At 42.4% G+C, this 271,526-nt stretch overlaps 1 protein-coding gene and 1 non-coding gene across 14 annotated transcripts; both read right to left on the bottom strand.

The window, feature by feature from the left end:
* Positions 1-28,083: 28,083 nt before the first annotated feature.
* LOC147431143 (pentatricopeptide repeat-containing protein At1g08070, chloroplastic-like) lies at positions 28,084-162,356 on the bottom strand. Of its 13 annotated transcripts, none has more exons than XM_086493789.1 (5): positions 161,929-162,356; positions 161,613-161,806; positions 85,303-85,434; positions 31,313-31,391; positions 28,087-31,144 (listed from the first exon to the last, which is right to left on the bottom strand). In XM_086493789.1, the coding sequence occupies exons 3-5, from the start codon at positions 85,423-85,425 to the stop codon at positions 29,565-29,567; spliced, it is 1,782 nt and encodes a 593-aa protein (XP_086349915.1). In that variant the 5' UTR covers positions 85,426-85,434; positions 161,613-161,806; positions 161,929-162,356; the 3' UTR covers positions 28,087-29,564. The 13 variants fall into 13 exon arrangements, with proteins under 13 accessions (XP_086349912.1, XP_086349910.1, XP_086349913.1 ...); XM_086493792.1 differs by lacking the exons at positions 161,613-161,806; positions 161,929-162,356 and adding exons at positions 76,687-76,817; positions 84,871-85,054 and having other exon boundaries at positions 85,303-85,436; XM_086493791.1 differs by lacking the exon at positions 85,303-85,434 and adding an exon at positions 76,687-76,817 and having other exon boundaries at positions 161,613-162,356.
* Positions 162,001-162,162, bottom strand: LOC147431144 (U1 spliceosomal RNA). Its single transcript, XR_015185764.1, has one exon. It is a non-coding gene; the product is annotated as a U1 spliceosomal RNA (small nuclear RNA).
* Positions 162,357-271,526: the final 109,170 nt, after the last annotated feature.

Here is a 271,526-nt window from a genome sequence, read left to right as displayed (position 1 = left end):
AGATATCCATGTAAATTTGAAGCCTCATGCTAACATCTTGACATTGCCTAATGCAGTTGTATAAAGAGGTTGTTGCTTGCCTATGGCAAGCTATGTGGAAGGTATGAACTATACAAGGCCACAATCAAAGAAGTACCTGTCCCAAATCAAACCGATGGGAATTCTTGCGGCTGGAGATGTCTTCTCCATGCAGAATATGTCCTGCAAAGCTACTTTGCATTAAAACCTTTCATGACTAAGGTACCCATTTTGCAATGCATTCAGTTAGTTTTGGTTTAGTCTATAAAAGAATTCTCATCATGTGGTCTTTCAATTTTGCAGAGTGCTTTAAAAAACTACACATATGATTATTTGCAAAGATACCGGGTAAGTTTAATACAACACCTGCTTACTATGTCTAGCCCTAGAGAGCTTGAAGATAGCGGCCTGGATGAGCGCACTATTGATCTTACAAAACATGACGTGCCACCACGACAAACCCCTACATCCGATACAGTGGAATCGCATCGGGCCGAGGGTGTCATATCAGCAGAAGATCAAAGAGTCGAGGATGAGGAAAGGACAAATGAGCATATGGAAGCAGCTAAGGTTCAACCGGAGGAGACAATAAAAGAGGCAAGTCAGCCTGTGGAACAGCCAAAAGAGCCTATGGCTGAAACCGAAGATGAGGAAAGCAGGCCTATAGATGAGCAAAAGGATATGGATGAGGAAAGCAGGCCTCGGGACGAGCAAAATGATATGGATCAGGAAAGGATGTATGAGGCAAGCCGATCAACCTTGAATCAGGCAGAAAGGGCCATGGGGGAGACCCCTGATGAAGATTTGAATGATGACTATGAAGATAAAGCGGAGGAGAGCAACAATGACATGAACACTACAGAGACCCAGTATGGACCCTTGCTACCTGTAGATACGGTTGTTCCGGTAATGTCTATTCAAGTATGGCAAAATATGTTCAGCTTCTAACTACTTATATGTACTTGTCAACTTTTACAGAGGTTGATTATCTTGGACGTCAATGGATTGCTGCTGATGCGGGTGCCTCTCGGTGACAGAGGACCCTTTGATGATTTGCAAACGTTTCGGATGGGAACTTGTCGAGTCGTGGTTCGTCCAGGAACCAAGGAGTTTATTGAGTTTCTTCTTCCGCGCTTCAGAGTTGGCATATGGTCTTCAATGCAAAGGCAAAACTTATCGCCACTAGTTGCAATAGTTTGTAGTGTATGCCAAGCTCACACGTCAGATTTTGCCTTTTTGTATGATCAAAGAAAATGCGTTACTGTTGAGGGCCACTACCACCCTAAAAAACCAGGATTACCTCTTTTGTACAAACCGTTTAGCCAAATCGGTGTACCCTTTGATGCAACTAATACACTACTAATTGATGATACTCCCGAAAAGGGAGAACTAAATCCGCCGGGAACAACTATCTCACCACCTTCTTTCGAGGGGCATTCCTTCGATTTTTACCTTGAAGACATTCTGATTCCATACTTACAGAAATTGTATCTCAGTCCATTGTTCACGGACGAGTTTGTACTTTCTAATGAATTAAGATGATTCTTCTATCTGTCTTTGTCTTGTCTAACACACACACACACACACACACACACACACATATATATATATATATATATATATATATATATATATATATATATATATATATATATATATATATAATATAGACAGAGAGAGAGAGAGAGAGAGAGAGAGATTTGACGTGGTAAACAAATGTATTTCAAGCACACTTTTTCACAGGGCACAATTGAAAAATGAGATCAATAAACTTCATGTCTTGAAAGTCATTTGTATACACTTGGGTTTACAAGAATATCTGTTACATTGACACTACTTCAACCCGACCATCCAACTCTTTGCACAAAATATCTTTTTCTCTTCGCCGCATCACCTTACGGCCAGCTAAGAAAAAGGAAAAATCTGATAGTTCCTTGTCCATTGACTCTTCAATGATGTCATTTCGCAAATGCTGAAGACTGCATAGCTCCCTTATTGTAACCACCAATAGTAGGCCATTCTCTTTATCAATCACTTCCACATCCACAGTAGGATTATCTTCCAAACCTGCAGAAACTTGGTCCATAGGAATGTACTTACCGTTTAGCATTTGTGATTGCATATACCAAAATGAGAGTAATAGTGATTGGCTTGCAATCATGTACTTGACAACTAGAGTATCAAGCGCGACCTCGCACCGTAAACCAATCTCTTCCTTTGCATACCATCCTTTGTCAAGAAGTTTGTCACAGGATGACTGCTGAAATGACTTGCAAATGAACATAGTTTTTGTAACTCTGATGTTGTAGCTATGAAACAGCTCTATGAAGAGTGCAACAGGACAAAAGTTTGCAATTTGAACCAGTTTGGTAGGAACAGAGCTACGCAGAGACCTTTGTATATCCTTGTAGAGCTTACTTCGCATTGCCTCCACCATTGTTTCCTCGGGAACTGGCCAGTCCACAGTGTTCCAATCGGTCGGTAGAGGTAGTTTCATCAACATGCCATTCTTATTGCCTGAGCTGAGTTGGTAAAAGTGGTCATAAAAAAAGATTCCCTCATCAGCCAATCTTTTGCTGCTCCTCTCTGAATACTGTAGAGAACCAATATGGGCATGTACAACATGGAAGAGGCCTATTATGCACTCCACAGGCTCCCATTGCTCATAAGAAGAGGGATAAACATCTGCAATATATATAAGAAGAGTTAAACTAAGAGTATCAATAAGTACAAATGACAAATCTAATGTAATTGAGTTGTGAAGAGTAGAGACATTACTCATAACAAGCGGGAGAAACATTGCAAAATATATAAGAAAAGTTATAATGAGAGTATCAGTAAGTTCACATGTCAAGAGTACTTACAATTGCAACGTGGTTGATGTATATTTGATACATTTCCACCGTTTGCTATCACCTCTGGATGGGTAAACACATGCTGAACAAGAACTTCCTTTACAGATCTTTTGCCGATCTCAACTTTGAAATCCAACACCCTGGCCTTCCATGCTGAGCGGTAAACGTTGATACCACTAAACCTCTTGGGTCTTCTTGGTTGCATGAGGACCCATGAACCTTTGTTTATCCTTTGTCCAACCCATTGGTTTTCTGCACTTATTGAAGCTGGTATTGTAATTGAGGATATGCTACTACTTGGCCTTCTAGGCAAAGTGCCGTTGTTGTTTGTTGGTGTGAGAGACAGTAAACACCTTGAGGCTCTTGGGCGAGAAGAAGTGGATGCCATAACTCTCAGAGAAAAGCTTTAGTGGAGGGAGATTCACTTTGAAAGCATTCTAATGGAGGGAAAGTGTTTTAAAATTCCAATATCTTGTGCGGGCTTAATGGTCACCCTCCAGTACGTTAATGACCATGAGAGAATATCAGAAGTGGGACCACACGCAAGCACCTAAAAGCTCGGTAAAAGTAAGGAAATTACTATGCTACAATCCTAGTTTCGTGAAAGTTTTATGCTATTTTCCTATTTTTTGAGTTTTTCCAGGTACTTTTCTACGTAACGTAGCCTTCATGCTCATTGGACGCGCTCTATTTTTCTCTCTCTTCATATGGCCCTCCAAATGACCTCCAAAATTTCCTAATGAGTGTCCATGTGGATATCCTGCCAACTTCTTACCAAGAAGGCCCTATTGAGCTGCCTCCTTCAGAAGTTCCCTCTAGAGTACCGTTGGTGACAAGTAAAACCACGGGGAGCAACATTGCTTCTACCTCACAAGAAACCGTTAACACGTCGACTCTAGAAGGATTGTTCATTAATGATCATTGGACATACGACCTCGACACTGAGGTGTTGACGGATCTACACTCTGGCCACGCCTACCATGTAGGATGGATAGAGATTGTACAATCCACCTCTAGTGCCACGAGCATAGAAGATCAACAGAAAATGATCTGTAATGTTATCCATGGCATTATTCAATCAGAAAGGCAAAACCGAGGGGTAAATATACTCTCAACTGGCCCCGTGAGATTTCTGGATACGAGCAAGGCTCAACTGTCTACTCTATCACAAATGGAGACTCCTCTAATGAGTCCCATGGACCCATCTTACGTCATTTCACCTGGGGTCTCTATGCAATCTGAGCCTCCGAGCGACAAATTTAGCTTCCCTAACTTGGCTCAACCCTCTATTAAGGAAAACACAGTGCTCACTCCAGGGATAGGCCTGACAGAGAATGTACCGATGACATCTACGGTTAGCGCAGTGCCACTACCTAGTGTCGTAGTACCTAATATGGGGCCTCGACCGTATGTGCCTCTAGCCTCTTATGCACACATGGCCCCCACACCTCCAATTGTACCACTTGTTTATGCTCCTCGAGTGCCGCTCCCTAGCCCTTATCCGAGTGGACCTATGCCCGGTTATGTTCCATATCCTGCATCATCCACACATATGCCAAGACCGGTACCCGTCCCTCTCCCCCATATGATTCCAAGAGTACCTCCACCGGCCCTGCCTCCTCACATAGGTGACTTGGCAGCGTTTGCTCAAACCATAGGTCGATCTATCGCGGAAAATATGCGTCATGCATCTGATAGAGAGCCTAGAAGTAAGGCAATACAAATTGCCAAACTCACGCAAAAATTCAATGGGGACGAAGATGCTAGAAAACACATTGAAGTGTTTGAACAAGTATGGGATTCCTTAGGGGGACGCAACGAACTACATAAGTGCAATGCCTTAAGCTTGACATTAAGTGGGAAGGCTGGAGATTGGTATAGAACCCTAAGGGTGGACGAGAAAACAATCTACCCTACCCTTCGAAGGTTGTTTCTAAAGGAGTACATACAAGAAGGTGTGCTTTGGGGTGTAGCATCTCATCTACAGAAGGCCGAACGTAGGGAAGGAGAGTCGGTAAGGGACTTCATTAGTCGTCTAAAGCACTTAAACTCTCGCTGCCCTGTAAATGAGCGCTTCAACAATAACCAACTGCTTAATCGATTCATTCGAGGGTTGAGGAATGAAGGAATCTATAATGGACTAGTGATTAGAGGTATCACAACCTGGGAAGATGTCACTGCCAATGCAATCCAATTAGAGGACAACTTGATGATAGCAGGCATGAGGGTGTCTACTGACACGAGATCCACTAGCTCACAAGCCATTGAGTATGAACCCATGACTGCAAAGCCCATTGCCAATGAGTCAAAGGTATTTGAGACATTCTTGACAGACCTCACCAAGGCAATCCAAGAGTTTCTTAAGGATAATCGACCCCCTCAAAATAGTCACATGTATCCAAGAAGGGAGCAACAATGGTGTTCCATTTGCTTAGGTCCACATAGCACTAGTGAGTGCCCTACGTTTAGAGTAAAATTTAATGGAACTTGCAACGCACGTGGTAGGTATGGTCACCAAGATAAGGATTGTTTAATGATCAAACATATGATGGCAAATAGACCACCTGTAGCCTGGACGGATGCACCTCGAGCTCCTGTATTGATGCCTGCTCCACCTGTTGAGCAACTACCGCAACACATGGTCCCTAGATCTCAAAATGTTGTACAAGATACACCGCTACCACCTCCTCTGCTAGGACCGCAGCCCCCGCATCCAAGAGTCGCCCCTATGAACCAAGTGGGTTGCGAGCCATCTAATGCTTATGCAGATGGCTGTGAGGAGGAAATAGACACTAGTATTGCCTACGGACTTGATACATTGGAAGAGTGTCCTATATACTACATGGAAGATTGTTGGGGGCAAGTCAAGCCAGTTTATCAAGCTGTTGCTCTCGCATCCAGAGGTCAAAATATCAACACCCAGGCTAGGAGGCCACCTCTTCAATGCTACGAGTGTGGTGGACCACATCGAGCAGCGGAGTGCCCTATTAGGCTGCAAAAGAATGCTGCACAGATGTAAATGAATCAAGGGAGCACGTCTGCAATGCCAATACTCACATGCAATCGTTGTGGCATAGATCACTTGATTGCCCAATGTCCCTATAACCCAAATGCGCCTAAAATCACACCCCTAAATTTGGTCGAAATTGCTAGTGTGACATCGCCAATACCACCCGTCGCACCCACTTATGCGATTACACGGTCCATGCTTCAAGGGTCAGGCCATATCTTCGAAGAGAGAGATACCGCGTCAGTTATCCAAGCAAAGAAAAAGAAGACACGAAGGAAGAGGTCGCAGAATACGGTAAATTCAAAGCCAAGTTCCAAAACAAACATAGGAACAGGAGATGACCCCGTGTATATATTCGAATGACCTCGAGGATGATTCAGATTCAGTCAAGACAATGGAGACTAGAATCAATACCACAAAGGGAAAGACCGACAAAGAAAACCGTAACACGGAACCAAATGAAAACCGAATAAGAGAAAACCATAAAGAGCCTCTGAAAACACCACAAGTGTTTCCAAATCCAATCCAAGACCCCCAAGATAAACCGCAGGGGCAAAAAGGGAAGGATCGTAAAAAGAAGATTGGGACGTACCCAAACCCAGTAGACGAGATTGAGCAAGTGAAACATCTAAGAGGTTTAGTGGAGGAGACTCAAAGGAAACTAGAACCAGAACCCATGCATGTCAAAATTCATGACACAGTGTTTCCCACGCAAGTTCATCCACCCCACATGAACCATAGACCGTTAGCCATATCTAGTATCATCCAAGAAGGGAGTGAGGACGGGACATCAGAAAGTGAGCATACACCCTTCTTGTTGGAAAGGATGTTTAACGAAGGAATACGTGATCCCATTGAGGAATATGAGATTCCATCCTCACCAGTTCCTAGTCAAGGACCTACACCCTGCAAAATTTCAATGAATGTTGCCAAACTAGTGGACTTCATGTCTTCTGAGGTCCGAACCACGATCATAGCAAAGCTGTATGGAGATCCTGAGTTATTCCTTGCACTTCGAGCATTCCTTAACGGAGAGCTACGAACGGGATTACCGCAGTTTGCGCAACCAAATAGGCCTGGCTCGATTATGATTGATGAGGAAAATCATGTGCAATCACTTGACTTAGATGGACACGAGTCTGTGATCGAGGTACCCATTAACGAATTAGGGCAGTATTTTGAAGGCGACGAGTCTAATGCGACCCTACCCATCACTACCAAGGGATTAACTATAAAGGGAATTCTTGATGGTGGTGCAGGAGTTAGCATCGTTACAAAATATTTTTGGGAATCCATGGGAAAACCCCGCCTCAGTGTTACTAACATTGTGGTAAAGATGGCAAATGGTACCATAGCCAAACCTATGGGGATGCTCAAGGATCTTAGGATCAAAGTTCTAGGACACAAGGTACGACATACGTTCATTGTAATGGATTTCTCTAAACACCTTATGTCATATGAAATGATTTTAGGACGACCATTCATGAGGGAAGCACAAATGGTTCATGATTGGTCTAAAAATCATGTCTATTTGCAATTCCAAGACTCTGTCCTTAGAGTGGATTTGGTGACTGGTAAGGTACACCCCTTAGGGAGTAAAACCATTATTGATCATCGCTCTGACACCACAGTTCACTCGGCCCCACTAGAATATTGTTACACTTGTAAGAAGGATACAGACATTGGCCAAGATTCTCCTTACATGGATGTGTTACCGGGTATGACGGAATCAAACAACGTAGACTGGGTACACCTAGCTGCAACCATAGATACCTGGGGAAATAGAGGAACCACTTGGGTCACACCGGAGGGGGAAGAGGTACTACAAATTGCACCTCTGAACATGATAAGTGCCATACATGCATCTTCTAAGGGCAAGGCAATTGTAGACCAATCTGACAGTGACACCGATAGCTCAATAGAAGACTTTGACCAACACGACTCAGACACTGACTCCCAGAGTGAAACGGATTCTAAATCTCATGAATTAGAGAGTGGAGCAAGTTCAGAGTCAAAACATTCGGAAGGACCGAGCACATCAACCGATGATAGCTCCTCCGAGAGTGAAGAGGACACCAACGAGGACTCCTTTAGTGAGCCAGATCTAAATGAAAATCAAAAGCAGGATAAAAAAGAAGAGATCCTCAGCAGAATGGCTCAGTTATATAGGAGCATGTGATGCTCATCGAAAATTGGTAGACGATTGGGGTGAATATCTCCAAAATGTTATGTGGTGTAGACCACGACCCCATGACATAGCCCAATTAGAGATCATAGACAAGCCAAAGTTGAGCTGCACTGCAAGGAGGCGTCAAAACCAAGAGTTAGCTTGACAACACAAGAAAGCAGAAATGGAAGCACAAACCAAAGCACAACCAAAATCCACAGACTTTCATCCTGCACCAGAACATTTCAAATCTTACACCACAGGGGAAGCAAAGGTTGTGTACACAAAAGCCCAAAGAATACCTATCGATGGGAATAATGAAATCTATGATGGTCCGGCAATAGTTAAAGAAATAGAATTAGCCGACCCCGGTGAAGAATCAAAACCTGTTTTTATTGCCCAAGACCTCACAGAAGTTGAAGAGGCGGTCCTCAAAGAGCTTCTCAAGGAATTCAAGGACATATTCGCTTGGACATACCATGATATGAAAGGTGTTCCACCTTCTGTGGTCCAACATACAATCCCTATGATTAGCACTGCGAAGCCCGTACAACAAAGACCCTACCCGATGAATCCTAAGTACGCAAAGATCATTCAAGAAGAACTAGAAAAGTTTATCAAATGTGGGTTCATATATCCTATTGAACACTCTGAATGGGTGTCTCCAATAGTTATCGTGCCAAAAAAGAATGGGAAACTCAGGGTGTGCGTGGACCTCAAAAAAGTTAATGCAGCTACTAGAAGAGACCATTACCCCCTACCATATTCCGAACATGTACTCGAAAGAGTTGCAGGCAAGGAAGCTTATAGCTTTCTAGATGGGTACTCAGGCTACAACCAAATCACGATAGCGCTAGAGGACCAAGCTAAAACTGCCTTCATCACGGAATTTGGCGTGTTTGCATTTCGTGTGATGGCTTTTGGCTTAACAAATGCCCCTGCTACATTCCAACGATTAATAAACACTGCTTTTAAAGAATATTTGAGAGAGTTTTGTGAAGCTTTCTTAGACGACCTTTGTGTTTACTCTTCTTGGAAAGAACATCTATCATGTTTGCGGAAGGTGTTTGAAAAGTGTAGGTTATATCGTATCTCATTGAACCCGTTCAAATGTCAATTTTGGGTCAAGCATGGAGTTATTTTAGGGCATATAGTATCTAAGAATGGTATCTCAACCGATGAGAGCAAAATTAAAGTGATTCTAGAGTTACCACCACCAACCAATTACAAGGGAGTTCAAAGGTTCATGGGACACGTGGGTTATTATCGACGGTTTATTTTATTTTTCGCTGAGATAGCACGTCCTTTGTACAAGCTTCTCATTGAATTTAAATGGACTGAAGAGTGTGACCAGGCCTATGAACAATTGAAGAAAACACTAGCAAGTGCTCCGATTTTAAGGACACCTAACTGGGATGTCATTTTCCATGTGCATATTGATGCATCAAACTTTGCTATTGGGTGTGTTCTCACTCAACCAGGAGAACATAAATTGGACTATCCCATTAGCTTTGCAAGCCGTCAATTGAACGATGCTGAAAGGAACTACACCACTACAGAGCGAGAAGGTTTGGCAATGGTTTATGCAGTAAAGAAATTTCGCTACTACCTTCTGGCAAACAAGTTTGTATTTTATGTGGATCATCAAGCGTTGCTGTATCTGGTAAACAAGCCATGCTCCACAGGAAGAATCACACGATGGTTGTTAATTCTTCTGGAGTTTGATTTCACGATTGTAGTGAGACCCGGTAAAAGGCACGTCATGGCTGATCATTTGTCTCGCATACCCAATGGTGAAGCCCCTACAGGAGTTGATGATGAATTACCCGATACATCCCTATTCATAGTTGAGACTATGCCTGAATGGAGTGAGAACATTGTTAACTTTTTAGTTAATGGTTTTCCACCCAAGGAACTTCGTAAGGATATCGCTCGAAGGCTAGTAAAAGAATGTGAACCCTATTGTTTGATTGCCGAAACTCTGTATAGATTAGGCAAGGACGATATTCTTAGGCGTTGTGCCCGCGAGGATGAATATTTGTATATCTTGCAAGAAGCACATATGGGCATAGCAGGAGGACATTTTTCAGGAGACCTGACTGCTAGAAAGGTGCTGCAATCATGCTATTGGTGGCCAACTTTATTTAAGGATGCATCACTTTTTACAAAAGGGTGTGATGAGTGCCAACGTTACAAGACCACACAGCGCAAAGACAGAATGCCCTTACATCCTATTAAAGTAACCCAACCATTTGAAAAATGGGGCTTAGACTTTGTAGGTCCAATTAGTCCCGCAGCTCGCAACACTCAATCTCGATATATTCTAGTTGCTACGGACTATGTAACAAAGTGGGCTGAAGCTAAGGCTTCACAAAAAGCTAACGCGAGGACAACAGCTAAGTTTCTTTTTGAGAACATTATCACAAGATTTGGTTGCCCTTTTGAAATTGTTAGTGATAATGGTACCCATTTTATAAATGAGGTAGTAAGAGAGCTTACCACGACCTTTATGATATCCCACCATAAGTCTACACCTTATTACCCGCAAGCTAATGGACAAGCCGAGAGTACCAACAAGACTCTAATCTCTATTTTAACCAAGACGGTAGAAGCTCATCGCACTGATTGGGATTTGAAGTTGACATCTGCTCTATGGGCTTATCGTACTGCTTATAAAGTGGCTATTAATTGTACGCCATTCAAAATGGTATACAGCCAAGAAGCGGTTATGCCTTGGGAGTTTGTCATTCCTAGTCTTAGGGTAGCTTCGCAAGAAGGATGGAATGGTAACCCCTTAACCGAGCGTTTGTATATCTTAGAAAAACTAGACGAAGAGAGACAGTTGGCTGTGCAAAATGCTCTTGTGGAAAAGGATAGGAGAAAGAAGTGGTTTGATCGCCATGTGAAGGACAAGGACATCAAAGTTGGTGATAAAGTCCTTATGTATGGAGTACGTAAAGAGAAGAAAAAGTTGAAATATGCTGGTAAAGGACCATATAGAGTATGTGAAATTACTCCACAAGGTACCCTTCGTGTGGAAACTCTTGATGGAGTTGAAACCATTGGATTCCTCAATGGGAGTAAATTCAAAAGATATTATGATCCTTTAAGCCAAGAAGAACTACGGGCCATTCATCAAAAGAAGGTCGCCAAAGCACAAACCGAGTTAAACAAGATACAAGCTCAAGCTGAGGCTAAGGAGCGACAACAACGTATAAGACAAAAACGAGAGGCTAACCTTGGAGTCACAAATGCATTCCACGTGGAAATCGAAGAGGATGGGTTGGACTCTGACACACCTCTACGATACCCTATTGAGTTAAATAGTGCCTATGGAAAAGTGCTATATAACGCCTTATTGGACACGGGTGCTAAATATAATCTACTATCCTATGGGGTGTGGTGTCAGTTAGGGAAGCCACCTCTATCTGAGAGTATTATCCAAGTCAAGGGTGTCAACAAGAAAAAAACTACGGTTTTTGGAATCTGGCACACTTCTGTCAGTTATGACAATGGAATTGTAGCTCAAGACTTTTTGGTCATGCCTACTGGAACTATGGGGGGTAATATAAACCTAGGACGCACGTGGATGATAGCCACCAAATGCACTATTGATTGGGGGACTGGGGGTGTTACAACGCAAAAACCAACTCTTAGCCCTACCACTCAAGCCATAGTCCCTGAGATATTGCCTAAGGAAATAAAACCCAAGACATTGCATGTCCAGGAGGTTGAACCATACGTCCCCATAGCCCAACTCTCTAGAGCTTCAACTGATGTAGTTGAAAGAAAGCTTGAGACACACAAGAACCATCCTAATATAACAGAGAAAACATACAAGTGGGTCCCTAAAGCTTCTGTAGTGAGCATGGTTGATGCAAAAAAACGGAAACCTCGTAAGAACCGTCCCACTCACTCCAAGAAATGTAAAGAAACGTTGCGTTGGATTCCTAAATGACTATTGGAAGCCCAAGGATACTATGAAGGAAATGATCAAATCTGGGTGCCCAAACGTAAAGTGTACTCTTACCTGTCACCTGGCCCATGTAAACCCAATCCTGTGGCTCCAAAAAAAATTAAAATCGCGGAAAGGAAAAAATCATGGAATGTTACACACCCGCTCTAGAGCTAGTTTGGGTACCAAAGAAAGAACGATTTGTTCCACCTAGCTCAGGAACAGGGAAATCAAATGAAGCTTCTTGCTCTTCATGTAGTTCCTATACGCAAATAGAAGCTTCGACACAACCTCCACCTACCACTGTACATATCCATACAAGCACGAAAGAGTTTGCACCTCCCGGGGTAAGTTCACCACCTACAACAATGTTGCAAATAAAATCATGGGAGAGTACCTTACCACCCTTGCAACTCGATGAAACGCATAGGGCGGTCGAAAACTATTGGTTAAAACCTTCACCCATAACAACTTGGAACAATTGGTTTCAAAAGGTGACGACCTCATTCCAAAAGGTTAATTTTTCACACTGACATGCCTCCTAGAGGTATAGTGCCTGTTTTTGGATGTGTTAGGTAGGACTTATATGGATCTCCATCTACATGGCTGAGGACATCTGCTTCAACGAAATGAGCCACTCCATACCTCCAGGTGTACTACTTTCCATGATTCATGTTGGTGGATATGTGTAATTGCTAATAATGATTTTTCATGCTTTGTTTGAGTGCAATAGTTATGATTGTTATCTGCCATTATAGATGTATAAATTTGTCTTTGCTTAAGTTGATTGAACTCCAGTTTAATCTTATGGATGAACCTGGAGATTAGGAGACCGTGACTTTAGGTTAACTCATTTACTTGACCACTAGGCCTAGCTAATAAAATTATTTGAGTATTTGAGACCTTAGGAATGTTTTAGGCAGAGAAAGGCTTGCTCACTTAAACAACAAAAAACACTAGTGCGAATACCAAGGAAATGGAAGAAAAAAAAAAAAACATAAGTGCCACAAATGAAAAATCTTACGCTGGAAGAGAAATCCTGGCTTGAATTGGTACTTCACTCACATGTATTGTCTATGGTACTAGAGCCCTAGAGGTTCCCAGTGTGGGCGCTTTTCCTTGAGAAGCAAAAAACCTCGGACATACAAAATAAGCACACACGTCACATGATTGTGACCCAAAGTAAAAAAGTATTAAAAAAAATAATAATAAATAAAAATAAAGAAAAATTAAAAGACTTCCATTGAGCTTATAGTTAACATTTCAAGCTTTTGTTTGCAGTTGTGAGAGCGAGTTGGCTAATCAAAGCTGAAAGCATAATTAGGGAATCTTGCATTTAGATAATCTTCTTAGCTTAGCTAGTACTAGAGTAGTTGTTTTAACCTTAGTCATAGCTAACTAATTGATAGACTCACCCATAAGCTCAAAACTCTTGATTAATTAATTTACTCAAAGTGCAATTTATTTGTCCTTAATGGCAGTCTAACATTTCATAAATCTTGCATTTACTCATTTCCACATGTACTTTACATTCCCCTCATGATTTATGGCAATATAATTCCGCTTGCTAAAACAGTGACTTTGCCTTGCAGATTCAAATCTAGATGCTCTACAACATGGACATACCAAGCTTCAACTCAATAGCTTCCGAGGACGGAATATACATCAGGAAGGGGGGCAATGTTAACCCTCGTGGCTCACGGACACCCTATTGCCTACGACGGACACCGTAACAGTATTATTTATTTAAGTAGAGTCAGGCACCGGGCTTGTCGGTCCAATAGGGAAAGGTAGAGTGATCGCCGATGAGAGGCGCACTCTAACACGAACATGCTAGGGTTAGTTGTCTAAGCATGGGCGCCCAAGTGTGAATGGGGTGAGCTCACATAAAAGCCAATTAAACCTAAAATTGAGTCATTCTCTCATTGTGCAATAGAAGCTGCTCTTGCTCCATCTCCACCTTCTCCTTCACCATCTCCTTGTGTGTGTGCGTGTGAGAGAGAGAGAGAGAGAGTGTGTGAGAGTGTGTGTGCGATCGAGCGTTGCGGCGGCACGACGGCGGCGAGGCGGTTGAGCGCGTCTTTGCGGCGTCTCCCTCTTCTTCGCGGCACGGGAATCCTTCATTCGCAACTACGCAGGAAGGTGAGTGATACACCGTTCTTCCTTGTGAGCTTGTCTGTTGTATGACTGTGTGCTAGGAGCCTTGTGGATCGCACACGGCGCGTAGCAAGTCCCTAGCCTTGACAACATCTTTAGAGCTGCATCTATCTCTCTCTCTCTCTCTCTCTCTCTCTCTCTCTCTCTCTCTCTCTCTCTCTCTCTCTCTCTCTCTCTCTCTCTCACACACACACACACACACACACACACACACACACACACACACACATACAATAAAAGGTGAATGGAATTGTTGAAAGGAATGCCCCAGATTTTGATGAATGGTTTCGTTCAGTTTAGCACAGAGTCACTAGGGAACAGAGACAGTACAAAAAGAAGTAAGATTCATGCTGAATGAAATCATAAAAAGGGATAAAATCGTCATGAGCTGGTTGCTGACGTAGAACTACGGCATATGACCATTGCTATCAATGCCAATGTGCTTATCAAGGTCAAGGAGGGCCTCAATTGTGCCCCCTTTTAGGTTGTAGCAGAGGCCTCCAAAATGTGCAGATTGATGCAGCAAAAGCCAAACGCCTATCGTTTAGTTCAGAACTAAATACGATTCACGGATCATGAAATTCGACAGTTTCCATTATTCTGCAGTTGTTGAAACTATCACGTAATTGCAACTTGTCGTATTGCCTCGTGCTCCATGACGTTCATTTGTTCGATGGTTGGAACCATTGCAGTGATAACACCCTTTGGTGTGTTCTCCTCATCCCTGGCCATCGTTCGATTTCCTTTAGCCTGTGCCAATTCCTGCATCATCTTGAGAAATTATTGCCTTGGGCTTCCCCTTCGTTGTTGCGGGCTTCTGTCTCTACTTGCAATTGACTAGGTCTTCTCGAGGCTTCAGTAAGTAATCACTAATCAATATATGGCTTTGAGGGTTACATCTAACCAGAGCCCCCATCGGCAAATCTTTCGGTCCAAGAAGAAGCTACTGGCATAGCCCACTCAATCTCTCTCTAGCACCCTGCACCGGCGTGGGGTGCTAGAGAAAGATTTTTTTACACCCTTGTTCTTTGTTGGCATTCAAAATTTATTCCATACTTTTTCTCTATAGCACCCCGCGCCGGCGTGCATGGCTAGAGAGAGAGATATTTTTTTGCTTTTGCTCTTCTTTAGCCTACTCAAAAGTTCACCCACTCTTCTTCTCTTCAAAAATTTGCCCTCTCTTCTTCTCTCTAGCACCCCACGCCGACATGCATGGTTAGAGATAGATTCTTTTCCCTCTTTCTCTTCTCTAGTACTCAAAATTTCACCCATTCTTCCTTTCTCTAGCCGTGTATAGCTAGAGAGATATATTTTTTGCTTTTGCTCTTGCTTTTCTTTGGTACTCAAAATTTTACGGTCTCTTCAAAATTTTGTCCACTCTTTTTCTCTCTAGCACCCCACGCCGACATGGATGACTAAATTGAGATTTTTTTTCTCTTGCTCGTCACAGTAGAGGGTCAGAAGTAGCACATCTTGGCCATTTATCTGCTTGCCATTATTGGAAAAATATAAGCATGTAGGTGTTTGATGATTGACACATCATTTCGTAATTCCTTTTAGCCTCATCCAATCACCTATAGTCGCTCATAGCACATAATAAATGCCACATCAGCATGCGAAATGTAATTTTTTATTTGTTGACCTATGAACCTTTGATGCCTTCACTGTGTGGCTTCCCTCCACTTGACTGTGCGGCAGAAAATGGTCGTGCAATGGCCATTCCCTCAAAAACGTGCTCCTACCTTGGCTCCCAGCCTGTGCCGATCGCCATGTGGTTGCCCATTTTACAAGGAATGGCCACTGCATGACCATTCCCTACCCATTCTTTGATACTTAAAATTGCATCCACTCTTTCTCTCTCTAGCATGCCACATCGGCATGGATGGCTAGATAGAGACTTGTTTTTACCTTTTCTCTTTTTGGATGCTCAAATTTTCACGCACTCTTTCTCTCTCTAGCACACTATGCTAACGTGAATGGATAGACATAGATTTTTTGTGGTGCTTAAAGTTTTGCCTACTTATTCTCTTGCTCGTAGTCCACACCGACATAGATGGCTAGGAAGAAATTTGTTTTCACTTGTTAAAAATATTCCCCTACTCTTCCTTTACTATCTGTCAAGGATGATGTGGATGGTTAGAAAGAGGTTTGTTTTCATTCGTGCTCTTCTCATGTGTTCAAAACCTTATCCTCCTCTTTCTCTCTCTAGAAGACATTCACACCGATGAGAAAGGCAAGAGGGGATTCACTTTGCCTTAATTGAGTGATTCACACCTTGGAATAGAAGGATTTATAGGTGTTGGTTTCTAAAGTCAAAATTGTGTCGAAACTAATAGACATGGGCAACAACATTGTTCTCAATCTCCCCAATGAGGTCATAAAAGGGGAAGGACGTAGTAATAAGAGAGTGGTATGCATTCGGGCCACAATGCCACTATGCACACTAACATTAACATTAGTTCTCTAATTGGATGGTGAAGTGCCTTAAGACACCTTGTTTTCCTACCAAAGCTCTGGAGTTATTTTGTGAATTTTGAAATACAATTTGAAGGTTTGGCTTGTTTATGTTATTAACTAGTCATGGGATTAAGAATATTGGGAGGTATTTTCCATCTGATAAAAAAATCAATAAATTGCTAAGAAATCCATGAAAAGTTTTAAGTTGAAAATAAAATTTTGAGCACGTTTCTCAAAACAAACTATTAGCTTTCTTGAATTTGGGCCTCAAGAACTAATATATTTCAATTAAAGCATGCTTGGATGCATCAAAATTCTATATTGGGCCTATGCAATTTATCAAAAAATAGTTTAATCTTAAAGCAACTTATATTAAGTGAAACGTATAGAATTATGTATCATCAATATAATTGACTAATCTACATTTTTTTAATCTAGATCTCAATATTTTTTTCTAATCATAGGGTACCTACTCAAACAAAAAAAAATTATGTAGTTTTATGGGAGCGCTATTTATTACTCCAATTGTGTATCATTGTAAACTCAAAATATTAAAAAGAAATTTTTTACAAATACTATGACTATTATATGAAGAGAATATTTTACAAATACTATTATTATTATATGAAGGGTCCACAAGAGGATATTTTTAGATTATTTTTACATGCATGGCATGTGATCCAATTCCTAAAAAAAGGGACACCCAAGTGTCTTGTTTTGGTGCCAAACAAGTGTTTATGCTAATGTAGCAGTACCTAAGGTCAATGAGTTTCAATGTGACAAATCTATTATTCATGATCTATTGCACCATTATGTGTGTGATGTGCTCACAGTGGTTCCAACTATTATTGCAGTGGGGGGTGTTTTGTCAAGAGCAAGACCAAGGAGACTTGAGGAAGGGTGATCAGCTGATGGGCAGTAAAGAGATGAGATCTTGTTTTTCCTTGATTATCTTGGTTTTTATGATAGGGTACCTTGCCTTGTTATGCTCCGTTTAGGGGTCGCTCAAAAAATATTGCTCGAGGTTTGGGATTCCTCCGTTGTCCTATGATTGCTTTCTTAATACAAAAGGTTTGACTTCCTTAAACTGCCAAATAAAGAGGACCTCCTAGACCCCATTCTCTTCCTAATGAACAAATGCCACAAGATGCAAGTACTAAATAGTAATCTTTGCGAGGATATAGTTCTCAAAAGAGCACACACAACACTAACTAGTGCTTCCCATGCATACTCCCATTGGAGATCTGTAAATTGCAGCCTACCTACCTGATGTACTATGACCTACATGTGTGCATCTCTCAACCAATGTGGCTAGGCATAGCACACACAACACTAACTAGTGCTTCCCATGCATATACCATGCATACTCTTATTGGAGATCTGTTGCAAAAAACCTACCTGATGTACTATGACCTACATGTGTGCATCTCTTAGCCAACCTAGCTAAGAATATGCATAAATCAGAAATCAAATGTCTCAAGGGAACCCATAAATGTCATACAAAAGTGTTATACACCTATGGAAAACCAAATACCTCTCTAAATAGCATTAGAACTTGTATGGGCACGGGCTATGCCCTCTCTGTGAACCTCAAGAGGCATACATAGAGCAAAACCAATGCTCTCCCTACAAATATACTCCATTAGCAGTGTCAATGTAGAAGTTCATGCATTGACTAGAAATAAAAACATTGGCTAGTGGTGGTTGGTGATCCTATGAACCCCACCTATATTGGCAATGACTACACCTTTTAGCAATATGCTTGAGAAACCAAATTTTGAAGTGCCTATGGTCAATGCCAATCCATGTCCAAGAGAATAAACCTATGAACCTATAGTCAATGCCGACAAGAATCTATTCATTCCAGAATAGACCCAAGTGTGTATCTCTATCACACACACTCTATCTTGTACCTCCTATGTCCAGAGATGTTATGTGCATATCTGAGAGGCTGACACCCTCTCTACTACCATATGCACACACACAAGAGTTCACACTTTCTCCATCTCCTCGCTCAATAGCTTGAAACCAGTGTGTGTATGTGTGCGTGCATGCACTTTCAATAGCACAAAACCTCCCTTCTACACTCTCTATTGCCTCTTTTCCAATGCTACTACCTTGTTCTACACAATTGTTGAAAACAATGTGGAAGCTAGCCTATGGGTGTATCCTACAATTAGTACTCCAAAAGGAAAATCATAGCCTTTCTCACGGGCTACTCTGCCTTTCATTACAGGTTTTAAATTTTTGAATGCTACTTTTACTACCATACGTTAGTGCTACTTGTTTTTGAGTTAACGCTTTTGGGCCTTACGTACTTTTTTGAGGTCAGACTCTCTCTCTCTCTCTCTCTCTCTCTCTCTCTCTCTCTCTCTCTCTCTCTCTCTCTCTCTCTCTCTCTCTCTCTCTCTCTCTCTCTCTCTCTCTCAATAGATACTACCAATTCTTGTTTCTTGTTTGCAAGGCCTTGCAAAGGTTCAAAAGTTTTTGCATATGGGCTGATTTGGCTAGGCTGAACAACACTTTCCAAATGGGGATCAAATTGGTGCCCCTTGTGAGTTGAATCCATTGAAGATGTGCTGCTTTGAGTGCAATTTTCTACTCCTCTTGAGCTTAGTATTCCATAGCTCAAGCTTGAGATTTTCCACCTATGGGTTCTTTCTATCGCCACCAAGTGCAAGGCTACCATCGCTTCAAAGCTCCCGGCACTACCATGCATGTTATTTCCCCGGGCTCTGATATCAATTGGTGAGTATGCACGCATAGATGCATGCGCATGAGGAGGGAAGACGAGGGATAGAGACGAGACTTAGAGGGACAGAGAGGAGACTTTTTTGATGGAACCACACAGTATGAGGGCATAGATGCATGCGCATGAGGAGGGAAGAGGAAGAATAGAGAGGAGACTTAGAGAGACAGAGAGTAGAATTATTTGGTGGAGCCACACAGTATGTGTATGTGTTTTGTTGCTCCTTATTGAATGAGAAGGAGAAGAAGAATAAGTTAATGCTAGTGCAAGGGGTTAGTCACAAGGGGGAAACCACTATGGATCTTTACCCCAACACAAATTGAGAGAGTACCCTTGCATATTGGAAGAGGCAACTTACTTCCCTTACAATAAAAATCTCATCAAGCTAACCTACGCTACACTATATCCATTTTTTCTATCATATAGCAAGTTTTTCCCCATGCCAACCTAGAGACCATATATGAACATAGCTAACCAAAAACCTTGAATGATCTAGTGGTTCTTGATTCCAAAGACATATTTTGCTCAAAAAAGGCTCCCTCCAAGATCTTTTCTAAGCCAAAAGAACCTAATGAATATATGATTTATCAAATTTAGGAAGAGGTCAAAGATAAGTTTCATGGAGAGGAATAGGTAAACCCTCCTCCTATTTCAACCATAGCATCACTTGAGGAAGGGGAGAACAAGTTTGTAACAAGGGCTTCTACAAGAGATTTCTAGGGCAAAATCAACAGCAGGACTAGTAGCCAAATAGCACTATGAACCTTGCCAAGCTACATTGAGTAATTTGAGGTCAAATATGAAATTATGCCTCTCTCAACTTTTGCTAAACCACCTCCTCATCTGACCCAACCAATGACAAGGAGCCTAGAAATTTCCTACGCATGTGGTAGCACCGATCATTTGTGTTCCTCCCTTGAAAGATTTGGTCAAAATTTGAGCTGCCTTGTTGCAAGACATAATGCCAGCAATTCGAGTGAAACAATACTACATGAAACATGTCTTGGATCAAGAATTCATAAAGCCCACCCCTAGATTTCCACCAAGATCATGATGATGCCACACAGGGAAATGCAACCCTATCAATTGAGTACAAGAACCACAATATTTTGGTTATCTTGGATACAATGGTAGGAGCTCAACACAAGTGTAAGCATAGCAACAAGACCATGTGAAAAATTTTGGGGACATAATGCCAGCAAGTCCAATGAAAGTACTACATGAAACATGGCCACCCCTATATTTCCACCAAGATCATAATGATTTCACAAAGGGCAATGCAATCCTATCGGTTGAGTACAAGAACCGCAATATTTTGGCTATCTTGGATTCTATGGTAGGAGCTCAAAACAAGAGTAAGCATAGCAACAAGACCATGTGAAAAAAATTGGGGAGATTGGCTCTTAGAAAAAATCAAATAGTCCTCTAGTTAGCTAATGGAGAACTAGAAAATCCCATGGGATTGCTAGAAAATATTCAAATGACCAATTGCAGAGTGCAATACATACACACCTTTGCAATAGTGGATTCTAGAAGAGACCCAATTACCATGTTAAACTAGGGTGTCCTTTCATGCGATAGGTCATAGTGTTACATGACAGCCCTACTATGGGTACCTTTATCTACACAAGGGAGTGAAAACAAAGTTTAACCTTAGAACCCATGATCAAGGAACATAGCACACAGACAAGTGGCAGATTTTGAGTGGACTACTACATTGTTCAAAACTAAGGAGAGTGATGGCTATGAAGAAGAGGAAAATCTATTGTATTGATCACCTTATCCCAAGATGCGTATTCTATTTAGATATTGCAAGAGGTTATTGGAGGTTTCATGAGGATGGTGATCCAAAGATTGCTACCTTGGAAGTTTATGACATGCTAACAAACATGTTTGCTGAAGATTGATGTCTTGTAAGGCCATTTCAACCATACCCCAAGGCCTAGAAGTGGATGTCCTTGCTATGATAGACATGGTAGCCGATGGTGGGTGCTATCACATAGACAATATGCATATCATGAGGCCATGTATGAGGAAAGGCATTGATTGGTAGTAGTAGCCCGGAGGAGCAATGGTAGATCCATCAAAGGACTTGTATAATGACAACCAACCATTGAGAAATATGTGTCACAACAAATGGTTATGATAGTAATATTTAGAACTCCAATTACCTATGATGTGCTCTCTATGTGGGTAGGTGGTTGTTTGCCAGGTTTATGAGATCTAATAACATTGTGCTAGACTCACTTGCAGGGATTTGAACTATGTGGTAAGCATTTTTTCAACTACAATATTGCTACCATATATGTGGTAGTGATGTGTGTGAACACACTAGGGACCGTCGGAGCACTTTTTTCCTCACTAGGAGGTTCTTTTCCTATTCATTGTATATGCATTAGGAAAAATGTGGGTTCCTCTTTTGGGAATCCTTCTAGGGCTCCGGTCCCTATGACCACTCCCATCCTAGTCCTCCTCCTCATTTGGTCCCTATGGATCCCTAGATAGCCTCATTCTTCCACATGCAGAAAGAGTATGAGCGAGCTTTGCAAGGGATCTTCTCTTCATAAACGCCACATCAATTGTCCCAGTATGGGATTTCCCCCTCACCCTCGTACATGCCCTCGTTGGCCACCACTACCTTTCCTTCACTCTTTCCCTCAGCACCCCCCACTACATTTCCTTCATCCTATCCCTCGGTCCCCGCTACTACATTGCCTTCACCATTTCCCTCGGCACCCGCTTCTACGATTCCCTCGCAACAACCCTCCCCACTTTGACCATCAAGCCATCCTAGCCCTCATGGTCGTCGATCTTCTTTAGGGCAGAGTGAGCGACGTAGTTCACGCACGTGGCTTTGGGGGCCGATGAGAGTCCACTGATGACAGCCAGTGGAGACGAGGATCGGGGGGAGGCACTTGTTTCGATGCTTGCTTTGGAGGAGGTGGGGGAGGATCATCCATTGTCTTGCTAGATCCGAGGTACAGTTCTGATGTCAAGATTTCAGATGTCGATGATGATGGACTATACTATAGGTGTCATCGAGACGGCGCCCCCGAACTTAGCACAAACAATGGCAAGCACTTCCACAATCACTTGAAGATCTTGATCCACTCTACCTACACTAATTGCTTCATCGACTGGGAGCAACAAGATCCTCAGTACTTGCAATATATTATTGATACAATGGGGCTATGATTTCCTAATCCCTAGGGCCCTTTTACCACGCAGTGGATGGAAGGTTTTATCAAGACCTTCCTTTGTAATAAACGGTCCACCGTTCACAACAGACTGCTAAACGACAATGCCAACACCCCAATCTCCAAAAAAGAGTTCCAATATGCATGATGCAGAGTTGGAGTTTTCTCTCCAAGAGAGGGATAGTGGAGTCGACCATCCTCACAGTTGGGGTTCTGGTAGAAAGGACGTCTGGAAGGACAAAGTGGTAAGTAGCATCTATAGTTTTTATTTGAACCATAATCTTGATATAAACTAATATAAGTAATGCTTAATATGCAGACAAACATCATAGGACATCAAGTATCAAGGGAGGTGGTGAAGTATTGGAAACACAACGATAAATATAGTACCTACTTGTGGATGATCCAACAAGGCCACATCAATCAAGCACAGTTCGACGCTCTCATTGACACCTTGACCATTGTGCAAGTACGAAGTCAACCTAACTTATTATTTTGCCCTTTGTTGTTTACTTATTTTAATGTTTATTAATTATGTGGTTTGCTTTGTTATTTGTGTAGACTCAAAGAGGTGGCACTAACGAGGGCGAGGACGACGAGGGCGGTCAGAGTGGCAAGGACGACGAGGGCGGCCAGGGTGATGATGAGGGTTACTAACTTACTAACACAATCCCCTCACATTTTGAATGCCCGGCCAAGAGCCCTTGTACAACATAATCCCCTCACATTTTGAACGCCCGACCAAGAGCCCTTGTAAATATTTCACTTTTATTTTGGATGCCCAGCCAAAAGGCCTTGTAAACATTTTGTGAACTCTCAATATCAATAAAAAGAATTTTGTCAATAAATTGTTTTTAAGTTTCTTGTGTTTCAAAAATTGTATGATATTGTTAAATCTTAAATAATAAATAAATGTGATATTTATACTTTTAAAAAATCCAAGGATCTTTGGATGATGCAAAGTCTTCACATATGGGGACTTGAATCATTTGAGGCCCTTGGATACTTTTTTTTATAAATTTAGTGGAGGGTATAAGCGCGTCTATCACAATGAGTATACACGCGGCAATCAGTGCGGCAATTGTTGAAATCATACCCACGTTGATCCCTCAAGCATTTTCGTGAGCTGACAGCCATGCTACCAGTTGCAGTGATACCCATGTGCCCAATTTCTCTCTCCTAAAATTCTTTTTGATACGCGGCTATTCCAGAGGCATTCAACCCCCTTTCTTATAGTGTTAACTTTCATGTACATGTTGAAGCCTCAAGAATGGCGATGGGGGCTATACTGGCTCAGCCTGATGGGAAGACATACTACCCAGTCTACTTTGCCAGTTGCAGATTCAGTTTAGTAGGACAAGGATATTCAACAACAAAGAAGGAGGCACTGGGTGTTAGGAAATAAGACGTAGCTATATAGATAATTGAGTAGATTACTTAATGGAGAGAGACAAATTTACATACAAGAGATTATAGAGTAGAGAGAGAGAGAGAGAAAGAGAGAGATAGTACACACGATATACGTGGTTCACCCAATGTGGGCTACGTCCACGGGAAAGCAGCCACTCAATGGCTTTAGTACTTCAAAACAAGAAGTAGTTTACAAAGGGATTATACCCTTAATGGAGCTCCTGCCTTGCTTCACTCTCACCACCTCACACTCACCTTGTTGCATCAACTTCACACTATGAAATGTGTGTAGAAATGGCCTCCTTTTATAGGCCAAAAGGGCTTCCCTCTCTCATGAGAGGCAGCCATGTGTAGCCGCCCTTGTGTAGATAAGTCCAAATCGGACCCTTCAATCCGCCCATGTGTGGCCGTCCTTGAGAAGACAAGTCCGCCATTGAATTCGGCCACCGGCCAACCGACCGGTTGTTTTTCGACCACTATCTGGCCACCGTCCGGCCATAATATTCCGGCGAGGGGAAAAAAAGTCTCGGAGGCGGAAGCCCCCGAGGCCCCTAAAGTTGCCCTTGATGTTTGGCCGTGAAAATTTTGGTTTTCAGCAAGTGATTTTCCTTCACGCACGATGGCTTCTCCTCATAATGGGGGCCTTACAAATGTGCGCTTTTACCATAGAAGATTACAAGGTAAATCAGGCTCCATACTTAACAATCTCCCACTTGGAGACTGATCTCAAAACCAAACCTGTGGACTGCTTTCCATCCTGGCTTCTTATCCTTGAATGCCGATTGAGGATGAGAAAAAGCTCAACTTCTCCTTGTTGAACACCTTTGTAAACATGTTTGCATGATTTTCACTTATATGCACCTTTCCTAGCTTTAGTTGTCCCTCTTCCAAAAGAGTGCATATGAAGTGATATCTCACCTCAATGTGCTTTGTCCTTGAATGAAAGGCTGAGTTCTTCGCAAGATGGATAGCGCTTTGGCTATCACTGTACAAGACACAATTGTCTTATTTGAATCCAAGCTCTTCTAAGAATCTGTAAAGCCACAGAATTTCTTTGCTTGCCTCCGTCATTGCTACATACTCTGCTTTCGTGGTAGATAGTGAAACCACTTTCTGCAGCTTTGAAGCCCAACTTACTGTTGTGCCTCCAACTGTGAACGCATAGCCAGTAGTGCTCCTTCGAGTATCTTTGTCACCTGCCATATCTGCATCAACATACCCTTCTAGAAAAATATTAGTTTCTCCAAAATACAAAGCATTTGTTGTTGTCCCTTTTAGATACCTAAGTATCCACTTCATAGCTTGCCAATGCTCTTTACCTCGGTTGTCCATGAACCTACTCACAACTCCCACTACATGTGCAATGTCTGGCCTTGTCCAGACCATAGCATACATTAGAGAACCTACCATTGCAGCATATGGAACTTTAGACATATAGGCTATCTCCTCTTGTGTCTTTGGACACATATCCTTTGTTAGTTTAAAGTGACCAGCCAAAGGTGTAGAAACTGGATTTGCATTTTGCATTGCAAACCTTTCTAGTACCTTCTTGATATAATCTTCTTGAGATAGCTTTATTGTCTTCTTCGTCTTGTCCCTTGATATTTTCATACCAAGTATCCTCTTTGCAGCACCTAAATCTTTCATTGAAAAATATTTAGACAGCTCCTTTTTTAGGTCTTTGATGTCCTGCATGTTAGCACTTGCAATCAACATGTCATCAACATACAACATTAGGATGATAAATTTCCCATCTCCCAAATTCTTCGTGTAGATGCAGTGATCCGAGTTGCATCTTGTGAATACATTATCCAACATCCATCGATCAAACTTCAAGTACCATTGTCTTGATGCTTGTTTTAAACCATATAAGCTCTTCTTTAATCTGCAAACCATTTTCTCCTTACCTTTTACTTCATACCCCTTTGGTTGAAGCATGTAGATTTCCTCCTCTAAGTCACCATGAGGGAACGCCGTATTTACATCCATTTGCTCGAGATTTAGATCATGATTAGCCACAAGGCTTAAGACAAGCTTAATTGAGTTCATTTTTACAACAAGAGAAAATATTTCATTGAAGTCAATACCTTTCTTTTGAGAAAAACCTTTTTACCACAAGCCTAGACTTGTACCTTTTCTTCCCACCTTCTTCTTCCTTCACTTTGTACACCCATTTGTTTTCAAGTGCTCGCTTACCTTTAGGCAACTCAAACAATTCCCATGTTTGGTTGCGATGTAGTGAGTCCATCTCCACTTGCATGCTCTTCATCCATTCTTCTTTAGATTCATGTTGCATAGCTTCTTCGTATGATTCCCGCTCTCCAGAATCTGAGATCAAGAGATGGTTGAAGGAAGGAACAAACCTTTCTGGAGGTCTACTTGCTCTTGTAGATCTTCGGGGAATAGGTTGAGGCTCCTCATTTGGTTGACATTGTTGCACATTGTCACCATTTTCAGTCCTTGAGTCTTCACCGTCCTCAAGCTCCATGTACTCATCACCTGTTTTTTTTGTTTGATTTCTTTCCAAGTAATCTTTGTACATATTTTGTTCGTTAAAAATTACATCCCTACTCCTTAAGATTTTACCATCTTCAGGATTCCATAGGCGATACCCAAAGTCACCTTCTCCATAGCCAATGAAGAAAACTTTTTGGACTTTGCATCTAGCTTTGATCTTAGGCTTCTATCTATGTGCATGAAAGCATCACATCCAAACACTTTGAGAAATGCATAATTCACCGGTTTACGTGTCCATGCGTCTTCTGGAACTCCCCCATGAAATTCCGTTGAGGGTGACCAATTGATTAAGTACACAGACGTACTTACAGCTTCCGCCCAAATCTCAAGCGGTAGGCCTGCATGTAGCTGCATGCTTCGTGCTCGCTCCATGATTGTCATGTTCATCCTTTCCAAAATACCATTTTGTTGAGGTGTCCTTGGGGTTGTCCTTTGCCTCCGAATGCCATTGCTAGCACAAAAGCTTCCAAAAGCTTGGCTGCAATATTCACCTCCATTGTCGGATCTGAGGCATTTAACCTTGGTACCTGTTTCATTCTCCATAAAGGCTTTCCACCTTTGAAATATGGAAAATACATCGGATTTATTCTTCATGACATAAACCCATGTTTTTCTAGTCGCATCGTCTATGAATGTTACATAGTACAATGAGCCACCAAGTGATGGTGTACTTGCAGGACCCCAAACATCAGAATGAACCAACTCAAGTTTTTAATTTTTTCTTTCATTTCCTGATTTTTGAAATTTTACTCTCTTTTGTTTACCATAAACACAATCTTCACAGAACTCTAAGTCCACTTCTTTCAAACCTGGTAGAAGCTTCTTTGTTTGAAGGATTTTCATTCCTTTGGCACTCATATGCCCAAGCCGATAGTGCCACACCGCACTATCAACTTCTGTAGTTGCTACACAAGCTGAAGGTTGCGTGCTAACAGTACACAAGTAAAGTGTACCGACCTTTTCTCCCTTAGCAACCACCAAAGATCCTTTTGAGATCTTCCACCGTTTGTTTCCGAATGCAATGTTGTGACCTTCATCGTCCAATTGTCCTCTTTTGTTTACCATAAACACAATCTTCACAGAACTCTAAGTCCACTTCTTTCAAAACTAGTAGAAGCTTCTTTGTTTGAAGGATTTTCATTCCTTTGGCACTCATATGCCCAAGCCGATAGTGCCGCACCGCACTATCAACTTCTGTAGTTGTTGCACAAGCTGAAGGTTACGTGCTAACAATACACAAGTAAAGTGTACCGACCTTTTCTCCCTTGGCAACCACCAAAGATCCTTTTGAGATCTTCCACCGTTTGTTTCCGAATGCAATGTTGTGACCTTCATCGTCCAATTGTCCTGTAGAGATCAAATTTTTGCGAAGAGAAGGAACATGCCTAACATCTTTAAGCTTCCATTCATTTCCGTTAGCAGTTTTGACAGAAACTGTGCCTTTGCCGAAAATCTCACAAGCTTGACTCATAAGCATGGTCACACTCCGCGGTCCAGTGGAACTCAATAAGAAGCTTGTACAAAGGATGAGCTATCTCGGAAAAGTTTAAAATAAACTGCCGGTAATAACCAACATGGCTCATGAATCTTTAAACTCCTTTATAGTTTTTAGGTGGTGGCCATTCATCAATGGATTTAATTTTGCTCTCATTTGTGGAAATCCAATTTTTGGACACTATATGGCCATGTTTAACCCAGAATTGGAATTTGAAATGGTTTAAGGAGATGCAACACAATCTGCACTTCTCAAACAATTTTCGTAAACATGATAGATGTTCTTTCCAAGAGAAATAAACACAAAGGTCATCTAAGAAAGTTTCACAAAACTCCCTCAAATATTCTCTAAAAGCAGTGTTTATTAATCTTTGGAAGGTAACAGGAGCATTGGTTAAGCCAAAAGCCATAACACAAAATGTGAACACTCCAAATTCGGTTATAAAAGCCATTTTAGCTTGGTCTTCTAGTGCAATTGTGATTTGATTGTATCCAGAGTACCCATCTAAAAAGCTATAAGCTTCCTTTCCTACAACTCTTTTGAGCACATGTTCTGAATATGGCAAGGGGTAATGATCCCTCCTAGTGGCGTCATTGACCTTCTTGAGATCCATGCACACTTTGAGTTTCCCATTATTTTTCGGCACAGTCACTATTGGAGACACCCATTCTGAGTGCTCAATAGGATTGCTTTGAGAACTGACATGAGTAGCTCTTATCTGTTAAAAGGGTGTGGCCAACCCAGCATTGCAAATCTCTGTCAAACTAGCCAGTGTTTCAACACCGTGAATTTGTTCATGTGACAAGCAGGTGTTTCCGGGGGTGGAGACCAGACATCTCTCTCTTTCACAGTGACTTGCAAGAAGCGGTGTACATGCAGCATGCACATGGTGTACGTGCAGCCACATGGACATGAGAATTTGAGTCAGCCCAAATATGTATGTAAGCTGGAAATCTCCATCTAGAGGTCAGGACTACTTCGAAGGATGTCGAGCTAACAGAGGCCGAGTCCAGTTGAAAGGAAAACTGAACAGATTCTCTTTAATCAACCTCCCTCTTGCTTCAAAAAACATGGTCCACTTATGCATATGGTAGAAGTTCCTGACAGAGAACTTGTCCCAAGAAAAAATAGTTTGCTTAAATGAATCAATACGCCATCTAAGTTTTCTTCATCAGTCTCAAAGCATCCATGTTCCTTGATGAGCATCCTTCTAGGGGTGTAATGCTACTCCCAATGAGTCTGGCAGTAACACAGAAATGGAATGGTAAATTGCCAGTCTTGGAAGAGTCGCACATTCAATTAGTTGGTGGTAAAATCATTTTCTCTTCATTATAAAAGCATCTTGGACCCTGACAAGCAGCAACGTCACAAGAAACTCCATTTTGGGGCCTATCAGATTAGAAACTCCGTTGTGTTTCCTTCATGCCGTTTCTTAATGGCTTTATGAAGGCCACATATAAAATATAGCTGTAAGACGCCGTGTCTAATCCGTTCCATTGCAAAGAGCAAGCCGTTGTCTTAGATGACCTTGTGGATCTTGTCTCCAGTTCCCGTTCCATGTGATTATGATCTGCACACTACAAACTCAATGGATGGATAGACCCAAAGACTGCCTGTGGCAAATAGCCTTCCTCTCTCAGAAGTGCAGTCAAGCTTTTCAACTTCGCACTTACACCATCAATCTGCTCACTGGTCTTGTTGTCACCAACAACAAAGCTGTACTTTTCATCTTCAATCTCTAAACATGCCATGCCGGGCTTTTTCCACGCATTCGCATTGTGGCGGATGCCTTCTAACAGATCTGAATACTCCTTCACACCCTCAGAATCATATATGTCCAACATGTTCACAAAACTAAGAGCGCTTCTGCTGTCAAAGGATACAATTCCGTTAAAGTATGGCCCTGCTAATTCAGTGTTTTTGTAGGTCTTGCAGTGATTCAGTAGAGAAGCAAGTGCTATAAAATCTGGACACAGAGGCATGGTGTTCACAATATCTTCTGCCTCATCAAAAAAGCCAGCACGCCCAAGGAGATCGAGTGTGCACATGTAGTGCTCATACCTTGGCAAAATATAATATGTGTTTGTCATTGAGGTAAGGTGAAACAGGGCCTCATGGACTAAGCCCAAATGATTGCACAATGATAGAATGCTCACAAAGGTAACATCATTTGGAGGAACGCTCTGGCCATGCATCACTTTCAAGCAATTTAAAGCAGCTTCAAAGTCAGAATGCTTTGTACAACCAGCAATCAAAGCGTTCCATGTAACAACGTTTTTCTCTGTTGATCTTTCTAAAACTTTGCATGCATCCTGCAAAGCTCCACAGTTTGCGTACATGTCGACTAAAGAGTTGCTTAGAGGTAAGTCTGTTTCGAGCTCCATCTCCATGATTTGGGCGTGGATCAGCATGCCCTGATCTACAGCAGCTATGTTTGCACACAAGCTCAACAAGGCTATAAAAGTTACTTCATTCGGATCCACGCCATCATCTTGCATGCCATTGAAGAGATTAAGGGCTTCTGCATTTCTTTCGATCCCGACATGTCCTGCAATCATGGCACTCCATGTTACTACGTTACCCTTTGAAAATCTGTTAAAAACGTTGGATGCATCAGAAAAGCTATTGCATTTTGTATACATGTCTATTAATGTGCTTGCCACAAACACATTGAACAGCAGACCACTCTCAATAATCCGGGTGTGTATCAGCTTGCCCAAATCTAAAATGGCAAGATCTGAGCATGCTTTCAAAACACTAGCATACAGCACTTGATTTGGTTCAAAGCCCTCTAACTGCATTTTTTCAAAAGCATCAATGGCCTCTATACCCAGATCATTTTGCGCATAACATGCAATTAATGCACTCCATATTATCAAGTTTGGTTTGTCTGACTTGGCAAACACATCCCTACCATCTTCCACACTTCCCCACTTAGCATACATGTTGATAAGAGAACTTGAGACATACAAATTCATTTCAAGCCCGCTCTGAATGATAATGCCATGAAGAAGCATCCCTATTTCTGAATGAATGACGCTCGAACAGCATGCCTTCACCGCAGTCGAAAAGGTGATCTCATTTGGTTCCACACAAGTATGCTGCATATCCTGGAAAACCCCAAGAGCATTGGAAACATGTCCATGTTGCACAAAACCTGCAATCATAGCATTCCAAGTCACCACGTCACATGTTAAATGACTACAGAACATTCTGTAAGCATCATCCAGACGTGCACATTTAGCATACATATCGATAAGAGTGTTATGTACGGTGACATTGGAGTTGAGCCCACAAGCAAGAACCTGAGAATGAATTATTTTACCCTGGCTCAAAGCAGCAGCATCAGAACATGTTTTCACCACAGTGATGAAGGTCACATGAGTTGGGAATATGCCCTCGGTCTGCATTTGTAAGAAAAACTGGAGGGACTCATCTGTATGTTGATGGTGATTACAGCCTTTTATTACAGCATTCCAAGCAACCACAGTCCTTTCTTGCAGGCTATTAAAGATGTTTATGACCTCTTCTACATTCGCATACTTTGTATAGACATCCAGTAGGGTAACGGGGATGTAAATCCCACTGTATAGCCCGCACTCAATCAGCTGGGCATGAATCAATAAGAGATGTACTAGACTATGACAAGCCTTGAGCACTGCAACAAAAATGTGGGCATCTAGGCTAAACCCAAAATTGTTCAGCTGGTTGTAAAATGAAAGAGCCTGTTCATTATTCCCAAGCTTTGTATGCGCTGATATGATTGCATTCCAAGCAAAGACATCCGGCTCTTGCACTTTCTCAAAAACTTGATTTGCCTCCGCAAGATTTCCACACACAGAAAACAGACGGATCATGTGACTAGCCAAGAAGGGATTCGACTCATAACCACACTCCACAATGAGAGAATGCACCTTTCTACCTACGTAAAGGCTCTTGTCGTTGACACAGAGTTGAATAAGGTTGTATAACGAGGCCACTGACACATGCAAGTCTGGCTGTGCTACTTGCTTCACACTTTGAAACGCCTCATGTAGACTCGGTGTCTTAAACATTTGCCAGTGTGTTTCCGACAAAGTTGGGTCTTACACCAACACTGACTACTCACAATTGAAGTCAAATTTATGGAAATATGAATCGAGCGAAAACAGATCAAAATACATTAACAGCCCAAAATCAGAGCTACAGAACCAAGGAACGAATTTATGCTGCTCTGAAGCTGATATAACCTGCACATCATTTGAAGGGAAAAGTCACCTGTTAATCCAATGAACAAAGACCAGCCATAGGTGCACTGAACAAAAGCATAACTAAAAAATACACTAAAATCAGGGACAAAATTGAGAAGGTTTCTGCGTTCTTCATACTCTTAGAAGTAGAGACTCGTAATCAAGACTCGGTACACCATAGGTGACTCCTCGACAGGTAAAGATGCAGTTTTTTTAAAATGTGTGCAACCCCAAATGCCTGACAGACGGCATATTCTCTTCTTTTAGAGAGGCCACTACAAAAATACATCTCAAAAAGCCCACACAAATGTACTTTGAAGCAGCTTGCTTTACAGCAACAAGATATAAAAAGGCAGCACAAAAGAATCGAAGGCCTTGAATGGCAAATGGCAGCGAGAGAAGGAATTTCAAGGCATGAGTAACAGAATAGGGCATCCCGATGTTAAGGGTACAAATGTGAACAAGGTGGCCAATCAGAACGGCCTGCTGATGAGAAGTATGTGGAGAAAGCTATAGTAAGTTTAAAGTATGCCCGGCAGTTGAATGAGAAAACAAAGAAACATTGGATGTAGAAACGTGAATTAAATGATTCCCTGCCAAGAAAGTTACCCACATTCACTAACTTAAAAAAATACCCACCACCTACAGGCCTTGTGAAGACCCTCCAATTCCAAAAACAAAGACCAAAATTGGAAAAAGGGAAGAAAGGAGAATGAAAGAGAGGCAAAGCCTTGACAAGGCTGATAAGTCAAGCTCCAAAACAAGATGAACGGTGACAAGCATGGACGTTGAGAGGCCTCCTAAGTAGGCCTGGTGCACTAATAACTGCTCGTTTCCTCGTGTTCTTTGGTCTTACCCTTATCCTCAGATATCCTTCATAAGAATGAGGTCGAGACGAGGTCTCCTCAAAGACATTTTTTACTTTCTTTTTTTGAAGTGTCTATATGGCAAAATGTCCAGAGTGGAATGTAATCAATGGATGTATCTATTTGGTCCTATAGGTCAACAGGCCTCAGCGGACGTTAATCTCTCTCCTTTTTTCGTAATGTGTAGTCATATTGATTACCAAAACGAAATGTGCGTGGTCAAATGACCAATCAAACTACTATGTAGAAAGGCTAGCAGTCTAATAATGGACATAACTATGAAAAGCCCATAACCAAGATGGCAAAGCAGTCAGGCTAGATGTCACAAATTAGTGATGTGGTAGCACATTAAAGGGATTAGAGTTTAATAATCCTAACCCTACCAACTTGGAAAGTTGTGGCCGAGGGGCCTAAGCCCTTACAAAAAAGAAGCTGACGCAAATTGCTAACGTGGCAGTCCATATGGACTAAGCCGCAAAATGTGGAAACCCTATTGACATGGCACCTGTTCGAATAGGCCGGAAATTGCGGAGTTTAAAGTTTGCACCAGCTTTTGGGGGCAAGGGCTTTTCATAGCAGATTCTTTTAGGCCAAGGGCCCTTAAATATGTAATCGGGCTCTCTCTCTAGAGTCTACATTCCGGTTGTAGTGGAAGAAGAGCAGAGGCCCAGCCATTGTACCTTTGCAAAGTACTATAGAAAGAAGTACCGAAACGGGCGCCAGACTTTGGGCCACTACATCTAGGACCGGAACTCCGCCATTATGTCGACTCTCCTCTATTTCAAGTTTTGTTGTTGCAGTTTCTCACATGTGTTGATTTAGATCTCTCTTTTGGAGTCCAAGCCTGTTACAGTGGTATCAGAGCCCAGGCGATTCTTTTCTTATGGAGGATACGATCTTTTCCCTGCAGTACACATGGGTTCTATCAGTGAACTTGACAGACAAGAAAGTGTTCCACCAACTACACAACTATAGGGAGATGAAGAGCTGAAACCGGCCGGTGGGGTGGTAGGCGTTGGCTTTCACCCGAAATTCTTTACTTTAGACACACACGCAAAGCACTTTGCAAAAAGAACCTATGACGAGAATTAACACTTGAATACACACACGGCTCGAAAGCTAGAATGCCCCGAGCAGAAGCCGACAATCTGTAGGCCCCAAAATTGGTGCCCCTTTCGGTAATTCTTTATACTTTGAGAAGGTAAATTACAAAGTAGAGTCCTGGGAATCCTTTACTTGTATCCCGCTAGATACTACCTGATTTGGCCAAATTTCGGCAACATAACAGCCCCAAAACTTGCGTGAAACCAATTCCCCTGTTGGATCTCACTTGCACTGGCATAAACCCTCTGATTCCTGCCCAAAAACAGTAAATTCAGCTCGCTGTATTTACTGGTTTTTGCCCTGTTTTCAGTCCCAAACAGTCCCCTAGATGTCCTTTGCCAGTGGGGCAGGATTCCCAAGAGTTCTGGCGTCCGTATGGCTGAAAAGCAATCAATTTTCTACGCATACACAGCGCTGAATTTGCACCTGTACGGTGAGGTTATGACCCTCACCGGTGCCTGTTTTGGAGTAGCAGCTAGCTACCCCTGTTCCTGCTCAAGGAGACTCTTGCCTCAACACCAAAGCATGAACCCACACAGCTGTACATCAGTCAAATGAAGAGCCCTCTTGTGGGGCATCACATAACTGTACGTAAACCCTCTGATTCCTGCCCAAAAACTGTAAATTCAGCTTGCTGTATTTATTGGTTTTTGCCCTGTTTTCAGCCCCAAACAGTCCCCTAGATGTCCTTTGCCAATGGGGCACGATTCCCAAGAGTTCTGGCGTCCGTATGGCTGAAAAACAATCAATTTTCTGCGCATACAGAGCACTGAATTTGCACCTGTGCGGTGAGGTTATGACTCTCACTGGTGCCTGTTTTGGAGTAGCAGCTAGCTACCCTTGTTTCTGCTCAAGGAGGCTCTTGCCTCAACACCAAAGCATGAACCCACACAGCTGTACATCAGTCAAATGAAGAGCCCTCTTGTGGGGCATCACATAACTGCACGTAGGGGAGAGAGAGAGAGAGAGAGCAGTGTGTAGCGCGCATGGCATCACTCCTAGCACCACACTGTACATAAGAGGGAAAGAAAGCACTCCATAGCTCTTAACCTGTGACAGGTTCTCAATGAAGCATCCCCCCAGCATAAATCGAGCGCCCCCTCTTCTGCGCTTGACCTGTAATGCATCTGTGAACAAATAGATGCAAAAAGGGGAAGATTTCCATGGATGCCAAAACCTGCGTATCGCTGAAAACGCAGCAAAATAGCCCTGTAAACACGCATCTGATGCCTTCCAATGCTGAAAATGAGCTCCTTGGTCCTAGGTAAAGTCATGGGAAGCTCAAAAATGGAGAGAAATGGCTGAAAATCATAGTTATCAGCCTCCAAAACTACTCCAAAAAGTCAGTTACGAGTTTTGTTCTCCGAGACTTGGTAAATTGACCAAAAAGTGCCACTTGGCACTCATGCATGCAATTTCCCCGCATTGGACTTCTTGCTTAAAAATCTCTCAATTGGTGCATCAGTTAGCAAAGTAATAAAACTTGTTCCCCTTGTCATTCTGAAGCTAATGACGCGAATAGATTTCGTGGCCCAAAATAGCAGTTCCCTAATTTTTAGGAGATGCTTCTGTTGGGTTCCCACTGGTCTTCTGACCATCTATCCTCATTGGGACCGCATCCAAAAGTGCAATGTGGCCCAACTGTCGGATAATTTCTATTGGTGATTCCACCTTGACTTTATGCCTTTACTGAGTTCACTTCTTAGTATCCACCAATCTGCTAGGTGCGACGGGGGGGACCTACATGATCTTGCACTGAGCCTAGACATCCTCTTACTATACGAATTCAAGTGCCGACCAACTTCTCGTGTGCGGGTGAAACTACCGTTCACATTGATCATACAATGTCCGACCATTTGCAACTTCAAAAAGAGGGTCTCAAAAATTAAACAAAAATCATTGGAAAGAAACCAACAACTAAGGTTAGAAGTTGCCACGTCCTCGTGACAAGAGCACTCTAATCCCAGCAGGAGAACAGAGGGGAACAATAAAAATTCCAACGGCCAGTTTTTGACAAGAGATCTCGACAAGACGGAGTACCGACGTAAATTGCAGGTTTACACATGTGCCAGCCTGAATAATCAAGCATTCCAAGGACCCGAAATACATAAGTATATGAAGAATCACCCGCTTGGTGAGGTTCACTTACAATGGTGAGACGCCGTCCTCTCACCTCTCAAGTCGGCTATGAGGACAAAAGCAAAGGTGAGTGCAAAAAAGCAGAGATTGTACTTGCAAGAAGAGTTTGACTACGCCTATGAACAGAAAGTCACTAAGTTGATGAAGAGCACAAAGCACTCTCAAAAGAAGAGCAACTTAGAGGGATATCTCGGCTACCTAGGTGGAAATCAATAGGAGGCTAGTAAACGAGTTCGATTCAAGGATGACCCCACTTCTCCGTCTTCGCCCTCGTCTTCAGACAATTCAAAGAGTTCTTCTTTCTCAGATTCCAGTGAGGAGGAAAAGAGGCGGAGAAGCGGAGAAAGACAACGAATAGCAAGAAAAGAAAATCCAAGAAGAAATCTAGAAAGCACCGCAAGCATCTAGTAGCTCCAAGGAGGACACTTCATCCTCTTCTGACACGTCAGAAAGTGATGCCGCGCCTTCGGGACTATCTATGGAAAGAGGCAAAACCACCTTCTGCTGTAAACTCGGTATGATTACTTGGAGAAAAAGAAAAGGAAGACCAAGAGTTCACTTTTTCAAGTTTCAAGGATACCCATAGAGCCCTGGCATTCATACAACAGTTTGACATCGCTTTTTATGGGGGCATTTCTCGGAAGCCTCCAAGGTACGAAAGGCGGTGTCTTTTCTTAAAGGTAATGCACAAACATGGTGGTCGGCCCTACTTTTACACAAGGAAGCACCTAAGTCATGGCTAAAGTTCGAAAGACTCTTCACTTTGGCATGGTTAATAGAGGAGTATGAAGAGGACATCATCACAACTTGGGAATGACGAAGGAAGACACTTTGGTTCCTTATTGCCAAAGGTTTCAGGATGGAAGATTCCCTTTGTGGAGCAGATGGAGCAGTTTTGTTGTGGTCTTCCATAAGAGATCCGGCAGTACCGCTTGAAGCAAAAGTCTCATGGCATTTAGTAGCTTATGGCGGACACCAAGGATGGCTTTGCTATGCATTCCAGCTCTTTGACTTACCCCTCCGACAAACCAGAGACCACTTCCACAAGGAAAGAGTCTTCTGACGACAAAAAGAAGAAGGGCAAGAAGCAGAAGAAGAAACCCACCTACCCGAAATTGACAGTAGAGCAACGTGCAAAGAACTACAAAGAGGGCAAGTGTTACGGTTGTGGGGAACAAGGGCACATCCTTGCAAAGTGTCCAAAGAAAGAACCTAAGGAGCAAGCTGATGTCACAAACTGATGACGTGGCATGGCCTAACTTGCAGAACTTGGCCCAAGGGCCTAAACCCAAATGCAAAAACCACAAGAAGTTCCTACCAACTTGCAACACACATGGATTCAAGCGGTGAATGTCACAAGAAGGAAATTGTTCCACCGACTCGCATGAGTGAAGAAACCAACAAAGGTTCTACCAGGAGTCGGCCTCTTTCCGAGAAATTGTTGCTAAATGGACTGTTTTCTTATTTTTCTAAGTAATGTCTATTTATTCAAATTAGAATATTTGAATGTGCACACTTGAACTGTAAAAGTTAGGAATTGGAAATCTATTGGAATTGATAAAAGCCATCAAGAACGGACAACTCTGATGTGTCATATGATGGTAAGCATCGTGAAGGAGTTGTTCCGTAAGTTCGTTGAGAGAGATATCAGGAAATGGGTATTCCCGATGTGTCACATGATCAGTTTGACTTGCAAGACGAGTTAAACTATGCTTTTGAATAGAAAGTCACTAAGTTGAGCACTCCCGAAAGAAGAGCAACTCAGAGGGATATCTCGGCTACCTAGGCTAGAAATCAACAGGAGGCTAGTAAATCCAAGAAACGTGTTCAATTCAAGGATAACCCCAGTTCTTTGTCTTCAGACAATTCAAAGAGTTCTTCTTCCTCGGGTTCCAGTAAGGAGGAAAAGAGGTGGAGAAACGGAGAAAGATAACGAATAGCAAGAAAAGCAAATTCAAGAAGAAATCTAGAAAGCACCGCAAGCATTCTAGTAGCTCCGAGGAGGGCACTTCATCCTCTTCCAATAGTTTGGAAAGTGATCCCGCACCTTTGGGACTATCTATGGAAAGAAGCAGAACCACCTTTTGCTACCAACTCAATATGATTACCTAGAGAAAAAGAAAAAGAAGACCAAGGAGTTCAAGGATGGAGGTCAAACCATATGGTTTAACACTATTTCAAGTTCAAGGATACCCATCGAGCCCTAGCATTCATACAACAGTTTGAAGTCGCTTTTTATGGGGGGCATTTCTCGGAAGCCTCCAAGGTACGAAAGGCGGCATCTTTTCTTAAAGGTAATGCACAAACATGGTGGTCGACCCTACTTTTACACAAGAAAGCACCTAAGTCGTGGCTAAAGTTCGAAACTCTTCACTTTGGCCTGGTTAATAGAGGAGTATGAAGAGGACGTCATCACAGCTTGGGGATGACGAAGGAAGACAGTTTGGTTACTTATTGCAAGAGGTTTTAGGATACATTTTTCCAGTAGCTTCTTTTTGGAAGATTCCCTTTGTGAAACAGATAGAGCGGTCTTGTTGTGGTCTTCAACGGCGGTATTGCTTGAAGAAAAAGTCTCATGGAATTTAGAAGCTTATGGCGCACACCAAGGATGGCTTTGCGATGCATTCCGGTTCTTTGACTTATCCCTTGGACAAACTTGAGACCACTTCCACAAGGAAAGAGTCTTCCAACGACAAAAAGAAAAAGTGTTAGGTCCTATGACATCAGGATGGGCGCCAGATCCATGTATGCAAAGTACCATCTACAAGCATGCACAATGCTATGAGCATGGCACACAACTGAGTAGACTAAAGCACATGCCAAAGGACAATCTCCCTCTCGAGGTTTCTCTGCTAAAGAATCTTTAAAAAGATATAATCCCATTGATAAATTCCTTTCATCAGTGAGTGCTAACGGAGGGACTGCCATGTCCTTGGAGTGGCAGCTCCTATTACGTCCCCAGACATCAGAATGGGCACCTGACCCATGTATGCAAAGTACCTTCTACAACCATTCATAACACTATGAGCATGGCACACAACTGAGTAGACTAAAGCACGTGCCAAAGGACAATCCCCCTCTCGAGGTTTCTAGGGGTTAGTAGGTAGGGACGAGGGGAAGAGAGGGGGTGGGTAAGGACGAGTGAGGATAGGTAGGGTCTAGGGGGAGCTGGGTAGAGTCTAGGGAGAGTGGGTAGGGTCTAGGGGGAGGTAGGTAGGGTCTAGGGAGGGGTAGATAGGGTCTAGGGGGAGGGGTAGGTAGGGTCTAGGGGGAGGTGGGTAGGGTCTAGGGGGAGGGGTAGGTAGGGTCTAGCGGAAGGTGGATAGGGTCTAGGGGGAGTTGGATAGGGTCTAGGGAGGGGTAGGTAGGGTCTAGGGGGAGGTGGGTAGGGTCTAGGGGGAGGTGGATAGGGTCTAGGGAGGGTAGGTAGGGACGAGGGGAAGAGAGGGTGGTGAGGGTTTGTGAGGGAGAGGGAGAGAAAAAGAGAGAGAAATGAAATGAAATGATATATTAACGTCTTCAAAAGGCCAAAATGACCTATGAGACCATCAGATACAAAGTGGTGAATCTAATACAATGTCTGAAGTACAAGTACAAAAAGTACTGAAAGTAAAAATGAAAACTGAAATGAAGTGTGAAATGTGAAATGTGAAAATGTAGAATAGGCCCTCAATGACAATCTGGGTGTCGTGCTAGAATGCCTCTGATCCTCTGATGGAGTCTCCGTCGATGTAGTGTGCTCCTTTGTCTCGGTCGTGGTCGTCTCGATCTCCCGAGCTCAATCGCCCTGTCAATGAGGGTGCCTCTGGTATGAATGCGGGTACAACCCTGTGCTGGTGGTTGGTCTCTTGGCTCCCTCGATCCAAAGAAATCTGTAATCTGTCTCTGCGACTGTCGTACTCCATGTCTCCCCAACAGACTGTCTCTATGTCGGTGTAGCTCAAGTAGATATAAGCCAAGGCATCTCTGGTCCTGATACCTCATGACTCTATCTAGGGGTCCAAAACCCTCCCTGAATAAGCAATGGAAGCGCCCTCGTATCTCATAATACACAGAGAGAGGGGGTGGGTAGGGCCAAGGGGGGTAAATAGGAGAAAAAGTCCGGGTGAAGCTAAGTAGAAGATGCACAAAAGGATGGAGAGGATGTGGAGCAAGTTGAAGGGGACCTGTGTCCCGTAGTGAAGGTGACCGCTTGTAAAATCATCAGTGTTTGACTTTTCCCTTTCTTCAGAAGGGGTTAATTTGATCTTCGTTGACAACAAATTGGATTGTCTGCTCTGCATACGGTTCAGCAGAGCGGGGCGGGTATCAGAAACACTGCAGTTTGCTCTCTTTATTGGATCTCTAGCTAGTACCGCCAAAGATTGCATTGTAGGTGAAGAATTTGTTGCGTCGTCACGGAGTAGAGAGACATGCTGAGTTGGGTCATCTATGTCACAAAGGGATGGGACTGAAGTTGAGGTGTGTGTGAACTCCTGTAGATCCTCCACACGTGTTGTTGGCTCAGGTGGCTCAGTGGGCGTAGGTAGTGTAGGAACTGTGAAAGAGGGTGTATCCTCAGGGAAACATTGAATAGAGACCCCATAGCAGGTCATAGAAGCAGTAGCCTCCAACCACTACAAGAGGTCGTCGTTGGACTCGGGTGGTGTAGGCTGCTCCAGTTCGGGATTGAACTCTACTGACAGTGAACTATGATGAACTACTGGACCTATACCACCTTCAAGGCGAATGGGTTTCCTTGGGACACCTGGAGTATTTATCCACATAGCATCATTGCCCCAGTCATGAAGTGCTTTAGGGTGACGCAGCCATGGTCTACCGATGAAGGGAAATCCGCCCTCAACCTTGGGAAGACGAACCACAACAAAATCCAAGTTAAATGTGAAGTCTTGTACCTGCACAGGCACCTTGTCCACTATGCCCACTAGGTAGACTGCTGTCTTCTGGTCGGCCAATGTAACTGTGAAGGGAGCATGGCGGGTAGGCTGCAACCCAAAGTCAACATAGTGAACTCTGGAATCAGATTGATCCCAGAACCACCATCGACTATGACACCGGAGAATTGATGCCCAAGAATAGATACAGTGAGATGAGGAATTTTGTAATCGGTGAGAGGTGCTGCTGGATAGGAAATCATGTAAGACTCTAAGGGCTTTACGGGGAGGTGCCCGCCACTAGGCCCTGCACCCCGGTATAGAGACTGAATGACTGAGAGGGTTGCACTCCTGAGGGTTGTATCGAGCCAGAGCATATCATAAAGGGATACTTGCTGAAAGGTGTTCTTCAAGATTGCTTCCGCTGTGGGCTTAGCTTCTGCGATCTGGGCTTCCTCTGGAAATTTGACCTGTTGCAAGTCAGCCACTGCTTCCAAGAAGGCTCCATCAATGTCTGATAGCATAGAGACTGGCCTGATCTTAGCACCAATGAAGGGCTCTTCCGTTGGGTCAGGTTGTGGAAGTGGAGATGGACGAATGGACCTATTGGCAAGCTGAGACCAAGAGCTGCTCTTTGTGCCCGAGTGAGGACGCTAGCGGACTCCCCCACTTGTTGTGGCCTAACCGTATGAGTCGCAGGTGATGGCTGAGGGATGGTGTTCACTGCAATCAGATTGATCTTCGGAAATGTGAATTCTTGTTGATTCTGAGTCGGGACTGAAGATGAGGATGCCCTTTTCTTGGGGCAATCCTTACTGTAGTGCTCCTTAGACTCGGGACAATGTCGGCAAGGAGGAGACCCTTCAGATAAAGGACACTTGCTTTGGTAATGCCCATATTCTCCACATCTATAGCATAAGGTGGGCCGATTGGATGGACGAAACGGGGGACGAGGTGGTCTTTCCTCTTGTTGCATAGAGTTGGAGGCTGATGTGTAGAAGCTCAAGGGGCTGAGGCAGCATGGGTATAAAAATTTTGAGACTGAAAAGCACTTGACATACCTTGGACAGTAGGGGTATTGAGCAAAGGTGGCATGTAATTTGGATGGCCATAGGGGGAAACCATATTGGATGTTGGTGCTAGCCCTTGCTGAAGGGAAGGACCGAGACTTTGTTGTATTTGCCGCAATCCCTTGATATAGTAGCAATCCTTTTCTTCATGTCTAGACTTTTCGCGGAAGTGGCAATAAGCACGAAGAGGACAATCCTGTTGTCACGTGACACATCCCAACCCTATGTGTCCGTGGACAAGCTACACCACAGCAGGGTTCGATCAGTTCAGTCGGTTTAGATTAGCAGTGATCTAGCACTTTTGTGAGTCTATTCGTAGACCGTGCATGCCCAGTCACAAAGCATAGATGCATATCCTCCGATTGCACACAGCATGATCATCGAAATTCCCATTAGAATCCATCAGCATCATTTAGGGGAATTTTCCAGTGCATTTAGCCTATTTTCCTATTTATTGGTTATTTTCACTTATTATTTTTAAGTGACTTTCCAACAAAAGTAGGTAGGGCAATTTTGCTAAGTTAATATATAAGCAAACCCAAGTTAGCACTTTCTGGCAGAAGAGGCAGCAGGAGCTTCCCGCTCAACAGGCAACTTCTCAGCAGTACCCCCCCCCCCTCATGACCCCGACCCCCCTAGCGTTTTTGCATCAAGATCCCATCCTTGGCGATCCCTTCTACAGCAGGCCATCGCCATCCATCTTCAGTCCCTAGCGTTTGCAGATCCCCGCCATCGCCAGCAGATTCATCAAGTTTCCCTAGCGTTTTCCCAAGACAGCCCAACCAGCGTTTTTGGATTGCAGAGCCAAATCAGCCTAGCGTTTTTGGCTAGCAGCAGGACCCCTTCAGCGTTTTTGGTTTCAGCCCCTTACCGCAGCAGATACTCGCAGTTTCAGCCTTAGACACAGAAGCAGATCAGCCCCCAAGTTGGTTGCAGATGATCCCCCATTTTCAGCCATAAAAACGCAGCCAAAACAATCATTTTCAGCCACCAAAACAGTCCCGAATTCAGCGATTAGAAGATCACAGATTTCAGCCATCAAGCCGTGGTCGTCGTCGTCGTGTAGCAGGCTACAGTGTCACTTTCACAGGACACAGTTACAGTTAGTACAGTTGGTCGGGTCTGTTCACACTGGACGGACACTTTGGGCAGTGACACGTGGCAGGGATACGAATGGTGGCCTAGTGGACATGTGGCCAGGTCACACTTAGCTGGCTTACATTTATGAGCCGTTGGTGGCTCTTTATGATTGTATCTATGAGTAGTAGCCATTGGGTCATTATCATTATCTTATATAGATGGTCGGTTCATCGTCTAGGTAGTGAGTCTTACACAGAGCACTGCTTCACCATCCCTGCACATCTGAGCCTCGACACCCCACTTGTACCTGTGAGTCCTGGGTTGGAGCTGAGTGTGCTGCCATGCCAGAGTCTGTACATGGTTCTTTGAGCTAGTCGAGTCCACATGTTCTGGTCCACTGTTGTGTCTCTGTTGTTATCCATTGTTTCTGTGTTTCATTCTGTTTGAGAGAGTTTCCATTTGTTTGGGTGAGATTGTCACGCACATTGCACTGAGGGGCACCCACACTATAGAGAGCACGACACATTATCCGCGCTACAGGTGCTCTCATTTTAGCGATCACGGTGGGACCTCAACTGAAATCTCACTCTGTTGAATAGCTGGTTTCTTCGCTTCGCCTGTGCAGCCTGTTGGTCTGGTCAGTTTCACCCTTGACAACTTAATCTAGCTGGTCTAGTCTCTCGCCTTGTTGGTCTGGTCCTCTCTCGCCTTGGTCCACCCAGTCCTCGTCCTGGTCTAGTCCTTCTCGTCCCTGGTCTAGTCCCTCCTCATCCTAGTCCAGGCAAGGTGGTCTAGTCACTCGCCCTGGTCTAGTAGAGTCTAGACCAATGTTCAGCCAAGTGAAGGTTGTCTTGCCCAAGTGAAGGTCTTCTTGCCCAAAGCTTGGTGGGGTTGGCGGTTACTGCATGACACATACAAGGAGGTCTTTGGAGCGTCAAAGTGCACTACTGAGTCCTCTGAAGTACTACCACGGACGGCGTCAACCCTTGGTTCCCAGTAGAAGCATATTAACCCCATCACCTATACCTACTCATACGGCTACCTCCATTCCTTCGACGGGTTCTACATCCTCCAGGTCACCTTCTCCGGTAAGGCTCTCCCCCATTTTGTTACAGCAAGCTAGTGAGCAACAGACTCAGGAGCAAGAGGCCATGGAGAAGCTCACAAGTGTTCTGGCAAAGGTGAACATCAAGTTCCCTACCTTTAAAGGTCTCTCCGCCGAAGATGCAGACGACCATGCTAGGAGGTTTGTCTCTCTTTGCAGAGGTCGTGGCCTCAACAGAGAAGACGCATACCTGGTGCTCTTCCCGTCCACCTTGGATGGTCTTGGAGATAAATGGTACAGTCAGTTTGCTGAAAACCACTTTACTACTTGGACCATGTTAAGACAGCAGTTCTGTGAAGCTTTCCGACGAGGGGATTATCAAGAGAAGATCCTAGATGAGTTGGCCAACCTGTTGCTCCAGCCCAAGGAGACATTTGCAGAGCTCATGACCAGAACAAAGTCCCTGGTCGCCAAGCTGCCTCAGCAACCAGGGGAATTCATGGTGAAGAAGTGGGTAGAGAAGGCTCTGCCAAAGACTTCTCAACAAAAGCTCAGAGAAAGTCTCCGTCCTGAAGCCAGTCTGGAGGACTTTGTTGCTACTGCTACTAGAATAGAGGGAGCAAGAAGGCAGTTCACGGACTCTGCTCAGTTAGATACTGCCCCTGTACTCGTGGACAGTCCATCAGACCCCTTGACTTCTTTAAGAAGGGAACTGGAAGCCCTAAAGTTACAGCGGGCCCTTCACGAAGAGAGATCCTTCTCTCTCAGACAGGAGAAGCCTCCACATCAAGAGGCTTATGATCAACTTAAAAGAGAGTTAGAAGAGCTCAGGGCTCAGCAGGAGACTAAGGCTATGGTATGGTGTAGTTCATGCCGCTCTCCAGGACACCCTCCACAGGACTGTGTCCTCCACAGGACTGTCCCTTCGCTCTTATTACCACTTCTACGAAAAATCGGGTCATGAAGATAAGGATTGCTACTATATAAAGGGATTGCACAAAATACAGCAAAGTCTTGGTCCTACTCTCCAACAGGGGTTAGCACCAGCATCCAACATGGTTTCCCACTACAGCCATCCCAACTACATGCCACCTTTGCTCAATACCCCTGCTATCCAAGGTATGTCAAGTACTTTCCCGACTCAAAGTTTTTATAATGCTAATACCGCCTCAACCCCTCAGAGCTTCTACACTTCAGCCTCCAACTCTATGCAGCAACCACCTCGTCCCCCGTTTCGTCCTTCCAATCGGCCCATACTCTGCTACAGATGCGGAGAATATGGGCATTATCAGAGCAAGTGTCCTTTACCTGAAGGGTCCCCTCCTTGTCGTCATTGCCCTGATTCGAAGGATCACTACAATAAGGATTGTCCCACGCAAAGGGCATCCACGTCTTCAAGCTCGACTCAAAACCAACAAGAATTCACCTTCCCGAAGATAAACTTGATTACTGTGAACACCATGCCTCAACCATCACCTGCTACTCATGTGGTTAAGCCATTGCAAGTGGAGGAGCCTGCTGGTGTCCTTACTCGGGCACAAAGAGCAGCTCTTGGTCTTAGTCTGCCCACAGGTCCACCTCGCCAGTCCCCACTTCCTCAAGCAGGTCTATTTGACCCAAAGGACGAGTCCTTCAAAATTGCTCAGAGCAAACCAACTTCCTTGTTATCTGACATTGATGGAGCCTTCTTGGAAGCAGTGGATGACTTGGAACAGATTAAGGTCCCAAAGGGAACCCAGTTCGAAGGCGCCAAGCCCACAGCAGAAGCCATCTTGAAAAATACTTTTCAGCAGGTGTCACTATATGACATGCTAAAGCTCGACGCAACACTTAGAAGTGACACCCTGTCAGTCATTCAGTCTCTGTACCCGGGGGCTGGGCCTAGTGGCGGGCACCTCCCTGTACAGCCCTCAGAGTCTTATTTGATTTCCTATCCATCTGCTCTCCTCACCGATTATAAAAGTCCTCGTCTCACTGTATCTATTCTTGGGCACCAGCTATCCGGCGTCATCGTTGATGGTGGATCTAGAATCAATTTGATGCCCGAATTCACTATGATGGCCTTAGGTCTAAAGCCTACCCGACCTGCTCCTTTCACTGTTACATTGGCCGATCAGAGAACAGTCTACCCAGTGGGCATAGTCGACAAGGTGCCTCTGAAGGTACAAGATTTCACTTTCAACTTGGATTTTGTGGTGGTTAATCTTCCCCAGGTAGAGGGAGGTTATCCCTTGCTGATTGTTAGGCCATGGTTGCGACATACGAAAGCACTTCACGACTGGGGAAACGACGCCATGTGGATACATACTCCTGGCTCTCCAATGCAACAAATTCGTCTCGAAGGAGGTATGGATCCGGTCGTTCAGCATAGCTCTTTGTCAATAGAGTCCAACCCTGATTTGGAGTAGCCGGTCCCTCCTGATGGGTCCGATGAAGACTTACTGCAGTGGTTAGAAGCTACCTCTTCGATGCCATGCTATGTAGTCTCTCTTCAACCTTTGCCAATAGATTCACCCTCTCCCCCTGATCCTACACCTGAAGCTAAACCTGAAGCTAAAGCTGAAGCCAATAATTCCAGTCAGCCAAGTGAGCCAGAACTTGGAACCAAGTGGACCGGTCTCTGGTGCCCATCTTTCAGAGGGTCCCTTGATGGAAACCGTCGGCCTGGGTGAGCCTATAACCCACCATAGAAGGGGGAAAAAGTCTCCCTTGCAAGAGTTGGCCAACACCCCAGCTCCTTCTTTAGCCTCTACTCCATCTGACACTCCACCCATGTCGAAGCACTTTGAGGTATCTGAGGATTTACCATTTGCAGAGATTCCATCAGGATGGTTGCAGGAAGAGTATGCTGATTTCAACATTGATCAGACGCCAGCTCATAATGTCCAGAAGCTAACAGAGGCGGCACGGTCTTCTCTCCCTGACGCAGCCTCGCCAACTGCACCGCCTGACCCAATCAGAGAGGTCAACCTAGGCGGCCCTGACAACCATCAGCCCATCTTGTTAGCCACTTGGTTATAGGATCACCCTGCTCTACTCGACCTGGTAATCTCTTTCGTGCGCTCTTTCAAGGATGTGTTTGCCTGGTCTTACCACAATTTGGAAGGAATCCCAGCAGAGCTAGGAGTCCACACAATTCCGTTGGTTGAGGGGGCTAAGCCAATCAGAGGACGGGCTTACAAACTGAATCCCAAGTATGCAGAAGCAATCAAAATCGAGTTGGAAAAAATACAAGAAGCAGGTATTATTGTACCAGTAGAGCACTCAGAATGGTTGTCCCCTATGGTTATTGCCCCAAAGAAGCAGTCCAACAAAATTCGAGTTTGCGTCGACTACCGGGCTCTGAATAAGGTCGCAATCCTGGATGGATAGTCCTCGAAGATGTCGCTGGCCATGCACTATATAGTTTTATGGACGGGTTTAGCGGCTACAATCAGTTAGGAATACATCCTGACGACCAAATCAAAACAGCTTTTGTGACTCCCTGGGGTATTTTCATCTACACTAGAATGTCTTTTGGGCTTAAAAATGCACCGCCTTCTTTCAATCGCATAGTATATCTCATCTTTTGTCCTCTGCTTACTGATCACCTTCGTATATTCATGGACGACTTTTCCACCTTCTCGGGTGCTCAATGTTCGACCCCAGTAGAAAATCTAAAGGAGCATCTTGCTCAGCTCTCTGTAGTCTTCCTTCGGTGCAGAGAGGCATATTTGAAGCTCAATCCGAACAAGTGTCATTTTTTGGTCACAGAGGGCACACTGTTGGGCCATGTGGTGTCTGCTCAAGGTTTGGCACCTGACCCAGAGAAGATAGTGGCCATCTTGAAGTTACCTCCTCCCATAAATCCCAAAGGTGTTCAGAGCTTTGTGGGCCACACCGGCTATCATCGCAGGTTTATACATACGTATGTATGCACAGGTGGCTCAACCATTGATCCTGCTCACCAGTGCTACTGTTCCCTTCCAGTGGTCAACACCTGAGGCCGAAGCATTTGCATACCTCAAAAAACGCCTCACTGAAGCGCCTATTCTAGTTGCCCCGGATTGGGCCCTACCTTTTCATGTGCATACAGATGCCAGTCTGCTAGCTGTGGGTGCTGTGCTGACTCAGCCTAGCAAAGAGTTCAACTTGGATCGCCCTGTACATTATGCAAGTCACCTGCTCACCAAAGCAGAGCGCAACTATAGCACCACAGAGAGGGAAGGTTTGGCTATAGTGTATGCTCTACAAAAATTTCGTCACTATTTGCTAGGGGTCCACTTCACAATTATTACTGATCACCATGCCTTGCACTATCTGCTTAATAAGCCACAGGTCGCAGGTCGAGTATAGCGATGGCTCCTCCTATTCCAAGAGTTTGATTTTGAAGTGGTACTCCGTCCTGGTAAGCATCATGTAATGGTTGCCCATCCCTCTCGCATTCACACAGGTGAAGAAGCTACCGGGATTGCGGATGACTTTCCAGATAGCAGTCTTTTTAAAATCGATACAACACCGGAATGGTACGGCGAGGTCCTACATTTTCTATCTACTTGGTTGTATCCAGAGAAGGCATCTCCACTGCAGAAGAGGAGATTACTGTTGAAGTCCAGGCCTTTCACTCTGATTGGGGGCCAGCTCTACAAATCGGGACCAGATGGTGTTCTGAAGCGTTCTGTCTCGCCTCATGAGGTGGAGCATATTCTGGAGGATGCCCACAATGGTCCCACTAGTGGCCATTACCCTGGTCACATCACTGCCCAGAAGATTCTGCAGAGTGGTCTATGGTGGCCCTACATTTTTAAGGATGCAATAGCATATTCTAAGGTTTGCGATGTGTGCCAGCGCTGTGGGCCGAAGCCAAGTAAGCAATCCAACCGTCCTCTGCAGGTCTCGATGGCGTGGCTACCTTTTGAGAGATGGGGCTTGGACTTTGTGGGTCCAATATATCCCCCGGCTCAACCAGGTAATCGCAAATATCTGCTAGTGGCTACAGACTATGCAACAAAGTGGGCGGAGGTACTAGCGACAATAGATTGCACTGGCAATACAGTAGCCAAATTTTTATATGAAAATATTTTATGCAGATTTGGATGTCCCTTAGAGATCACCAGTGATAGGGGCAGTAATTTTGTCAATGACATGGTCTCAACTTTACTGGCCAATTATAAGATTTTTCATCGCAAGTCGTGCTCTTATTACCCTAGAGCCAATGGGCAGGCCAAGAGCACCAACAAGGTTCTGATCGCACTCCTGAGGAAAGCATGTCATCTCCATCCAGCATCGTGGGCTCAGGCTGTGCACGGCACTCTTTGGGCATACCGCACATCTTTCAAAGCAACAACGAATCACACGCCTTTTCAACTCGCTTTCGGTTTGGAAGCCATAGCTCCATTTGAGTTCAACTCTGGATCGATGATAGAATCCAGAATCCATAACAAAAAAGGACATCTAATGATCCAAAGTCCACAAAAAAACGACATCTAATAACCCATAATCCTCGGACGTCAATAGTCAACAAACCTAGGAGCACACTAGCAGCTACAAAGTACAAACTACTGTCTACATGAGAATGAACAATCAAGAAACTCAAACATCATCATCTGACTCTGAAGATGAGAAGGCCATGTCTCCCTCAGTCAAGACATTGCCCTCCTCTTCAAACTCTGACTCAAGAACAGTAGGACCTCCTGAAGCACCTGCCTCTTGCTTAAATGGGTTGTCCTCCTTCGAAGTTTGAATGAGACGCATTGCCTCATTCGCTCGACCACGACTACTACGCACAGGCAGCTTGCCTCGCAGAATGCTCTCCCGTCATGCTCTCTCTGGATCTACAACCTCATGGCAAAGGGGGATGTTGTAAGATCGTGCTCGTAATTGAGTGACCCGCCGATCCACGCTCTCCAACTCTCTATGAAGCTCTCACAGAATCTCCTCCTACTCATCTATGATCCGACATTCTATCTCCTATGTAGTAGGGTCAGGAACCATCTTCACTTGAGTCGGATCTACCTGTACAAGAGTTTAAGTAGCCAAGCATTAACTACAAACTTGAGTCTCCTAATCCTGTAGCTACTAGCAATGATCTTGATTCTTTTAAGACTTACCTGCATGGGTGCCCCCAAGGCATGAAAGTTACACACGAGCTTCATGTTCGCACGACAGTAAACCAACTTTTCCAATTGCGTAGTGCTCAAACGGTTTCGAATCTTCGTGTGTACAAGAGCGTAGGCGCTCCAATTACGCTCACAAGCAGCAGCTGAGGAATCATGTGGACATTTACACGATATATAGGAATCAATGAAAATCATACAAGCGTAGTACGTACTATGTACTATGTAGTGCAAGCAAGAGAATAGTAAATAGCTGTGAGAGAATGTGTAGTGCAAGGTTGCACAAATTTGGAAGTCCAGCTCTTCCATAGTTTTGCCACCAAGGGAGGGAAAGCTTGGTAGCTTCCTGCCTCAAGGACGCACTCCTCAAGAAAGACGGTCCCAGATTGTTCATGTAGGCGCTCATCTCATTGTCGATCTCCAGTTGCTCATCCTCAATAAACATGATGTGGAGGTACTCTGATCACAAGGTGAGCAAATTGCTCTCTGCAAAAAGCTCTGGAGAATTGTAGAGAAGATGGAGTATAGCAGTCATCCCATGAATGGGACGACACATAAACATCCATCAGCTCTCCACAATAGCCAGAATGTCCTCCCGCCTACAATTCACAAGACTCCGAAGTCAATACTTAAAAGTCAAAACAAAATAAAACATCTAAGGATCAAGGGCTCTGTTGACTTATCGTTGACTTATCGCTCTAATGTCAAAGAGGTACATGTTGCTATGTGACGCCTAATCTGCATGAATAGATGATATACAAGGCCAAGAGTGGACCCTTCCATGTCTATCACATGCAAGAGTCTTACCCGCTCTTTTACCAAGGACTATGCATGGCACGTGAAGGCAAAGTAGACTGTGCATAGGCACGAGTCCTCTGATCTGTATTTTCATCTACATCTTGAGAGTAACGAGTCCTTTTCCTACTAGTATCCTTTTCTTGTTGTGTATGCACATCTGTCAAATCTGCAAACAATGCATCTTGCAAGGCATCCTATGTTGCCTCATTAGCTTTCTTACCCTTGGACGAGGGAAGACCCCCTGATAGGAAGTGCTCTAGCTTCAAAGCATCCTTAATCTCCGGTGGAATAAGCTTGCATCCTCCGCAATGCCCAGTAGTACCAACGCCAGTAAGGTGCCTCAACACAAGCGTCACAGTACTTGTCTTCTGCTTTCCACAATACTTGCAAGTCCAAGTGCATGTTCCTAATCCTACTTGCCCTCCTGTATTCACCACCACAATGACATTCATATATGCGTTCCAGATTGGGTTGGGTTTGTGAGGCATGGTGCACCTACACATTGGCAAGCAATGATAGAAAAACGCTCATGTTTTCGCGAGAGAACACTTCTGTGAGAGAGAGAGAGAGAGAGAGAGAGAGAGAGTTGAGACGGGGTCACTTACCGCATGAGTAGTCCCTACGCAAGCCTCTCCAGATGAAAACTATGGTGACGTTCACTATTGCAGAGAATGCCTAAAAAAACTAGGCGCTGGAATATATTTAAGAAGAGCGAAGCCAATGTTGCCGACCCGCTGGGGTTATGTTCAACCAAAACAACTGCATGTACAGTACGTATCCGTATGGTACCATATTGTAAGGACGTAGTGTATCGTACGGATACTACCTTGCTAAGAAGCAAACTGATGACGTGGTGTTATGTCTCTCTCACAGGAGCGGGGATTGAGTCTATGACGCCGTCAAGATGCGTGTCCAGTGTCGGGGCCGACATACTGTGGCCGGTCACTTTATAAAAGGAGGCCAAGGCCTCACTTGTAGTTATCGACCCCCAATGGAAGAGTGTCAGTGGTTAGCCCGTGAGGCTAGGAGTGCGCGAGGTCACCTCGAGGAGGTGAGGCCAGGTTGGTATGGGATGTTCAGTCTTACGGGTGCATGCCTACGTCCTCGGACAGTGGCCCCAGCACGGGGGAGTTGCTGGATGGTGGCTATGGTCGGGTGGTATGTCCGCCGACGCGTGTCTATAGGCAATCCGTGTAGCCCGAAGATCGTCTCCACTTGTCTGTTTCATGGTATCAAAGCCAGCTTGGCTGCAAGAAGGACTATGTGCACACCTATGGATTGGTTTAAGTCAAATAACCTAAATTTTGGCAATTTTTAATGGCTAATTGCTGAATTACTGATTTTCTTTCTCATGATCAGCATGCAGGTGAAATTTGATGTTCCTTTTGCTGATTTTTGGTGAAAATCGGAAGCTTATTGATTAATTTTGCTGATTTCCGATAAAAAACAGAGAACTATTCTTTAATTTGCAAGCATGGATTTTTTAGTAGACAACGTGGGTTGCCCACGTAGGAAAAGGACTGCACGATACCTCTTGCACAATGTTTCTCTCCCTTTTCATGCGTCATTCTGCAAACGACTTGCCTTCGCAGTCTCTATGCTATCAATTTCCTTTCTTAGAGTTAATTTTTTAAGAAGGGTTGCCTTTCTTATACTATACTAGCTTGCGTGACCCGCCTCGCTCTTACTATGACACAAATTAAATTAATCTAATGATACTTGTTTACATGATGTCAAATGCCCATTTATTCCTCTCCATGTTGGGTAAGAGAGAGAGAGAGAGAGAGAGAGAGAGAGGGACATCTACCTCCATTCCATGGAAGGCAACACACAAAATTCTGCTTGAGCTGTAATGAAATACAGACAGTGTAGTGGGGGAAGAAAAATACAACGTCAGGGCTAGCTTTCTTGGGCATTCAAGATTTTAGGGGCTAGACGTGTAGAGATAGTTAGGCAAGCTGCAACTCGATGATTTGCTCATTTACCAACTATGTCCTTCGCAATGGGTCTTGTTTCGCCAAGTGGAAAGCTCGAATCCTTGTCCGCTTAATGTATAGTATAGATACTAAAGGACGTTGAACACCTTAAAAGTAGGGAGCTTTATATGTTTGACACATGGCAGGAGCTTTTCACTTCTAGAGCCTCACTAAACACAGTGCGTGCAACCAGAGAGAGAGAGAGAGTGAGAGAGAGTGTTTCTGTGTTGTCAAAAAGACGTCTTCTGAGGCCCTTTCCCATCAGGACGGGTGTTGCACTCGTTATTATAATACGACCAAGGACCTTTTTTTAAAATAAATGAAACCTGTGTATAACAAAGAGAGAAACTTACAGAGAAACTCATTTTTTAGTTACTTGCTTCTCTTCCAAGCCTCCTCTCTCCCGTCTGCTCGTGCTCACGTGCTTCCACTGTCACCTGGGTCCTGCCCACCTTCGAACGCTCACACCGACGTAGAGAGATTCCTAGAATTCTTCTTCTCAAGAAGGAAAAGTGAGAAAAAGGCCCGTTTTCCCTTGGAAATTCCAGTTTTTTACCGAGGTTCGTCATAGATTCCTCCATCAACATGAAGACATGCTAAGTAACACGCAGATTCTATTTATGCATGCTCTATAAAAAAGGATTACAAGTACTTTCCAGAGCCTCGATCAATGCATATCCGCTCCAATTGTTTATACGAACATTCCTTTGTGCTCTCTCGAAGGAGCCGTGCAAGGATTTAAATACACGTGATAATTGTCAATCAAATTTATCTGTGTTAGAAAGGTCAGCATTTTTGCGAGAGTTTAATGACTGTTTTTCTAATTCATTCCCGTCACAATTGCCACCGGAGAGGTCTGAGGACCATACGATAGATTTGGTTTCAAGGTATAGCCCACCAAACAGACCTCCTGACAGGGTTAGTGCGGCTCAGCAGAAAGAGATTATGGGCCAAGTTGAAGAGCTTTTAGAGAAAGGGTTGATTCAACCTAGTTCTTCACCTTTTCGCTCCCCAGTGCTGCTAGTGCAGAAGAAGGATGGCTCTTGGCGCATATATATTGACTACCGTGTGTTGAATAAGAATACCATCAAGAACAGGTTTCCTATTCCGTTTAGAGAGTGCTGCAATTTTCAGCAGGATAGACCTTAAGAGTGGATACCATCAGATTCGTATAAGGCCAGAGGATGTGCACAAGTCAAATTTGAACGACGTTTGGTCTTTATGAGTTCCTAGTGATGCCATTTGGTCTTACAAATGCTCCTGCTACATTCGATAGGATGATAGACAGGATTTTCCGCTCACACCAAAAGTTTGTTGGCACATTCTTTGATGACATGATAGTCTACTCGAAGAATAAAGAGGAGCATAGGCGTCACTTGACCATTATGTTCGAAGAGTTATGCAGTCACATGTTACTTGTCAATCCTAAGAAAAGTGAATTCTTCTTGGAAGAGATACACTTTCTTGGCCACATAGTGTCAAAGGATAGTGTGCGAATGGATCCCGCAAAGGTTGAAGCTATTAAGACATGGTCAGACTTAAAGAATGTGCACGATGTACGAAGCTTCTTGGGATTGTGCTCATACTATAGAAGGTTATTAGGAATTTTGCAAAGATAGCTTCACCTCTTCACGCTTTATAAAAGAAAGAGGTCACTTTCAGATGGACCCAAAGAGAGATTTCAGCTTTCAGTCTCTTAGAGGAAAAGTTGATTTCAGATCTCGTGATTGCTTTACCAGATCTTAGGAAGTCATTTGTGGTTCAGTGTGACGCGTGTGGCAATAGCATCGGAGTAGTGCTAATGCAAGATAGTCGGGTAGTAGCTTATGAGAGCAGAATCTTACAAGGGCCAGAAAAGACCATGCAAACCTACGAGAAAGAGCTTTTGGCCGTGACTCATGTGCTTCTAGTTGGAAGCACTACCTGTTAGGTGCTGATTTTGTTGTCCAGACAAATCATCAGACCTTGCGGTACTTCTTGACACAGTCAAAGCTATCTGAAAAGCATATGCGATGGGCAAACATTCTCTCTATGTTCCACTTCCAAATTATGCATGTGGAAGGCAAGAAGAATGTCGTGGTTGATGCGTTATCAAGGAAGCCACAAATTTCAGCTGTGTCAATTCCTTATCATTATGAGCTCGATGACACGAAGGAACAATATGCTACTGATGATAATTTGCAAGGATCTTTGAACAGTTGCAAGATGAGAAACGTCATGAGCACTACCTTCTTAGAGACGGTTTTATGATGATGCATGGAAGACTGTGTTACTAGGCCGTTGAGACATAAGGTCATGGTAGAAAGTCATGTCCCATCGTATGCAGGGCATCGTGGAATTGATGCGACAATGAAAGTGGTAGTGACGTTCTTTTATTTGCCTACTTTGAGGAGAGATGTGGATGCCTTTATGCGAGCATGCATGATTTTCCAAAAGGTCAAGTTTGACAGGCAAAAGGCACCAGGGTTATTACAGCCACTGGCAATTCTGGATAAGCCATGGGAAAGCATTGCTATGGATTTTATCTTTGATCTTCCAAGAACGCCGATAGGGAATGATGGTATATGGACCATTATTTGCAAGATCAACAAGCAAGCCCATTTTATTCCTGACAAGATGAAGATAAAATCTGACTAGATGGCACAGTTGTTCATGTACAATGTGTTTAAGTACCATGGTATGCCACAATCGATTGTGTTAAGGCGGTTACGCCGCTAGCGGAAGCTAAATAGCGAGAACTCAACCAACAACAGAATTTGTCAGACGAGGACGGAGCTTGACCCGCAGGCGCATGGAAACAACTAGGTGGGTGTCAAATCACCTACTCGACCTTCTAATGACAATCACTACTAAGGAAATCAAATCTAAGTTCTAAAATACGCAAGTGACTGAAATCCGTACTACGAACGAATGCTATACGAAACAGGATCTAGAATCATCGAATCGATCTCAAACTCAAGGGGAAGTCTATACACTAGGTAAGAACAACACCCTAAAGACTTGAACTGCAAAATCAACCTATAACCACTCCGTGCGGTAAACGCGTATGAAGACAGGCCGAAAAATACAGGTGACCGAAACTTGACCCCGATGGTACTAATGTGTAGCTCTACTCGTTGTGGTTCTATAGATATGCTGCACACTCTATTCCGACACACGAGTTGGAAGAAAACTCACACCGAAGCTCGTAGGAACTTACCACACATAGAAGCCGATAGCGCGCACTCTTGGTATCTGTGCGTAGCTCTCACCGTTGCTAACACAATGGTGGTGTCGCTTCTCCAATGGCGGCCCCGTAGCTCGCGCAGTAAGAAGATAAGACTCTCTCTCACTCTCCCTCTCTCAGACACAGTCATGGCGCTCAAAAACTCCCTTTGATTAATAATTCAATCTCCCTTAGGTTACAAAACTTTGGCTTATATACCTCAGCCTTGGAGGTGAGAACATCTCTAATTATTTACATCAGCAGGTGAAATTACGTCGGGATTACAAGCTGGAAACTCAATTGAGTCCCGTTACTTAATGAATGGCTCAAATCAAAATTAATGTCGGAAAGACATTTATTACAATCAATGGTTACAAAATGATGGGTGTGAGCAAAAATGCGGGTGTGATCCTCTGCTGGCTCAACACTCCCCCCCCTCCGCGTTCATGTCGTCCCTGACATGACTTTTAGGCTTGATCAATAGAGTCCTGTCGTCTTGAGCATCTGCAAATGTGATTCGTAGCGTAGGTTGCCGATGGTCAAGGTTGGGCCGAATATTTTGCTTTCGTGAGTGAAAAAGCCGGTGTAGAAAGCTTCTTCGAATGTTTGCATGTGGAAGCTAGGCAAAAACATAATTCTTTGGTATAAGAGATGTAACACCTTTGGTGATGGCTGCAAAGAAAGATCATACATCATATCTGTCACTGTGTCGGCCGTCGATAGTAGACTCGAGGTCGTGGCTTTATCTGGCGCGGACACTTCAATACATGCTAAGAGAGTCCTGCAGATTTTCTTTAGCATCTGACACGAAAGGTCAGGAGAGCCAGTAAAGAGTTTGATGGTGCCCGTTAGGGTTTTCACCATGTAGGCTTTACCTATTCTCTCTCCTTCCTTTGGTCCTGGCATCCTGGGATAATTAAGCCAATTTGGCTTCTTTTCTGCAATCCTTCCATGCTCTTTCCAGTTTCTGACTCTTGGCACCGGGCAGAAGGTTGCATCCTCCCGAATCTCCTTTGGAGCCTCTACCAAGTAGATGAGGTAGGCTGGGTATTTGTTCAGCCAACCTTTCCTCCATCTAGGTTGAGAATCTACAATCTTCTTTGATTGTTCATCCTTTGTGATGTCGCCTTCATAAAGAGCGACATACTGCTCCTCCTCTATTCTCTTTTTCGTCTTTATCACTTCAAATTTCATCAGAGGGAAAGGCAGGCTGGGTGTCTAAACCTTGAAGTCTAATGGAGATGAGGAGTCTCCTTTCCCATTCCATTTCCGCCTTGGCACTTTCCTCTGTTGACTTTTCTATTTGGTCCTGGAGCCTTTGTTCTTCTCCTTCAGAGATTCCTGAAGTCGAGGCCACTTCTTGAACTGGGGCTGGATCTTCGATTGTGGTTGCCTCTCCAGTTTCTGGTAGCTCTATGGCTGCTCCCCCTGCCTCTTCTTGTGGTGTCTCTGTTTCTCTTCTTTGTTGCTCTTGGAGGTCTTGGAGCTGTTTGCGGAGGGCCTCATTTTCTGTCCTTAGTGTTTGGTTTTCTGATGTGAGCCTCTCCTCTGCAGCCAATGATCCCTCCGCCATGTGCAATCTTTGTACTTGCTCTAACCTCAGCTCTCTTTGCAAACTTCTGACCTGCTCTTCCAGAGCTGGTACGAGGGCTCCCTCTTGTTCTGTTCCTGCTCTGCTAGCTCTAGGGGTGGTCCTGAGTCTCATGATTGTCCTTTCTTGAAGTTCGACTCTTTTCCTTAGCTCAATGAGCTCATCCTTGGCTGCCTCTAGCTCATCTTCTATTCGCTCCTTTGCTTCCTGTGAGCTTGTTACCTCTCTTGAAGCTTCGGCTAGTTGGAGTATCAAGCCGTCCCTCTCGTTTTCTGCGTCGTAGAGTGATGCTTTATGACTTTCAGATTCAGTCATAGCATTCTCTAACTTCTTCTGCAACTCTGCTTCCTTTTGTTTTGCTGTCTCAAGTGCTACTTCCTTTGCTCTGGATCTTTCTTTAATCTTGCTGAGCAGTTCATGCACCATGTGCATGTCTTTTTCATCTTCATCTGTCAACTTGACAGCTCTTTCTGCCACCACCTCCAATGGCTTCGGCTCGTCCATTTTTTCTTCACTCTCCATTGTACCCTTTGTCTTTTCTTTCGTCCCTTTCCGATCATCTTGTTTCCGTAGGGATATCCCATAAACTGCCTCCAGGGCCTCTTCTTCACTGTATCCGATCGCGACCAGATCCTCATAATCATCTTTCTTTTGCTGAACTGGATCTATCCTCTTTTCCTTGGTCCCGGCCTCCGGTTTTTCCATAATTTCTGTTTCCATTTCTATTGTGGTTTCCTCCACAATAATTTCCATCTTCTTCGGGCTTGGTACAACAGTAAAAGGGGGCTGATTGTCCTCAGTCATCTTGGCTTTCCCTTTGTTTGCTTGCCCGTCTTTCTCTTGAGGTTCAGTAGACTCATCTACTTTCTTCTTCCCCTTGTCGTCCTTTTGCAGCTCAGCTTTTAAAAGCTGTACTTCCTCTTCAGTATAAGGCTCGACAGGTTGCTGCTCCAGTATGGCCTCCGACTCCTCATAAGCTCTAATATATTGATCATATTGATCAACATGTGGCCTGGCTGAGCTGGTTCCGACTTTACTGGGGTCTGGCACCCACATTTCTTCGAAGTCCCCCTTTAGAGCTCTTTCCGCTCTAAACTGCTCCACCAGCCTTTCCATTCTTGCGGCTTTTTGACTTTTGTTTTGCTTGGGATCGGCCTTCTTCTTCACTTTCTTCTTGAGCGGCTCGTCCACGGCCTCTTCAGGTTCTGAAACTATTTCTAGTTTTCGGCGTGCTCTTGTGGACGCCCTCTTGGATACTTCTTGCTGTTCTTCCTCCTCATCGGCTTCTCTAAGCCACTCATTCTGGGAGGGAATCTGTGGCCCTTGATCTCTAGCTCCAATAGCTTCATAAGCTATTCTTGTTAGGATTTCTCCTCCTCCTATGTACTTTGGTTTCTGGTTGTGCATGGCGATTACTTGCTCGTGGATGTATTGAGCATAATTCACCTCTTTTGGCACGTTGCTCCTCAGTGCCCATGTGATGGTTGTCGCAATGGCATGGGGTGGTGTAGTATACTTCTGCGGTCTTTTACTACACACATGGAAAAACTGGTTGTATAATCGGCAAAGGGTTGCCGCTCGTTGATCTGCCATATCTGCGTAGGTTGTATTTTGTTTCTTTGATCCATAGACCTCTATGGCCTCCCTTCTTTCTCTGACAGAACTCCCTTTGTTGTGCAGCTTCAGTGCATCTGCAATGAGCTGTGGAGTGATCTGTACTTCAACTGTTTCTCCATCCATGGCTGTCAACGTGGCTTTCCCATCCTTCTGAATGGATGTTGCCAACTCATACACTCTTCTTGTGTCTACACCTGATGGTCTCGAGGTGAAGAACCTGTGTAAGTCAGCCTTTTCCAGGTGTCTGCTTATGTTCTCTGATCTGCTATAATCCACTAATTCTCGTGGGATCATAGGTACATCGACCGATTGCCCTTGAGGATCTCTGAAAGTCCCCTGGTAGATCTTTATTCCCTCCTTTTCTAGTACTGCTTCCTCCACCCAAGTCTTGGTTGGCTTTAGGGTTTCTGTTGGAATATCAAAAGGTTCTGCTTCTGCAAGAGCGTCCTTGATGGTTGGTCTTTTTCTCTTAGTTGCCGATGACTTAGCGGAATCCATGGATCCTGTAACTCCAATTTCAGAAGTTAGCGTCTTTTTAGTACTGAAAGCCGAAATGAAGCTTTTAACTATTCAAATGACTTGAAAATTGAAACATGAGCTATTCAGGGCCTAAGGATGCAATGTAGGTGAAAAAAATATGCAAACTGGGCTCAAAAACATGCTTGAGACATCATACGCGTATGATGTCTTTTGAGTCAGAATGACTTCATATTGGTTGTGCTTAAAGCTGATAGTGTATACATGAGTATCATATGCTTGGATTTGAGTTTGGATCCCATTTGGTCAAGTTTTGGCCAGTTCAGTCCAGTTCAGGCTCTTGGCAAAATTTTGAAAGGGAAATGGATTTTATGATCCAAATTGGATAAAACTTGGTGGATTACTTTCAAATGGCATGTAGAACACTTCTGTTTGGTGGGTGAAGCCCTGAGGTGCCAAAATCACATAGTAAGACATCATACGCGTATGATGTCTTTTAGTGCATTTTTGGACCAATTTTCTCTATAAGCCTGGTTTTGGCTTTAGATAGGCTTATTCAGTGGATTTATCAAGTTTGGATAGAATTGGGACTAAAAATGGCTCTGGAGACATCATACGCGTATGATGTCTTTTTCATCAATTTTTCATGGGATTGGTTCTGTGGACTCTCCATGTGCTAGTGAACTGTTTATACTCAAATCTTGGTTTGGACTTGAATATGTTGGATTTGGGACAAAAATAGGCTTTGTATGAAGGATTTTCTCTTAATTGGGCTAATGGGGTGATCCACTTGACCAAATGGTTCCAAACTTCATATGTAGCATGTATTAGATATATATAATGGATGTATGATGACAAATGAGCATTTTTGGCTCTGTAAGTGCAAATAGACATTATACGCGTATGATGTCTTTTGTGTCAAAATGGTGCTTTTTGATTCCAGATAGCTTGTAGATGTGTTAATCAACAATCCTACAAAGTTTCAATGAGTTTGGAGTTATTTTGACAAAATTAGGACCAAAAATCAATTTTATGGCCTACTTTGCGTCTTTTTGGTTTTCCTTGGGTTTTCTAACTCCAATTCTCATGATACTTGGTTCATAGGATGTGATTAACATGTGGAATGAGGCTATGCACTCAAATAATGAAATGGATGTGAAAATCATGCTGTGAGACATCATACGCGTACGATGTCTTTTCTTGAAATGTTGGTCTTTTTTGTGCAAAGAATGCTTTGTGCTAGTGCCCTAAGCCCTGCTAACTACTTTTCAACTTAAAAAGTCATCAGTTTAGCTAAAAAGCCCCCTTATAGGCATTTCAGTCTCCGAAGTCGTCTTTTTGCCTTGGAGTTGAATTTCTTCAACTTTTCTTCTTGAGAGTTGCATTTCCAGCTCATTGGATATGTTGTGAAGCCACCTATTCGGTTGAACTTGACTTTGGCTCCCCGTTCTCCATCTTTCTCCATTTGGTTGCCCGAAAGCGTCTTTTTCACCATCGGTAAGTGAATCAGCTTTCTTTTGGATTTTGCTTGCAAACATAAGTCATCCATGTATAGTTGAAACTGCTTGTGAAGTTTCCTGTCATTTGGTCGTCAATTTTAGCCGTTATGCCAAAATGACGCTTTGTGTGTCCGCAGCCGAATCGGTTGTTCCGACCTACTTTTGGTGATCGAAACCCGGAGATACTCCATGGTTGCATTGCCCTCGATGTTGTTAAGCTTCTTGAGAAGTTTTGTGTCGTTCCGACAACTTTTTTCTGTTTGCCTCTTGCAGGCCTTGTTGACCTAGGGTTTTTCCAGTCGTTCTTTCTCGAGCTTTGAGTGCTAGAAACTTATCTCCTATACTAGGATAACCCACCTCTAAGTTCTTGCAAGGTTTGGTTAGGCGGTTGTGCCCCTACCTAGCGTTCTTCTCCATTCCCCGTCTGCTCTTGTTTCTTGGTTTTGGTGAGTTTTCGCGACAAAAGTTAACGATAAGCATCAAAAGCTTATGGCAACGAGTCTACCTCTCATGTCTGGTGTCCTCTGAGCTCTCGTAGCAGTCGTAGAAGGCGGTAGAAGGTCGGATGCTCCTGTGTGCTCTCTCCAAGAAGGTAACAGTGGAAATGAGCTTGAAAGTGAAGAGAAAAATACTTAACTTCGGACTTCCCGGATCACTTGCTACCAAATTTGACATGTGCTCCTATCTCGTCGTGAAATGCACTTTAGGATTTGAAATTTCTCAATTTGGACTCCGTTTGACCTGTTTCTGAGAAATCTGTCCACTTTGCCAAAATTCTGTCATTTCGGGCTTTCCGCAACTTTTTCAGAATTGTACCCAATTTTTATCCTGGGTTGCCCTTGTCATGAGGATCATCACCGTCTATTCTTTTCTTTTTTCCGATCTCATTTCACCTGCTTTTTTTATTTTTCTTTTATTTTTATTAAGAAAATCATAAAAAATAAAGAAAAATAGCAAATTGAAGCCAAAAAATTCCCAACATACATGATAAATAGCTGGTAACCCTGTGTATATGAATATACACTTCTTTGTGATTTCTGGACTTGGATTACCACTTTTTTCCACTTTTTAGCTCCAAAAACACTCTTATTTAGTGATATTTACACATATAGAGACCCAAATTCATCATTTGATCTCTTCTTGTTGCAAAACAAGGTATATAAGGGCATAAATATTATCAATATCTGCAATCAAACATAAAAAATTGCAAAATCATGTAAGACACTGCCCTTGTAATATAATTTTTGTTTTTCTTTGTTTTTCCCGCTTGTAGCTGCTTTGTAGCTCCTGTATACCTCCCCCCCTCCTAGTCTGAGTCCCCCGGACGACTATGAAGTGTCTGTGGGTGAAGCATTGTAGTTGTTTTGGTCATAAGTTCCCAATGCAATTGTAGAGCGACGATACAACATTCTTTCCAATAAAGCTGCTCTTTGTTTGATTGAAGGATTGGTGGTCGGGTTTTGGGTTGGTTTTGGCACTTTGGTAGTAGAATCAGTAGATGGATTCTTCATTACCTTGTTGTCTTTTTTCACAATCCAAATCTGCTCCGCTTTGCTTGTGCTTGCCACAAACTCTTTGCGACCCAAACCTGCTTTGTTCTGTGTGTTGATTTCCTCGCCTTGAAATACCTAGGAGTTTCCGTTGATTGTATTGAAGGGAGTTCCTGTTTACAAATCTTTGGGATCCAAATTTGCTTGCTGTAGCTTTGTGCCGTCATGAACTTCTTTGGAATCCAGATCTGTTTCACTGTCCTTGATTGTCGGGGATCACTCTGTTGTCTGGTATTGAAGACTCTGTTTTCCACCTTTTTGTTTTCTGGCACAGCCTTTTTTGGTCTCCATACCAACTTTGACTCCGTTTTTTCCAAGGTTGAGCTGTTATATTATTGCTTGTCTTCCTTATCCACTGTTGAGAATTCCTCGTCGAAGAGTAATCCGGTTGTATAGAAACTTTTGGTTGCCATTGCTTCTTCTTTTTCTCTGTTTGTTGTTTGCCCTTGTCCGTGGCTTCTTCCTTTGGAGTTGGCTCTGCTCCTTTGGTGAACTTAACTGATTGACTTTCACCTTCATATTTGATAAGCACTGATTTAGAACTCCAGTCAATCATTGCATTGTATTGCTTCTGCCATGGTTGTCCTAGCAATAATGGATGTTGTGTAGCTTGGTCTTCAACCACGTAAAACATATGAGGATACACATCTTGGTTAATCTGTATATGTAAAACTGTGCATCCGACAGTTTTGATTGAATTCTCAGAGTAACTCTTTAACTCTTGCTTGGCAGTTTGTAGTTTAGTGTCGTATGTCAATTGTCTATACAAACTGAGTGAAAGTAGGTTAGCTTGAGCTCCTGAATCCAATAGTGCTCTGGATTTGATTTGGTTGGTCCCTACTTTGCATTCAATGATGGGTTATTCTTTGTCATTCCCCATTTCTGTTATACTAACTGCGTTTATTCGTATTGCTCCTTCATTGCGTTGTTTCTGACGCAGTAATCTTCTTTTCTTCATTCTTTCCTTCGCCTCGGCTTGCGCTTCCTCCACAAATATTTTCTTTTTCTGGACACGCAGGTTTTCTTGATGTATTTTGACAAGCATGTCTTGTGTTAGCGGCAACAGATACTTTTTCACTCTGCATCCACTAATCCAATTGGGCATTTCTTCTCCGTCTAATGTAGCAAGCTTGACGGCTCCACTTGGTGATAGATCTTTAATCACCAGAGGTCCCATCCCTCGCTTTTTAAGCTTCTTAGCATGCTGTTTCAGAGTGTAAACTAGGACATAGTCCCCAACTTTAAACTCTTTAGTCCGCACATGCTTATCAAAAAATTCCTTTTGTCGCCTTTTTTGAGCGTAGATAGAAGCTACTGCTTTTAGGCGAAGCTCATCTAGCTTTTCCAGGTCATCTATTCTATCAGAGAGCTCGTGCCTGTCCACTCTAGATCCTTAGCCACCCTTAAGGTTGAAATCAAGAATTCTATTGGTAAGATAGCATTTAGCCCAAAAACCATGTTATATGGGGTCGTTCCTATTGATGTTTTATATGCTACCCTATATGCCCATAATGTTGAATGCAACTTCTGGTCCCAGTCAGTTCTCGACTCAGATACAATCTTCGTAAGGACCGTGCATATGGTTTTGTTTGTTGCTTCAGCTTGTCCGTTTGCTTGTGGATGATACGGGGCTGATTTCCTATGGATTACCATGAATTCATCTAGAAGGATCTCTATCACTTCATTTATGAAATGTGTGCCTCGATCACTCACAATTTCTATTGGCAATCCATATCGTACAAAGACGTATTCATATAGAAATTGTGCCGTGGTCCTGGCATCTGCTTTTTGAGTTGCCTTTGCTTCGACCCACTTTGTTAGATAGTCTGTAGCCACAATGATGTATTGTGCATGAGTCTTATATGCAGGAGGTGAAATGGGTCCGACATAATCAATCCCCCATTTTGCAAAAGCTCTTGCCCCCATCATTGGTCTAAGCGGCATATCATCTCTTTTAAGTGGTACTTTGGTCCGCTGACAGTCATCACACCGTTTAACGTATTCCTCAGCGTCCATATGTAATGTTGGCCACCATATTCCTGCGGCTAAGACAAGTTTTGCTGTCTTATCACCTGAGAAATGGCCTCCACCTACTCCTCCATGAGCTTGCTCTAGGATTATCACATACTCAGACTCTGATGCGCAAATCCTAAGCTGGTTGTCTTTACCTCTCTTATAGAGTTGATCTCCTATTAAAGCGTAATCTCTAGCTTCTGTCTCTACAGATTTCTGACGAGCTTTTGACGTTCCTTCTGGGAAAGTTCTATTTGTGAGATATTCAACAATATACTGACTCCATTCTGGAGCGATCATTATCTGATATAATGTCGAATACTCGGCTGGCGGTTTTGATGAACATACAATACATACAGTGACATATTCATGTACGCTTTCTTTCATTCCTGGCCAATAGACTCCCAATTGTAACAAATTCCTATATGTGTTCCTTCTTGAACAATGAAATGCACATTCCTGAACATGTGCTTCGCGCAGATATATACTATATTCCTCAGGATTGATGCATAGTCGTAAAACATGATCATTTCCCAATTGATACAACCTTCCTGCAATCAATTGAAGATTCTTGGATTGCTGAATAGCAATATGTTTCAGGTTGTATTCTCTTCTATCGAACTCTCCTCCATAGGTTAATAGGTTAACGACATTTTGAGACCACCTCGGTATCATTTCTATGTTGAACAAGTACGCGTCTGGCATGTCGTCATCTACTCCTATAGGGTCTTCTCCATTCGTCAATCGCGAAAGATGATCAGCTCTAAGATGTGTTTTTCCTTTCTTTACTACTACCGTGAAGTCGAATTCCAGTAAGATAATGAACCATCTCACTATTCTCCCGGTATTGCATGGTTTATTCACTAGGTAGAGCAAGGCTTGGTGATCCGTAAAAAACACAAACTTGTTGGCTAGAAGATAATGCCGAAATTTCTTCACAGCATATATCATTCCTAATCCTTCTCGCTCTGTTGTGGTGTAATTCTTCTCTGCATGGTTGAGCTGTCGACTGGCGTAACAGATAGGAAAATCCATGTTTCCTTCTTCTGGCTGAGCCAGAATGCATCCTATTGCATATGCCGAAGCATCTATATGCACATGGAATATCTTCTCCCAATCTGGTGATTTCAAGACTGGAGCAGTAATGAGTGCCTCTTTCAATTTCTTGAACGATTCCTCACACTCCTCTGTCCATTCAAAGTTCACTATTAGCCTGTAAAGTGGTTGGCCTATTATAGCGTACATGTAAATGAATCGTCTATAATATCCACAATGTCCCATAAAGCTCTGTACTTGTTTCGCATTGGTTGGTCTAGGCATATCCACTATAACTTTTATCTTCTCTAAATCCGTGGATATTCCGTTTGTGAGACAATATGTCCCAGAATTCTGCCCTGTCGGACCATAAACACACATTTCTCAGGATTGAGACAAATGCGATATGTCCTACATTTCTCAAATACTTTTCTTAGGTGTTCTAGATGCTCATCTCTCAGTAGAGAATGTACACATAAGTCATCCATGTAGATTTCTAGAAACAGCCTTAAGTATTCTTTGAAAGCATGCGTCATCAGCCTCTGGAAGGTTGCGGGAGCATTGGTTAGACCAAAAGGCATAACCCGATAAGCATAAATTCCCCACTCCGTTGCAAAAGCTGTTTTATGTTGATCTTCTGGTGCTATGGCTAGCTGGTTATATCCTGAAAAACCATCAAGAAAGGAGTATGCTGTTTTCCCTGATACACGCTCTAGAACATGATCAGTTATCGGCAGGGGATAATTGTCCCTGATTGTTGCAGCATTCACTTTCTTTAAGTTGACACACACTCGGAGTTTTCCGTTCTTCTTAGGTACTACCACAATCGGAGATACCCAATCGGTGTGTTCAATCTCGTATATGAATTCAGCTTCCATTAGCTTATCTATCTCTTCCTTGATTCGCTTAGCAAAAGTATCATTATATGTGTATGGTCTCTGTCTGCTAGGCTTTGCGTCTTGTTTCAGTGGGATTGAGTGTTGGCATATCGATGGGTCAACTCCCTTTAAGTCCTTATAAGACCATGCAAACACATCCCTATACTCTCTGAGAAGACTCAAAAGTCTCTCTTCCTCGCCTGGAGACAAATCTGTGGCTATGTACACCGGTCTAGGTGGCTCACCTGGAGCTGCTAAATCAACTTTTTTTGCATCCTCCAGTCCGTCATAAGATTCGTTCTCCTTTCTCTCTCGAATAGGTGGGGTTAATACCACCTTCCTATCCTCAATTGTGAATTTCCTGTAGTGAGAGGGAACATCCATGTTTTCCTTGATTTTGGCGTTTTCGTCCTCTCCACTCTCAATTTCTGTTGTCCAAACTTCTTTCAAAGTTTTCTTGAGCTCTCTGTACTTGTTTCTACGTTCTAACTTGGACTCCGTGTATTCTCTGTTGCGCTTGTTCTTTTCTGATTTTTCTGTTTCAGTTTTCGTTCCATCCTTTTGAACTTGATTTCTTGAGTCTCTTTTGCCTTTTCGTAAGCTCTTTTGATCACTGCCTCTCATTCTTCCAGAAATCTTATCCTTAACACAATCTTCAGCCTTTACTAGCATTAGGAATTGATTTTTTCCTCTTATCCTAGGCATCGGATTGATTCTAACCCCCTTTGTTTTTCTCTTTGCTCTATAGCGTTTCTGGCGTTGTTTAGTTTGGTTCGGAAAATCATAAAATCGGACATCCGTTATAGTTTCTTCGTTTCCGCTTGAATTGTCCGTTGACTCGTTGTCTGCTTCATTTCCCCACTCAGGATGATCGGGAATGTCGTGAAACACCTCTTCTTCGTCTTCCTTTTCCAGTGTATCGTTCTTTTCAGTTTCTTTTCCGAGTACAGTTCTCAACATGAAGTACGGAACCACGTCGTACCCGTCCTTGTCGCAAAATTTCGTTGTGGGACCCTCCGGAATTGCACAAACATCTAGGGTTGCTAGAATGTGTGTCCATTCTAATGGTTCAAACGTGTCCTCTGGAAAGGGTTCTCCTACATAAGTTTCATCTTCGATAGCCCTTTCTAAAACACATTCTTCTCGTTTCAGACTTCCACATTTCGAAGCTCCACACATCCATAACTCCTTGGGTTTACCCAAACAAGCTGGAAATTCGGATCCTGCCAAAGTAGCTGAATCAAACTCCTCTACCGGTGTTCGGTTCACATCTTTGTAGCTATGGTCTTTCAGGTTCACACGTGTAGTGGTTTCCATATTTCTCAAGTATATGTGATCGTAGCCCCAATCTTGGACCATTTTCAACTGTCTCATGAATGGTCTTCCCAATATGATATCATAGTTATTCTCCTTGGCAAAATCGACAACAGCGAAAGTATGTTCGTATTCAATGCCGCAAGAAGTCACTACAACTTTCTCTAATAACCCCATAGGTTTCTCCATGTGTCCATCTGCTAATTGGAGTTTCAACCTAGTCTTCCTTATTGCTGGTTTTCCCCATTTTTTCCAGATTTCTTTTGTAGCAATGGCTACCCCAGCTCCTCTGTCTAGTATTGCCATTGTGTTCACTCCTTGGAATTCAACTGGTAAGGTTGTATTCCCCTCTTCACCTTCGCAATACTCTCCGACCTTGTTTAAGGGTACAGGCTTATAGTTCTTTTGTGGCTTGCTCAGCTCCTCAATGCTCTCGTGCAATCTCGATGTTGGATCTTTTATCCCGAATTTCTCCAAGCATTTTCCTACAGTGGTCCACATATGTGGTCTTAGCCTCAAAAGCTCAGCTAGAGTGATAGTGCATGTCACTGGTGTTGACAAAATCTCTATCACTCCTTGCGAGTTCATGACTTTTTTTGATGAGATTTTTCGTGAGGGAAGTGCTCTTATCTCGGATTTTGCTTCATACTCTCCTAAGTATGAAGGTAAGGTTTTCAGTGAATGAGGTTTGCTCTCCATTTTTCTAACAGAGCCCCCATCTCCCCAGTAAGATTGCAGATCCAAGTCCACTTGAGATCCTGCCTCAAATTCCACTATGGGAGGATTCCTGATGTCCTTTTCCCAATTTGTTTGATTAGCTTGGCAACTTAGCTCGTTTGCAAAGTTTGCCTCTCTCACTTGTTTCCAAAATTCATTGTAATCCTCATCTTTTCCGTATATCCTCTGTATGACTGGATGAAAACTCTCTATCTCCTGATCGGTTGTGTTCAATACTATGCGGTCATCCCTTTGTGTATTTTCAGGCTTTTGTGCACTGGGAGTCTTTTCAGCTACCCGTGAAACGATAGTCTCTTGCTGAATTGGGTTTTCCTTTCCACAATTCATTGTTTCTTTTGGTGGTTCTAATAAGGCTTGTGCAGTCTCGATCATTCTCTGGCACATTTCAAGTCTTGCTTTTCCAATTCCGCGTTTGGGTATGTCATCCACCTCTGTTCTTGTGTTTGGTTGTTCTTTAACCTAGCTTCGTAAGCTCTCATCAGTGCGTCCAATGGTTCGTGTACTTTGTCGACTAGCACTGATCCCCCTGAGCTTAAGCTCGTTGTTTCTTTGATACTCTTTTGTTTCATTCTTTCCGGGCTCATCTCTCGTTTCCCGTTTTGACTCTCAAGTTTTTCTAATCTAGCTTTAGTTTGCTTTAGTTCCTCAGCTAGAATAGCGTCTTCACGTTCTTTTCTCAACTTCATGCGTGCTTTTCTAGCTTTCCATGTGTTTTTCTGACTCCGCGGTCCTTGACTAACCACTTCAGTCGCTAACTTTCCATTCTCAGGTTCTCTAGTGGTTTTCTTAGCTTGAGCTCTAGTAACAACTTGCGTTGGTATCAGAGTTTCATTTTCAGACCCACTGCTGGTAGGAATAGTTTCTAGCATATTCAATGTCGTCTTTTGCACTTTGTTTGGATTCTTTGAACAATCCTCAATGAAGTGAGTAACCCCACACTCAGTGCAATAAGCGTTAATTCTAATGATTTCCGTATGTGGGCAAACATTCATCAGATGGTCACCTCCACACTTGTAACAGGGTCCTAGTACTGGTCTTGGTCCCGCTTGATTCGTCCTTTGTGGATATGATGGTCTTTGTCCTGTTAACCCTCCATGAGCTATGAACATCAAGGTTCTTGCGTCCAAATTGTATCTCTCTTCATCAGAAGCACTTGTAACTTTTGGTGTTCCAACATTCCCCATCATGCCCCATGGTTCTGGTTGTTTTGGTTCTTCTGGTGGGTAATAAACTGTCGGAGACATGTGTGCACCCGATTCTTCGTAATAGGCTTGAACAGGCACTAAGGCTTGTTCTTCCTGATTCTCTAAGGTTGGTGCATATCTAATGCCCACTGGTCTTGCTCCTGGTAAAGGTGGTTGTTGTCCCAATACTGGTTGCGGTCTTTCTATCCCCATAGGTCCAGGTACATTTCCCGTTGGGTATCGAGGTACTGGATGTATCTGAGGTGGTGCTAATTGAGCAGGAGGTGCATACTGGCGCTCCCTTACATACCCTTTGTTGTAATAACACTCCTCTGTTGGATGATTTGTCCATTTTTGTTCAATAGCACACCATTTCAGTGTTTTTGGCAATGGTTTTTGGTATGGTGCCATCCTTTTTAGAGCATCTTCTATCATTTGCTCTACGTTTGGCATGGTTGTTGTTTGAACATTCTTTTTAGTGGTAGTCTCGCTCGCTACGGAGGAGGAGCTACTGGATGCAAAATCTGTATCTGCTGACACCTCTCCGTAAACCGTACAGTTATCCACTAAGTACAATGCCTCTCTCGTTACTTGCTCGAAACTTGTACAAGCTTTCAAGTGCAAGTCCTTCTTGAGAGTGTCGTTCCTCAGTCCCTCAATAAAGAGAATAGATAGTCTGTCATCTTGTGGTCGTTCACGTACTGGACATCTCTCAATGTATTGTTTGAAGCGAAGTGAAGCTTCCTTCACTTTTTCGTGTTCTCTCTGTTTAAAAGCATATATTTGTGAGACCGTATTGTGCTTAATCCCTCGTTTTGAGAATTCCTCAGCAAACTCTTTTAGCAAATGGTCAATGTCATGGAATCCCCCTATGTTCATTGGTTGAAACCATGTCAATGCAGTACCTTCTAGAGTAAGACCAAATCCCTCGTATTGTGTATGGAAATCTGTTATCTGCTCAGCTCTTAAGACTTGCTTAAAGAGTGACACATGTGCATACGGATCTCCTGAACCACCATACTTCTTGGGCATACACTTGGCTACTTGAGATGGTCTCATACGTCTATGATCTGCTACCAATCTCATTGCTCCTGTGTCTCGGCTAAAGCTTTCTCTAGCACCATGGACTTCATGGGTTACCCTTGTCGGTTCCTCTGCCCTGAATCTACTACTGGGAGGTAAATGTGATGGTTCCGCTTCAAACCTTGGACCTGGAGTGGTATAGGTGGGGATTGGAACTGCACTACCTCGATTCGTCTCCATTGACTCTCTGGAATGTAATGATCCCATTGGTACGAGCTTCGAGTCCCAAGGTTGACTGAAAGAGTCAGCAACCTGAGTTCTTTGTCCTCCTGTTGTCATTGAGTTTTGCACTCCATTTTTTGGTGCTGGTCTATGTGAGCTAAAAGTAACATAATACTGATGTAGAGGTCCCCCAAAGTATGTATATCCTTCTAATTCTTTCTTGCCCATTGTTGAGTATTGCCTGCCATACTTATCGTAAGCAGCAATTTTCACTTCCGATCCCTCTGTGTAGGTAAAGACATAGAGTCTTTTTTTGTCTGTCAACTCTCCGGTGTAGGGTTCTTCACATCTATAATAGAGATCTTGCTCCCCATTATTATATTTGTACAGCCCCACATAGATGTTATCAGTGTTGATCCTTGTAGTTTCATTCTCTCTTCTTAACCTCGCATTAGGGAAGTTCATTATTGGTGCTTTCTCCTCGAGTTCTTCATCTATTTTGGCTTTGGTGCCCATAAATCCCCACTTGTCCACAATGTTAGGGTTTAGGACTACCAAGTACATGGTACCTCGTCATCTAGATATCTATCTCCGCTATAGCTCACAGGCACTAAGTCCTTGAACTCACTAGGTCTATCTTCTATCTTTACACAATAGCGGTCCATTCCATCTTTGTAGATCCTGGCACCTTGCTCATTGTCGTACTGGTATTTTATGAACAATAGCTTCATGGTGGCGGAAGGGTTTGATGATCCTGCTGCCATATTTTCTCTGTTGTTCAGGTTCAAGTGTTCCAAGTTTTCGGTGAAAATCTCGTAAGATCTCTCCGAAGAAGTATCAGAGACACTTCCTTCAAAGATCGGCTCTAATGGTTGCACCCAACTTTGGTTTACACTTCCCTCGGTTGATATGACACTTGCTGGTTCCCCTTGTTTTGGTTGATTATTCCAGAGATTCCTGCCCGATCTCAAATTCATCAATTCCCCTAAAGGACTTTAACTTTTCCGTCTCGGCAATTTGTTTTCCCAGGTTTTTGTGGTCAGAATTGATCCAAACTGATTGATTCTTTGTCAATTGTTTAATCTTGTCAGTTGGACAACTTCTGTTTCATCAAGTGATAATTTTGTTACTGTTATGCCGAAAAAGACATTATACGCGTATGATGTCTTCTTTCACAGATTTTGACTATTTTGGTTATGCTCACTCTCAGTGGCCCCTTTATGCTCTGTTCACTCACAAAATTCAGTTTGAACTCTGTTTGAGCAAGTTATGGCTAGTTCAGGCTTTTCTTGACAATTTTCTGCTTTTGACTTGTTTTCTGGGTCAATTGTGATCCAAATGGGATGAAACTTGAAATATAACCTCTAGACAGCTATTACAATGGATCTGGGTTAGCAAAGTATCAAAATATGTCCAAAATTAGGTCAAAGATATCATACGCGTATGATGTCTTTTTCATCAATTTGGGTCCAAACTTGATATTTATGCTTCCAACAGTGATTGTAACAATCTTGTCAGGTCAGATTTCAAAAATAAGCAGTGGAAGTGCCAAAAGACATTATACGCGTATGATGTCTTTTTTCCCAGATTTTGACTATTTTTGGTTTTAAGCCTTCTCCAATGTTTATAATTGAGTTTCAAGTGTTTTTGTCAGGTTTGAATGTAAAAACAAGATTTGAATCCAAAATTTCCTATTCTTTGCGTTTCTTGGACTCCGACTTGTCTTTTTTTGGGTTTCTTTGAGTGTTAATGCTCTTGTTTTAAGTTGATCTTAGGGTGAAACCCCCCTTCTAAACACTCTGGCAATGTCAAATTTTCAATTTTAGTCTCTGTTTAGGTCCTAAGACATCATACGCGTATAATGTCTAAAGTTGCAGATTTCCAGTTTTTCAGCACAGAACTCTTCCAATAGCTCTTTTAAGTGCTCAGCAACAATCAGTTACACAGAAAATTTTTCTGAACTTGTGTATTGCATATTTCACTACCAAAGCAACTTTTTCAGTGATCTAACATGCAATCAAACACATCAAGCAAATAGAACACCAATTGATAGCTCTAGATCAGGATCAAATCAGGCCCTACCTAAGCTACTTCTAATCATAAAATGGATTTTTTGCAATTGAAAATATAAAGAGATTTACTACCACACAAGGAGTAGCAAATGCTTTTTATGTCAACAACCACTTAACCACCATCAAAAACAATCTAATCTAAGCTAAACTAAAAATATTGTCAACACGGAAGACCCAGGAATACCCCACTTCCTAGTATCTCTCGAGACCTTCGGAGTCCACCACTCCTAGATCTTTTCTAACTAAAGTTTACAAAGTAGTTTATACGACTCACCTCGTAGGATTAGTCTAAGGTCACCTACTTAGGGCTCTCGTCCCCGGCAGCGGCGCCAAATGTTAAGGCGGTTACGCCGCTAGCGGAAGCTAAATAGCGAGAACTCAACCAACAACAGAATTTGTCAGACGAGGACGGAGCTTGACCCGCAGGCGCATGGAAACAACTAGGTGGGTGTCAAATCACCTACTCGACCTTCTAATGACAATCACTACTAAGGAAATCAAATCTAAGTTCTAAAATACGCAAGTGACTGAAATCCGTACTACGAACGAATGCTATACGAAACAGGATCTAGAATCATCGAATCGATCTCAAACTCAAGGGGAAGTCTATACACTAAGTAAGAACAACACCCTAAAGACTTGAACTGCAAAATCAACCTATAACCACTCCGTGCGATAAACGTGTATGAAGACAGGCCGAAAAATACAGGTGACCGAAACTTGACCCCGATGGTACTAATGTCTAGCTCTACTCGTTGTGGTTCTATAGATATGCTGCACACTCTATTCCGACACACGAGTTGGAAGAAAACTCACACCGAAGCTCGTAGGAACTTACCACACATAGAAGCCGATAGCGCGCACTCTTGGTATCTGTGCGTAGCTCTCACCGTTGCTAACACGATGGTGGTGTCGCTTCTCCAATGGCGGCCCCGTAGCTCGCGCAGTAAGAAGATAAGACTCTCTCTCACTCTCCCTCTCTCAGACACAGTCACGGCGCTCAAAAACTCCCTTTGATTAATAATTCAATCTCCCTTAGGTTACAAAACTTTAGCTTATATACCTCAGCCTTGGAGGTGAGAACATCTCTAATTATTTACATCAGCAGGTGAAATTACGTCGGGATTACAAGCTGGAAACTCAATTGAGTCCCGTTACTTAATGAATGGCTCAAATCAAAATTAATGTCGGAAAGACATTTATTACAATCAATGGTTACAAAATGATGGGTGTGAGCAAAAATGCGGGTGTGATCCTCTGCTGGCTTAACAGATTGTCAGTGATCGTGATCCTCGCATGACGAGTTTGTTTTGGAGAGGATTGTTTGAGAACATGGGTACTACGCTCAAGTTCTCGTCTTCATTTCATTCACAAACTAAAGGACAGTCAAGAGGCTAATTCTATTGTCTTGGATTTGCTGAAATGTTATGTGTCAAATAATAAGGGCAAGTGGGAACAATATTTGCCTATGCTTGAGTATGTGTACAACAATACGGTGCATTCCTCTACTAGCAAAACACCTTTTGAGATTTTTGAAGGTGGCAAAATGGTTATTCTCATTTTGCAGACAAAGGACAAGATCTTTGAGGCAGATCGATATCTTGAGAACATGGATGAAATGTATAAGTAAATCAAATTTGCCTTGGAGAAGACTCAACCAAACCAAAAAAGGGCTGCTAATCTCACCATCGTGAATTGTTGTTTTCACCTGGTGATTCGGTACTCTTACTGTTTAAAAAGGCCCAAGGTTAAAGAAGATGAACAGCAAGGAAAGATTTTTTTTGAAGCTCAGTATGTGTTACTATGGGCCTTTTCAAGTGCTTGATAAGATCAGCGATGTTGCTTATTGGCTGAAATTGCCTGACACTTGGAAGATTCATAATGCGTTTCACGTGAGTCTTCTAAGACTATTTGTGTGTGAGGTCCCTGTCCCTTGTCGAGAGGAGTGGAGTACCTTTGATAGGTCTCCAATCCTAAGAACAAAAAACCAATGGACATTGCCTTAGCTACTATGTAGCCACGGGCATGAACCGTTAGTGAAGGATTGGTCCTATCTCACTATGGCGGAGCGTGACCACCATAACCCTATCTAAAAACTATCTATAATCAATTATACCTAAAAGTATAAATCTTAGAGTGACCAACCTGTGCGCTTTTTTCCCCATGTTTCAGAAGCACAGCTGCCAAGGTTTGTCTCTTTTAAGATTTATGACTTTAAAAAAAATAATTTTTCTAGCGTTGGAAAGTTACCCAACTCATCGGGTCCACCCGTCCATAGAATGATACCGTCGGGGTATCATTCTCTCACTTTCCACACCACACTCACCCTTCTTTTGTTATCTAATTACTACCACACTGTTTAAACATACATGTTCCTTTACTTTATTTATGATACTGGTTCGTTAAAACAGCCCTTCAAACAGTATTACAAACAATAGTCAAACAAGAAGTCGTCCAATTTTAAACCAACAACCCTTGGATTAGGTTCACACAAGAATCTCTACTGGCGCTATTATGTCCGATCGGTATATACATTATTTATAAAAACCCTTGTCCTCATGAGCGTCCCATACCGCTCGACAAGTACTCGTTGTCCTAATCTGGAAGTACTCCTCCCACAGCAACAACGGTGTCAATCTGGGCGTCATCCTCATGCCACGGCAAAACAAAACTGCAGTATCCAGCTGGGCTAATCTGGGTGTACTCCCACCACAACATCAACGGTGCCATCCTGGGCATCATCTCACGCCTCGGCAACTGCCACATAATGCCAGCGCTAATAAGTAGAGAGACTTGAGAGAAACCATACCGAAGGTTTTGGACAAACATTATTTCCTATAGCAACCAGTTTAACCAGACAATCTTTCCTACTTGTCAAGCATATGCCAAGTTTCTTGGAGTTAAGCCCCGTGGTTTCGGTCCGTGTTTTCTTTTCATAAGGTAAATATTTTATTTCTATGGTCTCCCATATGCAATGATGCATAACTTGAAACTGCAATACTAACCTGTACCATAGCTCCGATTGGTGAAGACATAGCATGTTCCGCAGGAGTTCCCCCGTTGCTTATACCGGCTTCATGATCATTAGCGCCTTGTGTTCGAGCACGCTTTGGAACCATTTTTTTGTACTACACTTCTGTTATACACTTAGAACATTAAATTGGTCAATTTCCCTAGTAATATCCTTGTTTTCAAAGAGAGTCTATAATTTGAATCCTCGCCAACTCGGATTCACACTTAGTGTTGTTGTTCTACATCTAATTTTTATACATCAAATATTTGCTAATCGTAATTAATCAAAAATTAAGTGTGTAAACTACGAGTGAAAGTTGAGGACTGCATTACTTTTATGCATGACATTTCTAATCCAATTCTAACTTCCATTTCTATACTTCAACTAAATCAATTTTTAGTTTTATTCAAAATTCTACTTAATCTAATTGACAATAAAATTGTTGAATGATAATTTCATCATGTACAATAAGAATATGATGAGTTCTCTTATGTATTAACTTTCAATTAACTATGCATAAGTTAATAGTGAAGATGTATTAACTAGAGAGAGTAGGTATACTTAGAGAGATTAGAGTAAGAGAAAACATACACACACATCTTTTCTAAAGTTAATTGAAGCTTACTAATCTATTAGAAGATTAGAGTAAAAGAGAACACACACACATCCTTTTCTAAAGCTAATTGAATCTCACCAATCTATTAGAGAGATTAGAGTAAGAGATAGCACACACACACACACATATCCTTCTTAAAACTAATTGAATCTTACTAATCTATTAGAGAAATTAGAGTAAGAGATAGCACGCACACACACATAGCTAATTGAATCTTACTAATCTATTAGAGAGATTAGAGTAAGAGATAGCACACATACATCATTCCTAAAGTTAATTGAATGCTTAATTAATACGCACCTTATTAGTCCACTAGAGTTTTTGCTCTCTTAGTGGTTTGTTATTTTTTTCTTAAAAAAAATTATATATATATATATATATATATATATATATATATATATTTATTTATTTATTTATTTATTTTTATTTTTTTTCATTTTTTTTTAATTTTTCCTTCAAAAATCATATCCGCGTTTTTGGTACCCTTGTGGTACCCATCAGCTTGACCACTTTGTCATTATCATCAAAAGATAAGGCCACACAGCCCCCCCTCATTAAGATTAGTCAAGACTAGCCTCTCCTTTTCATGTGACAGTGTGTCCCACTTTGTCCCCTCCTATGTGAGTCCAGGTGAGTCCATGTGCCTCCATTTGTCATCACTGTGTATTCTTTTGTCTTTATAATTATTTTATTTATTTTCTTAATGATAATTTACTTTACATTTTTAAGTTAAACTTTACAGTTTTATATTAACTTTACGGTAGTAAAAGAAAATTCTACAATCAGTAAATAAGTCTTGCAATAAGTTAGTTATTTATTCATATAGCTAAACATGTCAGAATTTTTTAGTGTAAATTTTAAATTCTAGGTTTTCTCAACCTACGATTCATAATTTGAACTCAAATATCTTTAATAATGAGTGATGGTTAAAAAAAATTCAAATGCGTAATAGAACTTGTGTGAAATTTGAAAGTAGAGAGAGACCTTACAATCTCCCTAACTTAGAATTTGAGATGCCCTTATCTCAAGAACAGTGAAGAGTAATCCTTAAGAAGGGATGTCACATGTTCCCAAGTAGCATCTTCTTTAGGGAAATCCTTCCATAAGATAAGATGTTCTTTGATGGATCTATTCCTAAGCTTTCTCTCCTGAGTTTCTAGGATAGTATCAGGTTGGAGTTGTAGAACATCTTGAGCAGTTAAAATGATTTGCTCATCATCAAGGACATGGTCAGGGTTATATACATAAGGTTTTAACAGACTTACATGAAATACATCATGCACTTTGAGATGATAAGGGAGTTTTACTCTATAAGCTTGATCACTTACAACCTTGATTATTTTGTAAGGTCCACAATATAGGTAGCTAAGCTTCTTATACCTTCCGAGAGATAGATTGCTCTTTTTGGGCTTTACTCGTAAGAAAACTTTGTCACCTTCTTTGAAAATCCGATCAGATCTTTTTAAGTCGGCGTACTTCTTTTGTCGATCTTGAGCCGCTTAAATATCCCTTTGAATAGCTTTGGTTTGAGATTCCATTTCTTCAAGCATTTTCTTTGAGGCTTCTACCCTTATAGTGGGGTCAGAAAAGTTAAGAGGTGTTAAACATTCTTGACCATAAAGAGCATTAAAAGGTGTCATTCCAATACTTCTATGAGTAGAGTAATTGTATGCATACTCTACCAAGGGTAGGTATTGAATCCACTTGCGAGATTCTCTATTGCAGTAGGCTCTGAGGATGTCTTCAATTACTTGATTAACTCTTTCAGTTTGGCCATCAGTTTGAGGATGATAAGCAGTACTAAAACAGAACTGGGTTCCAACAGCTTGAAGCAATGATACCCAAAACTTTGAAGTAAACTTGGCATCACGATTGCTGACAATCCTCTTGGGTAAACCATGAATTCTGAAAACCTCCTTCATAAACAGACGAGCAATATCTGAAGCTGTAAAGGTTGTCTTGACTGGGATTAAGTGAGCCACTTTACTAAGCAAGTCGACTATGACCATGATTGAATCATAGACAGCTTGAACAAAAGGAATGATAAAGTCCATGCTAATACATTCCCATTTCATTTGGGGAATATCTAAAGGATGTAATTTACCTGGCGTCTTTAGTCTTTCTGCCTTAATCCTTTGACAAGACAAACACTGCTTGACATAGTGAAGGACATCACCCTTCATACCTTGCTAATAGTAACTTTTGTGAATCGCATTGATGGTTTTGGCATAACCTCGATGTCCTGAAGTTGGGCCATCATGTGCTTCATATAGGATAGCATTCCTTAGGGTAGAATCCTTAGGTATGGGTAGTCGATTCCTATAGTAGATTTTCCCATCTTCTAAGGAGTAATGTAGAGGTTTAAGCTGATTTGATGATACCCTCTCTTCACGTAGGATACTAGCAAGAATCTCGTAATCTACATCTCTAACAGCAGCATCCGAGACCTTGTCTAAAATAGGGTTGTTAGCCATGGAAATTGCCCCCAGAAAAGCTTTACGGCTTAGGACATCTTCCACAACATTATCCTTACCTGGTCTAAATTTAATATCAAAATCATATTCATGCATGAGCTTATCCATCTCCTCTGTCTCATGTTAAGGTTAGGTTGGGTAAAAATCCACTTAAGGCTCTTGTGATCTGTTACCAGTTGGAATTTGCGTCCCAATAGATAATGTCTCCATAGCTTGAGAGCATGAATAACTCCTAGCAATTCTAAATCATGTGTAGCATAATTCACTTCATGAATCCTAAGCTTCCGAGAAGTATAAGCTACAAGCCTTCCTTCTTGAGTAAGGACTCCTCCTAATGCAAGGTTACTAGCATCTGTGATCACCTCGAATTCTTGGGTGAAGTCTGGAAGTTTTAAGAGAGATTCTGAAGCAAGATAATCCTTAAGCTGTTTGAAGCAAGATTCATGTTTTTCTTCCCAAAGTATCATAGCTCCTTTCTTTAGCAGGTCAGTTAGTGGTGCAGCTTTAAGAGCATAGTCCTTTACAAAGATCCTGTACCACCCTGTGATACCTAAGAACCCTCTAACTTCGGTTTGTGAAGTGGGTTGAGGCCATTCCACAATATCTTTGACTTTGTCATGGTCAATAGAGACTCCTTCAAGTGAAATGATAAACCCTAAGTAACAGACCTTAGGGGTAAAGAAGGTACATTTGCTTTTCTTTGCATACAGCTTATTTCGGCGTAAAAGCTCTAACACTTTCCTAACATGTCCTTCATGCTCTTCTTCTGATTTGGAATAAATTAAGATATCGTCAAAGAATACTAGGACAAAATCGTCCAAGAATTCTCTAAAGATATCGTGCATCAGACGATTGAAAGTTGCAGGAGCATTCGTAAGTCCGAAAGCCATCACTGTAAATTCGTAATGACCATAACGAGTGTTGAAAGCTGTTTTGGAGATATCAGCCTCCTGGATTCGAATTTGATGATAGCTAGATCGAAGATCAATCTTTGTGAATATTTTGGCTCCATGTAAACTGTCCAGCATCTCATCAATACGAGGAATTGGATATTTATTCTTGATAGTAACCTGATTTAAGCCCCTATAATCTATGCAAAGTCGAAGAGAGCCATCCTTTTTCTTTTGGAAGAGAACAGGTGCACCCCATGGAGATGTACTAGGTCGGATAAACCCTTGCTCAATCAACTGCTTGAGCTGCTCCTTGAGTTCTATAGCCTCTGGAAGTGACATCTTGTATGGCGCTCTTGAGACTGGTTCAATACCTGGAAAAATTTTGATTTCATGATCTACCTCTCTAGGTGGTGGTAGTTCAGAAAGTTCAGTGGGGAAACATCCGACAATTCTTCTAGCCACATTGGTTCACGGTTGGAAGAAGATTTTTCTACTTTGTTTAGCTTGACTACAAAAATTTGTTGACCCTTGCGTAACTCTTTCAAAAGACGATTAGCTTTGACCAAGTAAGCTTTTGGTCGTCCATTCTAGCCTTGAATAGTGACTTCTTGACCCTGGTTGTCCACAAAAGTAACACTTCCTTGGGCACAATGGATATTGGCATTATGACTGGCTAACCAATCCATTCCAAGAATTCTGTCATAGATTCCTATGGGTAAGGTTCAAAAAGTAGCAGAAGTAGAGTATTCTCCCAACTTGAAATCTATTTTTCCTACAGTGTACTGAGATAACACCTCCTTTCCATTGGCTAATTCAACTCTCATCTTTCTTGCAAGGTGTTGATTAAGTCCTAACCTCCTTAAACTTTTAGGTGACAAGAAAGAATGAGTACTGCCACAATCAATAAGAAGCTCAAATTTTTCACCTTGGTGATTTGCAGGTGTTTGAATGACAGCATATTGTTGTCTTGCTCTTGGGTTATCAATTGCAGCATGTAGAGTTTCTCTTTCCTCTTGTTCTTCTCCCAATGTTGGTTCTCCTATGATAGCATTGACTTTGGCAGCCATTCCGCGCCCTTGACCTCGTCCTCCATTTCTTCCTCCACGATTTATTATTTGGCCTCGTCCTCTAGCTCGATTAGATGTATTTGTTGCGGAGACTCGCCTAGGACATACATTCCTGAAATGTCCTAGCTCGTTGCATTCATAGCATCTAAGATCTGCATTTTGAGCTCCATTTGGTGAAGCTGCAACTATTGGATAAGTTTGGTGAACTGGGTGAACTTGCCTTTGGTTCCACATCATAGGCCGTCCTCTTCTTCCAGCATTCCTTGTATTTCCATTTCGTACCCTTTGAGAGTTTGACATCTCTTTAGCTAAGGGTTTAGATCTTAAAAGAGCATCTTGTAAATTTATAGGCCTCATGGCTTCTAGACGTGTATTTAAAGGAGCATTTAGCCCTTGGCAGAAACGGCGGGCTACTTGTTGATCTGCGGTCATTGGCGGAGCATAGCACCTAAGAGTAACAAATTTGGAGTAGTATTCTTCCACTGTAAGCTGAAACTGACGTAAGTTGAAGAATTCATTCATCTTAAGGGATTCGTGTGCAGGTGGAAGATAACGTCCTTTGACAGCATACTTAATGTCTTCCCAAGTTTGAGTGTTTTGAGCTACTTGATTATCTTTGCAGTGTTGTTTCCACCAAAGCTTGGCATCCCCCGTGAGACGAAACATAGCCAACATTTCTTGGTTATTGGGAGTAGTACCAGCAATAGTAAAATAATCCTCCATCTCTTTGAGCCACACCTTTGCATCGCGCTCAACTAGGGCTCCTTCCCCTTTGAAAGAGGGAAGTTTAGCTTGCTTGAGAAGTAGCTTTTTCTCTTGAAGAGATGTGTACACCGCACTCTGTACCATATAGGTTAAGTGAAACTTTATTGGATACTCTAACTTTAATCCACTTTAAGGAAAAACTTGATCAGACAATAATACAAACAAAAGATAATATTAATCCAAACTTTATTTATATACACATTATATGCTACCAAGGTTGGTAGTCTTTAGGTACAAGGATTGTAATGTCTCTATATTTTGAGTTTAGTGACTACAAAAGGATAGGCTAAAGGATCAAAATAATAAGTTTCCTTTGACCCTTGAAAACTACGAGATACACATATGGGTCGAATCCTACCACCATGGATAACTTTTGTAACTTGGTTATAGACCCATTGAGTCTGAGATATCTTTTCTCCTCCCAAGGTAATGGTAGCATCCGGATTCTTAGTACCAATGAAAAGATATGTTAAGTATGGAGCCTGATTTACCCTTGTAATTTTCTGTGGTAAAAGCGCACATTTGTAAGGCCCCCATTATGAGGAGAAGCCATCGTACGTGAAGGAAAATCACTCACCGGAAACCAAAATTTTCATGGACAAGAATCAGGGGCAACTTTAAAGGCCTCGGGGGCGGAGGCCCCCGAGACTTTTTTTTTCGCCGGAATATTATGGCCGGACGGCGGCCGGAAAGTGGTCGGAAAACAACCGGTCGGTTGGCCGATGGCCGGTAGTCAATGGCCGATGGCCGATGGTCGGAAGTCAATGGCCGGTGGCCGGTGGTCGGAAGTCAATGGCCGGTGGCCGGTGGCCGAATTCAATGGCCGGTGCCCGAATTCAAAAGCGGACTTGTCTTCTCAAGGGCGGCCACACATGGGCGGATTGGAGGGTCCGATTTGGACTTATTCGCACAAGGGCGGCTACACATGGCTGTCTCTCATAAGAGAGGGCAGCCCTTTTGGCCTATAAAAGGAGGCCATTTCTACACACATTTCATAGTGTGAAGTTGATGCAACAAGGTGAGTGTGAGGAGGTGAGAGTGAAGCAAGGCGGGAGCTCCATTAAGGGTATAATCCCTTTTAAACTACTTCTTGTTTTGAAGTACTAAAGCCATTGAGTGGCTGCTTTCCCGTGGACGTAGCCCACATTGGGTGAACCACGTATATCGTGTGTACTCTCTCTCTCTCTCTCTCTACTCTATAATCTCGTGTATATAAATCTGTCTCTCTCCATTAAGTAATCTACTCAATTATCTATTTAGCTACGTCTTATTTCCTAACAAGATAAACTTCGATGACTTTTAACTCCTGTGCCCATCAAAGTTTCTTGAGGTTGGTATCCATGCACCATATCTTGTCAGCATCGATGGTATAGATTCCTCCAGATGGACTCCAGTTGATACCCCATCCTCTATGCACCCTTGGGATAGGTGGTGCAAACATCCTATCCAAAATCATCATCACCCTTTTTCGAAACTGATAATTTGGTGATTGGCATGCATTTTCGAACATGATGGTGAACACCTGGAATTTCTGGTAGGCTGAATGAACATTTTCCTGTACCAGGAAAGTTCAGTCTTCAATACCATATAAAAACTCAAAATAATTTTTCTAGGTTCTTCTATTATTTCAAACATTCGCATCCTTCAATATCCAAACATCAATCTAAAAATCTCCCCAAGCTTTAACCTAGGCTCTGATACCAATGTGAGGTCCCTGCCCCTTGTCAAGAGGAGCAGAGTACCTTTGATAGGTCTCCAATCCTGAGAAGGAAAAACCAACGGACATTGCCTTAGCTACTACGTAGCCATGGGCATGAACCGTTAGTGAAGGATTGGTCCTATCTCGCTATGGCGGAGCGTGACAACCATAACCCTATCTAAAAACTATCTATAATCAATTATACCTAAAAGTATAAATCTTAGAGTGCCCAACCTGTGCACTTTTTTCCCCATGTTTCAGAAGCACAGCCACCAAGGTTTGTCTCTTTTAAGATTTATGACTTTTAAAAAAATAATTTTTCTAGCGTTGGAAAGTTACCCGACTCATCGGGTCCACCCGTCCATAGAATGATAACGTCGGGGTATCATTCTCCCACTTTCCACACCACACTCACCCTTCTTTTGTTATCTAATTACTACCACGCTGTTTAAACATACATGTTCTTTTACTTTATTTATGATACTGATTCGTTAAAACAACCCTTCAAACAGTATTACAAGCAATAGTCAAACAAGAAGTCGTCCAATTTTAAACCAACAACCCTTGGATTAGGTTCACACAAGAATCTCTACTCGTGCTATTATGTCCGATCGGTATATACATTATTTATAAAAACCCTTGTCCTCATGAGCATCCCATACCGCTTGACAAGTACTCGTTGTGCTAATCTGGACGTACTCCCGCCACAACAACAACGGTGCCAATCTGGGCGTCATCCTCACGCCACGGCAAAACAAAACTGCAGTATCCAGCTGGGCTAATCTGGGTGTACTCCCACCACAGCATCAGTGGTGCCATCCTGGGCGTCATCTCACTCCTCGGCAACTGCCACATAATGCCAGCGCTAATAAGTAGAGAGACTTGAGAGAAACTATACCGAAGGTTTTGGATAAACATTATTTCCTATAGCAACCAGTTTAACCAGACAATCTTTCCTACTTGTCAAGCATATGCCGAGTTTCTTGGAGTTAAGCCCCATGGTTTCGGTCCGTGTTTTCTTTTCATAAGGTAAATATTATATTTCTATGGTCTCACATATGCAATGATGCATAACTTGAAACTGCAATACTAACCTGTACCATAGCTGCGATTGGTCCGATTGGTGGAGACATAGTATGTTCCGCAGAAGTTCCCCCGTTGCTTGTACCAGCTTCATGATCATTAGCGCCTTGTGTTCGAGCACGCTTTGGAGCCATTGTTTTGTACTACACGTATGTTATACAGTTAGAACATTAAATTGGTCAATTTCCCTAGTAATCTCCTTGTTTCCAAAGAGAGTCTGTAATTTGAATCCTCGCCAACTCGGATTCACACTTAGTGTTGTTGTTCTACATCTAATTTTTATACATCAAATATTTGCTAATCGTAATTAATCAAAAATTAAGTGTGTAAACTATGAGTGAAAGTTTAGGACTGCATTACTTTTATGCATGACATTTCTAATCCAATTCTAATTTCCATTTCTATACTTCAACTAAATCAATTTTTAGTTTTATTCAAAATTCTACTTAATCTAATTGACAATAAAATTGTTGAATGATAATTTAATCATGTACAATAAGAATATAATGAGTTCTCTTATGTATTAACTTTCAATTAACTATGCATAAGTTAATAGTGAAGATGTATTAACTAGAGAGAGTAGGTATACTTAGAGAGATTAGAGTAAGAGAAAACATACACACACATCTTTTCTAAAGTTAATTGAATCTTACTAATCTATTAGAAGATTAGAGTAAAAAAGAACACACACACACATCCTTTTCTAAAGCTAATTGAATCTCACCAATCTATTAGAGAGATTAGAGTAAGAGATAGCACACACACACACACACACACATATCCTTCTTAAAACTAATTGAATCTTACTAATCTATTAGAAAAATTAGAGTAAGAGATAGCACGCACACACACATAGCTAATTGAATCTTACTAATCTATTACAGAGATTAGAGTAAGAGATAGCACACATACATCATTTCTAAAGTTAATTGAATGCTTAATTAATACGCACCTTATTAGTCCACTAGAGTTTTTGCTCTCTTAGTGGTTTGTGGACGCCTTCTCTCTAAGAGAAGTGGCAGCACTTCGTGAGCACTATAGAGGCAATCAATATGTCTAAAGTGTGAGCATGAATGCTCTATTTATAGCAGAAAAGAAAACGTCCATTTTTTTTTCAAAAAAAAATATTTTAAAAAAAATATATATATATATAATTTTTTTAATTTTTTTTCCCTCAAAAATCATACCCGTGTTTTTGGTACCCTCGTGGTACCCATCAACTTGACCACTTTGTCATTATCATCAAAAGATAAGGCTACACAGCCCCCCCCCCCCCCCCCCCCCCCCCTCATTAAGATTAGTCAAGACTAGCCTCTCCTTTTCATGTGACAGTGTGTCCCACTTTGTCCCCTCCTATGTGAGTCCAGGTGAGTCCATGTGCATTCATTTGTCATCGCTGTGTATTCTTTTGTCTTTATAATTATTTTATTTATTTTCTTAATGATAATTTACTTTACATTTTTAAGTTAAACTTTATAGTCTTATATTAACTTTACGGTAGTAAAAGAAAATTCTACAATCAGTAAATAAGTCTTGCAATAAGTTAGTTATTGATTCATATAGCTAAACATGTCAGAATTTTTTAGCGTAAATTTTAAATTCTAGGTTTTCTCAACCTACGATTCATAATTTGAACTCGAATATCTTAAATAATGAGTGATGGTTAAAAAAAAATCAAATGCGTAATAGAACTTGTGTGAAATTTGAAAGTAGAGACCTTACATCGTGGGTGATGTGCAAGAAGATATGCCACAGGAAGATCAGCCAGAAGTTGATGAACTTGATGAGATCTTGATATTTGAGCAGATTTTGGCACATAAAGAAAGAAAAGTTAAGGGATTGGTTGCAAGACGTTATTTGGTGAAGGTCAAAAACTATCCACCTATAGATGCAAAGTGGATGGAAGAGCATGAGCTGTCAGAGTTACCAAATGTATTGCAGCTTTACCTTGAGGCCTTTGGGTTACTGCCTACGTATGCCCCAACCCAACGTGTTCAAAGGAGGGGTAATGATAGAGCTAGTACATCAAATGTACATACGGATTCAGTGCATTAGATGTGTGCATTGCTCTTCAAGTGCTTAAGGTATTATGCTCACTTCTATCATAGATGGAAAAGACAAAAGTATGAAGGTCTCATTAAGTCATTCGTATCTATGTGTTATGACATTTCTTACGGGTACATGCGATGATAAAAGCGTGCTAACAACACAAGATCATCAATGGCATGTATATATGGCATGCAATGAGGACGTTTGCGATTTCAAAAGGGTGGATGCCACAAGGACATGGCAACTCCTAACTTTAGTTGTTGGTTTCTTTTCGATGATTTTTTATTTAATTTTTGGGGCCCTCTTTTTGAAGTTGCAAATGGCCAGACATTGTATGGCCAGTGTGAAACGGCCAATGGCCAAGAGTTTCACCCGCAGACGAAAAGACCTTGTCGCCACGAGCTGGTCAGGCCGACCGGCACTGGAATCTGAGCAGTAAAAGGGTGTCTAGGCTCAGTTCAAAGTCATTTAGGCCTCCTCGCTACACTTATAAGTTGGTGGATACTAGGAAATTAACTCAAAAGTGGCAAAGTGGACACATGGCGGCGCCAGAGCATTTTTCCTAGTCCAGCTTGAAGAGGGGGCGCCTAAATTGAGAGAGGAGGCTGATTTTGGCTCATGAGTGAACCATAGTGTGTGTGAGTAGTGGGGGCAGATGATCACAGCTTTAATGGAAAGCTTGTCTTCTCCCTTGCTTTATTTAGTGCGATGATTCCGCTCTCGTGCACCTCTCTCCCCTTTTCAATATAGAAACGTGATGCTCCGCTCGAGGGCTTTTCATCTCTATATATAGTTGTGTGGGTTCATGTGCGATCGCCGATGCAAGAGCCTCTTGCATAGGTACTGGATTAGCTAGTTGCTAATCCCCCGCAGGTACTGGTGAATTCGGAGAGATTTCACGCGAGAAATCTCATTCGATTCAAAGGACAAGTAGACCTATAGATGCAGGAGCTCGAGAACTTGGTATGGATGCGACCGACTCGCAAAACGGAGCCCAAAATAGGAAAATACAGCCTGTTGTTTATTTTTTCACGTTTAGGATTTTGGCCCTAAACGGTATCTAATACCCCCAGGAGGTCTGGGGAAGCAGGGGGACACTTTGCGGGTGATCTGGCGCATTTTCAAGGTAGAAAACAAAGAATTAAGCATGCTGTGAATTCCTGCCAAGTTTTGCAAAGTGTCTGTATGCATCGGGAAAGTTACTTTTTGCATGGGGATATTGTTGGTGAACTGGCCTAGTATAGTTATGCTGCTGAAATCAGGCCAGAACAGGCCTTTTTCAGCCCGGATTATGCGGGGCAGCCCCTAGGAAATCATAGGTTTTATTCCCTCTTTGAATACAATAAAGAAATACCGTAAGGGGCGCCAATCTTTGCGGGCCTACAGGGTGTCGGCGTTTGCTCGAAGCGCTCTTGTAATGGAAATGGCCTATGAACTTAGAGAATAGCGTAATTAAGAGAATTAAAGTGAATAACTTTGAGAGCAAAGAGGGTGAACTTAGTTGGTAGTAGCAACTTAATCATAACACTTAATTAACTAGGCATGAGCAATACTTTTGAGAGAGACAGTGAGAGAGAGAGAGAGAGAGAGAGAGAGAGAGAGCGAGAGAGAGAATATGACAACAGTTGAGGACCGGATTTATGTGGAGCCGGTCCCCCCTCCAAAAGGCATTTGTATTATAGATTCTCTCATTAAGAGAGACTTGGTACAATACAATCTTTGTGTTCCTTGACACCTCTTTGGCATTATGGAGATGGAAGCTTCATATACCAAGCTTTTGCATAATATCAACAATCAATCTTAGCTTGAAAACAATCAAGAACTCATGAACATCATTAGTCTTTGTGTTCCCTAAATCATTTGAGTGCATGAAGATGTATACTTTTATGCATCAACTTGTGCCTAAAGCAAAAATTAATCTACCTTGCAATACAATTAATCTACTTGCATTAAGTAACTAATCTACTTGCAATAAACCATTAGCCTTCTTGCAATAAGCATAACATGCACTTTGTAGAAATCATTAACTATCCCAAGCCTCAGTCCCAAGACCTAAAACACCTTCGAAGGTGGAGAGAGCTAGCAGGGAATGAGGGTAGGGAAGAGGAAGAAGAAGTATTCCATAGGAGAAAGAAATAATTCCTCACTTATCATCACTCTTCTTTCTTAGCATACATAATAGCATTAGTAATGAAGATGGAAAGCTTAAACATTGAAGCATAGCTCTTGGTTGGATTTGCATTCCATAGCCAAGAGTGTTGGTGTAGGCTCTCAACTTCTCAAGGAGCTTGGAGAAGGAGATGGAGCTCTTGCACCTTGCCTAGCACACAATGAGAGTGTTTGTGAGTGTGTGTGGGTGAGTATACCCCCTAAGCAACCCCCTAGCTTGCTTGGGTCGACCCCCCCTTGTAGCTCATGCTTGAAGCTCATTGGACCCCTCCAGGCCTAGCCAATCATAAGCATGAGGAGGCATTACAAGCAGCAAGGGTAGCCTTGAGACAAGTGTCCCCCCTTTCCCCTTTGAGATAGAGGGCTAGATAAATGTAAAATCAATTAATTAAATCTCCTAAATTATCATTGGACACCTTGGGTGGCCAACCAATAGGCTTCAGGCACACAATGAGGGCAACATGAGGAGGAACTTGACAAGTGTCCCTTTTACTTTCTTTGTACCATGCATGCCTTGTGTGAGAGTGTGGGTGTTCTCTCTCATGCCCCCTCATGTAGGGCTCGCCCCCTCCTTGTAGGGATTGAATCTTTGACTTTTTGACACCTCAAGCCCTCATGCATAGGCCCAGTTCCCACCACAAGCTTGGCCCTTAAGCACTTTAAGCTTGGGCTGGGTTCTCACCTCAAGTGCAACCCTAACATCTCAAGCATGCCAAGCACCTCAAGCATCTCAAGCACCTCAATCATCAAGCACCTTAGTCATCAAGCATGACAAGCAGGACAAGCACCTCGAGATGGGTCGGGTTCCCGTGCCTCAAGCTCAGCCCTAGCTTACCTAAGGTCAAAGGACTTTTACACATATTATTGGAGGTCTTCAATGAAGCTAACCCTAAGGTCTTATGCTCCATTGGTTAGCCTTTCTCTTTGATAGAACATCTCTCATTTGGGCCCCTTCACCATTGGCCCTTTGTTGAGATATATCTATAAGCACATGTCTATATCTTAACCCTTGTTCACGTTTATTCTCCCACATTAAGTGATCAGTTTAATATGAGAAAATCATTTGGGTTGGTTAGATATTAGTTTTTATGACATTACCTCTCTCTTGAAATCATAGTCGTCCTCGACTATGAGGTAGAGATGGTAAAGTCTCACCCATTAGTCCATTGGTCTTAGCAGGTAGAGGATCCATTTTTACCCTACGACATCATTCCAGAGTGGATGACTAATCAACTTGGTGCTTGAGAGACATTGTCTGCCGCAAGCATGTCTACTCTTTTTAGTCCATATCATACTTCCAAAGTAGAGTGACAAGTTCTACCTGGTGTTTGGGAGACGTAGTCACCACAAACATGATCCTAAGTATGCATACTTCTTAAAATTTGTGCACAAAACATAAAAAGAGAGTCTTATAAGACAAAAACATGGATCATTTAAAATGCACTTCTTTTACATTTGCTTACTCTTTTGTGTCATTGTAAGCAGCATTAACAAGGTTCATATTATCCTTAAGCTATGTTCTTTGCATGCATTTAGCATCTTTGAAAGGATAATTCTTAACTTAAATAAGATACCTTCAGTAGTCTTACCATTTCTTAATACCTTGTGCTCGTGTCGAAGGATGAACTTGGGTTGGAGCTCGTTTGCTTCATCCTCGATCTCTGGTGGGTCTTCATTTATAACCTCTATTGGTGGCTCTTCCTTAATAAGGCTCGAATAGGCTCTCATGAAAAATGATATATATGAGCCAGTAGTTGAGCAACTTTAATTAATAAGCCATCTAATGAATGGGCTTGAAATTTTAGAAGGGGCCATAGTATCTTTGTGCTGACCTAGCATAATACCTTTAATGGCCCGGAGGATTCTTGTGTATAATTTGCCTTAGATGAGCCTTGGGGAAGTTTAGTAAGACCAAACTTTTTTTTCTTTTTCTTTAAAGGATAAGGCTCTTTTGTGCCTAATGGCAGGAGCCTTTTTTGCCTAGCTAATAGATGGATATAGCCTGTTTAATCTTCTAAAAAGATTCGTTTTGATCTCGGCTATACTCCTTTGCAATGAAGATCTTCCCAGGTACCTTAAGCTACAAGGGACTTTTGGATCTTCCGTCTTTAGCCCCGAAAGGTACTTTCCCCTTAGAAGTATGTTCATGTTATTAGAGACATATTGTTGATAGGGTAAGTACTTCTCTCATTTTGAGCATTGATCTACTTCGAATCACAAGATTTTAGTAGATCAAGGATCATTAGTTTTTTTATTTTCCTTTTGGCCATCCGTTGGAATAGTAGGCCAACATAAGAGGGTTACTCTAGTCTTGATAGAGACTCTATCAGAAATTAGTGGTCATGGTAGGATTTCTATCCGACACAATTAGATGTTGGCAAGCCATGGTCCTTCTATCATACTTCATCTTTTGGTATACCATACATTTTGAAACATACTCTTTTATGTTCTCGTTTCTTGGTAAGCCAATACAAGTATGCTTTTACTCCTAGCAAAGTAAATTCGAATTCCTCTTTGCCCCGCATATGGGAGGAGCATGGGAAGTGAGGAAGATATAGCCTATTGAGGTATGGAAGATAACCATCCTCTAACGTGAGTGGTTCTTTTTCTTCCATTTGTAAAGGCTATTATCATATCCCTAAACCCTGGGTTAGAAGCATATTTAACTATCATAAAACATAGTTCATTGTAAGTTGCTATTGATACCCTATCTACCCTTGGCCATCGGGAAAGTGCATCGGCTACATGTTTGTGCTTTCCAGCAATGTGAGCAATGTAAAATTTAAATTGCAAAAAGAAATTTGCCCACCTCATTTGATTGTCGAAGAGCTTGGTTTGTATCATGGATGGAGTCCGCAAGAAGTACTTCCATGTGTCAATGGCATGTAAAACAGCTCGTAGTTCCTTTTTTATATGTACAGCATTCGCTCATTGGATTTGAGTCTTTGAATCTTGTATTCTATGGTATTCCCTTCTTGAAGCAATTTTTTGCTTGAAGGCATGCATCTAGGCATTACATTGGACCTCATATAGCTTTGAGAGATCCCGTAGTGTAAGCATAAGTTGAGAGATAAGTTTCTCTTTGAACTTTTCAAAAGTATTTTTCTCTCTTTGTAGTCCATGTACACTTAACGTTCTTTTTTGTTAAGTCATGTATTGGACCTGCTATAAGCATGAATTTTTCCTATGAAGCATCTCTAGTATGCACTCATACCTTTAGAGCTTCGCAACTTATGTAGACTCCTTGGATTAGGCCATCTTTTTATTACCTCTACCTTTTGTGGATCCATACAAATACCACCTTTAGAGATAATGTGACCTAATTATTGAATCTCCTTTTTTTTTAATAAATCCACTAGTTTTCTTTTGGTTAGAGGAAAGCCTAATCTCTCTCAAAACTTACCAGTTCATGCTATTGCCTTTTGAACTACTCTTGTGGAGCTTATAAAGCTCAATAAGGAGGCTTATTAGGCAGTGAGCTTCGTGGTAAAAGCTCCATTGCATGGTCATTGTCCCCTCATTGTGGAGATAGCTCACAGAGGTATCATCAATAAAAACATTTTGGAATCCATTTAGGAATGTAGAAAATTCTAATTCCTCTTGATTCCGGTCTTTTTTTTTATTGTTATTGGTTGAAACATTGAATTCATTTACAGACTTTTCAACAAAAATCATGTATATGAATATATAGATTTTCATTAACTTACGAAAAGCATGCATATTTACATGGTATAGGATACTACCCGACTCATAAACATGTATGTACATATCTCCTAGCTTAGGAAAAACAAAAGCCTTTTGCTATGAGCATCCTCTTTTGGAGTTTCCAGCATAGAAACTCAAGGCGGGTTGTTGCGTGCATTTATTTGGAGACAAGCACGATAGACATGCCCTTGCTGTCCACACTTGTAGCATTTGTTATCCTTACGATAACACTCTAGCTCTGTTGGGGAGAGTCTATTCTTACCTTTGTAGAATCCTTTCTCCTTAGCTTTGTTATCGGTGTTGCTAGTGTTGCCTTTGGAGGAAGTTTGAGCATTATTCCTTCCTCTAGGCTCATTTTGATCCTTCACTTCCATGGGCTTAGAGTTTCTCTTAACCCCTTGTTGGAAATTGATTTGAGAGGCGACCATAGTATGGTGTATGACCGCCGATATGGCATTAGGCCTTTGTGAGTTAATATACTCGACCATCTCGTCAAAAAGACCCGCACAAAATTTTTGCTTTTGCTCCTCAAAGCCTATCTTTTTGTAGACACTGGCTTTGAGAAGTAAATTCCAAAACTTATCTACATACTTTTGGATAGACTCGTAGGGAGAGAGTTTCAAGCTTTGACATTCTGTAAGGACATTTTCTTTAGTGTTGCTTGCCAGAAATTGTTTCATGATGGAGGCTCTTAAAGCCTTCCATGTCCTTGGAGCTTTCCTTTGGGCTCGTAGGCTAGCCCACCATTCACGAGCGGAGCTTTGAAAATGCATAGATACCTGATGCAGTTTAGAGGACTCCATGAAGTCCTCCTCACCAAAGGCCACATCAAACTGTTGGATGAAGGCCAAGACTTGTCCGTAGCACCAAAGGTGCCATCATAGGTAATAAAAGTGGTGTCCTTTCCTCCCTCCTTGAACTTCTTCAGCTTCTTGGACCTTATCCATACCGGATAGGACTTGTGATGTCCTTTACTTTTGGGCTCTTTGAGAGAAGAGCCGCTACCTTCATTGGAATATGAGGAAGGTGATGAAGATGGAGAAGAGGGTGACCTCTTTCTCTCTTTTTCCTTCTTTCGGTGCCTCTCTTCCTTTTTGTGATAACGAGGAGGAGGACTTTCCAGCAATCTTTCTCTCTTGGGGGGAGTTGGAGATCGTTGAGGCTGTCGTCTTCTTGGAGCCACATCTTCAAAAATATTGGGAGACTCACATCTTTCTCCTTCTCTTGGGGAAGGCTCTATAGTAGAGACTTCACCTTTCTTCTTGGATGGAGGTAAGCCCGCTAGTAATCGTTTAAGCGCTTCATATGGGTTCTCCTCTTCTCTCAGCATAGAGAGCCCTCTCTTGGAAATCTCTTGAAGAGACTTCTCAGGTGCTCTCTCTTTTGGGGGAGTTTGGAGAATCCCATAACTATGAAGTTGTTGGAAAACTTCACCTTGTAGGGCTGGGTTTCCCATAGCTTGTTGCATCTTCGAAACAAGACACTTGATAAACATGGGATCATCATCGTTAGCACCTTCATGTGCAAAATCAAAGTTATCAATGCTCGTTCTACTCTCTTGATTATTGTCAGCCATGTTAACAAAATTTATGTATGTACTTAGTGTATGATTTGGCAATTTAAAACCTTAGTTGCCACTCCTCTTAGCCTTTGAAAATCGGCTCTTAAGTATCTACACCCATGGCTCAAAGTGGTTAATTACAGAGAATAGAGGAGTAGGTCTAACATAGTAGAGTTGCCGAGGGTTAGCTCCTTTCGGACTTCTTATGGCTCAATAATGGTAAAGCCGTAGGCAATTCTAAAAAGACTCCATTATTAAGTCCAAAGCTCCCGAGGTGTGCACCATATCCCACATAGTGGGCTCAACAAAACCGATAATAGATCCCAGTTCCACTTACCCTAATATAATTAACAACATCAACCATTTATAGGCTACTTAAGGACCTCTCTTCTTAAGCAAGAAACGAGAAACCAAATGCTCTAATACCAATGTAATGGAAATGGCCTATGAACTTAGAGAATAGCGGAATTAAGAGAATTAAAGTGAGCAACATTGAGAGCAAAGAGGGTGAACTTAGTTGGTAGTAGCAACTTAATCATAACACTTAATTAACTAAGCATGAGCAATACTTTTGCGAGCGAGAGAGAGAGAGAGAGAGAGAGAGAGAGAGAGAGAATATGACAACAGTTGAGGACCGGATTAATGTGGATCCGGTCCCCCCTCCAAAAGGAATTTGTATTATAGATTCTCTCATTAAGAGAGACTTGGTACAATACAATCTTTGTGTTCCTTGAGACCTCTTTGGCATTATGGAGCTGGAAGCTTCATATACCAAGCTTTTGCATAATATCAACAATCAATCTTAGCTTGAAAAAAATCAAGAACTCGTGAACATCATTAGTCTTTGTGTTCCCTAAATCATTTGAGTGCATGAAGATGTATACTTTTATGCATCAACTTGTGCCTAAAGCAAAAATTAATCTACCTTGCAATACAATTAATCTACTTGCATTAAGTAACTAATCTACTTGCAATAAACCATTAGCCTTCTTGCAATAAGCATAACATGCACTTTGTAGAAAGCATTGACTATCCCAAGCCTCAGTCCCAAGACCTAAAACACCTTCGAAGGTGGAGAGAGCTAGCAGGGAATGAGGGTAGGGAAGAGGAAGAAGAAGTATTCCATAGGAGAAGGAAATAATTCCTCACTTATCATCACTCTTCTTTCTTAGCATACATAATAGCATTAGTAATGAAGATGGAAAGCTTAAACATTGAAGCATAGCTCTTGGTTGGATTTGCATTCCATAGCCAAGAGTGTTGGTGTAGGCTCTCAAATTCTCAAGGAGCTTGGAGAAGGAGATGGAGCTCTTGCACCTTGCCTAGCACACAATGAGAGTGTTTGTGAGTGTGTGCGGGTGAGTATACCCCCTAATCAACCCCCTAGATTGCTTGGGTCAACCCCCCCTTGTAGCTCATGCTTGAAGCTCATTGGACCCCTCCAGGCCTAGCCAATCATAAGCAGGAGGCATTACAAGCAGCAAGGGTAGCCTTGAGACAAGTGTCCCCCCTTTCCCCTTTGAGAGAGAGGGCTAGATAAATGTAAAATCAATTAATTAAATCTCCTAAATTATCATTAGACCCCTTGGGTGGCCAACCAATAGGCTTCAGGCACACAATGAGGGCAACATGAGGAGGAACTTGACAAGTGTCCCTTTTGCTTTCTTTGTGCCATGCATGCCTTGTGTAAGAGTGTGGGTGTTTTCTCTCATCCCCCCTCATGTAGGGCTCGCCCCCTCCTTGTAGGGATTGAATCTTTGAATTTTTGACACCTCAAGCCCTCATGCATAGGCCCAGTTCCCACCACAAGCTTGGCCCTTAAGCACTTTAAGCTTGGGCTGGGTTCTCACCTCAAGTGCAACCCTGACATCTCAAGCATGCCAAGCACCTCAAGCATCTCAAGCACCTCAATCATCAAGCACCTCAAGCACCTTAGTCATCAAGCATGACAAGCATGACAAGCATGACAAGCACCTCGAGCTGGGTCGGGTTCCCGTGCCTCAAGCTCAACCCTAGCTTACCTAAGGTCAAAGGACTTTTACACATATTATTGGAGGTCTTCAATGAAGCTAACCCTAAGGTCTTATGCTCCATTGGTTAGCCTTGCTCTTTGATAGACCATCTCTCATTTGGGCCCCTTTACCATTGGCCCTTTGTTGAGATATATCTATAAGCACATGTCTATATCTTAACCCTTGTTCCCGTTTATTCTCCCATGTTAAGTGATGAGTTTAATATGAGAAAATCATTTGGGTTGGTTAGATATTAGTTTTTATGACAGCTCTAGCTTCCAAGCCATGTGTGTTTGAAGTGTGAATTCTCGTTACACGTTTTTATTTGCAAAGTTTCTCTTTGTCCTAAAGTGTAAAGTAAAGTTTCGGGTGAAAGCCTACATTTACCGCCCTACGGGCCGGTTTCATAATATGCAACGGAAGTGAATGTTAGTGAATGCTTGGGATGCGTGCTCAGTTCATGCCCAAGTTTCATTTTACAGAAGGGGAGAGAGAGCCCTCCTTTACCTTATGAGAGTTGTGCAATAGGCCTAAACATGAACGAATGCAAACTGAGTGAAAGTGCAGAGAGAGAGAGAGAGAGAGAGAGAGAGAAGATCGACGCCATATGGGGTCCCAAACCCCCCTCTTGATTGCTGATGACAAAGCGCTGGCTATTGCTCATGAAATGTTGGTTGGATGATACTTAAAACGCTAGGTATTTGAGGAAAAACGTTGGGAAGCTGAGAGAAAAAGCGATGGTACTGTTGAGGAAAGGTGCTCGGTACCGCAGCTGCGGATGACACTTGGTTCTTTTGTCCTTTGATGCCTCTTCTCTAGCGCTCCAAGGCTTCTTATGTCTCTCCCAACTGCTAGTCAAATCAACCCATGATCTTCATTTAATTTGCCAAGGTCACTTATTTAAGTGATCTATAAGAGGTGGTTCACACGCGGTTGACCTGGATGCACATGCGGGGTATTACTTATGCTTGGTGCTAAAGCTCATGCTATGTACTAATGGGTTGTGCAATCAAAGGGTATGCAATTACTCTAAGTGCCTAGACATGCACGTCTTGTGTACAGACTCACAAGTGTGCCAGGGCACTCACTAGGCTGACCTAAACCCTAGAAGTAGGAGTTACAACTTATCTACATGAAGGAACAATATGCTACTAATGTGCACATGACATACTGAGTGATGGATTTCAACTTGAATAAAATCAGAGTTACCTGAGATCTCGTGGATTTGAACCAAAGGGCGTCCTTGCGGTTTCTTGATCTTCTTGGGGCAGTCTTTAATTTGGTGTCCCATTTGTCCACAACCAAAGCAAGGTCCCTTTTTCACTACTTCAACAATGACAACATCCCTTGCTTTCTTCTTCTCTTGAGCACCATGAGAGGTGGTGTCGAGAGAAGTCTCGACAGCGATTTGGACCTTTGCTGGAATCGGGGTCGCTTCCTCGAAGTGCCCTTGTTGGATTGGTGATTAGGACTTTCTTCTCATAATTTGCTCCATTTATCAAATGGAACATTCTAGCCTTTGCCACAACATCCTCGACATCAGTCAGGGCTTTATCCTTAATCAAGGCTCACCGGTAATCTTCATGCAGACCCAACATATACATATACAAAGCATGTGTAGAATTTACCTTGCAGAAGGTGAGTGCTTCTTTGAAAGTTGTTGTATACTTTTCAAAAGACAGAAATTTCATCCAAAGACTCTGTAACTTTGCATAGGCTTTCAAAGGATCCATTTTTACAATGCGAAATCCTTCTTGAATTTCACGCAAAAATCAGCCCACGTCATAGGTTTCTCTATCATATCATGCCACCAGGTAAGCGCCTTATTGCATAAATAGAGAGGAATCGTTTGAATCCTCCGTTCATCATGCTCTCCATGGAGATCAAAGTACGTAATCCACTGATGAAGTCAATTATTTACAGCTAATTTCGTACATTCTTTCTCTTCCCTTGAGAAATTGGTAGTCTTGTATAGAATTGTCGTAGTGGGACCAAGCTATGAACGGCCAAAAGCAGCAATTTGCATCCACAATTGCTAAAGATGGGTGTTGTTCTCAAAAATGCGCATAGTTATCGATTGAGCCGTATTTTCGAGAGCGGCAACACGTCGTCACATGCAAAAATCAAGTACACAGAAAGAGGATTCTGAATTACAGAAGTGATAGCCGAAGCATATACAATAGGGACAGACTCCCTTTTGAGCTTTACTAACAAAACATGAGTTTTGCCCCTATGCTGAAGGATGATCGTTTTGCCGAAGACATCCAGTACGCCGTGTATCCTCAACATCCACGGAATTCCTAGTAGCGCATCACACTCTTCCAATGGCATGATATAAAACTCTTTTGTGTCCACATATGACTAAATATGCAGACGCAGCTTTCCAATGATGGGAGTAACACACTCTGAGTGGCCAGGACACGCAAACCCTGCCTTTGCCGTATACCCCATATCTTCAGCTATGATGTCCAATTTCATAGCTAACTTTGGTGAGATAAAGTTCGCTTTGGCACCTGGATCAAAGAAAATAAGTGGCGCTTGATCTCTAACTTTACCCCATGCTCTAAATAACTCGCTTGCATCCGTGCTTGGCCTGTCACCCACCATGTTTGGCACTAAACCTATCGTGGGTTTGGGCTTCTTTCCTTTCTTGTCTTCTTTATCATCTGAGTCAGTTGGTCTTTTTCTTTATGGACAATCTGTAGCAAAGTGATCAGGTTGCTTTGATGAAGTCCATGATGGAGATGATGCTACAACAAGAGGCTCAACAAGCCGCCATTGTAAGAGCCTTCTCCTAGCCGTTACGCAAGGCAAACACATCTAAGCCACCGACTTAAAAGATGAAAAAGAAAAAAAAATGTTCAAGAAAATTCAGGCTCAATTTAAGCACCAAAGTATACTCACGCAACACTTCCGGCTTATGCCATGGGAACATGGACATAACCAATGCATATGAAATTAGCTTTTAATTTTGAGAAAATTAGCATAAAGGAAAATATCAGATAAGGAAAAAGGAAAAAGATAAAGATAAAGAAGGAAAAGAGAAGATAAGGATAATGTGAGTATGTAACTTATTGAAGAAGTTCTGATAAGTAAGATAAGTTATCAAGATAAAGAAGATAAGCTATCAAGATAAGTGAAAGCATTAATAAAAAATGTATATAAAAACTTAAAAGACGTCTTCTCTTCTTATTTTTCACTTCTCTCCTCCATTTTTAGAATACAACTAGAGAGTAAGTTGTAGAGAAGCTTGGGGAAGCCATAGCCAAGCTTCTTGCAATGCATACACACACACACACACACACACACACCTCCTCTTCAAGAGAAGCCATGGCCAAAACCATAACCATGCTTCCTATAACTTGATCTTCTTCTTCCCATTACACTTTCTCATAAACCCAAGCTTTCCATAGCTTTAATCTCTCTTGCCTCTTTCCATTCTCTCCTTCCAAGTAACGCAATTGGTGGTTTTGAAGAGAGAGAGAGAGAGAGAGAGAGAGAGAGTCAACTACATCAACAAGCTTCTTTCATCACCCAAAGCAAGGAGAAAACTCTTATCATACACACACAAAGGTAATGTTTTCTTGTCATCTTCATACCATTGCACACCTTAAACATTGGGTTACTTTTTATTCTACATTAATTCATGCTTAAGCTCTCACATTTACTTAAGCAAACTTTCCTCTTTTTTAAAAGGACAAATTACTAATTTTCTCTTTGTTAACTAACAACGTTGCTAACCACTAACTACGATGTTATTTCAAGTTCCATTATTTCAAGTTCTTTAGAGTACTATGTTAATATGGCCTAGAGAGAGTAGAAAACACTTTCTTTATCCATAGGTGCCTGGAGATTATACTTAACTACATAGTATGCATGATGAATGGTGATTAATATATATAATTACCCCTAATTCCCCTCAAACATTTTGTTGATCGACTTTTAAGTTACTCTCTTACTCTTGTTCTTTGAAGTTACTCATATTTAAATGACTAAATAGATATAAAATGCCATAAATCAAAGAAAATCAAACATTGGAATTTCTTTTTGGAACTAACTTTAGTTTCCCAAAAGAGGCAATATAATTTTTCTAAAACAAATGCTTTCATAAAAAGGTTCATAACTTTTTCTTCACGCATTCAAGTTAAATAAAGAAAGAATCGTTTTTTTTTCTCTCTATAAAATATGTGTATAAGCTTTTTAATGACATAATTAAGCTAATATCTAATTCTCTCAAGAAGAAGTTGAGTCTTGAAGGATAATTCTATCATAAACTATGGAGTATTTTTTTGTAAGAGGATTCTCATTCCAAGTAAGGTTATCCCTCTCTTGCCAATTGAAAAACCCCAAACCCTTAAACCTCTCCTAGAGCTACATAATTAATCCTCTCCACGGTAGCAAAGGTCTACCTAAATCCCTTCTTAAAGAAGAATTCATTTATCATTCATACATTATTACATGAGCATTTTTTACTACACTAGCGTGTCCACTCTTAGGAACTTCCCAATTTTTTTTCACTACCATGCATGGAAGGGTTTCACTCTTGCATAATTACTCAAAAGAAGTTTCATGATTATTTGTCTCAAGATTGCAAGTTGGTGCATCCCGAAGTTTTGTGTTTACCCCACATAGATCACACCAAAGCAAAACTCATTGTAGAAAGCATATGCATTGTTCATTTTAAGTTTGTCTACTTTCAAGTTTGTTTTGCAAATTCGAAGGGGGGAGTAAGGGGATAGCTTCACGGAAGTGATGCCCGTGTTGCTTGAATATAAAACTCTCATCCCTTCCATGGAGATGTCCCATGGATGGCAAGTGATGCAAAGAAAACATATGGGATTCGTTTATGATGATAGGATTAACTTGAAATTTACATCGAGACAAAACCTTAAACTTCCAAGAGACTCGTTGTTTTCTTAAGGTCTTCTTTGAGTAAACATTAAAAGACAAATCACGTGGCATTACAATGTATGCTTAATATGGGAATGGTTAGTGTCAAAAATTTATTGGTTTTCCACCCAACGTCTGCCATTTCGTCGCCTTGTCGCCAACCACCTTCGGAATCGATCTTTTGCACTAAAAGCATGATATGATTGCGATCACCTCACGCTAACTACTTTCTCTATTATGCATTTCAAGCTTCTTTGCACTCTAGTCTTCTTCCTTCTCTCCTCGCTAAAACTCTATAAAACCAATTGAACATTTCGTGTAGAGAATTGTTGAGTTTGCTTGCTAATTTTGTCCACCATGGTCCAAATCGCATCATTTCCAGCTTGAGTGTAAGGTGCGTAGCTATTAAATACATTCATCTTAGGGGAATGCTCTGACGACTGTGCTTGGCCATAACGGCCATAACCGAGAAAAAAAACATCACTGACCTTGAACCAAGGGTGAACTAGAGAACACCCACCGGTTGACCCTGGAAGGTTGAGTTTTAAACTAGTCTGATGACTTCAACTAGAAATTTCAAAGCGATAAGGAAAGATATTTTGGGATTAAGGGTTTCGTAAGAGAAAAGTGAATGTTATCACTTCCTTGAGTTGGCATCGAAGAGCGGGAGGGGTCCTGTCTTGGTGTCGGTCTCAAGCGGAAGGAATGTCAAGAATCGTGGTGTATCCATTTGGAGATGGTGCAGCCGACAATCCTTGGCATGGCCCTCGCAGCCATCGAAAGGGAACCGGAAGAACGGAAGGAAGCTCAACGCATAGCGGCTGAAGCAAAGAGGGCAGCTATGGAACTTGAGCATGAGCAAGCACGCGAAGCTCAATGCATAGCGGCTGAAGAAAAGAGGGCAGCTATGGAGCTAGAGCGAGAGGCATAGCAGGACCAATGTATGAAAGAGTTGAACCTATAGGTACTCTTCCCGAAGAGCGAGCCACTCAAGGAGGTCGACGAGTCATCACGTAGCGTAGGTAGAGACGACGACTCCAAAAATCCAGTCACTGAGAAGTTCACTTTCAGTAAGTATGATGGTAAGATGGATGCTTCTGTATCAATTTAATGCTTAATTTGCGACTAACAAGAAAACCAATAGCAGTAAAGTTTTGACTGCTACCATGTATCTGGTGGATGATGCCATTAATTGGTATCAAGCCTGACAAGAGGCACAATTGGCTAAGCATCTTGATCGTACTGTGGATGGCGGGCCACTATCTTTCAGTTGGGTCGACTTTCAAGACAAGCTCAAGGCTCGTTTTATGCCACCGTAGTACCTTGATCGATTGAAGGAAGATTGGTGTGGCCTCGAGCAAAATGGCACTCCTGTTACATCTTTTTCTAACCGTATATTGCATATTAGCGTTCAATTGTGTAATTTGGATGCAGATGCAAGGAGGCTTTCATTTTTGGTTTGGATGAGTACATCAAATTCGATGTGCAAGTCTTCAACCCTACGGACTATAACTCCGCAATGATGATAGCTCTTGCACAAGAAATGAAGCACAACAAAGGTAAGCCTAAGGAAAGTCAGTCATCTCAAAGTACCTCACAGAATCCTCATACCCAACAAAATGGTAAGAACAATGGTAAGCATAACGGTAATTCTTCTTCTTCTCAATCTTCCTCTACACCTAAAGCACAGAACTCTTCAGCTCACAGTGATCACAAAGGAAAGGCTAAAACTCAAGATAAACCTAAGTTGACAACTCATGAAAAATCTACTCAAGGAATAGTAGGAGGATGGTTAAGTCTTGAAGAACGAACCGTTTATAAAAAAGAAGGAAGATATTTTTAATGTCACACTAAGGGTCATATGAAAAGAGATTGTCCTAAGAAAGCACCCACAAAGGAACCCATAAAACCCGCATCTTTTGTCAGTGTCTTGATCGACCCAAGTAGTACACCACACCTTTCCGATGAGCATCCTAATGAATCTCTCTTTAAGTGTTATGGTCGTGTAAATAAATGGTCAGCATCTGATCTTGTTTGATTCTGGCAGTGTGCATGATGTATAGTTAGTGATTCTCTCGTAAAGAGGGATCACTTAGAAGCTACTCCAATGGCTCCTATCTAGGTGTCTCGTTTCGCTCTCCGCGTGCACTCTTTAATCATGCAGGAATGTCCTAGTGTGTTAGTCTCTGTTCAGTAGGCATCTTTTCACCACAAGTTTTTTGTTTCTCCTCTCACAAGATGTGATATGATTTTTGGCATTAGATGGTTTTGTGAGCATGATCCACAAATTAGTTGGAAAGAAAACAGACTCACCCTTTCTCCGGAGGTACCTCTTCCATGGTCATGTAATAGGGCCTCCACTCTTTGCCTCTCATCTCTCATGTGCACGCTAAGCGTGAACTACAACGAGGAGCTCAAGTAACATTCATTTATGCCACCCCAGTGACTTAGGACCTTAAGACTCCAAAACAGTACTCACATTTGTTTAAGAAGTATGAGCATCTCTTCTTGCATGATGATCTTTCCACCCCGTCTCCCTCCCGAGCGCCCAAAGGATCATCACATTGAGCTCATGGAAGGAGCACAGCCTATCAGCAAGGCTCCCTACCACTTGAACAAATCTCAAGAAGAAGAATTAGAGCAGCAACTCGCCAAGTTAGTGGCCAGGGGATTCATACGCCCTAGTGTAAGTCCTTTTGCTACTCCTATTTTGTTTGCCCTCAAAAAATATGGGTCTTCTCGTTTGTGTGTAGATTATACGGCACTCAACAAGATGAACGTTAAGAAACTCAATGGAGCAAAGGTTTTTAGCAAGGTCGATCTCAAGAGTGGATACCATCAAGTAAGGGTATTCAAGGGTAACATCTACAAGACCGCCTTCCGCACCGAGCGAGATCAATGGGAGTATGTTATTATGCCTTTTGGATTGACTGGTGTCGTGGGTACTTTCAACGTCTCATGGTAGGTGGTTTTGGTGACATGATTGGCATATGTGTATTTAGTTTTCTAGATGAAATTCTCAAGTTTTCTTCATCATGGGAAGAGCATGAAAGGGATGTAGAGTATAGATGAGTGTCAGTTGTACATTGCAGCTTAGAAGTCCAATTTTTTTCTACATGAGGTTACTTGTTTGGGTTATATCATTTCTGCAGACAGTGTCAAGTTGGATCCCGCAAAGGTAGAAATAGGTTCGTAATTGGGATTTTCCCAAGACAGCACATGATATGCATCATTCTTAGGTTTGTGTTAGGCATATAGTTCGCATATAGAAAATTTTGTACGCATTGCCGCACCAATGACTAATGTTCTAAAAGGGGTGAAGACTCGTCGTCAACATGTTGTCTTGCCCAAGAAGGAAGTTGTTGAGGCTTTTGAAGCCCTCAGGTTGTAGTGATTGAAGCTTCATGTCTCATCCTTGCCACTTGGGATGACCCCTTTGAGGTTTGGATGGATGAAGATTAATGAACAAACGTGCTATATCTTGTGCTATGACTGTGGCCTCACTCTCTCACCGGAGTGTGCCTCTCCCATGGTCATGCAACAGGGCCTCCACTCTTTGCCTCTCATCCTTCATGTGCAGGCTAAGCGTGAACTACGATGAGGAGCTCAAGCGGCATTCATTTATGCCACCCAGTGACTTAGGACCTCAAGACTCGAGAACGGTACTCACATTTGCTTAAGAAGAATGAGCATCTCTTCTTGCATGATGATCTTCCACCCCATCTCCCTCCCGAGCGCCCAAAGGATCATCGAATTGAGCTCATGGAAGGAGCACAGCCTATCAGCAAGGCTCCCTACCGCTTGAACAAATCTCAAGAAGAAGAATAGAGTGGCATCTCACCGAGTTAGTGGCTAGGGGATTCATACGCCCTAGTGTAAGTCCTTTTGTTGCTCCTATTTTGTCTGCCTGCAAGAAAGATGGGTCTTCGTTTGTGTGTGAATTACAAGGTACTCGACAAGATGACCGTCAAGAACAAGTTTTTCATGCCTCACATTGAATATATCCTCGATAGACTCAATGGAGAAAAAGTTTTTAGCAAGGTCGATCTCAAGAGTGGATACCATCAGGTAAGGGTATTCAAGGGCGACATCTACAAGACCGCCTTCCGCACCGACGAGCTGTAGCAAGGCTATAGTGTCGCAGCAAGCATTGGACAGACAGTTAGTTGTAGTTGGGCTGAGTCCACACTGGGCGGACTTTTGCTTGGGCTGTGACACGTGGCATATGGGTGGTGGTCTAGCAAACACGAAACTAGACCACCATGACCACAGTTTTGAGATAGTCTTAGTTGGACTAGATATTTGTGAGCCGTTGGTGTCTCTTTATGTTTGTATATATCCATAGCGGTTTGGGTTTTATCGTATCATCCACTTTGTATGGTCTAGCGTCTAGTCTTGAGTCTTGAGTCTAGAGTTCTACACAAAACAGGCACTCTCCCTACACATTGGAGCCTCGACACCCCCATTTTACCTTGAGTCCTGAGCTTGGAGCTATCTGTGCTATTAGCCAGAGTTGTATGGTTCTTTGAGCTTGTCGAGTTCCATTGAGTTAAGTTTGTAGTTGTGTTTTGAGTCGTGTCATATCTTGAGTCATATTCCACTATTGTGTTTGAGTCATGTTCTTGTGCGATGTTTTCTTTTGTTGAAGTGAGGTTTCATGCATACTGCACTGAGGAGCACCCACTCTAGAGAGCACGACACCTTTTCCTCGCTACAGGTGTTCTCATTTTTGGCACGCCCAATGGGACCTCAACTGAAATCTCACTCTGTGGGAAGTCCAGTCGACGAGCTATTAAGTTTCACCTCTCTGTTGTTTTGGTCTGTTGGTTTCAACTGGGTTGGGCTGCTTCAGCTTGGTCCAGTCTAGTTTCACCTTGTCCCGCTTAGTCTATACCTGCTGGTCTAGTCTCTCATCCTGGTCTAGTAGTCTCTCGACCTGGTCTAGTCCTCTCTCGTCCAGGTCTAGCCAAGTGGTCCAGTTACTCGCCTTGGTCTAGTGGGCCAGTGTCTTGTAAGTTACAGGTCTTCGTACCCAAGGCTTGGGTGGACTTCTGGTTGCTGTAGTCATGACACACACAAGGCAGTCAAAAGAGCGACAAAGCCCACTACTAAGTCGTTTAAAGTACTACCACAGGAAGCGTCAACCCTTCGTGCCAAGCAGAAGTCCACCAGCCCATTACCCCTACCTTCCCCCTCAACCAGTTCTACACCTCCCCAGTCACCCCCATCTATAAACTTCTCATCCCCTATGTTACAGCAAGCTCCAATGCAACAAGCTCCTGCACAGACAGCCATGGAGAATCTCACAAGCGTTCTAGCTAAGGTGAATATTAAGTTTCCCACTTTCAAGGGTCTCTCCACAGAAGATGCAGACAACCATGCCCGGAGGTTTGTGTTTCTCTGCAGAGGTCTGGTCTCAACCGAGAAGATGCCTACTTGTCTCTTCCCTTCTAACTTAGATGGCTTCGCAGACAAGTGGTACAGTCAGTTTGTTGAAAACCACTTTACTACTTGGGCCACATTAAGACAACAATTTTGTGAATCTTGCAGACCTGGGGACTTCCAAGAAAAGGTTTTGGATGAGTTGGCCAACCTGATGCTTCAGCCCAAAGAGACTTTTGCAGAACTCATGACCAAAACAAAGTCTCTAGCTTCCTCAACAACCACGTGAGTTTATGGTCAAGAAATGGGTAGAGAAGGCTCTTCCAAAGACTTCTCAACAAAAACTCAGAGAGAATCTTCGACCTGACGCCAACCTGGAGGAATTTGTTGTTGCTGCTACTAGGATAGAGAGGGCAAGGAAGCTGTTTACGGACTCTTCTCATGTCGAGGCTGCCTCTGTACTCTTGGAAAGTCCATCTGACCCCTTGACTTCTTTACGTAGGGAACTTGAATCCCTAAAGTTACAACGCGCTCTTCAGGAGGAGAAATCTTAGAGAGGAGAAGCCCCCACATCACAAGGATTTGGATCAAATCAAGAGAGAGCTAGAATAACTTAGGTCTTAGCAGGAGACTAAGGCTATGGTATGGTGTAGCTCATGCCGCTCTCCAGGAGACCCTCCATAGGACTGCCCCATTCGCGCTTACTACCACTTCTGCGAAAATTCTGGAATCTGGACATGAAGACAAGGATTGCTACTATATCAAGGGATTGCGGAAAATACTAGCACTTTGTCATCGGCAATCAGCCCGACATCAGCATTCCAGCGTTTCCAAAGCATCCGTACCAGTGATTCTAGCAATCAGCCCTTAGCATCATCAAAGATCTCAGTATTGCACCCATTAGCCTTGTCAGCCCTTTCCAAATCTCAACCAATACAATAGCGTTTTCAGATTTCACCCCTTTAGCCTCGCACTACCTCACATTTACCGCTAGCACCATCAAGCATCTCAGCATCCAGAACCATTGTACCAGCATTTGTTCAATCTAAAGCAAATACCTCTCTAGCAATAGAGAGGGAGCCTTGGAGGGGGGTTTGGGACCCCATCTGGTGTCGATATTCTCTCTCTCTCTCTCTCTCTCTCTCTCTCTCTCTCTCTCTCTCTCTCTCTCTCTCTCTCTCTCTGAGCACACCAGAGGAAGATCTATCAGATTCCGACACAGCATGAGCAAGCCAGACAAAGAGAAATGCAGCGAGTCTTCTCCGACCTAACTGCCATACTACAGGGGCTCTTCACATTCTACCCTCCTATGCATGATATCCTACACCATGTTAGCAGCAAGCTAACGCGGACACCATTTTTCGGAGTTCTCCTTGTAAAACAATTATTATTTTGATAAATCGGGAATATTGTAACTCCTATTTTCTTGGTAAACTTTGTAATTAATGAGCCGGGGCTACAAGCTGCTAGATTGTATCAGTCAGTCAATTTCCAGCTGTGGTAGAACTCCAGATTATTACTTTTGACCACCCAAAAACCTTGGCTAAGGTATAAAAGCCAATTTTTGTAAGTTTTTAATAAGTTTTTGGATAAGAAATACACAACCTGAGCTAACGGTGCTCACTTCTCTCCTTCTCGCACTTCCTACTCCCTCTCCGGTTGTCACATTGCAAATTTGTTAGTTGAATTGCAACCGTAGGTAAGAGCTCTACGCATTGACGTAAGCCATTCACAGTATTTTGTAGCTTTTGGCGTCGCCAACCCGCTGCCTAATTTCATCATAACTAGGAATTTACACTTTTAAATCAAAAACTAAGCATAGGCGGGGTATTGGGGCATCATTGCTAAGCATTTAGATGCATTCTAGGTCGAAAACGACTAGGTCAAAAATCCACTTCTGTTAATAATCGCGATTTTGAAACTTGACCTAAAGTGGGGTTTGAGACAATAGGCATGTGTGCTTAGGTCTTATAAACTTGTCCTAGAAGTTTCGTTACATTTGGATGTCATTTGATGCTGTAACGGATGTGATTTGCTTGCCGATGAGCGATTGACTTTTGGTGATTTTAGTCACTTGAGTGTAGCCTGAGTTAGATGCGAGTTGTTAGTTGTTTTCCAAGAGATTGACAACCTCTTGTAGCCTCTATGCACTAGTCGAGTCAGCTTCGTTCCATGGTTTGAAAAATTAATCATGGTTCTCGCTAATACTGCACTAAGATAGGATGGTGAGGTTAGACATGCGTCCCATATTTGGCGCCATTGTCGGGGATCGAAGAGACGTAAACTAGGGAACAACACGAGCGTCTTGTGCAATTGTCCTTTAACTTCTTCTAGGTTCGCCTAGAATTCAAAACTTTCTTTTAGAAACCGTATAGCTTAAGATTGTCGTCTTTTGTTGTTTAGAGGTAGCTTGAAAGTAATCGTACTTGCTGAGTACCTTTAGGACTATAGGATTGTAGATTTAGATTAGGATTTGGAGAATGATTGATATACAAGATAAGTTTTAAGATCAAGACTCTGAAAAATAGAAAAAAAAGACACAAGAAAACGAGTGTTTGTGGACACTTTCCACAACCCCATTGCATGAGAAACTAGGAGTAGGGTAAGTAGGATCCGAAGTGGATTTCATAACATTGCTCTCTCTGAAAGAATCAAGTGTGAATTGTTATGTAAAATTACAGAATTTCAGGTCTACGGCTAGAAATAGCTTGAAAAGACTCGAATTCACTCAATCCAACTGGAAAGTAAGCCTAAGAGTTATCCGAACTAGCGGGTAAGCTCAAAGACACTTCGAGGTAAAAATTTCAAGAAGTTGACTAAAACTCAGATTATTTACTTTTTCTTGACATTTTATGCCAAATTAAGTTTTGACTTAATTTATAGGCTTAAAAAACATCATAAAAGGACTGTCTTTGAGAAAATTGCAAAAAAGTGCTCATTTCAAGCCTCAAGTTAATAATCGCGATTATTAACTTTTTGCTCTAAATTGGCCAAGACTCATACCATTGACTCATTGCATGTGTACAAATAACTTTTGTAAAGGCCCAAAAGATTTGGATCACTAAACTCGCAAAAAACTAGGTAAAAACTAAAGTTTGTACTAACTTTTTGAATCTTGAGTGTGAATTGAGAAAACATTTATCCAAACTTGTTGAAAATTGATTCATAGGCTTATATTGATGTGATAAACATGTGTATATGCTCAGTTGACCAAAAACTTGTAAAATTTTGGCAAAAGTAAATAATCGCGATTATTTACATCTGCTCTGTTTTTGAACTTTTTTGACCAAGTTGGCATACCACTAGCTTTACCATGTTGTAATAAGCCCACAAACCAAATTTGGTAAGATATGGATCACTGGATTGAAAATTGTGACAAAAATTGCAAAGTTAGTCTGCGGACTGATAATTGATTACCATTTGACCAAAAATTGTCCAAACTTGATGAAAATTGGCTAGAGACCTTAACTTAAGGTGCTTAACAGATCTGTGTCAAGGTTGGGACAAATATTTGCAAAAAATTATCAAAAGTAAATAATCGTGATTATTTACTTCTGTTTCAAAACTTGGTGATTTTGTAAATTTGAGTACACCACAAGGTCAAGCACATCAAGTAGACCCCACAAATCAATTTAGTGAAATTTAGACCTTAAAAGTGAAACTTAAGCCAGATTCTCGAAATCAGAGTCTGCGAACATGGAACAGTGGATAATCTTGATCAAATTTTGTCCAAATTTGTTGAAACTTGTCCAAGGGCTTTAACAAGTTGTATACTACCAAACCTATCAATAAAGTGCAAAAATTGACAAACATAAATAATCGCGATTATTTACTTCTGCTATCCAGAGACTTCAATTTTGAGTTTTGGGCTTATACAGTGTTAGACCAGCATAAAATAAGGCCACAGGACAATTTAGGGTTCAATCGGATCAAAATTGATACAGATACACTCAGTTTACAGGTTGCAGATTAGACCTTTGATTTTGCTAAAGCTGAATCTGAAAATCAAAATTTTGACTTCCATAGCACGATTTGAAGTGATATACAGAGACCAATCACGAGGGTTCTCATGAGCTCTACTGTCCTCATAGAAAAATAGCTAATTTGATTAATTTTGTACAGGAATCAGGTTGCAAACGAGGAATCAGTGGCTTGACAGAAAGTTACAATTGAATCGAGTGGAAATCGACGACAAGTCAATCCAAGGTGAGTACTCAATCCGGGGCTTCATAAGTCTATACGAACCTTAGATCCGGTCGTGTAATAGGAAATCAAGGCCTATTCGGAGAAAACACCAGTAGAGTATTCACTAAAGAAAGCGTAAATCAAGGCAACTCCTTACACAATTCCTGAAGAAGTCTCGGACACTTTTTCAGATTCAACATTCGAAATGTCTTCTTACTCGACTCACTTGAAAACCGGAACGACAATGCGCTATAAACATATACACTCTTTTTACAAGACTAACCGTCATGGAGCCCAGGTTTACTTGGATCCTAACGAAGAGTATGCTATTCGCATTGATGACCATGGTATTGAGTTCGAAGAAGAGGTTAGGGCAAACAAATAAGGAAAAATGTACATGGATCGAAACGGAACTCAATATGTACAAGTCGAAAATCCCGATGTGGTAGACAAATGCGGATTAAAAGTAAATACTATAATCCCAGATATGTCAGCAAAAGAAGGACCACCAACTTTGGAATTCGAGGAATACGATTAAGTAGACTTGAAGCCTTTGAAACGGCTTAGTACAGATAATCTTAGGATCGGAGTCTATTGTTGGGAAGATAGAAACATAAAAGATCTTTTGTGGACTTCTCATGCTAGACTAGGACAATTAACGACCATGACGATCATCTATATCTTCAAGATCAAAGATAAGGGATTTGCGGACCTACCAACTTACTTGTTTAGGGATTGTTATAACAACAACTTTGTTATGATGACTCCTGAGGAGGTAGAACAAACCAAATACCAAGGGTATTCCATACGGGATTGGATATTGGGTCAAGGACCAGAAACCACTCCAAGAGACGAACATCGTGAGAGATCATCTGAGAGTAGTGTGAAGAAACTAGAAATCACCTCATCACGTAGAAAATCGGGTGACACTAAGGCCAGTCCAGGGCTACATGAGTCACTATTTCCGACAGACTGGTTTGAAGGACTCGGAACAGGACCAACTCCCAGAAGACCTGGAGTTGAACCAAACAGACGTGTCAGATCAGCAGATTTTCAAAAATGGATCAGAAAATACAGTGGATCAAGGGATCCATATGACCACTTAGCAAGCTTTAAGTAAGTGCTAAGAGCAGAGCGTATATTCGATTTCCATAGTCAATTCGAAGGGTTTGGAATGACATTAGAAGAAAAAGCTTTGACATGATTCCAAAACATTCCACCAAGGTCGATCATGGACTTGAACACATTAGCTCAAGGATTTGTAGCTGCTTGTTCTAAAACAGGGATTAAACATAATACGGTAGCTCAAATCTACAGCTTTAAACAGAAACATGGTGAGTCTGTTAGGGATTGTGCAACTCGAATGAAACAATACATTGCCAGATGCCCAGAGATGGAGATACCTGCGGAAGAATGACTTGTATCATTGTTTCTGGAAAGACTGCTAAACAAAGAACTTAATGCTATACTCTATAGTAAAAAGCATACAACCCTAGAGGCGTGTGTCTGATGCTATTGACCTCACAATTGTGAGATCTTCAATGAAGAGGATGTCCCTAAAGATAACCAAAGCATCCACAAAACTAGCACAAGTGGGAACGGCTGCTGCGGCACCACTCTCAGCCATCGAAGATATGCTAAAAAGGATGAATGACATGATGAACAATATGCAAAAAGCACCTATGAGAGGACCAGGACAGGGGATATCCCCATAGGGACAACCAATTAGGCCACAAAAATGGTGTGCAATCGAGGGTAAATGGACCAACCATGAGACCCACGAGTGCTACTTCAGACCAAAGTTTGATGGGAATGTTCAGTACGTGCCCATGAGGCCCCAGGGACAACCCATGTATAAATATCAGCATAATATGGCTCAAGTTCAAAGACCACCAATGGGTATGGAGAGACCTCAACCTATGTTGGGACAACAACCTCCTTATCCAGGACATAATGCAGTGTTTGTAAAGTACATGCACTCAGAAGGAGTCATAGATGAACAAGCATTAGTGCCTGTTACACCCTATGCAGAGCCTAGTCCATCTACAGTAATGGTAGAGGGAGATTGGTACAGTCCACATCCACCACCAATGGAGGGAACCCTGACTTATGCACCACAACATCTCACACCAATGTACTATGTAGCTAATCAAGTTGTCAAACCTCCCATGGGAAGACCCATGATGAAGCCCAGAACAGGAAACTGTCATAACTGTGGTGCTGATGACCATTGGAAGACGAATGTCCAGAGCCTGACAAAAACCTCAAACCAATTGAAGCCTATTGCATACAATGTTGCAAAAAGGGAGGACACTTTCCGGAAGATTGTCATAAGAATCCTTTGAACAAGGGAAAATCCTAGGACATATAGTGTCTAAAAATGGCATAGCTACCGATATTAAAAAGATTTATGTCATTGCTGATTTGCCGAGACCAACAACAGTCAAGGGGGTACAAACCTTCATGGGACATTGTGTATATTACCGACGGTTCATTTACATGTACGCTATAATTGCAAAACCCATGTATAGCTTGATTACGTACTTTGAATGGACCGAGGCATATGAAGAATCCTTCATGAAGCTTAAGCAATCTCTCACATCAGCTTCAATCCTGAAAGCACCCGATTGGGATCAAGTATTCCACGTACATGTAGATGCTTCAAACTTTGCTATTGGTTGTATACTAGCCCAACCAGAAGATGGGAAAATCGACTTTTCTATTTCTTATGCTAGCCGACAATTGAACATGGCAGAAAAGAATTACACCACCATTGAAAGAGAAGGACTAGGAATTATCTATGTCGTTAAAAAGTATAGACATTACCTATTGGCCAACAAGTTTGTGTTCTTTGTGGACCACCAAGCGCTGTTATATTTGGTCAACAAGCCATGCAACACAGGAAAAATAGTGAGATGGTTAATCATTCTTCTTGAATTTGATTTCACTGTGGTTGTAAAAAAAGGCACTACACACCAAAGAGCAGATCATTTGTCCAGGATTGTTTCAGGGGAATCACCTAAAGGGGTAGACGATGATCTACCAGATGCCTATTTGTTCTCCGTGAAAATGATACCTAGATGGTCGGGAAAAATCGTGTCATTGATGACAATAGCTCAAGTGGATTCACCACTTCCTATCACGATTGATTTAATCGAGCAGTCGAGTATGTAGCAATTACTAGCTGGACGGCTATATAAGAGAAATCGAGATGGGATATTGCTTTTATGCATTAACCCTGAAGAAAAGGATCAATACCTAGGTTAAACACATGTTACCATAGTAGGACTTCACTTTGTGGAAGACCAAACTATGCAACGAATCTTAAGACTTGGAGTATTTTGGCCGACTATGAGAAAAGATGTTAGATCTTTTGTAAAAGATTGCCCTCAGTGTCAAAAACAACCACCCATTCCTCATGTAACATTATTTCAAATGTCAGATGTCCCTAAGTGAAGTAACTATCTGGTTACTTACTTATCGAGCAGAACGTTTCCTGAGGATATGAGTAAACGCCGTCAAAGAGAAATTGAAACTGAAGCAAGAGACTATGCTCTTATTGGGAACCAATTGTATCGGAGAGGGAAAGATCAACATTTGCATCTTTGTGCAAATGAAAACAAGTATATTCCAATTATAGAACAAGCACATGCTGGATTAGTTGGAGGTCACTTTTCTAGTGAGACCACCGCAAGAGCAATCTTGATGGCAGGCATATGGTGGACAACACTTTTTGCAGATGCCAAGGAATATGTTCGAAGGTGTGATACTTGTCGACAAGCAAAAATGCCAACACGTGTAGACAGCATGCCCTTAAGACCAATGATGGGGGCTAGAGCCTTCGCAAAATGGGGTATAGATTTTGTTGGACCGATATAGCCACCTCCTTATAGAACCCAAGCTCAACATATCATTGTAGCTACGGACTATTTGACCAAATGGACCGAGGCTAAAGCGACTCAAAAGAATGATGCCAGAACCACTGTTGCATTCTTATATGACTATGTATTCACAAGGTACGGACTGCCAATAGAGATTGTCAGTGATCTAAGAACTCATTTCCTCAACGAGGTAATAGAGTATTTGCTTAATGAGTTTATGGTTATCCATAACAAATCAGCTCCCTATCATCCACAAGCAAACGGACAAACTGAGCATACGAATAAAATTCTTAGCTCAGTACTGACTAAAGCGGTTAGTTCAGGAAGGACAGACTGGGAAATGAATCTCCATGCTGCTCTATGAGCTTATCGAGTTTCATTCAAAACAGCTCTAAATGCTACACCCTTTAACCTTGTTTATGGTCTTGATGCTATCATGTCAATAGAATTTCTATTGCCAATATTAAGGGTAGCACAGACTCTTGATGAGTGGACTAGACATGAATTGTCAGAAAGACTTGAAGACTTGGAAAAGCTAGACGAGCAAAGGCTAACTGTTGTAGCTCATATCTATGCACAAAAGCGGAAACAAAAACAGTTTTTTTATTCCCACTTAATCACCAAAATCTTCAAAAAAGGGGACTTAGTTTTAGTCTATTCTCTTAAGCAACACATTCCCAAGTTTTAAAAAAAGGGAAATGGATCATTTATCATTGAAGATGTATCTCTAAGTGGAGCAGTAAAATTGTCCACCGTAGATGGTGAACCAATGGCTAATTGGATTAGTGCATGTCATTTAAAGAAATACAATTTGCCACTGCCAATGAATTACTAGAGAGAATGCATGCAGCCAAACAAAGGAAGATGAAGCGACAACAAGTTATTGATGAAGCCCAAGAGGAAGCTAGACTTCGGGTACTCAAGCGTAAAGATGCTCTCAAGAATCAACAGATATCGATTCCCATCAACACTTTAGAACTAGATGATCAACAATGGGAATTACCTAAAGACGCAGTTTCAACAGATGACGACTGGTTAGATGGAATGGATCTGCGCATCAAAGTACAGCTCAACAATCATAGCACCAATGCTTTGGTAGACACAAGAGCTAGAGTGAATGCAGTCAGTTCCACATACAGGAAGGCAACAAGTCTAGCATTGACCGCATGAATAACGACAATCAAAGGATGCAATAAGAATCCAACTCCAACATTGGGAGTAGTCAACTTGAACGTGATAGTACATGGATGTTCATGTCCGCATCAATTTGTATGCTTGCCAGATGAACACATGAATGAGACAATGATTCTTGGCATTCCTTGGATGCGTACATACAAAGCAGTACCAGATTGGGATACGAATCAACTAAAGCTATCACTTAAAGGAGGGCAACTCATTGTTCCTATTGCACCAAGCAAAGAGGAATGGAAAAGATGCAATCAGAAGACCATTCCACGAAGCAAATCTTCTCCATCTCCTTAACAACCAAATGCTACAAGTAGCATGCAAGGAGTCAGACAAATTTGGGTACCAAAAGCACAACTTGTGGATAAACCAAATCAGATCTGGGTGCCTAAAACTTCACCAAAGAAACAGAAGACATTTCCAAGAATTCGAGCACACAATCGAGCATCTATGAACAAGGAACCTAACATGAAAAAGGTTTGGAAGAAAAGGAGTACTTATCTTCTCCACACACCACGACACCAAACAAACAGTGGCGAGTTAAGTCTCAACAGACTCTAACACACCATGCAACACCAAGCCGACCGAGCTACCAAATGGTAAAAAAAAGCTCTACAACAGTCTAACGTGCTACCAATAGCTCAAGAAATCAACGTGCTAAAACACCTTGATGGTACTATCAAAGAGAGAGCACATAAGCTATAAGATTTGCTCTTTGGAAGAAATCAGCGGCAAACCTCGACATCGGAAACCCTTGAGTTATTTACTCAAGACCCAGCTCTTGCACAGCATATTGAGTTAAATTGCATTGATCTTCATATTATGATAGAGCCAATCACAACTATGCATAGACGCACTTATTCAACCCATGCACGTAGTCGTCCCGGAGAACGCCATCTAGGAGGGGTGGAAGGGAAGGGCACTAAGTACTAAGTAATTAAGGACAATGTTTGGAAAAGAAGAAAAAAGTTCCATGTTAACGTGTTATCTTTTTGCAAAATTACCTAATAATGCCCTTATAATTTATCAACAAGGAAAAATTCACTGATAATATCTTCCCGATTAGTGTAAATAGTGTATATACTATCAGAAAATCATCAAAAATAGTCCTTTTTTCGGTATTTTTCATCATTTTTTGTCGATAAAGAGGTTTAAAAATGGAGAAATCCAACAAAAAACAATAAAGCTGTGTTTTTCAAGGAATTTTCTTAATTATTGGATTTTCACTTTACTTTTTTAGAGCATTTTTCTATTTTCTTTGATTTTTTCAAATAAAAAAGTCAAAAATTAATCATAAATAGCAAGGAAGCTCAGATGGAAAAATGGAAGACACGATGGTGATCAGAAAGACAGGACGAACAAGCACAAAAATTTTCAACAAATCAGAAGATGGAAGCAGGAAGCCTAAATTAAGCGGCCAGGCCTACTTCTGCAAAATTTTTGCAGAATGAGCTACAGGAATCCGATTAATTTTTGAGCTTAACATAGATTTCACCGCCTAATAGGACTAACGGGAAAATCTGGGGAAAATTGGTTTTGAAAGTCCAGGTATAGATATCCAACGTAGGCTAAAACCACCTCATTTCCACGTGGAGCTATACAGAGAGAGTTTTTCGGCTTCTTTCGCGCGTCATTTCCAGAGCCCACAGTTGACCTTTTTCAGCACCGTCTCACACGAGACATGAGAGGTAAGTTCTTTACTCATCAATGATCCATTTTGTACGGCCGGTAGCTAGTTTAAAACCTTAGAAAAAACCCTAGAAATCGAGAAGTGCATGAAGACCTACGACCTAAAACTGACCATAGCGGCCTGCCACCTTGACCAAATCGGATGGGATTTGAATCATAGCATGCCCTAATATAATAGAACCTTTCCATACCATCAGATGAACATTCAGCTGGGATCAAGGGGGTCCCCAGTAGAGAAATTAGGGTTTTTGAGAAAGGCCAGAATTCCGACCTGACTCCACAGATAGCTTGCTAATGAGGTTCATATACAATGTATATGATTGGTTTGGTGAAATCCATCAAGTAAAGCCCTCGAAAAGCAGAAAACGGCTCGAAAGTTACAAAGCGTCAAATTCGACATACGAAGCCAGTCTGACTTCAAATGAGCCAAAATTGGACAGGTAGCTTCACAACTATGTTACGGACAAGTCCAAAGCCTCACGGTTGACCAACCAACCCAACAGACAGAGTAATCACAATAAACGATGATTTCAGAGTCGACAGAGCACAAAGTGATGCCGGCATGACCAAACTTGACCAAATTCAATTTAAGACTTGTATTAGGTGTACGAAACATGTTTATGTCAAAATTTGTGAGAATTGCAAAGTTTTTGTCACTGTAGTAAATAATCGCGATTATTTACTTTTGCATCATTTTTGCTTGAAAATTGTCAATTCACCTCACCTATCATGTGTATATACCTATTACATGCCAAAAATCAAATATGAGCCAAAATGACCACCCATTACTTGCAAAATTGCCAAAAAACGCAAAGAAGTCTTTGAAAGCCAAAATCTGGGTTATGAACAACTTTTCTTGATCCAAATCACCTCATAATTCATACCCAAGCTCTATACCATGCCTAGAACCAATGCATGCCAAAAAATGTCAATTGTGGAAGAAAAGTTAGTAATCGTGATTATTTACTTTTTGGTCAAAATTGAGGAATTTGGATATTTTGTCATCATACATCCAAAGTACATGATGTGATAACCCCACTATCCAATTTTGAGTCAATTTGGATTTCAAAATCTCAAATTTCCTTTATATCTACTGTTTCAGAGACCTAAAGCCAAAATCTGGTGCCATTTTCAACCTGTGCATCCAAATGAGCCCATATTTCCCTTAGAGCATGTAATTGGCATATACTTCAAGCCTATAAAGCCAAGTTTGCAAAAAAGTTGAATTTTTTTCAAGCTATAAATAATCGTGATTATTTACTTTGGTTGCAAATTTTTGTTTTGACCATACAATTTTGTTCCTTGCATGATTTTATGCATCTTTGCTTGTTCAAAAATTGATTTGAAGCAATTTGAACCAGATTATCAGCATTTCAGTGTAACAGGACATTCCAGAGAAAAACCCGACAACTCTGTGCTAACTTTGCACTCTATTCGCTGAACAGGAGCAATGCAAGACGTGGAGAAGGCCAAGGAGAAGTAACCAAAAGGAGAAACTGCAAGAACTGCCCCCGTATCAATTGGACCCCGAGTCAATAAAGGTGGCAAAAGAATCCTACCTTTCTAAAGAACAGTTGGAAGAACACCACACCGCGGTCTTCACTGGCAGGTTTAAGAGTGAAGAGGGGCATCCGGTTGAGTTGCAGCTCTTGCCTAAAGACGTCTATGATGTAGCTGCAAAGCCAGGAACCAAAGAGGTTAATCGCAGGTTGGGGCTCCGATATTTTTACGAACAAGAGCCTTGCGGAGTGGACTTTCAGAAAGCTTATGAGCTTCTATCCACAATCAAAGAAGACAGAACCGCCCAAATATCAGACAACCAGGGAAACAAGGTCGAGGTTGTAATTACAAAAGATACTGTGGCAGAGGCACTCAGACTGCCCACTGAAGGAATGACCATGCGAGCAAGAGACGGGAAGACAGCGGGCACATTTACCAAGGAAACATCCGCGGCTACATTCGCCGATCTCATCCACAAACAGGTGGAAGAGCCAGCCCATCTGTACCATCAACACTTCCATTTCTTGGCAAAAAGGCCACCAAAGTACACGACACCAAATCACGCCGTGGCCACCACTTTTACACAAGTTCTGAAGTCAACAAAAAGGCAGCCTGTGGACCACGCGCAGTATGTTTTGACAACATTGAAGGCCACCAAGAAGGAGGGTAAAATAACATACTTGGGCGCGCCAGAAGTACTAATAAGAATAGCCTATCATGCCATCGGCATGACTGACAACCTACCGCCTGCCTCAGATCAGAATACATGGATCTTGGCAGCTCAACCCTTTGCAAGAGCTACAAGATCAGATAAAAGATCATTTAAATCAGGTGATGAATCAAATGACAGCTCATTAGAGCGGCACAGCAGTGAAAGCTCAGACAACGAAGAAAAAAGAGCTAGGAGGAAAAAGATGAAGAGAAAAGCTGTGGCTGCCAAGCAAGAAGAGCCAGCTCAAGAACAAGCAAGATTTGAAAGAGAAAATGTCATAATAATCAATATCTAATTCTCCTAAATGATTTTCTCATGTTAAACTGATCATTTAATATGGGGAAGTGCGAGGGGAGAAAAAGCTAGAATATTGGTTAAGCTAGCAGACCGGCCACAGTAGGGATCCAAAGGAGGGAAAATAGGGATCCAAAGGGGGGGCTATCTGCAAAAGAGCCATGTGCAACAATGGGCTAAAAAGACCCTAAGGTTCAGCCCATTAAGACTTCCAAAATGCTAAGGTTCCAAAATTCAAAGATTGTGTCCAAAGGTCAACCATAGGGGAATTGGATGCTTTGTGTGTGTCCAAAACAGTCTTTGCACATCTCTACATAGGAGGGGGCGAGCCTATAGCATGTAGGGGATGAGAGAGAAAGCCACACACACACACACACACACAAGCTCCCTTTACACAAAGGGAATGAGGGACACATGTCAGCTGTAATGGGAATGGCCTATGAACTTAGAGAATAGCGGAATTTAGAGTGAGCAATTTTGAGAGCATAGAGGGTGAACTTAATTGGTAGTAGCAACTCTATCATAACACATAATTAACTAAGCATGAGCAATACTTTTACAAGAGAGAGAGTGTAGAGAATATGACAACAGTTGAGGACCGGATTTATGTGGAGCCGGTCCCCCCTCCAAAAGGCATTTGTATTATAGATTCTCTCATTAAGAGAGACTTGGTACAATACAATCTTTGTGTTCCTTGAGACCTCCTTGGCAATATGGAGATGGAAGGTTCACACACCAAGCTTTTGCATAATTTCAACAATCAATCTTAGCTTGAAAACAATCAAGAACTTGTGAACATCATTAATCTTTGTGTTCCCTAAATCATTTGAGTGCATGAAGATGTATACTTTTATGCATTAACTTGTGCTTAAAGCAATAATTAATCTACCTTGCAATACAATTAATCTACTTGCATTAAGTAATTAATCTACTTGCAATAAACCATTAGCCTTCTTGCAATAAGCATAACATGCACTTGTAGAAAGCATTAACTATTCCAAGCCTCAATCCCAAGACCACAAACACCTTCGAAGGTGGAGAGAGCTAGCAGGGAATGAGGGTAGGGAAGAGGAAGAAGAAACATTTCATAGGAGAAAGAATTAGTTCCTCACTTATCATACTCTTGTTGCTAGCATACATAATAGCATAGTAATGGAGAAGAAGAAGATGGCAAGCTTAAGCATTGAAGCATAGCTCTTGGTTGGATTTGCATTCCATAGCCAAGAGAGTTGGTGTAGGCTCTCTACTTCTCAAGGAGCTTCGAGAAGGAGATGGAGCTCTTGCACTTTGCATAGCACCCCATGAGAGTGTTTGTGAGTGTGTGTGGGTGAGTATACCCCCTAAGCAACCCCCTAGCTTGCTTGGGTCGACCCCCCCTTGTAGCTCATGCTTGAAGCTCATTGGACCCTTCCAGGCCTAGCCAATCACAAGCAGGAGCCATTACAAGCAACAGGGGTAGCCTTAGGACAAGTGTCCCCCTTTCCCCTTTGGGAGAGAGGACTTGATAAATGCAAAATCAATTAATTAAATATCCTAAATTATCATTGGACCCCTTGGGTGGCCAACCAATAGGCTTCAGGCACACCATGAGGGCAACATGAGGAGGAACTTGACAAGTGTCCTTGCTGCCTCTTCAAGCTGGGGTTTCCCTTTTTTGTGTGTGTGTGTGTGTGTGTGTGTGTGTGTGTGTGTGTGTGTTCTCTCTCATCCCCCCCCTTGTAGGCTCGCCCCCCTCCTTGTAGGGATCTTTTTGACTTTGGATGAGCAAGCCCCTTAGTCATCAAGCATGACAAAGCACTTGAACTAGGGGGTGTTCCCACAAGCATCTCAGGCAAGCATCTCAAGGCACCTCAAGCACCTTAATCAAGCACCTCAAGCATGTCAAGCACCTCAAGCACGACAAGCACCTCAAGCAGGACAAGCACCTCGAGCTTAGGCCAGGTTCCCACCTCAAGCTCAGCCCTAGCTTGCCTAAGGTCAAAGGACTTTTACACACATTATTGGAGGTCTTCAATGAAGCTAACCCTAAGGTCTTATGCTCCATTGGTTAGCCTTGCTTTTTGATAGACCATCTCTCATTTGGGCCCCTTAACCATTGGCCCCGTGTTGAGATAGATCTATAAGCACATGTCTATATCTTAACCCTTGTTCCCGTGTATTCTCCCACATTAAGTGATCAGTTTAATATGAGAAAATCATTTGGGTTGGATAGATATTAATTTTTATGACATCAGCTCCCTAGGCCAGATGCCCACAAGGTGTACCCAATTCCTATTGGATGGCCTTGGAGGTGGACAAATGAGAATTAGGCTAGAGTAAATCTAGTTTAATTAATTTAAAAACACTTAATAAAAGAACCAATGAGAATTAAGTCCTCTAGAAGACTATTGGACAGTCTCCCAAGGGGTCCAATGAGCATTCAGCAGCCCAATGGCTTGCCTAATTCCTAGTGGCCAAGAGGAAAAGGGGTCCAATGAGAGTTTAGTTGAATTATTAAATTACCTAAAGCTCTCACAAAAGGGGAAAGGGGGACACATGTCAGAAGGCTATTACTTATGCTACTTAATAGTCATTGGCTAGCCCTGGGGAGGTCCAATGGGAGGATAGCAAGAGCAATTAGCAAGAGGGCTCGCCCAAGAGAGAGAGGGGGCTGATTTTTGCAAGGCATTATCACACACACACTCTCACACAGTCTATGTGAGAAGCAAGAAAAAGACTATCTCTTCCCAAACTTTAATGGAGAGCTCATCACCTACTCCAAGCTTGTGAGATAGAAGCCTACATCGACACACTCTTGACATGTGGATGCAAATCCAACCAAGAGCCAAGCTTCAATGCATGCTCATCTCCTCTACCATGCTAATTACTAAGCTAAGCTATGCTAATATGAGTGATTATGTGAGGAGATGTACATCTTTCTCGTAAGATACTCCTTCCTCTCAATCTACTCTCATACCCTGCTAGCTCTCACCATCTTCGAAGGTGTGTGAGGTCTTGGGTCTGATAATTGATGTTGTGTTTGCTAAGTGTTTTGCTTAGTGCATGAAGCTTTCATCTTCATTGCACTAGCTAGTCTTGAAGTAACACAAAGAATTGTATTGTACAATGTCTCTCTTGATGGGAGAAACCATAATACAAAGCCTTTTGGAGGGGGGACTGGCTCCATGCAAATCCGGTCCTCAATTGTTGTCGATAGCTTAATTTCTCTCTTTTGAAAGTATTGTTCATGCTATCTAACTAGGTGTTATGCTTTTTGTTGCTCTCTCCACCCAAGCACTCTTGTAATTCTCATTAGGAATCTATTCTAATGAAATGCCCACTATGTTCATGCTAATTTCCGCTACACACAAGTTTTTAGGCCATTAAATGTTACAGAAAAACAGGCGTATCAGCGCACTAGGCAAGCACAGGGAAAAGACCCAGAAAAGTGGGTACCCACAGGTCTGAAAGGACCTAGAACAAAGCATCATACAAGAAAAGAGACCGAGGATCCACAAGACTATTTAGAAAGAATGTACCTGCAAGAAGCAGAAGCCTTAAAGCTGAAAGAGGCCGAAGAAGCGGCAAAGAAAGCCAAGGAGGTGGCTTCCCAAGAGCAAAGCCAGGCATCTCCCCGAGCCACCTCACCGCCGCCGTCGGAACAACAGGACCAGCCCATGCCTAGTCCACCACCATCACCGTCAGGCCACCATATCGATGAACAAGCCAAGACCGAAAAAGGAAAAGATTCTGAATTTACCCATCAAACGGAAGCTACACAACAAGCTGACCACGCCAAACAACATGAGGAAAAGGAAGCTGAGCCAGAACCAGAGCAAGCAACCGAAGAAACTCACAAGCTTGCGGATGAAACTGATAAAGAGGTAGATACAGAAAAAGAGCAAACCACTACACATGAGAAAGAAACCGAGACTAAGAAGGCAGAAAGGCCTGCAACAGAAGAAACGGTAAGGGTTGAGACCACACCAGTTATTTCCACTCAGCCAAATACTGCCGAGGTATCAAAGCCTCAGGATGGCCAAAGAGAAGAACAACCATCCGCCTCTACAGAACCACCAGCACCTACATCACAGCAAGAAGCAACACAGGAGGCTGTCGGCACATCACAACTCACAAGACAAGACGAGTGGCAGTCCAATGACGAAGTCATTTTACAAGTAAACGAGTATGCAAGGCAGATGCAAGTCATGACGGAGAAACTCCGCTCAGCAGCCTTCGATCGCAGTACAAAAGCCAAAGAACTAGAAATGGTCATCGATGCTCTTCAAGGAGAGCTCGAGGACAGAATGGTTACTATCACTAATCTCCAAAGGCAAGTACAAGAGCTAAAGACAGAAGCGGAACAGCATCATATAGCAAGGGACAAACAACAGAAGGAAATGGAGGAGTTAGCTAACCTCCTTACTAAATTAGCTGATGCCTGCAAAGTGAAAGATGAGCAGCTGACAGAAGTGACAAACGAACTTCTTATCACCTCTCTGTCAGCTCAGAAAAGTCAAGTGCAGTTAGATATAGCCAACGATTCTCTCCAATATTCCGAACAGAGAATCAATGATCAGGCCACTTTTTTGTGGCAAATAAGAGAAAATCCAGTTGTGGCCTCGATCAAGGGTACAGATGAAGTGTACAAGGCACTTGAAAAGAAAAACAAAGATTTAGAACTGGAGTTGAAGCTTGAACAGTCACAACGCAGAGACCTGGCATTGATGCGGGTCAAAAGAGAGAAGGAACTCCTAAAGGAAATTGAAAAACTGAAAAGAATGAATCAACTCCTTAGAGATGGAAAGCCCGATACACAGGAAGAGGTAGGCACTTCAGAGCCGTCCCAAATGGACATCCCCTCGGTCTCATTTGCTGAATTTGAAACGCAGTCTACAGCAGAGCCGAGTGGTGACGAAGACTTTGAGGTCCAAATTACAGACGAAGATATAGTGCCAATGGTCCGGCTGTCAAAGGCTGAAGAGGACGCACTGAAAGAGAAGATCGCATTAGAGGAAGATGAGCAGTGGAAGGCTGCTATGGATTGGAAGTTGAGAGTTTTATACTCTGTCAACGTCACTCAACTCACTTCCAATCAAATCAATACTCAATGGCACTAACAATCCTTACCATACCCTCTCATCAAGGTAGAACTCTTACAGATAAAGTGTCACGTGATACATCCCAACCCTATGTGTCCGTGGACAAGCTACACCACAGCAGGGTTCAGTCAGTTCAGTCAAGTCTAGATTAGCAGTGATCTGGCACTTTTGTGAGTCTATTCGTAGACCGTGCATGCCTAGTCACTTAGCATAGATGCATATCCTCCGGTTGCACACAGCATGATCATCGGAATTCCCATCAGAATCCATTAGCATCAGTTAGGGGAATTTTCCAGTGCATTTAGCCTATTTTCCTATTTTTGGTTATTTTCACTTATTATTTTTAAGTGACTTTCCAACAAAAGTAGGTAGGGCAATTTTGCTAAGTTAATATATAAGCAAACCCAAGTTAGCACTTTCTGGCAGAAGAGGCAGCAGGAGCTTCCCGCTCAATAGGCAACTTCTCAGCAGTACCCCCCTCAGCATCAAGATCCCTCGCCACCCACCTCCCACTTCCTTGGCGTTTCCACAGATCAGCCATCGCCTGAAGACTTCCCCCTTCTGGCAGTAATTCTCCTGCAGATCAGCCCCAGCATAGTATCGTCATCACCCTTTTATGCTGGTGTTTCTGTCCCTGCATACAAGCATTTTTCAGCATTACTAACGCCAGGATCATCAGCCCTTTCAGCGTTTTTTGTGTCAGTCGCTAACGCTAGGGAAGGACAACATATCTCAGCGTTTTTTATGGAAGTTTTCTCAGCTTGAAGGACTCAGCCATTGCAACGTTTTCAGCATAGAACAGACCCCCAGCCAACATTTTTCATCAGGTGCAAAGCAGTCCAAAAACGCAGCCTGATAGGTTCAGCCCTTCAGCGTTTTTACTTCAGCAGGAACCCCGATCGAAGCAGTCATTTTCAACCATAAGCACAGTATGAAAACAGTCATTTTCAGCCCTAAAACAGTCCAAGAATTTCAGCCTAAAGAAGATCACAGATTCAGCCATCGAGTCATCGTCGTCATCGGCATAGTCCCATTGCATCAGTCCATTGCATACGCATTGTACACCTTTGTGCAATCAAAGAATAAACCACTCTCGCCGACGAGAGTGGGGCCTTCGAAGGAGGGTTTTACAACCTCTCGGGTGTCGTATCTCTTCTCTCTCCTTCTCTTAGTCTCATTCACTTGCACGCACAATCCACTCACTTTGTTCGTGATCATAGCACTCTCCATAAGACGGAAAGCTCTCTCTTTCCCTAAGAACTAAAAGGAACCTTGAGCAATAAAGATCACTAATCTTGAGAAAATACAACATTCATTCCGCTGCACCTTACATAAAGGAAAGATTATACAAGGATATGCAAGAAGATGGCGCAGATAAAGACCACCCGAAGTGGAGGCTAAGCTAGCTGAACAAGAATCCAAGATACCTGATTCTGTTCACAAGAGCACCTGCGGCCTTACAGAAAGATCCAACATTTTGTCCTGTACCTCGAGTAAGGACATGGCAAGCACATGAAGCACTGCAGAAGAAAAGGCCAACATGGCTCAATTTTCCCAGGCTGCTAGCTCCAGAGAAAGGCCAAGCAACAAAAGAATACGTGGTGAAAACCCTAACGGGCGCCATGACATTCTTCAAGAGTCTGCCAGATCTCTTCTGTGCAATGCTATATAAGATCTGCAGGATGCTACTCACATGCATATAGGTTTTTAATGAGCTTGAGCAGACAGGAGCCCCCTGGCTCTCATTCTTGGAAGGGAATAAAGACCTTTGCTATAATCTAAGTGGGCAACCCTAAAAAGAAATTCTTTATGGATTTTATGCCAGATGCATGTTCCTGCCCTCGCATAATATGCTCGCTTTTGAGGAGGCATTCTACACTGGCTTCTTCATCTAGCGAACGAAGATATTTGCGCCGGTGATAAGTAACCTCACATCAAGATTTGTAGGATACTCGGCGGTGGAACTGAAAAACCGAGTCACCATGCAATTTTTGCAAGTGCCCAAAAAAGAACGCAAAATCAGATACCAAAAAGCACTGGAAGCACTGAAAGACCGCCTTCAACCCGAAGACTACTTCAGCCCATGAAGCTGTGTCAAGGGACGACACAGGCGAGGAGGGGGAGAATGTTAGCAGCAAGCTAATGCGGACACCATTTTTCAGAGTTTTCCTTGTAAAACAATTATTATTTTGATAAATCGGGAATATTGTAACTCCTATTTTCTGGGTAAACTTTATAATTAATGAGCCGGAGCTACAAGCTTGCAGATTGTATCAGTCAGTCAATTCCCAGTTATGGTAGAACTCCAAATTATTACTTTTGACCACCCAAAAAACTTAGCTAAGGTATAAAAGCCAACTTTTGTAAGTTTTTTATAAGTTTTTGGATAAGAAATACACAGTGTGAGCTAACGACGCTCACTTCTCTCCTTCTCGCGCTTCCTACTCCCTCTCCAGTCGTCACATTGCCAATGCGTTTGTTGCATTGCAACCGCAGGTAAGAGCTCTACGCATTGACGTAAGCCATTCACAGTATTTCGTAGCTTTTGACATTGCCAACCCGCGGCCTAATTTCATCATAACTAGGAATTTACACTTTTAAATCGAAAACTAAGCATAGGCTGGGTATTGGGGCATCATTGCTAAGCATTTAGATGCATTCTGGGTCGAAAACGACTATGTCAAAAATCCACTGCTGTTAATAATCGCGATTTTGAAACTTGACCTAAAGTGGGGTTTGAGACCATAGGCATGTGTGCTTGGGTCTTATAAACTTGTCCTATAAGTTTCGTCACGTTTGGATGTCATTTGATGCTGTAACGGATGTGATTTGCTTCCCGATGAGCGATTGGCTTTTGATGATTTCAGTCACTTGAGTATAGCTTGAGTTAGATGCGAGTTGTTAGTTGTTTTCCAAGAGATTGACAACCTCTTGTAGCCTCTATGCACTAGTCGAGTCAGCTTCGTCCCATGGTTTGACAAATTAATCGTGGTTCTCGCTAATACTACAATAAGATAGGATGGTGAGGTTAGACATGCATCCCACACACCCTCAGTTTTCTACCGGATGGAGCTAGATTGCATCTCATCATTGTACCCCCTGAGCATATAGTTTCACATCTACTAGAGATAGCGCTCCATCCCCTCAGTATACTGGCACATGTATTACCCCACCTCTTATCTGATTACTGCAGCACTGTATCACCTCACCCCTAGTCTTGTATCACTGTAGTTCAGATTTTGTTCAGCACTTTTTTTCAGTACTTTTATCCTTTTTTGGATACCCAGAGGATACACACATGTATATGGTTTTGTCTCATAGGCCGAGTTCGGCCTCTAGAAGACGTTAATAAAGCTTTCTCTCTCTCTCTCTCTCTCTCTCTCTCTCTCTCTCTCTCTCTCTCTCTCTCTCACACACACACACACACACAACACTTCCACTCAGTTTGCGTTCTTTCCTGTTTTGATCTATCGCACAACTCTCATGAAGTAAAGGGGGGCTCCCTCTCCCCTTCAGGAAAAAGAATCTTGGGCACGAACTGAGCACTCATCCTGAGCATTCACCAACATTCACTGCCGCTGCACATTACACATCGCATAGTTCATGCAATTGTCCATTTAGCACCGAAGTGTTTAATAGGCACGATTTTCTCCATTTTCCCGGATAGATCAATGGTCACGACGTGATCGTATTCCTTGATAATGGAAGCTCACATAATTTTGTGGATGCAAAATTGATACAGAAACTATGCCTGCAGACACAGAACAGTGACCATGAGTATCGCTGAAGATGGCTTGTGCTGCGAAGATACAGATGTATGGAATCAGATGGTTCCTTACTTGACACTCGAACTAGCTAATTACAAAGAGAACCTGGATTTCCACATCATGCGCTGGATAGAGCACAGTGTTATCTTAGGAATTCCATGGTTTTTTTATAAACAAGATAAATTGTATATAGGCTATGTACATCACTCTCTTTTTTTTTTTAATAGGACATGCCTCATGTGTTTGTTTTGCATTGTAATCAGATTTCTGTAAATAATGGGTTTGCAATACCAACTGTCACTACTTTGGAAATGTTTAAGGTTACAAAGTCTTCTGAGGTGGACTTTTATCAATATATACCATCTACATGGTTTGATTCATTAGTACTTGCTACTTCTATTGTAACAGGACACTCCAAGCCAGAATGAATAGCAACACAGGAACATAAACTTTAAAATCACTAAACTTCCATAGAGAGAGAGAGAGAGAGTCGACATGCCCGGCGTAGTTCCGTGTCCAGAGGTATTGGCCCCAAAGTCTGGCGCCCCTTTCAGTATTTCTTTATCTCATTAATCATTGCAAAGTACAACTCCGGAGGGACCTGTGCTCTCAGACTCTACGTCTAGATGCTCTGAAGAGTGAGGCCCTTAGGGCTTATTTATTCTTACAAGGGATGCCCTAAAAGCAGAGCCCCAAAAACAGTTAAAGCTTTTAGGCCCAAAAACTGCCAAAAAGCAGTCAATAATTTGCAAAAATCCGTACACTATGCCACGTCAATACCTGTCAGCACAAAACGCGGAAATCCGTTTTGTCTGCCACGTCAACATGTCAACGCATTTTTCGAGTTTTTCGTACTGTTGTCAACGTAAATCGCACGTCTACCGTACAACTGCCACGTCATCAGTTGTCTGCGTCCGGACAGTGCTGCCACATCATCATTTTGTGACATACCCCGCCCTTGAAAGAATTGTAATCGCCCTCGATTATGCCTACAAAGCAGACAGAGGCCATAAACCAGTTCAATAGACACTGACTCTAAGTACCGACACACTAGACGACAGAAATCCATCACTTGCACAAAGACGACAGTCACTGAACGTTCACATCTCAGTCAAATCAAATCAATCACAGAAAATTTCATTCCAAATCTCAGACCATGACTGCCAGTAATGTATTTAGTAATCGCAACTAGATTCATCCCGGACCTCACTGATGTCGATTTAACTAATTCTTATTGCGATCATGTCTATAGAGATTCTCAATACCATGATTCCTTGCAACGTATTTAGCAATCGCATCTAAATCCACATAGGACCTCACGGATGTCGGATTAACTAATCCTTATTGCCATCATGTCCATAGTATCGCAAGACCAAAATGCTACAACCATTCCGTCTCGCATACCTGCACTCAGACATAATCAAATGAGTGAGCACAAAAGTCAACTTCATTCTCGAGAATTCCCATTTCGAAATACTTCTTTCATAAAGTCATCTAGCAAAATACTTTAAACCCATTAGTATCCCTGAAATCCAAAGAAAAATCAGTGACTTTTTTTTCCAAAAAAATAAAATCTTTCTTTTAAAATCACCTTAAGGGCACAGACCCCAAGGTAGAATTACATCAGAATAATACAGAGAGAACACCATAAATGGTATCACCAAAAGATAAAATCCTAGGGCAATCTAAGATACAAGATTGCCTCAAATCAATGCTATATATGGGGGTTAAGTCTTGAAGACCTCCTAGGCGTCTTCAAAGACTCAACAGACTTCTTAGCACTTTCTACCAAAGAAGGAAAATGCCGCTCATAAGCTGAAATTATGCCTTCGGAACTGCTTTTGATATCCAAATCATTGCCTTGAGAATCAACTGGCGGATCGTGAAGAGCTGGTGAAGAAGTAGTATCCGAGGAGAGAGGAGAAACGTTTTCTCTTCTTCTATACACAAGCTTTGGAGCCTCTGTCCTCCTAGCTCGTCGTCTTCTTTTCTTCCCTTCCTCCTAGCTTTCTCTGCTTCACTTCTTCTCTTTACCAAGTGATCTTCCGATCCCCCATTCGCATGAAGTGCCTCTTGTTTTGAAGCATGCTGCCTTTGATCAGGAGAAATTCTACGTCGAGTACAATCTGCAGCAACATGGCCTTTTCTGCCACAAACAAAGCAGTGACCAGGAAGACCAATGAAGAAAACCCTCTGTAAAATTTCTCCCCCATGAATGGTCGGGAGCGAAATAAATTGCGGAGGGTTCTTATGGGAAGAGCACCATCCTTATGGAGATTGTGCGATCCTCATCATTAGGAATCACAGCATCCAACCACAAAACCCATACATCTCCCAATTTCATTAACATGCAGAGCAAATTCTGGAAGAAGTCCTGGAAATCTAGCTGTAATTGCAGTTCCACCTACAAGTCCATTTAGATCCATTCCATGTGTCCATCTGGCAAGAAAGCCTATGGCAAAATGAAAGTCCACGGGGCCCTGTGCTAAGACCTCCATGGCTTGACTTTCAGACTCGAACTGCACCCTGAAGAAGCCTCTCCCGAGAGGGGAGACATTCACAATCTTAAAATTGATGTGAAGAAGCGAAGCTTGAAAGTAGTCCTTCAATAGCCTTGCTGAGCATAAACTTCCCACCACTTTACAGGCCAAAGAACAGGACTCCAAGCTCGCTGTAGATTCGTGAATGGCGCGCAAAGTGTCAGAAGAAAGATGAATACCTATTGCAGAAGCGGAAGGGGGGGGTCGGAGGGCCTCATAAGGGTCTCCTGAAAAGGTTCCTCGAAGAGGAACGTCCGCCCCTGCAGCATCCATATCCTTCCCGACAAAACTCTCCATATCAATCCTTGTGTAGCTGTTTGGGGGGGGGGGGGGGGGGGGGGGGGGGGGGGGGGGGGGGGGGGGGGGGGGGATAGGCAACTAGGAGGGGAGGGCAAGGGTAAGGAGGCGAGTAGATAGGGAGGGACGAGGTAGGGATGGAAGGCGAGCTGGGAAGGGGGGGAAGGGGGGGTATGGCGAGGGCAACAGGCAGGGCAGGCGAGGGTCTGTAAATATGGCGAGGGCAGCAGGCACGGTAGGCGAGCAGGTAGGGAGGGCCAAGGTGGGGGGTTGGGTGAGCTGGAAGGATGAGGCGAGCAGGTGAGGATGGGGCGATGGCGGCCATCCAAATAATCTGTGACAAAAGGAGCAGAGTGACTCCCCTCTTATGTTGTCTCGTCTGCACCAGATTCCATTCTCAAGGTAAAGTTCCAAATCTGAGGAGTATCTGCTAGGTCCTCCTCCTCCATCTACTTCGCATCCAATGCCGGATAGTTCTTGACTAAGAACCACTATTCACTTTACCTTTCACTTTCCTTTCCTTGTGAGCCAGTATCCGTTTCGAAAGGAGTATCTTCTCGCTCTCTTCCACTTCAAGTTGCTCCTCAAGCTCCTTGTCGACTAGCACCTCACCCTTGAAAGGTTTCAAGAGACTCACATGAAAAGCATTGTGAATCTTCCAAGTATCTGGCAACTTCAGTATGAAGAACACGTCACTTATCTTTTCTTGAACCTGGAAAGGGCCAAAATACCACGTTTTTAGCTTTGGAAAAAGCTGTTCCTTTCCCTTGCGTTTTTTAGGCACGCCTTCTCAAACCTTAAGAGTACCCAATCTTCTTCCTTATATGCAAGTCACGTCGAATCTTGTCGGCTGCCTTCTTATGCCGTGCTTGATACTTCACAAGAGCCTCGTGCACCTTGGCAAAAGCAGTATCCAAATCTAGATCATAGTGATCCGCTTCAAAAATCTCATCGTGTGTCTGGGGAATTCTGTGATCTACCCATTTTCCTTTCTTTCCTTGTGCTTTGGGACCTGTGGGTAGCTTTGCTAGCTTCCAATCATCAGAACCCTGAGAGGCACTATCATGTGATCCGCTTTCTCCGGAATCCTTTAATGAACTTACATGTGGTTCCCTTAGTTCGTCGTAACCTCAGGCTGTGCTACCATCTAATTCTCCAGAATCCTGCGATGAGTTGTCATTCGGTTCTCTTGATTCATTCTTTTCGTTGGCAGGCTCTTGCCCTGTTGAGATGGATACTATTATGTCCGTAGGATAAGTCAATGAGCCGGCATGCGTTCCAAATCGTTCATTAGCATAAGTCTATGAATAGAGTTAGACTTTTGGTTTAGACAACAGTCTCGAAACCCTTTTAGCAAACCACAGCAAAACCGCTCAATCTGGTCTTTCTTCCGAAATGAAGACACTAGCAAATAAATATCCCAAAACCTCTGGCAGTAGTCATCCAATGTATCTTTCTCAATCATTTTCAAGTGATGCCAAGCCGTGATGACATCTCATGCATATTCATCTGATATACAAGTTGACGTGAAAATTGTCTTGAAATTTTAATCACGTCGCAAATGCTTCTTTGCGTAACAACAGAGTAGACCTCCAGAGCTCTCCTCCTCTGAACTACTAGATGGCCTTCCATGCCTTCTAGACTTTGTCAAAAATCTTCTTAAAAAAGAATCTTGTCTTTGGTGCTTAGAAATTCAGGATTCTTAGCATCCTCGAATACTTCAAATGTCACCTTCCCTGTGTGTTGTTGTAGTCAAACTCCACCAAGGGCAAATATTTTTCCCATTAAGTCTTCGGATCCGAAATATAAATCCAAAACCATTGAATTGGCTATGTGCAATCGCCCATCTGTCTGCAGGTGGAATGAGGACAAGAACTACAACCGCGTGTCATGTTCCCCCAGAGTGCCCTCCAAAACAAACTAGTAAACCGGGGATCTTTGTCCAAAGCAATGGACTCAGGCATGCCATATATTCGAAAAATCTATGAGACAAACAATTTCGCCAAATGATCGGGCTTAACTGTGTTCTTTATCGGAATGGAATGGGCCTGTTTACTGAATCTATCGATGACTGTCCAAATGCCATCATGCCCACTTTGAGTCTTGAGAAATCCATCGCAATGCTTTCCCAGGGACGGGAGGGTATGGGTAAAGGCTGTAGAAAACCTGGTGCCTTATGCCTTTCAAACTTGACCTTTTGGCATACTAAGCAACTGCAAACAAACTCGTCCACATCCTTTTTAAGCCTCGGCCAGTAAAAGTAACGGTCAACACACTTCAAGGTGGTATCTATGCCGTAGTGGCCGGAAAATGGTGGACAATGGCACTCTGTCAAAACCTTTTCCCTCAAAGGCTGTGTAACACACATTGTTTTCCACATCAAATAGCCATCCTGTATGGATTAGCCTGCAACGGTCTCTCCACTCTGTATCCAGTGTATCTATAAAATTAGGATCTATGGCGTACTGATCTACCATATCCTCGAAGCTTCGATGATGTATCGTGGAAATACCCCTAACCAAGGGCTTCTGAGATAGTGCATCTGCCACAAAGTTTTTATGTCCCTGAACATAGACTATCTGAAAGTGAAACTGTGACAAGATGTTAGCCCACCGCATCTGCTTTTCCGAAAACTGCTTTTGTTACAAGAAGTAGCGTAAACTCAGATGATCTATAAATACTGTAAAATCAGCTCCGAGTAAATAGTGTCGCCATTGAGTAAGAGCATAGATCATTGCTAATAGCTCTTTTTTCACAAATCTATGCAACCATTTCAGGACGTAAAAACATCCTGCTCCCATAAGCAAATACATGGCCTTCTTGCATCAAGATTGCACCCAAACTGCAACCATAAACATCACAATAAACTTCGAATGGCTTTTGCAAGTCTGGTAAGGCCAACACGAGTCCAGTAGGCAACGTTGCTTTGAGAGTCTCAAAGACTGCAATCTCTATCGATCCCCAGTGAAAGGAACTCCTTTCTGAGTCAGCAAAGGGAAAAGTGAAGCTATCTCTGCAAACTTCCAAATGAACCACTGATAATAAGAGCAGAAGCCCAGATAAGCTTCGATCCTCATAAACATTCTTCAAATCAGGCAAATAGTCTGAATTTTAACCGAGTCCACATTTATTCCTTCTGTTGAGACGATGTGTCCCAAGAAATATATTTGTTTCACATTTAGAACCAATTTATGCCTCAGCAGTGTCTAGAAAACTCTGAAAATTTTATCCATCAAGCGGTTGAATGTAGCCGGAGCATTTGTAAGACCAAAAGGCATTACCAAATATTCATGCAAACCAAAAGCCGTCCTGAAAGCTGTCTTGTAGACATCTCTCAGGTGCTCCTCAATGCAGTATGCATGAAACCTCACTCCAACAGAAGAAACATCACACAGGAACATGACTCAAACACAGAAGTGGAATTTGACTCAAGACACGATACTACTCAAAACACAACTGCAGACTCGAGTCAATGGAACTCGACAAGCTCAAAGAACCATACAACTCTAGCTGGCAGCACACACAGCTCCAAGCTCAAGACTCAAGGTACAATGGCGGTGTCGAGGCTCCAATGTGCCGGGAGAGTGCCGGTGGCGTGCAGAACTATATACTCAGGACTCAAGACTAGACGCTAAACCATACAAAGTGGATAATGATGCGTAACCACGACTGGAACCACCCACTCATATGTATCTCCTGAAGAGCCACCAACAGCTGGCAGATATCCCAATCCAATTAAGCCTATCTCCTAACTGAGGTGGTGGTGATCTGGCCACGGTTCCACTGGACCACCATCCGTAACACTTGCCACGTGTCACTCCTCAGGTGAGAGTCCTCCCAGTGTGAACTCGAGTCCAACTGCAACTAACTTTCTGTCCAGTGTCTGTGACACTGTAGCCCTGCTACAGGTTGCCCGCCACAAGACCACTCGTGAAATTGACAGGAAGGAAAAAATGTAGCCAGCCTGGCCGAAGAAGCTGATGTAATTATTTGCAGTAGACGATGAAGAAGTATGAGAAACTCCACCAAAATTAGATCATCTGTTCAGAAAGCAAGAACTCAAGAAGACCCAAGCATGAACCAAACGCAGAAAGTCACAAAGCAGAGAATAGGGATGATGGACAAATCAGAGAATGGGGCTGATGGAGAGGGGCAAGCTAGAAAAACGTATTTCTCCTATCCAAAGAAAATAAGAGCAATCTTAAAATGCTTTGAGTATTAGGTCAAGATTTGAAGCCGTTGCAGGTAATTTACCAAACTCGAAGCTATTGAAATAACTCGGCCGAGAGGAGGGGAGATTGAGGAGGTGGATAGGGGAGGTTGAGGAGGGGGTAGGACAAGGGGGTGGGTAGGGGCGAGGGGGAAGGGTAGGGGCGAGTGGAGTAGAGAGGGGCGAAGTGTGAGAGGGTAGAGGCGAGAACAAGTGGGTAGGGGCGAGTGGAGGTGGGGAGGGGCAAGTGAGAGAGAGGGGGAGGGTAGGGGCGAGTAGGGGGAGGGTAGGGGCGAGAGGGGGTGGATAGGGGGCGAGTCAGAGTGAGGAGGAGGGTAGGGGCGAGTGAGTGTGAGGGGGAGGGTAGGGGCGAGTAGGGGGAGGATAGGGGCGATGTGGGGTGGGTAGGGGCGAGTGAGAGTGAGGGGGAGGGAATGAGGAACAAGTAGAGAGGGGAGGGAGGTAGGGGGCGAAAGGTGGTAATTGGTTGATGAATCCAAGAAAGAGGAGGCATAAAAACGGGGTTTTCACAAACCAATCTGGTGCAACATCATCGCTTGTTCGTGCAGAAGGTGGTACTTTGAACTTGTCTTGTGACCTAGACCAGAGCAAAGATAATTCTCTATGTTGCATTTGGCCTAGCCGAGCTGTTTGGGTATCAGAAACACCAAAGTTTGCTCCCTTTATGGGGTCTGGATAGGGCGCTGCTAAATATTGCACTATAGGAAAAGAAGTTGCCGAGTCTAGGAGTAGAGAGACATCAGGATTTGGTGTGTCATCTACTTTTAAATTGACATATTTTTGCTATAAGCCGCCTTGAAGAGGTTTTGTGAAGGGTAGTACACCGGGCACAAAGAACTTTTGGATCGAACAGTCCAACACACATGGTGCTGAGGTTGAATTCTATGTGAACTCTTGTAGATCCTCAACACTTGCTGCTGGCTCAAGTGGCTTACTGGGTTTAGTGACAGTAGAAACGTTGGAGGAGAATGTCCCTTTAGGCAGAGATCGAATAGAGACCCCATAACAAGGCATAGATTTGGTAGCATCCAACCACTCCAACCGATCTTCGTCTGACCCGTCAGGTGAAGTAGGTTGTTCTTGTTCAGGGTTGGTTTCCATTGACAAAGAACTTTGTTGCACTACGGGATCCATGCCTCCTTCTAGGCGAATGGGTTGCATTGGGGCGCCAGGAGTATGTATCCACATTGCGTCGTTTCCCCAATCATGAAGCGCTTTAGTGTGGTGCAGCCATGGTCTACCCATGAGCAAAGGAAATTCCCCCTCAACCTGGGGAAGACGAACCACAACAAAATCCAAGTTAAAGGTGAAGTTTTGTACCTGCAGAGGCACTTTGTCCACTATGCCCACTGGGTAGACTGTCCTCTAGTCGGCCAATGTAACTGTGAAGGGAGCAGGGCGGGTAGGCTGTAGACCTAAATCCAACATAGTGAACTAGGGCATCAGGTTGATGCTAGATCCACCATCCACTATCACTCCTGAGAACTGCCGCCCCAAGACGGACACGGTGAGACGAGGGCTTCTATAACCAGTGAGGGGAGCAGCGGGATGGGATATCATATAGGACTCTGATGGTTGCACTAGGAGGTGCCTGTCACTAGGACCTGCTCCGAGGTAAAGTCACTGAATAACTGCAAGGGTGTCACTTCTAAAACTCGCATCTACCCACAAGCATGTGATAGAGGGACACTTGTTGGAAGGTGTTCTTCAAGATTGTCTCTGCTGTAAGCTTATCTTTTTCTACCAGTGGTTTCTCTGGTACCTTGATCTGTTGTAGATCAAGAACTGCTTCCAAGGAAGCGTCATCAATATCGGAGAGCAAAGATTTGGATCCTTGCTTGGCATTGTGGATGGCTTGTCAACAACTGCAGGCGGGGTATCCACTGGTATCCACGCCTGCTGGCTCCTTTACCAATTGCATCTTGCCTTGAGGGGTAACCACATGGGCAGAAGGGGGTGGCTGAGGGATGGTGCTAACTATTATCAAATTGAGCTTTGGAAAGGTAAACTCATTTTGGCTTTGACTTGGGCTCGAAGCCGTGGGCTCGAAGCCGAGGATGCACGAAGTTTGGGACAAATCCTTATTGTAGTGATCCTTTGATTGCAGAGATCAACAAACCTCCGGGCATGGTCGTCAGCATCCTCTGTGGAGAGACCCTTGAAAGTCGGAAACTTAATATTCATCTTAGCTAGAACACTTGTGAGCTCCTCCATAGCTGTCTGTGCAGGTGCTTGTTGCACTGGAGCTTGCTGTAACACAGGGGATGAGAAGTTTATTGATGGGGGTGACAGGGAAGGTGTAGAACTGGTTGAACGAATGGAGGCAGTCATGTGAGAAGAGGGTAGGGGTAATGGGGCTGGTGGGCTTCTACTTGGCAAAAATGGTTGACGCTTTCTCTGGTAGTACTTCAGAGGACTTAGTAGTGGACTTTGTCACTCCTTTGACTGCCTTGTATGTGTCATACAATAACCAAGAGTCCACCCAAGTTTCTGGGTATGAACTGAATAAACTTAGTGAACACTGGACTAGGCTTCCCTAGTCCAGGACGAGTGACTACTCGGGCTGGACTAGGGACAGCTAGACCAAGATGAGTGACTAGACCCCTAGATAGACCTGGACGAGAGACTAGACCAAGCTGGCGGAGGGAAACTGGACGAGACCAAACTAGATCAGAAATCTCAAACAAACACAGACAAGAGCTTAATCTTAATCAGCTGGCTCCTCGACGCGTAGGCGTAACCGAGTGAGACTTCACTTGAGGTCCCACCGGGCGTGCCAAAAATGAGAGCACCTGAAGCAAGGAAAAGGTGTCGTGCTCTCTAGAGTGGGTGCTCCTCAGTGCATTATGTATGAAACCTCACTCCAACAGAAGAAACTCAGCCAGGAACATGACTCAAAACACAGAAGTGGAATATGACTCAAGACACGATACGACTCAAAACACAACTGCAGACTCAACTCAATGGAACTCGACAAGTTCAAAGAACCATACAACTCTGGCTGACAACACACACAGCTCCAAGCTCAAGACTCAAGGTACAATGGGGGTGTCGAGGCTTCAATGTGCCAGGAGAGTGCCAGTGGCATGCAGAACTATATACTCAGTGGCATACAGAACTATGTACTCAGGAATCAAGACTAGACGCTAAACCATACAAAGTGGATAATGATGTGTACCCACGACTAGAACCAACCACTCATATGTATCTCCTAAAGAGCCACCAATAGCTGGAAGATATCCCAATCCAGCTAAACCTATCTCCTAACTGACGTGGTGGTGATCTGGCCACGGTGTCCACTAAACCACCATCCGTAACACTTGCCACGTGTCACTGCCCAGGCAAGAGTCCGCTCAGTGTGCAACTGCAACTAACTGTCTGTCGAGTGTCTGTGACACTGTAGCCCTGCTACAAGATGCATCTCTTCGCCCAAGAGTTGCACCTGTTTGACGAATAGCCATCCCTCTTCAACAGAAGGACACGACTATTGGCCTAGAGTCATGTCTCTTGACCTATGGTCATGTCTTTTCATCGTGTCTCCTCAGTTTTCTACAGAAGAACACCCTTGTAACACATTTCAATGAATCAACACACATTCAGTTTCAGTTTTTATCTAAGTTCAATTATGAATACACACACATAGTAAGAGTGTTCTTCACACAGAGGCATCAGCTGACATGGCGACGCTGTAAGACAGCCCATGGGGCATTTGCTTTTGGGCCTAGCGCTTTTAGAGCATATGCTTTGCATGTAACATGCTTTTGGTAGGAAGGACCTTTAAGTAAGTGAATTGGGCTCTCTCTCTTGCATTCTACCGCGTGGAGAAGCGAGAAGCACAGAAGAGCCACAGAGTTGTACCTTGTTGAAGCAATATAAAGAAATACCAAAAGGGGCGGCACAGTTTGGAACCATTGCAATCTAGGAGTGCAAGTCCACCACTCCATGTCTCGTGTGGATTCTCTCTCTCTCTCTCTCTCTCTCTCTCTCTCTCTCTCTCTCTCTCTCTCTCTCTGTGTGTGCAAAAAAGTGGAGCTTGACCCTTTGCATTACAACCATCGGTCCATATACAAGAAATATGGGACAAACCCTTATAGATGTACAATGAGATGATGGGAAAAAATCCCATAACAAACCACAGGAAACATCTAGAGAACAAGATACTTTAATAAGATAGTGAGGTGTAGCCATCTGAAAAGTGGTCAAGTCTACACGGATCTACCCAAAGCTTTGTCCACCTCGGGCGATGTAGCGAAAACCACCATGTCCAATGCTTTTTATCTTATCGATATGAAGCATCCAAAGTAAGAACCTCCTGTAACAGCTCACAAAAGCCAAGGTATTGTGAAACCCCTAGGCCGTGCCTCCAAAATCATTCACATCCATTCTAACATTTCTTGATGATGAACTCCAAAAAAGGAAGCGGATCTACGGCACATCCAAACTGTAAGAGAGGCACAGGGGACTCACTCATTGTCCGACTCAAAAGCCAAGGGAAGGTACCAACATGCAACCAAACCAACTTCCCTAAGGCTTCTATGGATTGACTCTTAAACAAATATGAAAACTGCCTGATATCCATAAAGTAATTGGCCTCAACCATTGTCTGCTCGTGTAGGATATCATAAACAACTCCCTTGTCCGGAAGGAGTCTCCATGTGAAATCTGTACTTAGAATCTGATCATGGGGGCTCTCTCTAAGCCGAGGAAAATGTGACATGTTCCTGATAGCTGAAGGAAAAGAATGTCAACACATAGAGGTCTCTTTTCAATGAAACATTTGGAGAGAACTGAGGTGGCAAGATCTCAGAGAGTGGGACATTTGCTGGAGATGCAAAGCTTGCTGAATAGTCAAAGTTCTCACAAACCACTCTCCTCTCCCCTTGAACAAAGCTTACTCAACGAGGTACCTGTGAATGCATCTCCAAGAGATCCAAAGCTAGCTGGACCGGTCTATGGCAACTCACGCTGCTCATGAATTGCCGTCAACTGTTATCTTTTTTGCAATGAGGAGAACCATTTGCTTGAAATTTTTTCTTGAGAAAATACTTTTTGAAATTTGTTTGAAAAGGATTTTATTTGTTTTGAACTTGTTTTGGTGCCCATTGAGATACCTTGATTCTGCTTTTGATGTTGATTTTAATGATTTTGAGAAAACCTTTTTGGATCAATCATGGCTCGCACCTTTGTCTGGGAGGAGTATTCAAGAGAAAATTATGATGTGTGGTAAACTCATGACTCGGACATTGGTCTTGCAGGAATAATGAAGATAAGAATCATGCTTGATAATGTCTGATTATCTCATGGCTTGGGTGTTTCCTTGGAGTGAAGAGAGGTCGGGGTAAACAAGGGTAGAAGAGAGGGAAATCGTAGAGAAGGTCCATAGCCTCTACATAACCCAAACCATGCCTAAATTGGAAAAAGTGCAGGATCACACAGCAACATTTCTCTCTCTCAATTAAGTCCAATATGGCACCGGATCAGCCTCCTACACCGAGCATCGAAGGTGGTCAAGACACCAAGGCTCTATTACCAAGTCAAAATAGGCAGGGGAAGATGCAATGAAGACACACAGATCCGGTGGACACCTCGACTCCAGTCATCCTTGACTCCGCTCGATTCCGAAAAGATCCTCTGACACTAGAGAACGCGTGCAATGCCACATACATCACTAAGCTAGGAAGAGACAGGACCTCCGAGAGAGAGAGAGAGAGAGAGAGAGAGAGAGAGAGAGAGAGAGAAGAAGAGAATTTTAACGTCGTTGGAAACTATCCCAAGACACCTTAAAGTTCTCTCCGACGAGGAGAGTTGAACTCAAGACCTGTTATTTAAGAGGGAAATGGCATAACCAATCTACCACACTTGGGTGAGAGAGAGAGAGAGAGAGAGAGAGAGAGAGAGAGAGAGAGAGGAAAGGCTCCCCATGCTGATACAAAGCTACATACACAAGTGGCCAAGGGTGGTCCAGGATAGATCTATTACGCCCTAAATGGATAGAAGCCCGGTACACATAACTGCTGCTACTACTGCCATGTGCTCTTGCACATGAGACCACTGATTCGGCCTCAAGATTTCGAATAAGCCCCAAGCATCCTGAGAGAACAAGATGCACCTCCTATTGGCAGCTAGCTAGAATGATCGAGAAGAGAGAAAGACGAATACACCAAGGCCATCATGTGATGCTACCTTGAATGTGTCATGAAGTCTTCGCCCCTCCTCTACATAGCTAGCTATTGTTGTGACTTAGGCTTCCCCCTAGTAGGCTTCCCACTAGGGGAACCCTACTACTAGACTAAAGGGGCTTAAGTTGTAATCCGTAGCTGATGTCTACAAGCTATGCAAAAAATGCTCACGATTGCGACGGAATTGCGATAGCAAAGGAAAGCCTAAAGCCTGCATAGGATCATGGAAGCTATTTTTGCCTACAAGCATAGGCAGTGTGGAGTGTTGCAAGCAAGCATGTGGGCCTCTTGTTTGGCCTCTTGCTTCTCCTATTCCTTTTCTTCATCTACTAAGAAGTTGGAAGGCACATCATTATCATCATCGATGACAACATCTAGATTGTAGTATTCGAGACCTTGGGCTCTCTCTCTCTCTCTCTCTCTCTCTCTGTGTGTGTGTGTGTGTGTGTGTGTGTGTGTGTGTGTGTGTGATATACCATACGACTAGTATCCACCTGTACAAAACTCCATGCCAAATAAAGAAAGAGGACACGTGAATGGAACAACCTCCAGCGATCACATCCGGAAGACAAAAACATAGGATTGCCTGCTCCGATGTACTAGTAAGAGCAATTGTCACACCAGAAATCCAAAGGACCAAGCAGCCACCAAAGTGGCTCAAGAAAACATCTGCCATGATACTAATTGCACTATGGGAAAAAGTCCACCATCCAAAAGTCGCAAGAAAGCGGGCGAGGAAACCAAGGACGAGAAGACTGTGAGCATGGAACTGAATGGAAGAAGTTAAATGAAGATAATAACCTAGAAGCCCCCTTTGAAAAAGAGAGATCCTCAAAAGTGCGCTCTGGGGTAGCTTCATCTCAATCCTACATTGGAATCCACTATAACTGGAAGCTCCAGAATTGAAGCATAAGTCTCATAAAACTCGAGACCCAATGTCATGTGCGCAATTCACTTGCGCCACATGGACAAGCTTATGCTACAATCTAGCATCGTTCTTAGCTTAGGATCTAGCCTGGCACCCTTGTGAGCCTCTAGCAGGATGTGCATGTCCAGGCCGGTCACAGTTGCATACCCTCACTTGCACAGTTAAGTCACTTAAGCATATAGGTATATGGCTAAAAGACCTATAAATGAGCCCCTTGGGCACCAATAGAGAGCAGAGGAGTAGAACTAAGTGCCTCTCAAGAAGCACCAGCAGGACCAGTGTTTTTGCACCAACAAAATCAGCATTTCTCCCATCAGTCACCAGCGTTTTCAGTCACCAAAACGTCAGAAGCCCATCAGTGTTTTTGGTCAGTTTTCAGCCCTTTCTTCATTGCCAGTAGTACCCCCAACAGATTTCAGCCTTCATCCCATTAGCATCATTTGCGATTTCAGTTTTCAGTCCATTGCAGTCCCTAGCGATAGCAGATCAGCCCACAGCCTTCTCCTCCTCCTCCTCCTCCTCCTCATCGTCATCGTCGTTGTCGTTGTCGTTGACGCAGCACCAAGCATCTATAACAACACCTGAGTATCACCTTCAGTAACCAGCATCAGTAGCATCAAGTACCCATTAGCTTCTCAGCATCTCATCATCTAGAATCATTGTATTAGCATTTTGTGCAAGTAATAAAGCCAGTACTTGCTCTGGCAACAAAGCAAGGGGGCCCTTGAGGACCCGACATGACATCTCTAAAATCTCTCTCTCTCTCTCTCTCTCTCTCTCTCTCTCTCTCTCTCTCTCTCTCATTCGGTTCAGTTCTTAGCTTAGGAGCTAGCATGGAACCCTAGTGAGCCTCTAGCACGACATGCATGTCCACGCCGGTCATAGTTGCATACCCTCACTTGCACAGTTAAGTCACTTAAGCATATCATCATATGAACAGTCACTTTAAGTCATTTATTAATAAGTGACTTTGGCATGACATTTATTATAAGTAGGTAGGGAAAATGGCTTAAAAACCTATAAATGAAGCCCCTTGGGCACCAGTAGAGAGCAGAAGAGACGAACTAAGTGCCTCCCAAAAAGCACCACCAGGACCAGCGTTTTTGCACCAAAAAAAGCCAGCGTAGCTCCCCTCAGTGACCAGCGTTTTCAGCCACCAAAACTTCAGCAGCCCATCAACATTTTTGGTCAGTATTCAGCCTTCCGTCATTGCGAGCAGCACCCCATCGCAGCAGATTTCAGCCTTCAGCCCATTAGCATCACCAGCGATTTCAGTTTTCAGCCCATCCCCATTCCCGGCGATAGCAGAGCCTCCTCCTCCTCGTCATCCTCATCATCGTCGTCGACGCAGCAGCAAGCATCTCTAACAGCACCCCTTAGCACCTCGGTAGCACCTTCAGTACCTAGCATCAGTACCATCAAGTACCCATTAGCATCTCAGCATCTAATCATTTAGCATCATTGTATCAGCATTTTGTGCAAGTAATAAACCAATTACATGCTCTGGCAACAAAGCGAGGGGGCCCTTGAGGGTGGTTGGGACCCGACATGCTCTCTCTCTCTCTCTCTCTCTCTCTCTCTCTCTCTCTCTCTCTCTCTCTCTGCGTCTCTCTCTTTCATTCAGTTAAGTTGAGTTATCTTCAAGGAAGTAAAGTAACCTTGTGTTTGTGCAGAGTACTAGATCCGAGCTAAATCCTTAAACCCTTCCGCTACAATTGACACCCAAAGAGAATCACATCATTGGTAAGCTCGATCTACTTAGAAATGAAAGACCACAAAGGTCGTCACCATCGAGTCCTCCAATACCTAGCTACTCAAGAAAACTCCCCATATGTTTGCCACTCCTCGGCATCTGTCAAAATCAAACCTGTGGTTACAATCTGATACAATATGCCAATATCAATAATGACTCGGAAGAGCACATGTACTCCTACTGTTATAACTTCCTTGAAATCTCTGTCAAACTTATTGACATCAGAGAATATACCCACCTAATTGTGTAATAAAGATCCAATATACACAACATAATACTAATACTCAAGGTGAGAGTAAAGGAATCGCCTACGGACCTGCACTATGCCTTCAAAAATTGAAATGGGCTATCTCAAGATTGGAGCTCTTCGAAGGGATGTACGGGAGAAGCCTCCATATGTTGCTTACTGCAAAAGTAGGCTAGATGTCCTCACTAACTACCAACCTCACTACCGTCGAAGAGAGAACATGGAGATAGGAGTCGTCCACACCCCAAAAAAGGTTTTAAGGTGGTACAAAATCCAAAATCAGAAACCTAGTACAAAGGTGTAACTGAGTCATCAGCCTACTACCCCTCTTTGAAGATGGAGTGAAACTCCGCATATGCCTGTGCAAGACAAGGTTGGAACTCTAGATGAGCCTACACCATAGGGATAACTTTGCCAATAACTCCAAGGTAAAAGCGCAATTGCAGAAGACACAGCAACTAAGCTAATCCATTTTCTCAAAGAATACATAGTCATAGGAAACTGCTCCATAAGTGTTGAATAAGATCCACTGTTGGCTGCTACGAGTTCTCTCCGCCGTTCCCAGAACGTGGTGCATCACTTAGGTGGCCATGGTAAAGCCTATGCGTGGCTCTTGCAAGATGGTACACGGCCCTTGCCCAACCATGTTTCATGGCTAATATTTGGAAGGGAAGCACCTCCCCTTGCGGGCCCTCTTGTGTGTTGTTTTTCTTAAAAAGTGTTGAAGAAGAGCCCACTGTTATCCAAACACTTCTCTCAGAAGAAATCTGGGAAAAATGTATGCCCTCCTAGATCCAAAACCCACAAGGTTGCTCCCCTTGGTGGAAAAGACAACAACAAATATCCATCTCTAAATACCAAAGCAATTAGCAATGCTCCACATCCTGAATCCTCCATGGGGTTCCCATCGGTGAAGAGAGGTCAAGGTAAACGAGGGTAGAAGAGAGGGCAATCATAGAGAAGGTCCATAGCCTCTACATAACCCAAACCATGCCTCAATTGGAAAAAATGCAGGATCACACAACAAGATTTCTCTCTCTCAATTAAGTCCAATACAACACCGGATCAGCCTACACCGAGCATTGAGGTGGTCAAGACACCAGGGCTCTATTATCATGTCAGAATAGGCAGCCGAAGATGCAATGAACACACTCAGGTCCGGTGGACACCTCGACTCCAATCATGCTTGACTCCGCTCGACTCCGAAATGATCCTCTGACACTAGCCCCCTTTGAAAATGAGATATCCTCAAAACTGCGCTCTGAGGTAGCTTCATTTCAATCCTACGTCAAAATAGATCATCCACTATCACTGAATTGAAGCTAGAAGCCCCTCATATAGGAAGCCCCCTTCCTATTCAATCATGAAAAAAGAGAATAAGTCCCACCATAAAGAAATGCGAGACAACCAAGAGTAAAATTGATTCCTTTGTAACTAAATTGCGAAACCTAAGTCTCATAAAACTCGAGACCCAAAGAGGATCACACCATTGGTAAACTTCATCTGCTTAGAAATGAAAGACTACAGAGAGAGAAAATCGACACCACATGGGGTCCCAAACCCCCCTCCAAGGGCCCCCCTCTCTATTGCCAGAGAGGTATTTGCTTTAGATTGCACAAAGTCTGGTACAATGTTTCTAAATGCTGAGATGTTTGGCGACGATGATGAAGACGATGAGGTTTATGGGCTAAAATCTGAAAACGCTAGTGATGCTTGAGGGCTGAAACTGAATCATTGGTCTTAGGCTGAAATATGTACTTGATGTGACGATGACGACGAGGACGATGGCAACGGCGACAACAATGCTTGGTAAAAGTGCTTGTGGGCTGAATGCAAAAACGTTGGGGACCTGTTGACGATGGGACTGAGATGGACGGCGAAGGTAGGGCTGAATGCTAGTGCAAAAATGTTGATGTTGCTGGCTGAAAAACGCTGATGCATAGGGTGAGAAAACGCTGATGTGGTTGGCACACGAGGTGCTTGGTAGTGTTGGTACTTGAGAGGCTCTTCTTCACTGCTCCTTTGCCTGACTCTGGTGACCCAAGGGTTGCATTTATAGGTGCTTATAACTAGGTCGGGCAACCTCCAATAAAACCCCACAAATTGGAATTTGAAGGGTCATCTAATTAATAAAAATGCCTATAAGAGGTGGTTCACACGCAGTAGGAAAAATGGTTCCGGTGAGAAATGCTTATGCTTGGTGCTAGGTACTGACACTAATGCTAATAAGTTGTGCAATCAGAGGGGATGCAGCTACTCTAAGTGCCTGGACATGCACGTCCTGCGTACAGGCTCACAAAGTTTCCATAACACTTCCTAGGTTGTCCTAAACCCTAGAAATAGGAGTTACAGCTTGTCCACATGCACATAGGGTTAGATGTGCACGTGATATCCCCCCCTTTCCAAGGTGAGGTACCGGTACCGAGCTGTATGGCTTCCGTATAGTCCACCAACAACTCTTGGGAGTCTACGAAGAACTCTTCACCGGCCCACTCTGTTGTGTGGGTCCCACGATACTTGAACTTCAAGAAGGTCTGCAATGCTTGCTTCTTTAGGCTTCACCGAAAGCGATGCAGAATAATCTGCTTCGGCTCCATGTCTTCAACTTCGTCTACGTCTCGGGCTCATCTTCTGCAAGAATCTCCTTTGGGGGATTTCCCTGAAACAACTTCAAACGCAATATCATAGACACATTTGTTACTTGTCGAGTGACTAGAAAAAGACTATGCTTCCTAAATGGCTGCAGATGGAATGCAGAAGAAAAATGCGAAAAAGTATCATACCTTTCAACAAGTACATGCCAAAAATGGGATCTACACTTGACTTTTCGACCTAAAACTATCCATTGTGGCAAACCACAAGGGGAATATCAATGCTTCATGGACAATCGTGCGAATGCTTTTGCGGTGACTATGTCCTGCCAAGGAATAAGCACGCAAAACTGATTGACATGACGTACAATTGTGAAACAGTGTGATTCCTTGAATGCATAATTTCATCTTTTCTAGAGTGATCTTATGCGTCTGTGCTCATCCGTGAGTGAATTATGTGCATCGTGCAATATGTTGTTCCTATGAGAAGGTAACACATAAGGACGGTGACAAAAATATTAGAGACCGTCACGAATGAAAGACTCGACAATGCATACTGACTAATCATGCGAACAAGAGATACTTCCTGAATGAGTACTGTGGACCTAGACTCGAGAGCCAAGATCGGTCTTGCGTGATTGAACATATTTGCAATTGGGTTAGCTTTACTAGGAACACAATGAATCAAACCACCGAATTGCTTACAAGACTGGAACCATCTAGCTTGACGGTCAATCCAAGGTGTACTCGGTACAGACTGTAGCAACTTGAGGGCGTGATGATCCTTACGAACAATTAAATCTCTATCATACACAAAATGTGTGTTGTGCTTAGGAGAAGGAATAACTAAGAGAGGTTCCTTTTTATCCAATGGCTTACTCGTTTCTGGACTGTGGGACTGTGTACAGAGAGAGACTATGCAACTACATGTTTTATCCGGTGGACACCTCAACACCAATCATGCTTGACTCCGCTCGACTCCGAAAAGATCCTCTGACACTAGAGAACACCTGCAAAGCCACATACTGTCACGTGACACATCCAAGCCTATGTGTCCGTGGACAAGCTACAGCATGACCAAGGTTCAGTTCAATCAAGTAAGTCTCGAATAGGAAGTGATCTGGCACTTTTGTGAGTCTGTTCGCAAACCGTGCATGTCCAGACACTAGATGCATATCCTCTGGTTGCACACAGCATGATCATCAGATTACAGTCAGAAACCATCAGGAGCATTTTTACAGTGCATAGACCTATTTTCCCTATTTTAGCCAATTTTCACTTATTATTTTTAAGTGACTTTTGTTGGGAGCTAGGTAGGGCAATTTTAGCAAGTAACTATAAAAGTAAACCTAGCGCTATCACTTTCTGGCAGAAGAGGCAGCAGGAACAACTAGTTCAAGAGGCACCTTCTCAACAAGACCCCCCACCGGCGGTAAACCTAACGTTTTCACCCAAGGACCAAAGATCAGCCAATGTTTTCATTTGCAAGCAGATCAGCCAGCGTTTTGCTTTTGCAGATCCAAACCGGCGTTAGCAGATTCCACAGCACCACAGCAGATCAGCCCTAGCGTTAGCAGATTCCACAACACCACAGCAGATCAGCCCTAGCGTTAGCAGATTTCCCACAGCAGACAGTTTTCAGCCCTAGCGTTTTTGGTTTGCAGATCAGCCCCGGCGTTTGCAGATTCACCGCGACGGAACACCAAGGAGCACCAGCGCTTCAGTTTTCAGCATTCAGACTCCGCAGTAGCACCCCCAAACCTCGCAGATCTCACTTTCCCATAGCAGTTCCTCGCTGCACGGTTAGATCCATCAAAGTTTGCAGTTTCAGCCCAGGAAACGCAAATTTTAGCATCTGCGTTCTCACCGCGTTGTCGTCGCATCGTCTCCATCAACATCCTCATCCACGCAGAGTCAGAATTCAGCAGATAAAGATTTGCAGATTTCAGCCTGTCTCGTCGTCGACATCGTCAACAAGTCCAAAGCATTGTAGAGATTTGTGCAATCAATAGCAGACCGCTCTTGCCATAGAGAGTGGGGCCTTTGGAGGAGGGTTTGACAACATTCTGGTGTCGTATTCTTCTCTCTCTATCTCTTAGTCTCAGCACCTTCATTCATAGTGTTTATCCACTTTGTTTGTGATCATTTGCACTCCCTCATTAAAGGAACGGAAGGCTCTCCCTTCCGTAAGTAAAAGGAACCTTGAGCACAGTTCGGAGCACTCATCTTGAGCAAAGTTCAACATTCACTTCCGCTGCACCTTACACATACATATACAAGGCCACTTTGGAGAAGAGAGATCACTAAGCTAGAAAGAGATGGGATCTGTGAGAGAGAGAGAGAGAGAGAGAGAGAGAGAGAGAGAGAGAGAGAAGAAGAAGAAGATTGTTTTAACGTCATAGGAAACAATCCCAAAAGACATTAATAAAGATCTATCCGATGAGGAGAGTTGAACTCAAGACTTGTTATTCAAGAGGGAAATGGCATAACCAATCTACCACACTTGGGTGATAGAATGGTTATACCATCATCCTCTTTATTTAGAGAGAGAGAGAGAGAGAGAGAGAGAGAGAGAGAGAGATCTGGGAAAGGCTCCCCATGCTGATACAAAGATGCATACACAAGTGGCCAATGGTTGTCTAGCATAGATTTGTTATGCCCTAAATGGATAGACCCCTGGTACACACAACTGCTACTCCTACTCTCATCTGCTCTTGCACATGAGACCACTGACTTGGCCTCAAGATCGACAACAACCCCCAAGCATCCTGAGAGAACAAGATGCACCTCCTACTAGTGAGGGTAGCTTTTTAAAATTTTCGCTCCATTCTTTCTCTTTTGTGTGAGAACCTACCCTAATTTTTTTCATCTTGTACAATCTATCTATACATGTTTTATTTCTACTTTTCTTTAACATTGATAAAAATAAATATTACTCAGTAGTATTATTTGACCCACCTATTTCTACCCCACCATATTTTTTTGATCTTCTACCATGTACATATTATTTTTTACTTGCCTAGATTTTAAGAAAACGAAAGACTATATTGACTAATTCATGGTGGGCTAGCTCATAGATTATCAATAATTTGACCCCACATGGATGGTGTTGAGGAAATTCAAGGCCCTAGGGGATGCTTTCACACATGGTTGAAGACTCATGGGGATGTTTAAGGAAAATGACAACAAAAGGAGGATCACCATGAAGACTTTTGTGGATAGAAATGTACATGCTTTTGCTCAATTTTTGGCGTCCACTTCCTCACTGAATTTGAAGATTTTTCCAAAATAGAAAATGTAGCTTATGACCTGATTGTTTTATAATTTTTGGAGTTTTGAACGGCAAGATATGATCAAAATGGTGGGCCCCAGTCTGCCATGTAATGCTGACACAGGCAACCCTCCCTCAAAATCTACATATTTTTCTCTACACACTCACAACCTCATCTAAGGTCTCTTCCCCACCATCATGGGACCTTGCCACACTAGTCAAGGAGCATCTTTGTAAGGGCATTAAAGGAAGTCTTTGTCAAGTATGGGTTAAAAACCTCTATCCCTAGCAAGTTCACCCTTTCCATCAACTACTCGCCTCTGACAAACCCTTGTAATTTCCCCTCTTCCCTCTTTCCTAATGAGCTAGCCATGGTTAGCACCTTGTAAATTCCCTATCCCTCTATCCTACCCTTCCCTCTCTCTTCTCTTTTCTCTCTCATAAGACTCCTAACCTGACATATGCACACACAGCCAGACAAGGATGGCCCACCGCCACATGGGCTTGCTTCGAAAATTATCTACAATTTTAGAAATTGTTGAAATTTTCCCTTTCCTATATAAGAAAGGGTCTCTATCTCAAAAAAACACGAACAGGAGAGAGAGAAGACACACATCTCTATCACAAGAGCACACACCCATACGTGCACACACACCACTACACCCTAATCACATCATCACAACACCCTCACCATGGACAAAATGAGCATCACGTCTCCACACACTTGCTATGAAGGATTCAAGGCATGATTTCAAGAAGAAGAATGAAGGCTACCCTCACACCATTCCTCGCCATCACCTCCCATCCTTCCATTATGCACCCGACTGTTATGTTCCCTTCTCATCTTCTTGCCCTATGCTACCCATTGTATTTTCTTCTTGGCAAGAAATCAACATACTCCATCTTGATGCCATATCTTGTGTCCTTTGGTGTAAGGTGCAGCGGAATGAATGTTGAACTTTGCTCAAGATGAGTGCTCCGAACTGTGCTCAAGGTTCCTTTTACTTATGGAAGGGAGAGCCTTCTATTCTTGAACGAGAGACTGCAATGGACACCAACAAAGTGAATGGACACTGTGCATGAAAGTGCATGAGATTGAGAGATAGAGAGAGAAGAGAATACGACACCAGAGACGTTGTCAAACCCTCCTCCAAGGGCCCCACTCTCTATGGCGAGAGTGGTCTACTATTGATTGCACAATCTGATACAATGATGCTGATGCAAATGTAATGGCTGTGTCGATGTCGACGGCGAGGACGAGGACGACAACGAGGAGACTAGGCTGAAATCTGAAAATGAATGGCTGTCGTAATGGCTGAAAACTGATCACTGCAAATCCGGCTACGGCAAGCTCTCACGGCAAGGATCTATTGCGGGTTCGGGTCGGTTCGTAGAGGCTATATGCTGAATTCAGAAAACGCTGGCAGATTTGCAGGTAAATGCAAAAGCGCTACGCTATCCAGAGGTTCTTCGCGATGGTACCGATGTGGCAAGGATCTGCATCAAAGGGGCAATCACGGGCTGATCTTGGGGCTGATCTGCAAGGCGGTATGGCTGAACCAAAAACGGTGGCAGCAAATGGTCTAAATATGAAAACGCTAGCACAAATGTTGAGCGCAAGCCTTGGGAAAAACGCCAGGCTAAGGCTGATCAAAAATGCTAGTGTGCTGCTGAAATTCGCCAAGGTTGAAGGTCTGAAAACGCTGATGGTTTCTGGAGAGAAAACGCCAGCTTGGTTGGGGAGGTCTTCCTTGAAAAGGGTCTCCAGAGGCCTGCTGCACTTGAGTGCCTGATGCTCTCCTTCTTCTTCTGCCAGATAGTGCTAGCTTTGGTTTGCTTATATATTATCTTAGTAAAATTGCCCTACCTACTTTCCAACAAAAGTCACTTTAAAAAAATAAGTGAAAAATGTCAAAAATAGGAAAAATGCACTGGAAAATTTCCCTAATGGATTCTGATGGGAATGTTGATGATCATACTGTGTGCAACCGGAGGATATGCATCTACTCTACGTGTCTGGTCATGCACGGTCTGCGAACAAACTCACAAAAGTGCCAGAACACTTCCTAAGCTAGACTGACTGAACCCTTGTCATCTTGTAGCTTGTCCACAGACACATAGGGTTGGATGTGTCACGTGACATCCCCTCCATTTCAAAGTGAGGTACTGGTACCGAACTGTATGGCGTCGAGGGAGATCACCCATAGCATCCGGAACCCTGGAAGGGACTCTTCGCCGGCCCACTTTGATGTGTGGGTCCTGCGGTACTTGAACTTCATAAAGGTTTGCAACGCTTGCTTCTTTGGGCCGCCCCGAAAGCGACACAAAGTCTTATGTGGCTCCTTCGATGCTTCAACTTCATCTAGAGTCATGCTTCTTCCGTCTTCGAGAATCTCCATGGCTGAAAATTCCTGAAACCACTTCCAACACAAAAACATGAACATACCTATTCCATGTAAAGTGACTGGAAAAATTCTATGCTTCCTAAATGACTGTGCATGCAATGGAGATGAACAAAGAGACGGAGTGCCAAACCGTTTATCAAACATACGCAAACAATGGGGTCGAATCTTGACTTTGTGATCTAAAGCAATTAACTGTGGCAAATCACAATGAAAATGCCTATGCTTGATGCTCAATCCTTCTTGTGCTCTTTCGGATACTGTGTCATGCCAAGGAAGAGACATGAAATGTGAATTCCTTGGGTGCAAACATTTTATCTTTTCATGATAATCCGCATATATCCGTGCTGATTCATGAGTGAATCGTGCTCAACGTACAATATGTCATGCCTATGAAAAGGGATCACATAAGGACGGTGACTAAAATACAGGAAAGCATCACGAATGAAACACTCGAACAACGCGTGCTGACTAATCATTCGTACACATAATAGTTCTTTGGACCTCGACTCAACAGCCAAGATCGGTTCTTTGTGATTGATCGTATCTGCAACGAGCTTAGCTTCGCTAGAAAAAGCATCAACTAAACCATCATCCTTGTGAACAATCACGTCTTGATCATACAAATCATCATGCTCGTGAGAAATCACATCGTGATCATCATGCAAAGCTTTCATTGTCATTCAAATCATCATGCTTATCAGTATCATTCAAGTCATCATGCTTATCATCATGCAAATCCTGTGTATCATGCTTGGAAGAAGAAGAGACTAAGAGAGTCTCCTTTTCCCGAATCTCTTCAATCTTCGCCTGCACATTAGAAATGAGAGAGGAAGAATGGACAACGTTCTTGCGATCCATTTTTGTTTTTCTTTCTGTATACTTGCGATCAAATTCTTTGGCCTCCAAGCGTAATTGCTCGCGCGCACGCTCATTGGTTGCCATTCTTGCTTCGTGCCACGTTGTCATCATATCAATCATCGTCTTGCACCAAGCCTCCATAGGATCTGGTGCAATCCTTGGCGTAGATGGGGAAGGGGGAGTCAGAAAAACCTCTTGGTGGGGACAATTCTTCTTCGCTACTCCCATGCTCACCACCTCCAAGCGAAGTATCCATTCCGCTTCGAGTGATGACCATCCACTGAAGTCGTGGGTTCTTGTGGTCTTGGGTTCTTAAGTTCACGAGGAACTTGGGTTCTTGGGGGTCTTGGTTCTTCGGTTCTTGAGGGTCTTGAGGTTCTTGAGTTCTTGTGGTTATTCTTTCGCTTGCAATCTGTGTTAGAGAAGGATCTTTCTTCACCCGAGTTCTTCTCTTTTTCACGGGTGCACCCCTTGGCAGCCTTGCGCTCACACCAAGGTTGCTTTTTCCCACCTCACGTCGATTGGCCGGCCACTAAGTGCACGGTCCGCTCTCAATGAGTGAAAAGAGGCACAAGGGGAGGCTAGACAAGACCTTCTTTCTTGAGTTTCCTGTCACTCTTGAAAAACACGATTAGGAATCGACACGCTCAAGAGGACTTGGGTTACATGCAACTGCAACAAGCAAAAAAAATTATGTGGTTCTTGTGGTTCTTTCCTTGAGTGATACAAAACACTACCAAAGCTCTGATACCAATGTAAAGTGAAGCGGAATGAATGTTGAACTTTGCTGAAGATGAGTGCTCCGAATTGTGCTCAAGGTTCCTTTTACTTATGGAAGGGAGAGCCTTCCGTTCTTCAATGAGAGAGTGCAATGGACACCAACAAAGTGAATGGACACTGTGCGTGAAAGTGCATGAGACGGAGAGATAGAGAGAGAAGAGAATACGACACCAGAGACGTCGTCAAACCCTCCTCCAAGGGCCCCACTCTCTATGACGAGAGTGGTCTACTATTGATTGCACAATCTGATACAATGATGCTGATGCAAATCTAATCGTTGTGTCGATGTCGACGGCGAGGACGACGATGACGAGACTAGGCTGAAATCAGAAAATGAATGGCTGTCATAATGGCTGAAAACTGATCACTGCAAATCCGGCTACGGCAAGCTCTCACGGCGAGGATCTATTGCGGGTTCGGGTCGGTTTGTAGAGGCTATATGCTGAATTCAGAAAACGCTGGCAGATTTGCAGGTAAATGCAAAAACGCTACGCTATCCAGAGGTTCTTCGTGATGGTACCGATGTGGCAGGGATCTGCATCAAAAGGGACCATCGCCGGCTGATCTTGGGGCTGATCCGCAAGGCGGTATGACTGAACCAAAAACGGTGGCAGCAAATGGTCTAAATCTGAAAACGCTAGCACAAATGTTGAGTGCAGGCCTTGGGAAAAACGCCAGGCTAAGGCTAATCAAAAACGTTGGTGTGCTGCTGAAATTCGCCAAGGCTGAAGGTCTAAAAACGTTGATGCCTGCTGGAGAGAAAACGCCAGCTTGGTTGGAGAGGTCTTGCTTGAGAAGGGTCTCCAGAGGCCTGCTGCACTTGAGTGCCTGATGCTCTCCTTCTCCTTCTGCCAAATAGTGCTAGCTTTGGTTTGCTTACATATTATCTTAGCAAAATTGCCCTACTTTCCAACAAAAGTTTCTTAAAAATAATAAGTGAAAAATGTCAAAAATAGGAAAAATGCACTGGAAAATTCCCCTGATGGATTCTGATGGATTCTGATGGGAATGCTGATGATCATGCTGTGTGCAACCGGAGGATATGCATCTACTCTACGTGTCTGATCATGCACGGTCTGCGAACAGACTCACAAAATTGCCAGAACACTTCCTAAGCTAGACTGACTGAACCCTTGTCATGTTGTAGCTTGTCCACGAACACATAGGGTTGGATGTGTCACGTGACATTTGGGGTATGCTTTATTGTGAGTATGGCTTATGCTTGTTTCCTTTCATTTGCATCTTGAGGTGTGCGGGTTCGCCACCACACATACACTCTCTCTCTCTCTCTCTCTCTCTCTCTCTCTCTCTCTCTCTCTCTCTCTCTCTCTCTCTCTCTCTCTCTCTCTTGAGGTGTGCCGGTTCGCCACCACACATACACTCTCTCTCTCTCTCTCTCTCTCTCTCTCTCTCTCTCTCTCTCTCTCTCTCTCTCTCTCTCTCTCTCTCTCTCTCATTGTTCCTCTCATCTTACTTGGGTGTGCGGATTCGTCACCTCTTGTATGAGGAGAGAGCATACTTGCATGTTTTGCTTACATCTTCATCGTCCTTGCTATGTGCATGGGTAGCAAGTTCACTTTCACTATCTCTCTCTATCTCATTATTTCTCTCACCTTGCCCACCCCATCCCACACATGGGTGTGAGCCTTGACATTGTTTACAGGGCATGTTTGGTTGTGTATATGTTTGCGTCCTAGCTACATACATGCTAGGTGGTACCCCCATTGTCATAGATAGCTTGCCTATCTTTCCCTGAGGTGATATTGGACTCCAGTCGAGGAGGTGTAGAGGCCACCCCCACCCGACTGCGATTTCCCGCCATCACTTGCAGCTAGCTAGACCGATCTAGAAGAAGAAGAAGAACACGAAGAAGAGAATTTTAGCGTTGTAGGAAACTATCCCAAAAGACCTTAAAGATCTATCCAACGAGGAGAGTTGAACTCAAGTGCTGTTATTCAAGAGGGAAATGGCATAACCAATCTACCACACCAAGGCCATCATGTGATCCTACCTTGAATCTGTCTTGAACTCTTCGCCCCTCGTCTACATAGCTGGTTATTGCTGTGGTTTAGGCTGCCCACTAGGGGGCGCCCCTGCCCCCTAAATAGTGTCATAGGCTGGATGCCCGACCCAAACATCAGCCCCCACTACCTAAATAAATAGAAGAAAAAGTGAAAAAATGTGGAGAAGGGCCTAGGCAACATTTGGAAGCACCAGGACGGTAGGATAAACATCCACTGGGCCTCTAGGAAGCTACAGGCCATGGAGAGAGCCAAAACCGAGAGAACCAAGCTCCAACAAGAATCTCCCCCACTCAACGGAGTCATGAGTCGTGACAACAGCTTCCGTAGTCCGTTTGGCTACAAGCATGCATGTGGGTATATCTTATTAGAATAGGCGAGGACTCTAAAACTTTTCGCACCAAGAAGTACTCTGGATTATGTTCCGGATATTGTGGACCGTTCCAAAACCTAGTGAAGATAAGTGCAAAGTTCTATAAGCTACTCTCACCAAGTGTTCTACAACAGCCATTCAAAGGAATGTTTGGGGCAAGATGAACACGCTAATAAGCTTAAGAAACTTCCTAACTTGGAGGATACTACTCCATATGTTCTACTTTAACTTGAGTTGATTCGCCGACCAAAGAGTAAAGCATCTTATTGGACCTCTTATTCAGAGCCTAATTAAGTGAAAACATAGATCAACAGTCAGTTACAACTTGGAAGTTGGTGAGATACTTCAGACGTCAATTCTCCGATTCATCACCAAGGAAATCATTGATGTTCTTACTTTCAAGCAAGGCAAAGTGTATGTGCCTTATAGGCTGCCTAACTATTGTGCAATTTAAGTATCCTTTTTCATGTGATCATAAGTGCAGTCTGCACTAAAAGCCCATTCTGCATCAACATCAGCATCACAGTCTCCTTTCACAGAAGACTCAACAATAGCTGCATTTGTAGTGGAACCAGCATTTGTAGTGGAACCAGCCTCTTTCTTCTTAGCCTCTTTTGCCTTCAACTTAGGACACTGCTTGATCAAGTGATCATTAGCTTTACAATAATGGCAACGCATCTTCTTTTTGTCATTTTCATCAAAATTCCCAGACAAATTTATGCCAACAGAAGCATTAGGAACAGGTGATTTACCACTCGTAGAAGAACCATGAGAAGTGGCTACATTGCTATTACCACCTTTTCTTTGAGCAACAATAAAGGCCTGTTCAACTGCACGCTATCTAGTCCTGTTTTTTTTAGAAAGTAACTCCTTGGCATATACAAAAAAATCACATAGTCGACTATTGAAGACATGTTACGTACATATATTTAGTTGTCAAATCAATTGGAAAAAGAATCTCCTAATAATTGAATTGCCTTATAGCAATTTCACATGTACACACTTATTGCTACTAGATTTAGGGAGCTTAAGTTGTAATTTGTACTGATTGTCTACAAGCTATGCAGAAAATGCTCGCGATTGCAAAGGAAAGCCTAAAGGCTACATAGGATTGTGCAAGCTATTTTTGCTTACAAGCATAGGTAGTGTGGAGGGTTGCAAGCGAGCACGGGTCTCTTGTTAGGCCTCTCCTTTTACTTTTCTTCATCTACTAAGAAGCTTGAAGGCACATCATTATCATCATCGATGGCGACATCTAGATTATAATATTTGAGACCTTGGGCTCTCTCTCTCTCTGTGATATACCATATGACTAGTATCCACCTGTACAAAACTCCATGCCAGTCTAGGGATAAAGAAATAGGACACAATGAAGGGAACAACCTCCAAGGATCACATCCAGAAGACAAAAACATAGGATTGTCTGCTCCAATGTACTAGTAACTGCAGTTGTCACACCAGAAATCTTGAAGACAAAAACATAGGATTGCCTCCTCCAATGTACTAGTAAGAGCAACTATTACACCAGAAACCCAAACCAAGCAACCACCAAACCAAGCAACCACCGAAGTGGCTCAAGAAAACATCCGCCATGATACTAATTGCATTGTGGGCAACAGCACACCATCCAAAAGTGGCAAGAAGCGGGCAAGGAAACCAAGGACGAGAAGAGAGTTCGCTAGAGGACAAAGGCAAAGGTCAGTTGGACAAGGATGGCAGTACCAGTACTCAGTTAGCTATCTCGGTACCCGAGAGATACGACCACAGTCAGGATTGTGATTCGACACTTTGTTTGGCTCAAGAGTTTGAAGCCAAAGGCAAAAGCAAGAACTCACAGATAGACAAGGACAAAGGCAAGCTGGACAGAGATTACGGTAATAAAGATTTGACAAAGGAGATCGACTTGGCACTCGTGGGGGTGGCCACAATGGCCTCGACGTCAGATTTCTAGTCAAATGTCAAGTGTCACCACTAGCTTCAATCAAAGAGAGGCTTGTGAGTGGCAGAGAGGGGCAATGTCTGCTCCCTATAATTAATTTGGACCCTTGTGTTGGAGTTCAAGTTATTGGTGTTTGGACCAGTAGGTCGGAGTTCAATGCACATGCATCTGGCAAGGAACCAATCAAGACGTCTAAAACACTATGGATGAGTGCACCAATCCATTGTTGCTGGTCAGATTATGGACAGGATGTGTTCCAACAATTCATTACCTTGGAGTTTTATATTTTGGACGTGATGTGTTCACAGTTCACGAATGGAGATTATTGGATGTAGTATGGTCTACAGTTTAAAATTTCTACAAAGGCAACCGATGCTCAACAGATGGCATTAAGGACAGCAACACCTACACCCAGTTGGTGGTCACTTTTTGGGGTGTTCATGGTAGCTTCTTCATCAACTTGGTCTCACTATTGATGTCCACTATAAGCTACAAAGAGGGTGTTAAAGTTCAAACATCTCAAGTGAACTGCCCAATGTGATCCCATTAATTAGTTTGGCTTTTCGGTATTTATTTTACTTATTTGTCAAGGTCTTGGGTAGGGCAATTTACTAGGCTTGCTAGATAAGCAACCCCTTGCCTCCATTGTATACACATTCAGTTATTCGTTGCCAAGGTTGATTGGTTCAGGAGACTCTCTCTCTCATTCTCTCTTTCTCTCTCGTGCTCACTCCCCTTGGTCTCTATGCTTCCGCATCGTCGACTTTGACAGGAAGTTGGTGAGATACTAGAGGAGCCAATTCCCAGATTCACCACCAAGGAAATGATTGATGTTCCTACATTCAAGCAAGGCAAAGTGTATGTGGCTTACGGGCGTGCCTAATTGTTGTGCAATTTACTTTTGAGTATCTTTGTTCATGTAATGCAAGGCACCTTGGCATATAAAGAAAAAACACATAGTCGACTATCGAAGACGTGTTACGTGCAGGTCTTTAGTCGTCGAATTGATTGGAAAAAGTATCTCCTAGAAATTGAATTGCCTTATAGCAGTTCTACACGTGCAAATAGTGGTGATAGCCTGTACTGATTGATTGTCTACAAGCTATGCAGAAAATGGTCACGATTGCGAAGGGAAGCCCAAAGGCTGCATAGGATCGTGCAAGCTATTTTTGCTTACAAAGCATAGGCAGTGTGGAGGGTTGCAAAAGCAAGCATGTGGGCCTCTTGTTCGGCCTCTTTCTCCTCTTCTTCATCTACATCATTATCATCGATTGGCGACATCTGGACCTTGGGCTCTCTCTCTCTCTCTCTCTCTCTCTCTCTCTCTCTCTCTCTCTCTCTCTCTCATATTATGAGCCCACCGCATCAGCGACCCTCCCCCTCCTTTGCTGCCTTGGAAGAGCCAGCTGAACTGAAATATCCCACTGGCTATGAAGAGTGTGAATATATATATATCCCGTTGCCATACGTGGTAGGAGGAGGATTTGCGCTTCCATCCGGGAGCGCTTGCATCGTGTATTGCTGCTTCCAGCAAGTTGTACCAGGATGGTGCTTGAGGAGGAGTATATTTTGGAGCTCATGGCATACTATAACAAAACATACAAGAGTGAAGTGAAGTTTTCTAGTCGGACATTTATTTCTAGCTGTACATAGCATTCACTGCCTTCTTGGTGCCCAGCACGTCCAAGAACATCAATCATGCATGTGCAACAATCTACTTCGAGCTTTGCTACTGTTCACTATCAGGTGCCCAGAACATCAAGCATGCATGTGCAAAAATATACGAAACCAAAAACAGTACGCGTAGGACTCCCACAAAGACTTGAGATATACTGGAGAGACTCACCTTTATTGCTTGCTCTCCCCACCTTGGTTGCAGGACAACACTCTATAGTAGAACCTCATAGTGGTCATGGCTAAATGGACTTGTGTTGCAGGTCGACAAATGCAGTCTCTGTCTCTTGCAATGACGGGCGCCCAACAGAGAAAAACGAACCTTGAGACTCTCATCTGATCGCTCCAACTACCGCTCCTCAGCAGCTGCGCACAAGACATCAAGAACACAACAGCAGCGACGCTCTTCAGTCACCAGAGACGGATGAGGAAATCAGACTCGTGTATTTCTGATCGCTACAACCGTATATGAGACAGTGCACACAGGCCTGTAGTAATAAGACACGAAGACCACCACCATCGTGCCGAATTCAGCACGCCTCTTGCCAGTTTAGATTGAAATGAGGGCCACGCGAACGCGAGCCCCCGCTGCCATGAATAATGACGTGCACTCTCCCTCAGAGGGGAGATGCTAGGGTGCGGCCCGTCCGCAGTGCAATGGAGAGGCCGACGCTAGGCCATTGGCCATCCAGAACACCGATTGACCCCGCCCAGGTACGTATGCCGTCCCTTGCCCTCTTATACCAAGGCCTCTTGCCGGCAGCGTGGATGGGATAAATCAATTTTCATACCCAATGAATAAATCAAGTAATAGCTTTCCTCGCCCGCAAATCAAAACCTTGATCTGATGCCACTGTGGGGAAGCTGCCACCGCTACTGACACACACATAATTGCCCTTTTGCATAGACCCATGAGCATGAAAAGATATCTTTCCCAGATGCTGACTTATCTCGGGGATAGCCTGTTTAGATGAACCGCATAGTTTCCAAAGTGTACCTTCCTATGCTGAGGGACAAAAGATCCATATTAAGGACACTTGGCACAAAGGTAGAAACCCTGATAAACCTAATAACCTCCAATGCATGCATGGGCCATAGGAGATTGTTACCCGAAAGCCCACACCCTTTTAAGCTTATGATAAACACAACTCATTTTGCCTTGGAGCCTTGTTGATTATTACTGGAAATTTTTCATTAGCTCCCTAATGTTTGATTGTAGCATGAGTATATGCATTTGCCTCATTTTCATCAACTATAGAAGGTGTTGTCCACGGTTGAGTGTTGTGTCCATCAATGCATGCCAATTCAAGAAATTGATGAAATCCGATCATGCCGATTCGAACAATTCATAAAATTCAACTAATTCAATTGATGAAATTGGTAGTGAGAGGGGAGGGGTTCAAATCTCTTGGGCCTACCGGAGCTCACACGAGCTTTTGAACTTATATCTTTTCTTCTTCTTTTCCAAGGGCGTTGGTTTGGTCGAGGATTGCGAGTGGGCATTACCTCCAGTAAAGCAAAGGCTTGAATATGAAAGCTTAGACTTTAAAATAATTAAAACAGAAGCTTGTTGCCTTCAATAATAGAGTCAGCATGCAAGCAGGGCAAGAGGTGCTCCTTTGTGTGGCTTTCACTTTTAACGAACATGAGAGAGAGAGAGAGAGAGAGAGAGAGAGACTCCTACCCCAAGGCTAAGGTTAATTCTTTGCCTCACAAAACGATCTGGCAAACAGTGGCAGCTCCTCAACCTGTGGTTTGGCCTTTTTCAGCACCTTGCATTTATGAAGGCCATCATCAAGCGAGCTTCAACTCGTCATCAACATCGAGAGGTCTTTTCCTCAATCATCTAGCAAGGTTAGGAGTGCAGCCTTCTCGCTAGGTTGATAGCATAGTCAAGCTCACAAACCTCAAAGCTTCTAAATTCTTGGAAGTAGATGTCGCTTCGTGTACCCATAACATTCTGCATGCCAATCTAGCGGTGGCAGTTCATTGAGAAAGAAATACTTGTAGGGGAACTCATATTGGGACTGCTTATCGAGGAAGAGAGAGAGAGTGTACATCATATGTCTTAGAGAGAGAGAGAGAGAGAAGAAGAAGAAGATAATTTTAACGTTGTAGGAAACTATGCCGAGAGAGAGAGAGAGAGAGAGAGAGAGAGAGAGAGAGAGAGTAGACATGGCAAAGAAAGAGGTTTTTCGATCACTTTCACAAATATCTTCGCATCAAAATATCTTCTCATCAAGAATTATACTACTTCTTTTGCTTCAAAACCAAATTGTTTTTCTTGTTATATTTGTAGTTTATTTATTTATTTTTTTAATGCATAGTACCATCTTCAACATTAATGCAAATTATAAAATCTTTATGACTTTTATATGATTCTTGCAGTATTCAAATTATAGAGAATTTGATTATTCATACAATAAAAATAAGTACTACTATCTTCGATTTGCATCCTTACGAGAAGGACCCAAACACTTGACTCTTGAATGTGCTAATCAGAAGTTCACCTCTTCGCCGTGAGAGCTTGCCGTAGCCGGATTTGCAGTGATCAGTTTTCAGCTATTACGAGATCCATTCATTTTCAGATTTCAGCCTAGTCTCGTCATCGTCGTCCTCGCCGTCGACATCGACACAGCCATTAGATTTGCATGAGCATCATTGTATCAAATTGTGCAATCAATAGTAGACCACTCTCGTCATCGAGAGTGGGGCCCTTGGAGGAGGGTTTGATAACGTCTCTAGTGTTGTATTCTCTTCTCTCTCTATCTCTCAGTCTCATGCACTTTCACACACAGTGTCCATTCACTTTGTTGGTGTCCATTGCACTCTCTCATTGAGGAACGGAAGGCTCTCCCTTCCATAAGTAAAAGGAACCTTGAGCACAATTCGGAGCACTCATTTTGAGCAAAGTTCAACATTCATTCCGCTGCACCTTACATTGGTATTAGAGCTTTGGCAGTGTATTGTATCACTCAAGGAAAGAACCACAAGAACCACATAATTTGTTTTGCTTGTTGCGGTCGCACGAAACCCAAGTGCTCTTGGGCGTGTCGATTCCTAATTGTGTTTTTGAAGAGTGATAGGAAACCCAAGAAAGGTCTTGTCCAGCCTCCCCTTGTGCCTCTTTTCACTCATTGAGAGCGGACCGTGCACTTAGCGGCTGGCCAATCGACGTGAGGTGGGAAAAAGAAACCTTGGTGTGAGCGCAAGGCCTCCAAGGGGTGCGCCCGCGGAAAAGAGCAGAACTCGGGTGAAGAGAAGATCCTTCTCTAACACAGATTGCAAGCGAAAGAAGAACCTCAAGAACTGCAAGAACTCAAGAACCTCAAAAATCCAAGAACCAAGACCCCCAAGAACCCAAGTTCCTCGTGAACTTAAGAACCCAAGACCACAAGAACCCACGACTTCAGTGGATGGTCATCACTCAAAGCGGAATGGATACTTCGCTTGGAGGTGGTGAGCATGGGAGTAGCGAAGAAGAATTGTCCCCACCAAGAGGTTTGTCTGACCCTCCCCATTCCCCATCTACGCCAAGGATTGCACCAGATCCTATGGAGGCTTGGTGCAAGATGATGATGGACATGATGACAACGTGGAACGAAGCAAGAATGGCAACCAACGAGCGTGAGTGCGAGCAATTACGCTTGGATGCCAAAGAATTTGATCGCAAGTATGCAGAAAGAAAAACAAAAATGGATCGCAAGAACGTTGTCCATTCTTCCTCTCTCATTTCTAATGTGCAGGCGAAGATTCAAGAGATTCGGGAAAAGGAGACTCTCTTAGTCTCTTCTTCTTCCAAGCATGATACACAGGATTTGCATGATGATAAGCATGATGACTTGAATGATACTGATAAGCATGATGATTTGAATGACAATGACAGCTTTGCATGATGATCACGATGTGATTTCTGACGAGCATGATGATTTGTATGATCAAGACGTGATTGTTCACAAGGATGATGGTTTAGTTGATGCTTTTTCTACCGAAGCTAACCTCGTTGCAGATACGATCGATCACGAAGAACCGATCTTGGCTCTTGAGTCGAGGTCCAAAGAATCCCCACAGGAAGTTTCTGTGTACGAATGATTAGTCAGCACGCGTTGTTCGAGCGTTTCATTCGTGATGCTTTCCTGTATTTTAGTCACCGTCCTTATGTGATCCCTTTTCATAGGCATGACATATTGTACGTTGAGCACGATTCACTCATGAATCAGCACGGATTTATGCGGATTATCATGAAAAGATGAAATGTTTGCACCCAAGGAATTCACATTTCATGTCTCTTCCTTGGCATGACACAATATCCGAAAGAGCACAAGAAGGATTGAGCATCAAGCATAGGCATTTTCATTGTGATTTGCCACAGTTAATTGATTTAGATCAGAAAGTCAAGATTCGACCCCATTGTTTGCGTATGTTTGATAAACGGTTTGGCACTCCGTCTCTTTGTTCATCTCCATTGCATGCACATTCATTTAAGAAGCATAGAATTTTTCCAGTCACTTTACATGGAATAGGTATGTTCATGTTTTTGTGTTGGAAGTGGTTTCAGGAATTTTCAGCCATGGAGATTCTTGAAGACGGAAGAAGCATGACTCTAGACGAAGTTGAAGCATCGAAGGAGCCATAGAAGATTTTGTGTCGCTTTCAACGCGCCCCAAAGAAGCAAGCGTTGCAAACCTTTATGAAGTTCAAGTACCGCAGGACCCACACATCAGAGTGGGTCGGCGAAGAGTCCCTCCCAGGATTCCGGATGCTATGGGCGATCTCCCTCGACGCCATACAGTTTGGTACCAATACCTCACTTTGAAAAGGAGGGGATGTCACGCGACACATCCAACCCTATGTGTCCGTGGACAAGCTACAACATGACAAGGGTTCAGTCAGTCCAGTCAGTCTAGCTTAGGAAGTGTTCTGGCACTTTTGTGAGTCTATTCACAGACCGTGCATGACCAGACACGTAGAGTAGATGCATATCCTCCGGTTGCACACAGTATGATCATCATCATTCCCATCAGAATTCATCAGGTGAATTTTCCAGTGCATTTCTTCTATTTTTGACATTTTTCACTTATTATTTTTAAGTGACTTTTGTTGGAAAGTAGGTAGGGCAATTTTGCTAAGATAATATATAAAGAGCATCAGGCACTCTAAGTGCAGCAGGCCTCTGGAAACCCTTCTCAAGCAAGACCTCCCCAACCAAACTGGCGTTTTCTCTCTAGCAAGCATCAACGTTTTCAGACCTTCAATCTTGGCGAATTTCAGCAGCACACCAGCACTTTTGATCAGCCTTAGCCTGGCGTTTTTCCCAAGGCCTGTACTCAACATTTCTGCTAGCGTTTTCAGATTTAGACCATCTGTTGCCACCGTTTTTGGTTCAGCCATTCCGCCTTGCAGATCAGCCCGCGATTGCCCCTTTGATGCAGATCCCTGCCACATCGGTACCATCGTGAAGAACCTCCGGATAGCCCTAGCGTTTCTGCATTTACCCGCAAATCTGCCAGCATTTTCTGAATTCAGCATATAGCCTCTACGAACCGACCCGAACCCGCAACAGAACCTCGCCGTGAGAGCTTGCCATAGCCGTATTTGCAGTGATCAATTTTAAGCCATTACGACATCCATTCATTTTCAGATTTCAGCCTAGTCTCGTCGTCGTCGTCCTCGCCGTCGACATCGACACAGCCATTAGATTTGCATCAGCATCATTGTATCAGATTGTGCAATCAATAGTAGACCACTCTCGCCATCGAGAGTGGGGCCCTTGGAGGAGGGTTTGACAACGTCTCTAGTGTCGTATTCTCTTCTCTCTCTATCTCTCAGTCTCATGCACTTTCACGCACAGTGCCCATTTACTTTGTTGGTGTCCACTGCACTCTCTCATTGAAGAACGGAAGGCTCTCCCTTCCATAAGTAAAAGGAACCTTGAGCACAGTTTGGGGCACTCATCTTGAGCAAAGTTCAACATTCATTCCGCTGCACCTTACACCAAAGGACACAAGATATGACATCAAGATGGAGTGTGTTGATTTCTTGCCAAGAAGAAAATACAACGGGTAGCATAGGGCAAGAAGATGAGAAGGGAACAAGAGAGTCGGGTGCATAATGGAAGGATGGGAGGTGATGGCGAGGAATGGTGTGAGGGTAGCCTTCATTCTTCTTCTTGAAATCATGCCTTGAATCCTTCATAGCAAGTGTGTGGAGACGTGATGCTCGTTTTGTGCATGGTGATGGTGTTGTGATGATGTGATTAGGGTGTAGTGGTGTGTGTGCACGTATGAGTGTGTGCTCTTGTGATAGAGATTAATGTCTCCTCTCTCTCTTTCTCTTCGTTTTATTTTGAGATAGAGACCCTTTCTTATATAGGAAAGGGAAAATTTCAACAATTTCTAAAATTATAGATAATTTTCGAAGCAAGCCCATGTGGCGGTGAGCCATCCTTCTCTGGCTGTGTGTGCATATCTCAGGTTAGGAGTCTTATGAGAGGGAAAAGAGAAGAGAGAGGGAAGGATAGGATAGAAGGATAGGGAATTTACAAGGTGCTAACCATGGCTAGCTCATTAGGAAAGAGGGAAGAGGGGAAATTACAAGGGTTTGTCAGAGGCGAGTAGTCGATGGCAAGGGTGAACTTGCTAGGGATAGAGGTTTTTTATCCATACTGACAAAGACTTCCTTTAATGCCCTTACAAAGATACTCCTTGACTAGTGTGGCAAGGTTCCATGATGGTGGGGAAGAGACCTTGGATAAGGTTGTAAGTGTGTAGAGAAAAATATATAGATTTTGAGGGAGGGTTGCCTGTGTCAGCATTACATGGAAGACTGGGGCCCACCATTTTGATCATATCTTGCCGTTTAAAACTCCAAAAATTATAAAACAATCAGGGCAGGAAATCTCAGCTCATAAGCTACATTTTCTATTTTGGAAAAATCTTCAAATTCAGTGAGGAAGTGGACGCCAAAAATTGAGCAAAAGCATGTACATTTCTATCCACAAAAGTCTTCATGGTGATCCTCTTTTTGTTGTCATTTGCCTTAAACATCCCCATGAGTCTTCAACCATGTGTGAAAGCATCCCCTAGGGCCTTGAATTTCGTCAACACCATCCATGTGGGGTCAAATTATTGATAATCTATGAGTTAGCCCACCATGAACTAGTCAACATAGTATTTCTTTTTCTTAAAATCTAAGGCAAGTAAAAATAATAATATGTACATGGTAGAATATCAAAAAAATATGGTGGGGTAGAAATAGGTGGGTCAAATAATAATAGTGAATAATATTTATTTTTATCAATGTTAAAGAAAAGTAGAAATAAAACATGTATAGATAGATTGTACAAGATGAAAAAAATTAGGGTCGGTTCTCACACAAAAGAGAAAGAATGGAGCAAAATTTTTAAAAAGCTACCCTCACCACTACGAGGAGCATCTTGTTCTCTCAGGATGCTTGGGGGTTGTTGTCGATCTTTAGGCCAAGTCAGTGGTCTCATGTGCAAGATCAGATGACAGTTGGAGTAGCAGTTGTGTGCACCAGGGGTCTATCTATTTAGGGCATAACAAATCTATGCTAGACCACCCTTAGGCCACTTGTGTATGCATTTTTGTATCAGCATGGGGAGCCTTTCCCATATCTCTCTCTCTCTCTCTCTCTCTCTCTCTCTCTCTCTCTCTCTCTCTCTCTCTAAATAAAGAGGATGATGGTATAACCATTCTGTCACCCAAGTGTGATAGATTGGTTATGCCATTTCCCTCTTGAATAACAAGTCTTGAGTGCAACTCTCCTCGTCGGATAGATCTTTATTAATGTCTTTTGGGATTGTTTCCTACGACGTTAAAACAATCTTCTTCTTCTTCTTCTTCTTCTTCTTCTTCTTCTCTCTCTCTCTCTCTCTCTCTCTCTCTCTCTCTCTCTCTCTCTCTCTCTCTCTCTCTCAGAGGTCCCATCTCTTTCTAGCTTAGTGATCTCTCTTCTCCAAAGTGGCCTTGTATATGTATGTGTAAGGTGGAGCGGAAGTGAATGTTGAACTTTGCTCAAGATGAGTGCTCCAATTTGTGCTCAAGGTTCCTTTACTTACGGAAGGGAGAGCCTTCCGTTCCTTTAATGAGAGAGTGCAAATGATCACAAACAAAGTGGATAAACACTATGAATGAAGGTGTTGAGACTGAGAGATAGAGAGAGAAGAATACAACACCAGAATGTTGTCAAACTCTCCTCCAAAGGCCCCACTCTCTATGGCGAGAGCGGTCTGCTATTGATTGCACAAATCTCTACAATGCTTTGGACTTGCCGGCGATGTTGATGACAATGAGGACGACGACGAGACGGGCTGAAATCTAAAATGCTCATGGCTAAAATCTGCAAATCTTTATCTGCTGAATTCTGACTCTGTGTCGGTAACGATGTTGATGGAGACGATGCGACGACAATGCGTTGAAAACGCAGATGCTGAAATCTGCGTTTTCCGGGCTGAAACTGCAATCTTTGATGGATCTGACTGTGCGGCGAGGAACTGCTACGGGAAGGTGAGATGTGCGAGGTTTGAGGGTGCTACTGCAGAGTCTGAATGCTGAAAATTGAAGCTCTAGTGCCCCTTGGTGTTCCGTCGCGGTGAATCTGCAAACGCCGGGGTTGATCTGCAAACCAAAAACACTAGGGCTGAAAATTGTCTGCTGTGGGAAATCTGCTAACGCTAGGGCTGATCTGCTATGGTGTTGTGGAATCAGCTATGGTCACCGTCCTTATGTGTTACCTTCTCATAGGAACAACATATTGCACGATGCACATAATTCACTCACGGATGAGCACATACGCATAAGATCACTCTAGAAAAGATGGAAATTATGCATTCAAGGAATCACAGTGTTTCACAATTGTACGTCATGTCAATCAGTTTTGCGTGCTTATTCCTTGGCAGGACATAGTCACCGCAAAAGCACTCAAACGATTGTCCATGAAGCATTGGTATTCCCCTTGTGGTTTGCCACAATGGATAGTTTTAGGTCGAAAAGTCAAGTGTAGATCCCATTTTTGGCATGTACTTGTTGAAAGGTATGATACTTTTTCGCATTTTTCTTCTGCATTCCATCTGCAGTCATTTAGGAAGCATAGTCTTTTTCTAGTCACTCGACAAGTAACACATGTGTCTATGATATTGCTTTTGAAGTTGTTTCAGGGAAATCCCCCAAAGGAGATTCTTGAAGAAGATGAGCTCGAGATCGTAGACGAAGTTGAAGACATGGAGCCGAAGCAGATTATTTTGCATCGCTTTCGGTGCAGCCCAAAGAAGCAAGCATTGCAGACCTTCTTGAAGTTCAAGTATCGCGGGACCCACACAGCAGAGTGGGCCGGCGAAGAGTTCTTCGCAGACTCCCAAGAGTTGTTGGTGGACTATACGGAAGCCATACAGCTCGGTACCGGTACCTCACCTTGGAAAGGGGGGGATACGTGCACATCTAACCCTATGTGCATGTGGACAAGCTGTAACTCCTATTTCTAGGGTTTACACCAACCTAGGAAGTGTTCTGGAAACTTTGTGAGCCTGTATGCAGGACGTGCATGTCCAGGCACTTAGAGTAGCTGTATCCCCTCTGATTGCACAACTTATTAGCATTAGTGTCAGTACCTAGCACCAAGCATAAGCATTTTTCACCGGAACCATTTTTCCTACTGTGTGTGAACCACCTCTTATAGGAATTTTTATTAATTAGATGACCCTTCAAATTCCAAATCGTGGGGTTTTATTGGAGGCTGCCCGACCTAGTTATAAGCACCTATAAATGCAACCCTTGGGTCATGAGAGTCAGGCAAAGGAGCAGTGGAGAAGAGCCTCTCAAGTACCAGCACTACCAAGCATCTCGTGTGCCAACCACATCAGCGTTTTCTCACCCTATGCATTAGCGTTTTTCAGCCAGCAACATCAACATTTTTGCACTAGCATTCAGCCCTACCTTGGCCGTCGATCTCAGTCCCATCGTCAACAGATCCCCAAGGTTTTTGCATTCAGCCATATCCTCGCCGCTCAAGCACTTTTACCAAGCATTGTTGTCGCTATTGCCATCGTCGTCGTCGTCATCGTCACATCAAGTACATATTTTAGCCTAAGACCAACGATTCAGTTTCAGCCCTCAAGCATCACTACCGTTTTCAGATTTTAGCCCATAAGCCTCGTTGTCTTCATCATCGTCACCAAACATCTCAGCATTTAGAAACATTGTACCAGACTTTGTGCAATCTAAAGCAAATATCTCTCTAGCAATAGAGAGGGGGGCCCTTGGAGGGGGGTTTGGGACCCCATGTGGTGTCGATTTTCTCTCTCTGTAGTCTTTCATTTCTAAGCAGATGAAGTTTACCAATGGTGTGATCCTCTTTGGGTCTCGAGTTTTATGACACTTAGGTTTCGCAATTCAGTTAGAAAGGAATCAATTTTACTCTTGGTTGTCTCGGATTTCTTTTTGGTGGGACTTATTCTCTTTTTTCATGATTGAATAGGAAGGGGGACTTCCTATCTTTAGAGAGGGGCTCCTAGATTCAATTCTGGAGCTTTCAGTGATAGTGGATGCTCTATTTTGATGTAGGATTGAGACGAAGCTACCTCAGAGCGCAGTTTTGAGGATATCTCATTTTCAAAGGGGGATAATGTCAGAGGATCAATTTGGAGTCGAGCGAAGTAGAGCATGATTGGAGTCGAGGTGTCCACCGGACCTGAGTGTGTTCATTGCATCTTCCGCTACCTATTCTGACATGATAATAGAGCCCTGGTGTCTTAACCACCTCAATGCTCGGTGTAGGCTGATCCGGTGTTGTATTGGACTTAATTGAGAGAGAGAAATCTTGATGTGTGATCGTGCATTTTTTCCAATTAAGGCATGGTTTGGGTTATGTAGAGGCTATGGACCTTCTCTATGATTTCCCTCTCTTCTACCCTCGTTTACCCTGACCTCTCTTCATCGAGGGGAACCCCATGGAGGATTCAAGATGTGGAGCATTGCTAATTGCTTTGGTATTTAGAGATGGAGATTTGTTGTTGTCTTTTCCACCAAGGGGAGAAACCTTGTGGGTTTTGGATCTAGGAGGGGATACATTTTTCCCGGATTTTTTCTGAGAGAAGTTTTTGGACAACAGTGGCAGCTTCTTCAACACTTTTTAAGAAAAACAACACACGAGAGGGCCCACAAGTGAAGGTGCTTCCCTTCCAAATATTAGCCATGAAACATGGTTGGGCAAGGGCCGTGTACCATCTTGCAAGAGCCACGCATAGGCTTTACCATGGCCACCTAAGTGATGCACCACGTTCTGGGAACGGCGGAGAGAACTCGTAGCAGCCAACAGTGGGATCTTATTCAACACTTATGGAGCGGTTTCCTATGACTATGTATTCTTTGAGAAAACGGATTAGCTTATTTTCTGTGTCTTCTGCAATTGCGCTTTTACCTTGGAGTTATTGGCAAAGTTATCCCTATGGTGTAGGCTCATCTAGAGTTCCAACATTGTCTTGCACAGGCATATGCGGAGTTTCACTCCATCTTCAAAGAGGGGTAGTAGGTTGATGACTCAGTTACACCTTTTTACTAGGTTTCTGATTTTGGATTTTGTACCACCTTAAAACCCTTTTTCTTCTATCTCCATGTTCTCTCTTCGACGGTAGTGAGGTTGGTAGTTAGTGGGGGCATCTAGCCTACTTCTGCAGTAAGCAACATATGGAGGCTTCTCCCGTACATCCCTTCGAAGAGCTCCAATCTTGGGATAGCCCATTTCAATTTTTGAAGGCATAGTGCAGGTCCCTAGGCGATTCCTTTACTCTCACCTTGAGTATTAGTATTATGTTGTGTATATTGGATATTTATTACACAATTGTGTGGGTATGTTCTCTGATGTCAGTAGGTTTGACAGAGATTTTAAGGAAGTTATAACGGTAGGAGTATATGTGCTCTTCCAAGTCATTATGGATATTGGCATATTGTATCAGATTGTAACCATAGGTTTGATTTTGACAGATGCCGAGGAGTTACATACATATGGTTTGATCGCAGGGAGTTTTCTTGAGTAGCTAGGTATTGGAGGACCCGATGGTGACGACCTTTGTGGTCTTTCATTTCTACATAGATCGAGCTTACCAATGATGTGATTCTCTTTGGGTGTCAGGTGTAGCAGAAGGGTTTAAGGATTTAGCTCGGATCTAGTACTCTGCACAAACACAAGGTTACTTTACTTCACTTGAAGATAACTCAACTCAACTGAATGAAAGAGAGAGAGAGAGAGAGAGAGAGAGAGAGAGAGAGAGAGAGAGAGAGAGAGAGAGAGAGAGAGAGAGTAGACATAGCATGTCGGGTCCCAACCACCCTCAAGGGCCCCCTCGCTTTGTTGGTAGAGCAAGTACTTGGTTTATTACTTGCACAAAATGTTGATCAATGATGCTAAATGATTAGATGCTGAGATGCTAATGGGTACTTGATGCTACTGATGCTAGGTACTGAAGGTGCTACCGAGGTGCTAAGGGGTGTTGTTAGAGATGCTTGGTGCTGCGTCAATGACGACGACGACGACGACGACGATGATGACGATGACGAGGAGGAGGAGGAGGCTCTGCTATCACCGGGAATGGGGATGTACTGAAAACTGAAATCGTCAGTGATGCTAATGGGCTGAAGGCTGAAATCTGTTGCGATGGGGTGCTGCTCGCAATGACGGAAGGCTGAAAACTGACCAAAAACGTTGATGGTCTGTTGAAGTTTTGGTGGCTGAAAACACTGGTCACTGAGGGGAGAAATGCTGGCTTCTTTTTGGTGCAAAAACACTGTCCTGCTGTTGGTGCTTTTTGAGAGGCACTTAGTTCTTCTCTTCTGCTCTCTACTGGTGCCCAAGGGGCTTCATTTATAGGTTTTCTAGCCATTTTCCCTACCTACTTATAATAAATGTCATGCCAAAGTCACTTATTAATAAATGACTTAAGTGACTGTTCATATGCAGATATGCTTAAGTGACTTAACTGTGCAAGTGAGGGTATGCAACTACGACCGGCATGGACATGCATGTCCTGCTAGAGGCTCACAAGGTTGCCATGCTAGGTCCTAAGCTAAGAACTGAACCGAATGAAAGAAAGAGAGAGAGAGAGAGAGAGAGAGAGAGAGAGAGAGAGAGAGAGAGATTAGAGACGTCATGTCGGGTCCTCAAGGGCCCCCTTGCTTTGTTGCCAGAGCAAGTACTTGCTTTATTACTTGCACAAAATTCTAATACAATGATTCTAAATGATGAGATGTTAAGATGCTAATGGGTACTTGATGCTACTGATGCTGGTTACTGAAGGTGATACTCAAGTGTTGTTATAGATGCTTGGTGTTGCGTCGACGACAACGAGGAGGAGGAGGAGGAGGAGAAGGCTATGGGCTGCTCTGCTATCGCTAGGGATTGCAATGGACTGAAAACTGAAATCGCAAATGATGCTAACGGGATGAAGGCTGAAATCTGTTGGGGGTACTGCTGGCAATGAAGAAAGGGCTGAAAACTGACCAAAAACGCTGATGGGCTTCTAACGTTTTGGTGACTGAAAACGCTGGTGACTGATGGGAGAAATGCTGGCTTTTGCTGGTGCAAAAACACTGGTCCTGCTGGTGCTTCTTGAGAGGCACTTAGTTCTGCTCCTTTGCTCTCTATTGGTGCCCAAGGGGCTCATTTATAGGTCTTTTAGCCATATACCTATATGCTTAAGTGACTTAACTGTGCAAGTGAGGGTATGCAACTGTGACCGGCCTGGACATGCACATCCTGCTAGAGGCTCACAAGGGTGTCAGGCTAGATCCTAAGCTAAGATTGATGCTAGATCGTAGCATAAGCTTGTCCATGTGGCGCAAGTGAATTGCGCACATGACATTGGGTCTCGAGTTTTATGAGACTTAGGCTTCAATTCTGGAGCTTCTAGTTATAGTGGATTCCAACGTAGGATTGAGATGAAGCTACCCCAGAGCGCACTTTTGAGGAATCTATTTTTCAAAGGGGGCTTCTAGGTTATTATCTTCATTTAACTTCTTCCATTCAGTTCCACGATCACAGTCTTCTTGTCCTTGGTTTCCTCGCCCGCTTTCTTGCGAATTTTGGATGGTGGACTTTTTCCCATAGTGCAATTAGTATCATGGCAGATGTTTTCTTGAGCCACTTTGGTGGCTGCTTGGTCCTTTGGATTTCTGGTGTGACAGTTGCTCTTACTAGTACATCGGAGCACGCAATCCTATGTTTTTGTCTTCCAGATGTGATCGCTGGAGGTTGTTCCATTCACGTGTCCTCTTTCTTTATTTGGCATGGAGTTTTGTATAGGTGGATACTAGTCGTATGGTATATCACACACACACACACACACACACACACACACACACACACACACACACACACACACACACACACACACACACACACACACACACACACACACACACAGAGAGAGAGAGAGAGAGAGAGAGAGAGAGAGAGAGAGAGAGAGAGAGATTAGAGACGTCATGTCGGGTCCTCAAGGGCCCCCTTGCTTTGTTGCCAGAGCAAGTAGTTGCTTTATTACTTGCACAAAATGCTAATACAATGATTCTAAATGATGAGATATTGAGATGCTAATGGGTACTTGATGCTACTGATGCTGGTTACTGAAGGTGATACTCAAGTGTTGTTATAGATGCTTGGTGTTGCGTCGACGACAACGAGGAGGAGGAGGAGGAGGAGGAGGAGGAGAAGGCTGTGGGTTGATCTGCTATTGCTAGGGACTGCAATGGACTAAAAACTGAAATCGCAAATGATGCTAACGGGATGAAGGCTGAAATCTGTTGGGGGTACTGCTGGCAATGAAGAAAGGGCTGAAAACTGACCAAAAACGCTGATGGTCTTCTGACGTTTTGGTGACTAAAAACGCTAGTGACTGATGGGAGAAATGCTGGCTTTTGCTGGTGCAAAAACACTGGACCTGCTGGTGCTTCTTGAGAGGCACTTAGTTCTGCTCCTCTGCTGTCTATTGGTGCCCAAGGGGCTCATTTATAGGTCTTTTAGCCATATACCTATATGCTTAAGTGACTTAACTGTGCAAGTGAGGGTATGCAATTGTGACTGGCTTGGACATGCACATCCTGCTAGAGGCTCACAAGGGTGCCAGGCTAGATCCTAAGCTAAGATTGATGCTAGATCGTAGCATAAGCTTGTCCATGTGGCGCAAGTGAAGTGCGCACATGACATTGGGTCTCAAGTTTTATGAGACTTAGGCTTCAATTCTGGAGCTTCTAGTTATAGCGGATTCCAACGTAGGATTGAGATGAAGCTACCCCAGAGCGCACTTTTGAGGAATCCCTTTTTCAAAGGGGGCTTCTGGGTTATTATCTTCATTTAACTTCTTCCATTCAGTTCCACGATCACAGTCTTGTCGTCCTTGGTTTCCTCACCGGCTTTCTTGCGAATTTTGGATGGTGGAGTTTTTCCCATAGTGCAATTAGTATCATGGCAAATGTTTTCTTGAGCCACTTTGGTGGCTGCTTGGTCCTTTGGATTTCTGGTGTGACAGTTGCTCTTACTAGTACATCGGAGTGGGCAATCCTATGTTTTTGTCTTCCAGATGTGATCGCTGGAGGTTGTTCCATTCACGTGTCCTCTTTCTTTATTTGGCATGGAGTTTTGTATAGGTGGATACTAGTCGTATGGTATATCACAGAGAGAGAGAGAGAGAGAGAGAGAGAGAGAGAGAGAGAGAGAGAGAGAGAGAGAGAGAGAGAGAGAGAGAGAGAGAGAGAGAGAGAGAGAGAGAGAGAGAGAGAGAGCCCAAGGTCTCGAATAGTACAATCTAGATGTTGTCATCGATGATGATAATGATGTGCCTTCCAGCTACTTAGTAGATGAAGAAAAGGAATAGGAGAAGCAAGAGGCCAAACAAGAGGCCCACATGCTTGCTTGCAACACTCCACACTGCCTATGCTTGTAAGCAAAAATAGCTTGCACGATCCTATGCAGCCTTTAGGATTTCCTTTGCTATCGCAATTCCGTCGCAATCGTGAGCATTTTTTTGCATAGCTTGTAGACATCAACTACGGATTAGAACTTAAGCCCCTTTAGTCTAGTAGCAATAAGTTTTTTTGGCAGCCCAGTAGGGTTCCCCTAGTGGGAAGCCTAAGTCACAACAGTAGCTAGCTATGTAGAGGAGGGGCGAAGACTTCATGACACATTCAAGGTAGCATCACATGATGGCCTTGATGTATTTGTCTTTCTCTCTTCTCGATCATTCTAGCTAGCTGCCAATAGGAGGTGCATCTTGTTCTCTCAGGATGCTTGGGGCTTATTCGAAATCTTGAGGCCGAATCAGTGGTCTCATGTGCAAGAGCACATGGCAGTAGGAGTAGCAGTTATGTGTACCGGGGTTCTATCCATTTAGGGCATAATAGATCTATCCTAGACCACCCTTGGCCACTTGTGTATGCAGCTTTGTATCAGCATGGGGAGCCTTTCCTAGATCTCTCTCATTTTTGGCTCAGCTAGAGCAGGATCTATATCAGCTATTCTTGAGTCAGGACTCATGTGAGGCATGGCGGCTCTTTCAAGAGCACTCCCCCCCCCCCCCCCCCCCCCCCCCCCCACCATCACTTCTACAGAGGACTGGGGCCAGTACGCATCATCTTTGTACACAGTTCCTGAGCAGCCCCCCCTTCCCGACCCTCCCGATCCATGCCCACACACATGTGCTTTTTTCATCGCGGAGATGGTGAGGAAGTCCATTGACAAGATGAGGACTGGGAGAGCATACGATCATGATGGTTTAGTTGCTCAACATTTCACGCATGCCAGAGATCTACTAGCAGAGCTTGTAGCAGCGATGTTTAACCGTGCCATGTGTGAGGGCTTGCCTGATACTTGGAGCCTATCTACTATTGTACCTATCTTCAAGTCGGGAGACGCTATGGAGCCTGGGAATTATCGCACTATCATGATTGGACACACATTGGCACGGTTGTATGCATCTATTCTTGAGCAGCAGCTGAGTAGATGGGCAGAGAGGAAGGGGATACGCGCAGCCGGGCAGGCAGGGTTCAAGAGGGGTTTTTCTACTCTTGACCATATCTTGACACTCAGATCCATCATTGAGGAGGGTAGATCGCGTGGGAGACGGATCTATTGTAGCTTTGTGGATTTCCGCAAAGCATTTGACACAGTGCCTAGAGCTAGATTGATGCGCAGATTACAGCAGATGGGAGTACCCACAGAGCTCATTTGGGGGGTCATGGCATTATACAGGTCAGTAGTGGGGCAGGTACGCACCTCAGAGGGTCTATCCACACCGATTCACTCCACTATTGGGGTGAAGCAGGGCTGCCCGCTCTCTCCTACTCTGTTTGGTATGTATGTTGATGAGGTTTCTGACTACATTGAGAGAGATGGTGATAGAGGTGCACAGCTGGCAGGGACTTTGAATAGGTTTGCCCAGGAAAGTGGTTTGTCCGTCAACCTTGGTAAAACCAAGGTCATGGTATTTAATACCACCCCATAGTGGATCAGGAGGTCAGCCCCAGCATTCACATACGGCCAGGAGACTGTGGAGTATACAGATGCGTACACTTACCTCAGAGTGGTTTTTAGTGGGCCAACATTCTCATTAAGGAGGGCAGCAGAGACTAGACTGACCAGAGCCCATGCAGCATTGGGTAGATTGGAAAGGATGTGTTCACAGGTTCAGTTTCAGGAGCCTCAGACGAAGCTCTGGCTCTTTGACACTCTGGTGGATTCTGCATTGCTCTATGGAGCTGAGATTTGGGGACCTTCATTGGATCATCACGGGAGGACAGGCCGCAGTGATGGATGGGGGGACATGGAGAAGCCTCTGGTCTCTATGATCTCGCGACTCATTAGAGCCAAGGCCTCAGTACCACGTGCTATTGTTCGAGCAGAGCTAGCGGCCCCCCCACTAGTGGTTGAGGTGCTCACCAGATCTATCTCCTTCATACACCGCATGTGGGAACTTCCCAGAGACAGATATTCCCGCCTTGCACTTGAGTCCTCTCGACAGTTAGCCATGCAGGGAGATACAGCATGCTGGTATGGGGAGATGACATCATGGTTTCAGGCGCATGGGTTCAGCATAGACAGATTGCCTCCCTTCCAGTACTCACTGGATGCACCCTCTCTGATTCTTACACAGTCCGAGATCACCAAGCTCATCCGCCAGGACTTGACTCAGCTAGACACCATGAGGACATGGATACAGCCAGCATAGGAGCTGGGCACGAAGATGGCTTTCTACAGAGAGCATTTCCTCCAGCTTACGGTTGATGGTTTTATGACGAGGCCTAGATACATGGACACCCACTTGTCTCATGGGGTACGATGTGCTATCGGCCAGATACGCACATCTTCACACCAACTGCGGATCGAGACTCAGAGATACAGCGGAGTACTAGCAGAGGACAGGACATGCCCCCTGTGTGACATCGAGCCTGAGACAAAGTTGCACTACACATGCCACTGCCCCGTGTACTACGAGATACGAGGCCGCTTCCATTGCTTGTTCAGAGAGGGCTTTGGACCATTCTCCAGAGTCATGCAGTACGAGGATCAGAGATGCTTGGGTTTGTTTTTGATCAAGCTATGCAGACACAGAGAGAGCTTGATGAGAGGAGAGGCTAACCAGTCTCAGAGACAGATCACAGATTTCTTTAGAGCTACCACTGGACACCCGGAGGAGTTACTACCACAACAGAGCTCGTCGTCTCACAGCAAAGGCACACTGATCGACCGAGCGACTGAGCTGGGGAGATCCAGACGCCCACGACTGCGGAGGACTACACAACATCGATGGAGGCTGCATCAGAGGATTCGAATCACTTTGGCTTGACATGCATGACGCCCGGTCAGACTATTGACCATGGAGGAGATTGATGAGATCCGCCAGCGACCGATGCTGGATCTCTTGTGATCTAGCTATCCCTGCTAGCTGCTTAGTTTCACACCTAGTAGTTTAGGATTCCATAGTATTTTATTGTGACATTTGTCATTTCATTTTTATCATCTTGTTACTCTGACTTTGTATCAGATCCACCACATTGTAACTTTCTGGTCTCATAGGTCACTTTGGCCTTTTGAAGATGTTAATATAACATTTCATTTCATTTCATTTCTCTCTTTCTATCACCCAAGTGTGGTAGATTGGTTATGCCATTTCCCTCTTAAATAACAGGCCTTGAGTTCAACTCTCCTCGTTGGATAGATCTTTAAGGTCTCTTGGGATAGTTTCCAACGACGTTAAAATTCTCTTTTTCTTCTCTCTCTCTCTCTCTCTCTCTCTCTCTCTCTCTCTCTCTCTCTCTCTCTCTCTCTCTCTCTCTCTCTCTCTCTCTCTCTCTCTCTCTCTCTCTCTCTCTGGGAGGTCCTGTCTCTTCCTAGCTTAGTGATGTATGTGGCATTGCACCCGTTCTCTAGTGTTAGAGGATCTTTTCGGAGTCGAGCGGAGTCAAGGATGACTGGAATCGAGGTGTCCACCGGATCTGTGTGTCTTCATTGCATCTTCCCCTGCCTATTTTCTCTTGGTAATAGAGCCTTGGTGTCTTGACCACCTTCGATGTTCGGTGTAGGAGGCTGATCCGGTGCCATATTGGACTTAATTGAGAGAGAGAAATGTTGTTGTGTGATCCTGCACTTTTTCCAATTTAGGCATGGTTGGGTTATGTAGAGGCTGTGGACCTTCTCTACGATTTCCCTCTCTTCTACCCTTGTTTACCCCGACCTCTCTTCACTCCAAGGAAACACCCAAGCCATGAGATAATCAGACCTGCAAGACCAATGTCCGAGTCATGAGTTTACCACACATCATAATTTTCTCTTGAATACTCCTCCCAGACAAAGGTGCGAGCCATGATTGATCCAAAAAGGTTTTCTCAAAATCATTAAAATCAGCATCAAAAGCAAAATCGAGGTATCTCAATCGGCACCAAAACAAGTTCAAAACAAATAAAATCCTTTTCAAACAAATTTCAAAAAGTATTTTCTGAAGCAAAAATTTCAAGCAAATGGTTCTCCTCATTGCAAAAAAGATTGGATGTCTAGCTCCATGCTCCCAAATGCTTCTAGTATTACATGTTGTTTGCAAAAAGCACCGGAAACATAACTTTGACCCAAGTTGTAGAAACCCTAATTTGCTGTTGAAAACGCCAATTTTTAAAAATTGTCGGAATCACAATCTGCTTGTGTCGATGTGTAGGGTTCATTGAGAGAATCCACTTGGACTTTTGTTGCATATCCAAATTCTCAACCGCTGATGAGATTTTTAGAGAACACAAAAAACATCCAAAAACATGTTTTTAGAGCTTTTTAGGGCAAAAAACTCCTCCTTTTGTGGTCATTTCTTCTTCATCCAACCCCCTAGCTTCCTTTTGTAGCTTGCTGTAGGACCGATTTCTCTCTTGAAAAGGAAACAATATTTCTGTAGAATCTGGAATCACCATCTTGCTTTGTCAGTTCTTGGTGGGACCGATATGCTTTTAGAAAAGCACACGCCTGAAGCTCTGATACCAGTGCAACGGGATAGTACCATGTTCCAACTGAAAAAATAAATTGGAATAGACATCTAGCACTTCAAACAATTGAAGAGAGAGAGAGAGAAGAAGAAGAGAATTTTAACGTCATAGAAAGTATCCTTAGAGACCTGAAAAGATCTATCCGACGAGGAGAGTTGAACTCAAGACCTGTTATGAGAGAGAGAGAGAGAGAGAGAGAGAGAGAGAGAGAGAGAGAGAGAGAAGAAGAAGAAGAAGAAGAAGAAGAAGAAGAAGAAGAAGAAGAAGAGAGTTTTTAACGTCGTAGGAAACTATCCCAAGAGACCTTAAAGATCTAGCCGACGAGGAGTTGAACTCAAGACCTGTTAAGAGAGAGAGAGAGAGAGAGAGAGAGAGAGAGAGAGAGAGAGAGAGAGAGAGAGAGAGAGAGCACCAAACGGGGACCGAGGGGAGGTTCTTGAGCAATTGAAGAGAGAGATAGAGGAGGATCAACAGTCGACGGCAATTCAGGAGCATCGTGAGTTGCCCTAGGATAGACCGGTCCAGCTAGCTTTGGATCTCTTGGAGATGAGAGAGAGAGAGAGAGAGAGAGAGAGAGAGAGAGAGAGAGAGAGAGAGAGAGAGAGAGAGAGAGAGAGAGAGAGAGAGAGAGAGAGAGAGAGAGAGAGCACCAAACGGGGACCGAGGGGAGGTTCCCCAGCAATTGAAGAGAGAGATAGAGGAGGATCAACAGTTGATGGCAATTCAGGAGCAACGTGAGTTGCCCTAGGATAGACCGGTCCAGCTAGCTTTGGATCTCTCAGAGATGCATTCACAGGTACCTCATTGAGTAAGCTTTGTTCAAGGGGAGAGGAGAGTGAGTCTTTGTAGTTTGTCGAGAACTTTGACTATTCAGCAAGCTTTGCATCTCCAGCAAATGTCCCACTCTCTGAGATCTTGCCACCTCACTTCTCTCCAAATGTTTCATTGAGGAGCGACCACTGTGTTGACATTCTTTCCCTTCAGCTATGAGGAACATGTCACATTTTCCTCGGCTTAGAGAGAGCCCCCATGATCAGATTCAAAGTACAGATTTCACATGGAGACTCCTTTTCGATGAGGGAGACTGTCTATTTGTTTAAGAGTCAATCCATAGAATCCTTAGGGCAGTTGGTTTGGTTGCATCTTGGTACCTTCCCTTGGATTTTGAGTCGGACAATGAGTGAGTCCCCTGTGCCTCTCTTACAGTTTGGATGTGCCGTAGATCCGCTTCCTTTTTTGGAGTTCATCATCAAGAAATGTTAGAATGTATGCGAATGATTTTGAAGGCACGGCCTGGGGGTTTCACAATACCTTGGCTTTTGTGAGCTGTTCTAGGAGGTTCTTACTTTGGATGCTTCATATCGGTAAGATAAAAATCACTGGACATGTTGGTTTTCGCTACATCACCCGAGGTGGACAAAGCTTTGGGTAGATATGTGTAGACCACTTTTCAGATGGCTACACCTTCACTATCTTATTAAAGTATCTTGCTCTCTAGATGTTTCCTGTGGTTTGTTATGGGAATTTTTCCCATCATCTCATTGTACATCTATAAGGGTTTGTCCCATATTTCTTGTATATGGACCGATGGTTGATTTTTATGTAATGCAAAGGGTCAAGCTCCACTTTTTTGCACACACACACACACACACACACACATAAGAAAATGAAATGAAATGAAATGAGATATTTACATCCACAAAAGGCCAAAATGACCTATGAGACCATCACGGTTACAAAATGGTGTATCTGATACACTGTATGTAGAACTAAAAAGATGAAAAAACTAGGAAAGAAAAACTAGACTGAAAGCTGTAGTGACAAGCTGGGGGGGGGGGGCATTGACCAGAGACTCTCTAGCCATTACAACAATCCAATGATAAAAACTCATGCAAATGAAGAAGCTGAGGGTGAGGGAGCATCTGCACATCAGGGTCCCAAGATGTCCAGCATCAGCCGCTAGCGAATCTCATCAATGTCCTCCACAGTAAGCACTCTGGCTGGGCGTCTTCCATATTGTGGTAGAATGGTCCTGATCCTCTGATGAATCCTCCATCGATGCAGTGATGATCCTCGCAAACACGGGTGTCTAGATCTCCCAAGCTCCATGGCCCTGCCATCAGTATACCTCTAGTGAAGGTAGGTCCTAGAGGCTGCTCTGGATCCTGCTCCTCTGACTGGCGCGTCTCCACACGAAAGAAATCAGTGATCTCCCTCTGTGACTGTCTCCCTCTATTTGATCTCCTCAAGAGGCTCTCTCTGTGTCTGCGCAGCTCTAGCAAGAATAGCCCAAGGCATCTCTGATCTTAGTACCTCATAACTCGAGACAGTGGCCCAAAACCATCCCTAAAGAGGCAATGAAAACGGCCTCGTATCTCATAGTAAACTGGGCAATGGCATATATAGTGCAGCTCTGTCTCTGGCTCCAAATGGCATAACTGACATATCCTGGCTTCTGTTGGTACTCTGCTAAATCTACCCACCTCAATCTCCAGCTGATGAGAAGATGTGCGTATCTGACCAATGGCACATCGTATGCTGTATGACAGGTCTGTGTCCATGTAGCTAGGTCTAGTCACAAAATCGTCCTCTGTGAGCTGGAGAAGATGCTCCCTGTAGAAAGACATCTTCGTGCCTAGCTCATGGGTCGGCTCTATCCAAGTCCTCCTGGTATCCAGCTGAGTCACATCCTGTCTGATGAGTCTGCTAACCTCTGTCCAAGTAAGAGACAAGGAGGGTGCATCCAGCGAATACTGGAAGGGTGGTAGCCTGTCCATGCTAAAACCATGAATCTGGAACCAAGAGGTCATCTGTGCATACCAACATGCTGTATCTCCCTGTGAAGCTAGCTGCCGAGAAGACTCCAGTGCTAAATGTGCATACTTGTCTCTGGGGAGCTCCCAGATGCTATGTAAAAACGAGACTGATCTAGTGAGTGCCTCTACCACCAGCGGGGGAGCAGCCAACTCAGCACGGATAATCATGTGGTACTGAGGCTTTGGCTCTAATCATCCGCGAAATCATGGAAACCAGAGGTCTCTCCATGCATCTCAACCCATCAGTACTACTAGAGCGACTGCTATGAGCCACAGAAGGGCCCCATATCTGTACTCCATATAGCATGGCTGGGGTCACTAAGGTATCGAAGAGCGAAAGCTTTGTACGAGGTTCTTGAAAATTGATCTATGAACACATCCTCTCTAATCTCCCCAAAGCTGCATGTGCTCTTGTCAATCTTGTCTCTGCTGCTCTCCTCGAAGAAAACACTGGGCCGCTGAAGACCACCCCCAGGTATGCGTATGCATCTGTATACTCCACTGTCTCATGGCCATAAGTAAATGCAGAAGCTGACTGTCTGACCCACTGTGGTGTGGTGTTAAACACCATAACCTTGGTCTTGCCAAGGTTTAAAGACATACCACTATCGTGAGCAAAATTATGTAAAGCATCCAGATGACGCTGCATCCCCTCTGGAGAATCAGAAATCAAGACAATATCATCCGCATATAACAACAAGGAAATCCATGTGCCTGCCAACTGTGCTCCGCTGCCACCGTCCCTCTCTATGTAGTCTAAAACCTCATCAATGTACATCCCAAAGAGAGTAGGGGAGAGTGGGCATCCCTGTTTCACCCCAATGGTGGAGTGAACTTGACTAGACATACCCTCTGGAGTGCGTACCTGTCCCACTACTGTCCTGTACAAAGGCCATAATCCCCCAAATCAGCTCTGTGGGCACACCCAGCTTATGTAATTTGTGCATCAACTTGGCTCTAGGGACCGTGTCAAAGGCTTTGCGAAAATCCACAAACCTACAATAGATCCTCCTGCCGTGCGCTCTACCCTCCTCAATGATAGCTCTGAGCGTCAGTATATGATCAAGAGTAGAGAGTCCCTTCTTGAAGCCTGCCTATCCTAAAGCCCGTATGCCCTGTCTCTCTGCCCATCTATTGAGGTGATGCTTGATAATAGATGCATACAACCTAGCCAAAGTGTGTCCAATCATGATGGTACGGTAGTTCCCTGGCTCCATAGGGCCTCCTCCCTTGAAGATAGGCACACTAGTGGATAAGCTCCAAGTGCTAGGAAATCCCTCACACATGGCTCGGTTGAACATCACTGCAATCAGCTCTGCAAGCATATCTCTAGCATGCATAAAGTGTTCGGCCACCAAACCATCATGGTCATAAGCTCTCCCAGTCTTCATCCTGTCAAGGGCTTTCTTTACCATCTCAACAGTGAAGAAAGTGCAAGTCTGTGGACAAGGCTCTAGGGGATCAGGTAAGGACTGCTGCCTTGGGATCGAGTAGAGAGAGGTTGTATATGTACCCCAAGTCTCTGTAGATGTAATGGCAAGTGTAGAAGAATACTCGTGAAAACGCCTCCACGCCTCCCTTGAGTCCTGGCTCAAGAAAAGCTGATATAACTCCTCCTCGAGCTGAGCAAGATAAGCTCTCTTCTTTTGCCGTACTAGGCGTTGAAAGAGAACCTGCGACCGTATGTGTGTGATAATCCCTAAAAGTACCTCCCTCTGAAGTGTACCTCGCATCTCTCTGCACTCATCATCATACGAGTTGTTCTGGGGCATACTCCCAGTGCGGTGTTTGGACTCAGGCTGGGTGTGAGGGTATGCCTCGACTGCTGCAGCATGTAATGTATCTGTCAAGATCTGAGTGAGCTCGTCTAGAGGGCGGCCTGGCTCCTCTGTACATAGGCGCCTGTAGATCCCATCCATATAAACTGAGTCAGTCTCTCGTGTAAAGGTGTAACGGGCATGTGTGGGTGGCCGTGCCAGAGATGCTGAACTGAAACGAAATGATATGGTGAGAGTCAGGAGTGCGTGGTCCACCGCTATACCAATAGGTCTGGAGCCGATCGTGAAGTCATGAATAGAAGATATGAAACTGGGTTGGGTCATAACATAGTCCACTGTACTGGCACCATGCCTATGTGGGAAGCAAGTAAACCCCCCCGCCTCTGGAAATCTCTGCAAGCCATTCAAAATGGCAAGACCATGTGAAGTTCCGATTTCTACTAAGAATCTCCTGTACTCTGTGTGCTCCATGTCCTGTGAAGCCCTAGACAAGCCCAAGTCGCCGGTCTCCAACTCCCTCATCATCTCCTCTGAAGTATCATAGAAAGCTGTCTGCATCTGAGTTGTCCTAGCATTGAAGTCACCCAACAAGATAATGTCACCATCTCTAGAGAACTCCCATATATCATCATCTAAGACCGAGAAGGGGGACTGTCCTCTGGGCGTAGCATAGGCTGAAGTACTAGGAGGAAAGCAGCATATGGCAATGTAAAGAAATCGGCCAGTCTCTGCCTCACCCTCACCCACATATACCTGGCCTGCTCATCTCTGCGAACAATGTGTATGAGTGGTTGGAGCTCCTCCCTTAATAAGACAGCTACTCCTCCAGATCCCCGTCCTCTTAGCTCAGATCTAGTTTCTGCTCTACATGTCGACTCCCACCTATATCCAAATACATGTGGCATAAGCTGCCTCGGAGCCTGGTGTGTCTCTGAGTAAAAAACAATGTCTCTCCCAAAATAGCTGTCTTGAAACGCCCCACATCCAACCAAAATGATCCATTGCAGTTCCATGCTGCCATATGAAGAGTGGTCCCATAGGTCTCGCACCGTCATGCGGAGCGGCGCTCTAAAATCACCACTCTCCCATCTCTATAGAAAGCAATCTGCCCCTTCTCTCTTGCCGCTTTTATCTCTGGCATGACCTCCTTCATGTGTGCGAGTTGTGCTAGCGTGAGGTCATCTCCAAGGAAGATACTTGTCTTCTTGAGAGTGGGTCTCTTCTTCAAAAATTCTTTCTTTGCCTCCATAGTTGGGAAGCGTAAAATGAGTGCTCTTTCCCTTGAAGATTCTCGCCCTCCTTCACTTCTTTTGCCCACTCTCCAAGCTCGCGTATGCAAAGGGCTTGTGATTCCCATCATGAGCAAGAGCTCCTTTGTTTCCTCCTCCACCTTGTCTCCATCCCTAAGCCTGGTTACACATACATGTAGAGCTCTTGTCTTTCTTTTTTGTTCTTCTTCTAATGTCATGTTGATGATGGTGGATGGGGGTGTGAGACTATGTACTCCCCCTTTTCCTTTCTTTGCCACTTCAATCCACTTTTCTGCTTCCTCATCCTTCTTTTGTGTTCTAGTGAGAATATTGAAGCTTCCTTTGTCTTTTGATGCTCTTCTTCCTGGAGGGTTTTAACCTGCTCTTTAATGGTTTTCAGCTCCTCCACATGCATGGCTGATTTTCTCCCTCATTTGTAAATTTGCTTTTACAAAATGCGATTTCCTTGCATAGTTCTTCAATCATTGCATCCTTCTCACCAATTGACTTTTGCATCTCGGTTTTCCATGTTTCCCAAGTGGCTGTTGCTTTATCCAGTTTCGCTTGCCAAGAAATCTCTATTGTTTGTACTTCAGCTCTCACAAAGTGTTGCATTTCAGCTTTGAAAGCATTGGACAAATCGACCTTGTGTGCTTCCATAGCACTATCAAACCTCCTTCTCAAAATTTGCTCTCATAGCACTCATCTCCGCTTTAATCATGATCTGAACCTTCTCGTACATGTGTTCGCCTTTGAACTTGGCGGCCTTTTTGGCTCTCAGCAGGCTTGGTGACAGGATACCTTCTCGTTGCCTTGTTCGTTGGAAAGTATGCTTTGCCTTTGGTGGAATGGTGAAGAGGTCACCCTCCTCCTGTGTACCTGGCGTTGGACTAGACATAGGGAAACTCTCAGGTTGTATGGAAGAGAGAGAGAGAGAGAGAGAGAGAGAGAGAGAGAGAGAGAGAGAGAGAGAGAGAGAGAGAGAGAGAGAGAGAGAGAGAGAGAGAGAGAGAGAGAGAGAGAGAGAGAGAGAGAGAGAGAGAGAGAGAATCCACACGAGACATGGAGTGGTATGGGGCTGTAGAAAACTTGGTGCCTTATGCCTTTCAAACTTGACCTTTTGGCTTACTAAGAAACTGCAAACAAACTCATCCACATCCTTTTTGAGCCTAGGCCAGTAAAAGTAACGGTCAACACCCTTCAAGGTGGTATCTATGCCGCAGTGGCCGGAAAAAGGTGGAAAATGGCACTCTGTCAAAACCTTTTCCCTCAAAGGCTATGTAACACACATTGTTTTCCACATCAAATAGCCATCCCGTATGGATTAGCCTGCAACGGTCTCTCCACTCTGTATCCAATGTATCTATAAAACTACGATCTATGGCAAACTGATCTACCATATCCTCGAAGCTTCGATGATGTATCGTGGAAATACCCCTAACCAAGGGCTTCTGAGACAATGCATCTGCCACAAAGTTTTTATGTCCCTGAACATGGACTATCTGAAAGCGAAACTGTGAAACAAGATGTTAGCCCACCGCATCTGCTTTTCCGAAAGCTGCTTTTGTGACAATAAGTAGCGTAAACTCAGATGATCTATAAAGACTGTAAAATCAGCTCCGAGTAAATAGTGTCGCCATTGAGTAAGAGCATAGATCATTGCTAATAGCTCTTTTTTCACAAATCTATGCAACCATTTCAGGACATAAAAACATCCTGCTCTCATAAGCAAATACATGGCCTTCTTGCATCAAGACTACACCCAAACTGCGACCATAAACATCACAGTAAACTTCGAATGGATTTTGCAAGTCTGGTAAGGCCAACACGAGTCGTCCAATAGGCAACGTTGCTTTAAGAGTCTCAAAGGCTGCAATCTCTATCGATCCCCAGTGAAAGGAACTCCTTTCTGAGTCAGCAAAGGCAAAGGTGAAGCTATCTCTGCAAACTTCCAAATGAACCACTGATAATAAGAGCAGAAGCCAAGATAAGCTTCGATCCTCATAAACATTCTTCAAATCAGGCAAATAGTCTGAATTTTAACCGAGTCCACATTTATTCCTTCTGTTGAGACGATGTGTCCCAAGAAATGTATTTGTTTCACATTTAGAACCAATTTATGCCTCAGCAGTGTCTAGAAAACTCTGAAAATTTTATCCATCAAGCGGTTGAATGTAGCCGGAGAATTTGTAAGACCAAAAGGCATCACCAAATATTCATGCAAACCAAAAGTCGTCCTGAAAGCTGTCTTGTAGACGTCTCTCGGGTGCTCCTGAGTGCAGTATGCATGAAAGCTCACTCCAACAGAAGAAACATCACACAGGAACATGACTCAAACACAGAAGTGGAATTTGACTCAAGACACGATAGACTCAAAACACAATTGCAGACTCAAGTCAATGGAACTCGACAAGCTCAAAGAACCATACAACTCTAGCTGGCAGCACACGCAGCTCCAAGCTCAAGACTCAAGGTACAATGGGGGTATCGAGGCTCCAGTGTGCAGGGAGAGTGCCAGTGGCGTGCATAACTATATACTCAGGACAAAGTGGATAATGATGCGTAACCACGACTGGAACCAACCCCTCATATGTATCTCCTAAAGAGCCACCAACAGCTGGCAGATATCCCAATCCAGTTAAGCCATCTCCTAACTGAGGTGGTGGTGATCTGGCCACGGTGTCCACTGGACCACCATCCGTAACACTTGCCATGTGTCAGTGCCCAGGGGAGAGTCCTCCCAGTGTGAACTCGAGTCCAACTGCAACTAACTGTCTGTCCAACACTGTAGCCCTGCTACAAGTTGCCTGCCAGAAAACCAATCGCGAAATTGGAAGGAAGGAAAAAATGTAGCCAACTTGGCCGAAGAAGCTGATGTAAGTATTTGCAGTAGACGATGAAGAAGTATGAGAAAATCCACCAGAATTAGATCATCTGTTCAGAAAGCAAGAACTCAAGAAGACCCAAGCATGAACCAAATGCATAAAGTCACAAAGCATCAAATATCCAAAGCATCAAATAACCACAAAGTCATCAATTGCATGTGTATTATAGCTTACGCTCACCTTTCACAGTAGCTCTACTAGCAAAGCCATCAGTATTCTAACAAGGAGTATGGGTCTACAAGTGCCAACTTTTGCATCATGAAGATGTTGTGGGTAGTGGTGTGAGGCACATGGACTCATATGTGACCCTAATATTTTTGGTAAAAATTTAGCATCAATTTGAAATTCAAGTGCAACAAACATAGTGTAAAGAACCTTACATGTTGATCATACTCAACACCAATGAAAACTCTGCCATCTCCTTAGGGTTGAGCTTCATGAGCATGTACTCAACCTTTGGAGTTAAGAATTCATCCAATCACTCGTGCAATGCCCAATCTTTCCATGTGTGAAGGCGATGATTACCATCCCACACAATGAACATTTTCTCCTCCATGTGATTAAGCTCTAGAATGGCTCTAATTTGATCATCGAACGTGACAAACATCACCAACTCTGTGCCATAAATACCACACCTATCAAAAAGGTACAAAATCTTGCCCAGGAAAATCTCCTGGCACAATAATATGTGCCATCATATGTTGATAACCTCTTTCACCTATAGAAGCCGTGAGTTTTGCCACACAATTGTTGTTCATTCTAATGTTCGGATTGGCGAAAAGACGAGAAAGAGGTGACTATATGGCACAATATGTGTATCAATCCATCCCGATGAAATGTGAGTATCAACCCCACAAATCCAAAGAAATCACTCAATGGGACATTACCGGTATTTTGTGGCTCTATGGTTGTCGAAGTGGTTGCACCCGTCAATGAACTACGCGTGTAATCGTCTCCACATACACAACAATCACAGATATTGTTGCAAGGGACAAACCGCTCTCTTGAGTCATGTTGACTGAAATTTCTTCCTAAATTGTTAACTCCTTTGGATTGGTTTCTCGTGAGAATTGGCCTTTTTTTCTTTGACAATGAAAGTGAGAACGAGGGAGTGAGAATGCGCAAGGTTGAGGTAGACAGAGAGAAAAGCCGGGTGAGAGAGAGAGAACGAGAGTAGGTAGGTGTGAGAGAAAGAGATAGAAACGGAAGGGTGGATGAAGGAGATGGTGAAAGAGGAATACAAGTGAGAGAAAGACAACAGGGGTAGAGGTAGAGTCAGAGGGATATAATGGATGAGTGAGAGAAAGAGTGATAGAAGGTGGGTGGGAGGGGAGAGAGGAGAAGAGAGGAATGGGAGGGAGGGTAGGAAAGAGGGAATAGAGGGTAGAGAGAGAGAGAGAGAGAGAGAGAGAGAGAGAGAGAGAGAGAGAGAGAGAGAGAGAGAGAGAGAGAGAGAGAGAGAGAGAGAGAGAGAGAGAGAGAGGATGGGAGTGGAGGGTGGTAAAGAGAGTACACTAGCGAGGGATAGGGAGAGAGGGTTGTGAGGAGGGTAGATGGGGAGTGAGAGAGGAAGCGGAGAGAGAGAGAGAGAGAGAGAGAGAGAGAGAGAGAGAGGGAGGTGGGAGTGGATAGCGAGAGAGAGATATGGAGTACGGAGAGGAAGAGAAGAATATTGAAATAAAATGGAGAGAGAAATGCATCGATTAGGGAGAGCGTGAGAGAGAGCTATTTAAATAATAATAATAATAATAAATTTTTTAATAATAATAATAATAATAATTTTTTTAAAAATAATATTTTTGAAAAAAATTATTTAAGCAATCTTAACAACTACTTTTTTCACTTACTATGTAAACTTAATCTCTTTTACTTTTAAGAGGAATTTATGCTATAGTACTCTTTATGTATTAAGCCACTTCTTGCTAAACATTATCTCTCTTATGGCTAAGAAAGTCAAGATGTGTGTGGAAAAAGAATTAGTGTCAAGGACTATTCTTCGAGCCAATGGTACATGCCAGAAAATCGATAAGCAACAACTATAAACCGTGGCAGAGGAGATGGGTCCCTTGGTGCAAGACAACTAGTAACAAATTATTTTCATATAGTATAGTTATTTTTTTCAAAATGTAGTTTATGTTATGCAAAAGCAATATGTTTGTAATGCTCCTTTCATTGAATTTATCCATTAGGTTTCGACGATCATTTTTCTTCGATGCGAAGACCAAAGAATCATTTGGTATTAACGCACTTCTCAAGTTGAAACCAAATTGCACTCACGACTTCTTCCAAACAAGGTAGCCAATTTTCGGGGCAGGGTATGGAAGGGGAGAAGTCCTTTGTTTCCAAAATGTCCATGCTGGGTCCATCATCATGCATTGACCTAGCAAACCGTATGAGGCAAAATGGAATAGGATATATGCGCTACACTTAGTTGCAATTGATCACACTAGACGGTTCACATATTGGATAACAATGGCATGCCATGTATATAATTTAAGGTGTGTTTTTTAAACATACTATACGTTACATATTGCATTGTTTTGCAAGAAATTGATTTTCATTCATTTGTGGGATAGCATGCAAGACCTGATTGACTATAGCCACGTGTTGACTATAGCCACGTGAAAAATGAAGGAAAATGACATGGATTCATAGTGCCTCTTTTGGGAATGCCTCAATGACACATTGGTCAAACATGGATGTGAACTAACAAATTTCTTTGGATTCATACTTGCAAAGAAAATATTTAGGAAAGGGTTCGTCCTTAAAAAGGCTTTTCGAACGGCTAAGTAATCGATGATCTCATGCCAAACGCCTTGTTAATGAAGCTATCGAGGGAACTCCGTGCTACAAGGCGCCCTCAATTCTAACGGGCAACAAGAAAAATTATTGAAAGCAGAGGTTGCCAACAAAAATGACTAATATTGAGGGGATGAGTCAACTCATTGACCATATTATAATTCAATCACAAAGGACCAACGGCTAGGTGGGCGGCCAAGGAAGATAAATTTTGAGGGGATGAGTCAACTCATTGACAAGATTATAATTCAATCACAGAGGACCAACAGCTAGGCGGGCGGCCAAGGAAGATAAATTTTAGGGGGGAAGGGATGTCAAAGATGCCTCTTAAGAGGAATGAAGGGGAGGGTCCATGGTAAAGGAGAGCAACATCAACAAAGCAATGTTGACTATTGGGTGCAACTGAGTGGCATGTAGTGAAATGCCTAACAGGGGGAGAAGATGTGTAGATTCATTACAAGCTCCAATGTGGGAGTTTCGGCTCCCTCTTTCGAAGGATATTACAAACATCTGATGACAATGGTCCGTCAACATGGCGGAGATACATGTTAGAGAGGCAATTATTATGGCAATATATGTCAGTGTGATGGTGATGTCACACTTGCCTCGAGTATACCTCTTGTGGATATGTCTATCGATAGCACACTTTCTTCACCGTAGTTACTAGATGGCTGCTTTCCATGTCACCCCATGTTGTGAGTGGTTTAGTAGTTTTTCTAGTGGGAGACTTGGTTGCGTGCGACTTGCTGATGGTTCAATGTGTGACGTAGAGGGTGTAGGAGATGTATGTTTGTCATTGCCCCCAGCAATGCTCATACACACTTCGTCATGTGTGATATGTTCCTCATTTGAGCACAGTTTGATCTCAGTGAGATAGTTGAGAGACAGTGGATGTCAGGTAGTGCTTAGAGAGCACTCTTTCCAGATGCATTGCAACTAGTCATTGCGAGAAGAGCCAAGATTGGCTTGGTTTACCATGTGCATGTATCTGAGGTGCGAGACGGCATAGTCTCAATTACATTATAGTCTTGTCAGCGAGAGACTACACGTATCTTTTTCGGATGAGCTCCAAAGTGTTGTGCACGACATGTCTCTAGATGTAGAGTTAGAGCGGCCATGCTCTAGCAAGACACAACGGATTGATCCTTTTAGGATAGAGATGCCTCCTACCATAGAGATGAGCGATATGGAGTTCTTTGACACTAGAGGCTGATATGGTGATGCTAGGACATGTGGATACAGTCCCTATGGATGATGAGGGAGTGACGATTATCTTGGAATTAGAATCAACACGTATATGCACGACTAGTTTTGGTGGTGATGCCAGTGAGGGTTGAGATACCTATTGCGGATAGATTGACAGAGGTCACTGCACATGGCATTGATGCAATTGGCATGGATATGCTAGCAAAGATTACGCATTTATCATCAACTTTTGAAACTCCCATGTATGACCTCTTAGTGTTGAGACCCGACATAGTAGCTACAGTGGGAGCATTTGTGGTTGAGGTTGTCAATCGAGTGATGATTGACACTAGCATGATGCATCATGGAGTAGTGCAGGTCATTACAAGATACCTGCAGGGTATTCATGCTAATTCTAACAGGGATATATGCTTCCATACACCACTAGAGCCTATACAGCCGCATGCATTGACTTTGAGAGAGCTAGTGAGTATAGGTTGAGATGAGATTCCTCAATATACCTCTTGTACATACTACTAGGTACTATAGTAGTACCACTTATCGGAATATTTACCTTTAAGTGGGAGATTTTTGGGGAAAAGGTGGACGACCTAGAGGTGTCCGACCGCCCATCACTTGTACACGCCTTATTCTTTACTAGATAGAAGAACAAGGGGCTCTCTTTCAAACATTGTGGTGAGCTGTTCCACCCACATCCCGTGTTCTCTCTCTCTCTCTCTCTCTCTCTCTCTACACACATGCACTGCATTTGCACACTCTCATCTTTTAGTTGGCATTCCTACACAATTTTGGAGGCAATCAAGACCCGTTTTTAATTCATTTTAGTTATGTAAAAGCACGTCTCATTTTGGAAACAATTCCATCGGCACTTCTAAAAGTTGCACCATCCTTTGAGCACCCTAAGGTCTTGAGATGCACCTTGGACTAATTATATTGGCACTTTTGGAGGTTGATTTATCCTTTTGGCACCTAAGGCCCTAAGATGCACTTTACAACCATCTTTAGAATCTTCTTGCATACGTTGCTTTCTCTATGAACCGAAGGTGCTAAAAATTACTCTAGATCTTAGAATAAAGTGCTATTCAATTTGGCTCCCTTGGGTCATTAGCCCAATTGCCCATTTTGTTGAGACTAGAGGTGTTGTTTAAACCCAATATCATCTCGTCTTGTGTTCTGTTGTGTAGAGCCCTTTTTTTGTGTTTGTACTCCCATATGAGACATGTGAAGCTTGAGGCTCTACTCATGTTTTGTTGGGTAGTCATTGCTTGACTGAACGACCTTTGTATTTGGTTACATCATTTTCATTTTCTCTCTTGCTATTGAACCCATTGTTGAAGTTATTCTTAATTACATATGTAGGTAACAAGTATTCCTCGTCGATTTTGAATATGTAAAAAACCTATATGTCTTGTCCAACCTCGTATTTGGCTTTTAATGTCAATATGAGTTATGTTGAACTCCCATTTTTCCAATGGTATACCCCTAATCTTCAATTTCTAGATTGGCTCTTTTGGTACTGCGTGTACTATCATTGTGATCCTTCACTTTGAGGAATCTTGCACCCTTAGGGTCCATGTAATAGTCTTATTGCTTCCGAGTCAAGTTGTGCCTCAAACTCTATGTCCTGCCCATCTATCCTGACAACATAGTCATCAAGGGTTCTACATTAATGTGAGCTCTATGATCATGCTTCGTGCACTACATCATGCCACTTAGGTATCTCACTATAGTTTTGGTCCTAGGGTTAGTCTAGGTGGAGGCCATGTTTGAACTAGTTTCAAAGTATGTGTAAAATGATTACATAAAAATTGTAGCAACCTTTTACCTTGATTGACAATCTCTCAAGTTGAAGCTTGGTTCTTTGGATCTTTGATTCATACCAAGTTCCCTCGCACTCAGGCTGACCTAAGGTTCATAAATTTTGCAAATCATGACTATAATTGCAGGTTCTAACATGGTTCTCTTGATTAGTAGCAAGTGTCCATCAATCTACATCAATTTTTGACTCCAAACTGCTACTAAGAACTCTCACCTCCAGAAAAGTTCCAAGTTGGTAGCAATATTAAAGTTATGTATGTATACTTTGTGTATGATCTATCTTGGGCAAGAAATTTGTTGTTTAGATTTTGAGCTTTGCAAAAAGGTCTCAATTGCTCTCAAACTTTGTTTTGCCTGTATCTTGGTCTCTGCTAGGTATTTTTAGCCCAAACTTGAAATCTAAGAAATAATACTGTATATCTACAAGGCTATAAATCTAGATACCCCCAATATGAACAAAAGTTTAGTATCACCATGGAGTTTTGGACTTACTTGAAGGATTGTAGAGCCGTATTGCAAATTTGACCTACAATGTTGTGCTTGATCTCTTTTTAGAGAAGGCAGTCACAAATATCTTTGCAAGTGTTTATAGGTGTGTTACGCTTGCAAATCCCAAAGTCTGAAACCAAGTCAATGATTTTCCCTCAAGGGTCATTCCAAAACCTCAAATTATATGTGGAGAGCATAGACTCATTCAGCTTGTAATAATTGGTTAAAGCTTGCTAGATGATTGCATGGATCTTTATTTCCATTGTAATTTCCACTTCTGGAAATTTGTGGGTCTGTCTCATCTTACATACGCTTCTACTCCTGTATGAACTAGACGTGCTGACAATGAGTCCAAATCTCAGAATAAAGTGCTATTCAATTTGTCTCCCTTGGATCATTATCCTGATTGCCCATTTTTTTGAGATATAGGTGTTTAGACCCCCGTTATTCCAATATTTTGGAATAAAATCTCAATATCATCCCTTGTTGTGTTGTGGTGTGTAGAGCCCTTTTCTATGTTCATACTTCCAAACGAGACATGTGAAGCTGGATGCTCTACTCTCTTGTTGTTAGGCAGTCAATGCTTAATTGAATGAAGTTTGTATTTGGTTTGGTATATTTCATTTTCTTTCGTGTTAGTGAACACATTGTTGAGCCTATCCCTGATCGCATAATTAGGTAACAAGTTTTCCTCGTTGAGTTTGAAGCCGCTTGCATCCCTTGAGACTACCTATGCTCGTAAGAAATAAAGTTTTCACAATCCTACGTAGTCTTTAGGCTTTCCTTCCCAATCGTAAGCATTTTTTGGATAGCTTGAAGACAATCACCTAAGGTTTAAAGATTAAGCCCCTTTCTCTTGTAGTAATAAGTGGTTTTGGCTCATATCTAGACATAAGCATGTACAAACTATCACCACTTTTTGCGTCTGTATTATTTTTATAAGGCAATTCAAATTTTAGGACATTCTTTTTCCAATTACTTTGATTATGAAGACCCAAGGACTTCCGTGAGAATACCTCCGTCCAGCCACCCTTTAAATGGGCCCTTGGCCCTTTGTATTTGGTATTCCCCTATCCACACTTAGGCAAATGGACCTTAGCCTGGGTTCGTGACCCCCCTAGGTTCGCCCTTGGCCTTACATTAACCCCCCCTTGAAGAAGTGTTTTCATCCTCAAAAACAAAAGTGGAAAATTTCTTCCTAAGAACACTAAACAAAAAGGGAAGATTCATGTTCCTTGTGCATGAGAACTAAGAGAAAACCTTTTGCATGATTGCCATGATAATCCTTGTGCTGGCCATCCTAGGCTAATCTCAAGCAAGAAAACCACAAGTATGTCACAAAATGTGTTTAATGTCAACTTAATAAAGCAAAAACAGTTAAGGCAATTGGTTTGTTACATACTTACACATTCCAAAATACAATTGGCAAGGTATTTCTATGGATTTTATAGCAGCACTACCAAGAACCCAAAGATCCATAGACTCTATTGGTGTAGACTTTAATATTTGATGTGGGACGGGTTTCTAACCTCACTCTTATCTTATTGCAGACATAGCAAGAACCACGAACATAATTGTCAATCCATGGGATGAAGTTGACTCGATTAGTGCATAGAGGCTACAAAAGGTTGTCAATCTCTTGAAAAACAACAGATAACTCACATCTAACTCAAGCTACACTCAAATGAACGAAATCACCAAAAGCTAGTCGTTAATCGGCAAACAAATCATAACCATTACAACATCAAACGACATTCAAACGTTCAAAACTTCTAGGACATGTTTATAAGACCTAAGCATGCATGCTTATGGTCTCAAATCTCACTTTAGGTCAACTATAAGAAAATCACGATTATTAACAGCAGTGAGTTTTTGAGCTAGTCGTTCTTGACTCAGAATGTATCTAAATGCTTAGCAATGATGTCCCAATACCCTGTCTATACTTGTTTTATGATTTTCTAGCTTAAATTTCTACTTATGATGAAATTAGGCCGCGGATTGGCGACGCCAAAAGCTATAGTTTACCATGAAATGTTTACGTCAATACGTAGAGCTCTTACCTATAGTTGCAATGTAACAGACGGCACTGCAATGTGACAACCGGAAAGAGAGTAGGAAGCGCAAGAAGGAGAGAAGCGAGTGTCGTTAGCTCATGCTGTGTTTCTATTATCCAAAACTTAATAATAAACTTTACAAAGTTGGCTTTTATACCTTAGCTAAGGTCTAAAACGTGTAATGTCCAACGCCCAAGACCCTTTGAGGATCCACAACTTATTGTATTTGGAACCTAGGTATACTAACTGACCTATTCTTTACATCTTGGAACTCTTTTTGAGCTTGTAAAACGTTACAATTATCACAATGGCTAAATAAATTGGCAAGTTAAAATACATGGTCATTTTGGAAAAATGTGAAAAGTGTGTAACTCCAATCTTCACTGCTTCTTCATATTTATCTTCGATGTGCATTCATAAGGATTCGATCTTTAGCAGCCTGTTAACTGACGTCCGCTCAGTTTACATTCCTCCCTTTTGATTTTAGTGTCCGTCCTCGGGCATTGTTGAAAAGTGTCTGTGGAGTCAATGGAAGGTTTTGATTGGTTGTTGATGGACCGAGTGTCTTCATTTGTCATTGAATTTGTTGACGATGTTCAATTTGCTGCAATATCTTGTACTGGTCCGAATATGTCTGATGTGAGAGATGATATTGCATTTGTGCATTGTAATAGCATAATGATGAGGCTAATGTTTATTCAGGAAAAGTATGTACAAGGGAAGTAGAACAATGAGGATCTAAATCAGGGTCTAATACCTGGATGACCAAAGGAAAAAAACCCAGTGGAAAAAAAGTGCCTTTCGGATACGCGCATATTGGAGTACTTATTATCATGGGAAATTTAATAAAGTACTCGAGGGATTATTAGTTGATAGATATGGAATTATAAAGGCATCAATTATGAGAGGGTAGCATGATGGAACATTGGTTTGCCTATTGTAGTCTACTCAAGGTGCATAGGTGGAAGCAAAAAAGAGTGTCTAATGCATGTGTCCGATGATGGGACATCCTATATGCATACATAAAAGTGCATGGGAAACAATATGTTGTGCAAGAAAGATTTTGAGTGGTTCTTTAGAAAGATGGTAGCAATAAAAGTACATGACATGGCTTTGCAATCTAGCATCCCTTTAAGAATGGTTTTTGTTGTTGAGGATATGTGCTCTCATCTTACTGTGCACTGTGCCTGAGTGTTGGACTCTACGACACTCCACCAATTGTAAGTTAATAGATTTTGACTCTTATGCTCACCTCGTCCAGCATGAGCAATATGACTTAGATATGCTGAACTCTTCCAGCTTGACCGTAATCCTAATAACTATGACTCTTAGCACATAGTTTATTACGATTTGAAGCTTTGGGACTAATGCTTTGCTCATTTTATGGCTCAACAGCCCGCCGACTCTGACTATGCCAAAGAGTTTTTTTGCACCGGGCGAGTTGAATTTTTACATTCTTGTGCTTACTATAAACATTTCTTCAGATAAAAGTAAGCTTGAATCCTCAAAAAGAGGATTAGTGAAGGACCAAGTTGGCATTGAAGTTTTCTTTTGCCATACCTGTTTTATCTTCTTCGAATCTGCATTCGCGCTGGTTGGGTTTTCCTTCTTTGACTGTGAAGACTCCATTATTTGCTTGATTCTCCAATTAGGCTTGTTGATAGGAGTCTTTGATATTGTTGTAGGCCTTTGTTGGCTATCGGCATCTGGCTTTTGACTCGGTTCATTGGAAGACTTAGGAATCCAAATCTCTTGAGACCTTTGTAGCTCCGTTGTTGACTTTGCTTTGCTCTAGGTCTTTTTGAGTTCTTGAGATCTTCATGCTAAGCTTGCTAAAAGATATTTTTGCTTGGTCTTACAAGGATCTCAAGGGTGTTGATCCAAAAATCTGTCAACATACCACACCCATGAGAGATGATGCTAAACCAAGTAGACAAAGGCCATACACATATAATAAAACATTTGCCAAGAAGATTAATGAAGAGATTGAAAAACTAAAGGAAACCAAATTCATTTATGAAATTGAAGACATAGATTGGGTGTCTCCAATTTTGGCAGCACCCAAGAAAATGGAAAATTACGAGTACGCGTCAATCTCAAGAAAGTGAATGCAACTACCATTAGAGACAACTTTCCTCTTCCAATCACTGAGCATGTGTTAGAACGAGTTGCAGGAAAAGAAGCTTACAACTTCTTAAATGGATTTTTGGGATACAATCAACTTTTGGTTGACCCAAAAGATCAACATAAAACTGCTTTTGCAACGGAATGGGGTATTTTTTCCTATTGGGTTATGCCCTTTAGGTTAACTAATGCTCCTGCCATATTTCAAAGATTGATGAGTCATGCTCTTAAAGAATATCTTACGAAATTCTTGGAAGTATATATGGATGATCTATGCATACATTCATCAATCAAGGCTGATCATTTTGAGCACCTCAAAAAGGTTTTCGAAAAATATAGACTTTATAGGTTTTGCTTAAATCCTGAAAAGTGCACATTCATGGGTAGACAAGGAAAAATTCTTGGACATAAAGTGTCTAAAAATGACATAGCTACTGATATGGATAAAATTCATGTTATTGCTGATTTTCCTAGACTAACAATAATCAAGGGGGTTCAAAACTTAATGGGACATTGTGGATATTACAGACAGGTCATTTACATGTATGTTATAATTGAAAAACCCATGTATAGCTTGATTACACACTTTGAGTGGACTGAAGCATGTGAAGAATCCTTCATGAAGCTTAAGCAAGCTCTCACCTCAGCCCCAATATTGAAAGCACCAGTTAGAATATGATATTCCACATACATGTAGATGCTTCCAATTTTGCCATTGGGTGTATACTAGCTCAACCAGGAGACAAGAAAATTGATTTTCCTATTTCTTATGCTAGCCGACAGTTGAACATGGCAGAAAAGAATTATACCACCACCGAAAGGGAAGGATTAGGAATGATCTATGCCGTAAAAAAGTATAGACATTACCTATTAGCAAACAAATTTGTGTTATTTGTGGACCACCAAGCCTTATTGTACTTGGTCAACAAGCCATGCAACACAGGAAGAATAGTGAGATGGTTCATCATTCTTCTGGAATTTGATTTCACTATGGTTGTACAAAAGGGAACCACTCATCAAAGAATAGATCATTTATCAAGGATTGTTTTAGGGGAGTCACCTAAAGGAGTAGATGTTGATCTACCAAATGTGAATGTTCTCCTTGGAAATGATACCTCGATGGTAAAAAAATATGGTATCATTGATGAACATAGCTCAAGTGGATTCACAAATACTGCCCCCTATTACAATCGGATTAATCGAGCAATCGGCTATGTATCAATTACTAGTTGGTAGGCTATACAAAAGAAACCGAGATGGAATTATGCTCTTATGCATTAATCCTAAAGAGAAAAACCAATACCTACGTCAAGCACATATTACCATAGTAGGACTTCACTTTGCTGAAGACCAAACTATGCAAAGGATCTTGAGACTTGGAGTATTTTGGCCAACTATGAGGAGTGATGTTCACTCTTTCGTAAAGGATTGTCCTCAATGCAAAAAAAAAACACCCATACTTCATGTAACATTGTTTCAAATGTCGCTTGTTCCTAAGTGGAGTAACTATCTAGTCACTTACTTAATGAGGCGAACATTTCCTGAAGATATGAGTAAACGTCGTCAAAGAGCAATTGAAACTGAAGCAAGAGACTATGCTTTATTGGGAACCAATTGTATTGGAGAGGTAAGGATCAACATTTGCGTCTTTGTGCAAATGAAGATGAACATATTCCGATTATAGACAAGCACATGCTGGATTAGCTTGAGGTCACTTTTCTAGTGAGACCACCGCAAGAGCAATATTAATGGCAGGCATATGGTGGCCAACACTTTTTGCAGATGCCAAAGAATATGTTCGAAGATGTGATGCTTGTCAACGAGCAAAAATGCTGATAAGAGTAGACAGCATGCCCTTAAGACCAATGATGGGGGACTAGAGCTTTTGCAAAATGGGATATAGACTTTGTTGGGCCAATACAGCCACCTGCTTATAGAACCCAAGCTCAATATATCATTGTAGCTATGGACTATTTGACGAAGTGGGCCGAGGCTAAAACAACTCAAAAGAATGATGCGAGAACCACTGCTACATTCTTATATGAGTATGTGTTCACAAGATATGGACTGTCAATAGAAATTGTCAGTGATAGGGGAGCTCATTTCCTCAATGAGGTAATCGACTATTTGCTTAATGAATTTATGGTCATCCATAACAAATCAGCTCCCTATCACCCACAAGCAAATGGACAAGCTGAGCATACGAATAAAATGGTTAGTTCAAGGAGGACAGACTGGGAAATGAATCTCCATGCAGCTCTATGGGCTTATCGAGTTTCATTCAAAACAACTTTAAATGCTACACACTTTAACCTTGTTTATGGTCTTGATGCCATACTGCTAATAGAATTTCTATTGCCGACACTAAGGGTAGCAAAGGATCTCGAGTGGACTGGACATGAATTATCAGAAAGACTCGAGGATTTAGAAAAGCTAGATGAGCAAAGGCTAACAGTTGTAGCTCACATCTATGCAGAAAAGCGAAAACAAAAATAGTTTTTTGATTTCCATCTAATTACAAAAATCTTCAAAAATGGGGACTTAGTTCTAGTCTATTCCCTTAAGCAACACATTCCCAAGTTTAAGAAAAAGGGAAACGGACCTTTTATTATTGAAGATGTATCTCCAAGTGGAGCAGTTAAGCTATCCACCCTAGATGGTGAACCAATGGCTAATTGGATTAGTGGATGTCATTTAAAGAAGTACAATTTGTTGCCACTAACCAATGAATTGCTAGAACGAATGCATGCATCCAAGCAAAGAAGATAAAACGACAGCAAGTTATTGATGAAGCCTAGGAAGAAGCTTGGCTTTGGGTACTCAAAAGGAAAGCTTCTCTTGAGAAGCAACAAATACCTATTTCCATCAACACTTTGGAAATAGATGACCGACAATGGGAATTGCATAAAGATGCAGTGTCAACAGATGATGATTGGCTAGATGGAATGGACCTTCGCATCAAAGTACAGCTCAACAACCATAGCACGAATGCATTGGTCGATACAGGAGCTCGAGTAAATGCAGTCAGTTATTCCACGTACAAGAAAGCAACAAGTCAGTCTTTGGCAGCAGGAATAACGACAATAAAAGGATGCAACAAGAACCCAACACCAACATTGGGAGTAGTCAACTTGAATGTGATGGTACATGGATGTTTATGTCCTCATAAGTTTGTATGCTTACCAGATGAACACATGAATGAGATGATGATTCTTGGTATTTCGTGGATGCGGACATACAAGGCAGTACCAGATTGGGATACGAATCAGCTCAAACTATCACCTAAAGGTGGACAACTCATTGTTCCAATTGCACCAAGCAAGGAAGAATGGATAGGAAGCAATCAGCAGACCAAACCACGAAGTAATCAATCTTCTCCATCCTATCGACAAGCAGACGCTACAGTTAGCATGCAAGGAGTCATGATTTGGGTATCGAAAGCACAGCTTAAGGACAAGCCAATTCAAATCTGGGTGCCCAAAACATCGTCGACAATACCAAAGACGGTTCCAAAGTTCAAAACATAGAGACGAGCATCTCCAAGCAGGGAACCTAACACGAAATTGATTTGGTAGAAAAAAGAGCACTTTTCTCCCCAAACGAGAAAACCAATCAAGCAATGGAGAGTTAAGCCTCAGAAACCTCAACCACATCGTTCTACACTAAGCAAACCAAGGTATCAATGGCGAGTAAAAGATCGACAATAGTAAAAAATGATACCAAAAGCTCAGGACATTAGCTTGCTAAAGCATCCTGATGGTACAATCAAGCAAAGAGCACACATGCTACAAGATTTGCTCTTTGGAAGACAGCATCAGAAAGCCTCGATATCAGAAACCCTTGAGTTAATTACTCAAGACCCAACTTTTGCACAACATAATGGTTTGAACTGCATTGATCTTCAAAGCATGGTAGAGCCAACCAAAGCTATGCATAGACACGATAGTTCAACCCATGCACACAGCCGTCCTGGAGTACGCCATCTAGGAGGGGTGGAAGGGTACTAAGTAAGTAATTAAGGGCAATGTTTGAAGAGGGAGGAAAAATTTTGATGTTAACGTGTGATTTTTTGCAAAATTACCTAATAATGCTCTTATAAATCATCAACAGGGGAATTTAACTGATGATATCTCCCCGATGAGTGTAAATAGTGTATATACTATCAGAAAATCATAAAAAAATATTCCTTTTTGTTTATTTTTAATCATTTTTCTTGATATTGAGACTTAAAATTAGAGAAATCCATCAAAAAACAATAAAGTTGTGTTTTTGAATGAATTTTCTTAATTATTGGATTTTCAGTTTGCTTTTTTAGCACATTTTGTTATTTTCTTTGATTTTTTCAATAAACAGGTAAAAAATTAATAATAAATAGCAAAGGAGCTCAGATGGAAAAATTGAAGACACGGTGGTGATCAAAAAGTTAAGACGGATAAGCACAAAAAATTTCAATCAAATCGGTAGATGGAAGCGAGAAGCCTAAATTAGGCGGTCATACCTACTTTTGCAAAATTCTTGCAGAATGAGCTACAAGAATCCGATAGGGAAAATTTTTGAGTCTAACATAGATTTCACGACCTAGTAGGACTAACGGGGGAATCTGAGGAAAAATGGTTCGGGAACCCCGGGTATAGATGTCCCAGGTAGGCTAAAACCACCTCATTTACTTGTTGCCTTTGGAGAGAGAGCTTTTCGACCTCTTTCGCATCTTTTCCGGAGTCTACAGTCGTTTGTTTTCGACGCCGTCTCACACAAGACATGAGGGGTAAGTTATTACTCATCAATGATCCATTTTGTACGGCCGGAAGTTAGTCTAAACCCCTAGAAAAAACCCTAGAATCCGAGCAGTGCATGAAGACCTACGACCAAAAATCGACCATAGCAGCCTGTCAGCTTAACCAAATTGGATAAGATTTGAATTGTAGCATGCCCCAACATAATAGAACACTTCTATATCACCAGTTGACCATTTGGCAAGGGTCAAGGGGGTCCCAAGTAGAAAAGCTAAGTTTTTGACAGATGCTATTATTGCATTCTTACTCCACAGACAGCTTACCTATGAGGTCTATATACAATGTATATGATTGGTTTCATAAAATCAATCAAGCGAAGCCTTCGAAAAGCAAAAAACAGCTCGAAGGCTACAAAGCATCAAATTCGACATACGGGGTCAAATTGACTCCAAATGGTCCAAAATTGGATGAGTTGCTTCACGACTATGTTGCGGACAAGCCCATAGCTTCAAAAGTGACTAACCAACTCAACACGCAGTGTAGTCACAAAAATCGGTGATTTCAGAGTCGACAAAGCACAAAGTGATACCGGTAAGACCAAACTTTATCAAATTCAATTTAGGACTTGTTTTCGGTGTATAGAAGGTGTTTATAATTTTAAGTTTTATAAGAAAAATGTGACTGCTGTAAATAATTGCGATTATTTACTTTTGCACTATTTTGGCTTGAAAGTTGCATCATCACCTCACCTATCACTTGTACACACCTATGACATGCCAAAATTCAAGTATGAGCCAAAATGATCACATATAGCTTGGAAAATTGCCAAAAAACGCAAAGAAGTCTTTGCAAGCCCAATTATGAGTTATGAGCCACATTTTTTGATCCAAATTACCTCATATCACATACACAAGGTCTATACAATGCTTAGAACCAAGTTGTACCAAAAAATGCTCATTTTGGTAGAAAAGTTAATAATCGCGGCTATTTACTTTTTAGCAAAAATGGGGAAAATTGCAACGTTGCCATCATAGATCCAAAGTACATGATGTCCTAAGGCCACTAGCCAAGTTTGAACAATTTTGGATCTCAAAATCTCAAAATTTCTTTACATCTACTGTTTCGGAGACCTAAAGCCTAAATCTGGCACCATTTTCCACCCAGTGCACTCAAATGAGCCCATATTTCACTCAGAGTATGTATTTGGTATATACTTCAAGCCTATAATGCCAAATTTGCAAAAAGTTGAAAAAATTATTCAGCTATAAATAATCGCGATTATTTACTTATATTGACTTTATGAATTTGATCTTTACATGTGTATGTTCAAAAATTGATTTGAAGCAAATTGGACCAAATTTGTCAGCATTTCAGACTAAAGGACAGTTCAGAAAAAATCTGTCAAATTTGCTAACCTTGACACTCTATTCACTCAACAGGAGCCATGCAAGCTGCAGAGAGGGCCAAGAAGAAACTCTTGCAAAAGGAGAAGCTGCAAGAGCTACCGCAATACCAACTGGATCTCGATTCAGTCAAGAATGCCAAAGCGACCTACCTGTCAAAGGAACAACTTGAAGAGCATAACACCACAGTGTTCACAGGAAGATTCAAGAGCGAGGAAGGACATTAGGTAGAGCTGCAACTTCTACCCAAAGAAGTGTATGATGTCGCCGCAAAGCCCGAGACCAAAGAAGCCAACCGAAGGCTGGGACTCAGGGATTTCTATGAACAAGAGTCGTGTGGAGTGGACTTCCAAAAAGCTTATGAGCTTTTGTCCACAATCAAAGAAGATGGAACCGCTCAAATCTCTGACCAGCAAGGGAACAAAGTTGAAGTGGTAATTACCAAAGATATAGTGGCAGAAGCTCTAAGACTGCCAACAAAGGGAATGACAATGAGGGCGAGGGATAGAAAGACGGTAGGAACCTTCACCAAGGAAACTGTCGCTGCTACATTTTTCGACCTCATTCAAAAACAGGTGAAAGAGCCCGCAGGGTTGTACCACCAGCACTTCCACTTCCTCGCCAAGAGACCACCAAGGTATACGACACCAAATCATGCGGTTTCCACGACCTTTACACAAGTTCTTAAATCAACAACCAGGCAACCAATTGACCATGTACATTATGTTTTGTCCACATTGAAGGGGACAAAGAAAGAAGGGAAAATCACATATCTGGGTGCGCCAGAGGTTTTGACTAGGATTTCTTACCATGCCATCAGCATGGCTGACAACTTGCCACCTGCCCCAGATCAAAATACTTGGATAGTGTCAGCACAACCTTCCCCTCGAGCTACAAGACCTGCCAAGAGAACATACAAGTCAGATGAAGAGTCTGCCACCGAGAGCTCGCCAGAACGGCACAGCAGTGGAAGCTCGAATAATGAGGAAAAAAGAGCACGACGAGAAGAAATGAAGAGAAAAGCCGTGGCAGCACACCAGGAGGAACCTGTACAAAAACATGCCCGATTTGAAAGAGAGAAGCAATCTTATGAATTGAGTCACCAAGCATAAGGCAAGGACCCAGCAAAGTGGGTACCCATTGAGCTTAAAGGACCAAGAACTAAGCATCATACAAGGAAACATGCTGAAGATCCCACGGAATCATTGGAAAAGATGTATCAAGAAGCAGAAGCCTTGAAGTTGAGAGAAGCCCAAGAAGCGGCAAGGAAAGCGAAAGAAGCGGTAGAAAATCAAAACCAAGCAAAGGAAGCAGGTGAACAAGGAGCAGCACAACATATCAGGGTGATGTGTCTCCTCACCCTTCTTCACCTATTTCTGAACAGCATGATCACCCCATGCCAAGCCCACCACCATCACCAGCAGTTAGAACCACAACAGCTGAGCCGACCAAGGAGATAGAGCATAAACAGCAAGAAGCAGCGGAATCTGCACAACAGGCAGCTACTACACAAGAGCCACGCAAAGAGCAAGAGCCAGAGCCAGAGCCAGAGCCAGAAAGGGCAGTGAGTCCCGCACCAGAGGACAAAGTTTGAGCATACACAAGAAAAGGAGCGTGAGGAAACACCTTCTACCTCAACACAGCAAGAACAGGCCGAGGCATCCACGAAGCCTCATGATGACACAACAGAAGAAGATCAGGCACAACCACAAGGGCAACAACAACCAGCCACCATGACGCAGCCAAAGGATACACAAGAGACTGCGAAAACATCAAGTTATCTGGCACGATACAAATATTGGCAATCAAACGACGAAGTGATCTTGCAAGTTAATGAGTATGCCAAGCAAATGTAGGACATGACTGAACGACTTCTCTCAACAGCACTTAGCCGTAGCACAAGGGCCAAAGAATTAGAGATGGTGATTGATGCACTCCAAGGGGAGTTAGATGACCAATTAAATGTCATCATCGATCTACAAAGGCAAGTGCAAGAGTTGAAAGCGAAAGCAAAACAACATCAGCTCGCAAGGGATAAGCAACAAAAAGAGATGGAGGAGCTCGGTGAATTGCTTACAAAGTTGTCAGATGCATGCAAAGAAAAAGATGAACATCTGACAAAAGTTACAAACAAACTTCTAACAACAACCTTGTCAGCTCAAAAGATTCAGGTTCACTTAGATGTAGCGAATGCCTCCCTACGTACTTAGAGCAAAGAATAAATGATCAGGAAATTTGGTTACGGAAAATCAGAGAAAATCCCACCGTATCCTCGATCAAAGGAACAAACGAGGTCTACAAAGCATTAGAGAAGAAGAATAAAGACCTCGAGCTGGAGCTTAAACTGGAGCAGTCTCAGCGCAGAGACCTGGCTTTAATGCGGGTGCAAAGAGAAGACGAGCTGCTGAAAGAAATAACTGAACTTAAAAGAGTCAACCAACTGTTGCGAGAGGGACGACCAAAAACACAAGAAGAGGCAGGAACTTTCGAGCAACCACAAATAGAGATCCCCTCAGTTACTTTCGCTGACACGGAGACACAGCCAGCAGAAGAGCTAAGTGGCGAAAAGGAATTTCACGTACACCTAACCGAAATGGATACAATGCCAATGGTCCAACTCTCAAAGGCTGAGGAAGATGCACTGAAAAAGAAGATTACACAAGAGGTAGATGAGCAGTGGAAGGTAGCAATGGATTGGGAGCTGAGAGTTCTTCACTCCGTCAACGTTACACAACTCACTCCCAATCAAATCAATGCGCAATGGCACCAACAATCCTTGCCCTATCCTTTGATTAAAGTGGAGTTGCTACAAGTGAAAGAAAGGCTTTACAAAGGCTTGTGACACAGACATGCAAGTCGAGGGCATAGATCAAAACCACCCGAAGTGGAGGCTGAGCTGGTTGAACAAGAATCCAAGGTATTTGAGTCTGTTCACAAGAGCAGCTACAGCCCTACAAAAGGATCCTACTTTCTGTCTTGTACCAAGAGTAAGGACTTGGCAAACACATGAGGCACTAATAAAGAAGCGGCCAACTTGGCTGAATTACCCCAGATTGCCTGCTCCAGAAAAGGGACTACCAATAGAAGAGTACATGGTGAAAACCCTAACGGGCACCATGTCCTTCTTCAAAAGTCTACAAGACTTATCTTGTGATATGCTATATAAAATCTGTTGAATGCTGCTCACCTGCATGGAGGTATTCCATGAGCCAGACCAAGCAAGCACCCCGTGGATGTCATTCCTCAAGGGTAACAAAGGTTTAAGCTATGATCTCAGTGGCCAACCTTCCGACGAAGTCCTCTATGGCTTCTACGCCAGATGTATGTTTTTACCTTCTCACAATATGATGGCGTTTGAGGAAGCATTCTACACAGGGTTCTTCACTTGGCGAACGAAAATATTTGCGCCAGTGATCAACAACCTGACATCAAGGTTTGTAGGCTACTCAGTGGTGGAGCTGAAAAACAGATTCACTATGCAGTTCTTGCAAGTGCCAGATAAAGAGAGGAAGATCAAATACCAAAAGGCACTAGATGCGCTTAAAGACCGCCTCGCCAGCTGTCAACCTGAAGAATACTTCATCCCATAAAACTGTTCTAAGGGACGACACAGGCGAGGAGGGGGGAATGTTAGCATCAAGCTGACACGGATACCACTTTTTGGAGATCCCATGTAAAAACACTTATTATTTTTGATAAATTAGGAATATTCTAACTCCTATTTTTCGAGTAAACTTTGTAAAAGTTGAGTCGGGGCTATGAGCTTCCAGATTGTATCAACCTGTCATTACCTATCTTTAGTTAGAGCTCCCAAATTATTAGTTTTGACCACCAAAAACCTTGGCTAAGGTATAAAAGCCAATTTTTGTAAGTTACTTATAAGTTTTGGATAATGAAATACACAGTGTGAGCTAACGGCACTCACTTTTCTCCTTCTCGCGCTTCCTACTCCCTCCTCGATTGTCACATTGCAGTCATGTTTGTTGCATTGCAACCGCAGGTAAGAGCTCTACGCATTGACGTAAACACATCACAGTATTTTGTAGCCTTTGGCGTCGCTGACCCATGGCCTAATTTCATCATAATTAGAAATTTACACTTCAAAATAAAAAACTAAGCGTAGGCGGGGTACTGGGGCATCATTGCTAAGCATTTAGGTGCATTTTGGGTCGAAAAAGACTAGGTCAAAAATCCACTGGGCTGTTAATAATCATGATTTTTGCACTTGAACTAAAGTGGGGTTTGAGACCATAAACATGTGTTCTTAGGTCTTATAAACATGTCCTAAAATTTTCGCTACATTTGGATGTCATTTGATGCTGTAATCGATGTGATTTGAGACCTAAAGTAGGGTTTGAGACCATAAACATGTGTGCTTAGGTCTTATAAACATGTCCTAGAAGTTTCATTACATTTGGATATCATTTGATGCTGTAACGGATGTGATTTGTTTGCCGATGAGCAATTGGCTTTTGGTGTTTTCAGTCACTTGAGTGTAGCTTGAGTTAGATGCAAGTTGTTAGTTGTTTTCTGAGGGATTGACAACCTCTTGTAGCCTCTATGCACTAGGCGAGTCAGCTTCGTCCTATGGATTGACAATTTAATTGTGGTTCTCGCTAAAACTGCAATAAGATAGGATAATGAGGTTAGACTACCATTCCACTGTGTGTGTGTGTGTGTGTGTGTGTGTGTGTGTGTGTGTGTGTTTGAATTTAAAATCCCATCATTCAGAATCATACAATGGAAGACACTGGACAAGTGTCATAACAATATATTCCATAGAATACAACTGCCAACCATTTCATTATAACATAGTATTGGGATAAGTATACATATACATTATTTCCATATTTATACTTATTATGTTTGTCATGTTTCTACCTTTGGTGCCAAGTGTTAGCCAATCTCTCAAAACTTCCTCCTTAAAATGGATCTTTTGTCCTTCAATATATCAAGGTACACTTTGGAAACTATGCAGTTCTTCTCTCTTCATCTTAAGAGGCTATCTTAGAGATATTACATGGTGTTTGCGAGGATGACATGCATGACTAGATTGCCAATCATGGAAAAATTGTATGCTGAAATTAAAAAGAGACCTACGTTCCATGATTATTATCAAATGCCTCAAGAAACCCATTGAGCTAATGCAAGTATTTCACAAATTTTAACCTTATTGATGACTCTTCAGTGTGTTCCTAGTATGTTGAATCTTGCCATGAGTTTCAAGTGGCCACGATCAAACCTTATGGCACCACGACCTCTAATAATACAAGATAGTCTTATTACAAATTCCATTGCAAGGCTACTCCACTTTCCATCAAGAATTTTCAATAGATTAGAAGAATCTTGTGCATTTATCACATTTAGCATTATGAGCATGCATTATGCACATCTCACACATAGCTCTCAATAGAAGCTTTCACCTATGGCCAATAGAATACCGGCTTACCACCAAGGCCAAAGTTCTATATATGCCAGGGTGTTATGCACTACATGCAATATAAGACACTAACAAAAATTCACAAAACAGTCAGAAAAATATATACGGTGCATACACTTTTTCTTGCTTGAAAGGAAACCCATCAACATGGTAATGAACCACGGAATTGACTCCTCAACTATCCCACCAGCTTCCAAGTTGCAACTAAGTTTTATCTATTTTTTCAATTGATTATGCTTTGAATAAGGAGCCTAGCCCATCGTACAATTGTAATTCACATTTTTCACCCTCTTTTGCTCTTCTATTTAACAAGTGTCCAACACAAATCTTTAGATCTCATCCTTTCTCGTATCGATTTACAAGTTGTTTTTAGAGATCAATCCTTTATTATGAGATACTTAAAAAATAGTGTCATTAGGTCTCTTTTTGGGAGTTCAACCTTTTTTGGACCTTTCCTTTGGTTCTTTACCCACAAATTTCCTCTTGAGGAGTATCCGCCACGCCTCTTTAAGAGGGTTGTGTGCATGGATAATTAGGGGTCCTCAAGCCATGTTCAAGCTAGGTGGTAACTTTGCCAATTTATCCTTTAGGGACTTCTTCTTTGGAGCAATTGATGAGGATGACATAGCTCCTACATGTAGTGCAAGCTGGAGAATCTCTAGTATAGAAGTGTATTTTGTAACTGTAGACTTACAAACACTTAGAAATAAACCACTAGAAGGCATGCATGGAAGAGAAAATCCAAAAAACAAATATGATCAAGTCCTAAAATAGGCAACACCTATTTTGCAAGTTGTGCATGTGAACTTGAAAGAAGTGTATATCATCAATGTTTCCTACCCTGATGTTGTAGGAAAATTGTGTGAAGTTTGGAGTTTATATGTGGGACTTATGCTCAAAAACCTATCCACTTTCGTACTTTCAAATTAACTTGAGTCTAGCTTGTCTATTTTGGATAAAATTTGGTGTGGGAGTTCCATACTTGGTGTACAAGTAGGAACGTCACTACCATCTTTGAAGGGGAATTTTTTTTTCCATTTTCAAAGGACAAAAAACCACCTTCTTTTAAGAAGAAGGTGATCAATGGACTTAGACTTAGTCAAGGGATTTGGTGCTGACCTCATAGCAAAAGGGAGAAAGGCATGAAGGAAGGATTTTGCTATGGATGTTTGGGAAAACATAAATTTAAATATTTCCCTAGGAAATCAAGAATGACAACCAACATGGTGTTAAATCCTCTAAGTGAGGAAAATGAGAAGGAAGAAGAAGATTTTTTTGAGGATTTTGACTCAACTCAAAGAATTTGGCAATGTCTGTTGCAAAGAAAGTGCCAAGTGTTCTAGATGTATACTTGTCTCTTAGTGCATGACAAGGGTATCAATTTCCAAATATTTCACTCTTGTGGTCTTGTTTGACAGAGGTTCTTCCACTCATACCTTTATCAATCCTAGGCTTGTTAAGAATTCCAAGCTTTGGACACTACCATTAGAATATAAATACATTTTGGAGCTAGCAAATGGCAAGGGGACTAAGATTTGAGATCAATGAGTGGTTGATCTACCTCTTAAATTCCAGTCCTATGAGAAGTAGCTAGACCTTGAGATTACATGTTTATCACAATTTGATATTGTGCTAGGTGTAGTCCACTTATGGATTGTTTGACTCATGTGTACCAGTTTCAAGCCGGTGACTATTCGTGGACATGGAAACTTTCTTCAAATGAATCTACTCAAGGCCACCAAGTTACTTAAGATAGAGTGTGAGGATGTTTATCTTTGCTATATTTCAAATATGTCTTGTGTGTATCTAAGGTGGAGGTAGAATAACTTATATTCAAGCTCTTTCTAAAAAGACACGAGTAGGACTTTATGATGTGTCTAAATCTGTCTTGCCTTTTGGTTTGCCTCTACACAAGAATGTGGAGCACAAGATTAAGCTTGTGCTACGAGCATCTTTACACATCAAAACACCATATAGAATGAGTATGAAGGAGGACGAACGTGATCAATGAATACTTGGAATGATGACCATACACGCTTAGGAAGCACTTCAAACCACACTAGTTGTGAGCCCAAAGGTAAGAAAGTAGGAACATCACGACCATTTTTGAAAGGGGAAAAAGAAAATTTCGCTTTTTCAAAAGACAATAAACCATCTATTAAGAAGAAGGTGATCAAGGGACTTAGGCTTAGTCAAGAAGACTTTGAAAGAGCAAAAAAAGAAAGTCTTTGATTCATTTGCTTGTCTCTAAACCCCCCACCATGGAATTTCCCTAAGAATAAGAAGAAAGGGGATTGCCCTAAGTAGGAATTATCAAGACACAATTAAGTTGAAAATAAAACAAATCATGGCTTGTGCTTTGCTATTTGCTCTTGCCCAAAAGCACATTTTGGCGTTTGATGGATATCTTATATAGAAAAGGGACGCAAATTGATTGTTCGTGTTACTACTGAGTTTTGAATAGGAGCATCCCAAGAGGTGTCAACGGTATAAACCGAATCAATATGCATGACATGCTTGGGAAAGAATCCCACGATACTAACACGCCATGCATGCATATCAAAAAATAGAGTGATATGCCCTTGGCTTTAACGATGGTCTCAATAGTTTGATCAATGGCATATGTGCCTTGCATGATTATTACTTTTGCATGGATACATCACAGTTCCTTATTGCCGACCATAATTCTGAGCTTATATCTTGTTATTGCCAATTTGCTAAACATGTATGCCATCATCGTTGATCCCAAGTGAATGGATAGTACTTTGCCATGGAATAGAAGCCTACCTTTGCCCTAAGTTTGTCAAAGCACTTTGCTTTGCACAACATAACATCGTTTTCAAATGAAAAAGGAAAAAAAACAAGCAGAACTTGAAACTGGCTAACCTTGTTGCCCCTTTGAGATCAGTTGCCTTCGCTTGAATCTGGCTCATAGCCATGTATACTACTAATTTTAGAGCTATTGGATGTACCTTGTATGACCTTGTGGCATGATTCATACCGACGTCTAAGAAAACATAAAGTAGATATGTTGCAAAATTTCCTCAAGTTTGTATGCTAATAGCATATTCCAAACTTTGGAAGCTTACATGCAATCTCCCCTAAAGTAAAGCCTTGCTTCGTAGAAGTCCATAAAAAATATGAGACAAAACGGAGCCTGAGTGCTCATAGCTAATAGATGCTTCTACTGACAACCAGATATAAACACAAAAACCAATCAAGCCTTGTCAATCTTTCACAAAGAATCAGCCTTGTCAAAGCATACATCTTATTGAGTATCCTTGGATTGTCCAATATCGAAATAGATAGCTCACGAAGATTAGCTATCAAATTTCATCTTTAACTGCCAAACTCTACGTGAATGAAGCAACATTTGCTTGTCAAGTTGGCATGTGTTAGCGGGTCGCCGTGACGGACGTCTGCAGCATAGCTCTGTTGTACTAACATAATGTCAATATGCAAGGAAGTGACTCGAGGTGGGGCACGGAGACTTAATGAGAGTGTCAATCTCACCAAAGTGAACTCAAGGACTACTCGTTCTTACAAAAAAAGAAAATCAACCACTTCCTAGTCAGACAATCAGTATGCGTCCATTCTCAACACTCAACGTAATCACGCCTTTTCGGTATCCAAACGAATCCGGAATGTCACGAAACTTAAGGAGAGGTGTCACAACACTTATGGGATCAATCCTACCAAGTTTTGTCACCATCTGGGAAGGTACATAAATCACGATCCATCACAAAAAATGTGTAGAAAACTGAAACAGAAGTACTTGGAAAGATCTACCTTAAGCATAGAAACACTTATTCATGGTCAAAACATAAAAAAACAACCATTTTAACTCTCAAATCAATGCATTTAGCTCACAAATGGTACGTCGCGAACCACAATAGAATTGGAAATGATTACACTTAAATTGCAGAGCAAGAGGCAAGGAACGCAATGTGCTATTCGGAATAGAATTTTGATTACCCATTCAGGAGAAAAGATGATTACAAGTTGTAGTCACAAGAAGCCTCCATAGTGCATGTTTTCTTCTTTCCGCTAATGATCCTTTCTTCTTCGAAACTAAGGGTTTTGACTTTAAAAGTTAGGGGGATTTCCCATGGCCATCCGGCCTCTTACAAGGTGTAGACTCAGAGAAATAAAAATGGTATGGTCTAATCTCATCATGATTACAACTCATCTTAGGTTGAATTACAGGTTTTTTTTTGAAAAAATAGAGTGTCCACCGGGTTTGGTTTGCATATGCATGTATGCGCCTGTATCCACTAAACATTCCTCCCTTCCAATTCATTGCACATCCTCGTGCAAGCTGTATCTGAGGGAGTTCACTTTAGTACCTTCTTTCGAGCGTTGCAGTGAGATTTTTGAACTTATGAGCTCTGGCTTCGATCTCGACTTTGGTTGCCAGCTCAATGAAGGGGTTATTGCTGATTGTACTTTGGTAGGCAATATGGTGGGCTGGCAGATCTTTTGTCATTGGATTGAATATGGAAGAGTCCACTTCGAAGAAACCTGTCATGAAAGCTTCTTCAAAGGTATGCATGTAATGAGATGGCAGAAACATGACTCTTGCATCTAATCCCATGATAACATTTCTGATGGGGATTTCGGTCTCAATATTCCAGCAAATACCCCGCATCCCCTCAACAAACACCTGCCATGGATGCTCTGCTGCTTCAATGTCTCTGAAAGCTGTAATGCATGTGATAAGCATTTTGGCAATATTTAGTAGCATCTGACAAGCGAGGTCTGGGATCTCTTTCATCATATTGATTACTCCTTTCAGAGTTTACACCATGTAATGCTCTGATGGGGGGTTGTTATTGCGCGGCTTGGTAATTACCGGGTAGTTCAGCATTGTCGGTCTTTTGCTTTGCCAACTGTAAAACCTATCCCAGGATCACCGTCTGTTGATGGGACAGTAAGTGGGGTCGATCCTGAGATGCTGGGGGGCGTTCCTGTAATAGGTTTCGTCAGTTGGTCACTGATCGAACCATTTTTTTCTCCAGAGAGGTTGATTGTCGAGGATGGTTTCAATCTGAAGGGATGTAATTGAAACCTCTCTGTGGTCCCCTCTGTTGTTTGGTTCAATTTCTAGGAGCATCTTTTGCTGCCATAATCGAACTTCTTGCCGCATCAACGGTAGTGCGATCATTTCATGCCCATGATTTTTTGCAACCTCATCTAGAGTGATCATAAGAACGGCAGCCGATTCCAACACTTTTAGTTCATATTTCATATATGCCTTGTGTGAAGGGTCTTTGAATTATGAGATCCAGCACTGAATTTCATCTTTTTCCGACTCCGAGGTGGATGTCGTGGTTGGATCTGCAGATTCCTGTGTGCCTTTTCCAGTGCTCGTAGTGGGCATTTCTGTTTAATGAGTTTTGAACGCAGATTGTTCGAATCCTTCACCCTGCTCAAATTATCCTTGGTCCTGCTGATGCTTTGTTTGATTTGCTTTCAGAGCCTCTACTTCCTTTCTTGCCTCAGCCAGTTGCTTTTTTAAGTCTTCAATTTCCTCATCATTGGCCTGTTGTAGGGCCCTATGACCTGCTGTCATGATCTGTCTCTCATATTTTTCTTGTTTTAGGGCCTCCTTTAACTCTTTGTTTCCTGGCTCAAGGAAGTAGAGCCTGCAGTCATAGTCGAAGAGGAGGGTGTCTCCTGTATGGCCAAGAGGTGAGTGAGAGACCTGCTAACCACTGCATACGAGCCTTGTAGCTTCTCATTCTGTTCCTTTTCTCTAGTTAGCTCCTCCTCAAGGCGTTGCTATTCGATCTGTAATGCTGAGTTTGCCTCATTGAGTTGCTGCACTTCTTTGTAATAGTAAGTTGCATTTTCTCATTCTCTTTGCAACTTGAATTGCTCCTGGACTTGTGTGTTCTTTAGTGCCTCTATTTGTTGCTTCAACTGCCAGGATTCTGTTGCTGCTCTAGATACCTCATTTTTGTTATCTTCTAATTCCAGCTCCTTGAGGTTGTAAAGAGCTCTTTGACATTGGAATTGCAGTTTGATCTGCTCTAGGTGACTATCAATGTCAAATGAGCTAACTATCTCCGCTCCTTCTTTTATGGCTGCTTGTGTGCGTTGCGTTCTTGGCCATTGCTGGTATTTTTGGCTCTGATCTGATTGCTCAGGCACATCAGCTTGCTTTTCCTTTTGTTTCAAACCCTCTATTGCATCAGAGGTTGTGGTAGGCTTTGTCTGTGATTCTGTTTGTTGATCCATCTGCTGTTCCATCTGCTTTTCGTCGACCCTTTGCTCCGACTGTCCTGGGCTTTCTCCTTTCTCTTGTTCTGACCTCTCTGAAATTGTCTCAGCATCCTTGGGAGAACCGAGCTATTGATATTGTTGTTCCTGTGTCTCGTGTTGTCCCTCTCCTTGCGAGAGAATTTTCTCCTTTTTACTCTTTTCGGATTCGTCAGATGATTCTATATCATCGACGCGTTGCTTCTTTGATTCTTCTTGCTACCTCTGCTCCATCTTTTGCTTGAGCTCATTGTGAGTTCGTTGCCGCATGGCGCTGGCAATTTCCCGTTTCTCTTTAGCTTCCTTCCTCTTTTGTTGCTTGATCCTTTCCAAGGCCTCTGTTTGCCTGCGTATCAGCGGAGCATTCTTGACTTCATCTTCTTTCTTGTCATCCGCTTCTGTTTCTTGGGCTTGCTGATGTTCTTTCTTTTGTTGCAGAGCTTTGCCCTCAATGCCCGAGCCTCTTCCATTGTCCTCCTGGCATCAGTGATGGGGATAGCTTCTGCCAAATGTGTAGCCTTTTTCTTTAACTGAGTATATCCGAGGGTGTAGGGGCTATCCTTCTCTTCCTCCGAAGACTAGTACTTAGAAGGAGTATCTCATGGGCGGGATCCCTCTTCCTGGATACTCCGAGAATCCGACTCTATTTTCTCACTGTCAGAATCCCTTAGAGGTGCACTTTGCCTAGTTTGTTTGACTCCAGGATTCGGCCTTGTAGAAGGTCTTGCCACTGGTCTTACAACTCTTTTGGACCTATGGATTAGGTCTATTTGCGCTTGGGTAGGTGGTAGATCGTCGATCATGCCCAATTCTTGATAGGCTATTTGTGTGAGCATGGGTCCTCCGTTCATGTAAGCTTTACTTCTTTGACCGCCCTTTAGGTTTTCTTCCACAATCGTGTCAAGAAGGTAGTTGCCAAAGTCGCAGCTGACCACCCTGCCTTCAGCCAAACCCATCGCCATCACCAGTGCCATATGCAACAAGGGTTCAATATATCTAGGCGGCTTTTGCACCTTGAAAGGTTGTGATATAAGACGCAATGGGAGTCCGTTTTTGAGTATATCAGGTCTTGATATGTCAGCTTGTGGCCGCGTTGCTTCAAAAAGGATTTATCATTGTCGATTGCCTTCATTTTTTGCAAGAGATTGTGCGTTCCTTGCGGAAGACGGAGGGCTTTTGATGATTTCAACTATAATTTTTACCTTAACAACTACCCCATCCTTGTCTGTCAGAGTTGCTTCCCCATTGTACTGAATTGTACTTATGAGCTCGTGAGCTCGTTTGAAATCTGTTCCCTAAGGAGGCAGTCTTAAGAAATTGTCCAGCTGTAGGCACCTGACCCCTGCTTGCACTTTTGGTTTCTGGTGCAAAGTCCACATTTCCTAGGGAAAGATGGTGGTCTTTACAATTTCTCCGTCTACGGCTTGGAACCTTCCGATGAAAATGTTTGCCGGAATTGCTTCAAGTACTTGTTCGGTGAGGTGAGCTTTCTCATTTGATGAGATATCGGTTATCTCATAGGGTGCCACAGTCCACTCCCTCTATGCTTTCGTTCGTGGCATCCTATTGCCACTTTGCAAGTGAAATCAGGTTTTAGCCATTGATCAAAATTGTCAGAAAGTGTAAACTTGACTATAAAACAAAAAAGTGAGCTTAACTCTGTCAAAATTACTCCAAATTTGACCAAATTTCACCAGTGCACCTAGGATTACTATAGGCACAAAAATGTAATGAAATAGATAGATTTTGGCAAAAAGAAACATGGATCGTGATCCATATTGGGAAGCATTTGAAAATTCTAACTTTGGGAAGTTGTCCTTGGGCATAAGGGGATGCTACTGAGCAATTTTCTTTGGATTTAGAAATGGAGGTACATGGATCGCGATCCATGTTGGACAATATTTTGGAAATTTGATGATACCATCTGGTAGGGTTCATCTTGATTACGACTTGGTCCAAAAAGTTTGGGATTTGGATCAATAATTTGACACTTGGGCTATATTTTGAAAATCTTGTACAGATTCAGAGATTTTGGCTTTTGGAAGTGGATTTTTGGGATTCAAATGGCTTGAAACTTCATGGCTTGGCTTTCTTGAGCATACTGAATCAGATGGCATGGGTTTTACTTATTTTTGCCAAAAAGGTACATGGATCGCGATCCATGTTGTGAAGCATTTGAATACAGTTCTTGTGCACATTGGTTCCTATAGGTTTTCCTAGTACACTGGTGAAATTGTTTCAACTTTGGACATGTTTTTCCATAGTTTTCCCCATTTTTTAGTTTATGGCCATATTTTTTCCGTTTTGACCAAATCTGTTTTTGGCAACCACTTTTGGAGTCATGTTTTGCTTGAAATCTCTCCTTGCTTTGATTTCTGATGATAGAGGTCTGTAGTTTATAGTTTTGCTTCGTTCCTTGGAAATTTTCCCCAGACATTGAATTCTTTTGAGAAGGCAAACTGAATCCTGCAAGTTTCACCATTTTGCAAGTAAACTTTTGCTTGGTTTTGATCCCACCACCATTCTTAGGTTACATTTGCTTGTTGATAGTCTTCGAGGAGAGTTTGAAGTTTCCCAAATTACTTTAGCAGTAATTTTGACCAAAAGACCATTTACAAATTGAAAGTAGCAATCCAGGTGGATTTGATGATCTGTAGAGCACTTTTTGTGATTATTTTGCAACCCCATTACTATTTGTTCATTGTCCAGCTAGTGAGCCACTTTTATCCTGATTTTGGCAAAAAGGTATATGGATCGCGATCCATGTTGGGAAGCTTTTTGCAAAAACAGTCATGGGATTTTGTTCCTAAGTCTCTATTGTTGCTTCTGTAGAAGTTTCCCTGATTTTAGGGTTTTGGGAACATGGATCGCGATCCATGTTTCAACACCTTTTCCTACTGTTTTTAGCTTGGATGATTCTGCCAGGTAGTTGGGGTCTACTGATGAACTTTTTCTTGTTTTTGATCGATTTTGGACTCCCTCCTTGGCCCTGTTAGTTTGCCAATTTTGTGACCTTGTACCGCTTGTTTGTTTTGGTACTGTTGATGCAATATGGGTCACACACACATGCTCTTGCAAGGTTAATGATCATACCTGTCAAATCTGGTGTAGTGAGATCCACCGAGGAGGTCGCAGCAGGCAGAAGCAATTTCGAAAACTCTATGCTCCTATGACTCTCTCTCTCTCTCTCTCTGTGTGTCTCTCTCTCTGACTCTGAATGCAAATGAGCTTCTGTTGCCCTTTTTTGACTATATGATCCCTGTCTACCCGGAATGCCCCATTTATACTTACCTTCATCGCTCATATCCTGTTGGGCACATCACGTGCGGTTCAAACCGTTCGTCATTCTGACACTCGGTTTACAAATGGCGTTCGATCTGCAGTTTTGATCCTTCAGAAGTTGGCTTAAAATTCATCTTGTGTTGAATTTTTCCATATCTGCCATGTTTGAAGTCCTTGATTTGAAGTTTTGGCGTTTGCTTTCAAAAGTCGATTCTGACTTTCTTGGCTTGACTTATCCATTTTTGTTGATTACTTGTCATTTTTTGCTTTTTTGTAAAAGAAAATTATTTACAATGATTATTAGTCGGTCAAAAATTAGCCAAAATTAGTGTCACCTCCCTTGTATACATACTCTTATTCTGGTATTAGATCGTGACGGTATGGCTCATGATTATGCCAACTAAGAGTCTGTCAGACTCTGAAAAACTTGTGTTTTTAAGAAAACGGGAAACAAAGGAAACGAAAAGAAAAGAAAAGAAAAGAAAAGAAAAGAAAAGAAAAGAAAAGAAAAGAAAAGAAGTAGGATAATAATAATGGTATATACAAGTGATACTCCAACCGCATTTCCCCCCTTTCTAAAGTGAGTCGTCCGCGACGAGCATGTGTCAGAGTGCATGGGAATAAAGCACGTGTCTATGCATAACCGTATAGTGTGGCTCTATGATGCTCATGGACGATATGCATGTGAAAACAAATCGCTGTGCAAGAGATAGTGCTGAAAAATATGTCCAGGGGATGTTGGTGGCGAGGTTCCTTGGAAGCTGCATGGTCCGAACAATAGTAATTGTAGAAGGCGTGCTCTGTGTTTGACTGTGACCTGCAAAAGTTTTGATGCTGTCGATGGGGTCGGTCGTTGGCATTTTTTGGGTTGCCATCGAAATTTCTTAGGTATGAATCCACTAGAAGAGACATCGTGAAGGCGATGTTGTTTTGGTTGCCATACCCATTTGAGTGTGGTTGGATGTCGAAGGGAGTGGTCCATCGATTTAGGCCGTTTGACAACAGCGGCGGGCAATTCGTGAGGGTTTAATTTTTTTGTAGGCCATGTAGGTTTACGTTTAGGTATCCACTGTTGCGTAGGCTTGGTTTCCATGATTGATTTCTTAACCCATATTTTCGTGACCATGGTGGTGGATGATTGCTGAGCTGCCGCATGTGGCGAAGGTAGAGGTTCCCATTCATAGTCTGTTTGTACAAATGGTGTGGCGAAAGATTGGCCCTCATGTTTGATGCGTAAAGCGTTGTTCTGCCAGTTTGGTGTGGCCCAATAAGTGCACATCCATGGCACTCCCAGAATAACTGCCTCGTTCAGATGATGATCTTCAACCACATGAAATTGATGTGGATAATCTGTTCCATCAATGTTTATTGGCAAATTTATGTGGCCTAGACTGTCCATAGTACCTCTGTTTGCGACCTTGAACCCCATAGTGTTGGGCAGTAGAGGTTCCTGTGTGATTTTTCTGAAAGTGGAGTAGTTAACCACATTAGCCCTGGCCCCTGTGTCCACGAACGCTCTTTTGGTGGTGCCGTCAGCAAGTTGTAACTAAATGCGTAGATCCATCCCTCCTAACCATGTAGTCGCCATTTGTATGGATGCTATTGGAGCGTCCTGAATAGCCACATCCTGTTGTTCTTTCCTCTGGAAGTTTGCTTGTTCCCTGCATTTCAATATTTTGAGTTTGGCCTCCTGATGTGCTTGTTCTCGAATGTCCTGTGCTTGACATCTGCGTTGAGTTGCTGCATGGAGTGTTGCGAGTTCGTCTGGTGTCAACGGAAGAAGATATTTCTTTAACCTGCAACCACTCGTCCAATTAGGCATCTCCTCTCCTGCCAATGTTGCAAGTCTAAGGGTGCCACTTTGCGATATATCACGGATCACAAAAGGCCCTATTCCTCGCTTTTTGAGTTTTTTGGAGTGCTGTTTCAGGGTGTACATGAGAATGTAATTCCCTTTTTGGAACTCCTTACCAATCACGTGTTGATCATAAAAAGCTTTCATTTGCTTTCTCTGAGCATATATCCCAGCTATCGCTTTAAGTCTAGTTTCATCTAACTGTTCTAGGGTGTCTAGTCTCTCCGATAGCTCATGGCCCGTCCATCCTAATTGTGTTGCCACTCTGAGGGATTTGACTAGGAATTCCAATGGTAGTATCGCATTAATTCCGAATTCCAGGTTAAAGGGAGTCGTTCCAATGGAGGTTTTAGAAGCTACACGGTAAGCCCATAAGGCAGTGTGTAACTTTTGATCCCAATCATTTCTTGAGTCACTGACTATTTTGGTGAGCACTGTGCATAGGATTTTGTTGGTACTCTCTGCCTGTCTGTTGGCTTGTGGATGATAGGGTGCTGACTTTTGATGGACCACCATGAATTTGTCACGGGGGGTCTCAATGACGTCGTTCACAAAGTGTGTTCCTCTATTGCTTACTATTTTGATTGGTAGTCCATACCGCGTAAAGACGTTTTCGAAAAGGAATTGAGCTGTAGTCCTTTCATCATTTTTTTGGGTTGCTTTGGCTTCCGTCCACTTCGTCATGTAATCTGTTGCTACAATGATGTATTGTGCGTGTGTCCTGTATCCTGGAAAGTTAATGGGACCAATGAAGTCAATGCCCCATTTGGCAAAAGCACGTACTCCCATCATCAGCCTCAGTGGCATTTCATCTCTCCTCAGGGGTGGTTTTGTGTGTTGAGATTCATCACATCGTTTGACATATGTGGTTGCATCCATGAATAGGGTCGGCCACCATATGCCTGAGTATAGCACTAGCTTTGCCGTTTTATCAGCGGAGAAGTGTCCTCCGGGTTGTCCCCAGTGTGCTTGATCTAGGATGACGTAATATTCGCTTTCTGTAGCACATAGTCATAATTGTTTGTCCTTTCCCCGCCTATACTGTTGGTTGGCAATGAGCAGATAGTGTTTGGCCTCTTCCTCTCGACAGTTTTCCTTCCTGCTTTGTCCCATTCTGCTGGAAAGGTTTTGTTTTTTAAGTACTCAATGATGTGAGCACTCCATTTAGGTTCTTGTACTACCCTAAACATTGTGGCATGTTCCACTAGGGGCTGTATTATACATCTATCACAGGATTTTACATATCTATGGACACTGTATTCCATGTTTGGCTAGTAGACGCCCAGTCTTTGTAACCGTTGGCCTGTCTGTGTTTCACCAGTGTAAAATCTCGTATTGTGTATATGAGCTTGTTTGAGGTAGTAGGTGGTATCTTCAGGCTGTACACATAGTCTCAGTATCCCATCCTTACCGTGTTTGTACAGTCGTCCTGCTAAAAGGATGAGATTCCGTGTTTGATGGATCATTGATGGTTGTATTTCTATCTGCAAAGAGCCAATTGTGAGTAGAGGCATGACCTATTCTCTCCATCGCGGCACCATTTCTATGTTAAACAGATATGAATCAGGAAGTTCATCATCAACACCCGCAGGTGCTTCCCCATGAAATAGTCATGAAAGATGATCTGCTCTCTGATGTGTGGTCCCCTTTTTTACAACCACCGTGAAGTCAAACTCAAGCAACAGTATAAACCAACGAACAATTCTTCCAGTGTTGCAAGGTTTGTTTACTAGATATAGCAGTGCTTGATGATCCACGAAGAAGAAAAACTTGTTTGCTAGAAGGTAATGTCTAAATTTCTTGACAGCATAGATCATTCCCAGATCTGCTATTTCCGTAGTGGTATAATTTCTCTCTGTGCTGTTTAGTTGTCGACTGGAGTAGCAAATGGGAAAATCCATTTTCTTCTCTCCTGGCTTGGCTAATATGCATCCAATGGCATAGGCTGATGCATCCACATGTACATGGAAGATTTTGCTCCAGTCAGGGGCTTGCAAAATTGGAGCTGAAATCAAATGTTGCTTCAATTTTTGGAAAGCTTGTTCACATTTCTCCGTCCATTCGAACTTAGTTATGAGGGCGTACAATGGCTTAGCTATTACAACATACATATATATATGAAACGCCGGTAGTATTTGCAATGCCCCATAAATGCTTACACTTCTTTTATCTTCGTTGGTCGCGGTAGTGTAGCAATTGTCTGCACCTTTTCTTGATCAGTTGAAATGCCATTTTTGGACACTATGTGGCCCAGAATTCTACCCTGTCTTACCATGAAGACACATTTGGTTTAAGCAGATACGATATGTTCTGCATTTTTCAAAGAACTTTTCCAGATGAGTGATGTGGTCACTTCGTCGATGGGAATGAACACAAAGATCATCCATGTAGATCTCCAGAAAATTTTTGAGATATTCTTTGAATGCGTGGGTCATTAGTCTTTGAAATGTGGCTAGGGCATTGGTCAAGCCAAAAGGCATTACCCTGTATGCAAATATACCCCACTCTGTCGCAAAAGCTATCTTATGTTGATCTTCTGCCTTAATCGTCAACTGGTTGTAGCCTGAGAACCCATCCAAGAAACTATAGGCCTCTTTCCCTGCTACTCTCTCAATAACATGATCAGTTATTGGAAGTGGGTAGTTATCCCTGATGGTGGTTGCATTTACTTGCTTGAGGTTTACACAAACACGCAACTTGCCATTCTTTTTGGGTATCATCACAATCGGGGACATCCACTCTGTGTGCTCAATCTTGTGATAAACTCAACATCCTTCAGTTTGTCTATTTCCTCCTTGATTTTCTTTGCAAAATTTTCATTGTACGTGTAAGGACGTTGTCTGTGTGGTCTGGCATCACTCTTAAGGGGAATTGTGTGCTGACATATCTCCGGATCTATCCCCTTTAGATCTTTGTATGACCATGCAAAGACATCTGTATATTGCCTGAGCGTATCGACTAGAAGTTGCTCTTCCTCTTCAGTAAGGTCCGTGGCAATATATGCCGGTTTAGGGGCTCCTCTCCTGGTTCTGCTAAGTTGATTCTTTTCGTGTTTTCAGGCCCATCATATGAAGTTCCTGGTTCTTTGGGATCTCGTTTGGGTTTTTGCACCACTATCTTCCTATCCTGAATGGTATACTTCTTATAGTGGGATGGTGCATCGAATTTATCATCATTTGATTCCTCATCAGTTTCCATTTATGTTGTCCAAACTTCTTTCAATGCTCGTTTCAAATCATTGTATTTGACTTTGCGCTCCATCGTGGACAACTTAAACGGTTTTTCGGTATCCTTCTCTTTTTTTGGTTTTTGTTTTGATGTTGTTTTGGTTGAGTTAGGTTTCATATATCGCCCAGAAAGCCTGTCCTTGAGGCAGTCAGTCGCTTTGAATAATCACAAGTACTGCGTTTTGTCAGTCAATTGAGGTAATGAGTCCTCGCTATGCTTGTTGTGGTTATTTCTGCGTTTATCCTGATACCTGCGTTGTCTTCAAGGGTTTGGTTTGGGAAATCATAGAAGATCACTCGGCGATCCTTCCGTTTGATAATCTGGCTTGAGCTACTAGACAACTCATCGTCTGCATTATCCTCTAGCGTCTTATCAATCGAGTCTTGAAAAACTTCTCCGTCATTCGTTTGGACAAGGTCCCTTACAGAGATTTTGTCCACTATGCGTCGGCACTTGGTGACCCCTTCCTTGTCAGGTATGTCTTTCTTTGTCTTCGGAGTTAGGCGGACATTCATCATATAGAATGGAATGATATCATACCCTTCCTCATCACAAAATTTGTTGAGGGTCACTTCGTTGACACAAACATCAAGAGTAGCTAGTATTTGTTGCCATCCAAACGGTTCAAAAATCTCTTTTGGAAAAGGCTCTGGTATGTACGCTTCATCTTGTGCAGTCCTATCAAGAATGCAGTCTTCCTTTTTTAGACTTCCACAATCCGAAGCTTCTCCCGTCCATTGGTGAGATTTGTTCTGGAGCCAAGCCGGTATTCCTCCTTCCTGGTCAGTTGTGGAATGCAAGTCTTCTCCTGGGGCTCTTTCTACATCTTTATAGCTATGATCTGCGACACTAATTTTTGTAGTGACATCCTTGTTCCTAAGATAGATATAGTCGTAACCCCAATATTGAACCATTTTGAGCTAACGCATGAATGGTCTGCCCAGAATGATGTCGATATTGCTGCTCTCATCGAAATTCATAATAGCGAAGGTGTGTTCATATGCAATTCCACAAGAGGTTACCACAATCTGCTCCAAGATGCCTATAGGTCTCTCCAGGTACCCATCCGCTAGTTGAAGTTTCATTCTTGTATTTCTTAGAGCAAGTTTTTTCCATTTTTTCCACATTGCTTTGGTGGCTATGGCAATTCCGGCTCCACTATCCAATATCGCTACCGATTTTACACCCTTGTACTCTACCGGTAGGGTAGTATTTCCTTCTTCACCTTCACAATAGTCCCCTACCTTGTTTACTAGCACTAGCTCATGTTTAGTTTGCTTCGAGGCTTGTGTCTTTAGCGTGTTTTGAGAGGCCTCGGGTGAAGGAATTACAAGCCCTATTTTTTCCAAAATTTTTGCGACCTCATCCCAAAGATGCGGTCTAACATTCAGCAACTCTGACAAAGTCATTGTACAATGGATAGGTGATGACATCAGCTTGTGAAGTTTTTTGGTGTCCATCATCTTAGGATTGGCTTTCCATTGAGATGGAACTTCCTTACCTCCGATCGAGTTTCAGGGTTACCAATAAATGAAGGTAAAGTCTTCAATGACTGTGGTTTACTATCTTCCGATATTGATGTGCCTACATCTCTACACAATGAGCGCATGTCATTTCGGTAGATCTCATGCTCAAGGTGGATTTCCGGGATAGGAGCTGACACAAGTGTGGCACTTCCGTCTTTCCTATTCCTAATCTGTTCCCATAGTTCTTGAGGCCATTGTTCTTCTACCTTCGGAATCGGCAGTGGTACTTGAGAATGTGTTCCATTTGTTGTAGTGGCTACCACCCTCGTATCCAAAGGTGTTTCATCGACCAGATTGGGTAGGTTATTCACTTCAATTTCCCTCTCATCTAACAACTGAATATTTTCTCGTATGAGTACGTCAGTTTTTAGAATCATAGGAACTGATGGTTCCATAAGCGCTTGAGCGGCTTGAATGAGCTCTTTGCACATCTTTAGCTCTCTTTCTCATAGCCTAGATGAGGGTACGTTAACCACCTATCCTCTTGGGTTTGGTTAGGCTTTAGCCTTGCCTCATAAGCTTTCAGAATTGCATCCAAAGGTTCAACCACCTTGTCTACTAAGACTGACCCTCCTGATGGCAGTTCCGACAATTTTTTTGCCTCGTTGTTGCCCTTAAGGTCTCTTTCCCTTTGAAGTTGTTCCTCTGTTTTCCGTAATTTGATTTCCAATGCCGTTTTTTTCCTTTTCTCTTCTGGCTTTCATCTTGTTTCATTTTGCCTTCCAGGATTTCCTAGGGGTTTGGACAGACAAGTTGTCTATCTCTGTTTGACTGGCCGAGACATTCTTTGCTACCTCATTTGCTTGAGCTCTAGTGACCACTTTTATTAGAATGTTCTGTTCTGTTTCTGATCCACTTGAGCTTGGCACAATCCCTATTTTGTTCATGGTTGCTTTTCCTTTGTTTTCGGGGTTTTTTGGGCAGTGTGGAATAAGATGGTCGGTAATGCAGCTGTCCACAAAATCCAAAAAATTTCACCCGCTCTCCTTTGTTTGGAGACACTCTAGCCCAGTGATCACCGCCACATTCATACATGGTCCTACAGGTGGTGGAGAAGCTTGTGGAGCTCCCATCGGTTGTCCTGTTCTAGGAGGGTAGCCTTTAGGTTTGTAGCCCTGATTTGCCATAAACATGAGCATATTCTCATTGACCAAGTAATGATTTTGGTTGGTTTGTGCTATGTATGAGGGCTTGAGCATTTCTTCGGGAATTATCTATGTAGCTCTGGAGCATATGCATTCCTATCAATTTCCCTTTCGTAAGTATTGTCTGAATTTTCTCAATATGAGACTACCTGGGTCATACTCTGATCAGAAGGTGGTTCAATGGGTTGCGAAATCCTTACCATAGCCCTATTTTCCTGGGGTAAAGGAGGTTGATGTCCCAACATCGGTTGAGATTTTTCCTGACCCAAGATTGCATTATTTGGCCCCACTTGGTACCTTGGAGGGGGCGGAAGTGGTTGTCCCCCATGTGGTCCGTATTGTCTCTCTCTAACATAGTTCCTACTATAGAAACATTCGTGAGTTTCGTGGCTTGTCCATTTTTGTTGTGTAGCACACCATTTCAATATCCGTTGTGCGTTCGCTCCTGGCCTTTGTTGAAGGTTGCACCACTGGGTTGGATGGTCACCTCCACAAGTATCGCATTTTCGGGTGGGCGGTTGTCATGTGTTTGGGTTCGTCCTGTTTCCTTGGTTCATCCTCTTGATCACTTCCTCGATCATTCGATCAACGTCCAGCACAATTGGGTTTTGTCCTCCCAATTTTGTCGTGGACTCACTCGTGGATGAAGAGGTGCTACTAGTCCCCTGATCTGTGTCTTCAGTCACCTCCACATATGCCTTGCAATTATCTACAAGATACAATGCCTCTTTCGTGACTTACTCAAAGGTTACAAAGGCTTTCAGGTGCAAGTTCTTTTTGAGCATGTCATTTCGCAGTACCTCTATGAAGAGGACTGATAGTCTTTCATCTTGAGGTAGTTCTTGAGCAGGGCATCTTTCTATGTACTGCTGGAAACAAAGCGATTCTTCCTTCACTTTTTCCTTTTCCCTAAATGCATAGATCTGGGAGATAGTGTTATGCTTGATCCCTCTTTTTGAGAATTCCTCAGCGAATTCTCAAAGAAGTTGCTCAATACTTGGGAATTCCAAGCTGTTTAATGGTTGAAACTAGGTCAGGGAAGTACCTTCCAATGTCAACCCAAATCCTTCGTATTGAGTGTGGAAATCAGTTACCTATTCCGCAATCAATACTTGTTTGAAGATTGAAACATGGGCATACGGATCGCCAGATCCATTATACTTTTTGGGCAAGCATTTCTCCACCTGAGATGGTCGCATACGCCTGGCCTCGACAACCATTCTAACAACTCCTGGTCCCCCTGGGATGGCTTCTCTTGGTTCGTAATCTCCTCTTGGTACTAACAGTGGTATCCTATCCACCCTTCATTCATCAAGTCGATCTCGTGTGATAGTCGGAGGGATTCCAGTGGTGTAAGTGAATTCAGGAACAGAGCTACCCCTATGTGTGTTCATGGAAGCCCTAGTCACCGTGGACCCTAAGGGTTCTGTTATTGGAACTCCTTCATGTCCATAAGAATCCTCCACTCTGGTTCTCAAGGGGCTCTCAAGTACAGTCTCAGGTCTGATGTAAGTAGTCGTGGTTTTTTCAGCTTTCAGATTCACATAGTATTGGTGGAGTGGTCCTCCAAAATATGTATATCTCTCTAACTCCTTCTGATCCATTGAGGAGTACTTTCGACCATACTTATCCATTATGACCACCTGAATACTTCTACCCTCTGTGTAAGTGTAAACATACAAGTTTTTTCGGTCTGTTAATTCTTTGATTTGTAATAGAGTGTTTGGTCTCCATTATTGAACTTATAAAGGCCCACATATGTGTTGTCCGTGTTAAGGCACTCTGTCTCATTGGTGCGTCTGAGTACCGCATTTTGTTTCTCCATTTTGGGTGGTGCATCGGTCGGTTCATTATCTACTTTGTCCTTGGTGCCAATCATTCCCCATTTATCCACAATATAAGGGTTATGAACCACTAGGTACATCATTCCCTCTCGGTCGAAATATCTATCTCTGTACTTCACTCACAATTTTCTTTGCTCTTAAGGAATAGCACTGGCTAGTCTCAGACTCCAGTCTCTATTAAGCACTAAACTTACGTCTAGCTGCTTCACTATCTATGGCTAATATGCACCCAATGGCATAGGCTGATGCATCCACATGTACATGGAAGATTTTTCTCTAGTCAACAGGGGCTTGCAAAATTGGAGTTGAAATCAAAAGTTGCTTCAATTTTTGGAAAGCTTGCTCACATTCCTCTGTCCATTCGAACTTAGTTATGAGGGCGTACAATGGCTTAGCTATTACAACATACATTTATATGAAACGCCATCACACATAATTCATATGCACACTATGTGGACCAAAAAGAACAACTGTACAAAAAGGATCAACTAGTGTTTGAACGGCCCACATCTCAGCTCATAGAAGTACGTCTAGTGATAGATAAAAAAGGATGGTTCATTTTAGAGGATAAAATCTATTATAGCTCATCCTCTCTAGAACTGAAGGATATTACTTGAGTGAATCCAAAAATCTGTTTAGAGCCAAACTCTCTTCCATAAAAAATCAGACTTCGATGTTGTGACCAAATGTGACCAAAAGTCGACAAATCCCATAGTATTTAAGCAATTGTATGTGACTAAGCTCATATATGCATATCGAGATACAGACGGTAATGAATATTAGTAGGTTCATGACCTTGTACAAGCCCCCACGGATATCAAACTTGAAGTCAAAGACTATCTGAAGATGATGCAAAGCTCGAAGTTACCAGAATAGGTGATAGATAGGTTAAAGTCAATGAAAGCTAACGTCCAGAAAGCTACACAAAGATCACCACCAAAGTCTCCTCCCAAGAGACAATTTTTTTCAGAAAGTACAGTGGATCTATTAAGATCAAGTGTTATCCAAATGCAGGCGGATAATTCTCAACAATTGCAATCAAAAGGTGCAGTATTACAGCAAAACAAGCCAACATCAACAGAAGCAGGTGATCAAGATAAATCCAATGTAGAAAATGCTTAACCCAAGGACACTACCACAACAAAATCAATAAATACAGAAAGAAATCTTAAGAAGATCAAGTGCAACATCACCAATAAAAACGAAGAAAAGCTATCAAGTGAAGTAAAGCTAGATTTTCAGTTAGACAAGAACCTCATGTCTTTTTGCACTTGGAAAAAATGTGGCCAACCACAGCTAGAAGATGCTCCTAAATTTGTGAGCATATCTGAAGACAAACAAACAGAATGCTGGGAAATCGTCTCCACTGCCATTCAAATAGGTTCACGAACCAATTCCACGTGATCACATCAAAGGGTATACCAGACGACATCATAGTGGGAATGCCAATGGCCCAGATGATGCTAGAGATACGGAGTTCAAACATGACGGAGTCATCACAGACAACAAAGAATGAAGACCAAGACTGGTCATTTGTGGACGACAGCACAAAGTCCTAAAGCACAGTTAAAATGGAGACTGATATCAAAGTAGATCTTATTGAAGATGATTTATCTCCATTGAACATAACTTCAGAAGAGCTTAGAGCAAATCAGGAAATAGCAAGCGTAGATCAAATAGAGCAAAGGGAAACCACGATAGCTATAAGCAAAGAATGCCACCAAAGCTAGAAGTTAAGAAGAACGGGGTTGCAAACAACCAAGAAGCTATATGAAGTCCACAAATCCAAACATTGCCATTCGAATCAACCAATGTAAGTCAGAGTGGAACACAAAGTCTCAAGTCACCTTCCATAAAGACAAAGCTAGATCAAGATGAAACCACAACAAAAATAGGACATAGATCTTCAAGAGAACCTCCAATGGGAATAGCTATAGTTCTCAGCAATAAAAATGGATCGAGTGTCAGATGCAATGCTCTATTGGATAAAGTAGTAGAGTGCAATATGATTGCAGAGAAAATCCAAAGGATCCTCCAGATCACTCCATGCAAACATGATGGCAACACAATGCTAGGTATGCATACAGGTCAATAAGACATGGTTGCTATTCTTAGCATCCAGAAGCATGAAGAGCAGATAAAGTTTCAAGTAAAGTTCTCAGCAATAAAAATGGATCGAGTGTCAGATGCAATGCTCTATTGGATAAAGTAGTAGAGTGCAATATGATTGCAGAGAAAATCCAAAGGATCCTCCAGATCACTCCATGCAAACATGATAGCAACACAATGCTAGGTATGCATACAGGTCAATAAGACATGGTTGCTATTCTTAGCATCCAGAAGCATGAAGAGCAGATAAAGTTTCAAGTAAAGTCTTCAAAACACATGCATGCAGATGTCATCCTTGGCCATCAGTGGTTAAATCAACACAAGGCCTACAGAGAAGATACAATGTTGATACTCTCTTTCCCAAGTGATAGCAAGCAACAAATACAAGTACCGTTAATGCTAGATTCAAAGTTGCAAAAGTCACAGGAATCAAAGACAAATCTTGTAGACAAAGGTAAAGCCAAAGTGGACCTTCCATATATTAGCACGAAAGGTGTGATAGTATATGCCTCTACATCAAAGAAGCCTCGTGGATCAGATACTTCTAGCAAGTCAGACTTTTAAAACTTCAAGTCAATTGCTGACCCAATTGAAACCTCTAAGGAGACACCCACAAAAACAAAGATATATCAGTCCAAGTACGCAAGAAATCAAAAGAAAGTAAAGCAAGTGTTTGTTCCGAGTAGTGTAGTCAAAGTCAATGATCCGGTTTGGGTTAAAGATAGGAAATCAACACAGAAAGACAAACACATGGGATGGATAGCATCACAATGGAGCTTAAAAGAACAAGAGTACTATAGAGGTAATAGACACATATGGGTACCAAAACTGCAGGTAATTATGAAGTAACATCAAGACCCTCCCAAGAAAGAAGGCCCACTAGGTATCAATCTTGACAATAATTCACGATACCTAAGAGGCAAATATACAAAAAGAACAATATCAAATACTGCTACAATAAACCACAACTCTCAAGGGGATACAAAACAGAGATGGATCTCAAAGAATCTTCCTCTTAGACAAGGATTCTACACAGGTTATACAAAGATTTGGCTACCAGTCAACCACAAGCGAACTGCAACTACACCAGACCTGCATGAAGATCTCAAGAACTCAACAAGACCTAGAGAGAAGCAAAGTCAACAAAGGAGATACAAAGGGCATCAAGAGATTTGGATTCTTAAGTATTCCAATGAACCGAGTCAAAAGCCAGATGCCGACTGCCAACAGAGGCCTACAACAACCTCAAAGACTCCTACAACAGGCCCAATTGGAGAATCACACAAACAATCGAGTTTTCACAACCCAACCAACAAAGCTTTTGATTCAAAGATGATAAAACAGGTATGGCAAAAGAAACCTTCAATTCCAAGTTGGTCCTTCATTACTCCTCTTTTGAGGATTCAAGCTTACTTTTACCTGAAGAAATGTTTGTAGAGAGCACACGAATGTAAAAAGTCAAGTTGCGAGGGTGCAAAAAACACTCTTTGGCATAGTCAGAGTCGGCGGGCTGCTGAGCCATAAAATGAGCAAAGCATTAGTCCCAAAGCTTCAAGTTGTAATAAACTTTGTGCTAAGAGTCGTAGTTATTAAGCTTACGCTCAAGCTGGAAGAGTTCAGCATATCTAAGTCATGTCGCTCATGCTGGATGAGATGAGCATAAAAGTCAAAGTCTACTAACTTACAATTGGTGGAGTGTTGTAGAGTCCAACACTCATGCACAGTGCACAGTAAGATGAGAGCACATATCCTCGACAACGAAAACCGATCTTAAAGGGGTGCCAGCTTGCAAATACATGCCATATGATTTTATAGCTAAACCTTCTTTCTGAAGAACCCCTAAACAATCCTTCTTGCACAGCATATTGTTGACCATGCATTTCTATGTATGCATATAGGATGTCCCACCATTGGACATATGCATTAGACACACTTTTTTGCTTCCACCTACGCACCTTGAGTGGATTAACATGGCAAACAAATGTTTCATCCTGCCACCCACATATTTGCTACCCCTTTATTTCCACATCCATAAAAAAATAGTCCCTTCAGTACTTTATTAACACTAGGTTGGTAAACTAACAGGACATAAAAGTGTCCTTTCAGGGTTTTGAAAAAAACCTCCAAAACCATAGTAGATCCACTCATTTTGTAAAATCCTTTCATGAGGTTATAGTTCAAGGCCTACTACACATGGAAAAAATAAGAAACTTGTAAAATTTCTCATATTTTGGTCACACCAAGACTCCAAAGTTGATGGACCAATACATTTTCATCAAAACAGTAATTTCTTATGTTTTGTTGCATAAAAATAAGATTAGGGATTTTTGTAGGACTTGAGATAAATTCCCTAGTTAACTTCAATGGGTTGGTGATCAAAACATATGATTTCTTCTCACTCACTATTTTTTGTTTTTCCAAAAGAAATAGGTACAAAAAAGTTAAATTTTTACCATTCTGCAAAGCTATCATCAAAGTTTCTATAGCCACGCTCAATACGAATAATATATGCATGTTTTCTTAGCTCCCTATTGTCCTTTAGGTTCATAAGGAGCTATGGAGCATGTAAAAAGAATAATACATCTCTTACCAAGGGGAATCTTGGGACAAAGATGAAGTGCTAAATACAACAAACATGAAAAAATTGGGTTCAACATTATGAGTCGTAGAATCCCATAGAAACTATTCAATATCTAGCCAAATTTGATCCTTATGACTAGATATGGTTACTACCTACAAAATGCATGTAGTTGTCACAAGAAACTAACAATATTGAAAAAGCTATACTTGATATACTAGAATGTTTCGTTTTCTTCTATAATTGAAAAAATCAACCATCGTTGTCTACTATGCAAAAGAGGATATTAGGTACCCCAAAACTCAAGGAATATTAGCTTTATGTTACAATATGTGACATAGAAAATTAAAACTGCATTTGGATATCATGAAAGCCACCAAAAAAATCATAGAAGAGCTAAAATTGGCTAAAAAACAGGATTTGATAATTTTTATAATTTGGTCATAACTTACAACTTTAACATTTATTTCTCCCTAGAAGAATCAGGACATGTTGAGAACTACTAAAGATAGTTATCCAGCATTATAGACCTCACAAACATGAATTCTAGAGTGGTATAGTCGCAAAAAGTTGAAAAAAGCCAAAAACAGGACCCGTTTTTTCACACAGTTTAGGTTGTGAAATGTTGTGCAAGGACAAGGTTAAAGATGGAATTGATATTCCAAAAAAATGTCGAGTTTTTTTCAGCTCATGAGACAACTTTCTAGACAGATAGCACCTCAAAATTCATTTTGAAACTCTTGACATAATTCAAGGAAAATGGTCACTTAACAGGACATAAAAGTGTCCCAGGACATAAAAGTGTCCCATTACCAACCTAGTGTTAATATTTCCCATGCTAATCAGTACTCCAATAAAAAAATTAAAAGGTATCCCTAATGGCTTAAAAAAAAATTAAAAATTGCTCCTACTTCAAAGATTCTTTTCAGAAAAACAAAAAAATGTGTTAATCTATAGCACATAACAACAGGCAATGACAAAGCGCATAAATTTGCAACAATATTACCTAAGAAAGATGAATACAACATTGAGAGAGAGAGAGAGAGAGAGAGAGAGAGAGAGAGAGAGAGAGAGAGAGAGAGAGAGAGGAAAACGCTAATGAGAACTTAGAAGAAAACGCTAAAGGAAAAATCAAAGAGCAGAGAAACACCTATTTATATGGTCACAAAAGGTCTTTTGACTTTCCACCTTCATCTAAACTCACCCTTCACTTATGCACTTTCATATGTTTTGAAAGAATTTTTATTTTTCTAAGATTGGGGAGACCTAATCAGTACTTCAATAATGTGTGTATCCCAAAGGTTTTTTTTTCCCAGTGGGTTTTTTCCCTTTGGTCATCTAGGTATTAGAACCTAATTTAGATCCTTATCATTCTACTTCTCTTGTATATACTTATAATAAATAAACAACAACCTCACCATTATGCTGTTACAAAGGACGAATGCGACATCATCTCTCACACCAATGAAGATGCTACATCAAAATCAACCTCAGCAACAAATTCAAAGACAAATGAAGACAATAAGCACATCAACAACCAATCAAAACTTTCCATTGCCTCCACGAACACTTCTCAATAGTGCCCGAGGACGGGCACTAAAATCGAAAGGGGGGAATGTTAACTGAGCCGGCCTCACTTAATAGGAGCTGCTAAAGGTCGAAGCCTTATGAATCCATATCGAAGATGAATATGAAGTAGCAGTGAAGATTGGAGTTACACACTTTTCACATTTTTTTCAAAATGGCCATGTATTATAATTTCTCTATTTATTTAGCCATTGTGATAATGGTAACGTGTTACAAGCTCAATAAGAGTTCCAAGATGATACGAATAGGTCAGTGTTAATTGAGCGGACTTCAGTTAACAGGAGCTCCTAAAGATCCAAGCCTTATGAATGCACATCGAAGATGAATATGAAGAAGCAGTGAAGATTGGAGTTACACACTTTTCACATTTTGCCAAAATGGCCATTTATTGTAATTTCTCCATTTATTTAACCATTATGATAATTGCAACCTGTTACGAACTCAATAAGAGTTCCAAGATGTAAAGAATGGGTCAAGTAGTGTATCTAGGTTGCAGATACAGTAAGTTTTGGAGTCTCAAAGGTCTTGACATTACACATTTTAAACGTTGGCTAAGGTATATAAGCCAATTTTTGTAACTTTGGACCTAAGTTTTGGATAATGAAATACACAGCGTGAGCTTATGATGCTCTCCTCTCTCCTTCTCCTGCTTCTATCTCCCTTGTCGGTTGTCACATTGCAATGTTGTTTGTTGTATTGCAACCATAGGTAAGATCTCTACGCATTGACGTAAGCATATCACGATAAATCGTAGCATTTGACATCGTGGATCCGCGGCCTAAATTTCATCATAAGTAGGAATTTAAGCTAAGAAATCACAAAGTAAGTATACGTGGGGTATCGGGGCATCATTGCTAAGCATTTAGATGCATTCAGGGTCAACTAAATCAAAATCTCACTACTGTTAATAATGGAATTTTTTGCCACTCATTGAAAGTGAGATTTGAGACCATAAGCATGCCTCCTTAGGTCTTATATACTTGTCCTAGAAGTTTCATAGTATTCGGATTTTGTTTGATGCTGTGATAATCATGATTTGAGTGTAGCTTGAGTTAGATACGAGTTGTCTTTTGTTTTCTAAGAGATTGACACCCTCTTGTAGCCTCCATGCACTAGTCGAGTCAGCTTCATCCCATGGATTGACAATTATGTTCGTGGTTCTCGCTATGTTTGCAATAAGATAAGAGTGAAGTTAGGAAACCCACCCACATTTGAAAATGGAAATTTTCCTTTTCCCTTCAGAAATGGCTGTGAATTTCCTACTTTCTTGCCTTTAATCTCACCATCACTGCAATTTAAAGTGGTTTCTAAGCGTTTATGGTCTTCATTCCAAGTACCTATTGATCAATTTCTAGACTTCTACCTCCTCCTTCAAACTCATTCTTTATGGTGGTTTGGTGTCTGAATATTCTCTTGGCACAAGCTCAATCTTGTGCTCCACATTCTTATGTTGAGGCAACCTAGAAGGAAAGTCAAACTTAAACACATCATAAAATTATAGTCATTTATTTCCAGAAAGAGCTTGAACAAAATTTATTTTACCTCTAATTTTTGTCGTGACCACCTTAGAAGGCACACAAGAAATATTGAAATAGAGCAAAGGTAAACATACTTACACTCTTTCTTGAGTAACTTGGCGGCCTTGAGCAGATTCATATGAAGAAAGTATGCTTGCCCATGAATAGTCACCCACTTGCCATCATCTTGAAATTGGTGCACAAGAGTCAAAATGTATAAGTGGATTCCTTCGAGCATGCCATTGCTTACGTAGCACAATACCATATTGTGCTAAATGTGTAATATCAAAATCAAAATCTAGAGAGAGAGAGAGAGAGAGAGAGAGAGAGAGAGAGAGAGAGAGAGAGAGAGAGAGAGAGAGAGAGAGAGAGAGAGAGAGAGAGAGAGAGAGAGAGAGAGGTGGACCAAGCATGAGAGGGGGGTATACTCTCTCTCTCACACACATACATTCTTGTTGTGTGGAGTGCAAAGTGCAAGAGCTCCATCTCCTTCTCCAAGCTTGTTGAGAAGTGGAGAGCCTACACCAATACTCTTGGCTATGGAATGCAAATCCAACCAAGAGCCATGCTTCAATGCTTAAGCTTTTCATCTTCTTCATCTTCATTACTATGCTATTGTATTGTAACAAGTCTCTCTTGATGGGAGAACCTATAATACAAACACCTTTTTGAGGGGGGCCAGCGGCTCCAAGTAAATCCGGTCCTCAACTATTGTCATATTCTCTAATACTCTCTCTCTTGCAAAAGTATTGTTCATGCCAAGTCAATTAAGTACTATGTTCATGTTGCTACCATCAATTAAGTTCACCCTCTATGTTCTCAAAGTAATCTCACAAAAATGCTCTCTCTAATTCTCTTAATTTCACTATTCTCAAAGTTCATAGGCCGTTTCCATTACATGCACATGTATGTTGATGTGCAAAAGCCTAAGAAAATTTCAAAAATAATCCATCACTCCATAATTTCTACCAAGATATTCTCTTCCAACAAGATGCCTTATGAAGATAAGGCATATGAGAACAATGAGACAACAAGGAGGTCTACTGAAGGAGCCTTCTAGGCACGAGTTCAATCTTATGGTCATCTTATGGCCCTTGTTGGTGTTCTTTGTTGTTTTTCATGCACAACAAGAGGAGTTTCTCTCCCAAGTTAATGACCTAATAGAAAAGGGAATGGTACATCCCTGTAAGATCCCCAACCCGCCAATACCAAAGATCGGGATGGGATACTTGACAGGTCTCTAGGTCTGATAAAAATCAGAGTCTCTAAACAAGAAAAATCCAAGGAATAGACCTTTACCATTGACAATGGCTTGGGTCTATAGCCTTAGAAGCAGACCTAGTCCTCTCTCGCAGCGAAAACGGGACAACGTAGTCAAACGGCCTACAAAAAAAATTCTTATTCCGGCCCTATAACTTCATTATTCAGATTATGGTTTCCTTAGCCAACGCTTTTTTCCCCCCTAACATATGTGAGGGCATAGCCGTTGGTGGATTCCTCTTCCAAGTGAAGAGTTTCTAAAACGTTTTAGTGCGCGGGAATGGATGGTTACCTGACTAATCACAGGTTCTCCAACATATACTAACCACTGATGAATAACTTAAAGCATTTTGAGTCAATTTACTAATTTTTCCTATTTAATTTATCTTAAAAACAGAGCATTTCTTCTAAAGTAATTAGGTAAATAAATTATCTGAGCTTGACATAATTATCACGGGTTTCCTAACATATAATTAACCACTAATAAATAGCTAAAAGCATTTTGAATCAATTTATTAATTTTCCCTATTTAATTTGTCCTAAAAACAGAGTAATTCTGCTAAAGTAAGTAGATAAATCAATTATCTGAGCTTGACCTAATTATCACAGGTTTCTTGAAATATAAATAACCTCTGATAAATAACTCAAATCAATTTGAATCCATTTACTAATTTCTTCTATTTAATTTGACCAAAAAACAGAGTAATTCTGCTAAAGTAATTAGGTTGAGTAATTATCTGAGCTTGACATAATTATCACGGGTTTCCCAACATATAATTCACCGCTGATAAATAAATCAAAGCATTTTGAGTTAATTTATTAATTTCCCCTATTGAATTTGTCTTAAAAACAGAGTATTTCTTCTTAAGTAATTAGGTAAATTAATTATTTGAGCTTGATATATTTATCACGGGTTCCCCAACATATAATTAAGCATTGATAAATAGATCAAAGCATTTTGAATCAATTTACTAATTTCCTCTATTTAATTTGTCTTAAAAACAGAGTATTTCTTCTAAAGTAATTAGGTAAATTAATTATCTGAGGTTGACATAATTATCATGGGTTTCCTAACATATAATTAACCACTGGCAAATAGTTCAAAGCATTTGCTTTTCCCTTTAATTTTTTCTAAAAAATAGTGTAATTCGGCTTAATTAATTAGAAGAATTACTCAAAAAATTATAGGATAATTTTTCTAGCTTAATGACTGTCTAATGCAGCTCTGATAATTACCTCAACTTAATGTAAGCTTAGTTAATATATTTCCCATTAATTCATGGTTAATTTGTCTAATTTCAACTCTAATATGATAGGATAATTAATTAGCTTAACATTACTAAGCTTAATTACAAAAATCAGCAGAGAATAATTAATTAAGAGAGGACTTATGAGTATACATAGGCCTAATCTTTAATTTATTAACAAAATAGATTAATCTAGCCTTGCTAATTAAGAAGGATTAAGCTAATTACCGTTTAGGTTAATCAACTAGAGCTTAATCTCTAGTGATTTTTGCATAGCGTTCTCTCTAGATGAGAGAGAGTGTGTCAAGGCTCCGAGTCTGTCAATTTGTGAAGAAAGGGGTCCTATTTATAGGTTTCTGGCACTCACAAGCTCTCACCGGCTGTAAAAGGCAGTTGCTTGCAGTTCAAGTAGTCCCCAGGCTGAAGATGGTGCCCCTTGCTGCTATTGAGTCCCTGGTAGGTTCATCACAGCTCCACACTGCCCCCTCAGCTTCCAAGATTGATTTTGACTATTTTCACTTACTTTTAATGATGAAAATTGGAAATATCAGTAAATTCTAGAACCTTAGGATAAGAAAGTCTTTGATAATAATAATTACTGAAACCATCCAATTTTACTTAACTAATTGAATTCCTATTGTAACCTTTCAGGACCCGTTACTCTTCCAGGTTTTATCGGAATCTCATTCTGAAAATTTCTAGCATGGGGTTTGCTGTGCTTAAGATTTCAAAAATACCAATATTTGCCACGGTCGGACAATTCTACATTGTTTTTTCAATAATCATATCAGTTTGATTAAGCTTTATACAATCTTTAAGGTTTCAGAAACTGGAAACCTTACAATCCCATTTCATCTCCCTTTCACTCACTTGTTCTTTTAGTGCACCCATAGTATAGAATAGGGTGACCATTATTGTCACAATAGTGACAATAAGCACGTTGGAGCTGAGTGAGATGTATGGCCAAGGTGAGCTTCACTCATGGAATGTCATCTCTTGGAGTGTATCTATATGCTCGACACAAGCAGTAGCACATGGCTACTTCAACGAATGTCGAAGAGTGCATGCAAACAACTTGTGTCGTAAGGCATTCAAACAATTTTGGATGAGCTTTTGTGGCCCATCAAAGATGAGAAGGAAGAAGAAGATTTTCTTGATAAATTTGACTCAACTCAAAGAATTTGGCATGGCTACCGCAAAGAAAGTGCCAAGTGTGCTAGATGTAAGCTTGTCTTTGGCTGCACAATAGGGGTAATTCCCAAATACTGCACTTATTTTCATGAATGCATTTGTGAAAGGAAAGCAAGTTAAGGTTTTGTTTAGGCTCCACTCATACCCTTATCAATTCTAGGCTTGTAAAGAATTAAAAGCTCTAGGCACTATCATTGGAGTATAAATACACTATGGAGCTAGCAAATGGCAAGAGGACTGAGATTTGGGATCAATGAGTGGTTGATCTACCTCTCAAATTTCAGTCCTATGAGGAGAAGTTAGATTTTGACATTCCACATCTAGCACAATTTGGTATTGTGCTAGGTAAGTAACGGCACGCTAGAAGGAATCCACTTATATTTTTGATTCATGTGCACCAGTTTCAAGATGATGGCAAGTGGGTGACTATTCATGGGCAAGTAGACTTTCCTCATATGAATCTACTCAAGGTTACCAAGCTACTCAAGAAAGAGGGTAAGTATGTTTATCTTTGCTATATTTCAAATTTTTCTTGTGTGTCTCCTAAGGTGGTCATGACACAAAGTTGAGGTAGAATAACTTTTTTTTAAGCTTTTTCTGGAAAGATATGAGTAAATTTTTATGATGTGTTTAAATTTGACTTGCCTTCTAATTTGCCTCCACACAAGAATGTGGAGCACAAGATTGAGTGTGTGCCAGGAGCATCTTCATACATCAAACCACCATATAGAATGAGTTTGAAGGAGGAGGTAGAATGAGTTGAAGTAGAAATCTAGAAATTGATCGATGAGTAATTGGAATGAAGACATACATGCTTAGAAACCACTTCAAACCGTAGTGATTGGTGAGCTTAAAGGTAAGGAAGTGGGACCTTCATGGCCATTTTTGAAGGGAAAAGGAAAATTTCCATTTTCAAAAGACAAAAAACCACCTTTTATGAAACCTCTTGTCTTGTGAAAGTTGTCAATACATTCTCTATTTCATTTGCTTTCTGTAAAAATTGTAACTTGGTCAGGAGAAGAGGAGACATCTCACTCTCCAAAAAGTAAAACATGATTACTAGCATCCTCAAATTGGAGAGTGTTTCATTGATAACTACGATTCAAATTAGGTCATATGCTATACAACCATTGATTCCCAAGAACTGCATCAGCTCTTGACATGTGCTCACTTGATGCATGCTTAAGGTTTGTTTGGTTGTACAAAGTGTTGCGTTTCTTTTGTATGAATTTGCTTCTACAATGGATTCAGATTGAATTTTCTCCATTGCATCTTCCCTGGGCTCGCCACTAGGACGTGCCTCATAATTGTGCATTCCCAGTCTGGGTGGTAACATCTCTCGAGTTTCTATTTGCTTGCTCTTGTTTTCCCCAAAAGTGGTTTTAGAGTGTCCTTGAGATTGGAGATCTATTTATCCACATCACAATTTATTACATTTTATTGAGCCATGTTGATCAACAAAAACGAATCTTACCATAGCCCGCGCGAGATTTTTTGAGTAAACTAAAACCCAAGCAAAGATTGGGTACCGGTGTCAAAGAAGTCAACCCATATTGTGCTCTCAAACCATTGCTTCAACAATAGTTGAGTATTCCAAAAGAGAATGGAGCAATTGTTCTAGGTTGAGATCCAACTTGGAACTAGGGGATACGCTCCATACTTGCCCCACAAAGATTTCCACCTTTGTTGATAGTTGTATCCTTTCCAAGTTGGAGGGGATTAAAGACATAGTCATCAAAAAGCGATCCATCAATCCATTCAAGATCGACCAGGTTGCCACCTCCCCTAATCCCAAAAAGCCACGACATCTTTTCGGAGGACTAGGAAAACACCTTCTTGGTGACCATGCAAATAAGGCAAAAGCCACTGGAGGGGGTGAAGAAGAGAGAGAGGTAGGGCTTCAAGGAAAAGGATGCCGATGAAGAGGACGAGCATAGGGCGACACTATGCAAAGAAGAGATGGATGAAGAGCTTGCTACAATGGCCACCCTAGCTACACACAGAAGCAAGCTTGCCAACTACCTTTCCTCACTTTTTCACCTGCAAGAGAACTCTCTCTCTCTCTCTCTCAAGTAGATCACTTGATTGAAGGTAGCAAAATGAACATTATACCTAGTTAGCTTGGTATGAACAATACTTATAAAAGAGAGAGAGAATTAGAGAAAGTGACAACAATTGAGGATTGGATTTACTTGGAGCCGGTCCCTCTCCAAAATGCTTTTGTATTATAGATTCTACCATGAAGAGAGACTTGGTACAATACATGATTTGTGTTCCTTGAGACCTTGTTGATGCAATGAAGATGGTAGAACCAAAGTTATTCTTGTAACTAATATTGTAAAAGCATTAACTTGTCCACGGCCTCAATACCAAGGCCTCAAACACCTTCAAAGGTGGAAGAGCTAGCAGGGAGTGAGGGAAGGGAAGACGAATAAGATGTAGCACACAAGAAAGAAGTAGTTTCCTCACATATCATTACTCATAGAGCATAGCATAGCATAGTAATGAAGATGAAGAAGGTGGTAAGCATTGCTTTGAAGCATGACTCCCGGTTGGATTTGCATTCCATAGCCAAGAGGTGTTGATGTAGGCTCTCTACTTCTCAAGATTGGAGAAGGAGACGGATTTCTTGCTCAACACAAAATGAGAGACTATGTGAGTGTGGGTATGAGCCAAAATGAGAGCCCCTAGCCTTGCCTTGGTTGACCCCTCTCTCTTTGGGTGTCCTTCTTTCCCCCTTTGAGAGAGAGAGATTGATTAATTAGTTACATGCACCTAAATTCTCATTGGACCTCCCTAAAGGCCATCCAATAGGATTCAGGGACACCATGAGGGCAACATGGGTAGGTGCTTGACATGTGTCCTTATTGCCTCTTGAATCTTGGGCTTGCCTTGAGAGTGTGTGTGTGTATGTGTGTGTTCTCTCTCATGCTCCTAGCTTTAGGGCTTTCCCCCTCCTTTGTAGGACACAACTTTGACTTGAATACCTCAAGCACCTTGGGCATCAAGCATGACAAGCACCTCAAGCACCTTGGACATCAAGCATGACAAGCACCTTAGTCAACTCAAGCACGACAAGCACCTCAAGCATAGGCCTAGCTTGCCTAAGGTCTTGCCTAAGGTCTAAAGTACCTAAAGGTCCTAGGTCTAAGGACTTTTAACACTAACCTTTGGAGGTATTTAATGAAGCTAATCCTAAGGTCTTTTAAGCTCCATTACCTACTCATTTCTCTTTGGTAGACCATCGCCCTTTTGGAGCTTCAAGAGATGTAGCCTTCTCTCCCTTTGGTCCCGTGCTGTGATAGGTCTAAAAGCACATATATATATTCTAACTCTTGTTCCCATTTATGTTTCCACACTAAATGATCAGTTGAATATGAGAAAATCATTTGGGATAATTAGATATTAGATTTTATGACATTACCACTCTCTTGAAACCATAGTCATCCTCGACTATAAGGTAGAGAAGATAAAGACTCAGTCATTAGTCTATGTTTCTTAGTGGGTAGAGGATCCCTTTTTACCCTTCAACATCATTCTAGAATGGATGACTAATCTATTTGGTGCTTGGGAGAGTTAGCTGCCCGCAAACATGTCTACTCTTTAGTCCATATCATACTCCCAAAGTAGAGTGACAAATTTTACTTGGTGTTTGGGAGACATCGTCATCACAAACAAAATTATAAGCATGCATACTACTTAAATTTGTGCACAATAAAAAGAGAACTAGTCTTATAAGACAAAAAATTGTTCATTTAAAAAGCATTTACATTTGCTTACTAGTGTAGCATTGTAAGCATTGACAAGGTTCATACTATCCTTAAGTTGTGTTCCTTGCAACCATCTAGCATCTTCAAAAGGATAATTTTTGAGCTTAATAAGATACCATCAGATAATCTTACCATGTCTTAGTACCTTGTCTTCGTATCGAAGGATGGATTCAAGCTAGAGCACCTCTTCCTGATCCTCGATCTTGGGCGGGTCCTCAATTATTGGTTCTCTTGATGGCTCTCCTTTGTAAGGCTTAAGTTAGGATCACATGAAAAGCATTCTGTATGAGCCAATGATAATTTGGGCAACATTAGTTGATAGGCCATCTTGTTGATTGGTTTTAGGATTTGAAAAGGACCATAGTATCTTTTTGCTAGCTTAGTATGATACTTTTGGTGGCACGTAGGATTTTTTCTCGTCGTTTGTGCCTCAATCGAGCCTTGGGAAATTTGAGTAGGACTCAATCATTTCCCTGAAAGTTAAAGACCTTATGTGCTTGTTAGCAACATCTTTTTGTCTTTGTTGTGAGAGGGATATAGCCTCCTTAATATTTTGGGAAGATTCTTGTAGGTCTTGGCTATACTCATCAGCAACAACGAAGACCTTCCCATGTACCTTAAGTAGCAAGGGACTTTTTGGTCTTCCCTCAATGATTTGGAAGGGTGCCTTCCCTATAGTAAATGGACATTGTTATTGTACACATATTCTACAAGAAGAAGGTACTTTCAACATTGTGCATTGATCTACTTCCATGACATAGATAAGCTTATTGTGAGCATTGATCAAGTTCTAAGCTCATTGTCTTTAGATTTGTTCATCAAGAATTACTATACAATAGTAATTATACATTATTTCCAAGTCTTTCACTCGGTCCCTTTGCATTGTAGCCCAGCATTGACGAGTGGACTTTTGGAGATACATAGCTATAGGGTGTATCTTGAATTGCTCAGTGAATCTCTCACCTCCAAAGGTATCATCAAACTATATGATGAATTTGAGCACCTTATACCTATGGCCATAAGTGCCATGCTAGGAAAGGTAGGTGATGCTCTTGCCACCTTCCTTGAACAGGTGAATCCAAAGTATGGGAGTAAGAACGTAGAGGTTTAGACTCTTTTGGGATTTTTAAAGAAGCATATAAATATTCTAAGTCCTCATGTCCATCCACAAGCCCTTCTACCGACTTTGCCTCCCCTTCCACCCTCATCACAAGTGGTATTTTGTCTCTGATCTTCATAAAATTCATATGAGATCCTGGGAAAGTTTTCTATGCACTTATAAAGGAGATATAAAGTGGCATTTATCTTTGACACTTTCTAGCCATGAGTACACTTCATTGCATACCTCATTGTCCTTAAACATGTGCTTGATTGCACTTTCACTCTCACATATAGTCATTTTTAGAGAGAGAAATGCCATGATAAAGCTAAAAATACATCAAAATTGAATTTTGATGATAGTGTCACTTGAGTCATTTTCCTGTTAAGACATTGTTTGTACACTCTCTGTGATCTTGGTAATGCTTGATTGATTATCGTGAATGTTCTATGGGTAATGGTCAACACATGAGATAGTTTGCATGCAATTACGAAATAGCTAGACTTGCGCAAAATGTTATGGGTACACAAAGCGACATCTACTTCCAAGAATTTCGAAGCTTTGAGTTTTGCAAGCCACACTATGCTATCAACCTAGCTAGAAGATTGCAATCCTAACCTTGCTAGCTGGTTGAGGAAAAGACCTCTTGATGTTGACAACAAGTTGAAGATGGCCTTCATAAGTGCTAGGTGGTACAGAAGGAAAATCCACAGCTTGAGGAGCTGCCACTACTTGCCCAGCACATTGTGAGGCAGAGAATAAACCTTAGCTTCAGGGTCCAAGTCTCTCTCTCTCTCTCTCTCTCTCTCTCTCTCTCTCATATTTTTGTTAAGTGAAAGCCACACAACGGACCATCTTTTACCTTGCTTGCATGTTGACTCTATTATTGAAGGTTGTAGGCTTATGTTTTTTTTTTTAAAAGTCTAAGCTTTAATATTCAAGCCTTTGCCTTACTAGAGGTAATACCCACTAGCAATCCTTGACCAAACCAATGCCCTTGGAAACCATACTTAAAAGAAAAAAGATATAAGCTCAAAAGTCTAATAGGTCCAAAGACATTTGAACCCCTTCCCTCTCACTACCAATTTCATGAATTTCATTAATTGGATTCATTGAATTTTATCAGTTTCTCTATACCTTTGTAAGAAATAAAATATAAAAAATAATAGATCTTTTCAAGCTCTATACCTTTGTAAAAGAGATCAAAAGTTAAATCCAAGATTACAAAGGTAATTTGAGGAGGTTTAAATTTAAGAACCTCTATGAGTATTCCATATACTACTATGCTATAGAGCTTCTTCTTGTCAAACTCCTAACCAAACCCCAATGGATTCGACTCCTTCTCTCTTCAATATACTTGTATTGATTCTTTGAAGAATTGGTTGTAAGAGAGCTCCAAGAGCATGAGTAATAAAAAGACTTTTGAAGGGAGGTCAACCTTATGAAATGCAGCCATCAACCTTGTGTTGTTTCATGTTAATAATCTTCTTTGTCATTTTGGTTATAAGCAATATGCTAATTTGAATACGTATGTGGAAATGGTGTTTGGTTATGCACCCAAAAATGTAATCTATGCTAAGGTGAGGTTATGCCTAAAGAAAGCTAAGGATAATTAAGGTTACAAAAAAGAGTAACCTATGCTCAATTGAGGTTATGCCTAAAGAAAGATAAAGCTAATCAAGGTTTCATATTTGGGTAAAATAACCAATAACCATCTTAAAAGTCAAATTGAACTCAACAAAATTCCACCCAAGAGGGACCTACTATCTTAGAGTCTTAGTTTAGTCTCCAAGCAACAAAGATCATAGAATGTCAAAAAAAGGGAATAAAAAACTTCAAAACTTGTCATAGACTCAACTAATCATACAACTAGTCCAAAGAAAACACCGTCAATCTGAAATCTCAAGTGTCATAGTATAGAATTCCATCAACTACTAGTAAGCCTAGTCAAAGATTCAAGCATTATCAAGTCAATGCTGAGAGCAATGAACAAAGAGAGTTTCTAGCCATGTAACCTTAATAGACACACGTATGTTTCATTTTTAAAAATTGTGATTAATTTAAGAACATAACACGGCATAGAGGGTCTAATTTTTTTTGAGAACGATGCCCCCCCTCCTTCCTTCCCCCCTTTCAAAAGGAATTATTGTAGAGCTCTTTGATAATCACTACAAACTGGGAAGACATAGTACATCCAAATCACATAATCAAAAGGCGAGTAAAAAGCTCAATTTTGCCAAATGTGTGTGCCATCCTAGTTTGACTCTCACAGACATTCAAGTAAAAGGGTGAGACACACAAGACACAAACCTCCCTTAAAACATGATTAGGTGGAGGGACTCACAATGCTCCCCTATGCGCAAACAGACTTGATGCACAAAGTGCTTTGATTTTTTACAATATATAATTGTTGTCATAGACTAAGTCCACATGGTTGTCTTTGTAATCAAAATTGTCAACAACAAGGTTGACTTTTTATTTGCCATTAGCTTTTACTAATTAGAAGCTCCTCACCCAGCCACACATGTTATAGATTACTTCTTTAAGCCTTGTTGCCCACCAAAGGCAAATAGCTCTAATTTGAGAGAGTGCTTAAGAAGGCTAGTTATCTCTATTTTTGAAGATTGAGGACTCCAATTATAGCTTGATTAGAGAGCTATTAAAACATACTCAAGCAATTAATAAGGGGCTATGATTACAAATATAAATCAAGCTAAATGCACACAAAATTATAGAAATTAAGCTAAAAATTAGCTTAATAATGCACGAAAGTGGCACTGGATTACTCCATGGATATGTGAAATTGAGCATCAATCAAGAACCTCTCCTTTCAATTCCATTCATGTAGGTAGTGGCACCGCTATGATATGTATCCCATTGCTAAGTTATCAAAATGAGAGATTGTCGAGATGATTAGTGCAAAAGCTAATATGCTATCCATGGGAATTCAAATCAAAATTGCAATGGCTAGAGAGTGCCAATGTGTTCTAGCTTAGGAAGAATACCTAGAATCTAATTAAATTCTAAATTCCTAAGCTATCAGATATGCAAATGATCCATTCATAACTTAATGACAATAAATTACAGTTAATTAAGCAAGGCCCAATGCATAAAAGTAAGCACGATTGCAACATAAGCCGATTATTATGCACTAGGAAGTGTATGCATTGGTTGCTCTTTTGTAGAGTTAGAAGAAAGCACAGTAAATGGCATACATACATAGAAGCATTGGTGGCTTATTCTAATCCTTACACATCATTGGGTTGACTCTCGTTCCAACTCAACTTTTGCAATACATCAAGTGATTAGACATGAGGTGAAGAGGGCATTCACGCTAGATGCTGTTGGGATTCAGGCCAACTGGCCGGACATCCCACTTACTACTAACCCATCTACTAACTTAACCATTATGCACTTATTCTTTAATACAACAGAATAAGGAGCTCATGATAACGTTGCTGTGTGCTCCACCCAAAGCAGGTCTCTCTCTCTCTCTCTGCTCTCGCACTTGCACTCGCACACGCTTCTTGTGGCACCTTCAAATGGTATCAGAGCAGGGTTTGTGCTTGCCGTTTTCGCGTCCATGCGTGTGCACACTTTCAAAAGTGCAAACATGTTTCGATTTTGGCATCGGCAAATTCAACATTCCGAGAGTGTGTCCACCAGGCGTCCTGACGTTTTACCCCCCTTTCGAAGCTGTTCGTGTAGTCAAAAGCTTCATCCAAGCTACACTTTAGGAGTTGTATTTTTCAACTCCACTTTTGCTACAGCTAGAGGTACAGGTACATGACACAGGTGCAAGTTGTTCAAAGACTATTTTGAGATTGTATATAGCCATAATAGCCATTTTATGGCTATTATGTGCTATTGAGACGGTGTTTATGGGCTGATTAGGAGCTCTTTTTGGCATTGACATTGTCTCGGGCTTTTCAAACATCCATCTCCTCACAGGTTCTTGCAAACATACAAGACATCCACGTTTCTTACAGGTTGGAGTGTTTAGCATCAACACAGATTTTAGTGGGAGTACTTGATGTGCATATGCATTGTTTTGGCACTTTTGATAGTGCTTGAGCTCTTTTTGTAGGGATTTGTTTACTGCTTGCACTTTTAGTTCGATGCCTGTTTGAGCGCGTATACTGCACCTTGCAGTATTGTTGACAGTGGATGTACGTTGAGTTGCGGAAACTGCCATATGTACCTTTTGTGGAGTCGATTTGGATTGTTTCTAGCAGTCTCGATCGTTTCTGAGACTCGGTTCGGAGGTCCTTTCTAAGACCAGGCTGGTTTTTTGTCTGCATAACCTTTTGTGAGAGTCGATAGTGTGAGGTTTTCTTGACTGGAGAATTCTCGAATGTTGAGATGCTTTCGATAATACAGGTTGTTGGAGTACCCATTTTTTGTGGCCTCACCATAGGACATGTATAGAGAGGGCTAGGTGCATTTGACGCCGTGTTGGCAGTCTTGGGTCAGCTTTTGACTTTTTATGCACAGTTAGTGGTTGATGCACCTGTCTTATGCTTTGAGAGCATTACTTTTGATGCGTTACTGATCTCTTGTGACAGTTTTGGATTGAGATTCTGTCAGTTTTTTTTGAAGAAACTCTACCAAATTTTTCTCAAAATTATCAGTGTTTATCGCCATATTATCTTTAGTTTGCAGCCATGTCATCTAGTGGTGAAAAGGATATTTACCATATCCAAAAATTTGATGGGACGAATTTTGCTATTTGGAAAGAGCAGATTCAAGATGTTCTTATACAAAAAGGCCAGCTGGATCCTATCATGGAGCACCCAGAGGGCAAGTATACAGATGTTGAGTGGGAGAAACTTGATGCTAAGGACAAATCTACCCTCTGTTTGCATTTGGCCGAATCTGTGTACTTTACTATAGTTGGAGAAAGGATTGCTAGAGATGTATGGGATAAGTTGTGTTCTAGTTATGAGAAGAAAAGTGCCACTAATAAGGTTTTTTTGATGAAGAAGCTGTTTGACCTTCGTATGAAGGAAGAGGGCACTATTTCTACTCACATTAATGAGTTCAATATCATTTTCACTCAGTTGACCACTCAGGGTTTGGTCTTTGATGAGGAAATCAAATGTATCTTCTTGCTATGCAGTTTACCCTCTTCTTGGGATACGTTATGTACTGCGATTAGCAACTTAGGACCTGGTACCGGTCTAGTGTACAATGTTGTCCTTAGGAGTCTGTTTACCGAGGAGATTTGCAAGAAATCTCTCAAAGGCAAGAAGGATGGTGATGTGTATGTTGCTAGTGATAGACAGAGGGGTCGCACTCAAAGTCGTGCCAAAAGCAAGGAACGTGGGGGCTCACGCAATAATTCTCGAGGTTCTATGCATAATGTTGAGTGCTATCACTACTATAAAAAAAGGGCATGTGAAGAAGGATTGCAGGAAATGGCAGCAAAGCAAAAAGGATAACCAATCTAGTGACACTTCTTTGTTTGATGATTCAAACAAGGGCAAAGCAAAGTTAGAGGAGATCAATGTGCTAGAGTCTTCAAATGCTCCTATTGTAGAGACTCTTCCAGCGGTTGTTATGCCACTTACCTCTGACGTATTGGTCTTCACAACAGATTTACCTATCGAGACTCTTGTTACAGACGATGCGCAATTTGCACACAATTTGATAGTAGATTCTGCTGCGAGTTTCCATGTGACACCACATAGAGAGTGGTTCTTTACTTATTCTCACTCTTGTGGCAATGTGAGACTTGGTGATGCTTATGAACTAGACATTGAGGGTGTCAGAAACGTCAAATTGCATCTAAGGAATGGCACGCACTTTACTTTATGTAATGTCAGACATGTGCCCAAGTTGACTAAAAGCTTGATTTCTGTTGTCAGCTTGATGATTTGGACTACAACACCACATTTGGCAATGGTTCGTGGATAGTACACAAACGTAATCTTATTGTACTCAAAGGTCAGAAGCATGGTACCTTGTATTCCATGCATGTGTCAGATGTTGGTCATGATTACATATCTATAGCTGCCATCTATTGAGTTGTGGCATTGCCGGCTAGGTCATATTAGCCAAAAAGGAATGAGAACTCTGACTCGTTTTGGCTACTTACCTGTCTTGCTTATGTTGACTTTCCTATTTGTGAGCATTGTATCTATGGCAAACAGACTAGGTCCGTGCACTTACCATTGGGTCAAAAGCGAGCTAAAACTCTAGATTTAGTACATAGTGATGTTTGTGGTCCTATGTCAACCAAATCTCTAGGGGGGGCAGCTATTTTGTGACATTCATTACTCAAAAGGTGTGGGCATATCCTTTGAAACATAAGGATCAAGTTCTTCCTGTGTTCCAATTTTTTTTAGCACTCGTTGAAAATCAGTCTGGCAAGAAACTCAAGAGGTTGTGGACTGACAATGGTGGAGAGTATGTCTCCAAGGAGTTTGAGAATTTTTGTGTTAAAAGGGGGATTAAAAGGCAGTTTACTGCACCATACACACCAGCTCACAATGGAGTTGCTAAGCGCATGAATTGTACGATTCAGGAAAGAGTCACAGCCATGCTTTCTAGAGCAAATCTCACACAAGGCTTTTGGGCAGAAGCCGTCTTGACTGCAGTGCACATTATAAATCATTCACCTAGTATGCCATTGAATTATGAGATTCCAGAAGAGTTATGGTCTAAACGTAAGCCCCACTCTACGTGTTTTTGGTTGTGAATCTTATGCTCACATGCCTAAACAACTTCGACAGAAGTTAGAGCCAAAGTCACACAAATGTATTTTCATTGGATATGGTGCAGATGGAGAGATGGGATATCTTCTCTGGCACCCGGAATCTCATCGAGTCATCCGTAGTTCAAATGTGATCTTCAATGAGTTGAATATGCATAAAACAACCTATCAAGGAAATAGAGATTCAGAGAGTCACTTTTGAGGATGTTGCCTCAGAGACAGTGAAATAAACTCAACAGGCTAGTGATGTACCTTCCACTAGCAATGCTGCAGAGGGAGCGGATAGCAATGGTCAAGGAGTAAGACGGTCTACTAGAGTCTCTTGTCCACCTACACATTTCGAGCCACGTCTTGATTACATCATGTTGACCAATTGCGGTGAAAGCCATGATGACGGATGATGTGGTGAAGTGGGAGCAGGCTATGGAATCTGAGTATAACTCGATTCTGGCTAATGACACTTGGGACTTAGTAGGACTTCCAAATCATGCAAAAGCTTTACCTTGAAAATGGGTTTACAAGAAGAAATTTACCTCAGGTGATCCAAATCCAAAGTACAAGGCTAGACTTGTAGCCAAAGGGTTCAAACAGCAAAAGGGAGTCGATTTTGATGAAATCTTCTCGCTTGTGGTCAAGATGACAACGCTTAGAACCGTACTTGGTCTTGTGGTGATTGAGGACATGAACTTGTCCAAGTGGATGTGAAGACAACATTTCTTCACGGGGATCTCGATGAGGATGTTTACATGTAGTAGCCTGAAGGGTTTGTTCAGGAGAACACATCTCGTGAGGAGCTAGTATGTAAGCTCACAAAGGCACTTTATGGCTTAAAGCCGGGTTCACGGCAGTGGTATCATAAATATGATGCATGTATGAGGTCTCAAGGATATAAAAGAAGCAAAGAGGATCACTGCTTGTACACAAGAAAGCTAGATGATGGCTTGATGATCATTCTAGTTTTGTATGTTGATGACATGCTTATAGCTGGGAAATCCATTGCGGAGATTGCCAACTTGAAGAAAACACTTAGCAATAATTTTGCAATGAAAGATTTGGGGGATGCTACACACTTTCTTGGCATGCGAATCAAAAGAGATTGCAAACGTTGTATTCTTGAGTTATCTCAGGAAACAAACATTGAGAAAGTTTTGCAGGGTCTCAATATGTAGGGGGGGAAAGCATTGAGTACCCCAATGCAGGCATTCTTGAAACTCAGCAAGGAAGATTCACCCAAATCTGATGCTGAGTGAGCTAAAATGGCTAAGGTACCATATTTTTCGGTAGTGGGCAGTCTCATGTATGCTATGGTGGCCACAAGACCAGACATTGCTTTTGCAGTGGGAGTGGTGAGCCGATATATGACAAATCCTGGCGGCAAGCATTGGGAAGCAGTGAAGCACATTCTTAGGTACCTCAAAGGTATGGTCGGCAGGTGTTTACGCTTCGGGAATAGTGATGCATCCATAATGGGTTATGCAAATGTAGACTATACGGGTTGTGTCAACAATTGGAGATCAACATCTAGCTATGTCTTCATATTTGCTAGATCAACAATATCTTCGAGGTCATGTCTTAAAGATTGTATGTCGTCTTCCACTACGGAAGCAGAAACGTTGCATTGTCGGATGCAAGTAAAGAGGCTGTATGGTTATCTTGCTTAGTTAGAAATCTTGGCATTGATGAGACTCCAGTGATATATTGTGATAGTTAGAGTGCTCTTGCATTGGCAAGGAATCTCCTGTTTCACTCCAAATCGAAACACATTAAGGTCAGGTATCAGGTGAGGGATTTCTTGGCCAAAAAGATCATTGATTTGGTCAAGGTACACATTGATGACAACCTAGCAGATGCTTTGACGAAAGGCTTAGCTTTGGAGCCATTTCCACATTGTAGTGAGTTGATGGGTACAGGTTGAAGCCACTAGATTGCTTCAGGATTGTACATACCAGGTCACTTGGGTTGCGTTGGCCTTCAAGTGGGAGTTTGTTGGGACTCAGGCCACTTGGCCGGACATCCCACTTACTACTAACCCATCTACTAGCTTAACCATTATAAACTTATTCTTTAATACAACAAAATAAGGAGCTGCAACACGATAACATTGATGTGCATTCCACCCAAAGCAGGTCTCTCTCTCTCTCTCTCTCTCTCTCTCTCTCTCTCTCTCTCTACTCTCGCACTCGCACTCACACATGATTCCACGGCACCTTCAGATGCAACACAAATCACTTCTAATGGTTGTGGCTTTGTGAATTTGTTGCAAGCACTAGACGATACTGTAACATTTAATGGTCTAGTAACTTGTGTGTAGCAGAAAATAACATAGACATAGTAAGCATTTCATTGAGACTAGATTCCTAATAAGCATAGCAAGAGTGCTTGGATGGAGAGAGCATCAAAAGCATAACACCTAGTTAAATAGCATGAACAATACTTCAAAAAGAGAGAGAAATTAAGCTATTGGCAACAGTTGAGGACCGGATTTACATGGAGCCAAGTCCCCCCTCCAAAAGGCTTTAAATTATAGGTTTCCCCCCATCAAGGAGACATTTTACAATACAATACTTTGTGTTTCTTAAATAACTTGCTAGTGCAATGAAGATGGAAGCTTCAAGCACCAATCTTACACTTGAAAACACAACATCAATTCCCTCACGGTCTCAGATCCAAGACCTCACACACCTTCGAAGATGGTGAGAGCTAGTGGGGTATGAGAGTAGAGAGAGGAAGAAGGAGTATTCTTACTAGAAAGAAGTATGTCTCCTCACATAATCACTCATAATAGCTTAGCATAGCTTAGTAATTAGAATGGTAGAGGAGATGAGCATGCAGCTTGTCTCTTGGTTGGATTTGCATCACAAAGCCAAGAGTTGTTGGTGTAGGCCTCCCTTCTCACAAGCTTGGAGTAGATGATGAGTTTTCCATTAAAGCTTGAGAAGGAGAGGTAGTCTTCTTTACTTCACACATGAGCTTGTGTAAGTGTGTGTGTGTGTGATAATAAATTGCAAAAATCAGCCCCCTCTCTCTCTTGGTCGACCCCTCTTGCTATTTGCTCGAGCTGGCATCCTATTGGCCCCTGCAAAGCTTAGCCAATGACAATTAAGAAGCATAAGTGATAGCCTTGTGACATGTGTCCCCCTTTCCCCTTTTGTGTGAGATTTAGGTAATTAAATAATGCAATTAAACTCTCATTGGACCTCTTAGTCTTGTGGCCAATAGGAATCAGGAAAGCCATTGGGTTGTTGAATGCTCATGGACCCCTTGGGAGACTGTCCAATAGTCTTCTAGAGAGCTTAATTTCTATTGGTTCTTTTATCAAGAGTTTTTAAATGAATTAAACTAGATTTCCTCTAGTCTAATTCTCATCGGTCCACCTCTATGGCCATCCAATAGGATTTGAATGCACCTTGGGGGCAACTGTGCTAGGAAGCCTTTGCGTAAAGGAAGCTTGCAAGAATGTGTGTGTGCTTCTCTCTCATCCCCTACATATAAGGCTCGCCCCCTCCTAGATAGGGATGTGGTAAGGCTTTTGAGTCTTCCCACAAGCATCCAATTTTCCCCTAAAGCTTGACCATTGAGTATTGATTTAATTTTGGAACCTTAGCATTTTGGAAGTCTTAATGGGTTGAACCTTAGGGTCTTTGAATCCCATTGATGCACATTGCTCTTTTGCAGATGGCCCCCCCTTTGGATCCCTATTTTCCCTGCTTTTGATGCCTACTGTGCCCGGTCTGCTAGCCTAACCAATACTCTAGCTTTTTCTCCCCTGGTACATCCCCAAATTAAATGATCAGTTTAACATGAGAAAATCATTTAGGAGAATTAGATATTAGTTATCCAGCCTAACCAATATTCTAGCTTTTTCTCCCCTGGTACTTCCATAAAATTAAATGATCAGTTTAAAATCATTTATAAAAATTAGATATTAGTTATTATGACATTATCTCTCTCTTGAAATCATAGTTGTCCTCGACTATGGGGTAGAGAAGATAAAGCCTATTCATTAGTCCTTTTTCTAGCGGGTAGAGGATCCCTATCTTACCCTATGACATCTTTCCAGAATGAATGACTAATCCATTTGGCTCTTGAGAGCCTAAGTGTTAGGAAATATGACGTAGATAAGTAGACAATTGAGTATATTACTTAATGGAGAGAGATAATCTTCACACACAAGAGATTATAGAGTAGAGAGAGAGAGTACACACGATATACGTGGTTCACCCAATGTGGGCTACATCCACGGGAAAGCAGCCACTTAATGGATTTAGTACTTCAAACAAGAAGTAGGTTACAAAGGGATTATACCCTTAATAGAGCTCCCACCTTGCTTCACTTTCACCACCTCACACCAACTTCACAATGCACCACAATGCTTCACAATCCGTTTTTGTGTGTAGAAGAGGCCAAAAGGGCTGCCCTCTCTCATGAGAGGCAACCATGTGTAGGCGCCCTTGTGTAGATAAGTCCAAATCGGACCCTCCAATCCGCCCATGTGTGGCCGCCCTTGAGAAGACAAGTCCGCTTTTGAGTTCGGCCATCGGCCACTGGCCATTGACTTCCAATCACCGGCCAACCGATAGATCGTTTTGCGACCACTTTTTAGCCCCGCCCGGCTATAATTGTCATAATAATCAATATCTAGTTCTCCTAAATGATTTTCTCATGTTAAATTGATCATTTAATACGGGGAAGTGCCAGGGGAGAAAAAGCTAGAATATTGGTTAAGCTAGCAGACTGGCCATAGTAGGGATCCAAAGGAGGGAAAATAGGGATCCAAAGGGGGGGCCATATGCAAAAGAGCATGTGCAAAAATGGGCTTAAAAGACCCTAAGGTTCAGCCCATTAAGACTTCCAAAATGCTAAGGTTCCAAAATTCAAAGGTTGTGTCCAAAGGTCAAACATTGCGGGAATCGAATGCTTTGTGTGTGTCCCAAAAGTCTTTAGCAATCCCTACATAGGAGGGGGCGAGCCTTGCAAGTAGAAGATGAGAGAGAAACTCTCTCTCACAAACACAAGCTCCCTTTACACAAAGGGAATGAGGGACACATGCCAGCTCCCTAGCCCAGATGTCCACAAGGTGTACCCAATTCCTATTGGATGGCCTTGGAGCTGGACCAATGAGAACTAGGCTATAATAAATCTAGTTTAATTAATTTAAAAATGCTAAATAAAAGAACCAATAAGAATTAAGCTCTCTAGAAGACTATTGGACAGTCTCCAAAGGGACCAATGAGCATTCAGCAGCCCAATGGCTTGCCTGATTCCTATTGGCTAGGAGGCAAAGGGGTCCAATGAGAGTTTAGTTGAATTAAATAATTACCTAAAGCTCTCACAAAAGGGGAAAGGGGGACACATGTCAGAAGGCTATCACTTATGCAGCTTAATTACCATTGGCTAAGCCTGGGGAGGTCCAATAGGATGCTAGCAAGAGAAAATAGCAAGAGGGGTCGACCAAGAGAGAGAGAGGGGGCTGATTTTTCAAAGGCATTATCACCTACACACTCACACTAGCTCATGTGTGAAGAAAAAAAGACTCTCTCTTCTTCTCAAGCTTTAATGGAAAGCTTATCACCTACTCCAAGCTTGTGAGAAGGAAGGCCTACACCAACAACTCTTGGCTTTGTGATGCAAATCCAACCAAGAGCCAAGCTTCAATGCATGCTCATCTCCTCTACCATGCTAATTACTAAGCTAAGCTATGATAATATGAGTGATTATGTGAGGAAATGTACATCTTTCTCGTGAGAATACTCCTTCTTCCTCTCAATCTACTCTCATACCCCGCTAACTCTCACCATCTTTGAAGGTGTGTGAGGTCTTGGGTCTGAGACTGTGAGGGAATTGATGTTGTGTTTGATAAGTGTTTTGCTTAGTGCATGAATTTTCCATCTTCATTGCACTAGCTAGTATTCAAGGAACACAAAGAATTGTATTGTAAAATGTCTCTCTTTATGGGAGAAACCATAATACAAAACCTTTTGGAAGGGGGACCGGCTCCATGCAAATCCGGTCCTCAGCTGTTGTCAATTGATTAATTTCTCTCTCTTTTGAAGTATTGTTTATGCTATCTAACTAGGTGTTATGATTTTAGTTTCTTTCACCACCCAGGCACTCTTGTTAATCTCATTAGGATTCTATTCTAATGAAATGCTCAATATGTTCATGCTATTTTCCGCTACACACAAGTTACTAGGCCATTAAATGTTACAATAATATTCTGGCAAAAAGGAATATTCCGATGAATTTTGGTTTTCTATGAGTGGTTTTCTTCACGCACGATAGCTTCTCCTCATAACAGGGACCTTACAAATGTGCGTTTTTATTACAAAAAATTACAAGGGGTAAATCAGGCTCCATACTTAACAATCTCCCACTTGGAGACTGATCTCCAAACCAAACTTGTGATTGATTTCCATCCTGGCTTCTTATCCTTGAATGCCAATTGAAGATGAGCAAAAGCTCAACTTCTCCTTATTGACCACCTTTGTAAACATGTCTGCAGGATTTTCAATTGTATGCACCTTTCCTAGCTTTAGTTGTCCCTCTTCCAAAAGAGTGCGTATGAAGTGATATCTCACCTCAATGTGCTTTGTCCTTGAATGAAAGGCTAAGTTCTTTGCAAGATGGATAGCGCTTTGGCTATCATTGTACAAGACACAATTGCCTTGTTTGAATCCAAGCTCTTCTAAGAATCTGTGAAGCCACATAATTTCTTTGCTTGCCTCCATCATTGCTACATACTCTGCTTCCGTGGTAGAAAGTGAGACCACTGTCTGCCGCTTTGAAGCCCAACTTACTGCTGTGTCTCCAACTGTGAAGACATAGCCAATAGTGCTCCTTCAAGCATCTTTGTCACCTGCCATATCTGCATCAGCATACCCTTGAAGAAAAATATCAGTTCCTCCAAAATACAAAGCATTTGTTGTTGTCCCTTTTAGATACCTAAGTATCCACTTCACAGCTTGACAGTGGTCTTTACCTGGGTTGTCCATGAACCTACTTACAACTCCCACTGCATGTGCAATGTCTGGCCTTGTTGTAATGCCTAATGCCCCACAATGGAGCAATAAGCACTACAGGAATGGATACCCTCATGTTGTCTTGAATTATATAAACATCAAGGTATATGAAGGCAGAATAGAAGACAATACACAGGAACAGAACACCGTCTTCTTCATTGATATGTAACTGAACACAGAATTACATGAGAAGGATCTATTGATTGCATGAAAAAGATATCCACAAAGACTGGTATGCCTCCCCAAATACACCCACTGCTCCAGCGCAGATCGAGAACGGTGCAAAACCCTGTCTTGTCTCATGATATTCCATGAAGAGCTGTCCCAAAGCCGCATGAATCTAGTTCGCAATGTCTAGACATCTGCAAAACCGCAATGTGCAGCTTATGCCGTAACACCTGACCCGCATGGTGGATTGCGTGAACCCACATCTTTAGCCTCTTTGTGTTAAAGGTTCCGATTGGTTGCTGCTCCTCTTCCCGCTCAGGTGACGAGGAAATATCGATGTAGCCAAATCCCCAAAAATCTTACCGATCGGCTTTATAAACTTCCACCAATAGCTATGGATTTATCTGAGGCTGCTCCGGCCAAGGATCCCTTGGAATGAATTGCGTTGGCAAGGAAATAGATTGAGGGGCCTGTGGTAAAGGGGCAAGAGGTGTATGTGTTAACCCTCACGGCTCACGGACACCCCATCACCTACGATGGACGTGTATTATGTATGATTTAGAGTCAGGTACCGGGCTTGTCGGACCAATAGGGAAAGGTAGAGTGATCGTCGATGAGAGGCGCACTTTAACTTGGACATTCAAGGGATTAGTTGGTTAAGCATGGGCGCCCAAGTGTGAATGGGGTGAGCTCCTATAAAAGCCAACTAAACCTAATTTTTACTCATTCTCTCATTTGTGCAATTGAAGAGTGCTCTTGCTCCATCTCCATCTTCTTCTTCTTCACCTCCTTGTGTGTGTGTGTGTGAGAGAGAGAGAGAGGGAGAGTGTGTGTGCGATCGAGCATTACGAAAGCACGACGGCGGCGAAGCGGTTGAGCGCGGCACGACTGCAGCTTCTTCTTCATCGCGGCGAGGAATCCACCACGAAGGCGAGCGTAGAGCGGTGAGTGACACACCCTTTGTTTTCTTGAGCTTGCTAGTTTAGGCTTGTTGTGTGCTTGGAGCCGTTTGTGGCTCGCATACGGTGTATTGGCAAGTCCCTTGCTTCGACAGTGCGGCAAGGAGCGCACATTTTTGGCGCCGCTGCCGGGGATATGCCCTACACTAAGCTCGGTTAGCACTTTACGCTTCCTTGTGGTGCAATTTCTATCATAGGAAAGGCAGGGAAGGAGTGTGTGGAAGGTTTCTGTTTTTTGCGTTTTCTGCAATTGCTGTCAAGTTTCAATTTCTGCTGTTGTCTGCGTTTTTCAATTTCTGCAATTTCTGCGTTTTCAAGTTCGGCGTTTTCAATTTCTGCAATTTTCTGCATTTCTGTCAATTTTCTGCAATTTCTGCGTTTTTGTTGCATTTTCTGCAATTTCTGCGTTTTTGTTGCATTTTCTGCAATTTCTGCGTTTTTGTTGCATTTTCTGCAATTTCTGCGTTTTTTTCTGCATTTTCTGTCAATTTTCTACAATTTTTGCGGTTTTTCTGCATTTTCTGCAATTTCTGCTTTTTTCTGTCAGTTTTCTGCAATTTCTGCCTTTTTGCGTTTTTCTGCATTTTTTTAATTGCTGCGTTTTTCTGCATCAAAAAAAAAAAATAATAATAATTTTTGAAAAAAAAAAAAATCTTAAAATTTTCAAAGGAAAAAAAATCGGAAATTAAAAACGCGAGCGAGTGGGTGGCGAAATTTTTCCGAAAATAAAAAACGTGACTCTTAAAACGTACGGTTTGGTTTGTATAAAAGATAGATCGGGATCGTTTTCCCAAGCCCAAGCCCAAGCCCAGGCCCAGGCCCAGGCCTCAGTCCTCAGTCTTATGATATATACTAGACTCACTCTTATATATATACCCTACTCCCTCAAGAGAGAATGAGAGCATGTGGGACAAGTCCTCCACTCTCCTCCTTTCTCTTCCCACTTGCACCCTTAGACTTTCTAGTTTGGGCCTAGTTCCCTACTGGAAATTGACAGTTTTAGGGATTCCGAGGGCATAGAGTGACCAAACGGAGGGCTGTAAAGCACGGCACGACCCTCTGACCGATACGCTCGTTTTGAGCTATCACACGGCCCATTCCACGACACGCTCAAAAAAATCTAGCAAAAAAACAAACAAAAGACACGCTAAAAACTAGTCACAAGGCCTCCTAGAGCAGCTTTTTGACACCTTAGGGTATCAAAAGCACATGCACTTACGCTCTGGGCGGGTGCTAGAACACGAGCATATTGAGGGTGCCTCTGTTCATACGGACACCCATTACCCATCCACGATAAGCTCTAGACCCTCAGTGGGGACACAAGGTAGCACCACCCAAGACCCTAAAATAGCCGCTAGTGATTCCTCCTCCGACTCAGAAATCATGGAAGCATACCCTAACCAAAACACTGAGAGAGAAGGCCATGCACCTCCCGAAGCTCCACAGCCTAGTACTAGTATGTTTAGCCGTTTCATGGAAACGTTAGGTAGAGCTACTCGCTCGGAACCTGATGCAAATGAAGCACACGAAGGGGGTGGGGAAGTGGAATCTCCTTTCACATCGCATGTGGACCCCACACCCCCAAAGAGTGTCCATGTGGATATCCTACCAACTTCTTACCAAGAAGGCCCTGTTGAGCTGCCTCCTTCAGAAGTTCCCTCTAGAGTACCGTTGGTGACAAGTAAAACCACGGGGAGCAACATTGCTTCTACCTCACAAGAAACCGTTAACACGTCGACTCTAGAAGGATTGTTCATTAATGATCATTGGACATACGACCTCCACACTGAGGTGTTGACGGATCTACACTCTGGCCACGCCTACCATGTAGGATGGATAGAGATTGTACAATCCACCTCTAGTGCCACGAGCATCGAAGATCAACAGAAAATGATCTGTAATGTTATCCATGGCATTATTCAATCAGAAAGGCAAAACCGAGGGGTAAATATACTCTCAACTGGCCCCATGAGATTTCTGGATACGAGCAAGGCTCAACAGCCTACTCTATCTCAAATGGAGACTCCTCTAATGAGCCCCATGGACCCATCTTACGTCATTTCACCTGGGGTCTCTATGCAATCTGAGCCTCCGAGCGAAAACTTTAGCTTCCCTAACTTGGCTCAACCCTCTATTAAGGAAAACACAGTGCTCACTCCAGGGATAAGCCTGACAGAGAATGTATCGATGACATCTACGGTTAGCGCAGTGCCACTACCTAGTGTCATAGTACCTAATATGGGGCCTCGACCATATGTGCCTCTAGCCCCTTATGCACACATGGCCCCCACACCTCCAATTGTACCACTTGCTTATGCTCCTCGAGTGCCGCTCCCTAGCCCTTATCCAAGTGGACCTATGCCCGGTTATGTTCCATATCCTGCATCATCCACACATATGCCAAGACCGGTACCCGTTCCTCTCCCACATATGATTCCAAGAGTACCTCCACCGGCCCTGCCTCCTCACATAGGTGACTTGGCAGCGTTTGCTCAAACCATAGGTCGATCTATCGCGGAAAATATGCGTCATGCATCTGATAGAGAGCCTAGAAGTAAGGCAGTACAAATTGCCAAACTCACGCAAAAATTCAATGGGGACGAAGATGCTAGGAAACACATTGAAGTGTTTGAACAAGTATGTGATTCCTTAGGGGAACGCAACGAACTACATAAGTGCAATGCCTTAAGCTTGACATTAAGTGGGAAGGCTGGAGATTGGTATAGGACCCTAAGGGTGGATGAGAAAACAATCTACCCTACCCTTCGAAGGTTGTTTCTAAAGGAGTATATACGAGAAGGTGTGCTTTGGGGTGTAGCATCTCAGCTACAGAAGGCCGAACGTAAGGAAGGAGAGTCAGTAAGGGACTTCATTAGTCGTCTAAAGCACTTAAACTCTCGCTGCCCTGTAAATGAGCGCTTCAACAATAACCAACTGCTTGATCGATTCATTCGAGGGTTGAGGAATGAAGGAATCTATAATGGACTAGTGATTAGAGGTATCACAACCTGGGAAGATGTCACTGCCAATGCAATCCAATTAGAGGACAACTTGATGATAGCAGGCATGAGGGTGTCTACTGACACGAGATCCACTAGCTCACAAGCCATTGAGTATGAACCCATGACTGCAAAGCCCATTGCCAATGAGCCAAAGGTATTTGAGACATTCTTGACAGACCTCACCAAGGCAATCCAAGAGTCTCTTAAGGATAATCGACCCCCTCAAAATAGTCACATGTATCCAAGAAGGGAGCAACAATGGTGTTCCATTTGCTTAGGTCCACATAGCACTAGTGAGTGCCCTACGTTTAGAGTAAAATTTAATGGAACTTGCAACGCATGTGGTAGGTATGGTCACCAAGCTAAGGATTGTTTAATGATCAAACGTATGATGGCAAATAGACCACCTGTAGCCTACACGGATGCGCCTCGAGCTCCTGTATTGATGCCTACTCCACCTGTTGAGCAACTACCGCAACACATGGTCCCTAGACCTCAAAATGTTGTACAAGCTACACCGTTACCACCTCCTGTGCTAGGACCGCAGACCCCGCATCCAAGAGTCGCCCCTATGAACCAAGTGGGTTGCGAGCCATCAAATGCTTATGCAGATGGTTGTGAGGAGGAAATAGACACTAGTATTGCCTACGGACTTGATACATTGGAAGAATGTCCTATATACTACATGGAAGATTGTTGGGGACAAGTCAAGCCGGTTTATCAAGCTGCTGCTCTCGCATCCAGAGGTCAAAATATCAACACCCAGGCTAGGAGGCCACCTCTTCAATGCTACGAGTGTGGTGGACCACATCGAGTAGCGGAGTGCCCTATTAGGCTGCAAAAGAATGCTGCACAGATGCAAATGAATCAAGGGAGCACGTCTGCAATGCCAATACTCACATGTAATCGTTGTGGCATAGATCACTTGATTGCCCAATGCCCCTATAACCCAAATGCGCCTAAAATCACACCCCTAAATTTGGTCGAAATTGCTAGTGTGACATCGCCAATACCACCCGTCGCACCCGCTTATGCGATTACACGGTCCATGCTTCAAGGGCCAGGACATATCCTCGAAGAGAGAGATACCGCGTCAATCATCCAAGCAAAGAAAAGGAAGACACGAAGGAAGAAGTCGCAGAATACAGAAAATTCAAAGCCAAGTTCCAAAACAAACATAGGAACAGGAGATGACCCCGTGTATATGAATGACCTCGAGGATGATTCAGATTCAGTCGAGACAATGGAGACTAGAACCAATACCACAAAGGGAAAGACCGACAAAGAAAACCGTAACATGGAACCAAATGAAAACCGAATGAGAGAAAACCATAAAGAGCCTCTGAAAACACCACAAGTGTTTCCAAATCCAATCCAAGACCCCCAAGATAAACCGCAGGGGCAAAAAGGAAAAAATCGTAAAAAGAAGATTGGGACGTACCCAAACCCAGTAGACGAGATTAAGCAGGTGAAACATCTAAGAGGTTTAGTGGAGGAGACTCAAAGGAAACTAGAACCAGAACCCATGCATATCAAAATTCATGACACAGTGTTTCCCACGCAAGTTCATCCACCCCACATGAACCATAGACCGTTAGCCATATCTAGTATCATCCAAGAAGGGAGTGAGGACGGGACATCAGAAAGTGAGCATACACCCTTCTTATTGGAAAGGATGTTTAACGAAGGAATACCTGATCCCATTGAGGAATATGAGATTCCATCCTCACCAGTTCCTAGTCAAGGACCTACACCCTGCAAAACGCCAATGAATGTTGCCAAACTAGTGGACTTCATGTCTTCTGAGGTCCGAACCACGATCATAGCAAAGCTGTATGGAGATCCTGAGTTATTCCTTGCACTTCGAGCATTCCTTAACGGAGAGCTACGAACGGGATTACCGCAGTTTGCACAACCAAATAGGCCTGACTCGATTATGATTGATGAGGAAAATCATGTGCAATCACTTGACTTAGATGGACACGAGTCTGTGATCGAGGTACCCATAAACGAATTAGGGCAGTATTTTGAAGGCGACGAGTCTAATGCGACCCTACCCATCACTACCAAGGGATTAACTATAAAGGGAATTCTTGATGGTGGTGCGGGAGTTAGCATCGTTACAAAAGATTGTTGGGAATCCATGGGAAAACCCCGCCTCAGTGTTACTAACATTGTGGTAAAGATGGCAAACGGTACCATAGCCAAACCTATGGGGATGCTCAAGGATCTTAAGATCAAAGTTCTAGGATACAAGGTGCGACATACGTTCATTGTAATGGATTTCTCTAAACACCTTATGTCATATGAAATGATTTTAGGACGACCATTCATGAGGGAAGCACAAATGGTTCACGATTGGTCTAAAAATCATGTCTATTTGCAATTCCAAGACTCTGTCCTTAGAGTGGATTTGGTGACTGGTAAGGTACACCCCTTAGGGAGTAAAACCATTATTGATCATCGCTCTGACACCACAGTTCACTCGGCCCCACTACAATATTGTTACACTTGTAAGAAGGATACAGACATTGGCCAAGATTCTCCTTATATGGATATCCTACCTGGGATGACTGAGTCGGACAATGTGGATTGGGTCCACCTAGCATCAGCCATAGACACTTGGGGAAATAGGGGGACGACCTGGGTAACACCTGAGGGGGATGAAATGCGTATACCCTTAAATATGCTACAAGCAATGCATATCGCTTCCGACAAGACTCATCCTAATGTAACAAAGAAAACATACAAGTGGGTCCCTAAAACCTCTGTAGTGAGCATGGTTGATGCAAAAAAACGGAAACCTAGTAAGAACCGTACCACTCACTCCAAGAAATGTAAAGAAACGCTGCGTTGGATTCCTAAACGACTATTGGAAGCCCAAGGCTACTATCAAGGAAATGATCAAATCTGGGTGCCAAAACGTAGATTGTGCTCTTACCTATCACCTGACCCAAGTGAGCCCAATCCCGTAGCTCCAAAATGAATCAATGATCATGGAAAGAAAAAAATCACAGAATGCTACACACCCGCTCCCGAGCTAGTTTGGGTACCAAAGAAAGAACGATTTGTTCCACCTAGCTCAGGAAGGGGGGAGTCCCATGAAGATTCTAGCTCATCATGTAATACATCCATAGAGGTAAAAGCTTCTACACAGCCTCCATCTATAGTAGTGGACCTCCATGAAGCTACAAAAGAATCCACACCTCCCAGTGTTCAAGAATCACCTGATGAACCACTTCAAGTTCGATCCTGGGAGAGTACCTTACCACCCTTGCAGCTTGACAAGGCACCTAGGGTAATAGAAAACTACTGGCAAAAATCCTCACCTATTACCAACTGGAACAATTGGTTTCAAAGGGTGACAAGCTCATTTCAAACGGTATGATCTACCCAAGGAAGGGGGGAGTGTTTGTGGACATCCATCATTCACTTGCTTCCCTCTCAACCTTTTTCCCTGACCTCTTAATCTCCGATCTTAGGGAATGTATATATATAGCTTTATACTCACAAAAAAAAAAAAAAAAAAAGAGCAAGAGCAATTAGCAAACGAGTATGCACATTAAAGTCAAAACATTGACTCAGACCTACACATGTCACATTTGGTACAGTGAAACAGAAACCTATGCCATAAAACACCTTTGATCCTCATCACTTGAGTGATGGAGGGTAGGTAAGATTAGTACGATAGGAGTGTTTCTGTTTTAGAGTTGAGTGATTAGCAAAGTTCTCTTTTCCCACTAATGTGCCTCCTGGAGGTATTCCTTTTGTTTCCTAGTGTGTACAGGAGCGTGTTGCTATTGATAGGATTTGGACCTTCATGGAACCTTTCTCTCGTTCACACTTCATATCAAGCGCGACCATCAACACAAACAGGTGTTTCTTGTCCATTAGCATTGCCCTTATCTTTTTTGCATCCATGTTTGTCTGCTTTGATTGTGATTGGTAGCATACTATTCAGCGCGTTGGCATAGTATCCAACATTTAATTCAATGCAATCTTTTGTCATAATCACTTGTTTCGGTGTAAAAATCAAGCAGTCCGACTAAGCTAGTTTGACCAAGCTAGGTATTAGAAATCTTCTCTTAATACCATGGGGAATGCCTTCCTAATAAACAATGGTTACTTAGGTTCTTAATCCGATTTAGGCAGCATTGTATGAAATGTACTAGGGCTTTCTAGTGGGCTTAACCCTATTGACCTTTAGCGTAAGTATTATAAAGGGAGTTTACTAATGTGATGAGCCTGGGGAATGTAACAGTGTTATATGACCTCCCAAAGTTACAAAATTAAAATGATGAAAATGAACAAACAAAAAATCAAAGTGCCACAATGTAAAATTTTAAGCTGGAAGAGAAATCTCAGCTTGATTTGGTACTTCACTCACATGTATTGCCTATGGTACTAGAGCCCTAGAGGTTCCCAGTGTGGGCGCTTTTCCTTGAAAAGCAAAAAACCCAAGGCATACAAAATAAGCACACACATCATAATTGAATCAATGTGAAAAGACCTTGGGGGGTCAAAGAAAAAGTAATCAGTCAGGCGATGATTTCATGAGAAATTCCTTTTATGGTAGCTTAACTACAAGGTTTTCTAGATATAGCCTCTAGTCAGCCCTTGAACATGAATACTTGGCTCTCGCGATTAAACAACTTAATTGACCACAGAAAGTTAAGAAGCTTACCCATGGTATTAATATTCGATCTCTAGTGCTTTTCGACCGTCAAATTAGTGACCCCAGACTTGTTTAATTTTTTGCCTTTACATCTGTTTATGCATTTGATTACATTGCAATTTAATGTTCATTGCTACCAAATTGTTTGAAATTCTTTTACCAATCAATGTGTCTACCTAAAACTGCATATGCTTTTTAAGAGAATGCAATTACTGTGCCAATGTTGTTTGATTTTGCAGTGACTGAAGAAGGCTAAGGACATTCATCTCAAATGCTCTTCCACCTCGACGAACCAGCTTCAACTCAATAGCTTTCGAGGACGGAATCTACATCAAGAAGGGGGGCATGTTAACCCTCACGGCTCACGGACACCCCATCACCTACGATGGACGTGTATTATGTATGATTTAGAGTCAGGTACCGGGCTTGTCGGACCAATAGGGAAAGGTAGAGTGATCGTCGATGAGAGGCGCACTTTAACTTGGACATTCAAGGGATTAGTTGGTTAAGCATGGGCGCCCAAGTGTGAATGGGGTGAGCTCCTATAAAAGCCAACTAAACCTAATTTTTACTCATTCTCTCATTTGTGCAATTGAAGAGTGCTCTTGCTCCATCTCCATCTTCTTCTTCTTCACCTCCTTGTGTGTGTGTGTGAGAGAGAGAGAGAGAGGGAGAGTGTGTGTGCGATCGAGCATTACGAAAGCACGACGGCGGCGAAGCGGTTGAGCG

The sequence above is a fragment of the Adiantum capillus-veneris genome, chromosome 21, assembly GCF_014529385.1.
Source record: "Adiantum capillus-veneris isolate H3 chromosome 21, ASM1452938v2, whole genome shotgun sequence".
Classification (NCBI taxonomy): Eukaryota; Viridiplantae; Streptophyta; class Polypodiopsida; order Polypodiales; family Pteridaceae; genus Adiantum; species Adiantum capillus-veneris.
The sequence above is the reverse complement of the archived record's forward strand: the minus strand, read 5'-3'. Positions and strand labels throughout refer to the sequence as shown.

Bases quoted from the DNA above. Each gene is read 5' to 3' on its own strand.
- LOC147431143 (XM_086493786.1), bottom strand. From the start codon at position 32,042: ATGTTTAAGACACCGAGTCTACATGAGGCGTTTCAAAGTGTGAAGCAA.